General features: G+C 42.3%; 2 protein-coding genes across 3 annotated transcripts; both read right to left on the bottom strand.

Moving 5' to 3' along the window:
* Positions 1-17,250: 17,250 nt before the first annotated feature.
* On the bottom strand, positions 17,251-17,892 carry LOC148034882 (uncharacterized). The gene is made up of 3 exons (XM_087680730.1): positions 17,811-17,892; positions 17,616-17,717; positions 17,251-17,490 (listed from the first exon to the last, which is right to left on the bottom strand). The coding sequence occupies exons 1-3, from the start codon at positions 17,853-17,855 to the stop codon at positions 17,251-17,253; spliced, it is 387 nt and encodes a 128-aa protein (XP_087536856.1). The 5' UTR covers positions 17,856-17,892.
* A 55,421-nt stretch (positions 17,893-73,313) lies between these two features.
* On the bottom strand, positions 73,314-193,657 carry LOC148034881 (uncharacterized). Of its 2 annotated transcripts, XM_087680585.1 has the most exons (12): positions 193,402-193,657; positions 165,385-165,493; positions 144,721-144,810; positions 140,900-141,007; positions 122,844-123,100; positions 120,661-121,015; positions 120,299-120,549; positions 106,537-106,758; positions 106,333-106,456; positions 100,489-100,595; positions 73,672-73,750; positions 73,314-73,587 (listed from the first exon to the last, which is right to left on the bottom strand). In XM_087680585.1, the coding sequence occupies exons 1-12, from the start codon at positions 193,539-193,541 to the stop codon at positions 73,447-73,449; spliced, it is 1,983 nt and encodes a 660-aa protein (XP_087536711.1). In that variant the 5' UTR covers positions 193,542-193,657; the 3' UTR covers positions 73,314-73,446. The 2 variants fall into 2 exon arrangements, with proteins under 2 accessions (XP_087536711.1, XP_087536712.1); XM_087680586.1 differs by lacking the exon at positions 144,721-144,810 and having other exon boundaries at positions 193,402-193,609.
* Between the last annotated feature and the right edge of the window lie 94,701 nt (positions 193,658-288,358).

Raw genomic sequence — 288,358 nt, 5'->3', positions numbered from 1 at the left:
GTGCAATCCTAAATCACTACACATGATGTTATCCTACCATCACATTCCATCCACACTATGTTTATTTATGTCCCCCCATCAATCCCAATCTATCAAATCATCATTTCTTTCTACCCTATCCTATCCTACCTTCCTCTTGCAATCATCTTGCTCTAATTGTATATCCAAATCTCAATCATTATTCTACGTTACATGGCAACAACCTCATCAACAATCACAACTACTATCTCTTCCAATGTTTTCTCAATCTCATTATGAAATGTCTACCTCTTACCTTATCCAAATCATCATCTACAAATTGTATTTTTCTCAAATCAGCCAACTATCTTGGACTTTCAAAGGAGGGGAAAGGAATGGATAAAGTATACAAAAATGCATGAGCACATTGGTACAAACTGCTTTCTATAGATAAAGGAGCACCCTAACACTTAGTACACAGTCACTAAAGATGTTATGCTGAACTCTTGGATTCCTCTCAAAGATAACATGCTTGAATTTCCTTATCAATCACTTATTATCTTACACTTCCATACTCATCAGCAACCTTCTAAAAGATCAAGTCACAAGAACCTTATCAATCTCTCCCTTGCTATGGTACCTAGTCACATTGGGATCATATTTCCATCTACAAATATGCTCTCACCGTTGTTTCACTCCACCACCATCAAGTTTGAATTGCTATACATCATGTATCTACATAATGAGATCATCTCTTATCAAGTCTATCATGAACTAAACTAGTGCAATCAGCTCTTCATGAAGGTATCCATCAATCAAAGCCCAAATATCTTCATCATCAACTTACATCCCTTAAATCATTGCAAGCAAAGATTGACGTACACCTTTTGCAAAAACAAGGACAAGGTCTCATGCTATAATTATCATTGTAATCCTATTTCTCTTGTATCCAAGATGATTGGCAAAAAGTATTTGTGCTGCAAACAAAAATCTTATATTCTTTTGAGAAGGGATAAATAATGTTAGAAGATATTATTAACCTTTTCTAGAGAGGGGGAATGCTAGAATGATGATATGTACTCATATGAACATGTACTTAGAGAATATCTAGGAAGAAAATATCTAGATATTTAGGCAAACTAGATAAGATACATCTAGAATATGTGGAAAATACTTCACCAAGAGAACTTACTATATCCACACCTTTATTGTATATATGTGTGTACTCTCACCTATTCCAATTCAAGTGTTTAATCAAGTGTGCAATACAAGTATGTGACTCATTCTCCATCTCATTGTCGCATTGTCTCTCTCTCCGTCTTTCTCTCACCATCGCTTTCACTACACCTCTTAAATTAGAATTTTGTCAAGTCTAGGATGGGACTTGGTAAGGCCATACCACAAACAATAGAAAGTATGTGAAAGAAAGTAGGGGCTACATAGGCTGGGTCTCCTTGAGATCACCATATGGCTCATCGTTCATCTGAGATAGTCATTAGCTCGCCTCTGAGTTTAGCCATCAAAGCTCGACTATTAAACCACCATTTCTCAAATTGGCTTCATCCCTCAACTTGTTGTTTGAACTCCTCAATCTTGGATGTGTCAAGATGACAAAGCACTTCATTGAATGTAACTACTAAGCGATGTTCTTCAGGTTCCTCATTTGAGATGTGCCGTAGAAGATTTCTAAAAGCACATCATAGTGCTTGCCAAGATGTTCTTGCTCCTCACAAGTTAGCTAATATCCTAGGTATTCCTCATGTAATTTAGGCAATATACCCATGTCAATGTGGACGTAGATACATGCAAGCAACTTCAACCTAGCATCTAATTTTGTGAGATAATCACATTTCTATTTTCTAAACATGCTTGCTTTGTTAACATTTCTTCTAGTGATCTAAATCTAGCTTTGGGCTTTAGCATGGGGGAGGTTTAAAATGAGTTGGACAAGATTGCATGAGTGTAGGATTGCTTGTATTTTCATGATTTTTCTATCTATCATGAGCCTTTATAGCCACCATATTTGTCACCATTTTTTCTAGGGTTCTAACTCTTGCTTTGGGCTGTAGCATGGCAAGAGGTTTAGGATGAGTTGGACAAGATTTCATGAGTGTAGGATTGCTTATACTTTGACAATTTTTCTATTTATCTTGAGCCATTGTGGCCAGCATGTCTTGTTCCTTATGAGATGTGATAGTTGTAGTCACAAGTGATAGTCACGACTATTTTGTTTCCACACTTGATTAGACATTAGACTCTTTGTTATGAGTGGATCAAGCTTTACTTGCAATGGTTGGAAATATCTATTTCTTGGCATCCTTAGAACACTAAAAAGCATTCATTGACTTAGCACTCCGAAAGAAGTGGAAATGGACATGTCTATGGATTGGCTATACGTCAGGGCTATTGACTTCACACTCAGCCTTGTGGACTCCTTTTTTGTGGCTTTTGCATTTGTTGTTATTGCTGCTGATGTTGTTTCCTTATCTTCCTTTTCTTTCTCTTAGATAATGACATTGTGGACTTAGGAGATTCTATGTCATTGGACTACTCATCAAGAATCTCATTTCCTTTTATCTCCTTTTGGGGTTTGCCTAGGTTATGTTAAGTAATATCACTAGACCACAATGATTCAAACACCTCTTTCTTTGATGATTCAAGCCTTTCAACTATCTCCTCTTTATCATGCATATTAATTTTATGTGCTAGCAATTATGTCATTGGATTGCTCATCAGGAATCTCCTTTCCTTTTATCTCTTCATGGGGTTTCCTTAGGTTATGCTAAGTAATATCACTAGACTACAGTGATTAAAACACCTCTTGCTTTGATGAGTCAAGCCTTTTAACTATCTCCTCTTTATCATGCATATTAATTATGGGTGGTAGCAAGTGTCCTTGCTTAGTTTTTGCTGACTTTGGGGCTTTATCCTATTCAATTATGGCAGGCTTGTGCTTAGGCATCATAATCAACGTTGTCTCCTTTGACTATTCCTTTTCAGGCTATGCTTTATGTTTAAATTCAATTTTCTTTTATTGAGGATACATCCATGTGTGTTGTGATAGAGGTAGTCTTGTAGGTAGTCTAGGCAACCACAACCAATGATTTCCTGCATAGTGTCCTTGAGCGAGCAAGACGGATCATGGAACCCATTGGTGCATATTAGCTCCAAGCATATATTTTTGCCAATGAGGCTTGGTATATTTTTGTGGTTTTCTATGGTTTAGGTAGGTTCATCTTATATCCTTGGTATGGCTCTCTAAATTTTTTGTTTGAAGAAAGATCATGCTTACATATTCTCTCTCTTCATTGTGTACTCAAAGTAACTTGTCAAGCATTTCCCTAGTTCTCTCACTAGCTAGTGTCTCTTTTGGGTCAGAGATTTGCTTATTGCCTTTCCCTTGAGGACTAACAAGTTCACCCTTACTAAAAGTTGTTATCATCCTTATATTTAGTAGTGTCAAGTGTATCTATTGCATTATATAGTCAACCTCGCATTTTGTGGCTTGCTTGAAGGCTCTACCAAGAAGTATTTTCTTTTACACGTCCTCAAGGTTTGGAAGTAGATGGAATAATATATGGGTAGAATATTGGTCTTAATAGTTGTGAGAATTTTACATTTTCCTAGGAGAAAATATGATTTTTTCCCATAAGGATTGAGGATCATATTGGTTGGTGTAAGTTCTAGTTGGCCTATTTCAATCTGTGCTTCCTAGGTTAGAATATTGAAGTGTGATCTTTTGTTGCAGTAAGTTTGACTCAAAGATAGTCAAGAGATATTATCTCATCATTTTTTGGGTCTAGGTCTATAACCTCGACCTTTCGAATGTAGATATTTGGACTTCTAACCACATTATCAAATGTGGATTGCATATTGGAATTACGGCTCCCTCATGTAATGCTACTTTTATTGCATGCAAGGTCAAAGTTATTGAGTTGATTCATCTTTATAATGTTCTTATAATGGTGTTGCATTCTACTCAAGACTGAGTGCAATCAGAATGCAATATCTAGGTACTTTTTCATGGCCTAGTTGCCCTAAATAGCTAGTGTGCCCCATTGAAGTTTGATGGTCTTTGTTTTCCTTTCCTTGGGGGGTGGGCTCCCTTACATCTATTTTTGCAATTTGTTAAGTTGTTGAGGTCTATTGCTTGGTTCAATCACTTTTTGTTTTTCAATAAATAAATAGACAAGACCTACAAGGTCCTCACATTCGGCCTCTAGCCCAATCCAAGCCAATTTGCATTGCAATGGCCTTACAACCTTTGTGAAGGGGGATTTGGCCAATGGAAAGGGAGTTGGTCGAGGGAAGAGAAGATGTGGTGGGATGCAAGGAGAATGAACGACCAAAATTTGGAGAAAAAAGAGGGAGGTTGCCGAGGATCCGAATAGGGACCAAATGGAAATTAAGTTGAATCGATGAGGATAAGGTCCAATCGTCGACTAGGTAGGTGGAGCACAAGGCCTAAAGGGCCGCTTAGAAAAACCAATAGCCTTATTGACCTACATCCAATTTGCAATTATGAGTACACAAACCCAATTGGGGTTGAATGATGGAGCAAGGACCAACTTGGTCTACAAAGCATGGAGTAGGCTTCCCTTATAGTTACATCACTCCTATCCCTCCTTCACCCCCCTCCATGTGCGGCTACAATTCTTCTTCGTCTCCTATCCTTCACCTAGCTTTCTTGCTCCTTCAATCTCACAAAAACAACATTCTAATCTCCAAAAGCTCAACAATTAGTCATCTTAAACACAAAGATAAAGGCTTTTTCAAAAGAGAAAGCCACAATTTTAGCTTACAACCTCCTACTTTCACAAGCCCTCTACTTAGAACCCGCAAGCGAGCCCTTCATGAATCCCATGAGATGGAAAACAAAGAGTGAAAATTTAGACTTTTTTAATGGTTTTTCTTGTCTAAGATTTATTCCTAAGGTTATATTAATGTAATGACCCCCCCTTTCACATGTCCCATAGAACCCCCCTTCTTCTCCCTAATTTTTATTAATTTTATCTCAAATTTTTTTACTTCCCTCCCCCCATGTTGACGCCACCAACTGGCGAGAGGGAGGGGAATCAAACAGGAAGTAGAAGATGACGATGAAGACGATGTGGGAAGAGGGGCACATGTGTGCCACCTCCCTCCTCTTCCCCCACTATCCCTCCCCCACTCGTAGCGACAGCCTATATGTGGTAGTGGCCCATTTTGGACTACCCAGGTGGAAGGTGAGGAGAGGGGCACCATCACCCCCCCATACCACTTCTCCTCCTCCCTATAAAGATTCCCCCCCCGGGATGAATGGATACCCTTCTCCCCCCTGGTCAAGCTGCACAGAGAGAGAAAGAGAAGAGAGAGAGACAGAGGAGAAACTTCTAGAAGTTTCCAAGCCCCCCCTTGAGAGGGGTTCCCATGCACTATCTTTCGTAAGGAGCAAGCCATCTACCAAGGACACACGTGCAAGGAGCAAATTCAAGTTACCTTGATCAGAGATTGTTTGAGTCTTCGTCCTTAGCAACAAAGGTATCCTAGGATGGCCCCCAAGTGAAGATTGCCTCGTGTTGATGGAAATCCCACAAACACCAACGGAGTTACCGGTCAAGGCGATATGACAAACAACAACTCGGGTTCGAAACCTGCCACGAGAGGTCTCTCCGTGGATTAGTTTGATCATAGGAGGATGCTTGGATGCCACGGGGGGCTCTGGTTGTAAATCCCCTACCCTCCGGATCCTACTCAAATGGTCTACATGACTTGAGATGGATTGTCGAGGCCCTGTCACTAGTGCAAGGGCCGAAACTTGGAGGATAATAAGACGCATCCTTACATATTGCGAGAATCATCCTATGGATGGGATTTGTATCTCAGATGAACTTTTAATATAAAGTTTACTTTTCAAGAACTTTGTCTGAACTATTTTCGTATCAGTGCATTAAATTATGTAAAGGAACATGTAACTAACAGGTTAATTAAGAGATCTGCTTGAATGTGTTACCACTAATGTGTCCTTAGGTAAGTAGAAAACCAAAGCTAAAAGGGGAAGCGGGTGGGCAAAACCCCCAAGGAGTTCGTCCTACGACAAGCTGACCCTAAAGAATTGGGAGGCTTCTCGACATTCAAATCACGATGATGTATTGACCTTAGATAATGTAGGGTAGAACCTTGGCTCATATCGTTTTAGGGGACTGAAATGGGACTTTACCCTATAAGTAGAGAGGTCGAACGATGCATCCCTCTCATTTCCCATTCTCTTTGAACCAAGTGTGATATGAGTCCACTTCGGTTCAGATGCTCTGCACAAAGAAGATTGTCAAGGCTGTGGAATGACTTGACCATTAGAAACTGACGAAGGAAATTCAGTATGGCAGTCTCTATACTATGCCAAACTCCCTTCTGCCACAAAGTGAATGAGATAATGGCACCACCTAGTCATGGAAGAGCGGACTAGGACGCTATGCAAGAGGGAGAGGAGCTTGTGAGGGAGAAGAGAGGAAAATTGAGAGAGAGAGAGAGAGAGAGAGAGAGAGAGAGAGAGAGAGAGAGAGAACTAAAAAAAATAGATGAATCAATAAAACTTAAGAGGGCACAAGAGATGGAGAACCCTCAAGACATAACCAATATACACAATATGGACACCAATAGCATGGGCTTATTACACTGTAGAGCATGCATAAGCTATAGTAAGGGAATGAACTACATAAGCTCATGAGAGAGAATGGGGAAGGCTCAATAGGGCTGAAGAAGGCCTCTTGGCTCTCTCTTTTTTTTTTTGCAAATTACAAAGGAGAATGCCTCTTTATATAGGGCTTGAGGGTGTTTAGGGAGGAGGTTAAGATAGAATAGGAATTAACACCACCAAAGCTGTATTAAGGCGGTTCCACCAACGTGGAAGCTCCGTCTAGATGTTTTGTTGACCAATTTTGTACTTAATCAAGTTCCATCATATGTGAGTTGTCTCCATTCTCCCCCCCTTAGCTTGAGTCCAAGAGCTCTCCTATAAAAAAATATAGAGAATCGTGATAAAATAAGATCATATCTAGCAATAATGGAGAGAGAGTAGTGAGAATTCATACATTACTACTACAATTAATGATGATTTGAGGGTGATTTAGGAGGGGAATTCTAATGGTTTATTAGCTTGAGAGAGAGGAGAAGAGAGGGGAAAGGGTTGGGAGTTTAATGAATGATGTTTTATGGAAGTGTTAAGTGTGGGGAAGAAAGTGTGGGTGTATATAAAATTGGGAGGTGGTCTCCACCGTAGTTGGAAAAAGTTGGCATCCACCATTTTCGCCATATGTCTTGACTCGTAGCTCCAAAAATTAAAAAAAAAATACTAACCAAAACTTCAGCTCACGCGCTGCAACTTTCATGTTGAAAAGTTGTTTTGGATCGGAGTGGAAGTATTTTTAAAAAACTTACAAAATCATGTGCTTGATTTTTCTTCCACTAATGCTTCCAAGAAGGGTCCCATTTGTCTGAATTATCATAAGGCTCCAAAGCCATGACATTATGAGCCTCACATGCCCTTTGGATGGATCCAAATCCATTTCATATCTTTTTTTTTCACATTACACATTTTCCCTCCACCTTCCTCCGTTGATCTTTACTCTTCATCCCCCCTTGGTAAACCGGTCCATGAAATATTTCCATCTAGTGATTTCTTGGATTTCCCAAGAGGTTGTTCCCACCCTCTTCTTTATTTCAAACCTCCAAATGTACAAAAAATCAACAAAGTGTTAGATAAATATTTTTTTGTGATTTTCTCGGATCATATAGCCCCTCCCAACCTGGCTACAGGTATTTATGTCTCTAGACACTCTTTGGTATCTTGAGCTGACTCCACCCTGATGTGATAGGGTTTTAAGTGCCATCCATTTACCCTGGTCTTGTGCACTTTTCCCTCAATGTCTTGAAGTTTGTAGGAGCCATTGTTGAATTATCATATCGAAGCACTAAAGATCCCTCCTTGATGTTTTTATCTATTAGCTTCTTGTTGAACTTTTCTCTATGCTTCTCAGCTTCCTGGGAGTAGTGGTTCATGGCTTCTTCACGATCCAATTGTAGCCTCTCTAGGTCCAATAATCTTTGATGTAACTTCTCCTTTTGAGACCCTATTGTGCCACTAATACCCGAAGGCTAGCTTATTTCACCTCAATAGGCAAAAGAGCCTCTTGTCCATAAACCAGATGAAAATATGTGAACCCTAACATGGTTTTGAAGGAGGTTCTGTTAGCCCATACAGCTCCACTAAGGTGCTTGTCCCAATCTCGGGGCCTTGAATGTACCTGTTTGCTTATGATTTTACAAATCATTCCATTTACCTTTTCCACCAATCCATTGCATTGAGGGTAGTAAGGGGTAGAGTGTCGTCGTTGAATATTTAGCTTTTGCATGAGTTCACCCACCACATTAGCTCTAAACCCTGGTCCTCTATCTGATAGTATTTCAAGAGGGGTACCAAACCTACAACAAATGTGGTCAAAGATGAGTTTACTCACTTCCTTAGCAATGATTCTTCTGGTTGGCATAGTCTCGGCCCATCTAGTCATGTAATCTACCCCCATGATAATATACTCTTTTCCTGATGGAGTGCATGGTAGAGGCCCTATGGCATCAATTCCCCACTTCTCAAAGGGTCCATAGTCCTTGATTGGGGTTTGGGGTTATGCTATGAGTCATCATGGTCCTGATTTCTGACATTTTTCACATGTTTGACACCAATATTTGACATCTCGGTGTAGACTGGGCCAAGTAAAGCCGGCTTGTAGAACCTTTCTACTTGTGATGTCATGTGAAAAGTGGCCTCCACACACATCATCATGGCAAGCTTTTAAGATTTCTTCAATTTTCCATTTTGAAGGTACTTTCCTAAGCACACCATCCTTACCAAGACAATAGAAACTATCATTTACCATGCGATATCTTCTAAGTCTTCCTTGCCTTGCTGAAGTGGGGGTTTGATAGCCACTGCTCCCACCATTGACTCATTTAGCTTTGATGATGCTAGATGGTCGGCATCCTTGTTCTGGTCTCTTGGCACATGATGTACTTGTGCCTCCCTAAATCTTCTCATAAGAGATTTGGCCTCTCTCATTTTACTAGAGAGGTTTGTATTTTTGCATGCCCATGTACCTTGCATCTACCTTACCAATAGCATGGAGTTTCCAAAAGCATTCAACCTCTCGATTGAATTACTAAGACACCAACAAAGACCATGAATTAAAGCTTGATATTCTGCCTCATTGTTAGAATGGACACCTTCCAAGATGATTCCTTCACCATATATTTTCTCTCCTAAAGAAGAGAAAACAACAATGCCTGCGGCGGCTGCCTTATCCTTAGTTCTTGTATGCACCATCAAAGTAGAGGCTATAAGCATCTACAAGAGTCTTTATGGATGGGGGTGGTGGAAGGTCCTTTCTTTTCACCCTGAGATTTTTCTCATAGCACCTGTTTGTCAAAATATCATCCAGGCATGCTCGAGTTGTTTTTTCAACCTGCACTGTATAATCAGACTCTTGAAGTCGAACCACCCACTTTGCTATTTTGTCAGAGATTTCCATATGTTGTAGTGCATAGGGAAACATATCCTCCACAGTGATGTTCACAAACCTCTTTGGAAGCAAATATGGCCGAAATTTGGTTCCTGCAAACATAAGGGCCAACACTAATTGTTCCATGGAGGTGTAAACCTTCTCTAGGCTTTCATGAGGTGGTTGGTAAAATACACAAGCCTCATGAAGGATGTTTTTGGATCTTTTTGTAGGAGAGCAACACCAATGGCCTCTTCTCCCATGCTAGGGTTTACAAAGAATGTTTCTTCCCAACAAGGCTGGAGGATTATAGGAAGTGACCCCAACATTTTCTTTATCTCCTTAAAATGTCCTTCACTTTGTTCACTCCATATAAGTGTTTCTTGGCGTGTTAGTTGCTGCAGGGGATATATGGCCTGAGAGAGTAGGTGTATAAATCTACCCAAATATCTTAGCTTTTGTAAGAAGGAGACTAATTGTTTGATGGAGGTTGGGGAAGGTAGAGCTAGCAATGTTTCTACCTTTTTTGGATCTACCTCAATTCCTTCAATTGACACTACATGCCCTAGTAGTGTAACCTTGCTTTCCCCAATGTGACATTTATCCTTATTTAGTTGTCCACCCAACCTAGCTAAGCGAGTAAAACCTTCATCAACCTTGCATAGATGTATGTTCCTTGAGCTGTAAATACAAAAGGCATCTATGAAAACCCTTATAGACTTACCAAAGTAAGGTTGGAAGACCATATTCATGAATCGTTGAAAGATTATTGGGGACCAAAGGGCATGACCCGAAAGGCAAAACAGTCCCATGGTGTGATGAAAGTGGTCTTCTTTTGATCCTCCTCTCCAATGTGAATCTGGAAGTAGCCAGAGTAGCCACCACACATTGTATACCGCTCATGTCCCGCTACTTATTCAAGATTTCATCTTGAAATGGGAGAGGGAAGTGGTCCCTCTTTGTTGCAGCATTTAGTGGCTTGTAATCTATGCATACTCGCCACTTACCATTTTTCTTTGGCCTCACTACTACTGGGGAGACCCATTTTGAATCTCCCACTGGGTATATGAATCCTGCATTCAAGAGTCTCTTCACCTCTGTCAACAGTGCATCCTGTTGCACAACTCCTATTCAATCTTTGTACTACAAGTTTGCTTCCTTCTTTGAGTTGGATGTGATGCTTGACTGTAGTGACACCTGTAATGTGAGTATAATCAGAAAAAAACAATGATGTATGCTTCTTGAGAACATTCACATAACCCTCCCTTTCTTCATCCTTTATATCCTTGGATATCATCTTCTCTAGGCTAACATCCCACACATCTTCTCCTTGGATTCTTGGGTTGTCTTCTGATGAGGTAGGCTCCTTTAAGGTGACACCCATAACTTCGAGAGTGTTATCACTCTCTCCACTTAAACTCTCTTCCTCTTCTACGGATGAGGAACATCCACTTGAGCTCCACTCATCGGCATACGTTTCTAGTTCAAGGTTCTCTTGACGCCCACTCTTCAAGTTGTAAACCACCTTTTGATCGTGGTCTCAACTCCAGATCCCCTATTGCCCAATCTTGCCTAGCTCCGATGCCCATAAGCCAAGGTCTCCCACTGGGTATATGAATCCTGCATTCAAGAGTCTCTTCACCTCTGTCAACAGTGCATCCTGTTGCACAACTCCTATTCAATCTTTGTACTACAAGTTTGCTTCCTTCTTTGAGTTGGATGTGATGCTTGACTGTAGTGACACCTGTAATGTGAGTATAATCAGAAAAAAACAATGATGTATGCTTCTTGAGAACATTCACATAACCCTCCCTTTCTTCATCCTTTATATCCTTGGATATCATCTTCTCTAGGCTAACATCCCACACATCTTCTCCTTGGATTCTTGGGTTGTCTTCTGATGAGGTAGGCTCCTTTAAGGTGACACCCATAACTTCGAGAGTGTTATCACTCTCTCCACTTAAACTCTCTTCCTCTTCTACCGATGAGGAACATCCACTTGAGCTCCACTCATCGGCAGACGTTTCTAGTTCAAGGTTCTCTTGACGCCCACTCTTCAAGTTGTAAACCACCTTTTGATCGTGGTCTCAACTCCAGATCCCCTATTGCCCAATCTTGCCTAGCTCCGATGCCCATAAGCCAAGGTCTCCCTAGGATGAGGGGATATCCTTCTCCCTTTAGTGGCATCACATAAACATCCAGTGCTGCAGTGATTCCAAAAACAGAAACTCTCAAAGCTTTCATCACACATGTGATCGCATCATTGTTGGCCATCTTTACCCTAAAGGTTGAGGATTCCATTACTTCTAAGCCTAATTGATGCATAAGCTTTTCTATCATGACACAAACCTCTGCTCCACTATCGATGTATGTTTTTCGAATCCGTTGACCTTTGATTTGAGCCTCCACTAAAGGCACTATATCTTTGAGGCCATATGCCTTGATTGCACTAACCATTTTACCCTGCCTTGCCCTTGTGCTTACCATTTTTTACCATTGTCTTTGTAGCTTTGGATAGGCATGAATTAGTTGTGGCCAAGTAATTTTTGGCCCTTGAGAGCTCACATCTGCTATCAGATCATAAGGTTGTGTCCGAGAACCCAAAGGGAAGTCGGAGATATCAATTTTAGACCTAGTTTGAGTCTTTCTCTTCTTCCCTTCATCTCTTGGTGCCCGTGATGTACTTGCCTCATTGATTGCTTCCTTGCTTGCCTCAGTTTGGACACATACCCACTTGATAGGCATGGTCTCTACTACATCTACCTTCATCTTACCTCTCGCTATTTCTTCTTGGAGCCTTCTATCCCTGACCACCTCCTCTATTTTTATGACATTAACATTTGGTTGAACAACAGGGGTTTCAACTTGAACATAAGGTGGTTGTAAAATTGCAGGTCGTGGCTGCTCTTGCTCTTGAGTCCTAGCACGAGGAGGGCTTACTTGTTGTCAAGGACCTCTGGCAGGATGATCATATCTTCTAGGGTGAGGACAATTGTACGTGCCACGTCCATTTTCTCCACAGTTGTAACACAACATCTCCCTTGCTTGTCGCCGCACTTGTGGTCGATTCCCACCATTTCCCTTGATAGATTTTCTTGCACCTTGCACAAGATTCACTCTCAAACCCTCTATTTGATTAGTAAGATTGTTTATTTGTTGGATCATGTCTTCTTGACCTCTAACAAGGTCTGGTGCATTAGATACATTTGGGGGAACTTGAGAGGCCTCCATAGTTGTGATGTTGTTTCCCAAAACTACTTGGCTAGCTTGGGCTTGGTAGAGAATCTTTCGATTCTTTTCCCTAGTGATTCTCAAAGCATCTTCAAAAGTGTTTGGAAATTTCACATTTACCTTCTCCCTGAGCAAAGGGTACAAACCTGAAATAAATCGATACTTTTGAAGGCAGTTTCGAGCTCTCTCACCAGGATTTAGTGAGTCTGACCACTGCCCCCAAAGCTTCAAAAACCCTTCCTCATAAGTTGCATGACCATAAGGATCACTTTGATGGAGGGCCAAAAGTCGTTTCCATAACTCTTCAGCTGAGTTAGTTTGTTGAAATCTTTGCAAGAAAGTTGCCTTCAATCCCTCCCATTCAGCTTTTTGGGCCGGATTTAGAGTTTGGAACCACATTCTAGCTTCTTCCTTGAGCACCAAAGGAAAAGCCCTCAACTTTAATGCTTCATCATCCCTTCCAGAGACAAGGAAGGCCATCTCAAGGTTGTCCAAAAAATCCACTGCATTTTCCCCATTGCGCCCAAAGAAGCTTGGAAATGCCATGTTGCCTTAGTAGAGTACAAAGATGAACACGTCTAGACTTAAGTTGTATTTTATGAGGGGAAGGATGAATGGGTTCCCAGATGCATTGATTTCAGCAAGACGTCTAGGCCCCAGTATGCTTCTAATAATGCCTTGGAATCTAATCTTTGTGATGGCTACAATATGCATAGTTTGCATGGCAAGAGGTTGGATTGGTCCATACAACTCGCGGAGATTCATGAGAAACTATTATAATAAAATAAAGACATATACATTGAAGGATGCATTGTAGTCTAGCATTGGGAAGATTATAGGTTCTGGTGATACAAGAATCTCCCTTAATCTTTCAGCCCCAAAGTACATGACAAGACGCTGCTAGAAGAAAATCTTCCTACTAATGCATACATTAACTCGGATGTTTTGTACAGAGTGGAAGGTGTAGAAATTCGGGCCATTATTATTATTCATAAGTGGAGACTACTTAAGGGAGTATATGGAATGCACTTTCTTGAATTATAAAGGATTTCCCCCAGAGTGTTTCTTTTTGGAACCCATCGACTTTGCTATATGCTCACCAGTGATTGTTCTTGCCTTAGTGTGTCCATCCTCGGTGACATATATTTCATAAGGTGTGATGGCCATCTTTTCAACCACACCCAATCTTCGAGCTAGCAACAATTGAAGGTCTTCTCCATACTTTGCACCTCTACAAAACTCCACACCGTTCATGCATAGTTTTCCTCCTTTAATGTGGATTAGGCCAGAGAGACAAAGGGACTTGATGATTTGGAGACGAGGACCTCCCGAAAGGGCCTTCACTTTGTTAACACTCATCACAATTATCAGAACCTAGCAATTGATGGCAACATGATTTTTTCTATTATGAGAGAATGGAATTTCTAAGGTGAATACCTTTTACCTCCTTTCTTGGGCTTCCTTGGGAGACCATTGTGGGAGTCATGGACTTCGACCAGCTTCAAAAAGAGTTGGTGAAGGCGTTGGAGAAGAGCCACTTGGAGCTCTTGTTGTAGAGGATGCACCACTATGTGTTGTATCGTCCCGCATAAGGTTGTAGAGAATTGTGGATGAGAATGTCGTCAGCAGGGGCACCAATTTATGACGAAGGAAATTCGATATGCCAAACTCCCTTCTGCCACAAAATGAATAAGATAAGGGCACCACCTAGTCATGGAAGATTGGACTAGGACGCTATGCAAGAGGAAGAGGAGCTTATGAGGGAGAAGAGAGGAAAACTAAGAGAGAGAGAGAGAGAGAGAGAGAGAGAGAGAGAGAGAGAGAGAGAGAGAGAGAGAGAGAGAGAGAAAGAGAGAGAGAACTACAAAAAATAGATGAATCAATAAAACTTAAGAGGACACAAGAGATGGAGAACCCTCAAGACATAACCAATATACACAATATGGACACCAATAGCATGGGCTTATTACACTGTAGAGTATGCATAAGCTATAGTAAGGGAATGAACTACATAATCTCATGAGAGAGAATGGGGAAGGCTCAATAGGGCTGAAGAAGGCCTCTTGGCTCTCTCTTTTTTTTTTTGCAAATTACAAAGGAGAATGCCTCTTTACATAGGCCTTGAGGGTATTTAGGGAGGAGGTTAAGATAGAATAGGAATTAACACCACCAAAATGGCATTAAGGCGGTTCCACCAATGTGGAAGCTCCATCTAGATGTTTTGTTGACCAATTTTGTACTTAATCAAGTTCCATCATAGGTGAGTTGTTTCCATTCTCCCCCCCCCCATAGCTTGAGTCCAAGAGCTCTCCTATAAAAAAATATAGAGAATCTTCATAAAATAAGATCATATCTAGCAATAATGGAGAGAGAGTAGTGAGAATTCATACATTACTACTACAATTAAGGATGATTTGAGGGTGATTTGGGAGGGAAATTCTAATGGTTTATTAGCTTGAGAGAGAGGAGAAGAGAGGGGAAAGGGTTGGGAGTTTAATGAATGATGTTTTATGGAAGTGTTAAGTGTGGGGAAGAAAGTATGGGTGTGTATAAAATTGGGAGGTGGTCTCCACCGTAGTTGGAAAAAATTGGTGTCCACCATCATTAGGGGAGTTTTGAGGTCTCGAAAATGCCTTTTAGGATGTGGAGAGAGAGTGCTCTAGACCAATAAGAGCAAAGCCTCCGTAACGGAACTTCTAATTAAAAAAAATTAAAAAATCATTTTATAAAAATATATAAATATGATAATATTACGAATTTGTATTTTTATTATGTATTTTTAGTCTCTTATATTCGTGATTATGACATATTTTGCATTAATGGCATAGAGTCTCGGCTACTTTTATTTAATGATGTTTCTAGATTAATGATAATGACTGATGTAATCGAAATTCAAATTGGTGAAAAGCATGGCGCTCAGTTTTTTCCCTCCTTTCTTTTATTCCTCTATTGTTTTTCCCTCCGTTATGATAGCCTAGTCCTCTCTCTCTCTGTGTGTGTGTGTGTGTGTGTGTGTGTGTGTGTGTGTGTGTGTGTGAGTGTGTGTGTGTGTGCATGTATCTCTCTCTTCTACCATGGATACAGAAATTCGACCTTCAACAAGGCGTCCAAGCTCCCAAATCACATCCATATCAGTGTTTAACTCATTCCAAACTGATGGAAGATGGATTCCTACTATCATTAGCAAAGGTAGTTGGATCACCATGCAACAAGCAAAACGTGGAAAAAGGCAAAGACATGAGAGCTCGTTTATCTCTGCTTGGAAGGGCAGAATCCGAGATTTTAAGCTTGGAGCAAATAAGAATAGTATCAAAGAGGTACTAGTGCAACATGTGTTCATGCATAGAGAGCTGTGTTTGAAACCTGGATCTTCAAAGCTTCCAATGCATAGACCAAATTGTAAGAATTTGATTCTTAAAGTTTTTCCTTTCTTAAATATGGTTTAGGTTTTTCCATTATAATATTTGTTTGTCTTGTAGATGTCTATCCCTCTAATCTTGAGGAATGGCAACCAGTGGAATCTATTATTGATGTTATTGATGTTATACATGGTTCAATTGGAGAAGAAATGTATAGAGGTAGAAAGAAGACAGAGCTTGCAGAGAATGGAATATTCTTTTATGACCATTCTTATGTTATTCCTATGCGGTGTTGCCAATGGGGATCAATAAAACTCCTTCCTTTGCCAGATTTTTCAAGCTTTGAGTGGCCTTTGCCAAGTCCAGCTACTAGTGAGGGCTATAGATGTAAGATATTTTCTGAGATCCAGAAAGCACTAAAATCTAATATCTCAAGTAGGCTAAGCAAAGTTACTTTATTTATGCCTATTAATATATTTATTGATTTCTTCTCTAATATGGAGATAAGAATAACAAAAACCATGCTTTCAGTGAAGAGACTAACATATGATCATATCATACAATTTGTTGATGAAGGATGGGATACAAGGACAGAAGGAAAAATTATATGTAAGATAGATCAAGACTCTATAGCTTGTAAATATATGATTGCTACTCAAAATTTTATCCTTAGCTTTTACTATAGTCGATGGCATTTTGTTGGTAGTAGTCTAGTTGCTTTAGACCAGAATCTTAATGACTTCAGCAAGGATCCTATTGTGGATCTTGATATTTGGTTCAACGAGGATATTATTGCAATCTTAAAGATCAGAAAATCATGTACGCTACATCAAGTGAGGATGGATTTACAAAATGAAGACATTGAACTACCATGCTCCTTTGTATTCCAACTTGACAAGAAACGAGTAAGTTTTCACATCATATTATACTTAGATGTATATCAAGATCTCACTTTCTAACTAACAAACATTTGTAATTTATTTTTTACAGATATCGAAAAGGAGAGAAAATAAAATACACTGCAATGACATTCAAGAAAAGATATCTTTACTATCAATATAAAATACATGTACAAAATTTGTAGCAGATGTCTATCTGCCATCTCTATGAGATATACAAGGGCTGAAGGGCAAATTTCTATATATGAAGGCCTACAAGGCGATATGGCAAAGCTATTTCTTTTTTGGAGAACTATCCTTTCTAGGAGTCCTTTTGCCTTGCTTTGATGTCTTGGGTATAGAAGGTGTTGAAGCTATGGATTTGCCTTCCGTGGTTATAGGCACCGCATCTCCTTCATGGTGCAAATCCCCACCAATCTCTGTTGTTGGTTGTATACAATTGACCATCATATACTTCAAGAGCTTTGCTCTGATGTACCAAATATGCTCAGATGTATAGCAATCCTTCGAAAACTGTCACACATTTATAGAAAAAAGAGTTTTAGTTCATTATTGTTCTTACAATAGACTATATTTTTATCATCAATGGACTATTTGCAATTAATATCTATCTTAAAGTTTAGCATCTTTCATATTACCTTTACATGTTTATCATCATTAAGATAAACAAAGTTAACCATTCTTCTAGCATTTGCAATCACCCTCCAGCCACAAGAATGGCTATCATCCTGATGGGGACACTGCAACCACCAACACAAAGTAAAACTATAAAGAGGACGAATGGTAGTTCATAGAATAAACTCATGTTTCAATTATTTTAATGAATAACTTACCGCAACTTGTCTATATTGCATTGTTGCAAGCAAATCAGATGGCATAGGAGGTCTTTTCTCTAGCTCTTCAATTAATCTTTTGGCACCTCTGTATATAAAATATGTTGAAATTTAGAGTACTTACAAAAAAAAGAATTGAAATATCAAGGAGCCCTTGGATAATATAACTTACAATTTAGCATTTCCATGGCTTCCTTTCATAGAGTTGATTAAAAAGCATTGCTTATCCACAAGGTCTATTGCAATCAAGCTCCAATGAGAACTAAAAGCAATCATATCTCAACAAATTAGTAGGATAAAATCTCAAAAACTCTAATAGAATATTGAATCACTTACTTTTCATTATATTGAATCACTTACTTTTCATTATATGGAATTATAAGCAGCTCCAAAGTATGGAAGTCAATCAAATTGAGCCAGTGCTCAATAAAACTTGCATCAAGCTCATTCCTCATAAAGAATGAGACAGATGGATCAAAAACCTCAATTTTTTGTTGTATATCCAAAGGAAACTCATGCATTATACACCTAGAAAAGGCATAGAAATAGTGAGTATAAACAAGAAAAATCTTATTGCTAAAAAAATATCAAAAAGTATAAGTAATTATGGATGGACATACCTTAGGCCAGCAAGAATAAGAGTGTCATTTACTTCTCTTCTTTTATCCTTAAGAATCTGAACACATCCAGCATCAAAGGAGAGAACCTCAGTTCTTTTGCCTAAGTCACCAGGTAAGAAACAAAACACACTGAATCCTTTTGGATTAGTTGCTTCAAGAAGGGTGGCTAGCTCATTTTCAAAGGACTCTAGTTGCTCTATTTCCCTTTCTTCAACCCTTTGCTTCCTATACTCTCTCCATTTATCTGCTTGTTCCTCTTTAGCCTTCTCCTCTTTTTCATGTTGCCTTGTATCCTTCTCATGGGTGACCCTTGTATCCTTCTCATGGGTGACATCCTCAACCCTGACACCAGAATCATCTTTCTTTCTTCTAGCTGGGGGCACATTAAGGATATTAAATGTCTTCATATCAGTGAGGGGAATTGGCTCAAGGACCTTTGAAAATCTATACCTTAGCCTCCTAAGAATTACCATGTCCTTGTCCATGAGTGTGAGCCTATGAGCATGAGCAGCACAAATGTAGGCATCTTGGAAAAACTCAATTAGAAAATCCTCTGTGGCTTCTTGTATACAATTAAGAGCTGTTCTTGTCCATCTGAAACTATCCAAACTATATCTGTCACAAATTTCCCTGACAAGCCTCTGAAAAGATAACTTTGGAATTGCATTGTCAAGAGCATTTACTGCCTTCCTAATCTCCCTTAGACACCTGACATTTTGAGAAAACCTTCTCCTTGGCTTTGACTTTCTAGAGAGCCTCTGAGGCTTTGAAGACTGATGAATCTTTGATGCTAAATCTCTCGGATCAATCTTCCATTTTCTTGCTGTTGACTTAGTCCTAGCCATCTGCCAAAAAAACATATGTTACTTCTTCTCCAGCATGTAAAGCAAAACGCGAGTCCCAGACAAGAGTTATCTATGCTGCATGGCGTTTTCCCGTATCAGCTGAATTTTTCTCAAGCTGTCTAGTGAAACGCGAGTGTCAAGCAAGGCGCCTCCTTGCAGCTGCTTCTTTTCGCGTTTCACTGGACTTGTTGTCCATTGTAGCCAGTGAAACGAAAATTTAAGCCAGGGAACCTGCTTGAAGTACCTTATTTTCGCGTTTCACCGGACAGCTCATGAATAGCATAAAAATTGACAATGTGAAACGCGAGTGTCAAGCAAGGCGCCTCCTTGCAGCTGCTTCTTTTCGCGTTTCACCAGACTTGTTGTCCATTGTGTCCAGTGAAACGCGAATTTAAGCCAGGAAACCTGCTTGAAGCACCTTATTTTCGCGTTTCACCGGACAGCTCATGAATAGCATAAAAATTGACAAAACCAAGAAAAAAGAGCTTTGATCCAAGGAAATCTTTTAAGATTACTTAAAATATCCATAGGGAGGAAAGAAACAGGCACCGAGAGCATGGAATGCTCAGATAAGTAATTATTAACAGCAGCATGGATTTCAGATAGCTCATGCAGATCACAGTAAGATTTCCTTAAATATCAACAATATTAAGGAATGCTTTCACTGTGGAAAAAATTCTTTTGTAGTGGTCATGAGCTAATAATAACATAAAGGATTAAGGAAAAATATTAAAACAATGCATTGAATGGAGCTTGTTATTGAAAAGCAAGATGCAGAAACCATACCTTCTTTTCAGCTTGTTCTTCACAATCTCAGCCTAACGATGACAATATGCTTGAAGGTTTGCTTTGTTGGAGAAATAGTGAAATGCTTGGAGATTGGAAGGAAATGCTGCAGACTGGAAGGAACACCAAAAACAAAGATGGAGTAGCGATGAAATGCGATGAAAGCTGAAGGCGGTGAATTTGCATGGACTCAACGTTCTTCGCAAAGTGTTAATAACACACGTGTGACGTACTCTCGCTTATCGAAATTTTTTATTTACTTGGAAAAGGGTTATTTAACACACGTGTAACGTATTTTTGGAAAAAGAGAATGCGCACGTCTTCTGAGGAGTTTATTACGCTGTGTTAAGTCAGACACGTGTACACGTATTTTTCCATTATTACACAAACTTTTTCGTTGGAACTATCACCACATGCTTAACGGTCGATATAAAAGCATTTCAAACCCATTTCTCCGACATTGTCTTCTTCTCTGCCAAAATTTCGTCTCGACTTCCCTTCAAGGTCCTTGCATCCTGTGTGGAGAGCAGTTCAACAATCTTTGATAGGTAAGAATTTTTTTTATTACAAGCATTTTAACAAAATAAATTTGATTAATATAGAAAGAATGTTTTATAACACTTAAACAATTAAAGATGTTATGTGCTTTCTATCTTTCAAAAGCAGCGAAGCTTTTCCAAAAATGATTATATCATCAATTTGTGTGTTTCCATAGAATTTATTTCTTGTTCATGTTTCCTTTCTTCATTTGCAATTTTTAACAAGTAAAACGCGAGAAAATGTATGTGTTGATAATATTTTGCTTAGTATCGCGTTTCACCGGCCACATTTTAGAATAATTTTTGTCTTCAAGCTAGTGTCCGATGAAACGCGATTCCTTCACAGGCATTTTCCTTTCACACTTTAATTTTCGCGTTTCACTGGTCAACTAAAAAAATTCTCCTGTTTTGATTTTTTTGTCTTGGAAAATCAATGTTGGGGCCTCTTTCCATGATATCATCTTGTTTTATTGGATATTGGTTCTTTTCTGCTTTTTTTTCAGGGATAAATTTTTTTCTGGTCAAAATGACAAAGAGGAAGCTATCTCTGGAAGGAATGGATGAGGAGGAGATAATTGAGACATCTGATGATAGGCTCTTTGATCTTTTACACATCACTGGAAATTCTTCCAAGTTTTGCTATATCAGGGAAATTTTCAATGCTCCTTTTGATTTGAAGGAGTTACTGGAGGATCTTGATGATAAACTTAAGGAGTACAGATGTTTTTATGATAGACATGTGCAAGGTTTGGAAGTCAATGGATTTGTTCATTATAGTGATGTCATGGGAGCCACCAATACATCCAGGTCAACTTTGCTCGGCAGGTTCAACCTCATTGATGAGGAATTCAGAAAGAAAGAAACATGTTGCCCTTTCCACAGGTACCAACACCAATGCCTTCTAATCCACAAGGACGTTGGATTTATTGTGTATCTTCAGTACATGGAAAATTCTTCTCCAGATATAGACCAACAGAGAAAGCTAGAGGATATTGCAAGTATGGATAAGGAGGTCGAAGAGAAGGAGGAGATGTTCCAAGAAGATGTTGAGAATCAACTTGTCCAAGGTTTTGATGTAGGTTTATTCAAGAGTGACAATATCACAATGGTGGAAGAAAAGGAGATTGAGCCAAGTGCACAGGTTAATGAAGAAGGTCCTCTTGCCTGTGTTCCAACATTTCCCACTTATCTTATCAACAAGAAGAGATATGTGTTGCTAAATGATATTCAACATCTTTTTGATCTTAGAGAAGATTATTGCTTAGCAATCCTTGCAGGTTGGGGCAAAAATGACATGAATTTTATAGGTTATGAACAAGAACCACTAGCAAGTCTTGATGTTGAGGGAGAGAATTTCCAAGATAGCTCCATAGCCTTACATACATGTATTAATCAGATCATAGAATACGAAAAGGGGGGGCTACCTACAGAAGAAGAGTTCTTGCAGGTCCAGAAGAAACTTCATATTGATGATGTAGGGTATGAAGAGAGATTGAAGTCTCCATCAGATGAGAAGCCCAAGAGTTCAATAAATCTTTATGATGATAGTCTTCTTGAAGAAGATGAACACCCTAAGGTATGAAATATAATTCGAAGTTACCCATTGAGTTTATGTTAGACTTTATTATGCATTATAGATAAATATCTTATATCTTGTACTGTTGTGGTTTGTTCTATAGATTGAGATTGAAGATCTGGACAACTTTCTTGGAAGGGCCAAGGGCTCTAGGCCAATGAAGCTTGGAAAAAATCAAAGCCTTGGCCATTATATTGGAAACTTAAACAATCAAACAATTGTAATATATCATAGTAGATTGTCAAGCTCTCCAAGCCTACCAATGATGGCTTTGAGAGCTATCTCAAAGGTTATTGGATCTCAAGTTTTCAGCAGAGGTTTGGACAAGATCATTTTGGTGGAGAAGGAAGAAGCCATAAGAGTTTTTGGCTTTATGCCTGGATACAGTGGATCTAGAGCTGGATATTTTGGAGTTCTTGGCTCCTATTTGCTCTCTTATGTAGGAGATAGTAAGAATTTGAAGCTTCTTCCAGGCTATCGGAAACAAGAGTTTTTGAAATACAGAGGTCTTATTGAGTGGGATGAAACAAAAGATTCCTCTAGAGGCCCTGTCGAGCTACCTGAAACCAAGGACTCCACTGAAGGCCCTGTCGAGGTGCCTGAAACTAAGGACTCTTCTGCAACACAATCAGACTAGAAGATGCCAAAGATTAAGGGTTTCTTGAAACCCATCTTTTCCCAACTCTTTGTTTGGTTTGTAACCATTCTGTAAATCTTTGCTTTGCGCAAGAATTTAAATATCTATCTTTTCTTCTTTGGGTAACAATTTGTATAGTCCTTGCTAAAGATGATGTATTGCTTGATGTGGTTGTATCTTTAAGCTTGAATTTATGCCAAATTTGTCGATAGAACCATTGAAAGACCTCTAATAAACTGTTGGCTTTGTGTCTTCCACCTCCATGTCTTGTATGTCTGAAATATTTTGTTCTTGCTTGATAATGTGATTTTTCCATACCTTGGGTTGACCAGATAGATAGAGATCCATATTGTTTAATAAAGTATGGAGCATGGTTGTATAGAATATGCTGCATAGTCAACAAATAAGGAAAGTTATTAAAAAACATTATATGAGTTCGACAATGAAGAAACAAACATATACAAACTTCTTACCATATAGTGAGTAAAGTGTTGATCACCCCAAGCTTCTGTCATCGCCTTTTTGAAAAGGTTCAATTGGTTTTTAAAGTCTTTGAGATCATCGTCATTCCATTCAGTCTTATCACAATAAAAAAACACTTTGTCTAGTGTTTCCCAAACTTTAGCTTTTCTATTTCGAGCTTGTCCATTATCAGTGTGATCCTTAACTGCATTATGTAGGGATTTCCACTGATTAAATTTAATAGTTGAGCCACCATTTCTCGAGTTTATCTTGCCAAGTCTCCCATGAAAGCCTAGAAACCTTCTAGCCTTCACTCCACCAATAGATGGTTTTTTTGGGACACAATTACCATCCTTAGACTTCTGAAGATCTGGTTCAATAACAACATTGCCACCATGCAAACCAATTGCAGAGAGAACTTTTTCAACCTTTGTTATAGCATCTGTTCTAGTTGATAATGGCTTCAACTTCCATGCAAATCCTATATAGAGATGAACAAGCTTTTCGATTATCCTGCAAAGTGCATGAAGTGTACAAATATGGGCATTCGCTAAAGGAATGTCCAAGACTGGTTTAAACTGTGGATCCTTATTGTGCCTAGAGGGAGCTCTATTCCAATTGCTTGAGTTTAACTCTACAGCTGGTGACATGCAGTATAAGCAAGGAGATCTCGAGTTAGCTCCTTTTGATACATTATACATACATTTGAGTGTCTTTAGGTCACCAGCTATGTGCCACTCAATCCTGTAGTTCCCTAATCCTTCAACAAATAGCTCTTCTCCTGCTTGTTGCCTTTGAATAACATTAGGTATTGATGTTTGATGAAAAACCCAATATAGTATATCAAAATTCTCAGTATCTACCTCAAATGCTCCTAGCCACCAGATGTTATATTCAGATTGAACACTAAATGATGTTGAGTGATTGCAATGACTTGACGAAAGTGCTCTATTCATCAAGGTGATAGAGATTCTCTCCAATTTTTTACATTTCAGAATCTCACTTTCATCAAGTTTAATCACAAATCTAGCCACTCCCTGTGCCTCAGCTACTGACAAGTCATAAAATTTGATCATTAAGCATTGTAGGGTGGGCAAGTCAAGGAAAATATTGTTAAACTCATTGAATGTAACCTCCTTTTTCTTGCCCTTGAAGCTAGCCTTGATATGAAAAGGCTCACCTAGAATCTCCATCACTTTGTTATTAACTCTCTGTCTGATAGTCCTAACCACAAATGGTTTCGGAAGTATGCAATTGTGTACCTGTCCTTGCTTCATATTTGATTGTAAAAGTTGGAAAAGTTGCATATAAGCATCTCGACTGATACCAATACTATCCAGTGTCTTCTGTACTAACTCAGAATCCAAAGAATGATCCTTCACAAATGACTCCAAGCATTGTTTCTTTGCCTTTTTAAATTTCTTCTTCTCCAAAATATCCTTTGAAACCACTGAAGGAAGAAGATGATAATAAAACTGAGCTGCTTTTAAAGAATCTCTTTCACTTGCATTTGGTTGTAGAAGAGATCTAAGCAAAATTAACATCACAAATCAATGCAAGTAGTTTAAATAAAGCCATATTTAAGATTTTTCAAGTGAAAAAAAATATACCTTGCTGCTTGGATCCTTTTACCACAGCCTCCTCCTCCTCGTTTGAGATTCTCAATATTTTTAAGAGCTCTTTGTCGATTTCGAAGGCCTAATAAAGTTTGCTTTTGTTGATAAGCTTTGATACGCTTTTCCAATGAATGAATTTTTTGTTGACAATCCTCTAGCTTCTGCAACAACTCTATATTGTGTTTCATCAAAAGATGATTCTCTAGTCCAAGGATATCCTTTTCTGCAACAAGATTAAGTGTATAACCTAAAAATCCATTGTAGCCATCACCAATAAACCTCATTAATGACGAGCTATTATAGAAAGGAGGAGTGCTATTTCTGCTAGGATCTTTGGGATATAGCTTTCCATCTAACCAAAGATCAATATTCTTCTTTCCTTCAAACCTCAGTATATGTTTCATAGACTCTGTAACCGTGATAGATTTTGTTCTCTTTCTTATCGGTTCATACTCACTGTCCAACTCAATATGAAGATGATAGAGAGGTCTTTTATGAGAGCTACAGAGATCATTAGATGATTGATCCATAGATGAGTTACAGAGATCATTGGGTGATTGATCTACAGCTAAGGATATGATTAGAAGCAAGAACGAAAACAAAGAAGAGACTAATAAGGAGAAGAAAAAAAGAAGAGAGAAACGATGGAGAAACGATGGAGGGAGGCAATCGAGTATCCACCAAAATTCAAATTGAATATTACTTTTCACTTTAATGAGGAGAGGTAAGATCTTCATTATGACAACCCTACCAACTTTATGGCGACCTAGATTTCTAGGTTTGATGTGACCACGAGAATATCACGACAATGATTTATTAACGAATTTTGATATTTTAACTTACCAAAATATAAACCTTTTAAAAATTCTATAAAATGATTTTATTTCGTAAATTGTTTTCTCTCTCTAGGATCTCTTACAGGGCATTTTCGAGACCTCAAAACTCCCCTAATGTTTGGTCATATCTCCCAACTCCTAGCTCCAAAAAATTAAAAAAAAATACTAGCCAAAACTTCAGCTCACACACTACAACTTTCATGTTGAAAAGTTTTTTGGATCGGAGTGAAAGTATTTTTAAAAAATCTTACAAAATCATGTGCCTGATTTTTCTTCCACTAATGCTTCCAAGAAGGGTCCCATTTGTTTGAATTATCATAAGGCTCCAAAGCCATGACATTATGAGCCTCACATGCCCTTTGGATGGCTCCAAATCCATTTCATATCTTTTCTTTTCACATTACACATTTTCCCTCCACCTTCCTATGTTGATCTTTACTCTTCATCCCCCCTTGGTAAACCGGTCCATGAAATATTTCCATCTAGTGATTTCTTGAATTTTCCAAGAGGTTGTTCCCACCCTCTTCTTTATTTCAAACCTCCAAATGTACAAAAAATCAACAAAGTGTTAGACGAATACTTTTTTGTGATTTTCTCATATCAGAAACCTAGTAAGATTCAGGTTGATCATAACAGGGTTGGCCAATATGTTTCATTGTGGAGTAGACTCAGAAGTCACTAACCGACAAATCCTGCGACATTCCGCGGGAGTGCCAAGCAGCGCCTTTTAGATCAAACTCCCGATGGACTACTAAAACGTGTCAAGGTCCGGACACATTACAATTAAACTCCATAATCTAATTCAAACTAAAGTTTTTCAAATAAAATCATTTAATTTCTCATCATCCATTTATCATACTCTATCTCACACCTATTTTGAGCTCCACTCCTAATCCATTTCAGAGTACATGTTCCTATTTTGTTTTGGAGTAGTCCTTCCAATCCAATGCATGATAAAGAGAATTTTTGCCTTCATAGATGGTTCCATCATGTCATGACAAGAGAATCAATATATTGGAGCTTTCACAAACTCGACTATCAAACTTGATAGAATGCCTATTATTTCAAGCACTTCATCCAATTTGGCAATGACTACCTTTCACATAGCTCCAAGTAGGCTTGTTTGAGCACCCCAAAGTGCTTTCCCACCCCCATTCCCATTAGTAAACACAACAGTATAAGTAGTAGCAATAGCATGAATTCCATTTGTTGCTACTAGCCCAAGTGCATATCCTCTCTCGCTTGTGTCACTTGAACTTGGCCTTGGACATTAACTTGATATTGTACTCAGCACTTTGGACATGAGTTTGGGAATTATTTGAGGCTCTCGGCATTATCCATTGTCTCACTGTTTATGATAGTTTTCTGGAATACCCACAAAGACATCCATTACTTCATTTTTTGAGCTTCACTGATGCTCATACACCTATGCATTGATGGTAGGATTTTTGGTACATGTCTTGAGATGCTTCTTGGATAGATTTGATCTTTCTTTGCTCAGTTTGAACCAGGGTTCTTTGTTGTATATACTGCGGGCAACAAGTATTTAACTTGAAAGCCTTCATGAAGGCTTACATGCTTCTCGGGTATGACATATGCTTATGTGCATACTTGGCACTGTTGATGTATGGGCTTGGACATGTCTATGGTGACATTTAAGGCTTCGTTTTGAGTTACACTGGATGCGTTGGCACTTGGGTCTTATGCTTCAGATACATTCATCATTGACCTTATAGGCTTTAAGAGTATATTGGGTTTTATGCCTCAATTTATGCTTTGTATACTTCAAATGCTCAAATGTCATGTACTTAATGTTTTGAGCTTGCTCATTTGGCATTTTACCTTTTTTTTAGTGGGAGCCACTACTTGACCCTTGGATGCTACATAGAGCATTTGATATTTGCAGTTGAGCTTGAGTGTCTTATAATGAGACAATGGGACTTATTGTGCCATGTACATGCTCTCTTGATATGTATTAGATGCAATTATCCTATCATGGACTAATTTGATCTCTTTACTTGGACCTGGCACTTATGTTTGTCAAGGTGTTATTAGTGGTATTTATATGCTTCTAGGTTTTATATTAAGCTTGGCTTAGTGGATTATCTAGCAATTCTCTTCATTTACCCTTGAGGCCTACCCTGTGCATGATATCTATGCCTATTACATGTATGGTTATTGACACTCTGCAGTTGTGAGAATTTTGAGTGCCATTGTTCCTCGCTTCTTCATCTTGATTGCTCACTATGGGTTGTTGACCTATTGTTGCAATTTATTACAACATCCTATCATTTCTTATCTATGCATCCTTTATGAGGGAAATTACTTGTACTTTATAGTTTCTTGATTGCAGTTTGTGGAGAACTCATTACCTTAGCAGCCTTTCTTGTTTACAACTTGATTTGATAGTGGTTTTGGGGCTAATTTGCAAGAAATTAGATCAACCTATTTTTCCCCTTTATGTTCTTGCTCGGTCTCATTATGGTGGTGGTTCTCATGATAGTTCTATCTTTAATATTGAAAAACTAGATGGGACCAACTACAGCTATTGGAAGACATAGATCTAGCATGTTTTAGTGCAAAAATTGCAAGTTAGACCACTAAAAAATGAGGGTGCTAAACTTGAAAACACTAATGACGAGGATTGGACTGAATTGGATGAGCTATGTAAGTCCACAATTTTATCACTCTCTAAATAGATTCACTACAATGTTGTGACTAAGAATCAGATTGCATATTAGCTTTGGACACAAATTAAGAATCTTAATGACAAGTAGAGTCCTACATCTCAAATGTATTGGTTGAAACATTTGATGGACCTTTGCATGAAGTAAGGGACTTCTACGTTGCACATTTGAATGAGTTTTACTCCATCATCAACCATCTAGCTTTGCAAGAGATTGAGTTCAAGGACTGTTTGCATCCTTTATTTTTGCTTAGGACTCTATACCTGAGTCATGGAACACCTTTTGTATAGCTCTATATACTAACACCTCAAATGATGGGATGAAACTACAAGATGTTGAGAGCATCCTCTTAATAGAATAGGTGAATAGAAAGAATGTGGATGCTTCCCCTACATTACATGCATTGACTATGAGAGGCCAATAAGACGAAAATGGATATGGTAGAGACTCTCAAAGGGTCTTAGTCTAGGACATGTGGAGAATTTTGCAATAAATCTTGTGGTTGTAAGCTTGGTCTTGCTTGTCATTATTGTGGAAAAGTAGGTCATATTCGACCATAGTGCCATAAAATACACGAAGATAAACACAAGAGAAAGGGTAAAGAGAAAGTGGAGGAGAAGAATCATGACTGCAACATTGTGCCTAGAAAGTCTAGCATCAAGATTAAGGAGATTAATGTGGTGCTGCTTAATATATCTAATGATCTCATATCAGTAGCTTTCTTGGATGCCTTACAACTAACTGATGCTTTGTCAGGATATACTCAGTGTTGATTGATAGATTCAAGGACTTATTTTCATGTGACCCCTCATAGAGAGTTGTTTCACTCTTATCAAAGTATGACTAGATCTGTCCATTTTGGGTAATGACCTGGCATTGGAGATAGTTGGTGTTGGTGATGTCCAATAGTTTAGGTAGCAAGTTCACTCTTTATGATGTACGTTATGGATGATGTAGGTTATTTTGTCTCTTTTGGTGATCCCTCGTGGAAGATCATCCATGGGAATCTTGTTATTGCACGTGGTGCTAAGTCTGGTACCTTTATCCCTTACTTGTATTTAGATCAATTGACCATGGTGTGGCTCTGGCTGTAGTTTCACATGTATCTCTTTGGTATCATCACCTTGGGCACATGTCTTTGAAAGAAATAAAAATGCTTACCAGTTTGTAGTATCTTCCACCCCTAGATTATAAGTATTTTGAGTCTTGTGATAATTGTTTATATAGTCGAAAGACCCGTACTATGCAAAAAAAAAAAGTATGAAATGCATGGGTGAGCGTTTAGCTCTTGTCCATTCAAATTTATGTAGTCCCATCACCTATTAGTCACTAGGTGGTGCGAAATACTTTTCACCTTCATTGATGATTATGCACATAAGGTTTGGGCTTATCTTATTAAGCAGAAATCAAATGTTTTGTCTATCTTTTAGCATTGGCTTGCTCTTGTTAAGAACTAATTTGAGTATAGGCTAAAATGTCTACCATCAGATAATGAGGTGAGTATATCTCAAAAGCTTTTGAGCAATTTTGCGATGAGCGAAGCATTAAGCCAATGGACTGCCCCTACACCCCTCCCTAGAATGGTATTGTCGAATGCCTCAGGGGGTCCACTTTATTATAAGAAACCATCTATATAGCATGTGTTTAAAGGATATTAAGAAATACCCTTTCTTTAAATGCTATAATGTCTTAAAATGATCCCTTTTATTTTACTAAACTTATGGATTTTTTTCAAATTTTAATTTAAAATTTTATTTTGTAAATATAGTCCTATAAATTGTACTAAATATAATACCCTTTCTTTTGAACTCATGTGGTATCTTACATATTCTATAAGGTGGACTCTCGAGGCCAAACACATGAACATGATAATTCAACAAAGAGTCTGTTAGTAGTATGCTTAGCTAGGAAGGCTTACTGCAGCACTTTAGACTAAGGTAGTTACTACTATGATATACTTGATTAACCTGTCCCCTTGCACTACTATTGATTGCCAAGTGACATAGGAGGTACGGACTAGGAAACCTTCATCATATGCTCATTTATGCATCTTTGATTGTGAGGAATTCTACCATATTCCCAAGGACAAGTGCAATAAGCACATCTTTCTTGGTTATGAGGATGCAACTGAGATGGGATATTGCCTATGGGATCCACAGGCTCATTGGGTTAATTGCAACTATGATGTATTTTTCCATGATAAAAAGATGCTTAAGTAGCATGAACAAGTAGTTGAGGTATGCAGGGTGATCTTTTAGTGGGCACCTCCTACTCTTGTCCAACTAGCTAGACAGCCTACAGTAGTTGATGCTCTCGTAGCCTAGGATCCACTTGCTATGCAAAATCAACATGATTTGAGATGCTCTATTAGAGCTAGACATCAACCTAAGCACTTTACATCCTCCATGGATTATGTGTAATATTTCCACACAATAAAAGTTAGTTGGTTAGTTCAAAAGTTAGTTAGTTAAATTAATAAGTTAGTAAGATTACTAACTAAAGACTAACTAAGGTAAAAACTAACTAACATTAATTATTAATAATTTTTATTTAATTTAAAATATTTTATTTAGAAAAATCAAGAGTCGTAAATTCGATATTTTTTCGAATTGGCAAGGACCGTGGCCATCCTTCACGTAAATTACAACGTGAACGAAACTTATGAGTTATATTAATCACTAGGATAATGTGTATAGTTTGGATGGTCTAAAAAATATTAGACTTTTGGACAAGACTAGAATATTTTAGATATTTTAGAGATTATCTTAATTTTTTTTAAAAAAAAAAGATATGAAGATTTCTAGGACTAGATGTCATTTAAAAGAAAAAAAAACAAGTGATGTGTTAGTTAGTTTGAAGATTTTATAAAAAGAAAAACAAAGAAAAGTGACTGGCGAAATCGCGCGCGCCGCGATCGCAGTTTACAGGCAGTAGACAGCACTTCGAACAGAGAAAAGAAGAAGGAGTGAACTGAGAGCTTTCTAAACAAGCGTCTTGGGGTTTTACCCCCCTTTCGGAGCCAATGGAACCATCAGATTTATGATCTGAGCATCAGATCACTGATCTTTCCAAGATCCCCCTCCACAAAGAGCTCCACTTCTCAACCACAAGCCCTCTTCCCCAATTCACTATAAATACGAGGCATGGGAGAGGCATAAGGAACATAAGGAGACCCCGAGAGGCTGCGAGAGAGAAGAAGAGAGAAGGAAGAATACTCCTTCAAGAGGCTGCGAGAAGCTAGAAAGAGAGAGAGAGAGAGAGAGAGAGAGAGAGAGAGAGAGAAAGAGAAAGAGGAAGAGAGTTAGCTCAAATCCCTTGTCTCGATCTTTAACTAAGCCATATTCTCTACCCTCTCTCATCTAAAATCTATCCTACTTTCCCTATCTCTCAAACTCCTCGTGGACGATGGCTCCAAAGCGACAAAGTGGAAAAACCATGGAAATCAACGCAACCGGTCAAGCAACGGGTATTGCCAATGATACAGGAGTGCCCGAGGTTGCGGGAATTGCCACCACAATTGGAACATGGGGTGTGGCTAATGCGAGCGCGAGTAAAGATGAAGTCCCTAATGTCGTCATGCCACCAAACCAGGTTATTCATTACTAGATTATCAATTTTATAATATAAGATAAATTACATAGGATATTAGCTTTCATATTCTTCGCTTACACATTAAACTGATAACTCATCTAGAAAGACATATTAATTCAAGCATAAAACGATTAATCACTATGATTTCTAGCTAGAATAGTTGGGATACTAAGGCATAGAATCAAGATAGAATTAATTGCCAAAGGTTATTGTACATATGTCTTTATACGCATTCAATATAGTTATGATCAAATGCGACAAGGTTAAGAATTGATTAGTGAAGGTTATAGAAACTGATTATCTATTTAGGAATCCTAAAGATCATCTCGTTGAGTTTATTGACACAATATATTTCCTTAAGGGATTTTGATTATGTTAGATAAGTGAATCCAAATGGAAAACTCATGCCCTGCTTAACATGTTTTAAGAGGTGTACTCAACACTTCTTTATGGGGAGAAGAATCCTCATTAGAATGAAAGGTTACCTTAGGATAAGGTCTACCTTGGCTATGTGAAACTGTGATTTACATGTTGGGATGATTGTCATTGCCCTATTTGATACATATTTGAAGGGACTGTTTGTGTTTGCTAGAATCTAGATTTTGATTGAAATTATTGCCAACAGAATAAAAGGAAGGATCGCGCTAGGCTACCCCCAAGCTAGCGGCGAGACCCTACTCCAAGGGGGTCATGATTATCGCTACGAGAGGCTTGGACCGGCTCCGTAGGCGAAAGGTCTGTCAGTAGGGATAGTCTCGGGCAGTAGGAATTGTAGGTGCCAGAGGGGGCTCTGGCTGTAAATCCTGCATTGTTCCAAGAATCTGACGAGCCCCTTCGTGACCCAGGATGGGATCCTGGAACCCTAAATACTAGTTATGAGGGTGGAATCTTGGTGAACAGAATGTCCTTATGGAATTCTGTGTATCTTCCGCTGGGACGGAATGATGGAAATTGTAATAGACTTCCAATATAATAAAGAAGTTGCTTTATTGTTCGAATTGTATGCGTGTTAGTGAGATAAATTATGTGAAGGAACGTGTGTCTAAATGGACTAATTAAGGAAGCTGGTTGTATATGTTCCAATAAATGTGTTGTAGGTAATTAAAAAAACTAAAGATGACCCATCATCAGAGGAAAGCGGGTGGGCGTAACCCCCGACGGGTCCGTCCAATGGTAGGGTGGTCCCGGTTAGCTGGGAGCTTTTCTACATCGGATATAGAAATAGGAAGACGATAAATTGACCAAGTAGTCATTAGGTAGAACCGACTTGCATTGTTTTAGGGGACCGGAATGGGATTTTGCCTTATGGGCAGGAGGGTTGACGTACCACACTCCCCTCCGTCTCCCATTCTCTTTGAACCAAGTGCAATGGCAAGTCCGCTTCAGATTGAGTAATCCTCTAAAAAGTGGAACTCGAAATTACTGACGCTAGCTGGCTGCTAGGAGACCCATCCGATTTTAGGAACCTAAGTCTTCAGGTCGATCCTAGTGGGTTCGGCCAGAACTCTCCCGTTGCGAAGTAGACTCGGTAGGGTCTAAGTGACAATCCCGTGATGTTCCAAGGGAGCACCGGGCGGCATCATTTATGGAAAAACCTACTGATGGACTACTAAAAGGTGTGCCGTGGATTGGAACTAGCGGACACCTCACAGTTGGTATCAGAGCGCACGTTAGTATAGATTACGATGTAAGCTTAAGAAAAATATTATTTTTTTTCTAAGCATAGCCTAGGACATGTTTTCTTCCTTTTATTAACGTATGTTTTTTGAATTATGGCAGAGTAATGAATCTTGGAAGCGATTCTTGATCTTTCAAGTAATGTTTATGTCAGCTATGCATTCATCCAGTTTTTCCTGGAGAATTCAGATGATGCGAGTACTAGATCAGTTGTACAACCCGTCGCCTCTATACCGTGAAAGACGGTGGATGATTAGTGGAGGATATTGCTATATTGATGCAAGCCGTCTAGCTTATCTTCAAAATAATCTGAAAGGGGTAAAATGGATGGAAGATCTTAAAGTTGTTAAGATCTATCTATTTCATGAGGCCACTGTAAACTCAACCCTGTATACTAGAGGCAAGAAGATCAAACTAAACCAATATATCTATGGGGAAGTTACGAAGATCCTTCCGGCTGACAGAATAAAAGTCATAGGTCGCTCTAGCCGCCGCAACTACAAAAAAGAGGGATTTCCTGAACTCCCTCAAAAATATAGATTCCTAGATATTTACTCTCCGAATCCAAGTTACTTCATAAAGGATGTATCAGAATGTCATACTTAGATTGTAGTAGGGAATCCTTTCCTGAGAGAAAATAAGATGAGCCTGCGAGCCATCTGAATAATGTATTTCCTTCCATCTGATTACCTTGTATATCCGTTGTAATAAAAGATTGATTGATAATTCATCAATCAAAGAAATAATGCAATCCTATTTTATTATTTTTGTCTTGAAACCTCTGAAATTGCAATTTAATTTTATGGGAAGAAAGTTGATTTGAGAGTTGTTTCAGTAAACTAAGCGAGAGATATTTTGAGTACTGAACTCTATTATTGACGCTACATAGAGTTGTAAAATTTAACTTACGAATTGCTAAAAATTTCCCAGAATCTCGCACCCACAACAATTCCCAACGAAGCTCAAGAGAAAAGGAATTTATTGAAGCAAGTCAAACCTCCAGAGTTTAATGGGAAAGGCGAAAATGTGGAAGCTGATGCAGAAATTTGGATCGAATCGATGGAAGATTATTTTACTGCTGCTGAAACTATCCCAGCCAACCAAGCCATGATAGCTAAGCTAAAATTAATTGGCGAAGCTCGACTTTGGTGGAAGAAGTGGTGCCGAGATCAAGGTGTCCCTGAAAATACCATTACTTGGGATTTGCTGAAAGAAGCTGTAAGAGAAAGGTATTTACCTCCAGCTTATCGCACCCAAAAGATGAACGAGTTCTTCAATTTGAAGCAAATGGGACTGACCTTGGAAGCATACTACTCCAAGTTTGTTTCTCTTCTTAAATATGCACCCCCCATGGATACGGTTCAACAAGTGTCCAAGTTTTGCAATGGGCTAAATTATCCTCTGAACACTCGTTTAGAATCAATGCGCCCCATAGACCTCCAGGATGCTTTGATTCGAGCTGCTCCTATTGTGCGGGAAGTACAGTCAAAGCCTAATCACAATAAGTTCTGGAGCTACAATAACCAGAACAAAGGAGGATTCAAAGGTCAAGCAAAAAAGAACCCAAGGACAATTTTTCCAAGGACAAAAGAAGAAGGCAAAATCCAATGCAGTTGGAAATTTTATTCCTACCCAAGGAAACAGGGATGGTCTTAGGTGCTTCCACTGTAATGAGACAGGACATTTCAGGAGAGATTGTCCAAAGCTTGGTAGAAACCATCACCAAGGCCAATTTCGAGGTCAAGGCAGAGCTGCCCAAGGTCGTGGTCATGTAGCTATGGCAAGAGGAAGAACGTCAAATATTACCCTAAAAGAGACTAATAAGGAGGAAGACCCTACTATGGAAGAAGATATTGAAAGAGCAACTGTTCATGCTGCATTCCATAGGAAAGGACCAAATCGTCAATATTCGGTAATACAGACACTGGCTAGTCACCAAGGTAAATCATTTAAAGTTTTGATTGACTGTGGAAGTACACACTCATTTATTTCACCCAAGTGTGCTAAGAAGATAGGTATAGATACTGTAAATGCATCAAAGCTGCTTGTGGAATTAGCAAATGGAAAGGAAGTACTTTCTACACAGCAAACTGCCAAGGTAGAGTTTAACCTAGGGGAAAACCTTTCAAGTATGAGGTTCAGAGTAATGAACCTAGGAGCCTATGAATGTTTACTAGGAATGGATTGGCTGATTCCCAATGATGCTCATATCCATTGTGGAAAAGGTCAAGTCACATTTCAGGATTTGAACGGTGAAATAGCAACTACACAAGGTGAAACAGGGAAACCTAAAGTTCAATTGGCAAAAGCTTCTCGAATTGTGAAAGGCTTGAAGAAAGGATTACCTGTTTACTTGATCAAGCTTAACAAGGTAAATCAAGATGATCATGCAGAAGAAGAACCATCCTGGTTAGAAGAGTATGCTGACATATTTCCTGAAGAGCTAACTGAGTTACCTCCAGAAAGAGAAGTTGATCATGAGATCAAACTTGTTCCAGGAGCCGCTCCAGTGGCAAAAAGACCTTACAAAATGTCTATTCCTGAAGCCATCGAACTAAAAGAGCAACTCAAGCAACTGCTAGAACAAGGGTATATCCGACCAAGTAATTCACCATGGGGAGCCCCAGTATTATTCCAAAAGAAGAAAGATGGAACTCTCCGTCTTTGTATCGACTACCGAGGGCTAAACCAGGTGACAGTAAAGAATAAATACCCAATCCCAAGGATTGATGAGCTTCTTGATCGTCTACAAGGAGCAAGGATCTTTTCTAAGATTGATCTTCGGTCAGGATATTACCAGATTAGAGTCAAGAATGAAGATATTCCAAAGACCGCCTTCAACACAAGATATGGCCATTTCGAATTCATTGTGATGTCATTTGGATTGACAAATGCTCCAGCTACCTTCAACAGGTTAATGCAGGACATTTTTAGACCCCACCTTGATGACTTTGTCCTTGTATTCTTCGATGACGTCCTAACTTATTCTAAGGAGGAAGAGGATCATGAACCACATCTTCGCATTGTCCTAGAGACAATGAGAACACACAAGTTGTATGCCAAGAAGAAGAAGTGTGCATTCTTCAAAAGAAAGATTGAATACTTGGGATTCATAGTGTCTATTGAGGGTATATCAGTAGATCCTGCCAAGGTCAAGGATGTTCAAGATTGGCCACCCCCAACCACTATCAAGGAAGTGAGAAGTTTCCTTGGCCTAACAGGATGGTATAGGGTATTCATCAGAAACTATGCTCAAATTGCAGCACCTCTTACAAATTTACTTAAGAAGCAAGTTGCCATTAATTGGACGCCAATCGAACAGTCTAGCTTTGAGCAACTAAAGCATAGTCTGGTAACTGCTCCTATCTTAAGGCTACCTGACTTGAGCAAGGAATTTGAAGTTGTCACAGATGCCAGCTCTCTTGCATTGGGATGTGTACTAATGCAGGAAGGACATCCTATAGCTTACTCTTCAAGAAAGTTGAAAATCCATGAGCAGAAATATGCTACTCATGACCTGGAGTTATTAGCTATGATTCATGCTCTCAAAATATGGAGACATTACTTGCTTGGAAATAAGTTTTCCTTAGTCACAGATCATAAAAGTCTTAAGTGGATTTTTACTCAACCTGATCTTAATATGAGGCAACGACGTTGGATCGAGGTTCTACAGGAATATGACTTTGAAATTAAGTTCAGACCCGGTAAAGAAAATGTAGTAGCAGATGCCCTTAGCCGTAAAGCCTTCCTTAATGCTCTTATCACTGAAGAACCATCTAGGTCAGAAACTCTAGCTACAATGGTATCGATGCCGACTAATCCTATCATCGAGTTGACCAAGGATGAAGCAAATAAGGACCCAGACTATCAACAATTGTTTTGGGAAGTTCAGAATAAGGAGCAAGATCCCAAACTCAAGACTAAGTATCAGGAATTCTCTATAGATGAAGATGAAGGACTTGTTTATTTCAAAATGAGACTATGCATTCCTTCAAGTCAGACTCTCAAGAGAAGGATACTTTGGGAAGCACATGACTCTCCTTTTTCAGGACACCCAGGATATGCAAAAACTCTTAATGCTGTCAGGAAAAGTTATTACTGGCAAAAACTCAAGGGTGATGTACTTAAGTATGTCACTGAATGTCTAAATTGCCAAAGGGTAAAATCTGAACGAGTCAAGTTACCAGGAAAACTCCAGCCACTTGACATTCCCCAGATGAAATGGGAATTTATTAGCATGGACTTTGTAGTTGGGTTACCTTCTGTACAAGGAGGATATAACTCAATAATGGTAATAGTAGACATGCTAACAAAGGTCGCTCATCTTCTCCCAACAAAAACCAATTACAAGGCTTCAGATATTGCTAGAATTTTTGTAAAAGAGATTTTTAGGTTACATGGGTTACCTAAAAGGATCATCAGTGATCGTGATTCTCTTTTCACATCACACTTCTGGAAGAGTTTATTTGAAGCCATTGGAACCCAACTTTGTTTCAGTACTGCTTATCATCCACAAACTGATGGGCAGACTGAACGAGTTAATTAAGTAATTGAGGATATTCTACGTGCATATTGCAGCAGGGAACCTAAAAGGTGGATTCAATATCTATCCTTAGTGGAATTTGCCTATAATGCCTCCTATCATCGAAGTATTCAGATGACTCCATTTCAGGCACTGTATGGTCAAGATTGTCGTATGCCACTTAATTTTTCCGATCCTACTCTAAGGGTAGAAGCCTCGAGAAAAATGTTAGAAGAAATGGATGATCAAATCAAGATCATCAGACAGGATATTCAAGCTGCCAAGGATCGACAAAAGGCGTATGCTTATCTAAAAAGGCAAGAACGAATCTTCAAAGAGGGAGACATGGTCTTCATCCGTGTCCATCCAAAGAAGAGTTCTTTGTCTTTAGGAGAGTTTAAGAAGCTAAGTCCAAGATATTGTGGACCCTATAAGATTCTCAAGTGCCTAGGACCAAGCGCTTACAAGATACAACTCCCTGAGAATATAAAAATCCACAATGTATTTCATGTTAGCTTATTGAAAGCATACGTAGCTAACCCTAACCATATCCTTGATGATGAACAAGTTGTAATACCTAGCCAAGGAGTCCTTGAGCTACAACCTGACAGAGTAATTGATGTAAGGGAGAGAAAATTGAGGAGTAGAACCCTTAGAGAATACCTTGTCCAATGGAAGGATTACCCTGAAGAAGATGCTTCATGGATAGATGAGGATGCTCTTCATCAACAATACCCACAGTTTCTCTCGAGATGAGGACATCTCGATTTCTCTAAGGGGAGAAGGATGTAATATTTCCACACAATAAAAGTTAGTTGGTTAGTTCAAAAGTTAGTTAGTTAAATTAATAAGTTAGTAAGATTACTAACTAAAGACTAACTAAGGTAAAAACTAACTAACATTAATTATTAATAATTTTTATTTAATTTAAAATATTTTATTTAGAAAAATCAAGAGTCGTAAATTCGATATTTTTTCGAATTGGCAAGGACCGTGGCCATCCTTCACGTAAATTACAACGTGAACGAAACTTATGAGTTATATTAATCACTAGGATAATGTGTATAGTTTGGATGGTCTAAAAAATATTAGACTTTTGGACAAGACTAGAATATTTTAGATATTTTAGAGATTATCTTAATTTTTTTTTAAAAAAAAAGATATGAAGATTTCTAGGACTAGATGTCATTTAAAAGAAAAAAAAACAAGTGATGTGTTAGTTAGTTTGAAGATTTTATAAAAAGAAAAACAAAGAAAAGTGACTGGCGAAATCGCGCGCGCCGCGATCGCAGTTTACAGGCAGTAGACAGCACTTCGAACAGAGAAAAGAAGAAGGAGTGAACTGAGAGTTTTCTAACCAAGTGTCTTGGTGTTTTACCCCCCTTTCGGAGCCAATGGAACCATCAGATTTATGATCTGAGCATCAGATCACTGATCTTTCCAAGATCCCCCTCCACAAAGAGCTCCACTTCTCAACCACAAGCCCTCTTCCCCAATTCACTATAAATACGAGGCATGGGAGAGGCATAAGGAACATAAGGAGACCCCGAGAGGCTGCGAGAGAGAAGAAGAGAGAAGGAAGAATACTCCTTCAAGAGGCTGCGAGAAGCTAGAAAGAGAGAGAGAGAGAGAGAGAGAGAGAGAGAGAGAGAGAGAGAGAGAGAAGAGAGAGAAAGAGAAAGAGGAAGAGAGTTAGCTCAAATCCCTTGTCTCGATCTTTAACTAAGCCATATTCTCTACCCTCTCTCATCTAAAATCTATCCTACTTTCCCTATCTCTCAAACTCCTCGTGGACGATGGCTCCAAAGCGACAAAGTGGAAAAACCATGGAAATCAACGCAACCGGTCAAGCAACGGGTATTGCCAATGATACAGGAGTGCCCGAGGTTGCGGGAATTGCCACCACAATTGGAACATGGGGTGTGGCTAATGCGAGCGCGAGTAAAGATGAAGTCCCTAATGTCGTCATGCCACCAAACCAGGTTATTCATTACTAGATTATCAATTTTATAATATAAGATAAATTACATAGGATATTAGCTTTCATATTCTTCGCTTACACATTAAACTGATAACTCATCTAGAAAGACATATTAATTCAAGCATAAAACGATTAATCACTATGATTTCTAGCTAGAATAGTTGGGATACTAAGGCATAGAATCAAGATAGAATTAATTGCCAAAGGTTATTGTACATATGTCTTTATACGCATTCAATATAGTTATGATCAAATGCGACAAGGTTAAGAATTGATTAGTGAAGGTTATAGAAACTGATTATCTATTTAGGAATCCTAAAGATCATCTCGTTGAGTTTATTGACACAATATATTTCCTTAAGGGATTTTGATTATGTTAGATAAGTGAATCCAAATGGAAAACTCATGCCCTGCTTAACATGTTTTAAGAGGTGTACTCAACACTTCTTTATGGGGAGAAGAATCCTCATTAGAATGAAAGGTTACCTTAGGATAAGGTCTACCTTGGCTATGTGAAACTGTGATTTACATGTTGGGATGATTGTCATTGCCCTATTTGATACATATTTGAAGGGACTGTTTGTGTTTGCTAGAATCTAGATTTTGATTGAAATTATTGCCAACAGAATAAAAGGAAGGATCGCGCTAGGCTACCCCCAAGCTAGCGGCGAGACCCTACTCCAAGGGGGTCATGATTATCGCTACGAGAGGCTTGGACCGGCTCCGTAGGCGAAAGGTCTGTCAGTAGGGATAGTCTCGGGCAGTAGGAATTGTAGGTGCCAGAGGGGGCTCTGGCTGTAAATCCTGCATTGTTCCAAGAATCTGACGAGCCCCTTCGTGACCCAGGATGGGATCCTGGAACCCTAAATACTAGTTATGAGGGTGGAATCTTGGTGAACAGAATGTCCTTATGGAATTCTGTGTATCTTCTGCTGGGACGGAATGATGGAAATTGTAATAGACTTCCAATATAATAAAGAAGTTGCTTTATTGTTCGAATTGTATGCGTGTTAGTGAGATAAATTATGTGAAGGAACGTGTGTCTAAATGGACTAATTAAGGAAGCTGGTTGTATATGTTCCAATAAATGTGTTGTAGGTAATTAAAAAAACTAAAGATGACCCATCATCAGAGGAAAGCGGGTGGGCGTAACCCCCGACGGGTCCGTCCAATGGTAGGGTGGTCCCGGTTAGCTGGGAGCTTTTCTACATCGGATATAGAAATAGAAAGACGATAAATTGACCAAGTAGTCATTAGGTAGAACCGACTTGCATTGTTTTAGGGGACCGGAATGGGATTTTGCCTTATGGGCAGGAGGGTTGACGTACCACACTCCCCTCCGTCTCCCATTCTCTTTGAACCAAGTGCAATGGCAAGTCCGCTTCAGATTGAGTAATCCTCTAAAAAGTGGAACTCGAAATTACTGACGCTAGCTGGCTGCTAGGAGACCCATCCGATTTTAGGAACCTAAGTCTTCAGGTCGATCCTAGTGGGTTCGGCCAGAACTCTCCCGTTGCGAAGTAGACTCGGTAGGGTCTAAGTGACAATCCCGTGATGTTCCAAGGGAGCACCGGGCGGCATCATTTATGGAAAAACCTACTGATGGACTACTAAAAGGTGTGCCGTGGATTGGAACTAGCGGACACCTCACATTATGTTACGGTGACAGGTGTAGGTGAGTCTCTCTCTTATGATGAGGCTATGCATAGAGATGATAATCACTCATGGGGCATGGCTATGACGTCAAATTTTGACTTCTTATAAACAAATCATGCATGGGATTCGGTTTCTTTGCCTAGTGGCAAGAAGGCATTGCCATGAAAGTGGGTATACAAGTTGAAAAGTAGCCTTGGATGCCCCAAGCCCACTTATAAGGCCAGATTGGTAGCTAAGGGCTCCAAGCAATGTTGGATGTAAAGCCCCTTCGGGTGTAAACTCCCACGTGTATAAACTTACAGGTGTGAACACACCCTTTACTTGTACTCTAACATATAAATACATTTTATTATTTGTGTACCATGCAACACACTGGTACACTCTAACACAATTCTCCAAGCTCTATGCTCTATCTCTTCTCACTCCAAGCTCGCATTCTGGTCAGCAGTCAAGTACAGAAAACTAGTATAAGAGCTGTTGGTTAGAGCATTTGCACTTTCTAAGAGTGTCACAGGTCACAACACAGAATCCAGCCAATGGACAGCACTCGACACATGCAGCAGGTCGAGCTAAAGTGAAGAGCTCAGGAAGAAGCAACCAACATAGGTCGCAAAGGCAACCAACAACACCAGCATCGATTAGCCATACTTACGTTCACAAGATCAATGAGTGACCAGCCGACGAGTAGACGACTAGCACATGGGGTAAGTAAACAATTGACGAGGATCAACGGATGCCCAAGATAGATGCCAACAGGGTTGTAGGCAATGTGATGGACTGAAAATCCTATGATTTGCACGTGACGATTGAAGGTTCATGATTGGCATGGGATGCGGGCTGCACAGACTAACGTGTCAAACGAGCAAGTCAACAACCCTCCATTTTCTTTTAAAATAAAAAATTTCTGTTCATTTTATTTTCCCCTCTTCCTGGTTTTTGCACGAGCAAGCAAAAAACACGAATCTGTGCAAATTTGATCCTTAAAATTTGGGGCTTCTCCCAAATTTGGTGCTAGACACAAGTTTAAGTGATTCCTAATCCACAAATTGCAGACATTGAGTGCACGGGTCTCGAAAATTTTGGAAATTTTCAAATGCAAGTGAAATTTTTGCTTGATTGAGCCAATTTCTTGAAAATTTTTGCACTTCTAGACCCCAAAATTTGGGGCTTTTGCAGAATTCATGAAATTTTTGCAACATCTTCCTACACTTTATGCTCTAGATGATGTAGTGATGTAATTGGTTTAGATTTGCCAATAAAATTTTGGCACTTTTACTAAAATGTTAGAATTTTGGCAAAAAAATGATATCTAAAATGTACATTGGAAACATTGTTGGTGCAATCTTGGTGTTGTAAGCAGTTAGATTCATTCCCCACTTGTGAAACATTGAAGAAATTACTGAGAATCTTGGTTTCTTTTGAGTATCAAAAGTACTTAGTCACACATATAGCAATACATACAAAGGGCGGCTTCAATTGTGTTAATGCATTGCTAAACAATCTTATTGATCATTTGCAGATTTGGGATTACTAAAAATATACTTTTGGTGATACTGCTGAAGTGGGAGTCACATAGCAGTCATGTATGCTTTGAGTGTATGCTAAAATTTCAATTATATTGCTGAATGTCATCATTAGTTCCACTATTGTGCATGTACTTAGACTAAACCTTGCTCTCATTGCCTAAAAATTTGGGCTGATATTAACCAAAAATTTAGCTCATTGTTATGTGTTATAAATGTAGTATTTTTCTTGGGTACATTGTTGGACAATGGCTCCAAATGCTTCAAGTAGCAGTGACACTAAATCCCTTCTTGAAATCAAGAGATTTGATGGCACTAGTTTTGACTTGTGGAAGGACAGGATGCAATGCATTTTGTTTTTAAAAGATTGTGATGATGCTCTTTTGGAAGTCAAGCCTGCAGCTATGACATATGAGGATTGGGCTAGACTCAACAAGAAAGCCATTGCATACATTAAAATGGTTGTATATGATGATGTACTTGTGGACATTAAGTGCCTTGATACAGCTTATGCCCTATGGAAAAAGTTGATGGACACTTGTGAAAATACAACTCCCGTAAATCAAGTTCACCTTATGCACAAGCTAGTAAACATGGAGTTGGATGAGTCTAAGCCCGCATCGGAGCATCTGCGTCCTTTCACAAGGATTTTGAGCTAGTTTATATGACTCTAGTTTGTAGCCCTTCAATGATAAATTGAAGGCCATTTTCTTATTGATGACTCTGCCTGATAGCTAGGAGTCTTTGGTTGTTTCATTGAGCAACAATCCTGCTTTAAACTTTGATGGTGTTAGGAGCTCTATTATCAATGAGGAGATTAGAAGAAAGTCTAGTAGAGAAAGTAGTGGTTTAGCTTATCATCTGAGGGGTAGGTCAGAAAAGAGGGGTAATGCAAGAAATAAAGGCAAAAGCAGGAGTAAAAGCAAGGGCAAACAATAGGATGTCACTTACTATCAATGTGGACATAAAGGTCATAAAAAGCCAAATTGTCGCTACTACAAGAAAGAGCAAGAAATAAAGAAACAGCAAGGAAAGAAAAAGAAGGATGACAAGAAAGATGATGATAGCTCTCCCTCCAAAGAAGTTGTAAAAGCAAATGTTGCATCTAGTGTGGTTATTGAATAACTCTCTAACACTTGAAAGATACTTGTTGCAACCTCACGTAATGATGAAAATATTATGGCAGTAGCAAGTGATATGCACATCACTAAAAAGGAGGTGATTGATGCATTACTTTCAGCTCACGATGAGCTGTCTCAATCATGGATAGTGGACAACGGTGTCTCTTTTCATGTCACTCCCTCTTTGGAGTCATTTTCTAAATACACTTCAAGTTGTCTAGGCAAGGTTTACTTGGGCAAAAATTATGCATGTGAAATAGAGGGTGTAGGTACCATTCACTTGGCCCTTGAAAATGGTCAAGAGCTAATTTTGCATGATGTTAGATATGTACCTAGCATAAAGAAATTCCTACTATTAGCAAGGCAGCTTGATGCAAGAGGGTATTTTACTACCTTTGGTGGTGGATCTTGGAAGGTCCACAGGGGCTCTATGCTAATTGTTAAAGGCAGCAAAAAGGGGACTTTGTATTGTTTGCATTGTAAAGCATTACCTGGTGAGTTTTTGGCTATGTGGCTGAAGTTCATTCATAGATGGAACTTTAGCACAAAAGACTTGGTCATATGAGCCAGAAAGGCCTTCAAGTTCTCTCCTCTTTAGGGAGATTTGATTTAAAAGGATCTCAACTTGACTTTTGTAATGATTGCATATAAGGAAAACATGTGAAGTCTCCTTATTACTCAGGTGTTGTTAAGAAGTCCAATGCTCTTGACTTAGTACATTTAGATGTGTGCACTATGCATGTTAAATCACATGGGGGTGCACGATATTTTGTCACTTTATTGATGATTTTAGTAGAAATTCATGGGTGTATGTACTAAAGAGCAAGAAGTGTTTGATGCTTTTAAAAGGTTTCATGCATTTGTTACCACACAGAAAGGGCTTAAGTTAAAAGCTATAAGAACGGATAATGGGGGGGAGTATATCTCTAATGAGTTTAAAAGAATTTATGAGATGCATGGCATTAAGAGGGAGTTGAAAGCCCCTTACAACCCTACATCAAATGGCATGACTAAAAGATATAATTGCACACTTTGTGAGAGAGTAAGATGCATGTCAATTTTGGGGAGAGGCTCTTAAAAACTGCAGTTCATGTGTGTAATCACTCTCCCAATCGTGCATTGAAAAATGGCATTCCTAAAGAGGTTTGGTCTGGAAAACCTGCTTTATAAGATCATTTGTGTGTCTTTGGTTGTGATGCTTTTGTGTATATTCCTGTAAATCAATGGAGTAAACTAGACATGAAATCCATCAAGGGCATCTTCATGGGATATGGAGATGAGGGAGAGATGGGATATAGACTTTGGCTTCCTCAGGATAGGAAGATAATGTGCAGTCGAGACATAGTATTTAATGAGGCAAAGTTGCTTGAAAAACACTACAAATGGTGTCCTTGACAAGAAGAAGGTCAAGTTTTAGCATGAACAGCCAACCATTCAGCAAAACCATTAGCTGAAGATTCTATCCCTTTTGATGCTAAAAATGAGCAGCAACCTATTTTACTACAACCAGAAGATAATGAACAGCGAATTGGTGCACATGATGGAATAGGACAACAAGAAGAACATGTTGAAAACAAGTTACTGCAGCAAGAAATTTTTGAAATTTAGCCACCAAGTGATGGTGTGCACATACCTGAGGATGTAGGCCCATTGCCTATCAACATAGATCATTGGCTAAGAAGGTCTACACAAGCCAGAAGGCAGCCACAGAGGTTTTAGCCATCTTTGGATTGCATTTTATTGACTGATGAAGGTGAGCCTTTGACATTTAAAGAGACACTGTCATGTGAAAACAAGAAAAAGTGGGAGCTATGCAAGAAGAGATGAAATCTCTATATGTGAACAATGCATGGGAGTTTGTACCTTTGCCCAAGGATAGGAAGGCTATTCCTAGCAAATGGGTTTATAAGGTGAAATGTATTGATGGAAAGCCCAAATACAAGGTAGGATTGGTTGCTAAGGGCTATACATATAGAAGGAAGGTATAAACTTCCAAGAGGTTTTCTCACTAGTGGTGAAGATGACTACACTCAGTGTTTTGTTTGCTCTCACTGAATCCTTGGATTTAGAGTTGGATCATATGGATGTGAAGATTGCTTTTCTTCATGGGGACCTTGATGAAGAGGTGTACATGAAATAGCTTAAAGGTTTTGCTATTCTAGGGAAAGAGCATTTTGTCTGTAAGCTGAAACACAGCTTATATGTGCTGAAATAGGCTCCTGGACAGTGGTATAAAAATTTTGATACCTTTATGCTCATCCATGGATTCAAACGCAATCATGTAGATCACTACTTGTACACTAAAAAGGCTAATGATGAAAGCCTTGTTGTGCTGGTTTTATATGTGGATGGCATGTTGATTGCAGGAAAGCATAAGAGTACTTTAGATACTCGTAAAAGGCAGCTGAGTTCAACCTTCTCAATGAAAGATTTGGGACCAACTGAACACATTTTGGCCATGTGCATTACAAGAGATAAAGGACAACACATGTTCTTTCTCTCACAAGACAAGTACATCAACAAAGTACTCGACAAATTTAATATGGTTGATGCTAAGTCTCTTGGTGTACTTTTACCACCATATACAAAGCTTAGCAAAGCCGATTGCCTAAAAGATGATGTAGTTGCTACTGCGATGAAAGGCATACCTTAAGCATCAGCTTGTGGTTCTTTGATGTATGCCATGATTGCAACTCGTTCAGACATTGCCCATGCAATGGGAGTTGTTAGTAGATTCATGTCTAACCCTGGCCACATTGGGAAGCATTGAAATGTATCTTTAGATACTTAAAAGGTACACAAGACAAATGTATATGCTATGGAAAGGGTACACTAGAGCTACAGGGGTTTTGTGATTCGAACATGGCAGGAGATCTTGATACTAGAAATACTACCAGTGGGTATGTCTTTACTTTGGCTAGTGGAGCTATTTCTTAGTATTCAAGGTTGTAGAAAATTGTAGCACTAAGTAATGTAGAGACTGAATATATTTCAGCCATAGAATCTTCTAAGGAAGCTATTTGGCTTGGCTATTTGGTCAAGGATTTTGGTCTCTCTTCCTGTACTCCAGTGCTTGGTTGTGATAGTCAGAGTGTAGTATGTCTGGCTAAAAATTCCATGTTTCATGCCCATACCAAACACATAGATGTTCGATACCATTTCATTTGACAGGCCTTGGATGATGGCCTTGTCACACTGACTAAGGTCAAAACCCAAGATAGCACTGTAGATGTTCTCACTAAAATTATTGTAAAGGCTCGACATGAGCATTGCATTCGACTAGTAGGAGTTGGATAGTTTACAAGCACCACTTTGGGCCTTTAAGTGGGAGATTGTTGGGTGTAAACTCCCACGTGTATAAACTTACGGGTGTGAACACACCCTTTACTTGTACCCTAACATATAAATACATTTTTATTCGTTGTGTACCATGCAACACACTGGTACACTCTAACACAATTCTCCAAGCTCTCTGCTCACTCCAAGCTCTCATTCTCGTCAACACTCAAGTGCAAAGAGAAAGAACATGATATTGACTTTGATGAAGTCTTTTCTCTTGTCGTTAAAATAACAATCCTATGCTTGATACTAGCATTGCTTACTTGGCTAGATCTTAACCTTTATCAAACAGATGTAAAGATGGCTTTTTAACATGGAGACTTTCATGATGTATGCAACAACATAAAGGATTCGAGGAAAAAGGCCAAGAATACCTAGTGTGAAAGTTGAGAAAGAGCCTATTACCTTAAGAAGGAACCTAGGGAATGGTAGCACAAGTTTGATGCTTTTATGCATTCATAGGATATAGACATAGTGTTATGGTTCCATGTTTATACACAAGGAAGGCTCATAATGGCAGCCATATGATTCTGGTACTTTATGTGAATGATATGCCTATTACCGGAAAAGCTCATGATGAGTTGGAAGCCTTGAAAACTCAACTCAAGAAGAGCTTTGAGATGAAGGATATGGAATAGGCCTCGTATATTCTTGGGATGTGCATCACACACAATCACTCTAAGGGGATCGTTTGTCTATCCACAGAAGGAGTATATCTAAAAATTCCTTGGGTAATTTCATATGCAATGGTGAGCCTATTGGATGTCCTCTCCCTTCTTATGTGAAGGTTAGTCGTGCTGATTTTCTATAGTCACATGAGTGAAGGGCTAACATGGCTAAGATCCCTTATACATTCACTATATGCAATTTGATGTATGCCATGATAGTCACTCATCTTGACATAGCATTTGTAGTGGGAGTCATTGCACGTTATATGGCTACACCTAGTAGGCAGTATTGGAATTCCATGAAGGGTATCATGAGATACCTGAAGGGACAACAGATATGTGCATATATTATGGTGGCCAGAATACTAGAGTTGTGGGGTGTACTGAATTTGATTATGTAGGACATTTAGACATTAGGAAATCCATCTTTGACTATGTCTTTAGCTTTGCTAGAGGTGATGTTTCTTGGATGTCCAAGATGCAAAAATGCACCCCTCTTTATTATTGAGGCCGAATATATCACAACCACTAAGGCTTGCAAAGAAGGCTCTATGGTTATTCATCTGGTGATAGAAAACCTTGTCTTGATTGATGTGATCCCTACACTACATTTGAATTCTATGAGCAATATTCAATTGGCCAAGAATATGGTTTTCCATGTAAAGACAAAGCACATTGAGGTGCACTATTACTTCATCAAGGAGGTGGTAGAGGATAAGTCTGTTGAGAAACTAATGAGAATCTTGCAAGTTTTCTCACTAAAAGTCTCTCAACAGAAAATTTTGCCTTCCTTAGGAAGTTGATGAGTATAGAATGAGATGGTATATTTTCCTCATCCTATTGTACTTTATGTGCATTTGTGCTTTGTCACTTTTTTCTTTTTCTCTCCTCACTAAGGACACTTTCACCTTTAAGTGGAAAATTATTGGGGTTAAAGGTGTTTGTGCCTAACCACCCGTGTATTCATGACATTGACAATATCCACACACCTATATATTGCAAATGGTAGCCACTCATTATTGTGTATCTCTTACTCTTGCTCTCTTACTCTTTCCAACCATAGCTCTTGTTTTTTCCCACAAGCTTCTACTCAAGGCTCACTCCCTTCACTACAAGTCTTTCTACATGGAGACTTTCGAAATAATATTACAATTACTTGTATGAGTACGGCTTTGACCATAAATTATATGTCTTGCGCCCTTCTCTTGATTTGTAATTCTCTTTACTTTTTTTGCCTTTGCACATCTTTGCATATTTGCTTTATTGTCATGATACCTTCTATCCTATAGTTAACAATGCTTATCTGTAGTGTAAAAAAGGAAATTATCTATATGAATTAAGTCCAAGTAAGGCAACTACATGAAAACAAAGAAGTATCAATCATGAAATCAGTAGAAAAAGTTGTCAGGGTGCCCAACTTAAGTGGGAAAATTAAAACAAAATGTTGATATATGTAATGTATAAAATTTGAATAGAGAGATCGTTCTTGTGTGTGTAACTTTGTGAGCATCCACTCTTCTTGTTTCTTGTCTACTCTCTTTTGCACCATTTCTTAAGAGTGAGGAAGAGTGAGTTAGTAAGTGAGAGTGAGAGCTTGAGTAAGGGACTTGAGAGTGAAGCTTATCTTCTCTTCTTGTTTTCATTTTATTATTTCCCTCTAGTTCCATATCTTGGATCGAGAGAGAGAGAGAGAGAGAGAGAGAGAGAGAGAGAGAGAGAGAGAGAGAGAGAGAGAGAGAGAGAGAGAGAGAGAGAGAGAGAGAGAGAGAGAGAGAGAGAGAGAGAGAGAGAGAGAGTGTGTGTGTGTGTGTGTGTGTGTGTGTGTGTGTGTATGGGAATTATTGGAAAAGCTCTTCTCCATACCTTCATTCTTGTTCTTCTCTATATTTTCTTCTCATGAATGGAGCCATTCTTCTCTATATTTTCTTCTCATGAATGGAGCCATTGTGAATTGGATTGGATGTGAAGGAGTGAAGGAAGCAAGTTGATGAGCACCACATGGATCATGAAGCTACCATTGAAACTTCAACGGAATTTGGATTACAATGCAATAAAGATAAGTAGATGAGTCTACTAGACCTTCTTGAGTAATTTCATTTTCCTGCTCACAATGTGAGAGGGTAAATAGATGAGTCTACTACACTCTCTTGAGTTATTTGATTTTGTAACTCACATTGGGAGGGGAGGATGTTAACTTTGAGTTGGAGTGTGAGCCAACTAGATGAGAGATAAATTAGCTACAAGTGTGTGTTAAGCTCTTGAAAGAACAAGAGTCTCTATCCAATGTTCCAACATTGCACTCTCATAGAGGCCAACATTTTGGTTTCATTGCTAGGACAATGATAATTTAGCTACAAGTATGTTGAGCTATTAAAAGAATAAGAGTCTCCATCCAATGTCCTAGCATTGCACTCTCATAGAGGCCAACATTTTCGTTTCATTGCTAGGACAAGGAATGAATCAATGCACATAAAATTATTGTATTCTCATCATGTAGTGGAATAGGAAGCTTGAGTGCATGCATGGGATGGATAAGAAAGATCTCCCATTTGTGTATCTTTCTTACATAAAAAACACACGGTTAGGTAAAAAGCAAATCAGTGAAGGAATTAGTTGGAGAATGGGAAGTAGAATCACATAGTGGAGAAAACTCATAGAAAGTGAAAACAAAAAAACCCTTCACTTATTATTGGTCTTATGCAAGCTAGGTGTGCTTAGAAGCTCATCGATCTATTCACTTTGCTAGAATTGGAAATCCCACTAGTGCACCATCCTTCTTACAATCACATCACATAATCTCTATTGTGATTTTCCTCTCTTCTCATCATGTACATCACACCCCATAGCAATTTCACACACCTCCTCACCATTAACACATAGTCCCCTCATTGCAACCACCCCTTGTACACGTCTTCATATCATGTACCCTCACCATGTCCCACTCCTCATAGCTCAGAATACACACCCATGTCATCGTTGCCCTTATCCTTCTCACCTCTCACTACATTATTCAGCCACCATTACCCTTTTTGACCTTGTCTCTTCTCGTGACTCTCCCCTCACATTACATGCCATGTACATAACCACCTCCTTACATCTCATTGCCACCTCTATCCCATACTATCCCTTCCAACATTTATTCTTACAACCTCATGATCTCACTCCACCTCACCTTACAATTGGAACTCCCCTCCTTCACGATCCTTCCACCACTCGTTCACCCCTACCTACCATTTGATCCACCCCCTCGACACATTTGATAGTCTCCTAACATACCACACAACTTTATCCATACCCCCCATTCCCAACTCTGTCTATAACCCCCATTCCCTACCACTACTGTCACTATTCTTCCCCACCACCACACACTAAATCCACCCTACAACCATACAACTATCAATTGAGACAACAATGTCATGATTGTGTCATGCACATGCCCTTGTCCCATGAACATTATCACGCCCTTTGATCATGATCATATCTTTCAAGCTATGTTCTAATATAAAATCTTGAGGAGGAATCATGATATGATGGCTTGTATGTCACATGTCCACTTGATCAACAAGACCATGAAGACCTACATCAACACGATCACCAAGAAGGCCACCATATGACTTATGGTGTAGAGAATACAAATCATTTGTAAAAAAGAAAAATAATAATGGCCATGAAATTATCTTCCCTATATTCATATGATATTTATGCTATCAATGGTGAAGGGGTGAAAGAGAGGGTTGGAATTGGTGGTCAGGATGACATGGAGAAGGAGAAGGTGGTGGTTGTGGGGAGGCAATCACTATGCAAGGAGGAGGGAAGGTTATGCAATGATGCAGAGGGTTGGAGAGTCTATTGAAGATGAGTAGAGGAGGAGAGGATAGAAGGAATGGAAAGGTGCAACAATTTGATGGGGAGGAGAGGAGAGTCATAAGCTAATGGCATGGGTCATAAGCCTTATGTTGGAGGAGGAGATTCTAATAGCAAGAAAGGGAGGCTAGCTGACAACGGAGAGAGTGCAAAATTATTCAAGATGACAAGGGTAGGAGATGCATGCTAAAGGCTATATAGGTGAGAGGGGATGCTATACAATTGGGGGAGGAGGTGAGGATAAGGAAAAAATGGCTAAAATAATATGTCCCTCTTATATTCTTCATTAACACCATGTTAGAAAAGCATGCTAAAGGCTATATAGGTGAGAGGGGATACTACACAATTGGGGGAGGAGGTGAGGATAAGGAAACAATGGCTAAAATAATATGGCCCTCTTATATTTTGCATTAACACCATATTAGAAAAGCATACCACTACCCTTGCACTCATGATGATCACATTTGTGAGGATGACACTGTGAGGATGATGCTTGTGAGGATAAACATGAGGTCTTAAGTCGGAAGCTCACTACCTTGTAGTGATTGGAAACCCTAATCTTCACTATGGCAATTGATTGGTCTACCCTAATTATATATGGAAATTGGTCCTTGCAATCTATGATTTTCATTTCTCATGATCTACACATTCCTCACCATATAGCTGTACAATGATTGGCAACAATAATCTTCACAAGTGCAAGGATAGGGTTTTTATCATGATTAGATCCACACTTCTTGTAAAGAATACTTGTCATAGTTAAATGTAGCCCTGATTATATGGCGATTGGCCACTTGTGCGCTTGAGAGTTATACGTTGCTTGTGTGGTGCTTCATACCACAATTGCATGAAGGTGGCACTCACAAATTACATGCCATTTTTGCAATTGTGTCCATATAGCCTCCCCTACCTTCTTCCTCACCATCAACTTAGCCCCCTTCCATAGCCTTTCTCTTCACCCTCAACTCCCATCATCTCTAGCATGAACTCTAATCTTCAACATAGTCATTCTCTCCACACCTTGTCTACACTTGTATTGGAAGACACAAGTATTAGGCAACACACCTTCAGGAACAAGAAAGAGCCAACAAAGATAGGATTGTGGAGGTAGAGAATCAAGGAAACATACAGAGATTGCAAATATAAGAGGAGTGCAAATAGCATCATCACTACATGAGTGAGGCAAGGAAGAAGGAGCATGGGAGCTCAAATTGAGTCCCAACCATCATTAAGTATCAGATGTTATCGAGCATTAAAGGTACCCTCCTCCTCATTAAATGTTGAATGTATGCTTGGATAGTTTGTAGTGATTAAATATCCATGCACCTCCACCTGAGGTCATGTGAATGCATCATGATTTAAAATGTGATTATACTAGCCACCACACAAGTGCAACTCTCCACCATACTATTACAAATTTGCACTATGAAACACATTCAGATACTTTGAAAAAGCCACTAACCCACATGCACATTGGGTACATGCACGAAAAGAATTGATTGCTTGCACACATAAAAAATTATTGGATGAATAAAATCTAAAATTCTACTTCAACATTACAAAGTGTACATAAATCCTCATATACACACTTGCATAAAGCATTAAAAAAAGGGAGATATTTGTGCATAATTGAATGTAAATGTACCAAATCCAAAAACTCTAATTGCAATAAATATTCCAAGTCAAATATATGAATTGAAACACAAGAACTATTAGAGCTTGCCTACAAATCATAAGTAAAATATCAATAGGTGCAAGAAGAATGAATCTAAAAGCAAACTCATTAGGGCCAACAATGCTTATGGAATCATAATAGTCAAGGGAAACATGCACATACACACAAGAGTCATGGAACAAAACAAGGAAGGATTATTAAATGTGCTATACAACTACTACAAAAAAAAAACATAATCAAGTTTTTAAGAAGCCTCAACTACTACAAAAAAACATAAGCAAGCTCTTAAGAAGCCTCAACAAACATAAAAAGTAGCACGCATCTTGAAACTTTTGAAATTTAAAATAAGTGATAGCAATTTATTAGATTATTTTAGAGCCAACATGTGAGTGCATGAACTTGTGAAGTGACTTGGAAATCCATGCTCCCAACACTAGTCAAACTTTGATTTCCAAATGTACCTTAGGGAAACTCAAGATCAAGAACACTCTAGTGCCTCTCTTCATTGAGGTAGGAGAGGCTTAAAGGTGAAACCTACAAAAATGGAGAAGGAAAAGAACTTAGGACATGTCCCTCAAAACTTGCATGAGTCCTAAGGTACATTTTGAGTTATGTGGTGCAATTGAAGTTGTCCATGATGCCATGCAAATCTAGATGCAAGTCTTTCCTGAGTTGATGATACGATGTGGGATCCCCATTCATGAAAATTCCTTCTAGTGCATTTATGTAATTCATAAGGCATGACCTAGGTATTTAAATGCGAGTGTACCTGAGTTCATTGTAGATGCAAGTCAATTCACTCCAATGGTCTACAAGATGCAATTTGACCTATACAGAATATTTATGTACACCGGCGATCTATGATGCATTTGCAAAAGTTCGAATCTAATACCTGGCTTAATTACTGCAACAACCCATAGATTCTTAATCTGTTCACGACAATTCATGGTTATTAAGCCTTTTCAACTACCTTTCGAGTTGTGCAAGTTACGCGATGCGAAGTACGACCTCTCCTTAATGATGTCCATGCTTAAATGATGGGTTCAAAGTACTTGACATGGTAGTGGTGCCTAGTTTTGGAGTGTCGAGTTAGCGTTTATGCCTGACAACCTGTTCATGTTGGTGGTGGCATCTTTGCTCGATCCTCCTTCCATAGTCGCGGCTTTTCAAGTTACTTGGGAGAGTTTACACTTTGTGGCCATTTTGAAGCTTGGAATGCAACCTTCACTCCTCTCGGAGGACTCCTTGGTGCCAGAGTTCCCTACACCTTGCCTTGACTTTCATGGTCTCCTTGTCAATTAGAGGCAGTCGATGGAGAGGTTACGAGAATTGCGATGGGGAGAGAGGGTACTCGAGCCTTCGCCCAAGAAAGGAATTTAGATAGGTTTTATTCGATATGCTATGATGATACGTCTATAATGGTAGCATATCTTTGTGTCGAGTCTGAGTATGTTAGGACTTTGCAGTCCCACAAAGTTGGTGTGGTCTAATTGCACCTAGTGACCACAACCTGGACTTGGATCTAATTACACATGGCAACCATGTTGATCTTTCTCACATGCATCTACATGCATACATGCTCTCAAGGGGTCTAACAGAGGACATCTACCTTTGTGCTTACATGGTGGTTTGGATGTGAGTAGTGGTGTTAGGTATTGTCTCCTAAGGGTACTTCATTCCTTAGTGATGATGAACTCCCAATGGTGGAGAAGTCCACTCCGCACTCTAAGGGTTTACTATATATATATCCTCTATATCACATGCATTCATTGTCTATTTATAAATGTCCTTATCTAGGAATTTTTCTTGAATAAAATACAACCCTTTTTTATGAACCTAAGTTATATATACATATATTCATGAGCGGGTCCCTCAAGACTCTGCAGCTCCATAAACACAACTCCGGCTCCATTTTCCAATCTAGGGATGTGCTCCCAAGTCCACCAACAATTGCTCTTGTGATGAGGCCTTTGAAGCTAGCACGGTGGTTGTTTGCATTAGCAAAACCGGTTCTAGTTTTACCCATTCTGCCTTGTGGTATCCCAACCCATACATGGATGGTTGTCTAGGCATGGGTTCCATTTTCTAAGTTTTCTGGCTCATCAACTATGAGGGCCTAGATGCTTTTTAAAAAAAACTGAGATGGCATATACTATCAAATTTTCCACTCAAGTGGATCCCACCCATAATGTTACTTTTTTCCAGTCATTGATGTAGGAAAAGGCAGTGCCTTGGCTTGTAGCAAAAAATAACTGGGCAAATTTTTATAATGCCAAGACAGTATTCCATTCATGGTTTTAGCCAACCAAATTGATGCATGGAAGCTAAAGAGACTCTAGAATCTCAAGCAAGGAGATGCTACAACCTAGAGCTATACAACTCAATTTAAGGTCCTAAAAGGAAGAATGTCTCTAAACACATAGCCTATTGGTGAAATGCTGCACTCATTATGTGTGCAAGGGCTTAATTGGGATATCCCTAAATATTTGGCTTTAAAAGATTTGTCTGGTCATAATTTGGAATATTTTTATCAGTGCGTTGTCCATATTGAAATGTTTCTAGCTAGGAAGAATTTAGAAAAAGGAAAGAAATCAGTTAAATTTGCTGACAGAAGTTGTCACTAGGAATCTAGTGACTTGGATTCAGATTCGAACCTAGAGAAAGAGAGTAGCAGTGATGAAGAGGACTATGAGGATGAGGGACATTGGAAGCCCACAAAGTCCAAGAGGAAGGAAAAGGATAAAAAACCCTAAAAGGGTGCTCATAAATCTACAACCAAAACCCTTTGGTGTAACAAGTGTAACAATCCGGGTCATCTGGTGACTAATTGTGGTCTCAATCAGTGATGGTGCAGTATTTGCCATATGTCTACTTACAATACAGAAGTTTGCTAGTACAATGCCAAGAGTCGAATGGGACACTTGGGCAATGAAAGGTGTAGAAGGAGCACAACCTACCAATAATTGCAATACCCTTGGACCATCTGCAACAGTGGCATTGGTAGTTGCTTATACCTAACAAGATTGTTCATCTCCCAATGTTAGCTGTAAAGGACAAGGAAGGAATTGAGGAGGTCAAGGAGGAAATTACCACTCGTCATACAAACAATATTTCTTTTTCATGGAGGAAGGCCATTGGAGATTAGAGTGTTTGGAAGCCCAAGTTGCTAAGTTCTCATTAACAAGTCTAGAATCAAAATGGGAGCATTAGCTTAGCCCTTTTTTGGGGTACTAATTAGGAGCCACATATCTTTATGTTAGCATACAAGATTTTACAATTTCCTCAAGTTGAGCTTAGTAATTTTAAAGGATCGACTAATGTCATAAATGATCCATTAATGTCATAAATGGTGTTCTCTTTGTATGAAGATCAAGTCCCTAAAGAGAAATACTTCCTCCTCTCAATCCACTTATCAACAAAGAAGGAAATTGAAGTTTAAATATCAGGTGTGCTTTTGGCAAGCACCAACTCAAAATGTTGTATAGTGCTAACACTTAGCCTGAACCATTGCTTTGCCTAGGGGGATTACCATGGTAACCCTAGGGTCCTTATGATAACTACTTGGATAAAATCCTTACATATGTACTAATGGTTGGAACTCACTAGTTTGGAGATCCAAAATAATGGCTTCCATGGTCACTAGTTTGTCTCTCACATCATAGCTCCATGTGAGCATCGAACTTGATAAATGGAAAAGTATCAATTTTGGAAATTGTTGGGGTTGCATTCAAGTCCCTCGAGAAGGTAGTGGACACTCTCATTACTATCTTACAAATAGAGATTTCTCCTTTGTTTTTCCATAGGGAAGTTTCTTGTGATTGTCAAGTTTTTGGGTTGTATTGATATTGTTCCATTAGTGGGGGGAGGTAAGGATTGGGGAGTAAAGGGTTGAGGTCATAACTAGGATTTGAAAGAGGGTTGCTAGGAGGGAAGGAACGGAGGCTACGAGAGGGAAAAATACTATGAAGTATGGAAGCATGTCTAAACAAAAAGATTATAATCACATGATGACATGTTGAGATGATTAGGGAAAATGTGGACTCATTTTTGGACCCTCTGAGAAATGCTAAGTCATTTGTTAATTTTAAAAAGGAGCCCACGGATAATTATATCTATTATACCTCAAAATTATATCAATCTAGCATATCATTGGAAAGGTCCGAGTGAGAGGATTCTAACACACCAAGATTTGATAAATTTGGAGTTTATATACTCACATTATGGCCTCCCAACCAAAAACTCATTTGAGATTGGTACTTAAAGCTTCAAGAGTCTATTTGGAGTTCTAGGCATGTTTTGAACATGATGGAATGTGAAACAAGAAGATTCAACATGCTAAAAACTTTGCATTCGATTATTATTCTCTAAGAGGTCTCATTTATTTTATTTCACTTTTGGTTTTGTCTCCTTTGTATGAGTGTATAATATATGGATGTTTATATCTATGTAATACAATAATCACATAATTGAGGGCGGCAAACCATAGCTTTTGTTATGGGAAGATTGGCCCCAAATTGTGTATTTCTCTCTATTCTTTCACAATTTATTAACTTTTGCAAATTCTTTTATGTTTTATGAGGCTGTATACTTTAAGTTTTGAGAGGTTAGTTATGTGCTCCACTTTGAAACAAATCACCCCATAGAGCAACTAGTTTGGAGTCCCTAATTGGGACCCACCCACGATACTCATTATAGTTGGGGTGGTATTCCCTATCTTCAATAGCTTATAGGATGCATTTGTCACTCTTTATGTTGTCCATTTGTCTAATTTTCTTCTTTCATTGCATTTATGTTGTCTATATATTTCTAGTGTTCATCTTAACAGAAAACTTGAAAATTTTACACAATGGTCAATATGGTAAGCTGTATATAAATTTCACACAAAATCTAACTTGAAAATCCGCTATAAATGATGCAAGCATGTATATCAACATTCATCATTTTACAAATATGTTACTATCATATTCATTGAGAATAACAAACAATTGATTACCATAGAGATGAGACACTAATAAACACAAACTTGGAGTGTCTGACTGAGTCTTATACTTAGACAATTAAAGTATTTATCTTGTTTCCTCCATAAAGATAGATTAAGCAAGGAATTTACGAAATCAAGCATACGAGGTTTATGACTTACATATGGTTATATTCCTTGTAGGCACAAGGGGTTTATGACTTATGGATGGTTTTATGCATTGCTATCAATGCTTGCACATTTTGAGTTCATAATTGTTGTTGAAGTGTATTTAATGCTTGTGATAACTAGTTAGGCACATTATGTGTGGATCACAAGTTGTCTCATTTTATACTTGAGGCTCTTGCGTACTTCTTTTCATTTGATTTATATTGTAATTTCTTTGTTGTTATAACTTATTGAATAGAGAATCACATATAAAGTTTTGTTTCTAAAACTTTAAATTTGATGGTCTACTTGAGAGTAGTAGTAGGTTGGTTTTTTACTCTCATTGGATCTCACTATTGATAAGTCATGGAAGCAACCATGTTTAGAAATGCCCCCTCAATGAGACCTTAAATGCAACTCTTGGATTCTAGCTCCTTATTACTTTCACTTTAGCCCACAACCATGAATATGTTCACTACTCTTTGACATGTGATTTTTATTGTTTGCAAATTTGATTTGTATAATGTACCTTAATTGCATGCTTCACTTGCAATATGCTATTTGAGAAAGATTTGTTACAAAAGTTCCACCTACTTTTCTAATGTGGCATTGATCTAATACAACTATGACTTAAGCATTTTTCATGAGCTTTTTAAGAATAACATTTCATGCACCTTATGGGAATTGTATCCTTACATATTTGATGCAAGTGACCAATAATCAATCTATATTGGTAATAAAGTTGACAAGGTTTATAGCTTCTATTTGGCCATGTCTTGAGTCACCATGTTTTTATATAATTATAAGTAGCTTGCATAACCAAGTTAGCTCACATGCTGCAATTGTAGCACCTCTCCACTCTGCCTTTGTACTAGACAAGGCACTATTGGCTGTTTCTTGCTGCTCCAAGTAAGAGTAGCCAAATGAAAATTTAAAACCATAGGTAGACCTCTTCTCTAAAATACTATCAATCCAATCTATATCTATGTAAACATGCAAATCCAATGGTACACTTGCACCATAAAATAAAACATAGTCCAATGCGGACTTGACATAGTGCAATGTGCGCCACACTCTATCCAAATGTGGCTTCCATGGAAGATGCATAAACTGACTCTCCAAACCAATTATGTAGTTTAGGTTTGGCTTGATGATCATCAAATAGATAAGGCTACCCACAATCTTCTGATACATAGTGACATCCTTAACCAAGTCACTCTCATGTGTACTAAGCTTAGCATTAATATCCAAAGGTATAGAAATAGGCTTATAATCAGCCATACCATACTTTTTCAACATACCCTTTGGAGACTTGATTATCTGTATGCTGAGAAAATAGTGCAGTTCTCCCAAATTTTCATATCAAATGTAGCCTTGAGAAAACTCTTCACATTGTCAATCTTTGTCTTAGTATCACCAACAATGATCAAATCATCCACATATATAGTAATTGTCATAATACTTGTATCATTCTCACATACATAGAGTGAGTGATCAACCTATACTCTGTGAAATCCAATGTTGACAAGGTATTTTGCAATCCTATTAGGTGATGCCCTAGGTACTTGCTTCAGCCCATATAAGGCCTTACAAAGCTTGTAGACATAATTTGAATGATTCTCATTCACATAACTAGGTGGTTACTTCACATAAACTTCCTCTTACAATTCCCCCTACAAGAAGGCATTCTTAATATCCATTTGATGCATGATTCAACCTTTTGATGTAGGCACTGCTATGATAGTCCTTATATGACCATTTTAGCCACTAGAGCAAAGGTCTCCTCATAATCAATACCATAAATTTGCGCATACCCTTTGGTAACTAGTTGCACCTTATAGTGCTCAATAGATCTATCTGACTTATGCTTGATCTTGTAAACCCATTTGTAGCCGATAGCTTTCTTGCCTTCAGGTAAAGGCACTAACTCCCATGTGTGACAATCCATTAGTGTATCCATTTCTTCATCCATAGCATGATCCCAATACTCATTATCCACTACATCCTCAAAACAAGTGGATTCCACATCTTGCACAACCTTAGCCATGTATACATAGTGATGAGCTATATAGCTATCATATATCAATTGTTGTGTTGACTTTCTTACTCTACTTAACCTGCGTGGACCTGGATCACTACCAAGTGATTTAGCATTCTCTTATGCTTTCCACACACCAGGGGTTTTAATAGATGGAATCCCAAACTCCTCATTCAAGCTCTACTCAAAGCTATCTGAACCAGCATCAACATGAGAGAAACTTGATGATACATTTGTCACACTAGGTGAGTCCCCAACCTTCTCTTTAAGTTTTTTTGTTATCTGTGATATACTTGGTAGAGTAATTTGTGATCTCAATCTTCCACTCCAAGGTCTATTAACTGAACCATGACTAGGAGACTCTTGTGGTTCACTCAATGCCTGTGACTGTTGACTTGTTTTCTGCATAGCCACTTTGTCATGCTCATTAACCCCAACTATATTTTGCACATTACTATACCAGCTACTCATTTCATAAGAAATACTATCCTTGCTAACTCTCAACTCACTTATAACAATGTTATAATATCTATATCCATTTTGCTTAAGAGAATATTCGACAAATACATATTTTTCTACTTTGGGATCCAACTTACTATGCAACTCATTAGGAATATGCATGTAAGCAATACATCCAAATACTTTCAAATAGGACAGATTTGGCTTTCTACTTGTAAACTTCTCTTCATGTGTCATACCATGTACAACAACACATGGTATCTTGTTCATAATGTATACAGTAGTAGCAACTACTTTAGCCCAATAGTAATGATGCAAGTTTCTTTTTAACATTAGTACATAAGCTACCTCTGTAATATATATGCTTTTTCACTCAGCAACTCCATTTTATTGCAGAGTATATCTACATGTATACTACCTTTGTATACTATTTTTTTGCAAAAATTTAAAAAACTCATTGGAGAGTTATTCTTCCCCTTCATTCGACCTGAGACATTTATTATGCAACCATGGCTTCTTCTCAACCAAAATCTTAAAGATTCTAAAGTGAGTAAGCACCTCACTTTTCTCATGCATAAAGTAAACCCATACTTTGTAGGTATGATCAACAATGAAGGAAACATAATATCTGCAATCACTCAAAGTTGTAGTCTTTGTAGGACCCCACACATTAGAATGTACCAATTCAAGTGGCTTCTTGCATACATACTTTTCATGTGAAAATGCATGCCTTACTTGCTTTCCAAATGGACATGCTTTACATAATTTATGCATCCCATTAACCCTAAACTTGGGGCAAGCCATCCACAATGTGTTTTGATTGCATATCTTTCAACTGTTGCACGTTCACATGACCAATTATCTTACGCCAAATTTCAATATCAATCACAACACTTGACCTTGTACAAATATGACAGTATCCATTTTAGGTAAACTTACATCAAGGGTAAACAATCTACCAGCATGTTTCCCTTTTGCAATCAACTTGCAATCATTTTTGAGATATTTTACATAACAACATAAGATATGAACCGAACCTGCAATTTCTATTCTACCATCTGACCAATAGAGACCAAGTTTTTTGTAATATTTGGTACATGTAGCACATTAGTCAAGTACTTAGTTTTATCATCCTGCATACTCAAAGGAACATTTCCAACATGAGTAATGGGATGAGCTGTATTATCCCTTGTTTCCGCATAGCCCGAAGACTCTAGACTGTGCATCTCTCTAAACCACTCTTCATGAGAAGTCATGTGGTTAGAGACACCTAAATCTACATACAATTACATTATTTTTTGATGAGTCATCAATAATAATAGTGTTGCATAACAAACAACTGTTCATTTCTATCATCATTATTTCTGCTGCTACTGGATGTATAATTACCTTGCTGTTTTTTTCCTTTTCTAATTTCAACCTTCTTTTTGGAGTAAATTTTAGAAACATGGCCTTTCTGACCACAATGCTAGCATTCTCTACTATCACCAGAATTCTGTTGCTTATTAGAATTTGCAACTTATCCTCTTAGACTCTTTCTTCGGGATTATCCTTCTCTATTTTGCTGCGCATCATAATTTTGACCACGACTTGACTACGACCACTACCTTGGCCTCTGCCATGACCTCTACCTTTGTTAGTAGAGTAAACTTCATGTTCAAACTAACTATTACTTTAAGAAGATGAGGAATCCAAGCCAAGTTTATTCTCAAGTATCAATTTAAGCTTGCAAAATCAAGAATATCATCCCTCGTATTCCTAGATGACCTTAAGCTCTTGTATTCATCTCCAAGCCCATTTAAGCATACACGCATAATATCATCATCATCATCAACTACCATACTAATAGATTTAAGAGCTTCTACAATACTCTTGATCTTCAAGGCATAATCATTAATGGATAGGTTTCCTCTTTTCACTTGGTTTAGGTTTGACTTTGAGCTGCATCTTTCTAGCCTTTGTATGTATTTTGAACAGCCTTGCCAAGTTCTTCCATGCAATAGCAAGGATTTCAAATTCTGGAAAATAGCCCATCAATCTATTTGTGACATTGAAAGACAACCAATATAAACTTTACTTTGTGTTTGCTACCAATCTTTCTTAGCCTTTAATTGTTTTGTAGTAGCATTTCGTGCATGAAATTTTAAGTGCTACTGCCATGTCTCCTTCAATGTAATTCCAAATACCTTTGTCCTTTAAGAAATTTGTCATCCTGAACTTTCATGCAAGGTAATTGTTCTTATCAAGCTTCTCATTGATAATCTAGTTAAAGTTCTTAGACATTTTGACAAAATAGAAAACCTTGCAAAAACTTGCAATCTCTGCAAGCAGGCTAATACGAGATGTACCATAACTAAACACACAATCTTTTTCACTAACTGCATAGTAATAACTATAATGTGCAATCTGTATGTAAATACCTTTTATGTTTGTAACCCAACAAACACTTGAAACCTTATAAATTCAAAATCTGTAACCTACACACTTATAAACGGCGGACATAGCCAAAATTGTAGTATACCCAAAAATTGTTGTCGAGACCACTTGTAGGTTAAAAATAAAGGCCAAAATGACCTCAAAAGCCAGAAATCACAACAAACAAGCCCTAAAGTGTTGATTTGCAGTATACATGCTACTCTTTCTGCTCACCAAGTTTCATTCCAATTGGAGACTGCAACCCTGCTAGCCTTAGGAGCCTCCCGTGGGTGCCTATAACCTAATGTAAATTGAGCAAGGTGGAAGAGCTTTTTACCCATTGCTTGCTTGCTTGCTTCCATGCTCCAATACCTTCACCTGAGCCTTCAATTGAGCTTCATGCACTTGTGGGATGTCTTTGATACCATGAAAATAGACAAGAGGAGAGAGAGGTGAAGCACCCAAGAAAACACATACACAAAAGCAATGGAGACTTGAGAACACAAAGAGATAGGACTGAAATCTTCTTCTTCTTCTTTCTTTTTCTTCCAAAAGAACTAAGTTTATAACATAATAAAAGACTAATATTAAAGTACCACAATGTATGTACATGCGGTCATTAAGTGTGAATGTGCTAGGAAAGAAAAGGTGACACAATGAATGTGTCATAACATAGGATGGGCTATGTGGGTTTTGTCCAGCTGTAGAATCACTGGTGTATCCTCATGGGATCACCTAGCCATATCACCAAGGCCCATAGTGGATGTTAACTCATTTAGAGCTTGACATGTTAACATCACATACATCTATCAGTTGGCTAATCCCTTTTATGTCCAATTTTCTATTCATTTTGGCAATCTCTAAAGCTAGGGTTGGTGGGTTGTAGGCATGTGAGACTAGCCATACATCATAAAGAAGGGATGGATTAGATTTACAACTCCATTCCTTAGGCCAACTTGAGTCCTTGAGCACTTTAGCCCATGCATTTGCCAAAGCTTTGGCAACTTGAGATTGGGTAATCTTGGTGGAACAATGACTCATCGCAACATCTTGCCATTTGATGTTTGGCCAAGTGCATACCACAATCACTGCACTAAAGAGCCAATGTTGCATTAATTGCATCCAGGGCTGGGAGTCTTTAATCCTCTTGAGTAAACCAAAGTAGAGCATGAAGGATGCTTGAAGCACTTCTAAGCCAATACCTCCATCCTCCTTGTCATTGGCCATGGTATCTCAATTGGTTTGGAAAAATCCCATCATATTCTCCTTGCTCCATACAAAGCCTTGGGCATCTTCTCTATCCTAGTTCATGTGGTCTTATTAAATGGTATAATAACACCCACAAAGATAATTGTGGCTATCAAAATGACCTTTAATATGACCATCTTTCCACTAAGAGTAAGGAGGCCATTTTCTCTACTCTCTATTATTTTAAAGTGCAAGATATCTCCAACATAATAAACTAATAAAAAAACTCTAAGTCTTCTATTAGTTTATTTTGAGGTGTGAGAAAGTATTTAATACAACAAAATAAACTCTTAAGAATTATAATCATTTTAAAGTGTGAGACTTTCTCTAACATAAAAAAGAATTAAATTTTAATTTTCTTTCAAGTATTTATTTTTAAATATTAAAATATTTTATTTACTTATATATAATCAATTATTTAAATAACTAATTTAACTATTTAACTACTTATATTTTTTAGTTATTTAAACTAAAGGATAACTAGATTAAAGATAAAAAAGAGAGGGTAGTTAGAGTAGAGAGTGGAGAAAAGAGAGAGTAGCTAGACTAGAGAAAAAGTAGGGTAAAGAGAGAGTTTGAGAGAGAGAGAGAGAGAGAAAAGTGAAAGGGGAGAAAGTAGAGAAGAGAGTACTAGGGGAGACATCAAAGAGAGCAAAGAGTAAGAGAGAGAAATACACACATACACGAAGGGAGAAGCTCAAGTGGAAGCACGAGCAAGCGGAAGTAAGAGAGGTGTGAGCTATGGCAAATGAAGCAAGAGAGCAAGAGAGACTCAAGATATGGGAACTCCAACAATCACAATGTGTGACTGGCCTTCCCTTTATTCAAATGTCACAGAAAGTATAAAGAATGAAGTGACAGTGATGGGCGCCCGTGGCCTACAGTGTACATGTGCGGGTTTAGCGTAGTAATACATGGGCAGCTAGGCACATGTGCATTTACCCCCAACAACCTCCCACTTAGAGGCGAATGCGCCTGGAGTGAAGAGGGAATAAGGGAAAAAAAAACGACAAAGTACAATGTGTACATAGAGTACAATACGATGAGCATACAGGTCATCTCATCCAATGCGCGTTAACTTTCTAAGGAAGGCAAAACACTCTACTGAGAGACTTTTTGTGAGAAGATCTATAGGATTTTAGTCAGTTGAGATATTGAAAAGACCAACAGACTTGTCCTCGATGATCTCTTTGATAAAGTGATATCACACCTCAATGTGCTTTGTTTTTGCATGGAAGGCCGGATTCTTGATAATTGGATAGCATTCATAGAATTCGAATGTAGTGCAGGAACCTCATCAGTCATACCAAGGTATGCCACCAGATGGCCTAACTAGAGAACCTCCTTGCAAGCTTCAGTGGCTGCGACATACTCGGCCTTTGTATTAGAGAGTGTCATGCATTTTTGCACCCTGAACATTCAAGAAACAACACCCCCAACAAAGGTGAACACATAGCTAGAGGTGGATTTTCTACTATCTGCATATTGCATAATTAGAGTCAGTGTACCCCATGACTCCTATATCCTGGCCACCATAACATATGCACATATGTACTGTGCCCTTCAAGTACCTCATGATACCCTTGATAGCATCCAAATGCCACTTGCTAGGCATAGCCATATAGCATGCCACAACTCCCACTGCAAAAGCTATGTTAGGATGAGTGGCTATCATGGCATACACCAAACTGCCTTTTGCTCATCAGACCATGGACAATCCGCTTGGCTCACCTTCACATGAGAAGGCAAATGATAGCCAATAGGCTTAACATCCTACATATGAAACCACTCAAGGATCCTCTGGATATATTCCTTTTGTGACAAGCAAAGAAACCCTTGAGAGCGGTCACACGTAATGTGCATCCCAAGAATATATGAGGCCTGTTCCATGTCTTTCATCTTAAAGCTCTTCTTGAGCTGACTTTTCAGAGCATCCAGCTCATCAGGAGCTCTCTTAGCAATCAATATCTCATCTACATAGAGTGCCAAAATTAAAAGGTTGCCATCACTGCATGTATAGCCTTGTGAATGCATAAAAGCATAAAACTTGTGGTACAATTCCCTAGGTGCCTACTTAAGGCAATAAAGGCTCTTTCTCAATTTGCACACTAGGTGTTCCCTGCCTTTTTTGTCAAAGCCCTTAGGCTGTTGCATATAAATCTCCTCATGCAAGTCCCCATGTAAGAAAGATGTCTTAACATCCATCTGATAAAGGTCCAGATCTAACTGAGCAACCAATGCTAGTACCATACATAGGATAGTCATCTTGACTACAAGAGAAAAGAATTCCTCGAAGTTAACACCATGCTTATGTTTAAAACCCTTAGTAACCAATTTGGCCTTATAGGCAGGCTTGGGGTGTCCAAGGGTGCTCTTCACCTTGTACACCCACTTGCATAGCAATGCACACTTTCCTCCAAGCAAAGAAACCAACTCCCACATATGATTTTTCTGTAAAGAGTCAAACTTTGATTGCATGACCGAATGACTATCATCATGGCGCATGGCCTCATCATAAGTGAGAGGCTCACCTGCATCTGTCACCATCACATACTCAATGGAGGGCTCAAATAGCTCAAGAGGACGTCTGGCTCTTTTAGAGCGTCTCAAGGTAGGCTAAGGAGCTTGCACAGTCTGTCTAACATCATGGTCATGGGCTATTGGAGCATCAATTGCTATTGCAAGCTATCTAGCTGGCTGTACGAGAGCAGGAGGCTCCTCTTGAAAGATAACCCTATGTATCTCAACTATCTACTCAGGTTGCTTATGCATCTTTTCCATATGGAAAACTACATCATGGCTGCAGATGATTTTTCGAGCCTATGGATCCCATAGGCGATAGCCCATCTCACATGCATCTCCATAACCAAGAAAGATGCATTTTATAGACTAAGGATCCAGCTTTGTGCGCTTGTCCTTTGGTACATGGCAAAAAGCCTCACAATCAAATATATGAAAATAATCATACGAGGGAGGTTTTCCAAACCATACCTCCTTTGCAACCTATAAGTTAATAGAACTACAAGGAGATTAATTGATTAAGTGTACGGCAGTAGTCACTGCCTCAGTCCAAAACTGTTGTGGTAAGCCTACCTGGCTAAGCATACTATGGACCCTTTCCTGTATTGTCCTATTCATGCGCTTAGCCATACCATTCAGAGGTGGGGTGTACAAGGCGGTCGCTTAATACCCCTTTCATCACAAAACTGCTCAAAGGCTTTAGAGACACACTCACTCCCATTATCTGACTGTAGGCATTTCAGCCTATACCCAGACTGGTTCTCAATCAATACAAGCCAACGCTGAAAGGTAGCCAAAACACCAAATTTTAGCTTTATGGGATATGCCCAGACCTTATGTGAGTAATCATCAATGAATGTGACAAAGTACTTCGCACCTCCTAATGACTGGCAAGGCATAAATCCACATACATCAAGAATGAACAAGAGCCAAAGGCTCACCTATGCTTGTAGAGTGCTAGACCTTTTATGCGTACTACATGTTTGCCTGCCATACAAACAATGATCACATGACTCAAGACACTTATAGTCAAGGGGCAAAAGATACTACAAACGAGTAAGCATTTTCATTCTCTTTAAGCCAGATACAACCAAGGGATATAAAGTGCCAGACTTGGCACCACATGCTAGAACAAGGTTCCCATGGGTGATCTTCCAAGAAGAATCCCCAAAGGAAACAAAGTAACCCTCATCATCCAGTGTGGCGACAGAGATAAGACTCTTTGTGAGAGCTAGTATATGTCGAACATTATGCAAAGTAAACATACTACCTAAACCAAAATGCAGTCGAATATCACCAATACCAACTATCTGCAATGTCGAGTTCCCCAAATAGACAGATCCAATCATACTGCGATAGGAGTGGAACCACTCTCAATGAGGAGTCACATGAAAGGAAGCCTCTGAATCCATTAATCAACACTGAGTAAAACCAGGTAAGGCATCATACAATTATGACTCATCCAAAGAAGAAGCTGCAATTATGTAATCATCATCAGAGTCAGGTTGTTGCACTACATTGATCTCTTCTATCTTAACATTGAACTTAGCAGGGATAATGCTACGATCATCAGATTTGTCCTGCGCTTTCCCTTTGCCCTTTTCCTTGTGCTTGTCATTGTGCATTTTATGGCATTGCGGCTTGATATGTCATGTTTTCCCACAATAATGGCATGTCAAATCGGACAGACGTCCACGAGACTTACTGCGAGACTACCCACGGGACTTAGAATGAGACTTTTGTGAGTCTCTACCATGGCAGTCATTCCCACTCTTGCCATCATGGTGGCTCCGAATAGTCAAAGCATGAGAAGTATGAGAAGCATCCACATTCTTCCTATTGATCTCCTTTGTTAGGAGTGTACCCTCTACATAAGACAATTTCAACCCATTCTCGGGTATATTTGCACACATAGTAGTATAGAATGTGTCCAAAGACTCAAGTAGTGTGACCAACAAGAACAAAGGTGGAAGATTGTCTTAAAGTCAATATCTTACGATGACAACTAGCCAATGATAGCATGAAACTCACTCAAATGCTGAGAAACACTAGTATGTTCCTTCACATGAAGGTCCATAAGTTGCTTTAGCCAATATATTTGAGAAGAATGGCTTTGCTTATCATAGAGATTACAGATTTTCTATGATTCCATGTAGACTGCCCATCTGTGACAACATTATAATAAACCTGATTGTTGAGGGAATGATAATTGTGGACTTACAAAGCTCATCTAAGTCATCCCATACATCTTGATCGTGACCTTCAGCCTTAATGCTTTTACATTTGATGGACCTAATTTGAGATCTCTACACCAAAACCTGCCAAACTTGGGTATTCCAATAGCCATAATTGCTGCCATCCAACTTTTCAATGTTGAAGATGACACTGTCATTTGAATGACTAGCCATACTGCAAGAAAAACAAGCATAGTACAGACTAAACAGGCTGCTGTAATACATGCAAACAACCCCAAAACCACTATCAAAGCAAGCTAAAAACAAGAGGTACCAACCAAATAATAAGCTGTCCACTAACTATGACCAAAATAGCATCAAATGGAAGAGACTGTTATCATAAATAGTACAATAGTATGCAATTACATCGTGCTACAAATAATGTACATACTCAAGCTCACTACAAATAAAATCCAAAGCTCAATGTAACATCCAAGTGTCAAGTAAGTGGCTTCCACTGAAATAAAAGTCAAATGCTAGATGAGCAAACAAAGCGGCATCCAAGCATCCAAGATACATCAAGTACATAGCCGAGAGCATAAGACCCAATAAAAGCTTCAAGCCAATAAGGTCATAGACCTCTGAAGTATCCAATGAAGTAACTGACAATAGATGTCAAATGTCATAAGCTCAAATCAAAGCTCAAATGCATTCAATAGTATAACCAAGCATAGAGCTTACCTCTGAAGTATCCAATGAGTAACTGACAATAGATGTCAAATGTCATAAGCTCAAATCAAAGCTCAAATGCATTCAATAGTATAACCAAGCATAGAGCTTCAATGTCATGCACCAATACATTCGATAGAATGTTCGAACAGCATGAAAGAGATTTAGGCATAGACTATCCTTGTTAAAAGCTTGTTGTCCACTGTATGTACAACAGTAAAATGACAGTCAAGACTAAGCAAAAGTGAGCTCAATCGAACCCCAAAAGCATTCCGAGAGCATAGCCAAGCATGTGGCATCAACCATAGACATCAATGTATCATCCCAAGTAGCTGAGAAGCATCAACAAGCAATAGGCATATGCTTTTACTATTAAAATAACATTTAGCCCTGCTTATTGCATTAGTAAAAATGACAATAAAACCGAGCCAAATATGGGCTCAAATCAATCCAAAAGTTTTCCAATACATTGACCAAACATTTTCCAAGTGTCCAGCATCAAATGAGCATCTTGAGAGCATCACATAAACCAAGAGTATGCTACCCTATTTGCACATTTAATAGTTGAAGCTCAATGACTCAAGACCAATGCTCAATGTTAATGGTCAATGCCCAGAGGAGTGGTAAACAATGCCAAAGCCTTTGTCCAATGTTGGAGAGTGGTTGAGTAAGCACAAGTGCTTGAAAGTGGCCACAATTGAAAAAACGTGTTTGTATTTTGGCCTTGAATATTGAGCTAAATACTCCTTGAAATAAGCTCAATGTAGGCTCAAGATTTCCTTGAGATAGCCCCAGTAGGTCCTGAGAAGTCCTAGAGCAATGAGAACTCAATATGAATCTCAAGAGGTGGAGCTATGGCTACCAATGGTGAAACCCTACTGTAGGTAACTCAAATGAGAGTTAAGCAATGCTGGATTAAGCTCAAGCTCATGAAGAACATGGCTCTAATACCAGTTGAAGGGAGAAGCCCAAGTGGAAGCATGAGCAAGTGGAAGTAAGAGAAAGGTGAGCTATGGCGGATGGAGCAAGAGAGCAAGAGAGACTCAAGATGTGGAAACTCCAATAGTCACAATGTGTGGTCAATCTTCGCTTTATTCAAATGTCATAGAAAGAATAAAGAATGAAGTGACAGTGATGGGTACCCACTGCTTGCAGTGTGTAGGTGTGGATATTGTCAGTGTAGCAATACAAGAGCGGCTAGGCACAAGCACCTTTACCCCCAACAATACATGCGCATGCACACATTTGGATAGATACACACATCAATAAACAATCTTCTTAATCTTATTACGCTAGGGTATTGGTCTGCAAATGTATTGATCGGATACATAAGATGACATATAAAATGGTAGGTAATTCCTAACTTAAAGTAATCGTCTAGATACACATGACTACTTCGAGTTGGTGAATTATAACCATTCTATGTATTTTCTCACGTATCCATTACATCATTATATTTTGTAGCCAATGCCTTTGAATTAAACATGGTGAAGATATATGGACTTCTAGGTGTGTCCCAAATGTTGAGTCATTAAATCCCAAGTAGAGCATCTTGATCTTGAAAGTACTCATTTGGGAGGCTGATAGATATGTAGAGTCTTCATATATGTTGAGAAAGGAATCCACCATTCCCTTTTCTGCCTTTAGGATGCTTACATTGTCATCTGCAAAAAGCTAAGCTATGAATTGATGCCCACTAGGTAGTGCTAGTCCTCTAATCATACATTTTCAAACTTTAAAGTCAATTTTCCTTAGCAGTGGGCATGTTATGAGGGCAAAGAGGAAGGATGCTAGTATGTATCCTTGTCTTACATATCTCTTAAGCTCAAATGGAGGAGAGAGCAAGCCATTTACATAGGTCAATGCCGTAGCATTAATGAAAAGGGCTTCTATTAATTGAATGAAAACCACACCAAACTCGAAGGGTGGCTATAATGAACCTCCAACTTATTGAGTCATAGGCAACGTCAAGGTCTAAATTGAGAAGAACAAAATTAGACTAGGAGCTGAGGGCATAATCTATGGAGAGTATCAAGTTTAGAATGGGGTCCTAAAAGTTTCATCCATAGATAAACCCAAATTGATAAGGATGAACCATTTTTGCAAGTATATGGTTTATCGTTAAGGCAAGGGCTTTGGCTAAGACTTTTTAGGAAAAGTAGAGCATTGTTAGAGGTCTCCAATGGATAGGTTTTCTCCTATTCACAACCAACCAGTATTCTTGGTTCATTTTTGGATAGAGTTGCACATGTGAATTCACCATTAAAATGTTGCTATTTATGAAAGGTTATACACTAGCTTAAAACATTTAGACAATGTTAATAAGGCATTCTATGCAAGTCCTCACAATATGCTAGTCAAATGATCCATTTTGCAACTATGAGTATAATACCATTATTAACACCAGAACACCACGTTATAGATATTCTCTTTAACCTTGAGTAGTATACTATCTTTTGCTTTACAAGTTCACGCATTCAAATTGGAAACTCAAGAACACAATGCATTTCACTAACATATAGAAAGAGAATGTTCATGTTATTGTTAGTGTCACCATCTTTTTAACTTGGGAAATCTCCTCTCTTTTGCTTTACAAGCTGCTGGAAAATATATCCATTCTTATTGAAGGGAAAGTTTAGATTGTCAAGCAATGTAAGCATAATCAACTAGTTTTACAATGTCACTAGCTGACAATAAAATGCTTCTTTTAAACATCAAGGGTGATATTCACAATGTTAAACTTCATGTTGGGAGGTCCTTGTAGGTTCTCAAAATATCTCACTCTCTTAGACATGGTTGTTCCTTTGCCAAACAAACTTTGAGTAGCTTTTTCTTTGGGAAGCCATACCTGGATCATTGAAAAAAGATCAATTCAGATATTGGGGTTTTACTCCCACTAACTCATCTAGGTAAAATACAACTTGAAGCTTACTTGCGAAGATGAGTTCCTATAGAAGTGACTAAAGATGGTTTGGGTGCTGCTGGTATGTTTGTTTGAAAGTTGCCATGCCCTAAAAATTACACCAAGAAGGAAATTAGCTAAAAACTCTATGTATATCTTGTTAATATGGATAGAAATACATGTCAGTAGTCTGAAAATAGACCTCTTCCATCACCATTGAAAGATTCTACTAGATTTCACATTTTTTAAGGTACTAAGCTATAACCTACCTTGGCACTTCAGGGTTTGAAGTGAATGGCATGCAAATTGTACAGAGTCTTTGAAGTAACCTTGGACGACTTAAGTAACCTTGGCCTTTGGGGAACCAGGGTCCTACCACAGTGATGTCTGAGTTGGGGTTTACATCTAAAATGCAGCATTATCTATGCCATGGGTGTTACAAGTTTAGTCAGGAAGTACAACCCTTGAACGCATTGATGTGTACTTATGTTTGCTATCTGTACAAGCATACAGAGCGAGTAATAGTGCATGGGTTCCAGTTACTAGATGGACAACACCGGCTTACAAAGGATAATTTCAATTTGTCCAGCGGAAACTCTCTTTAGAAGTTTCACTCTCATGCAAACCCTTGCTTCTAGAGGCAGCAAATGTCCTTTGAAACTCTTAGTTCCAAAGATCAAAATTAGTAACTCTTATATGGCAGAAAAATGCCATTGGCTTTCTCATTGGAGACAGTCTTCATAGTAGGATGTCTTCCCCTTAATCATCTATGTCTACCATTGCCTGCCTGCGTACTGCCCTCTAGTGAGGCCAGTATAGGCCACTCCATGGCCCTCAGCACTCACTCTGACAAGCACATGCGAAAACACTTTAGTATATTCATAGCCTTTTCTAGCTCCTCTCTAGTGAAACCCCACATTCCACCCTACTCTTACCGCAGTGGCATAGCATTCCTCAGGACTCTTTGGTGGAATCCATAGTCAAGAAGAGAGCATACTACTTTGTGCAAAATTGGCACACACCTTTCTTTTTTGCAAATAAAATGTGGCTGATTATATTACTCAAAGAAACTGATTACAATGGAGTGCTCATGCTCAACAGACTAGCTGGAGCTGATGCAGGGTCACACATACATTAGATGTACAAGTCTGTCAAGGCGGTCTAGGGGGGATGCCGGCATTACAAAAGCCATGGAGGGGGGGTGTATTGCCATCTGGGGCTGCTTGCCTGCATCACAAAAAACTAGTCTTGGCCGCCCTAAGTGCGCATGAAATGACAACGGAGCTCTTGACGAGCCCTAGACTCGCCCTGCACCTAATCCCATTGGCCATGGAGGGGGTGGATGATGGAGGTCCAAAGCTCTGCTAAGGTTGCCTGTGCTAAAAGTCTCTCTCCGCCGAAAGTCTCCTAACACCGTGCCTTCCAGATATGCCATCCAGTAAGACTCCCTATGATCTCCCATACCTAAGAGCGGTCTGCTGTGGGCGCAAGTACTTGGTGGATGGGTAGAGCCTCCAAACCGACCACTACGCACGACCCTCAACGATGAATATCGTGTCCTGCATCCCGGCCTCATATAGAAGGTGATGGCCCTGGCTGATTGCTTGCCAGTAGAAAGCTCCCCATGAGATACATCCAAGGCTGGGTGCTGTACAGCGGAGGATGCGGCATGCTCCTCTCCACACGAGCTGCGCCTCCTCACATGACCAAAGCAATGCTTTGAGGTTTCCAGAGGTTGCTGTGTGCAACGCTTACAACCTCCCTCCTTCTGCATCTAGGCAAGCCAACTTCCCACCGCCAAGCCTCCATGTGCCACCAGCCATAAGAAATACGATACCCTCTTTGGCCTCCAGCTATCCCATAGGTGGCGCCAGAAGGTCTGTCGGAATGGCTCCGTGATGCTGTGCTCCGCCCACTGCCTGTTACGTGACGGCGCCCAATCCATATCCTCCTGCATCAGGCAATCCTGGCAGTGTACTCTAGGAACCTTGGTGGCTTCATGGCGACTGTAGTGGTCGGCCAAAGCCACTCTCTTGGATCCCACTCCAGCTCATCAAGTGGTCTGCCCTCCCAGATCCAAAGGCCCCACTCCCTGAGCTCCTTCCAGAAAACATAGAGGTCCAATCGCCATGTCTTCCCCTGAAGGCCCACCACCCGAATCCTCCTCCATGAAAGGGCAGCTATCCCCTCATCCTGCTGCCCTCTGTCAAGAGCTAGATGCCCCCCCTCCTAAACGGTGAAGAAAGTCCCCTGCGGGGCACTGCCCACTCTACTTGCTACCTGTAGGGGGATGCCTGTTGGTGAAAACGTGGCGGCCCATACCTCCCCAGGCTCTATCGGCACTCGTATCGGGGGGGGCGGCGGGGGGCAAGCCACTCCGGAGGTATTGCTGCGTCTATCTCCCTTCGTCTCAACTCCACTCCTCTCTGGCAGCCTGAAACTCGCTGCAGCACCTCCTCGTCACCTATCCTGTACACCTCTCGCCATGTCCTAATGGTACGAGCCGGGCCGGCCTTCCAATCAGCCCATTGGATGTGGCGGCGGTCGCCAATCTGTGCCCCTTCTTCCCGATCTTTGACCTGGAGGTTCCAGATCGCCGGCTGACGGTCTATCTCCTCCTGACAGCTTGGGGGGCTTTGGATTAGGGCTGATTTGGGGGGGGGGGGGGGGGAGGGGGTGGATTTGGGCTGACGTGAAGATCCCATCTCAGGGACGGCCTCCACTCACCGCCAAGCCTCGGTCTACAATCCTGAAGACCCTCCTGCAATAGGACCTTCCAGGTTTGCCCTCCCGGTGTGAGGCCGCAGACAACTAGCTTGCCCAAGAGGGCCATACTCTGAAACTCTGGGTCTATGATCCCAAGCCCTCCCTCTGAGCGATGCCGTATGATGGTCACCCACGCCACCTTGGCCCAGGAATCCCTAGAGCCGTTTGACCCGGACCAAAGGAAGTTCCGCACTAGGCGTTGAAGCTGCACTACGTACGATGAGGAGAAGCACGAACATGAGGCGATGTACCAGGCCATTGCTAGGAGGACCTAGTTAACTACCAGGGCTCGGCCGGCTAGTGAGAGGCGAGCCGTGCTCCAGTAAGCCAGCTTCCTCTGAATAGAATCGAGGACTAGAAGAAACTGCTGGGCAGAAGTGATGTCGAGTCCTACCTGGAACCCTAGGTACCGGACGGTCAGGTGGACGCCCCACTCCGTGTTGAGTCTGGGTTTGTGAGGAAACCAACCGACTTTCGCTAGTTGATTTTTACTTCCGCTGCGGAACAAAACACCTCAAGAGTGAGCCTCACTCTCTCCAACATCAACTCATCGTCCTTTATGTAGAGTGTTGTATCATCTGCATACTTTGAGTCTAGCAACTCAGTCTCCTCTCTCATGGAAAGTTGGAGGCCGCGTAATCCGCTCACACGGGACCTGAGGAAGTGAGACATCGCCTTTGCAAAGAGTAGGAACAGGTATGGGGCCAGGGGGGCAGCCCTGCCGGACTGATCTCTACAGCCGAAACTCCTCCCCTCGCCTACCACCTATGAGAACCCTGCTGGTGGCCGATCTGTAAAGTGCGGCAACCCCGCGAATCCAAGCCTCGGGGATACCCAACCTCACCATGGTGCCCTCTAGGAAATCCCAATCCACCTTATCATAAGCTTTCTCGAAATCCAAGAGTAGTACGGCCAGTCTCTGCCCACTGTGCTGAGCCCACTCTATCGCTTCAAAGAAGGTGAATACATTGTCTAGGATACTCCTATCCCAGACAAAGCCTATCTGTGTGTCATGGATGATGTCTGGCAGCACGGGGCGTAATCGCCTACCAATCATCTTTGCCAGTGCCTTATAGGCCACTGACAATAAGGTGATCGGTCTCCACTGGGAAAGCTCCAATCGGTCTCCCCCTTTGGAGAGAAGACTGATAAGGCCTGCCAAAAGGCTCCCTCGCATCTATCCTGAAGTGAAGATCTCTTGGAAGGCCATCAGTAGAGGGTCCTTCACCACTTCCCAGTAGGTAGTAAAGAAGGCCTTAGAGAGACCATCCTCTCCTGGAAATTTCTGCCCGTCCTGTGTATGGAAAGCCTCCTCTAGTTCCTTCTCTGTGAAGGCGGCTAGGAGGGACGTCCCATCTCCTCTGTGACAAGGGACGGGATGTGATCCCAGACCTGCTGCCTACATCGCTGTCCTCTAGCTGAGGCTGTTTCCTACTGAAAAAGGCATCTGTAGTAATCAATGGCAATCTCCATCACCTGGTCTCGGCTTGAACGAGTCCTCCCATATTGATCTCGAAGGCTGCGTATCTGCACTCCTGAGGTGCGAGCCTGGTGCACTTGGAAAAACTCCCTGCACATCGTGTCCCCCTTCCGCGCCCAAAAAGCTACTGAGGTGCGGAAAGAGAACTCAGAGCGCTTGTCCTGTGCGTGGAGGGTGGGGTACCCTGGTGCCTCCTGTAGTAATCTCTGCATGGCTGCAAGGTCCCGCCGGAGCGCTCTCTCCTCCTCCCAACTCTGCTGCCTGGCCTGTATGGCTGCCTCTTAGCAGATTCTGCTCGACTCAACTAGGATCTCTGCAACCTCCTCTGCGATCCGGTCCCTCCTGCCTCACTCCCTAGTCCAAAGCTGCTTTATCTGCCTCGTCACCTCCTCCCTCCTATAGATCAAGTCAGAGATCCTACAGAATCGAGTGTCTAGGGCAGATGCTGGGGGATCTAGTGTCAGGAGAACCGGGCAGTGATGATCAGACAACGTGGTGCCAGCCAATTGCCCAATCTGGCCCCCACGAGAGCCTCCCCACTCTCCCACATAAAACCTGTCCACCCAACCGCTCCAGTAGGACTCCACCTAGCCGCCCGTATCCCCAAGAGAAGTCCAGCGACCTCTCCCTCCTATGGAAGGCAGGGTCTCTCCAGGCATCATGTGCACCTACTGCCAATAGAAATACCTCCCATGCCTCCTGCTCCTCCCCGGTCATGCCCTGATAGTTTCTGCCTCTGCTCTGCTGGTCCTCCAAAGCCTCCAAGTTGTTGAAGTCTCCTCCAACTATCCAGGAGTCCACCTTTGGGAGTCCATCCGTGATCTCCACCTAGAATCTGTTGCGTGCCCTAATCTCCGTAGGGGCATAGACATTGAGGACTCCCAGGCACGAGTCCCCAATATCCAGTCTAATCCATAGAACCCTCCCTGCCACTATTGTCCCGTGGTCTTGTACATAGGCTCTCGTACGCAAGTGGTGAGACTCGGGCCAATAGAGGTGCATACATCTCCACTCCTGCCGTGGGCACCTATGGCGTGCTCCAAATAAGTGTGCGAGCTGCCCGGGAGTACCTTTCCTACCCGTTGGGCCTAGGAGGGAGTAAGCTTGTGCTCCTGTAAAAGTAAAATGCCGATCTGTCAGGCAAGGGCAAGTTGCAGCTCCTGCCGAACAATCAACTTCCTGGATCCACGTGCCCCACTGTAGTGGAGACTATTCACATTCCAGGATACAAGGTGTAAGCTCATGGGAAAACCTGTGACTGACCGAACAGACATCTGTTCGGTGTGGAAGCTGCTGATGAGGATGAGAAACTATGGGGCATGCAGGTACGCTTTGCCACAGGTCTGGACGGCGAACTCCATCCCCCATGGTGGCCCTCAGCCGGACCATAGGGGTGATAGATGCTCCAGGTGGTACAATCAATGCATCTATCAGCGATGTTGAGAGTCGTGACTCAGTACATTGGTAGAAACGGGCCGCCTGTGCCAGGGGCCACTCGATCACATCCCTCGGAGCCCTCCACTGTGGAGGGCCTCGAAAGATAATGCTCAAGTGTGGGACCTCGGCACTAGCCCACCAGTTAGTGTCCATCATGCTACTAGGCCATTGCTGTGCAAACAATGCTTGTCCTTCTTCTCCCATCCACTGGGAGATGTGGTCCGCCACCTGACTCTTCAACTCCTCTATCTGTGTCATCGTCCCTCTCTATCGTGTCTGGGCCCGTGTGAAGCCGTCGGCATCCACCTGTGGGCCCGTCGCCGGAGCCGCCTTGGCCCCGAAACGCGTACAGCCTACTGTGTGATGTTGAAAGTCATGGCAGCACAGACACTGCCCTGGTTGCCCAGTCACAATGACCTGTTGCCCAAAGGAGTGACCTCCAGGCTCAATCTCCAGGAACTTTGGTATGCTTTTTGTGTCTTTCACGGCCACTCGTACCTTTAGAACTCCTGCACCTGTCACTGCATCTGTAAAGGAAGCAAGGAGAACTATGCCAAAAAGCCGTCCAAATTCCTCCACTAATTGGCGCTATTCTACCGCCAGTCCAGGAAAAAGTAGGGTGACTGGGTGTCTGAGAAAACTGTTGTGGAGCGCAAATGACTCCACTATGAAGCCGCTATACCAAGGAACCATGTAGATGACCTCCTTCGTGGAGGCATAGGGCGAGCTCTCAAAAAGTAGGGTGATTGGGTGTCTGAGAAAACTGTTGTGGAGCGCAAATGACTCCACTATGAAGCCGCTATACCAAGGAACCATGTAGATGACCCCCTTCGTGGAGGCATAGGGCGAGCTCTCAAAAAGTAGGGTGACTGGGTGTCTGAGAAAACTGTTGTGGAGCGCAAATGACTCCACTATGAAGCCACTATACCAAGGAACCATGTAGATGACCCCCTTCGTGGAGGCATAGGGCGAGCTCTCCACCAACTCACAGGTTGCGTCCGCAGAGGTGAGTCGAACCATGAAGATCCCTCGGCCCATTAGCACTGCCTCCAAGATCTGCGCTGTGCCAATGCACAGCGTGGAGTGGAGCCATTCCCGCAGCTAGGCTCTCGATGGGGAATGTCCAATGACCTGACCAAAGATTGCTGTTTCTTTCAGCTCCAACTCTGTGGCCCGGACGGCCAAGAGCTGTTCCTTAGAGAGGATGATGCACAAGGTGTTTGATTGGGGGGCACTCGTAGAATGCGTCGGCGTCTGACCAGAGGTTTCCATTGCGCGTCCCAACTGAGGACCTACCACTCACACTGCTGCGTTGTTGAAGGGGGGGGGGGGGGGGGGGGGGGTATGTTGCTGCAGAGGAAGGGAGCAACTGGAGGGGAGGAGAAACAATGGCGAGGAGGGGGGGGGGGGTTTTTGGGAAAAACTTGTTTACATTGTGGAGGTGTTGGACACTGCTGTAATCCAGCTCGTAGCGAGGCGGGGGGGGGGGGGGGGGGGGGGGGGGGGGAGGGGAAGTGCGGAGGGGCGGGGAACCAGATCCTCAGGCAGGAGGACACATCGCGGGTTCAGGCAGGTGGGGGGACAGGTTTCCAGGTGGGGGCGGCAGTATCGTGTTTGCAGCAGGGGAGGCGAGGCATGCAGGGGGGGGGAGGGGCAGACGGCGTGGTGTTGGGTGGGGACTGACGGGGGGTCATGTTGGGGGGAAGGAGTCATGCTGGGGGAAGACAGAGGGGGGTCGCGCTGCGCGCTGGGGGGAAGATGGGGGTCGCGCTGGGAGACGGGGGACAGGCGGCACAGAAGGGGGGGGGGGGGGGGGGGATGGTGGGGAGCAGGCGGCGCACGCCACAGGTCAGCGGGGGGCGCATTGGAGATGTCGGGGGAGATGGAACAGCGGCGCGATGGTAGGAGCCAAATTGGCACACACCTAGCGCTAATACGGATCAATTTTTGCCAATTCTCCCAAGGTGCACCAGCTTAGCCCTACTGCTGTATGCCAATCACTCTAGCAAGCTCACCACCAATCTAACCACCTTCAGCATGCCTACAATCAGACCCTCCCTAAGGTTCTTCGTACAATAGCATCTCTGTTCCTGGCATCTTAATCTCTTCCCTCTCCTTTTTCCCGTTTTCAAGGAATGGCTAGCAATGCCTCAGGTTGATTTGGGGAAGGAAACAGGTCAGGACATAATGCAGAAGGTGGAGCTGTTCCAAACCCAATTGCACAGCCACAACTGAAGCCCCTACCTAAAGCCTGAGCAAGGGTTACCAACTTGCCAACATTCATAGGGATGGCCTGTAAAACCCAGAAGACCATTTTTGCACTGGTTTAGGACCACATGTCTAAGTTGTGGAGTGGATAAAGAGGATGCCTTCATGGCCCTCTTGCCCTCTACTTTGGAAGTATTGGCTGACAAATGATATTATGATACAGCCAATATTCAGATGATCATTTCCACAATTGGCCAAGCCTCTAAAACCATTTCATTGAGTCAAAGTTCTAGTCACGAGGCTTCTGACATATTCAAGAGACTTCATGGTCTGCCAATGGACCATGCAAGCATTGCCTCCTACAACCAAACAGAAGATTTGGGAGACCTTGGACCCACCACTACCCTAGAAGCATTCCAGCAACTAGCACTAAGACTAGAGAATGCCTGCAGACTGTCTTAAGCGATGTTGTGGGGTTCAAGCCTCACCCCCTCAAAACATGGTGTGGTAAGTGAATTCAAGAAGGAACTAGATTCCTTCATGCAGAACTGAAGCAAGAAATAGGAAGAGTCTGCCTTGCTTCAGCTAAGAAAGGAAATTGAAGAACTGAAGAGAGAAAAGGACTCCACGCAGCTATGGTTTACCTCTTGCAACAACCCTTGTCAATGGTCATTCACACCCAGACTTACAAAACGTTTTGTAGCTTCTGATAGAAGGAATGTCACACAGACCTAGAGTGTTATTACCTCAAGAGTTCCACAAGCAAGGAAACCCTTTGAACAATTTCAATTATGGTGCCTCTACCTCTCTCTACACCTAGAGCTTGCCCTGATAGACCAAAGGGAAGACACTGGAATGGAGTCACCCCAAAATTATGGGAATTGTCCTATCTTAGCCATCCCTTTCAGTTATTCTATGATTCTACCATCCAACTATGCCCTTATGTGTATGTTGCAACTCTGCAATATCCTACTCCAGCATATCATCCTACCCTTTAACTCCAAGGTGTTGGATTTGACTCACACCTTTACTCACATAGGAGTGTCGGTGATCTGCAAAAAGGCAACTAGGGCACTTTTTACTCTCCGTAAGAGAGTTCCCCCCCCAGTTATATTATTCTCTATTTGTATGTTTATGTTTCATAGTTCGGTCACTTACCGCACTTTTAGGTGTGAACGTGCCTTAAGGCACTTACACAATCCTACGGTCTAAGGGTTGTACTTTGTACTTGTCTTACACACTTGTGAATGAATCATGTGTCGATCTGTTTCCACACTCTCTCTCTACTACTCACTTTGCGTACTAAGCTTGGAGCTGCTATCTCCATCTTCAACATTTAGTATTAGAGCTCAAGGTTGGTTAGGCCAGCCTCCGTCAGCTGCAACACTCTCCTTAGCCTTGTTAGGCTCGCCCGGTCCAGCTCCTCGTTAGCTCTCTAAGAGCTGCTGCGTGTGGCCAACCAGTGCTTGCCCAGCCCAATCCACCAGCAAGCTCACTAGCCCTGTGCTTGTGCCTGCAGCACTGCCCTGTTTAGTGGCGCCTCCTTGTCCAACAGCGCCACCCCTCTGCTCCAACAATCACCACCTAACTGCTCCACCTGTGCTGCCCCCTGCTCTGCCTGCACCCCCTTGCTCTACCTGCGCCGCCCCTTGCTCCACCTCCACTGCCCTGCTCTACCTCCTTGCACTTCTTGGCGACTAGAGTGGCCGGCCATAGCCACTCTCTCAGATCCTACTCCAACTCATCAAGTTGTCTACCCTCCTAGATCCAGAGGCACCACTCCCTGAGCTCCTCCCAAAAGACATAAGGGTCTAGCCGCCATGTCCTCCCATGAAGGCCAACCACCCGAATCCTCCATGAAAGGACAGCTATCCCCTCATCTTGCTACCCTCTCTCAAGGGCGTGTCAAGGGCCAGACGCCCCCCCTCCTGCATGGTGAAGGTCCCATATGGAGCGGCGCCCACTCTACTTGCTACCTGTAGGGGGATACCTACTGGTGAAAACCTAGCGGCCCATACCTCCCCAGGCTTTACCGGCTCTCATATCGGGAGAGCAAGCCACTCCTGAGGTATTGCTGCGTCTATCTCTCTTCTTCTTAACTTCACTTCTCTCTGGCAGCCTGATACTCACTGCATCACCTCCTTGTCCACCATCCTGTACACCTCCCGCCATGTCCTGATGGTACGAGCTGGGCCGGCCTTCCAACCAGCCCACTGGATGTGGGGGCGCTCACCAATTGGTGCCCCTTCCTGATCTCTGACCTGGGGGTTTCAGATCACCGATTGACGGTCTATCTCCTCCTGGCAACCTGGGGGGCTTTGGATTAGGGCCTTATAGAATCCTTGCCACACATGAAGCAAGTTGCGTAGGAAGGGGGATTTGGGGGGGGGGGGAGGTGATCTGGGCTATCGTGAAGATCCATCTCAGGGACGGCCTCCACTCATCGCCAAGCCTCGGTCTACAATCCTGAAGACCCTCCTACAATAGGACCTTCCAGGTCTACCCTCTTGGTGTGAGGGCACAGACTACTAGCTTGCCCAAGAGGGCCATACTCTGATACTTTGGGTCTATGATTCCAAGTCCTTCCTCTGATCGATGCCGGATGATGGTCACCCACGCCACCTTGGCCCGGGAATCCCTAGAACCATCTGACCCAGACCAAAGGAAGTTCCGCACTAGGCGGAGAAGTTGAACTACACAGGATGAGGAGAAGCACTAGCACGAGGCGATGTACCAGGTTGTCACTAGGAGGACTTGGTTAACCACCAAGGCTCAGCCTACTATGGAGAGGCGAGTAGTACTCCAATAGGTCAGCTTCCTCCGAATAGAGTTAAGGATTGGAAGAAACTGCTGGGCGGGAGTGATGTTGAGTCTCACCTGGAACCCTAGGTAATGGACGGCGGTCTGCCCTCTGCTCACCCATTTAAATCCCAGGTGTGTTAGAATATCAAGCTCCCATTACTCTCCTGTCAGTATGTATGACCGACATTAGCTGTGTCCAGCTATATTAGCAAGTGTGGGACATTAAATAAGTCGGTGGTGTTAGACCCAGTGTGAATGGTCCTACGGGCCTTAGTACTATTGTATACACTTATGTTATGTCAGTAGTCTATGAAATAATGGAATATGATAAATGACCTGAAGGTCAGGTTGTTGCTCCATTACATTGTCTCTCTCCCTCTCTCTTCCAACATGGTATCAGAGCCATCATGGATGGGCTCTTGAAGGCATGAAGCTGTGAGAAAGACCTGCAACCTGAAGACTCAGGGCAGTGGTTGAAGAGAAGCAAGCTAACAGTGTGCAGGCTGTCATTGTATCTGTGAAGGTATGCATTTTGTCATTTTTGGGTTGTCATTATACAAGAGGGTTGTCTTGGCCTGTTTGAAGCATTGTAGAGGTTTCATTGAGCACTCAAGAGCAAGCATCAACTATCCTTGTGGAGTATACCTGCTGCTGAAACCCCCAGGGCTGCTAGCGTGTTTGCGCCTGATCTTAAATGGTCATTTTTTGCTGCCAATGAAGATATCAATCACTACCAAGTTGATCTCCAGCTTGAAAATGCTTCTTGGAAGGTCCTTTGATGCCTTGATAAGTCAATGCTTGGTCTGAAGTTGATAAATGAGCTGGAATACTGAAGTACAGATCTGAAATTGAAGACAGGTTGCTGTAAACTGAAACAGGGCAGCATACACTGATCACTCTTTGAAGCATTGAAGCGATTTGATGAACATTTTGAGCTCTACTGAAGTGAGGGTTCATTCAGGAAGCATATGTACTGAGTTTGATGCATTTGGGTTGCATTTTACTGATAAAATATTCAGATCTGAAATTTTATGACAAGCTAAAAACTGTCATAAAACTGTCATCATCATATACTCATTGGCTTGAAGAAGTACATGCCTTTTGTTACCTACAGGGAGTTGTATGGTACGGGATATGATTGTTGAATGCTATGAGCATTGAGATGGATGAGCATTGAAGGCTCTTAAAAACTGAAATCTGAATCAGAGAACAAATGTTTTGACAGTGTATTGGCTGGTCATAAACAGTCCATGTACTTTTTGACATTACTTCTTGAAGACAGAGAGTCTGCGAATGCCCGTATGGTTATGTATTGATCCCTACACACAGTGGCATATGTATGAAGTGGCTTGAGGATCTCTTGGGCTGAAATACATCTTGGTTTGACAGTTTATTGGCTGTATACAATCTGTGAGCAGATTTATGTCACTTGTACTTGCTGGATATGCACTGTTTTGTGCCCATATGACTATGTCTAGTTGCCTACATATACTAGCAATGTCTGATGATATGCAGCAGAGCACTGCTATGACAGGACCTAGTAGTCAGACAGTATCTCCATGGACAGGGAGATTGAGGAGCTCACCGTCCACTGACACCAGTATGTCAGTGAGGGGGAGATATGATGTCGCGGACAAAGGAAAAGAGAAAGTTACTGAGGATGTATCTCGGATGATGACACCTGGTAGGATGACCTCTGGATATGAGTCTACTGACACTTTAGACAGTGAACTTGGTATTCCGACTGTCTATACGCCTGGCGCAAGGCAGAGCAGGTACATTCCGCCTCATGAGAGAGGGGAATCGAGTAGTGCACCACAGCTTAGACACTCACAGAGGGTTAGATACCCTGTTGACAGGTTGACATATAGTGGCTACACTGCAAAGCATTATGCTTACATGACAAAAGTGATGGAGATCAAAGAACCAGGTACATATGCTGAAGCAGTGGAAAATGAGAACTGGTGTGCAGCTATGGATGAAGAAATGAATGCCTTGGCTGAAAATAAGACATGGGATCTTGTGCCACTGTCTGAAGGAAAAAAGACCATTGACTGCAAATGGGTCTACAAAATCAAATGCAAGTCAGATGGCAGTGTGGAAATGTACAAAGCCAGGCTGGTTGCTAAGGGGTATGCCCAACAGTATGGACTTGATTATGAGGAAACATTCAGCCCTGTTGCCAAGATGGCAACCATACGCACTGTGATTGCTTTGGCTGCTGCTAGAGGATGGAAATTACAGTAGATGGACGTTAAGAATGCATTTCTTAACGGTAACCTAGCAGAGGATGTCTATATGGTTCAGCCAGAAGGGTATGTTCACCCTGATTTTCAGCATTATGTATGCAAGCTGAAAAAGGCACTGTACGGGCTGAAGCAGGCTCCGAGAGCTTGGCATGCTAGGATCAGTTAACTACTTGCAGAGGTTGGGTTTTAGTGTTGGTAGGGCTGATCACAGCCTATTTACAAAGAAGACCGACAGTGGCTTGGTAGTGCTAGTCATATATGTTGATGATTTGATAATCACTAGTGATGATGACTTGGATATACAGCATGTAATGAAGATGCTGAAATCTGAATTTGACATGAAAGATCTAGGTGAATTGAAATACTTTTTGGGTATTGAGGTAATCAAGGCTGAAAATGGTTTATGGCTGATACAGAAACATTATGCCATGGAAATGTTGAAGAAGTATGGCATGGCTGAATGCAAACCATTGGATACACCCCTTGATCAGAATGTCAAGCTAGACATTAGCACTAGAGCTGAAATTCAGGATGTGACTATGTACAGGCAGATGGTTGGAAGTCTGATCTACTTGACCATCACTAGGCCAGATTTGAGTTATGCAGTTGGGCTCATAAGTCAGTTTATGCAGAAGCCCAGGAAGCCACATTTGGATGCTGTTAGGCGGATTATGAGATATGTTAAGTCCACTGTAGATTATGGACTGCTCTATATGAGAGATAAGCCCTTGAAACTAGTTGGATACACAAATGTGGATTGGGCAAGATGCTCATATGATCGCAGATCTACGAGTGGTTATGCTTTTGGCCTTGGAAGTGGCATGATCAGCTAGAGCAGCAAGAAGCAACCAACGGTTGCATTGTCTAGCACAGAGGCAGAGTACAGGGGTGCTGCATTGGCACCATGTGAGATTTCATGGCTGCTCAAGCTTATGGCTGATTTGGATATTCAGGTGGATGCTCCAGTGACCTTATTATGTGACAATCTCAGTAGTGTACTCCTGGCAACGAATCCAGTATACCAAGCCAGGACAAAACACATAGAGGTACACTACCATTTTATCAGAGAGATGGTTCTTGCAGGGAGAGTAGATCTTATGCATGTAAAGACTGATGAACAGGTTGCAGATATCTTTACCAAGTCTTTGGGTAAAGGTAATTTTAGTAGTTTCAGACAGCTACTTGGAGTTCATCAGATGATTTGAGCTTGAGGGGGAGTGTTAGAATATCAAGCTCCCATTACTCTCCTGTCAGTATATATGACCGACATTAACTGTGTCCAGCTATATCAGCAAGTGTGGGACATTAAATAAGTCGGTGGTCTTAGACCTAGTGTGAATGGTCCTACGAACCTTAGTACTATTGTATACACTTGTGTTATATTAGTAGTCTATGAAATAATGGAATATGATGAACGACCTGAAGATCAAGTTGCTGCTCCATTACATTGTCTCTCTCCCTCTCTCTTCCAACAAGGTGGACGCCCCACTCCGTGCTAGAGTCTGGGTTTGTAAGCAATCCAACCGACTTCCGCCAGTTGATTTTCGCTCCGGATACAGTACAGAACACCTCAAGAGCATGTCTCACTCTCTCTAGCATAAACTCATCGTCCTCTATGTAGAGTGTTGTATCATCTACATACTCTGAGTCTAACAACTTCGTCTCCTCTCTCTGCCGTGCGCCTCCAACCACTCCACCATCACCCCCGTCGACCAACCCCCCTGATCCCCACCCATCACAGCTGACCCTCCCCCCACCCATCCCTCCCCCTCCCACAGGAGGTGAGAAGCCCCATACGCTGACATCCTCCATCCATCGATAGTCTAGCTCCCCCACCCCCACATAGCCATCCGTTCATCCGTCCATGCCGCCCATCACACTTTCTCGAGACAAGCGTAGCTGCTACCACAAGAGTTTTTTCGCAGTGGGCCATGGACTTACTTGAGAGTTGCGGAGTGTAGAGAGTTCCCACTATCCCTGGAGGTGGGAATCTTCATGGTACGCAAGTCTAGGAGCCGCAAAGTCCATCTACTAGCACCAACGGATGGACCAAACTACGCCTTCTTCCTTCAAACCTCTCACACAAGAGACTAGACGATGACTCAAATAGAGGAGGTAAAGAGCCAAGTGGCAGACCACATCTCGTAGTGGATAGGAGGTCTCTGACACTATTCTCCCAGCAGTGGCCAAGTTGCATGATAGACATTAATTGGTGGACTGGGGCCGAGGTCCCTCATCTGAGCATTCACTTTCGAGCCTCTCCGTAGTGGAGAGCCCCGATGAATGTGATCGAGTGGCCCCTAGCACAGGCAGACTGTTTCTACCAGTGTACGGAGTCTTGTCTCTTAGTCTGGTTGATAGATGCCCTGGTGATACCACCAGGTGCATCCATCACCCCCATGGTCCACCCAAGGGCTACCATGCGGGAATGGAGTTCACCATCCAAGCCAGTAGCGAAGCATATACGCATGCCTCATAGTTTCTCTTCTTCGTCAGCAACTTCCACACCAAACATATACTTGTTCGGTCAGTCACACAGGTCTCCTTATAAGTTTACACCTTGCATCTTGAAATGTGAATAGCCTTCACTATAGTGGGGCACATGGTTCCAAGAAGTTAATTGTTTGGCAAGAGCTGCAGCCTACCCTTGCTGGACGGATCGACATCCTACTTCTACAGGAGCACAAGATCACTCCCGCCCAGGCCCAGCGGGTAGGGAAGCTACTCCCGGGCAGTTCACACACTTACTTGGGGCACGCCATCGGTGCCCACGGCAGGAGTGGAGGCGTATGCACCCCTATTGGCCCGAGTCTCACTACCTGTCTACAAGACCACGGGACGATAGTGGCAAGGAGGGTTCTATGGATTAGATTGGATATTGTGGACTCTTACCTTGGAGACCTCAAAGTCTATGCCCCTACTGAGGTTAGGGCATGCAGTAGGTTCTGGGTGGTGATCACAGCAAGACTCCCAAAGGTGGACTCTTGGATTGTTGTTGGAGACTTCAACAACCTAAAGGCTTTAGAGGACTAGCACCTTACTGATGGCCTTTCAAGAGATTTTCACTTCAAGAGACAGATGCCACGGAGTCTTTTGGCAGGCCTCATCAGTCTTCTCCTCAAAGGGGGAGACCGATTGGAGCTTTCCCAGTGGAGACCGATCACCTTATTGGCAGTGGCCTATAAAGCACTAGCAAAGATGATTTGTAGGTGACTATGCCCTGTGCTTCCAGACATCATTCATGACGCACATACAAGCTCTGTCCAAGATAGAAGCATTCTCGACAATGTATTCATCTTCTTTGAGGCGACAGAGTGGGCTCAGCACAGTGAGTAGGGACTGGCCATACTACTCTTGGACTTTGAGAAAGCCTATGATAGGGTGGACTAGGATTTCCTAGAGGGCACCATGGTGAGACTGGGCTTCCCCCACATGCATGGATCTGCAGGGTCTCCACACTTTACAGATCGGCTACTAGCAGGGTTCTCATAGGTGGTAAACCAAGGGAGGAGTTTCGGCTGGAGAGATCAATCGGGTAGGGCTGCCCCCAGACCGCGTACGTGCTCTTACTCTTTGTAGAGGCGATGCCTCATTACAAAAATGCATTTAACAGCCTCATTATCCAACTTCTTTCTTAGTACCTTGGGAATGTGAACATACGCAAGACACCCAAAAGTATGAAAATGTCCAATAGAAGGTTTTCCGCTATTCCAAGTCTCAAGAGGCGTAACATTCTTTAATGCCTTGGTAGGACACTTATTCAAAACATGGCAAGCACACATAACTGCTTCCATCCAAAAACTATGTTACAAACTCTTTGCTTCCAGCATACATCTACCCATCTCCATGAGTGACCGATTCTTTCTCTTTGTAAAACCATTCTGCTTTGAAGTATATGCAGTAGTGTACTGATGGACAATGTCTTTCTATTTCAAAAAATTATCCAAAATGGAAGACATGCATTTTCCCCCTCGGTCCGAATGGAGAGTCTTAATCTTGTAGCTAGATTGATTTTCAGCAAGTGCTACAAAAGCCAAATATGCATCATACACCTCTAACTTTTTCACCTATGAGTAGACCCAACAAAAATGAGTACAGTCATCAATGAAAGTTACAAAATAATAACGACGACCCAATGACTTTATCTGCATAGGGCCACGCATATCCAAATGCACAATATGTAATCTGGTAGTTGCCTTAAAAGCAACATCATAAGGAAATAAAAAACGATGTATTTTTTCCAAAATGCACCCCTCACATATATGCTCAGGAGGTCTCTCCAAGAGAGGTAAGCCATCAAGTATCTGTGTATGTTGTATAAGCTTCAAATTGCCATAGTTAACATGCTCCATGCGAGCATGCCATAACTCTGCCTATGACATAGCAGAAGTAAGAGTAGATGCTAGATATACCGACTGATCAATTGAATAAGCATCTAACTCATATAATCCATGACATAATATGCCAGTCAAAACCAAATTCATGAATTCTTTATCTTTGGCCATACATCTGTCATCATCGAATGTAACTTGTGTACCACACTTTGTCAAAGAAGAAATGGACAACAAATTCTTATTTATGCCTGGCACAAATAATGCATTTTGCAAACCGAGAATAGAGCCATCAATGACTGTCAATACAATCTCCCAAATACCTCTAACAAGGTACAATGCATTGTTGGCACACTACACAAACTTGCCCCAATGTAGGCCCACGAAGGGTTAGGCTGGTGGGCACCTGATTGGAGCAAACACACACGCAACGGGCTTGCAAATGGTGATGTTGGCAATTGGGGGCTACTAGCGGACCTGGTGGTGGCTCTAGTGGAGTTGAAGATAGCTGGTGGCGGTGGAGCTGCTGACACTAGGGGTGCAACTTCTCAGCTCTGATACCAAATGTGCGATGAGAGAGGATGCAAAGAGATCAAAGCTCAGTTGAGAGTACAGTTGACAGTGAAGAGAGTGTGAGAGAGTAGACACGACTCCCAATGCAATAATCAAAAGAGTGTAATGTGCAAGTACAAAGTGCAACCCTTTAAACCTTAAGGTTGCTAATGTGTGTTCACACCTGAAAGGTGTAAAACATGAGAAGTGCCCAAATATATAACATAGGCACATAAAATAAAAGAAAATAAGATTGGGAAAAAAAACCTCTCGTAAGGAGAGTAAAAAGTGCCCAAGTATCCTACCGAGGATCACCAACACTCCTCTATGACTGTAGGCGTAAGTCAAACCCAATAGTTAGCCTTATACTGAAATACAAAACCTTGCAAAAGAGATCAAAATCTGCAACAAGCACAAAGGTGAGTAGTGAGATGCTCCAAAAAACAAAACTAAAAGTAAAGGAAAGCAAAGCTAAGTACAATGCAATGAGTATGTAAGTATGCAGCGGAAGTCTATAAAGGGAAAGGCTAAGTGTGTGGCCACCATTGCATATGGTGAGGTGGGAAAGGGGTCCTAGAAGATATAGTGGATGCCCTAGGAATGGATATGTAAAGTGCAATAAGGGAGCCATTAGTAGACTAATTAGCTAATCCTTCAGGAGTAGTGAAGAAGATAGGCTGCTGAGACTATCCGTGCAATCATGTCTAGTAGCGACTAGGATAGATGAAGCAGAGGGTGTAGCAACGGGAGGTGTAGCCCCACTGGGCTGGCCAGCCAGAGTGGAGGGAGTTGCAACAATCTGCTATGGTTTTCTAGGTGGAAGACCTTGGACCTTGGTATAATACTCATGTCCACATAGCTTGGATCTCTGGCAATGTGTAAAATCTATTTTTCTAAGGAATTTTCTACCAAAGGAGTCGTGTTTCTTTGGTTCTGTCAGAGAAAGGGAGGTCAGCCTTGTTTTGATTTGCCTTCACATCTTGCGAGTTCTTACCACTGTTGGTTTTCTCTCCCGAAGAAGAGGCAATCAACCCTTGCCTCTCTAAATGGATGTGTATGAAGGACTTCTTGTAAACTTAATCATACAGCCTCATGTAACGCAATAACTAGTACTCAAACTTGGAGAAGGTTGGCAATCTAGGTAGTCAGATAATGTGTTGGATAAAATGGAAGTATTTATCAGGTAACTTGTTCAAGAAAATCGTAACCTGATCGTCATCTAACTTCAAGGAAGCCAGTAGTGGCAAATTCGGCAAGTAACCTCTGATATTTAGCCAACTTGACTTTTAGATCATCCCCTTAATGGAAAATTCTTGAAGCTCAAAATTGAGATTGATACATTGGGTGTGATCTCATGCCACGTAGCGGTTAATGAGATGCCTCCACCGCTCAAATGCAAGGGAAAAATGCTCTAACAACAACCATTAACGGATGTGAGCAGAGTGAGCCAATCAAGGGTTCGGCATTTAGTACCAACCATGAGGTACAAAAGTCCTTGAGATTCAAGCACTTGTTGCGTGAAGTTCAACCTGTCAAAAGATGACGTACTAGCGAGACAGTAGGGTTTGCGAGGAGGAATACGGAGTGAACTTGGCAAACATGGAGAAGAGAAAAGAAGAGAAAAGAAACTCTGATGAATGGAATGATGAAGTTCTAAATCACAGAGTGAATGTGATATAAGGAAACAAGGGTGCCATAGCACAAGGAAGATGATGAAGACAACCACGAACCACAAACCGCAATGTCCTCTCGAAGGGGTGTGAGGGTAGTGGAGAGGCTGGAGAGAAGAGGTGACAGACTGAATGAATCAGCTGTAAGGAATGAATGAGAGAGTGGCCTATAAATAGAAATAGTCAATCTAGGGTGGTGCCCCTTTTTGGGGCTGCAAACTCTAAACGCAAAACGCAGAAACACAAAAATGCAAACTGCACATGAAGGGTTTCTCAACACCCCCTCTCAGGCCCAAAAAGGGGAACAAGAGGAGTGAGGTGGAGATGCAATGCTACATGCTAAAGAATTCTCATGCAACAGGTGCCACTTGGACAATGTCCCTTGTGGGAAAATTGTTCACTTGCCCAAGCGCCCTAGTACAAAGATGATGAAATCATGCAATGCAAGGGAGAAATATCGGACTTTGTGTGGTGTAGAGAACCATAAGGATATGCCCGTACTTGATCTCGAGAGGTGGCTCCATGCTAACCAAGGGACGAAGATCCACCCTGTAATCTGAGAATACCACCTGAAAGGAGACCTTTGAAGATAGCCAAGAGTCTGGATGAGCTATGGAACCCAAAACTCAACCTCGGGAGAGAAGCCACTAGCTTCGTGATTCCAAGCTGGAAGAAATACGAAGGCCTGGCCACCAAGTCGCTACTGCAAATTTTCCTACTGATCTTGGACAATGCACACCCGATTGGCCCCAAAATTGGTGCCTCTTTTGGTATTTCTTTAGCTTTATTGAAGAAAAAGTTGACTTACAATGGGATTCTCCCAATCCCTTTTGGCATTTCAACTCCCCTTGCAGTCCAAAGTGACCAGCAAGTCTTCAATCTATTTTGCCCCTTGATTCGGGTACTCAATTGGCCTTCACCCACTTCATAGACGATGGAAATGCCCCAAATTCAATGGCTGGCTAGTCCTCCACCTGAATTCAGCTGAAATTCACCTTCAGCCTTGTTGAATCCAAGCCTTGGAGCTTCCAATTTTTGGCATGCTTCCCAAGGCTATTGCTAAACCCTAATTTTTGCTGTAAATTAGGGTTTACAGCAGAGAAATTTGCAATTTCTCAGCCTCCAAGTGTCCAAATGCTGAGATCTTTGGAGCAAGACTGTGAAATGATTGGGAGATAAGAGAGAAAGCTGTAGAGAGAGAAAATTCAGAGTTTTGTCGAGAAGAATGACTGAAAATCAGTCAAGTGCAGCTGCTACTCTGCCACAACAACATGTAGATACAAAGAACTAAAGAAAATCAGTCATTTACTGCTGCTGCCTTGCCTCAATAGCCTGTAGATGCTGTCTCCTGCTGTTGATTGGTCTTCTTTTGCCCCTCGCTGCCTCAGAAGTTCCTCCAATGGCTGCAAATCAGACTAGTAGCCTCTCCTCCCTCTCTCTTGCAGGCTGAATTTACAGAAATGCCTCTCTCCAACCTCTAAAGACGTTTTTCAATCTTGCATGGGCATTTTTCACAAGTTTCAGCCTTCCCAAATTGTTTTTCCAGCATTTTCCATAATTAAATATTAATTTTCAGCCTTAAATTACTGAAAATTAATCTAATAATTATTTCGATGTCCTGAAAAATAATCTGACTAGCCAATAATTAAATTGGCTAGGCAACTTCCATTTCGGAGTGTCTTTGTGCCATCTTTGACCATCAAATTGGCGTTAGGTACCATTAAACGCCACTTCTCTAGTGTCACCAACTAACACTTATGGCCAAATGGATAACCTAGGCCAATAGCTGGCACCAAATACCACCAAGTACCTGTGCGACATAACTTATGGTAACTTTTTCCTTTGACATCTTGTGATTTCTTCGGGTCCTGGGCTTATAAATTTACTTCAACCCCAGTTGCACCTCACATGTGCATCATGTACTTAATCATGTGATTAAAAATTAATCCACATGTTAAGTGAGGTTTCAAAAATACATGTCCTCATGACAGAGATGCCATGGTACTAGTATGGCAAACTGAAGAAGGGAGGGTGGAAGGGAGAAAAAGGATGTGCCCCAATGCGTAACAGAAATGATAGAGAAATCAAATGTTGATGCCAAACCCGCCACCAGTCTTTGTCTTCTCTGATGAAAAGAATCTTTGTGAAAAAACGCAACCAAGGAAGGCTGGATCTGATGTAGACGAGAGTGCAGGAGAGAGAAAGACTAAAAACGCAGGAAAAACCAGCAATAGCAATTAGCATACTGAAATCAGCTCTGAATAGTGTGTGGTAGACTGGAAATAGGTGCCAGATTGTTGTAGACAACAATGGCCAGCTTGGATCGCGATGTCCTCAGCATTCGGGGTGTGGGCAATAAGCTAAAATACCTGAAATTTGCAAAAACGAGATTGTTTTCTGAATGGAGAGTGATCAGCAACAATCACTTTGATGTAAACAACTGCAAATTGTGGGTGGAAGACTAGAAACAAGTGCCAAATTGTAGATGACAGCAAGAAATAGCTGAGATTGCAATGTCCTCCACGAACAGGGTGTGGACAACAAGCTGAAATACCTTAAATCTGTAAAAACGAGATTTTGATGCAGTGGAAGAATAAGAGAAGTGGATACCGAATCCGCCACCGATCTTTGCCTTCACTGGAGGGGAGGATCTTCACTGCTAGGTGAGCAGATCTAGCTCTGATACCATATCAAAAGATGACGTAGCAGCGAGACAGTAGGGTTTGCGGGGAGGAACACGGAGTAAAATCAGCAAACATGGAGAAGAGAAGAGAAGAGAGAAGAAACTCTGATGAATGAAATGATGAAGTTCTGAATCATGGAGTGAATGTGATACAAGGGAACAAGGGTGCCGTAGCATAAGGAAGATGATGAAGACAGCCACGAACCACCAATTGCAATGTCCTCCTAAAGGGATGTAAGGGTAGTGGAGAGGCTAGAGAGAAGAGGTGACGGACTGAATGAATCAGTCATAAGGAATGAATGAGAGAGTGGCCTATAAATAGGCACAATCAATCTAGGGTGGCGCCCCTTTTTGGGGCTCCAAATCCTAAACGCAAAACGCAGAAACACAAAAATGCAAACTACGGGTGAAGGGTGAAGGGTTTCTCAACACAACCAAGTGGTGAAATTTGAACCGTTAAAATGAGTCTTATTCGTGAAGGCATTCTTGGCTATTGCAGCAAGAGTAGTAGTGCTAGAAGATAGAGAAGGTGTGTACATGGGAGTAGGGTGGATAGAGAAAACAAGGCAGAGGAGTAGAGTACATTGGGAAAATAATCCTAGAGTGTCCACCATGCATACAAAAATTATGCACAATGGTTCCAAATGTGGGCATGAGCGGATTGGGTATAGGCATGGTAATTGCATGAGGAGCCCAGGGTGGAGGGATAGGGACACGTGGAGCAGAGGATGGAAACCTCTACGTAGGAGTAATCCAAGGGATGTGTGATGACAATCCATAAGCAAAGGATGGATATCCCTATGTTTGAAAGGTCATGTTGGGGGGGTTGTGAGTGTCGGAGGATAGTGAGAGGGATGCCCATCACAGCCGTCCCAGAGTGTAAGGATGTGGTAAAGTGAGGGTATGTGAAAGGTGCAATGTTTAAGGCTGGCATTTTCCCTAACGATACACCAAGAGGTAAAGTGAATGGAGGGTAGGTAGATAGTGGAATGGAGAATGAGAAAGTTCTAGGAGCGGAAGTGGAGTGTAATCCCAAGTTTTGGAATGAATATGTGAGCAGATTACAATGTGGAGACGATAGTGGTGGAATGGGAGGGAGTTGAGAAACATGGTTTACTTACTCAAATGAAACAAATGGTAGAGATATACCTGATGAAGGGTATCTGCTTTAAGAGTCTCCTCTATTAAAGTTAACATATTGAAAACCATCCGAATCCTACACGTCAAAAGAAGAAACAAAAGAGGGTTTTGGCTCATACGACACAAAAGGATTATACAAATTTGATATAAGGCCTGATTGTGATGAAGGAGATGGATCACTAGATACATCCAATGTTGTGGTCTCTCCAAGATCAGAGAGGTGGCTAGTCTCACCAAGCGGTCCACATCGAGTAGTAGCACTCGTTGGAGGGGTGTAAACCGAACTGTATGTGATACACAAATACTCTTCAAACTCCTTTGTAAGTTGACTGAAATGTGGAGAAGAAGATAATAAAGGTAAAGATATGTCTATCTCCTTCTCAAGATCATAATGCCTTCTCAGAGTCTCCAATGATGGAGAAGCCTAATAGGGTGTCATAGGATCCCTAGAAGAAGATGCTTGAGATATTATGAGTTACAATTGAGTCGCATGTGAGTCTTGCACACAGACTAGCCTCCACAATCACCACAACATACTCTTTAGATGAGCACCAACTCTAATAACATGTGAAGATATGGTAGGGTTTGCACCGAGGAAACATATCATATACAACCACGACTAAAACACAAAGACAATGACAAGAAAAACTCAAATCCTAAACGCAAAACACAAACACAAAACTCAAAACTCAAACACAAAGACAAACACAGAGATAAGAAACTTTGAAGTGAATGAATGCTGCAAATGAATGTGAGAGTGTACAAAATGCCCAAGGGCGCAACAATGGAGTATCGGAGAGTAACATCCACTTGAGAGGAATCCCGAGGTGTGTGACCACTAGCTAGAGTGTTGGAAGGCGAAACACCAAATGTTGATTACTAGAGTGAGAAGAGACTGATGTGACTACAACAGGAGGTGATTGATGAGGGTGGCAAAGCCAAAGAGCTACAAACGCAACAGAAAAGAGGCTGCCTGGAGGAGAAGGATGAACGCTAGCTGTTGCTTGGAGGAGAGAAGGGCCAAACGCAGATTGCAGAAGGTCACCTGATGCAGAGGAAAGGTGCTGCCAACTGTCGCATGGGCTGATCAGGATCAAATGTAAGTAGTAGGAGGCAGTCTGATGGCTAGCGATGGTTGATGGGACAAACCCAATAGGAGGGAGGGCACCAGACATTGGATGGTAGTAGTGGATGAAGATGCCAAGAATTGGAGGAGCTATGTAAGGTGTGGCAGTTGTTGCAAATGAAGAACCGCCACATGGATGAAAGCTGTTGGCTGAAATCTGTACAAGAGGAGTGAGAACTTGTACAAAAGGAATGAGACCGAATGGTGGGAAATCTATCTATTTATAGATGTTGAAGGGTGCCCCAAAAATTGGGGTTTTGGGGGACCATTGAAACTCTCTCAAACCACTCACCAATTTTGCGTTTTTTTATTAATCAAGCGTGTTTTGGGGCTGTTTAAAGATGCTACTTAGTTGTAAAGCGTGTTTTGGCTCAAGATCCTAAGAAGACTGCCACCCCCACCTTTGAAGAACCGAATCAAGAAAAACAGGAAACTACTGTGGTCAATTTGAATGAACCTCATCTTGACAAGCAAAGAGGAAAAAAGAATCGCCTAATCAGAGACCCCTCTTAGCCATGGGCTAGCCAAAGAAAGTCTTAAGGCAAAAGCCAGCCAATCCACATCAAGCCAAAGGTCAAAGAAAATAGTACATGATGAGGAGGAAATAAATAATAATGTGCCCTCAGCTTGAGGAGGAAACAAAAAGGACACTTTTACGATAGATGAAAGATCCATTCCCAATGCAAAACTATGAAGAAAACACTCAAGACAAAGGAAAGAGATTCAACCTAGAAGATCACCCAAAGCATTTTCAAGATCCTGTCCAAGAATACAATCTGGGCACGGAAGAAGGGCCAAGGCCCATTCTCTTGGTAGAATGGCTATGGATCAGCCCAACTCTTCTTGACAAGCTGACTTGTTTCTTTTTGAAATATAAAAATATCTCTTTTTTTTTGGTTGTATAAGGATCTTCAAGGGGTAATCATGCTCATTGATCAACATCAGATCCCTCTATTGGACAGCTTTAAACCTATCTGCAGCAGGCCCCATAAGCTTGGAGGACTGGCAGTGGGGAGTTGGCTAGCCCAAATGCAGTAAGATGGAGGGTGTAAACGCTGCCCACAGCAGCTTTTGGAAACTCCAATACACTACCTTTGGTCGTGCGAAGCAGCACAGCTTGTGTGGAGAGGAGCATGCTGCATTTTTCATCGTTTGGCACCCAACCTTGGATGTATCTCGTGGGGAGCTTTTTGCTGGCAGGCAATCAGTTAGGGTCGTCACCTTCTGTATGAGGTCGGGATGCAGGACACAATCTTCATCATTGAGGCTGGGTCCTGCGCAATGGTCGGCCTAGAAGCTTTACCCAGGCGCCAGGTATTAGAGCCCACAGCACACCACTTTGAGGTATGGGAGATCGTAGGGAGTCTTACTAGATGGCACATCTAAAAGGCATATTGTCATGTGGTTTTTGGCAAGGAGAGCCTCTCAGTACAGACGACTTTGGCTGAGCTTTGGACCTCCATCATCCACTCTTGTGGCCGGTGGGACCAGGTGCAAGGCGAGTCTCGAGCTCGTCAGGAGCTCCATTCTCATTTCTTGTGCACTTGGGACGGCCAAGACCTGTTCTTCATGATGCAGGCACGCAACCCCAGATGGCAGTACACCCCCCCTCCATGGGTTCTTGCTCCCATCCCCCCTAGACCACCTTGAGAGGCTTGTATACTTGATATATCTGTGACTCTGCATCAGCTCCAGCTAGTCTGTTGAGCATGAGCGCTTCGTTGTATTCAAGTTTTTTCTGAAGTAATATAATTAGCCACACTTTATATGCAAAAAAAAAAGTATCAATTGGAGAATGGTATAAATGATGAAATCCTTGACATCAATATATTTTTTTATGACTTTTCCTCCAAAGACAGGCATTTGAGTAAAATATATTGGGTATGTATAACGTGATGTCTCTTTCTTGAGGTTTACATGGAGAAATTTTGATAATTTAGTGACGGTTAGTATATTTACATTCGATCTATTGGGTACATGGAATGTACGCAATACATTTAGTTTTGAAATCAAACCATGCCTTTGATAAAGTGTATTGATAACTATTTCTGTGGTTGTATTCTTACTTTATTTTGTTAGTTAATTGAAATGGATCAATTATGCATGTGTGCAAAGAGAGTTTTCGACTAATTATGATAAGCCTACAGGGACACAGAGGGCTGAAAACTTTCAGCCAACAGAGTTTACTGCTGAAATATTTCAGCATCCAAAGTTTAAGGTTGTTCCTTGCAGTCCATAGAGTAGGGCTGAGGATATTCAGCCCGCCCCACAAGAGAAGTGGAGATTACTGATCAGAAGTTTTCCATTTCGCTTGTCCAGTCACATTGCAATACCTTGACGAAAAACAGATCATTCACAAATTGCATTAATCATAGCTCGGAGTCCACGATAGGAAAATACTACCTCTGGAGTAACATCTCCTCATCAAGTTGATGCTCAGGCTGAATATGTACTGCAGTTTGTGTTGAAAAATCATATTGTAAAGGTTGGCCATTCACAAGCTCCAAAATCTACAAACACCACAGAAAAATATTTCAAATTATATGGGATTGCAATTATTTGTCCAAGCTCAAATTTGACATTCTGCTAGTTGTCTTACATGGCAATCTGAATGCTTTGGGTGCAATCAACTAAAATGCCAAAAAGTACAGCCCACAATTGAAATTCACTATGCAGCAATTTTGAATTTGGAGCTGTAGAGCACAATGACTTATAGTCAAGGGACAAGAATGCAAAAGGCTGGTTTAAGATATGTTTTTTGAAGGAGACTACATTTTTCACGGTGATCAAGAGGCATGATATAGGTCAGTGTTCACAAAAGAACGACATTTTAGTGTCAAGAAAATTTAAAATTTAGAAAAAGCACTCCTAAATTTTCAAAAAGGAGGTTCAGAATTGATAAAGACGAGTTCATTTCAGCTATACTTGTGAAATGCCATTCACAGCCTTAGAAAACACCTACAAAATTCTAAGCTGAAGGTTTCGTAATAGTTCTACAACATGTTTTCAATGAACATCATAAGTATCCTAACAAAAGCTCTGGCACAAGTATCTCAGACAATGCTGCTCTCAAAAGTGGGTGAACAATGGAAGTGTGCGAATTTGCTATAGTAGACTGCACAAACAAGAGAGAGAAGAGAGAGGCTGCAAAGAAAGATGAACACTACAAAAGAACTCAAAAGAAGAACACTCAAGAAATGGAATCCATACATCAAGACAAGAGATAATTAGTGAGTCACCAACAAATGTGGGCATTGGCATTGGATCCCTCTCTCCAACATGACTTGCAAGTAATGGAGTATGCTGAAGATGTGTTTGAGGAGGAGGGAGCCTTGGCCACAAATAGGCCATCATCATGAAAAAGTCGGCCATATCTAGGGCACACAATAGATTAGGTTAGCTAGTCAAAATAATGACAATTGGCCACAATTTGGCCTAAATTAACTAGTGCCCACAAATCACGACTGAAATAGAATAGCTAGCTACCAGTAAAATATAGATTCACACATGAATTGACTAATCTACTAAGACCCTCTCTCAAATCATGGATGATCTAGTACAATACAATATACATGATAATGACTCATTATAGTATATACACCAATGACCATCAAAATGAACCATAGATACCCAAGAAGTGGGTGATCAAGCCACCACGAAGGTGCCTCAGAGAGAACCTGAGGTTAATGTCAATTATACTAGCTCTTGATAACAAAACTGTTTTTCTAGCTCTCTATATCTGTCAACAATGCCTCCGTAGTAGCATAGATGACCATGGATTTCCAACCTTTAGCCAAACCACCAAAGTGTCCCCTCATATGAGCTTAGTGTAGGAGCGAATTGTACTCTTTGTCAAGAAATAGCCCATCATGAACCTCGATGTCAACCTTGGCTCTGGGATTTCAAAACTTGCTAGACTCTAGTTGATGCATGAGGTTTGTGCACCTGTATGCGTTTATGGATGAGGTCCAACTGCCCCACCTCACCACCCTCTCATACTCCCTCTCTGGCATTAGAGAGTTGTGAGGAAACACTTGCATCACCAATACTAGAAGATAGCAAAGGAAGGGGCTACAATGTCTTTCCCCTTCACTAAAGAAAATGAGCCCCTCCACGCCTTGGAATTCACCTTTGTCGGGAGATCTGAATTGGAGCCAGAGTCAAAGAAGAATGACAACTCATTGGAGAGTCTGTATCCTGATTCTCTCTTTTTTTCCTATAATGGGTAGTTTATATCATATAAAATCATAGAAGGCATAGAAAAGTTGGATGACATGAAAGATACAAAAAGTTACGGCAAAGAAGCAGAAGATATTGCCATATGCCAACTTACAAGGAGCTAAATCCTCCCTAGGGATAAAATTAGCATGTTGCAAAAGATCTAGTTGGCACTATAGAAGACCCTTGAGTTTGGCAATGTATCCTTGGATGCCCACGGCTTCTTTTCCTTCTTCTTCTTCTTCTTCTTCTTCTTCTTCTTATTCTTCTTCTTCTTCTTCTTCTTCCATGATGCTGCTAGTTCCTTGCAATCCTTGCATAGATGTCCCTTCTTACCATAGCGATAGCATGAGGCCTTTGTTTTCTTCTTCTTGTTGTTACCCCTCTTTGAAGCTGCAAAAGCCTCCTTGTGGCCACCATAGTGAGATGCAAACCTCCCCTATAACTCAAAGATGCCTCGTGCTCAAGTAGCATGGAGGATATATGAGTAAAGCTAACTAGTGTTGATGATGTTTGGGCTCGTAGAGCATTGGTTACTCCATCAAACTCTGAAGGAGCTTATGGAGCACAATCCCGCAAGGTTAGTCTTTGGAAGGGTAGTTTACATGCACAAAAACTGATCCTACACCTATGTAACATGAAGTAGAAAATATCGAATAGTATCCTTCGGTTGGAACATCATTTGCTGGAGCTCACCATCGGGGGTCACATCTCATATGGTCAATGGAGCCTCATACAACATCTATAATTTCTCCCATACATCTAAAGCTAACTTCCAAGAGGTAATAGCTAGAAGGACCTCTCTAGAAATACACTTGAGAAGAGCAAAATAAGCAAGCACATCATTTGATTTGCACATGTAAGAATTCCTTCCTCATAGTTGTCATGGTCCCAATCTAGAAATAGGATTTGACATCCTGGGACGTATGATAGCTATTGAAACCACGTACCATAAGCACTTATACACGATCCAAGCTTTCATGATGGCACTCCAAGTGAGATAATCAGGACCATGAAGATAATCATTAATTGAACAGCAAGGGGGTGCCATTGGAGAGGAGAGGAAGTGAAGATAAAGCAAAGAAGAGATGCACGGTGAGAGTGCGGGAAATGGAATCTATATACCAAGGCAAGAGACAATACAACTAGACAGTGGGCTACTGACATATGTAGGCATTGGCACTAGCTCCCTCTCTCCACTGAAGATGTGTCTTAGGAGGAGGGAGCCATGGCCATCATAAATAGGCTATCATCATGAAAAAGTTGGCCAGATCTGCAGCACACAATAAATCAAATCAGCTAGTCAAAATAATGGCAGTTCACCACAATCTGTCCCAAATAGACTGGTGCCCCACATCACAGACTCACATGTGAACTGACTAATCTGCTAACAGACCCTTCAGATCTGCGAGTTTCTTGATGAAGACGAAATTTTTGAGAATATCAACAGCTATTTGGCAGATGTGATACTTAAGGACCAACAAACCAGCTAGTCTAGGCTGCAACTGGTAAGTCACTTACTCAGGAGATGACAGGTCGACTTGAGTCTCTTAGAGAGAGGAGAGAAGTTTGAGATGTGACTTGGTACACCTTCAAAGGCTATAGGAGGTGGACATTTTAGACCTAGGATTGTGTAAACCGTCTTGTATGTTTTCAGATTATGTTGTTGCTATCCTTCAGGGCAGGGTGGATCAATCCCTTTGCTAGACTTTCTAGCATAGTACTTGTGTAAATGATCTCCTCCAATGCTATAAGATCTCTCTAGAAGGGCCTCCTAAATTTCTGAAAAAGGCAGCCAAGAGAAGGTCATCCATCTCTTGAGAACACCTTCTACATGGGAGGGTCAACCTCCTAGTGTGTTCCTAGACCGAAGCACTAGCCTCCACAATCTTTGAGATGTCAGCAAGAATCCATAAGATCATAACATCTTGTGTGACTCCAAGAGGAAGCTTTGCAGTGAAAATGGATCTTCTATTCTGAATGGCCAAGCCAGCCTACTTGGATATTGTAGTGCTCCAGAAATTTTGAGGACTAGAGCCATGTTGGTTGGGCTTATCCAGAGGGCACCATGGAAACACTAAGTTTTCCTAGATAGTAGATTGGAGGAGTCTTTGCCCTTACCATCCCACCCCTGAATTGTGAGCCATGGATATTACAAGAGAGACATTCAACATTCTAGATCAATGAGATAGAGCTGCACTTGCTCCATTCCTTTTCCGTTGAGGCGAGGTTGAGGCCTCCTTCTGCATGAGGAACATTGGAAGAACCTTCTGTTTGGATGATTGGAGGATTCAGACCAGAGTTGAGTGGCCCCTTGCAACTAAGCATCAAATGGACTCTAGGACGATCTTTGAGGTCAAGTTTGGACATGAAAATCCGTTTCTTCATGCTTCTTGCACAGTGCCCCTTTGTTGAAGACAGGATGATGCAACCTCTTCAACAAGCAGGCCAGAGCACAGATATGGTTACATATTAGGACAAAGACTTCACCTATCTTGGTGGGGAAGATTTTCATCAAATATTTCTGGCACTATGAAAAGTGGTTCACCTTCATAGATCCACCTATTAACATCCAGTGACAAAGATGTCAAGGATGGACAGGAGTGCAGGTGATGATGTGGCATTGATAAAAGTTTTCCAGATGTACAGAGGACAGATCTGCCTATTTAGGAGGTTGACTCGGCAGACTATACATGTTGTATCAGACAGGATTAGAATGGTGGCTCATTGTGTCCATAACTGGTACATTTTGACCTGGACCCAACTTCTTGTGCCCAAGAAGGGAAAATTTTGGATATATTAGAGGATTTTCCTGTCAAGACTTAGACGAGATCCAAGAGAGTCTGTGGATAGGTCCGTTCCAAGACAATGGCTCTAGAAATATGCTTTTCTTTCAGTACATGACTAGGTTAATAAGGAGGATTCAGATAATCAGGATCATGGTGATCCCTGCAACAGCTCAGCATTGGTTTAGACATAGCAAATCTCAACCAATTCTAACAGACTTCTAGAGAAAGTTTGGAGGAAAATTTTAGACTGAGGAAGGTCTTGCTTTTCTTTATCATTGCATAGGAGTAATAGCAGTAGGCATTTGTGAACTGGGTTCTCCAACTAGCCTGTTTCAGATGCGAAGTGACAAAGGAGACTCTGAGGCACTATATATGGGCCCAGGAGTTTTAGAGGAGAGCGCTCAGATTGGTCTTTCAATGTACTCACAGAGAGACGATAGCGACCTCAGGACCAGCAGCATGGGAAACAGACAAAGGACTACCTTGCGGATGAGTACTTCCAAGGGAAATTTGTTTCCATGTTGCAGGACCCAAAATCCCAACTTTTCTAAAGTGGAGTGGATTACAAGACATAATCATAGATGCAAAATTGTTGGCAGCATTATTTCTTACATATGGACAGTTAGATGTATGGAGGCTATGGAATAGCAGCACGTCTCTACTTCTGAGACTCTCACCAAGATATGGGTAGAGAGATTTCACCCTCTTAGATTAAAATGAGAGTGATTGCATGGTGCCTAAATATGGATGAGAAAGGGACGTGAGGCCTTCAATCATAATGGGGAGTTTGGCTCTTTGTTCCACTTAAAGGCAACTCATATACACTGGCACTATAAGTCACACGATGGTTATTTCATTAGCCTTGTACCACGCATCTCCCTTGAGTGGATATGCAGGGAGCTGTTGACCCATGTCTTTTTTCCTTGCGTATTTTTGGCCCTTTTTACAGTGTATCTACATTTGTGGCCATTATTGCTAGGGTACCTTTGATAGAACTTTCTTTCACAAGGAAAACAAAGAACAGGTTGTCTGTAGGTCAGCTTTGACAGAAAACAATTCAGGATTCTTTTAACCCCTCATTTAAGTGCCAAGGACAATAATGACAAAAATGGAAACTTTCAATTGAATATTAATATGCTTATTTCAGAAAACAGCATTGGTCAGTAGAGAGCCAAACAAGGGTGTCCTCTTAAGGAACAATAGATGATATGAATGATCACCAGATAGAGTTGGTGTTTACCTTTGGTATTGCAAGACTAGAAAAGCATGACTCCCTTTGAAGTCCTAACAAATTAACCAAATGTGGCATCATCATAGCAAGCATGTCTACTGTTCTCAAGAAACTACTGGGCGCCTTAACAAACCTGCACATATTAAAGGTACAATTTGGATAGGTTGTCTATCTTCTAAACCAGCTGACAAACACAAAAATACATTAGCGTACTCATTCAAGTCTCCAGGAGTAGCAAAGGAGTAAAACTTTTCCCCAACTCGCACTAGTCCAGCCTTAGGATCTCCAACTAATAGAAGCCCTCCATTCTTTATGAGATTAATTGCGCAGTAGCCGTTCAATTGAAGCTTCAAGCCTCTCCACAGTGAGTCCTGCACATCCTGGATAACACTTATGTCCTCCTTGTGTGTAACTCCATTTTGTAAGTTGGCATACCTGAATCCCACCTTCACAGGAGGAAACAATGAAATTATCAACCTGTTGGAAAAGTTGATTTGCAACTTTATGCTGAATTTTTCAAAACCACTATTTCCTTGTAAAGTTTATATTAAATGGTCAGAAGAAGAAAATTAACAAATTTGAAATCCTGCATATCAATTTGCATGCAGATACAGCACATCACATAGTGTTGCATAATAGTCCATTTTATTAGTAAAATACCTGAAGAGTAGAAAGCTATAACCTCCTGTTGAAGGTATCACAACAAGCTGTCTGATCAAAATTTTGCTAGAAGACACACACACTTGCAATTCAACTCTGTTTGTGAATAAATTGCCTTTTTCTGAATAAATTGAAGTTATTTGATGACAGAAAACCGCATGCCAATACAGCACACAAATTCTATATTTGCATGTTAAAATGTTACTCAAGGGTTTTACATTATGAATATCTTCCTCTGATGGTGATATGGCTAAAGCGGTACACCACAGTAGGTTGAAGAAAAGGATGACCCTAGATTTTACAAGGAGAATATACCTAACACCTTGGAACATGAGCAACCTTCACTGAGTGAAGCGCAGGGACACAGGAAGTAGGAGCTGCAGCGAGTCCTTGCTGGATGCCTTGACATTTTGTTGTTATAGAAGCATAAGCTCTCCTCTCATGCAAGCCATGGTGGGAAGGTACTTCCAAAAGGCTCATTCACCGATTGGGAGTATTTGATGGGTGCCCATTAGGGCAGTGGAATGTGCACTTCGATCGGGCTGAGCCTATTGTCGTATGTGAGAGACTATGGGACCATTGTCACGAGGTGGGCCTTTTAGTCAAGGTAGATGTTGGGTGCTGGTGCATATGCACCGACCAACGTCAACTAGTCTGCCTTCTAGTTCGAGGTAGTGACAAGCCTGATCATGATTGACTCTTGGATTGTTGGAGGTGACTTAAACAATCTAGAGACACTAGAGGATCAGTAGGACTAAGGGGTACAGTTCCAGGGCATTGCAAATGGAGACCAGGATGCCTAGGAAGCCTTTTTTTTCATGGTTGGTGTCAAAGATGCTTGGAGACCCTGGCCGTCTGCAAGTGGGATGGCTCACTTGCTTTCTGTTGAGGCTAAAAGCAATTGGGAGGCAGCCGCTTAGACCATCTTGATAGGTTCTACATAGGTGATTAGGGTAGCTCTCAAGATGGACAAATTGGGCACATGGCAGGCACCACCTCTATCAGATCAAGCTCCAGCTCTTGACATTGGGCGCTCCTGTAACAGCCTTGGAACCCTGCTCGCATCAGATCTATAACTTGACCTATCAGCATGAGGCAGGTAGATAGATCAGGGAGGTTTGGTCTAGAGACTAGGACCAAGTGACAGATTGTAGATGGGGTGGCATGGACTTTTGGAGACTCAAGCAGGACCTGTTAGGATGAGGGAGGGCCTATTTGCAATTTGCAAGAGTGTTGGGAGGATGAGAGGGCACTACCAAGAGATTTGGTAAAGCCAGCTAGAGGCTACTACAGGACTCCCAGAGAGACCAGATCCTTCAGATTCAGATGATACATGTGCAACTGCCCTATCCAGCTTAAAGGGCAGGAGGATGGAGTTCTCCTTCCAAGATGATACTACTTTCTGGGCATTGAAAGGAGACACCATGTGCAAAGTGTTCTTTCAGGTATATTGGCCTGGCCTAGCATGACTGGGGATCAGAATCATGGCCTGAGTCCAATATGGCCGAGGGTGGACTTGCCTAGAGGAAGTCCACTGGCCAATGACTTCTACAGACAATGGTTTCAGTAGGATCAGATTTTGGCACATTGTAGTGAGCAGGTTTAGGAGTGCATCCTGTCACTAATCACTACAGATGGGAAGGTCCTTCGTTAACACTCTTTACAAAGTGGGAGTTGCTTCAAGCCTTCTGGGGGGGGGCAGGGGGGCAACAATGCCCATGAGAGGAGGGTCTGGATTTTCGGCAGATCTTTGGCTCCCAGCGAATGCTAGCTAGCTGCTCTACTGGGTTAGTCTGTTTCCTCTCTGAAGGGGGGATTTCACTGGTGGCGCTCCATCACTCTTTTCTTAGTGGCCTATAGGGCCCTGGCAAAGATGATTGGCAACAAACTCTACTCCCTCTTACGAAATATCATTATGACACTCAGAAAAGCTTTGTTCAAGATCAAAGTATCCTAGACAGAATATTTACCCTCTTTGGGGCCACAGAGTGGGCCCAACACAATTTGCAAGAAGTAGCAGTGCTCTTGGATTTTGAGAGAGCCTACCACAAGGTTGATTGGGACTGTGTGTGGTTCTCTTTTAAGGAAAAACTCCAAACAGTCTATGCCACACAGGAGCTGGAGGAGACTGCAGTCTTTGGACAAGTCGTGGGTCACTCCTCGCCACGGGCACAACTCTGCAATTGGCTTCACTCTACCTTGCACATTGGCACCTCATGCATAGGGGAGGCAGTGCTGACAAGGCTTGGTAGCTTCATGGTTCATGTTACTCAGCAAAGGCCACATGAGAGCTTGCCAACGCCTCCCTAGTTGTGTCCACAAACGTGGTTATTTACATGATTCCTTGGTGTAGTGGTTTTACTGTCACCTCCACTAGGTCTTATTGACACCTCCTCATACCCGAAGTACTTGAGATTGAAGCCAGTAAAACCCTCACCATTTAATAGATCATTGTTACAAGGCAGCTTGGGCAGTGTCTCAGATGCCAACCTTTTGGGCATCAAGCTGCAAAGTGCACATAGTTCGGGTGTAAGCCCACTCACTAAATGGAGTCACACCCTTTACTGGATGAGGACAGCTTCACCAAAGTCAAGTGCTACCATGGTAGGATCCAGCCTGCTTCCCAGTGGGCCCAACTAAGAAAGGACACATTTGAAAGGCCCACCCATCAATATGGCCCCCCACGGCTGCAGCCTCCTCCCAAGCGCAAGCCTTGTCACCCCATCCTGCACCTTGTCCCACCCCCCTCCCCTCAAGTGCTCCCCCTTCCCCCCTGCCACATGAAGAAATTGCTAGGGTTTGCACTAAGGAAACAAAAGAATGTACGACCACAACAAAAACACAAAGACATAGACAATGGCATGCAAAACTCAAATCTAAAACACAAAACACAAAACTCAAAATTCAAAACACAAAAAGAAAGACATGAACATAGAGAGAGGAACTCTAAAGTGAATAATCAATGTAGTAAATGAATGTACGAGTGTACAAAATGCTCAAGAGCAGAGAAATAGAGTGTTGAAGAGTGACATCCACCAAAGATTGATCCCCAATGCTGTAACCACCGGTTGAAGATGTAAGAGTGATCAATCATGAAGGGGCTGCCAGCAGGTTGGTCACCAAAACATACCAATCAGAGACTAAAATCTGATGAACGCAATAGTGTACTACCAAAGAAAGCTTAAAACCAATCATTTGAGGCAGAGAACTATTAGACAACAATAGGAGAGGTGTTTACTAATGTAGAGTTGGACAACAAAAACGCAAGTACTGCAGTAGTCGCTTGGTGTGAGAGATGGCAGCAGCCTATCACTTGGCACCAAATGCTAAAAACACATGATGATCATGTGCTATGATGATGCAGAAAAGGGAGACCTCCAAACAATAGGGCGATGGTCGGAAATAGGCCATCTAGGGCTGGATGGTGATGGGCTCCAGTCAATGATGGCTGGACAGTAGATGGTAGGTGGCTGATAGCTGAAATCCACACAAATGGATCCTCCCAAATTTAGGGTTCACACAAAAATTATCTCAAACCACTCCTGTTTCAGAGTTTTTCATTAATTAAGCATGTTTTGGGGCTATTTAAGAGGCTAATCAGCATGTAATGCATTTTTACCTCAACAACCCCTCTCAAGTCCAAAATAGGGCTAGAAAGGAAGGCCAACCCAGCCCAAGACGCCCTACCCCAAAGCAACAAGGGCATCAGACAAAGGGTGCACGGTGACTGCCTAGTTGCCTACCAAGGCTATAGAGGTGACAATTGTCTTACCAAGGGAGTCCCAAGTAGTCACCCCAAAGAGGACAAGGCATCAGACAAAGGGTGCTTGTCGGTTACCCAATGGCCTACCAAGTTCTACAAAGGCGGATGGAACCACATTGAACCTTTTATAATAAAAAGAAGGAGTGAAAGATGTGATTAGAGATAGTTTGCAGTCGATTAAGTGAATGTGCCTAGATGGGAGAGTGAAAAGTTATGGGCAAATACAACACACCTTAAAACAAACCAGCTAACTCAACCACTTGAGAGTGTCAATGACAAGGAAAAAGGAGATGAAGAGTGGCTGCGTGGCATAAGAACTACTAGTGGAGATAGCTCAAGATCTACTCAGGGGTACTTTGCACAATGAGATGCATAGTATGCTACATGCTGAGAATACTCATGCAGAAGGTGTCACTTAAGCAATGTCCCTCATGGAAAAATTGTTCACTTGTCCAAGTGCCCTTTACAAAGAGGATGAAATCATGCAATGCAAAGGAGAAGGTACAACATGAAAGGGAGGCTGATGCCGAAGACAAATGCCGAAACTTTTAGAATACCATGAAAGGTTAATAAATTCCTCTCTATTATGGGCACGGCAAGTGCTCTTCAAGAGCAAGGAGATTGCTCTCACAGCTTAGAATAGAATATCTTGAAAGAGAGATTCAACTAGAATTTAATTGTGATATAACTTGATTACAAGAGAGTGCTCATAAGAGTGTGGCTTGACTACAAGATAAGACTTGCAAAATAAGACTAGAACAAGATAAGAACTGGAAGATGACTTACCTCGCAGAAGCCTCACAACTAGTGTTAGCAAGATTGAAGGGCTTGTAGCCTACGGCCCCTATTTATACTATAGAGGATGCCACATCACATGACATGCACATCAACACATGGCATGACATGTATACTAACAAATGGCATGACATCAATGATGGTATAAACGATGTACAAATATCTTCTAGAATGTTCTAGAATCTTCTAAAAACTTCATGGAACCCTTGCTTGATCGTCTGTTACATTAAACCCCCTTCTAGCAACAAGTTCCATGAAGGGTGATGGTGTGCTTTTGAATAGGGCTTGACTTGGTTACAACACAACTCGCAAGACAAGGCTAGAACAAGACAAGAACTAGAAGAGAACTTACCTCACACGCACCTCACAACTAGTGTTGGCAAGACTGAAGGGCTTGTAGCCTATGACCTCAATTTATACTATAGTCCAGGGAGGTTTTGTTTTTTAAATGCAAGTAAAATGTGGCTCATTATATTACTTAAAAAAACTGATTACAACGGAGTACTCATGCTCAATAGACTAGCTGGAGCTGATGCAAAGCCAAAAATACATCATGCATACGAGCCTCTCAAGGGGGTCTTGGGGGAGATGGGGGCAAGAAGCCATGGAGGGGGGGGGGGTGGTGTATTGCCATCTGGGGCTGCCTGCGTGCATCACGAAAAACAAGTCCTGGCTGCCCCAAGTGCGCATGAATGACAACAGAGCTCCTAACGAGCCCTGGACTCTTCTCCCTGCACATGATCCCATCGGCCGTGGAGGAAGTGGATGATGGAGATCCATAGCTCTGCTAAGGTCGCCTGTACTGAAAGTCTCTCTCCGCCGAAAGCATCCTGACACCGCGTCTTCTAGATCTGCTATCCAGTAAGACTCCCTATGATCTCCCATACCTTAAAGCGGTCTGCTATGGACTCCAGTACCTGGCGGATGGGTAGAGCCTCCAAACCAACCACTGCACACAACCCTGCCTCGATAATGAATATCGTGTCTTGTATCCTAGCCTCATACAGAGGGTGACGGCCCTGGCTGACTACTTGCCAGCAGAAAGCTCCCAATGAGATACATCCAAGGCTAGGTGCTATACGGCGAAGAGTGCGACATGCTTCTCTCCACACAAGCTGCGCCTCCTCACATAACCAAAGGCAGTGCTTCGCGGTTTCCAGAGGCTGCTGTGTGCAGCGCTTACAACCTCCCTCCTCCTGCATCTAGGCAAGCCAACTTCCCACCGCCAAGCCTCCATGTGCCACCAGCCACCATAAGAAATACGATACCCTCCTCGGCCTCCAGCTATCCCATAGGCAGCACCAGAAGGTCCGTCGGAAAGGCTCCGTGATGTTGTGCTCAGCCCAATGTCTGCTATGTGACAGCACCCAATCCATATCCTCCTACATCAGTACGTGTCTGCCAATCCTGGCAGTGTACTCCAGGAACCTCGGTGGCTTCTTGGCAATCCCAGTGGCCAAAGCCACTCTCCCGGATCCCACTCCAACTCATCAAGTGGCCTTCCTTCCCAGATCCAAAGGCGCCACTCCCTGAGCTCCTGCCAAAAGACCAAAGGGTCCAGCCGCCATGTCTTCCCCTAAAGGCCAACCACCCGAATCCTCTTCCATGAAAGGACAGCTATCCCCTCGTCCTATTGCCCTCTGTCAAGAGCCAGACGCCCCCCCTCCTACATTGTGAAAAAGATCCCACGTGGAGCGCCACCCGCTCTTCCTGCCACCTGTAGGGGGATACCTGCTGGTGAAAACCTAGCGGCCCATACCTCCCCAGGCTCTATCGGCCCTCGGATCGGGGGAGCAAGCCACTCGTGAGGTTTCGTTGCATCTATCTCCCTTCTCCTCAGCTCCACTCCTCACTGGCAGCCTGATACTTGCTTCAGTACCTCCTCGTCCGCCATCCTGTACACCTCCCGCCATGTCCTGATGGTACGAGCCTAGCCTCCCAACCTACCCACTGGATGTGGGGCCGCTCGCCAATCTGTGCCCCTTCCCGGTCCCTAGCCTAGGGGTTCCAAATAACCGGCTAACGGTCTATCTCCTCTTGGCAGCCTGGGGAGCTCTAGATTAGCGCCTTACGGAGGCCCTGCCACACGTGGAGCAAGTTGCGTAGGAGGGTGATCTGGGCTCACATGAAGATCCATCTCAGGGATGGCCTCCACTCACTGCCAAGCCTTGGTCTACAGTCCTGAAGACCCTCCTACAATAGGACCTTCCAGGTCTACCCTCCCGGTGTGAGGCCGCGGACAACTAGCTTGCCCAAGAGGGCCATACTCTGATACTCTGGGTCTATGATCCCAAGCCCTCCCTCTGACCGATGTCGTATAATGGTCGCCCACGCCACCTTGGCCATAGAATCCTTGGAGATGTTTGACCCGAACTAAAGGAAATTCCGCACTACGCGGCGAAGTTGCATTACGCAGGAGGAGGAGAAGCACCAACACGAGGCGATGTACCAGGCCGTTGCTAGGAGGACCTAGTTAACTACCAGGGCTCCGCCGGCTAGTGGGAGGCAAGCCGTGCTCCAGTAGGTCAGCCTCCTCCGAATAGAATCGAGGACTGGAAGAAACTGCCGGGCGGGAATGATGTCAAGTCCCACTTGGAACCCTAGGTACCGGACGATCTGTCCTCTGCTCACCCATCTAAATCCCAGGTGGACGCCCCACTCTGTACTAGAGTCCGGGTCTGTGAGGAAACCAACCGACTTTCGCTAGTTGATTTTTGCTCCCGTTGCAGAACAGAATACCTCAAGAGCCAACCTCACTCTCTCCAGCATCAACACGTTGTCCTCTATGTAGAGCGTTGTATCATCTGCATACTCTGAGTCTAACAACTCAGTCTCCTCTCTTACTGGAAGTCGAAGGCCACGTAAACCACTCACATGTGACGTGAGGAAGTGAGACATCGCCTCTGCAAAGAGAAGAAACAGGTACGGGGCTAGGGGGCAACCCTATCGGACCGATCTCTCCAGCCGAAACTCCTCCCCTCGCCTCCCTCCTATGAGAACCCTGTTGGTGGCCGATCTGTAGTACGGAGACCCCGGGAATCCAAGCCTGGGGGAAACCCAACCTCACCATGGTGCCCTCTAGGAAATCCCAGTCCACCCTGTCATAGGCTTTCTCAAAATCCAAGAGTAGTACGGCCAATCTCTACCCACTGTACTGGGCCCACTATGTCGCCTCAAAGAAGGTGAATACATTGTTCAGGATGCTCCTATCAGTCTTCTCCCCAAAGGGGAAGACCGGTTGGAGCTTTCCCAGTGGAGACCAATCACCTTATTGTCAGTGGCCTATAAGGCACTGGCAAAGATGATTGGTAGGTGACTACGCCCCTTGCTTCCAGACATCATCCATGACACTGTATAGGAGCATCCTGTATAAGGCTCCAACAGGACATCATCCCCACTCTCCCACATAAAACTTGTCCAACTGCTCCAACAGGACTCCACCTAGCCATCTATTTCCCCAAGAGAAGTCCAGCGACCTCTCCCTCCTGCGGAAGGCAGGGTCTCTCCAGGCATCGCGTGCTCCTACTGCTAGTAGAAACACCTCCCATGCCTCGTGCTCCTCCCCAGCCATGCCCTGGTAGTTTCTCCCTCTGCCCTACTGGTCCTCCAAAGCCTCTAGGTTGTTGAAGTCTCCTCCAACAATCCAGGAGTCCACCTCTGGGAGTCCTTCCACAATCTCCACCCAGAACCTGTTGCATGCCCTAACCTCCGTAGGGGTATAGATATTAAGGACTCCAAGGCACCAGTCCCCAATATCCAATCTGATCCATAGCACTCGGACCAATAGATATTAAGGACTCGGACCAATAGAGGTGCATACGCCTCCACTCCTACCGTGGGCACCGATGGTATGCTCCCAGTAAGTGTGCGAGCTGCCTTGGAGTACCTTCTCTACCCGCTGGACCTGGGTGGGGGTGAGCTTGTGCTCCTGTAGAAGTAAGATGTCGATCCGTCTGGCAAGGGCAGGCTGCAACTCCTGCGGAACAATCAATTTCCTGCAACCACGTGCCCCACTGTAGTGGAGGCTATTCACATTCCAGGATGCAAGGTGTAAGCTCATGGGGAAACGTGACTACCCGAATAGGCATCTGTTCGGTGTGGAGGCTGCTAATGACGAGGAGGAGCTATGAGGCATGTAGGTACGCTTTGCAACTGGTCTGGACGGCGAGCTCCATTCCCCCATGGTGGCCCTCGGCCGGACCATAGGGGTGATAGAAGTTCTAGGTGGTACTATCAATGCATCTATTAACCATGCTGAGAGTCAAGACTCTGTGCACTAGTAGAAACAGGCCGCCTATGCCAGGGGCCGCTCGATCACATCCCTCGGAGCTCTCCACTGTGGAGGGGCTCGAAAGATAATGCTCAGGTGAGGGACCTCGGCACCAGCCCACCAGCTAATGTCCATCATGCAACTAGGCCACTGCTGTGCAAACAATGCTAGTCCTTCTCCCATCCATTGGGAGGTGTGGTCCACCACCTGACTCTTCAACTCTTCCTCTATCTGTGTTGTCGTCCACTCCCCTGAGTGAGAGGACTGAAGAAAAAAAGCATAGTTTGATCCATCCGATGGTGCTAGTAGATGGACCTTGCCCCTCCTTGACTTACGAACCACGAACATCCCCACCTCTAGAGGTAGTGGGAACTCTCCGCACTCCGCAACTCTCAAGTAGGACCATGGGCCACTGCGGAAGAACTGTGGCAATAGGTGTGCCTGTCTCGGGAAAGTGTGACAGGGGGCAAGGGTGGATGAGCTGGTGGCTGTATGGGAGGGGGAGGACTATTGGTGCGAAGAGGATGTAGGCTGTATGGGAGGGGAAGGACTGTTGGTGCGAAGAGGATGTAGGCGTGTGTGGCTTATCACCTCCTGTGGGAGAAGGGGGGTGGGTTTGGGGGGGATCACCTGAACCAGGTGCGGATCATGGGGGTGCTCGATACGGGAGGTGGTGGGGGCATAGTTACCTGGAACGGGGAACGGGAACGGGAACGGGAACTGGACCCCCTAGAACGAGGGGAATGTCCAAGGTCGGGGAACGGGAACGGGGGGAACGGCACATGTCTTAAGTGCCCCAAATATGCCCTACATGACCCAAACTGCCCCAAAGAATGTCCCTCTAATTGTCCCAATACCCGTCAATGCATGAAATTGACCCAATTGTCCCAACATTGACTCGATTACCCCCATAGCTCCAAATTGCCTTGAATTGCCCCAATTATCCCGATTTCCCTTGAAATTAGACAATATAAATGGATGAATACCTTGGAATTGAGGATCGGCTGAAATTTGATTCTGATTTGCAAGAGTTGATAATGCATCAAATTTGAACTTTGCATGGACTCCTAATTAGATTGTGGGTTGTCTTGACACTTTGAATCTTCAACCCGAGAGAGAGAGAGAGAGAGAGAGAGAGTGCGCATTAAACAATGGAGATGGGTGAATATGTGGTAGAAGGACTATGATCCAAGTTTTTTAAAAAAAACAAGAAAAAACGTCAATTTTCAGTAAACAGGCCTGGAACGGCCGTTCCAAACAGGGAACGGCAGGGAACGGTAGGGAACGGCAGGGAACGGTAGGGAACGGCAGGGAATGTTCCCTAGCCGTTTCACCTCCTTGGAGGGTTTGGAACGCGTTAGGCCGTTCCTACAGGCCGAAACGGCCGTTCCCTGTTTCTATGGGTGGGGGGAAGGATGATCGAGGGATGGTGGGATGGACGAAAGTACATGGCGGGTGTTGGGGGGAGGCAGGGGCTAGTGGTCCTTGAAGTGGGGGGCCGTGGGCCAAGGTCAGTTGGGGGGGGGGGGGGGGGAGCAGGCCATGGGATGTGGAGGGCGGTGGGTGTGGGAGCTGTGGGGACTCAGGAGAGATAGTCTGTGGCGCGGGGTGTGGATGTGGGGGGCAACGGTCCTGTTGGGTGGGGCGGACAGGGGGGCTGTGGAGTGCTCTGTCGAGGGGGCGTCGCACGCCCACCTACTCCCTGCTGCCGAGGCTGGGTCTGAGACGCTGGCTGCGCCCCCCCCTGCCGTCTCCCTCTCTATCCTCTCTGGACCCGTGTGAAGCCATCAGCGTCCACCTACGGGCCTGTCGGTGGAGCCACCTTGACTTTGAAACGCATGCAACCTACTGCCTGATGCCCAAAGTCGTGGCAGCGCAGGCACTGCCTTGGCTGCCCCATCACAATGACCTGCTACCTAAAGGAGTGCCCGCCCGCCTCAATCTCTAGGAATTGTGGGATATTCTTGATCTTTTTCACTACCACCCGTACCTTTGAGACTCCTGAAGCTGTCATTGCATCCGCGAAGGATGCGGGAAGGATAGTGCCGAAAAGCTGTCCAAAGTCTTCCACCAACTGGTGATACTCAATCGCCACCAGGCCGGGAAAAAGAAGTGTGACCGGGTGTCAAAGAAACCTATTGGGGAGTGCAAATGCCTCCACGGTAAAGCCCTGTACCAAGGGACCATGTGTATGACCCCCTTCGTGGATGCATATGGTGAACTTGCGAGTAACTTGCGAGCTGCGTCCACGGAGCTGAGCCGGACCATGAAGATCCCTCGGCCCAATAGGACCGCCTTCTAGATTTGCACTGTCCTGATGCGCAGCGTGGAGTGTAGCCAGTTCCGAAGCTGGGCCCTTGGCTAGGGAATGTCCTACTACCTGACCATAAATCATTGTTTCCATTAGCTCCAGCTCCTTAGCTCGAATGGCTAAGAGCTGTTCCTCAGAGAGGACTACGCGCAAGATGTTTGACTGGGGGGCACTCGCTGAGTGCGTCGGCATTTGACCAAAGGTTTCCATTGCGTGTCCCTTCTGAGAGGACTACCAATCACGTCGCAGTGCTACCTGAGGAATGTCCTACTGCTTGACCATAAATCGTTGTTTCCATTAGCTCCATCTCCTTAGCTCAAATGGCTAAGAGCTGTTCCTCGGAGAGGACTACGCGCAAGGTGTTTGACTGGGGGGCACTTGCTGAGTGCGCCAGCGTCTGACCAGAAGTTTCCATTGCGCGTCCCTTCTGAGAGGACTACCAATCACGTCGCGGTACTACCTAAGGGGAGGGGAGTTGGTGCAAATGGAGGGAGCAACTGGAGGGTGGGGGGATCAATGGCGGGGGGGGAGGAACACTGCTGTGTTTGCTATGGATGGGTCCGAGGTTGCGGACACGGGGGGGGGGGTGTGTTTTGGGGGGGTGGTCATCGGGTGGGGGTAGGCAGACCAACCAGTCGGGTGGGGGTCGTCGGGTGTGGGTAGTCGTGTGTGGCCAGTCATATGGGTGACGAACAGGGCGGGAACGGGCGACAAGGCGGAGCGAGGCGACGAATAGGGTGGGGACGGGGTGACGGGCTACAAGCGGGGGCCGCAGGCGGAGAACGGGGGGGCACTAGCCAAGGCGACGGGTAGGGCGAGCGCGGGCGTGAGGGCGTAGTTGGGGGGCGGGGGTACCAAGCGACACGACGGCGAGCTTCGACCCAATGTGTACAAAAACAAAGAGTCTAGTGAGCAGACACTAGCCAATTTGCTAGAAAAAACTATGTTAAGACCTCCAAGTTGTATTGCAATAGACACTGACTAACTTGATAGAAAAGGCTATGTTAAGACCCCAATACTAAGATCCCGACATACACTGACCAGCTTTCAAGCATAAGCTGTGTTAAGACCCCAGAATGAGTCAATAAACATCACCCTTAGATTGCTAAGGGCAGCAATCCGTTGTGCAGGGATGAGTTTAAGGGCTTTGAAGCTTTATCATGGCGTTGCTGCTTTTTCTTCTTTTTCTTGAGGAAGAATCACAAAACGTCTAATAGATTAATTTTTGTATATATTTTTAAAACTACTTTTTCTTCTTTTTTCTTGAGGAAAAGTTGCAAAACACCTAACAAACAACAAAGAGCCTACTAGGATACACAATCAAATCTCCAGGATATGAGAGAGACAAAGAGACAATATGGCAAAGCACCAAGAGGTGTTCATTGAGAGCATGGACAATAATTCATGGCCCCCTTTGTAGAGGAGGATCCTGTGAAAGCTTTAGCACCTTGTGCTCAAGCAAATGCCCACAAGACAACGGACTGGATAGGACATTTTTGAGTTACTGGGATCTTCTTAGTGCAGGCCTTACTCACAGCTTTCCAAAAGATCATGGCATGATGCGGCATGACAGAGAGGCTGTCTAAGGGATCAATTTAGCTCTTGTCGCTCACTCCATGGAGACCAATCACCTTGCTAGGAACTACTTATAAAATCCTTGCCAAGGCAATTAGTCTCTGACTTCCAGGGATCTACAAGTTCTTGAATGCCTGGATTTTTCTAGCTTCTTGTCGTACATTATTTACAGACTAAATCTCCTTCTCTTTTCTTGAGTAAAACTCACAAACTACTAACAAACACAAAGGCCCTGGGCAGGTCCAAAACAGAGAAATCCTGTTGGTCATTTTTAACATAAACATATTCATAGTTTTTCATATCTCAAAGTCTGTCTAAGAGAGGTATATAATGCTCGAAGCATCTCCAAAATAGGCCACTCTAACTGTATATTATGTAGGGACAGTAAAGTTTTAGAACAAAAATCATGCTGGTTCTCACATTTAAATGGCATTTCAATACCCATGTCAATGCCTCAAAACATAATTTATAAGATTGTGCCATACAAAACAGCATAATACATCACTATGCTGCATTTAAGATCATACAGTACAATCTGATAATCAGCCCACAGTAGGACATATGTTGATTTCTTAAGATGGATAGCTGGCAGAGGTCGTACAGTTCTCTTTGACCATGTGAAACAGTGTACAGTTGAGCTGGTAAATATCCAAAATTTTCAGCAAGAATGTTAAGTTTCATGCTTCCAGCATCAGTTGTTATGCTAGCCATGCCAAGAGGTGTCCGATTGAAGTTGGCTTCACTAGAAAGTTCAAATAACATTGCAGCCACAGTGCAATGTGCCCGTAATTTCCTAAATTCATCTGAAACTCTTTGTAGTACAAGGCCTGTGACTTGAAACTCTGGGAAAACCTGTTGAATGAAACAGAACCACCTGTAAATCAATTTCCAAAGATATTCACATTATAGTAATTCCAAATCAAAATACAAACTGACAATGGCATGTATATACTGAATACATACCAATTCATTAGGAACACACTTCTGCAATCCAATAGTAGCCTCCAGTATTTTCAGGTGCTTAGTGAAAGTATAAGAAAGTTTTGTCATTTGATTTTGCACATCACTGAGTTCTAAATCCAGACTTTGCAAATATGACATAAGTTGCATCTCAAAACTTAATTCATCACGTAAGCGCTGTATTAGAACATGCTCAATGCTCAGAACCCTAATCTGCACAGAAATTGCCCTTCTATAAGCCACCACTCTATCAGTTGCATCCTTCAGCTTATCCTTAACATTCTTTGCCATAGTTTGATATTCTTTCTCAAAAATATCAAATGGCAGGTGGCAATTGATGCTGCTTTTCCCTTTTGCACTGGAAAAAGTGTAAAGAAACAAAACCATACATCAAATTGACATAAAGGCAAAAACTTCAAAAAGATAGTTTAAGATAGCAGATCCTTGTACCTTGTATTTCTACCTCATGGGGATTTTTCTGAGATAGAATTTTCTTTTCTCCAAAAAAAAAAAAAAAAGATAGGAGTTTGCTTTAAATGCCCTACTGTGAAGAGATAAGTTGACAGAAGATACCCAGGTTTGAAGTCATGACTTCTCAGGGAAGGCAATTCGTGATGAACTGAGCCAGTGTCAAAAAACCCCATTTGCTTCTTGGGAAGTGTAAGACATGACTTAAAACTGTGCAAGAATTTGATTGATATATAGTCACTAACCACTTATTGATTGTGATGCTTCTAATCCCCACAATAGACTACTTCTGAATAGTTTTTTTTCAGAGAAAAGTAAAAATTCTATTAACACAGCTCAGAACAAAGTGTTCCAAGGCAAAAAACCAAGTACAAAGCAGCCCTGTAAGGGAGTTCCGTATCAAGAATTATATAAGAAGGGGAAGTCTATTACAAAGCTTGGGTAAATAGCGAATCGGGAGGGGTCTATAATGCCAAAGCATGTTGGTGTGGAAGAGGAAAAACATGCCAAAATCCCATGTCGTGAGGAAAGCATCTCTCCTCTTCCTCATAGTCTCCACACTGCCCTGTATTCTCTCCCACCTCCCATGAAGAGTATGCACAATCTCTATCCAGATCCTAGAGAGAGTCTTTGCAGTAGATATGTCCAAAAAATCAATAGCCAGATTACATCTAACTGTCCATATGTACCAAGCAATAATGCTAGCTATGAGCTCCCATCTGTGACAATGCCCCTGAGACCATAGTCTATGAGAAATCTGGCATGAAAGTCCTAATCACAAGCTGTCCTGAGATGAGATAAGCCTAACACCCCTGTACATCCTCATAGCCACAAGCCAGGCCTCTATCAGTGACCCATGAAACTATCCTCCACATAGCAAACATAGAATCTAGAGTGCCATGAAACACCATCCTCTCATCTAGACCTCTTGAGCCCATGGGCAATCCCATATGCAATGCATCTGAGTCTCCTCATGCTCCCCATATTTAGCGCAAGGAATAGGGTCTCTACAATAGCCAAGCCATGTACCAACTGCTAAACTCCTGTGTGCTGCTAACCAAAGAAAGAGTGAAGCGTGGGTCTAAAGCTGTCCTCCAATCTCCTCCAGAAGTCTGCAAGCCTGTGATATACCTTGGATAGTCTAATGCTCAGCTGCAGCTGGCACCACTCTGATCCTGCTCATTTGTATCCTCCTCACCAAACTAGTGTATAGCCAAAGAAGGTACGTCCTAAGGCATCTCTGCAAATGGATCTCTCCATACTCACTCCCCAGGATCCCAGTGAAGTCTCTGTAGCAGCCTCCTCCTAAATGCCCAACGTCTCCATCCATCTTCCATACAAGTCTCAGGGTCTAGGTCTAAGTACCAAGTCCTATCACAATGAGCCACAACTCTAATCCTTTGTCAAGCCATGAACTCTAACTGATCCAGATCCTCTCACCTAAGCATGCCATCCATCTCTACTAAAAAGTAAACACACTCTCTCCACTGGTGCTTACCACTGCATGAAGGATCTCTCCCCTGGTAAAGAGCCCTATCTATGTCACAGTCATTACTCCATTCAAGGGGTACCATCTCCCTGATGCTCTCCATTATGACTTTAATGTCTTATGGAATTGGAAAATATTTAATGTACAGTGGGAGACTTTAATATGCTGCAAAAGATTTACAGAAGCATGCATTTACATGAGGTTTTTAAGAACTCATGAAATAGATAACCTATTGTAAACACAGATTCCCAGCACAATTCTGGAGAGTTCCTGCAGTTGGGACATTTTTTCAATCTCTGATAACTCCATCCAGCATAGAAACCCTGTTCTCGGAAAAACACTTTGTAAGGCACAACACAACTCATCTTCATTGGGCCAGTCAAGATGAAGGCTTTCATTAACTCGTCCACTGGTTTCTATAATTGACTGAAGCACAAGATGTTCCAATGTATCAGCTACCCTGGCCAGTTCTCTTTTGTCAGATACCTGTAATTCACAAGTCTTCAGAATTCATAAACTGGAAAAAAATATATGGTATATATGAGATGAAATAAGAGAAAGACATCTTAGCTAAGACATATGATTAAGCATGAAGGCATGAGATTCATGTGACAAAACCATCATTTTCTATTTATTTTAATAGACAATTTAGTATGTTGTTCTTCACCATAATCATTTGGCTGCAAACAAGACATGCATGCTTTCTCTTCAACCTAACACTGCTTATTTAGCAACCTACCATGTGAGATCTACAGGTGACAAGCTTAATCTTAATGTAAATTTAGTTGTATTGAAAAAAGGTAGATTGCCCAGAATTCCTTGAAAAAAAGGGCGGTGAATCCCTAATTTCCAAGTATTACAGCAAGAAAATAGTAAAGAAATAATGAAAATTCAGCATATTACCAAACAAATGGCACAATCTGACACAGATTGTCCCCAAACCCTGGCACCCCTTGGCAGTATTTCGTTAATCTTTATTCCAGAAATTGTGGATTACAACTGAGAGAAACCAAAGCTCCAAGAAATTTGAGGACTACGCCAACAACTAGGAATCCCTCCAAGTTCAATTGAAATTCCCCAACTCCCAGCAAATCAACGCACGATCCCTGACAATTTTGGAACCCTTTGCTGTCTACAGTAATCAGCAGCACAAATTCTCCATTTGTTCCCCGATCTCTGAATGCTTGGGAAGTCAAATTGAGTCTTCAACTGTTGCATGCAATCAATTGGAAGAGAGAGAGAAGAACAGTAGAAGAGAGAGGAACCAGAGGACATGGTTCCGTGTACGGAGGAGATGCCCCCTGGTCCGGACTTCCAGCCTGCGGGCAAACGCTCCAACCATATGCCAGAAGAGATAATGGATCATCAGGAACGTTCGTATGCTCAGGTTGCCTCTGACTCTGTGGATTCGCAAGATATTAACTGGGAGCAAATACTGGAGTTTGCCAACACGTTGCTTGGCGAGTATGTCCAACACAATCATGTAGCATTTTCTGACTCTGGAACTGATGGAAGCCACGGTGGACCCGAAAAGTGTCTTGCGCTCTTTTTCGGTGTTTTACGACCGTGCTGTTATACTCTTCTTCACTGGCAGGCTTCCAGTGCTTTCCCACATTCGCCAGTGGCTGCATCATTTACTACAGGGGGAGTGTGTTGAGGAGATTTTTGTTGGGCCCCGAGGCTTCTATGAGATACTGTTGAAATCTGAGGCGCATCGGGCTGAGCTTCTGTCTAAACTGCCATTGTTCTTTGATCGCCGTTTGGTCCATGTTGTGCCATGGCGCCCTATGGCGGACTTTCAGCGCCTCCTTCAACGTGAATGCCTGGTGTGGGTTGAAGTGGAAAATTGCCCGGCTGTCTATTAGCCGTTGTTAAAGGATGCCATGGCCGCTGTGGGAACTGTTCTGGTCCCCCCAAGCCTAAGGGCCATGAATCGCAACCGTTTGTGTATGCTATGGGACACTGCTAGGAAAAGGCCTGCACGGCTTTATATTAATTGCTCTGGCATGCATCCTTTGCACTTTCGTTTAAAATGGGGCAACTTTGCAGGACACTACTTTTCGTGTGGAAAATTGGGGCATTTTATGGCCGAATGCCCAGAGAAGAAACCATCTTCAGATGATGAGCATGTTGCGCTGCCAATGGAAGACATGGTGCTTGATGCTCCATCCCAGGATACACCCCAGCCACAGAAAGTTCTGGATAAAGGTAAACAACCTGCTTCGGGTTTGGATTCCCGTGGCAATGACCGGGTAGAGGCACGTCCCAAAAAAGGTAAAAAGGTTGATGCTGGCCTGGCAGCTATTGGGCCTAATGTTTCACAAGATTCCATGCGCACGTATATGCACAGGAAAGAAATGCTGTCTTCAGAGCACGCTGCGCGTACTATGGTTCCTTCTGCTCCCCGTAATCAGTCTGCTAGGAAATTTTATACCGAGAGTCCAAAGGGCCCACCTGCTAAGTTGGCTTTGACACTCGAGGGAATGTGATTACGCCATGGGATCGTCGTTATCCTCGCTCCATCCCCAAGATAGTAGATATTCTGTCGACCTCTAAAGCTGGCCGTCAGAACTCTTTTGCCGTGTTAGCTGACTTTTTGGATGATGGTGTCCTTGATATTCTAGCAGAAAAGGTTAAATCGAGGCAAGTGGTGCCTCGTGCCTGATTTTCTTTTTGGATACACATGAAGATAGCCACGTGGAATGTGCGAGGCATTTGTTCTCGCCATAAGCAACATGCCATGTGGACTGTATTGCATGAGAATCAGTGGGATGTCTTGTGTGCCGTAGAGCACAAGAGTCACGGTGAAGCAGGAAAAGTTGTGGATTGCCATGGGTTTCGCTTATTTTATGCAGGGACACCCGCCGGCCATTATTCTCGTATGCTTATGATTGTACATGAGAAATATCAGTCGGTTCTTATTAAAAATGATGTACATGGCCGCTTTGTGGTGGTTGAAGTTTTATTTGAAGGAGAAATCTTATGTTGCTGGGCCTATATGCTCCGAATGATCCTTTATCCCGCCGGGATCTTTGGAATACCATGAAGACCTCCTTGCCACTTGGCAGACGGGGTTTTTTGATGGGGGATTTTAATATGTGTGTTGATTCTTCACAATCCACTTCGGGCACTCGGTGATGGACGCTCCGGAAAGTCGGGTGTGGAATGTGTTTGCTCTTGATGTGCTTAAGCAAGATCTATGGACCTGGCTACACCCTTTTTCTACAAGGTTTACTTTCCATTCGGCACAGTATGCCACTACCTGGTCGAGGTTGGACCGAATGTACATCATGCAGGATGATGATTTTCTTCCTGAGATGCTGGAAATGACAGTCTTGCAGCAATATGCCTTGTCGCACCATTTCCCTCTCGAGCTTGAGCTACTTGCACAACCCATTGCACCTTTTATGCAACTGCTGGATAGACTCCCTTTACGTTTCAACTCCTCTTATTTGAAGCATTCGCTCTTTCAGGGCTATATGCAGCAATTGATTGATAGATTTTTATTGGACTTCGCCTCTGAGGGCACTGCTTCCTTTGAACGATTGCTCTCTAATGTGCAGCGGATAGCTCGGCAGCATGGGATCCACCATGCCTCTCTTTGTCGGCGGCGTCGACACGCAGCGGAGGACTTACTCGCTTTGGTTTGTTCTCTGCTGGTAGACACTCCAGATGATGAATTTCTGGTGTCACTGGCAATGCGTTTGGCTGATCTTATTAAAGAGTTTCAACTTAAATCTTATCGGCAGGCCAAATTACAAAAATTGACTGAGAATTTGCAAGATAATGTTTGTCAAACTCATAAGTTGTTTCGCGTGCTGCATGCCTCTCCGGCTCGAGAAAATATGACTAGACTCCAGAATTCAAAGGGTCAAATGGTGACCCTCAGACTATTGTTAATATGTGCAGGAATTATTTTCTGGAGCTTCTTGGTTCTTCTCAGTCAACTTCTGACCAGGTTACGCATGCACGTTCAGTCTTCTATGATCTGGTCCGACATCAGGTTCCACTTGATATGCAAACTACTTTGGAGTCTGATATTTGTGAGGAGGAGGTTATGGATATTCTGTTGCACCTGCCTAAGGATAAAAGTCCCGGTTGGGATGGTCCCACCAATGAATTCTTTGAGAGCTCTGCTACCCAACTGCTGAAGACATTGACGGCTATGTTTCAGCAGGTTTGGGAAACAGGGTTCATGCCTTCCTCATGGAAAGAAGGGCTTATCAAATTGCTTTCAAAGGTTCCTTCCCCGTCAATGTTGCAACATTGGAGACCAATCTCTTTGATGGGTTCGATGTATAAAATCTTCTCTAAAGTGCTGGCGAATCGGCTCCACAAACATCTTCCGGCCATTGTGTATCCTCTTCAATATGGTTTCATTAAGGGCCGCAACATTCTGCATAATATCTTAAATGTGCAAATGGCTATTGACTATGCAAGGCACTCTAGCCAGGAAGTGGTATTGATCCAATTGGATCTGGAAAAGGCATTTGACTATTTAGACTGGTCTTTCATTGCAGAACTTATGTCGACGATGGGCTTTGGCACTCGGATGTCCCGCTTGATCTACACCATTAGTACGGCGGCCTCTTCGCGAGTTATGCTAAATGGTGGTGTTACAGAGCCCTTTATCCTGGCACATTCTGTGAGACAGGGTTGTCCTTTGAGTCCTCTCTTCTTTGCCTTGGCGACTCATCCGGTTCTGTCGATGTTATCCTCCATGGCAGCTTCTGCTCAGTTGGCTGGATTGTCTCTTCCTTTTGGTCAGCACTTCGTTAGTCAATCTTTGGCAGATGACAGTTTTATGATTTTACGTGTGGACAAGGACAATATTCGCAAGGCATTAGATGTCTGGACGCTCTTTGGTCAGGCTTCAGGTCTTCGTATCAATACTTTCAAATCGGCCCTTCTCAGTTGTATAGAGTCCGATTTACAGTCATTGGGCTGGCAGGGACAGGTTGTGCCCCGTGGGTCCATTGTCAGGCATCTTGGGTACCCTTTTGGTGTTGATGTTCAGTCAAAACAGCTACTACAATGGATTTCACAGAAACTGGCAGCGAAGTTTCTCTATTGGAAGTCGCAAGCGTGGCCCTTCCACGTTCGCCTCAAAGTGGCTCAAACAATTATGCTGCCAATGCTCACATATTTCTTACCATTGCTGCCTTGGACTCCTACTACTTTGAATGCTCTCACCTGGCCCATTCGTTTCATGTTATGGAAGAAGGATTCATTGCATGCCGGTATTTCGTGGATTTCGTGGTCGCATACATGTACCCCCAAACGCCTGGGTGGTGGGGCTATTTTGGATGCCGAAACTCATATGCTGGCACTTCCTTGGTCTCTTTTTCGTGGCATGTGTGTGGAGCATCACCCGTGGGCCGCTATAGCCCCCGCGGGCTTCTGCATGGGAATACACAAATTCGAGGCTCCTGGTGGCATGTGCTTAATGCGGACGCTCGGTTTTGGAGTCCTTCCTCACCTCTGCTCGTTCATTTGGTCGGCTCCTGGCAATTGGTTCTTCAGAAGGCGCGTTGGTCTCTAGCGGAAGACCGCATAAATACTAACTCTTTTCAACTGGAATTGTTGGCAGCCTCGAGATTACTTAGGCAAACAGGAGCTTAGACCAAAATTTAACCACATGGCCCGTTTGGGCTTGACCTCAGTTGTAGATGCCACCCTTACCAGTCGTAATGTCTTCATTTCATTTCGTACTGCCAGGAGGCTTTTCCGAATCCCTCGTGGATACCATGATTTATGGGAACAGCTTTTGTCAGTGCTCCAGAACAGACAACCCTTTCCTGCCCTTGCTATGGATCGCCCTTGGCAGGACTGGGTCCTTGCAGGTCGGTTAAATTTGGAAAAGGCCTCAGCTAACCAGGTGTACCATCTTTTAATTAAAGATCATCAGTGGCTGGTCACGAAAGCTAATACTGTATGGGGGTTGCGGAAATCTCAGTCATGGTGGAAGGCAACTGTCATGGAGGGCTGGGTGAACAAGACACCTTTCAAATGCAAGGTCTTTCTTTGGAGGGTTATGATTGGTGGTCTTCCTCTTGCCTCGGCCCTTTCCAAGCGTCGCATCTCTAACGGCAACTGTTTCTTCTGCACCACTACTGTGGAATCGGCCCGTCACCGATTTATCTCTTGCCCTCTCACTAAGAAAATCTGGTTGCTTTTGTCTGTGGTTTGACGAGCTGTAGTTGGTTTCTCAATGAGTCCTTTCGATTGGGTTTTTGCACACCCAAAATACCCCGCACCGGCACAGTTGCATATGAAGACCGTGTTCCATTTTCTCAAATACTGGGGATGCTGGCATAATTGGACTACTCGGAATGCCTTTCTTTTTGAGTCGGCCTCTAATGTTCTGGGACACATTGCCAGGCTTAAAGGCCTCTTGCTTTGGCAGATAGATCTCATTCAGCACTCTGACTTGCTCCCTCGGGAAGACTTGCTTCCCTGGCATAGGGCAATTTCCTCTGTGTCTTTGCCGTGACTTGTGTATCGCAGTCTGGGTTTTGTACTGACAAGTTCACACATGGTGGCTTAGACCCATCGTGTATATTGTAATCATGTAACCTTGTACCTTTTTTTTCGTAATTAATACAATTACCTTTTACGGAAAAAAAAAAAAAGAATTCGCCAGCCTGATTAGTGTGCTGCAGCTGTCATTTGCCCAGTAGGAAGCCCAAAATCAGGTCACCTATTGCTCAAAGTGCTCTTGATCAAGTCACCTGCTGCCCAGGGTGGTTCAGCTACTGTCCAAACACCTAGATCTTCTATCACCTGCAGCAAACTCCCCTGGAATAGCCCAGAATGGCTTCCCCTAGCCTTGCATGGCATCTCTTCCAGCCGAATCCCATGGCAAACCTGCCCATGCAAAACTGAGCCTCTAGATTGAATTCCCAGCCATTAATAATTCAAGAAAATGAAAAATAATTGGCCCTACCCAAGTTTTGCAAACTGCCCAGCCTCATTTTAAAATTCCTTACTATTATGACCTGAAATGTTGCAACTTTAACAAACGTTAGTCCAAGACATCAAACGTTTCAATTCTCTACCCCTTTGATATTGAAAGTCATTACCAAGGAAAATCCAATGTCTCTAGACCGAATTTGACCCAGGCACCCCCTGGCACCTATCCATAACAACTTCTGCCAATAGCCCCCACTGCCCAAGCTAGAGTTTGCCTGTCATCACCTTGACTCATGTTCAACTTGATTTCACATGTACACAAGTTAGATATCCCAAGAGTATTAAGTTCCAAAAAGAAATTTAGGAAAAGAAATTATATTAATAAGACCTCAAAGGAAAACCTGCCTGAGGTAAATACAAAGTACAAGGAATTCTATGAAGAGTAACCAAGTACATTAAAAACACAATGGTTGTGTGAACAACCAATCTGGTGGGCTAAAATGCTAGGCCATTTAAGGGATAGTATGAAAGAAGATGTTTGAGTCTCAAATCTGCAAGAAAGCCTCACATTTCTTACTCATCCTCTCAATGCTGCCTTGCATCCTCTCCCATCTCCCACAGAGAATGTGGACTATCTTTGTCCAGTTCCTTCACTCCCCAATGGATACATCATTAAAATCAATGACCTGGCTACATCTCACAGTCCATATCTACCAAGCTATGATGCTGGAAATCAGCTCCCATATATGACAGTCCTTGAGTCCATTGCATCTGCAAGTAGTCTCAGGTAGTGATCCTGCTCAGATGTTGTCCAATGAATGAGAAAAGAAGTGCTTCCTTGAGCATCCTAAAAATGCATAGTCCATGCGAGAGCTTCTTTTTGGACTCAATCTAGCAGCACGGTTAATAGAGATTTTTTATGCATCATAGAGCCCAAACACTCTAGATAGGGTGTTCAGAGAGGCAGGAGAGCTGATTGAGCCATTGCAAAGGATCCTCTAGAGGCAAGACAGGTAACCACACAATACTACACAGCTCTACTAGGATCCACTATTAGGCCTCCCGGATACGAGAGAGACAGAGAGACACACCAAGAACGTGGTTACTGATAGGATAAGCAGAGATTTGATGGCCCATTTTACAGAGGACCTCGAGGAGGCACATCCGGCACTGCCCTCAAGCAAGTGTCTAGAGGAAGATGGACTAGATAAGTCCTTCTTTGTGAGCTATTGGGATCTTTTTAGTGCAGGATTCCACTCAGCCTTTCAAGAGATTATAGCATGAGGAGCTATGCCAAAGAAACTTTTGAAGGGGCTGATTCATCTCATCCCCAAAGAAAGTGGAGATAGATTAGAGATCACACAATGGGGACCAACCACCTTGCTTGGAACTGCCTACTACAAGATCCTTGCAAAGGCGATTAGTCCCAAGCTAGCACCATTGATATCAGGCATTGTACACCCCACTCAAACAGGATTTGTGCGGGACACCATCTTGGACAATATTTTAACCTTTTGGAAGACCAAAGCTTTGGCTAGATCTAGGAGTCAAGACCTTATTATCCTTCTCTCAACTTCGAGAAGGCATATCATTGCATGGATTGGGATTTCCTAGAGGGCACGATGCTGAGGATGGGCTTTCTAGAGAAGTGGATCAAGGGTGTAACAACCCTCTATTCTTCAATACACAGCCAGGTCAAGATTTCTGGGACAAGAGGAGATACATTCAACATTCATTGAGTCCAAAATTCGTGACCTCAATGAGAGATTTTCCCCTTGAATCCTTGCAATCTTCATCAATTGCATTGCAACAAGACAAACATATCAGCTACCACTGGAAATACATGTGGCACCATAGTCAAACATCCACACCTATTGCTTAACCATGCATATGCCGTCTACATGCTGAAATTCCAACCACCAAAATCAAGTTACAACTCACACAGATGAATCATAACTACCAACAAAACCAAAGGCAATAAAAGATGTTCTAGCCATTCTAAGACAACATAATGTAAGAACTAAGCATAAACAATGCCTCAAACCAAAGATGCATTGCAAATGTACATCTCATGTATCCCATACAAATGCATAGTTTTAGAGCCCGAGTGCAAACCATATTTAACTACTACACAACAATCCGAAGTGAAAGTACACTAAATAGTGATTCTTTTGGCAAAAATAGTGTCAATATACAGTACCCTGAATGAAACTAAAGTATAAGCAAGATCGCCATATACCCGAGTTAGTCCATCCCAAGAGAGTAGAGGTGTTGCCTTCCCCCTTGAGCATCAGGTAATACTCTAGACTCTTTGGTCTATTAAGTGAGCATGAATGCAACCAATCAAATATTGAGTCCAACCGAAATGCAACGAGGTAAAGCTGCAACACTTGAGGATGGTTCACCAGGTCACCCTCATCCATCCATTTCGCATCCATAAATGAGTAAGTCTAAAACTTCACCAAAGCTCCTGAAAACTTTACCTCTAACTCTCCATTCCTTATGTGCCAATATTTATTTTGGAGCCAAGATCTCATCATGTTCCTCAACCCTAAACTAAACCTCATCAAATACATCCCTTGGCACATCCCCATGGAAAGGTCTCAACAAACGGACATGAAAGGCATTTTGTAGCTTCCAATGACTTCAGCCTAGAAGCCATACCATTGATCTTATCCACTACTTGAAATGACCCATAATATCACATATTCAGCTTAGGATAATGCTCCTTGCCTCTCATCTTTTTCCGCCTTTTTTTTCAAAGTGCAAAAGCACCCAATCACCCTTTGCAAATTCCATGCCTATGGCAGTCAGCTACCCTCTTTTGCTTATCTTGAGATCTTTAAAATGCATGTTTTACCTTCAGATAAGAAACATCCATGTATTCCACATATTTATTATTCTCAAAGATCTTATCCTTGGTCCACAAGATGGATGCAACATTCTTATCATCTTCCGCAATCCCAAACAAAGCTTTGCTAGTAGGCCTATGCACTATATTGTTATGTGCAAACTCAACCAACACCAAATATGGTTCCCACTACATCTTATGCTTTGATACATAATATCTTCAAAGTCTAAGACAATGAAAATAGCCTTTTCTAATTGTCTAGGCTCCATCTGTTTGTATATGGAAAGAATCTCAAAAATCTCAATGAGGTGCCCATATCTTCAAACAAGCCTTTCTCAAAAAATACTTGTTATACGTGGATCCCTATCACTAACTATAAACTCTGATATACTATGATAGGTAAATAAACTACCTAAATACATGTGCCATATGATCAATCTTGTTCTTCTTCAAAATAGGGATAAAATGTGCTTGTTTGCTAAGCCTATAAATAACAGTCCAAATGCCATCATAACCCGTAGATGTCCTTAAAAGATCAAAGATGAAGTTCATAGCAATACTCTGCCAAGGCCTATCAAGAATAGGCAAAAGATGTCATAGCCCTAGACTCTTGCCTATCATATTTTGTTAGACAGTCATTTCCTGGACAGCTGGACAGCTGGACAGCTGGACAGTACGGATGTCAGTGCCATGTCAGCAGGTGTCACATCAGCACCTGCAGTCGGCCAGATTTGCTGTGCAGTCGGCCAGATATCCTGCAGTCAACTGCATTAAATGCAGCTGACCTAGTGCTGGGATTTTCTATTTTTTCGGCTATTTATAGCCTGTTTGGTGGCTCACTCCAGCTCTCATTATTCAGATTCTGATCTTGAAGATCTGTTGGCTAAGACAGACTGTGCTCGGGCTGATGGAGATCGAGGTCATCAAGTCGGAGACAACATAGATATTTCCTCTGCCCCCTTGTGTATTTCTGCACTTTTATACAGCATACTACACCGCAGATTTTCCGCATTTACACTGTCTCCTTCTCTCTCTCTCTCTCTTCTCTCTGTGTTCACTCTCTCTCAGTCTTTGTCCTACGCTTCCGCATCGCTACACTCTAACATGGTATCAGAGCGGTGAAGATGGACTGACTGAGGGCTGAACCTATCTGAAGAAGAGATTTCATCGCGACACAATGCTGCGTTTCCAAGTTCCGAGGGCGAGGGGGAGGGCTGCGCATCAGATCAGGGCTGAAGCAAGCGTGGGCATGCGAGAAAGGAGTCTAATCGGTGAATTTGTTGTAGGTTATTGCTGTTCAAAGGGGAGGAAGGCTGTGTTTCAGGCCTTCCATTGCAGATTTTACTTTTTCATCGCCTCCGGCAGGTGAAGAAGGTTTGGGCAGCGGAAGAATCAGTCCTAGAAGGCTGCGTTTTCACAGTCAGAGGGGGCTGTTTTTGCGTTTGTGCAGGTATTGCAGGTTAACATGTCTTCAGAGACTGATTTGGAGTTCCAGGAGATCATGGACAGGAAGGTTCCTGTCCTACCGGCTCTTCCAACGGATCAAAAGCTTGATGGTGACAATTACCGCATCTGGCGGGTCATGATGTTGGCCATTTTAGAGTCTTATGATTTGGCGAAACTGGTGATGGAGGAGATTAATAGGCCCTCGATGAGGGATGAGTCCAAACTCTCTTCCAATGCTCATGCGGAGTTGACCATGGCCCAGTCTCATTGGGACAAACTGAATGCTAGGATTCGATCTTTTCTGTTTCTGTCTTGCACCACAACCGTGATAGCTCACATCGAGCACTTGACGGTGGCTCGTGAGATATGGCTGGAGCTCGATCAAATGTACAACCCGATGACCCTGATGAAGCGGGTTTCTTTGGAGGTGCAGATGCGGACATTGTCCGTGAATAAGTCTTCTTCGCTTCGGGAACACATCAACAAGTTTCGGCAACTTCAGATGCAGGTTCAAAATGCGGGGAAGCCTATTTCTTCCGAAGACATGGTGATCGCTTTACTATCCCAGTTGCCACCACGATTCGGTACCTTTTTATTCTGCTCTTATTGCTTCAAGGCGGGAGTCCACTCTTCGGTGGGAAGAGTTGGTTCCTATGGTCTTGGACCAAGAGGAACAATTGAAGGAACAGAATGCTTCCAAATCGGAGGTATTGGTTGGTCAAATGGAAAGGACCAAAAGAAGAAGAAGGAGGACAACAAATCCAAGAAGGACAAGAAGAAGGAATCAACTTGCCATATTTGTGGCAAGACCGATCACTGGAAGAAGGATTGCCCCGACAAAGACAAGAAGGATACCAAGAAGAAGGACACGAAGGACTCTGGAGCGGTGGCTGCACCCTCATCAGCTGCTTTTCTATACTTAGCAGTCATTGAGGACTCTACACCGACAACTTATGATGCTGCGATAACAGCTCCCCACGCTCGAGAGTGGATTGTGGACAGTGATGCCTCACGGCACATGACTCCTTCTTCCGTTGGTGTTGCCCATTTGCGACCTTCGTGTGGGAAGATTCTCATTGGAGACAACTCTTCTGTGTCTATTGCTGCACAGGGTGAGATGCATCTTATTCCAAATGGACGTGGTGGTACCTATACCTTTGAGATATTGCATGTGCTAGGATTGGGGTATCATTTACTTTCGGTTCATAAGATTTGTGCTCTTGGCCTCTTGGTGGAGTTTGACAGTGATACTGTTCGAGTCCTTGATCGTGGATCGAGGAAAGTTCTCTCTAAAGGGTATGAGGAGAATCGAGTCTACAAATTGAAGTTTTCTTCAGCTCTTATTTCTCTTCTTCTTACTTCTCAGACACAGTCCGAGCTATGGCATGCTCGGTTTGGCCACCTGAACTACGAGTACCTTTGGAAGGTGTCGCGAGGGTCATTTGTCCGAGGCTTGCCGGACATAGTGGTGAGCCATCAGCCATGTGTCCCTTGCATTCATGGGAAACTACATCAAGATGCGATTCCCAACAAAGCTTCTAGGCGGTCTACTTCACCCATGGAGCTTGTATCTACGGATCTTTGTGGCCCAATGAGGACCGAGTCCTTGAAGGGGAGCTTGTACTTCATGTTGATCGTAGATGACTATAGCACGATGACTTGGGCCTATTTCTTAACTTTGAAGTCGAAGGCTTTCTCTCATTTCAAGGATTGGCTTCTTTTTTAGGAGAACAGTTTTGGCCGGCGCGACTGAAGACCTTGCGTTCCAACAAGGGAGGTGAATTTATGTCTGATGAGCTTGCTCGTTTTTGTGCAAATAGGGGTATTCACCAGGAGTTTGCTAACACCAACACTCCCCAAGAGAATGGCATTTTGGAGCAGAAGAACCGAAGTGTGATCGAGATGGCACGCACCATGATGGAGCACCGACAGACACCTCAATTTCTGTGGGCCGAGGCAGTGGCTACCACAGTTCACATCCTTAATCGATCTCCCACTTCGGTTGTTGACAAGATGACACCTTTTGAGGCTTACTTCGAGACTAAGCTTGATGTCTCTTATTTGAGGATCTTTGGGTGTGACGCTTATGTGCACATTCCAAAGACGCAGCGTGATAAGTTCGAGCCGGCTTTCCGATGACAGGTTTTTGTTGGATGTAGGTCCCAATCCCAAGGTTATCGTTTGTTTGATCCCGTTAAGCGGGATGTCTACATGAGCCGAGATGTGAGGTTCGTGGAAGTACCGGCCACAGAGGGGGGTGAGGAGCACCCCGTCCTTGGAGATCCAAGGGAGAGTTGGGCTCCTGAGATAGTTCCTTTGGAACCAGAGCCTCTTGATGGAGATTCTTCTTCGGATTCAGAATCTTCTCTTCCACCGGCAACCCACGAGGAGCTTCCGCCGGTGGATGTTCGTGAGTCTTCAGCAGATGGAGAGCGATGGGGAGAGGTTTGTCCTCCTCCTTGTTAGGCCCGTGACACCCTCCAAGATTCAGGGATCGAGGGGGTCCCTAAGGAGTGGGAACTGCAGGATGGAATGCGGAGGTCACGGAGGAACCAGGCACATTCTTCGTAGCTTGTCTGCTCCAACTATTGTTTACTGGCCCGTGTTATACAAGATCGAGAGCCCACTTTAGTGAAGGAGGCTTTGCAGTCTGATCATTGGCGGAAGGCCATGGAAGCTGAGTCGGAGGCTATTGAGAGGAATGGCACTTGGTCTCTTGTGCCTCGTCCCTCTCACAAGAAGGTGATTGGTGTCAAGTGGGTCTTCAAGACCAAGTACCTTAGCAATGGTTCTTTGGACAAGCACAAGGCTCGCCTTGTTGCTAAAGGTTTTGCTCAATGCCCAGGCATTGATTTCCATGATACTTTTACCCCCACTGCTCGTATGGCGACTATTCGCAATGTTCTTGCCTTGGCTGGCCATAGAAGATGGCCTGTTTATCAGTTAGATGTGAAGTCGGCCTTTCTGAATGGTGACTTGCAGGAGGAGATCTATGTTGAGCAGCCTACTGGCTTTGGATCCTCGGATGGGAAAGTTTACAGGTTGAAGAAGGCCTTGTATGGCCTCAAGCAGGCTCCGCGTGCATGGAACGAGAAGATTGACTCGTTTCTTCAATCGAAGTTGGCATATCGACGCTCCAAGGCCGATCCGCAGCTTTATGTGCACACTTCCGAGGTTGGTCATGTGTTGTTCGTGTTATATGTTGATGATTTGATTTTGACAGGGGATCATGTACAGAAGGTCCGAGAGACCAAGACAGCTTTCCATCAGGCATTCGAGATGACGGATTTGGGGCTTCTTTATTTCTTCTTGGGTCACAAGATTTATCAGTCTTAGAGGGGGATTTTCATCTCTCAGCAGCGGTACATTCAGGAGCTCTTGGTGACTTTTGAGATGGAGACTTGTCGGCCCATTACTACTCCTATGGATCCGAATTGGAAGGCCACTTCACACTCAGATTCTCCCGTGATGGATGCTTCACGCTACCGTCAGTTGATTGGATCCTTGATTTGGCTTCTCAACACTCGTGTTGATCTTTGTTTTGCTATGGATCTTTTGGCAGGGTTCATAACGGAACCCAAACATGTGCATTGGCAGGCTGCCTTGAGGATTCTTCGGTATTTGAGGGGGACCTCTGACTTAGGGATTTCTTATCCCGCAGGTACAGATGCTACAGATCTGGTTCTTGCAGGTTGGAGTGACTCGGATTGGGCTAGAGATATGGACCACCGACGGTCTACTACAGGCTACTGTTTTATCTTGGGTACAAGTGTTATATCTTGGAGTAGCAAGAAGCAGCCCCTACAAAATGCACAAGGTCACATAGTTACAAAACCCCAATCCATTGTATGTATGTGTTGGGACTACATGTAGTACAAGTCTTGAGTGAATAAACAGTCATGAGGCCTATCTTGCTAAAGCATGTGTGGCTAACAATGAAAGGAAGTGCCAGAATCTCAGGTTGTGCTGTGAAAAGCATCTCTTGCCTTTCAATTTGGTTAGACAGATTCAGCATTTAGAGATCTGTTAGACGGGACTGTCCACTTGCCCCCTTCTTGTTCTTATTTGTAGCATAGGCTATGAGTTCCTTTTTGAGAGAGAGATCTATAGGTACTAGAGCCATTAGGTTACTCATCCATGAGTTTGAGGAGCTTCTTGATGTGGAGTTTGCTGATGACGCAGTAGTCTATCTAGATGGGGATGAGAATAATTTTAGGGCCTTTGTAATGGCCATAGAGACATTTTACAGAGCAGCAGGTGCCCTAATTCATTGGCACAAGTCCTATGGATATTGGGTATGTGACACTAGTTAGCTAAACTGGCGATTGCATGAGGATTTTACGTGGGTTCCTTGTGGGACCGCAATGAGATATCTTGGATGCCATGTGGGGATTGATATTACTTTAGAGTAGGAGTTGGCACCTCTACACTTGAGCATCAAACAAAAGCTTCTTTATTGGAGCTTAGTGAGACTTTCACTAGCAGGGAGAGTAGTGGTTGGCAACCACGTTCTTCTTGTGACTATGTGGTAGGTACATCACTTCCTATTGGGCATTCTCTAGGTCATGCATTGGCCAGGTGAAGTGCCTTATCCGGAGCTTTATTCGGTTGGGAGGAGTAGGAGTCTAGCTAGAGGGAAGGTGGCTTGGGATGTTATCATATAGCCTAGATCTAGAGGGGGATTAGGGATCATAGACCCAAATAGTTTGAGCAAAGCTTTCTTGCCTAAGCTCATTGTTAGGGGTTTGCTATCAGAATATCTGATGATGCAGAGAGAGAGTAGGTTTTGCGGGGAGAAACACAGAGTGTGTACTACAAACATAAAGAGACAAGAGAAACTTAGAAACACAAGAACAAGATGATGAAGCATTGAATCATGCTATATGAAGAAAAGTTCTCGTCTAGGTGTCATTGTGCCTTAGAAAGCACCAGTTTCCATGAATGTACCAAGTGAGTGAGGAGTACTGAAGCTGATGTAGAAAACTCAATGTCCGTACTATGGACATGCCACCAAGAACCTTGAATCTTCATATTACCATGGCAAGGGTCGTGATGTTCATGAAAATAATGGGCAATAATTGTCCAGGGTTTTTGACTCGCACATATGGACTGCAAAAGCAACCAGCAAAGGGCTATCATATGAGTATGCACATCCAAAATCGCCCCACCCTCCATGGATTTCAGTGTATAAACATGATTCCAAGATATCCATGATATACCATCATCATGTAGTAAGTCTTTCTTCCATAGCATAAAGCAGATGTGGCGGATGATATCCCTTAGAGCCATGTTAGTCCAAGGCAACAATGGTAGAAAGTAAGTGAGCATGGGAAGCATAATGGTCTGAGCCACTTTAAGGCGTACATGAAAGGGTAAAGCTTGCAATTTCCAATAAACAAATTTGGCGTCTAGTCTGTGCGAGATCCATTTGAGCAAGTGTTTAGGTTGCACATTGACACCTAGGGGATAACCAAGATGCCTCACAATATCTCCTTGTGGAACAATCATACCTTGTCATCTCAAATTTGACAAGCTTGAGCTGGTGGAAGCATTAAGGGATGATTTGGCAGCATTAATACAGATATTTGATGCATGCCCAAAGGGATCTGAAACATCCAAAGCTTTGCGAAGATTAGTGGCATCCGCTTTTAGAACCATAAAGATATCATCTGCCAATGCCTGACCAATAAAATGCTGACTTGAAGGAAGAGGTAAACTAGCTAGTTGACCCATATCAACAAGATGTGACAATGTAGAGAGAATGGGACACGTAGCAAGCACAAAAAAAAGAGGGCTCAGTGGGCAGCCTTGACGAACTGAGCATGCAAGAGAGAATGGATTAGTTATGCCACCATTCATCATAACACGGGATGTAGCCCCCACACTGATGATGTAGATCAACTTGGCGATGCGAGGCCCTAAACCCATAGCTTGCATAAGATCCACATGGAAAGACCACTCTAGAAAATCGAAGGCCTTTTCATAGTTCAATTGCACTAGGACCACCTCTTGTTGTGTATGTTGCGCATAATCAATGGCCATTTGGGCAGTGAGGATATTATTGAAAATATTCCTACCCTTAAAGCCATACTAATGAGGATGTTCCAGGACAGGTGACTACTCATGAAGGCGATTTGTGAATACCTTTGCAAAGATCTTGTACATAGTGCTTATAAGGGATATCGGTCTCTAGTGCTTTAGTTTCAAAGGAAGGGAATTTTAGGAATCAGCTTAATGATCCCTTCTTTCCATGATGAAGGCATGTCGCTTGAATCCCAACCTTGCTGACACGTTGCTGTGAGCGGTTTGACCAAAACAGATGCATGAATTTTGAAGATTTCATTAGTTATACTGTCCCAACTCGGGCTTTTATCACCCGGCAACTTCAATAAGACATCCATAACTTCGTTCTCATGAATATTAGCATCCAAAATAGCTTACATATCATGTGGAACTTGATCTTTGACCAAGGTGCAAAAGATTGCAAGGGCATGAGTAACCTGAGGGGAGCATGTTTGCTGAGAACTGAAAAGACTCTTTTTTTTATATTTTCTATTTTAGAAGTTCCTTGTAGCATTGTATTAGTACTTTGACTTGGAATACTTTGTTCAGAGGGGATTTATTAATAGAAGCATCCTTTTCTCTTTTTAAAAGTGTTGAAAACAAGACAAATACAGCAATGAGAAACTCATGGTCATAAATACTAAAGACTCTTGTGTGGTTATCCAGCCTTAAGGCATATACTTTGTTCATCTCAATGAAATGTGATGTAGAGAAATGAGTAGAGTTAAAATCATCCACAACAGAAGCCATTAAGCATGGTCAACAAATGACTAATATCTTCATTTTTTGATAACTTATTGATCCACAATAAGAATTCTTGCAACTTCTCAATCCATCATATACAATGTTGCAACTTTCTTCACAATAACTAGTTTTTTAACCTCCATGGCCACAAACCATGGCAAGAAGCTTCAAAAAGCAATTATTCAATTAGTTCAATAGAAAGTGAGTACACAATATAAAACAAGCTTATAACAAACATAAAAGCAAGATGTCTTAACAATGACAAATACCTTTATATCTATGATATCGTTAAACATTTTTTCAAGCCTTTGTTCATGTTTCTTTCGCTCTTTTGTCATACACATTGATTGCGCATAAATGCTAGCATGTGTACTCACCTACATCCAAAAGTTTTCATATGAAATTGAAGAACATAATTTCTTGTTCACAAGCACTTCTATATGAGATACTACGAATTTACATTTGATATGATCAATGTCGAAAATTTTCACCATTCCATGCATAAAGATGTGCAATTTTTCTTTACATGCATGGTTAATCCAACTTTCAGTTTACATCAGTTTGGCTACTTTTTATTAGACGTTGTAGAGAGTATTCAACTAGATAGACCTAGTCCCCAATAAAATTAGGGTCACCATGTGTCTTTCAATTTGGTTTTGCTCCAAGGGTTCTCTCTGTAGCCTCCCATAAAAAGTAGTTATAACTCGCAGACCATAGCCAAGGTAACAGCTGGCCATCAACTATGCATGCAATTGTTGCATGAATTATCATATTTACAAACTACGCATTTGATGAGAGCATCAAACCTACAATTTCCCAATGAGCAAACTAATATTACTAACAATTGCATGGTTTTTATGGATGAAAAGGTGTTTCCTAATTGCATTATATTCAAAGCATAGTCTTATAACTTCTTATTTTTGTAAGTACTAGTAACTAGAGGTCACATTTTGAACTTTGTAACTCCACTCATTTCTAACTGCACTGTTCACTCTCATGATCTACCTTGGCTGCACAACTTCTGGGAGCTTTGGCTGTAATTTTGATATTGTGCCTCATTTCATGTCTACTTCATTTTCAGCAAAGTATCCCTTGGAATTAGAGCTTTGCAATTACATATTCATATTAGCTTACAAGATTTAGGCCCACAAAGACAATGTTGACCCTATCTATTTTTTGCAAGTAAAATGTGGCTAATTATATTACTCAAAAGACTGATTACAACGAAGTGCACATGCTCAACAGACTAGCTGGAGCTGATGCAAATCACAAATACATCATGTATACAAGCCTCTCAAGGCGGTCTGGGGGGGATGGGGGCAAGAAGCCATGGAGGGGGGTGTATCACCATCTAGGGCTGCCTGCTTGCATCATGAAGAATAGGTCCTAGCCCCCCCAAGTGCGTAGAAAGTGAAAACGGAGCTCCTGACGAGCTCGAGACTTGCCCTGCACCTAGTCCCACTGGCCACGGAGGGAGTGGATGATGGAAGTCCAAAGCTCTGCTAAAGTCACCTGTACTGAAAGGCACTCTCCACCACCAAAAACCTCCTCACAACATGCCTTCCAGATGTGCCATCTTGTAAGACTCCATACGATCATACCTCTGAGCGGTCTACTGTGGGCTCCAGTACTTGGCGGCTAGGTAAAGCCTCCAAGCCGACCGTTGCAAAAGACCCAGCCTCAATGATGAAAATCGTGTCGTGCATCCCGGCCTCGTACAAAAGGTGGCGGCCCCTGGCTGACTACTCGCCTGCCAGTAGAAAGCCCCCCATGAGATACATCCAAGGCTGGGTGCCACACGGCAGAGAATGCGGTAGGCTCCTCTCCATACGAGTTGTGCTGCCTCGCACGACCAAAGGCAGTGCTTTGGAGTTTCCAAAACTTGCTGTGGGCAGCGTTTACACCCTCCATCCTACCGTATCTGGGCCAGCCAACTCCCAACCGCCAAACCTCCACGTGCCAAAAGCCATAGGAAATACAACACCCTCCTCGGCCTCCAGCTGTCCCATAGGCAGCGCCAGAAAGTCCGACGGAAGGCATCCGTGATGCTATGTTCCACCCAATATCTGCTATGCAAAGGCGCCCAATCCATGTCCTCCTACATCAGTACTTGTCTTGGCAACCGCAGTGGCCGGCCATAGCCACTCTCTAGGGTCCCACTCCAGCTCATCAAGTGGTCTGCTCTCCCATATCCAAAGGCGCCACTCCCAAAACTCCTCCCAGAACACATAAGGGTCCAAACGCCAAGTCTTCCCCTGGAGACCAACCACACGAATCCTCCTCCAAGGACAACAATCTCCTCATCCTGCTACCCTCTGTCAAGGACCAAATGCCCCCCATCCTACACGGTGAAGAAAATTCTGTAGGGGGTGCCGCCCACTCTACCTATCACCTGTAGGGTCCACCTACCGGTGAGAACCTAGTGGCCCACACCTCACCGGGCTCCACCGGCTCTCGGATCGGGGGGTCAAGCCACTCCTGAGGGATCACTGAGTCAATCTCCCTTCTCCTCACCTTAGCTCCTCGCTGACAACCTAATGCCCGCTGCAACACCTCCTAATCCACCATCCTGTAATGTTGACCCTATCTAGCTCTATTATGTCCACTTCTTCCGTCAACTCCTCTCAAATAATAATACTATTCTGGATCCTCTAGTACCATCTATAGTACATGACTAAGGGAAGAGGCAGCCACCTATTACTATGAACTACCAAGAGATGGCTACATGCATGCTTGTGCCAATTTCTAGGCCCTTGAAGGTATCCTTAAAATAGCCTGCATCTATGCCTAGAATCCCATTGCAGTTCCACATAGTAATCATCTAGGTCTCATAGACAGCATGTTGTTAGGTGGACCAACATTCTATGATGATCACTCTCCCATCCCTATAAACTACAAAGTTGTTGAGCACTAAAATTGGGGTTTTATTAAAACCATAATCAAGTCTCTTTAAACCAGCTTCAAAAGTGCAAAATGCTGAAATAATTAAATTAAATGGTTTATTTTTGGCAATAGGTCAAATGCAACCCCAATCCTCTATAAATAGGAGCCTCATGAGTGCAGTCATTCATCCCTCAGTCATTGATCAGCTCACACCCACCTGCCCTCACCCCCACTGCTGTCCAGACTCCACACCCCTTCCGGCAGACATCTTAGTTCGTGAAGAGCTCGGAGTGCTGCCATTGCTGATTCCAGCCTTTTCCCAGCCAGGCAACCTGTTCAGCTCCATCCCCAGGCTGCACTTTCAGCACACGACCTGCTGCCACTTGTCAAGGACCTTTCAGCAGCCGTCACCATTTCTTAAAGCTGCGTTTCCAGCTGTTTCAGACTGCCCAGCAGTCAGCATTTCTCCTCCAACCATTAGCATATAGCTGTGTGTTGCACACAAAGGTCACTTCTAGACTGTTGGACCCTGTATTTTTGCAGACAGCAGGCTGCCCTCTGCCTTAGCCTAATTCAAATAGGTGGTTCCATATTGATCTACATTTTCAGCTGCTGATCATGAAAGAGACTGCCTGTTTCAGGATCCACTCAAGGTATGACACCCTCTCGGAGTTATCATCAGTGTCTCCAACTCCTCTTCCAACTCACCTCATCCCTAGTTCTCCCAAGACATGGAGGTTTTGTTAGCCTGCCATTTTATTCTGTCAATCTGTCCTCTCTTCATTGTGAGCTCCATCAGACTCTAACGGAGACATTGGATCTCTAACTATATTTTCCATTCAGTTTTGTGTGCATTTCTTCTCTTCCGTTCCTGCCGTCTTTCTCTTCTCTTTTTCTCTCAACGTTTGTGTTCCTCTTCTCTTGCTCACTCTCACAGGTTGCCCATTGTGTCATACCAACATAGTTCAATTCGTTTATTCATTCACTCTTCATTCCGAGTTCTCTTCTCCTTAAGTTTGACTGCTTTCACTGCGTCCTTGTTGCTCTATTCAAGCATTTCTTTACATGGCATCAGAGCGCTAGGTACACTCAAAGATACATACATAAGCCTTGATCTAAAAGCTTGACATTAAAGAGAAGTAAGAATGCAAAAAGGAAAGATGTCTCATCCACCGTCGAATGCAAAAAGGAAAGATGTCTCATCCACCGTCATCAAAGCAATCTCCTTAAGAGTTAACTTCTTCAGCACCAATACCAACAATTTCCGTGGAAGATCAGAGGGATAGTTGACAAACTCCTGAAACCAAAGTCATCCATGCCTTCATTACTTCAACACTCAAAAGATATGCTGAATCACCCCTTATAAGTACACTAAAATCTTACTGTGGAGACAAGTAAAACGCAAACAACAAAGGAACATGCCTCAAATCTAATATATTCCTACTCCTAATTTGGCATACCATCCACATGATCTGATTTACAACCCAAAGGGAGGTGCACAACAGCCAAAGACCTCATATTCATTTGCAGATTCAAGAGATGTTTCGTTTGGTGCATCATTTTACACTCACATTCCACCCATTCCACCATTATCTTACATTTAAATTCCACACACCTATCACATTAAAATCCCACCCATCCCCCATCTCGTTCCACTCCACAATTCACCAAATTGGCAAGCAAGCCCTAGACACTCATCCTTTAGGAACCTATGCTTATGTGCAACAAGGTGGTGGAGGTACACTAGTGGTGGAGGTATATTCCCCAAACCAAGCACCTTCGGCGATCTATTTGTAATGGTTACTTGTAACCTACCATATGTACCAACCCCCTATTGTTGCCCAAATGGTTTCACATTTTGTTCAAATGTCATTACTTGGTGGACCATTGTACTTCAACCTAAAATTGAGCAAGGACCATGAGTTACATTGTCTCCTCCTATGGCACAACATGTTACACCAGCTCTATTCTTGCCTTCCCATCTTACCCCTCATATGTGACACCTCAAAGTTCATACCACACTACTATCTCTGCCAAGAATGCCTTTGCCAATAAGACTCATTTTAAGAGGTCTAAATATACTACTTGGCCCAATTTGATGAGTCCTTTATTAGACTCTCAAAACTTGTGGGACCTTGTTCAAGGGCTGGAACCCTAGCCAAAACGTCATTGGGTTCCCCCTAAGGTTGTCCACACATGGAAAGACTGTAATGCTTCAGCCATCAACGTGTTGATGCAATGTCTTTTGCCTGAAAATCACTCTCAAATACAACACTTTGACCTAGCATTTGACCAGCTGTAGGAACGCTGGATTGACCACTATGCATCTCAAGATAGGACCCCTCATATCAACCTTTGTCCATGAGCTCCAAGAGTTTAAGATATCTGACCAAGATGCACACTTAAGGTCAACTTAACCAAGTACCGGTAGTTACACACTAAGTTTGCCACTACCAAACTTCCTAGGTCCCCTAGTGACTAGGTCACTTTGCTCCTTAACATGTTGCCACCAAAATACTTGAACTTCACAACAAGTGATCTCACAGCCTACTATGCCTTAAGTGCTAAGATGACAAACTAAAGCATATTGGTTATTGGCCAAAAATGAAAACATAGGTGGGTAAAGTTCAGGGCCCCTTTCCTAAACAACAAAAACCTAAGTCTTAAATAATAAAATACTTTTTTAATCTTTATTTTTCAACAATGATCCCACTATGGGTTTTGTTTCTATTTCAACCAAGGAGGTCACTTGTGACTATATAGTCACATGGAAGGGGATGTGGGACAAAAAGAAGCTATTGTCCTTGCAATACTCAAGTCCAAAAATGATCGTCAATTATAACTATGGTTTCAGCTTTTCAATTTCAGCCTATTGAAACACCATTCAGCTAAATACTGTTGTAATAGAATTGACACTACTAGTGTATCATATACACTTGAAATGGCAAGTTCAAGTTTAAATGTCTCCATTGTAAAATCTAAAGGCCAAGCATTTGACACCCAATCTACTCAGATCACCTTTCTTTTATATGCACAAGAAATTGTGGAATGTGGTTTGTGAAGATACACAAGTTCCAACAACTTCCAATTGGAAAGAGAAAGATCAACTAGCTTCATCCCTGATGGGCCATTATCATGCCACTGGACTTATACACAACATGAATGTCCAAAGGACTAGAAGACAAGCTTGGATTAACATGAATGAAATCTTTGGCCACCAGGGAAAGAGTAAAGCGCTACATCTCAAGGTAGAATTTTATGGTTTGAAGCTGTTAGCTTGCCATTTTATCAGTCTTTCATCTCCCAGTTATGAGCTCCCTCAAAGTCTGACGGAGATATTGGAGTTCTCACTATTTCTGTCCATTCAGTTTGTGTGCATTTCATCTTCACTGAGTATCAGGTGTAGCTAGCTGACTGCACCATTTTTAGTCCCAGAAAGTAGTTGGTCAGTTTAGGCATTTCTTGGCTCTATATAGCCAGCCTCTAGTTGGAGCAAATCATTCATCTTTTTCTGCAAGTTATGCACACTCTGACTTCAGCTGCCTTCATCTTAGGTGCTGCCATCATCATCAACCTGATCCAGTGTTATCACTGACACTTTGGGTTGTGTGTAGATCATTCTCACTGATCAAAACACTGCGAAGAGCAACGCGAAGAATAGAGATTAGAGCCTCATTCCAAAAGGAAGCATCATTCTAACAAGTCTTGAAGATCAAGGCGGCTTTCTCCTCCTGCTTCTTTACATGTCTCACATGGGGGCCCGTGTTTCTAGCCCTCGTCTTTGCCATGATGGCATCTTCTATACAAGTGCTAGTCCTTGCTTCCTTACCCAAAGCAAATCAACTTGACGGGTCAAACTACTGACTTTGGTCATGGAAAGTGGAGTGCATCCTCGATACCTTTGATCTATGGGATTTTAGGACTACTATTCCTCCCCCCATTGAGGATCCTGGCATCCTGCCATTGGTTCTACTATAGACAACGCAACTCTATGGGATCTTTCGCTCAATTCTTGAGGTAGATCCTTTCCTTTTATGAGTCTACAAGATGATGTCCTTGTTTGTATACAGAGGTTGCAAACGGCAACGGAGGTGTGGACGAAGCTCTCTTCTCCCTATCATCAAAAGATTTGCCTACTGTATCATTCATGAGAAGTTTCAAAACTGATTTCCATTGATGACTCTTCTTCTATGAAAGATCACATTAACGAAATGGAGGATAAGCGGAATAAGCTTGCATCCCTAGGACAAATGATATCTTTAGAGGATATGGCAAGGGTTCTTCTTAACCAGTTGCCATCTCCTAAGTAGGATGTCTCCTAAACTAGTCTGCTTACCTCCAAGCAATGTGAGACTCTTCTTTGGGAGAAGTTAGCTCCACTTGTCTTGGAGCATGACGAGTGACTCAAAGAGATAGGAGCCAGTGGATCCAGCTCTACCAAAGCCTTTACCAAAAGTGTAGGAGCAGAAAACAAGAAGGAAAACAATAACAAGAAGCAAGATGATAAGAAGGATGAGGAGAAGTCTCAAGTAACTACATTGTGGGACGGGCACTCGTCCAAAGGAGAAGTGTCAGCAGAAGTACCCCCATATGAACCCAAAGCAAAGTTCGAAGGCTTCGAAGGCTACCCCTACTACTACAGAGTCCATCTTTGTTCATTTGTTTGAGGTTGAAAATACATCACTTGCTTCTTCCACTCAGGAGAAGCTATGGTTCGTTGGCAATGAGGCCTCTTTGCATATGGCCTACCGACAAGATTGGCTCTAGAATCCTCATTCCACGGAAGGGCTCCATCACCATCAGTGGCAATTCTTTCGCCTCCATTTGTGGAGTGGGGGCTATTTCCCTTTTGCCCAATAGATAGGCCTCATCCACCAAAGTTCTTTATGACCCAATTTAGGTCTTAACCTTCTTTTTGTCCATGGTTTGAAACAACTAGGTACTCACATGATCTTCACCTAGGATGTTGTAACCATTAAGGATTGTTCTACAAGTTCTATTCTTTGGATAAATACACAAGAGGGTGGGGTTTACAAGCTCACTGCCCTTGTTGCATGAACTTCCCGCAAGCTTGGGCTGGTTCAGCATGCCCATTATGGGCATCCGAATTTTGACTCCATCAAACAAGCTTCTCAAAACTAGTCAATTGAGAGACTTCTAGATTTCCCCCATCCACACTTTATACCCTACTTGCCAAGAGAGCAAGCAACATTAGTAGCCTCATCCACAAGTTACTTCTTGCAAGACTACTACTCCTCTTGAGTTGGTGCACACTGACTTGTGTGAACCTATGGACATGACCTCCATTGGGAATACCAAATCATGAGGCCCTTGCACAGGATGTATGGCACTATGCTATACAACAGGATCTTGATTCCGTTAAGCATAATAAGACTTGGGTGTTGGTTCCGCATCCGACAAAGTGGAAGATGATAGGTGTGAAGTGGGTCTATAAGACCAAATACCTAGCTAATGGCACTTTGGACAAGCACAAAGCTAGGCTTGTTGCCAAGGGTTTTGCACACAGGGCAAGCTTAGACTATTCCAAACGTTTGCACCTATAGCCTATATGTCTACTATTCAAGTTGTTTTGACTCTTGCAGCTCATCACCAATGGCTGGTTTACCATATGAATAAGTCTGCCTTCTTGAATGGTATCCTAGAGGAGACTTATATTGATTAGTCTCCTAGTTTTTGTGTACACAAGGAGGATTACATCTATAGGTGCAAACTCTCTATGGATTGAAGCAAGCTCCTTAGGCTTGGTACCAACGGATTTGATCGGTTCTTTCTATAGAGTGGCTCCCATCATTCCAATCTCATGACCCTAACCTTTATTACAAGGTTGAGAGTGACATATGTACTTTGGTCATCTTATATGTGAATAAGTTGATTATTATAGGGAGTGACTCACAGTAGGTGGATTGGACTCCAGAGATGTTGCAACTAGAGTTTTAAATGACGAACCTTGAGATCCTACACTTCTTCCTAGGTCTTGAGATTTATCATCTCTGACACATAGCATCTTTATTTCCCAACACATGTATTTATTCAAGCTTCTTTCAGAGTTTGGTATGGCTGAGTATAAGCCCATTTTATGCCCCATGGACATCGAGCCAAGATGATGACTACCAGAGACCCCCTTCCAAATGCTACTTGGTACAAATATTGTTGGATCTTTGATTTGGCTTATCTATACTAGGCTAGACATTTCTTTTGTAGTGGCACTACTATCTTCTTTCATGAAGACTTCTACTCAAGCTCACTAGAGAGCTACCTTGCACATGTTGCTCTATTTATAGGGAACTCGATCCTACGGGATCATGTATGGAGATAGGACTACTTAGAACTCTCGCTGGATGGAGTGACTCAGATTGGGTAGGTGATGTGGAGCCTAGACACTCCACTACAGGTTTTGCTTTCTCCCTTGCTCGGGAGCTATCTCATGGAGTAATAAGAAGCAGCCTACCATACCCTTATCTTCTATGGAGACCAGGTATCAAGCACTTTGTTCTACCGCTCAAGAGGTGTTTTGGCTCCATCAAATATTGGTGAAGAGTGGATTTCCATAGACACAACCCACACAGTTGTGCATGGATAACCAGAGTGCCTTAGCTCTGGTGAAGAACCTTGTGTTTCACACTCGCACAAAGCACTTCCAGGTTCACTATCATTTTGTACGAGAGTGGATCATGGATTCCGAGTTAGCAATGGCCTACTGTCCCATGGAGGACAATGCAGCATATTTCTTCATAAAGCCTTTGCCATAGGCTTCTATGTTGTATCACATGAGGTTGTTAGATCTTCAAACAATATAGGATCTGAAAGGAGTTAGCCTGCCATTTTATCAACCTGTCATCTCCTAGCTATGAGCTCTATCAAAGTCTATGGAGGCCTTGGAGCTCTGATTGTTTCTGCCCATTTAGTTTGTGCATTTCTTCTTCAGTGAGTGTCAAGTGTGTTTCACACTATCTGTGGCCAATTTCCAGCCTTGCAGTGGCCAAGTGGTCCGTATGTGTGCAATCAAATCAGACCGGCCCTCCATAGGCATCAGTGACAGCATGTTGCCATTTTAGCAAGTTGGTTGACCAGTTTTTGAATGGCCAACTATACCATTTTCAGCCCCAGACAACAGTCAACCACTCTAGCTATTTATTCGCTATGTATAGGCAGCCCCCAATTGGGGAAAATCATTCATCTTTTTCTGCAGGTTACACACTCCAATTCCAGCCTCTTTCTCTGTCTCTGGTGCTACCATCATCATCAGCCTAATCCAACGCCCTCACTGATACTTGTTGAATGCTATAAATGAATGAAAGAGTGTACAAATAATCAAAGCCAAAGCAATGCAAGTAGTCAAAGAGTGACATCCACCAAAGACGGATCTCGAGGTCACTTGAAACTGAGATGGTGCTGGAGGTTGAAGGGCAGTAGGCTGGAAACCAAAATGTAGCAGTCTGGAGGCTGAATCTGGTAAGCAGCAATGTACCTGCCTGAAGAAGAGTGCAACCGGTCACATGCAATAGCAAATAGTTGAGCGACAACTGGAAACGGTGAATCTCATCCAGGGTAGCCTGCTCGAACAGCAAACACAAGCTAAAAACAAGCACAGGAGGGACAGGACAGCAGGGCAGCCTGCCCCAACAGTAAATGCAGCAATCCAGGGCTCTAGGCCTATTTGAAGAGATATGTCACGTAACCAAGGAGATCACATGTTGTGCATTTTCATTATCCCACTTTGTCTCACTCACTCTTGTCTATATGAAGTATTCCAATCTTGATCTTGATTAATGTCCATCTCTCTTTCAATTCAAAGGGGGGCCTCATTTCTAGTAGCTAGTGATGGGGACATGGCAACAATCATGGTAGCCGATGCTGCCGCAACCATCAGCTAGGAGATTCCCACTATCCCAATGAAGAGGACGTTCATTCCTCCCATAAGGAGGTGTTTGCAACCATGTCATTTACTATCTCTTCTATGTTCAGACAGCAAAAGAGAAGAGAGAGGGCCCCCGCCATCATACCTGCTCTCTCCCCCTCGCCAACTGCCTGTGATCCGCCGCCCCCAGCTCTCTCCCCCCGTGGCACTATGTTCTCCACCCTCCCCCCGCCTTCTGCTCTGCCATTGCCCTGCCTACGCCGCCCCCCCCCCCCCCACATACTGCCCGCATACGCCCACCCAGCGCTGCCTCCACCTCACTCACACCCGCCTGCTGTACCCCCCCGCCCCACCCCCCCCTCCTATTCAACCCCCTTCTTTCCTACGCCAGCCTTCCCCCTGCCCTGATCCCCCGCCTCCTCCGCCCTGATTCCCAGCCTCTTCCACCCTGCAGCCCTGGCCCCATCCGTCAAGCCCAACACCCGTGCTGTGCCCGCTAAGAGCCAGCCTTCAATGGTGTCCAGCACCTCCCCCACCAGCAGAAAAAAGAATCCCTCCCCCCTCCAGTTGCTCCCTCCCTCTGTAGCAACCCCCCCCCCCCCCCCTTCCGATAGCACAGCAGTGAGATTGGTAGGTTCTCAGCAAGAACGCGCAATGAAAACCTCTGATCAGATGCCGGTGCATTCTACGAGTGCCCCCCGGTCAAACACCTTGCGCATCGTCCTCTCTGAGGAACAGCTCTTAGTTGTCCGTGCCATAGAGCTAGAGCTGAAGGAAACAGCAAACTTTGGTCAAGTCGTAGGACACTCCCCATCTAGGGCCCAGCTTCGAGATTGGCTTCACTCCACACTGCACATTGGCACAGCGCAGATCGCAAAGGCGGTTCTCATGGGTCAAGGGATCTTCATGGTACGACTCACCTCGGCAAACGCAACCCATGAGCTAGTGGATAGCTCACCCTATGCTTCCACGAAGGGGGTCATCCACATGGTTCCCTGGTACAGTGGCTTCACACTGGAGGCATTCGTGCTCCACAATAGGTTCCTTAAACATCCGGTCACCCTACTCTTCCCCGGCCTGGCGGTAGAGTATCGCCAGTTAGTGGAGGACTTTGGACAGCAGTTCGGCACTATCCTTCCCGCCTCCTTCGCAGACACAATGACAGCTCCATGAGTCCCAAAGGTACAGGTGGCAATGAAAGAGACAAAGAATATACCACAGTTTCTAGAGATTGACGCAAGTGGACACTCTTTTAGGCAGCAGGTTATTGTGACTGAGTAGCCATGGCAGTGCCTACATTGCCATGACTTTGGGCATCAGGAAGCAGATTGCACGCACTTCAAAGCCAAGACGGCTTTGTCGACAGGCCCACAGGTGGACACTGACGGCTTTACACGGGTCCAAAGACAACAGAGAGGAAAATGGCAAGGGGGGCCGCAGTCAGCCCCTCAAACACAGCGACAGCACAGGAAGAAGGAGGGCGAGCATCACCCTCCTCGTCCCACCCAGCCAGCAAGACCATAAGCCTCCACATCCACCTCCCACAGAGGCATCACAGGACACCACACCCGAGGGCCCACATCCCCCACACCTACCCCCCCCCCCCGACCCTAGTCCACAATCCCCCCCTCCAGAGCGACCGCACCCCCCCACACACCCGCCTTGTGCCTCCGACCACCCCACCATCCCTCAATCCTCCCCCTCCCCACCATCTCCCCCGTCGATCAGTCTCCCTGACTCCCACCCAATACAGGTGACCCCCCTCCCCACAGGAGGTAAGGAGCCCCATAAGCCAACATCCTCCACTCACCAACAACCTAGGCCCCCCTTCCCCACACAGCCACCAGCTCATCTGTCCATGCCGCTCGTCACACTTTCCCAAGACAAGTGCAGCTACTATCGCTGGAGTTCTTTCACAGTGGTCTGTGGTCCTACCTGAGAGTTGCGGAGCGCGGAGAGTTCCCACTACCTCTAGAGGTAGGAATCTTCATGGTACGCAAGTCAAGGAGCGGCAAGATCCATCTACTAGCACTACCAGATGGACCAAACTATGCTTTCTTCCTTCAAACCTCTCATACAGGAGACTAGATAATGACACACATAGAGGAGGAGGTGAAGAGTCAGGTGGCAGACCACATCTCCCAGTGGATGGGAGAAGGAGGACTAGCACTCTTTTCCCAGCAGTGGCCAGGTTGCATGATGGACATTGATTGGTGGGCTGGGATCAAGGTCCCACATCTGAGCATTATCTTTCGAGCCCCTCTGTAGTGGAGAGCTCGAATGGATGTGATCGAGTGGCCCCTAGCGCCGATGGCCCGTTTCTACCAATGTACTGAGTCACGTCTCTCAGCCTGGCAAATAGATACCCTGGTGGTACCACCAGGTGCATCTATCACCCCCATGGTCCGCCCGAGGGCCGCCATGGGGAAATGGAATTCACCGTTCAGGCCTGCAACAAAGCGTATCCGCAAGCCCCATAGCTCTTCTTCTTCATCAAGAGCTTCCACACCGAACAAATGTCTCTTCGGTCAATCACAGGTTTCCCTATGAGTTTACATCTTGCATCCTGGAATGTGAACAACCTCCACTACAGTGGGGCACGTGGTTCCAAGAAGTTGATTGTTCGGCAAGAGCTGCAGCTTGCCCTTATTGGACGGATCAACATCCTACTTTTGCAAGAGCACAAGCTCACTTCCGCCCAGGCCCATCAAGTAGGAAAGTTACTCCCATGTAGTTCACACACTTACTGGGAGCACGCCATTGGTGCCCACGACAGGAGTGGAGGTGTATGCACCTCTATTGGCCTGAGCCTCACCGCCTGTGTACGGGACCATGGGACAATTGTGGCAGGAAGGGTTCTATGGATCAAATTGGATATTGGAGACTCATGCCTTAGAGTCCTCAATGTCTATGCCCCTACTGAGGTCAGGGCACGCAGCAAGTTCTGGGTGGAGATTGCAAGACTCCCAGAGGTGAACTCCTGGATTGTTGGAGGAGACTTCAACAACCTGGAGGCCTTAGAGGACCAACAGGGCAGAGGCAGAAACTACAGGGCATGGCTGAGGAGGAACAGAAGGCATGGGAGGTCTTTCTCCTAGCAGTAGGAGCATGCGATGCTTGGAGAAACCTAGCTTTCCACAGGAGGAAGAGGCCGCTCGACTTCTCTTGGGGATACAGGCGGCTAGGTGGAGTTTTGCTGGAGCAGCTAGACAGGTTTTATGTGGGAGACTGGGGATGCTCTCGCAGAGGCCAGGTAGGGCACTTGGCTAGCACCACTTTGTCTAATCACTACCCGGTTCTCCTGACACTTGATGCCCCAGCCTGTACCCTAGATACACGATCCTGTCGGATCCCTGACTCGATCTACAAAAGGGAGGAGGTGAAGAGACACATTAAGCAGCTCTAGACTAGGGAGTGGGGCAGGAGGGACCAGATCGCAGAGGAGGTTGCAAAGGTCCTAGCCGAGTCAAGTAGTATGTGCCAGGAGGCAACCCTACAGGCCAGGAAGCAAAGGTGGGAAAAGGAGAGAGTACTCCGGGGGGACCTAGCAACGACGCAAAGACTACTATAGGAGGCACCAAGGGACCCCATCCTCCACGCACAGGAGATGCGCGCATGAGCAACCCTCGCCGGGTTAGAGAGGACAGGCACTCAGAGTTTTCCTTTCACACCTCAGCAGTCTTTTGGGCGTGGAAGGGGGACACGATGTGTAGGGAGTTTTTCCAGGTGCATCAGCTCCGCACCTCAGGAGAGTAGATACGCAGCCTTCAGGATCAATATGGGAGTATTCGCTCCAGCCCAAATGAGGTGATAGAGATTGCCACTAACTACTACAAACACCTTTTCAAGCAAGAGACAGCCTCAGCCAGAGATCAGCGATGTAGGCAGCAAGTCTAGGATCACATCCCGTCCCTTGTCATAGAGGAGATGGGACGCTCCCTCCTAGACCCCTTCATAGAGAAGGAACTAGAGGAGGCTTTCCATACACGACAGGCAGAAATGCCCAAGAGAGGATAGTCTTTCTAAGGCCTTCCTCACTACCTACTGGGGGGGTGGTGAAGGACCCCCTACTGTTGGCCTTCCATGAGATTTTCAGCTCAAGAAGGATTCCAGGGAATCTATCGGTAGGTCTTACCAATCTCCTCCCCAAAGGGGGAGATTGGTTGAAGCTATCCCAATGGAGACCGATCACCCTGTTGTCAGTGGCCTATAAGGCACTAGCTAAGATGATTGGTAGTTGACTCCACCCTATGCTTCTAGGCATCGTTCATGACACACAGACAGGCTTTGTCCAGGATAGGAGCATCCTAGATAATTTCTTCACCTTCTTTGAGGCAACAGAGTGGGCCTAGCATAGTCGTCAGGGATTGGCGGTACTACTCCTGGACTTCGACAAAGCCTATGACAGGGTGGACTGGGACTTCTTAGAGGGCACCATGGTGAGGCTAGGCTTCCCCTAGGCATGGATCCATGGGGTCTCCACACTTTACAGATCGGCTACCAGCAAGGTTCTCATAGCTAGCAAGTGGGGGGAGGAGTTTAGGCTGGGGAGATCAGTCTGGTAGGGCTGCCTTTTGGCCTCGTATCAATTCCTACTCTTTGCAGAGGCAATGTCTCACTTCCTCAGGTCACCTGTGAGCGGGTTACGTGGCCTCCGACTTCCGATGAGAGAGGAGACGGAGTTGTTGGACCCAAAGTATGCAAATGATACAACACTCTACATACAGGACAATGAGCTAATGTTGGAGAGAGTGAGACTAGCTCTCAAGGTGTTTTGCACTACAGTGGGAGCGAAAATCAACTGGTGAAAGTCAGTTGGTTTCCTTACGGACCCGGACTCTAGCACGGAGTGGGGCGTCCACTTGGGATTCAGATGGTGTGCAGAGGGCAGACCGTCCGTTACCTAGGGTTCCAGGTGGGACTCAACATCACTCCTGCCCAGCAGTTTCTTCCACTCCTCGACTCTATTCGGCAAAAGCTGACCTACTAGAGTAACTGCTCGCCTTTCCCTAGAGGACGAGCCCTAGTGATTAACCAAATCCTCCTAGCAACGGCTTGGTACATAGCCTCGTATTGGTGCTTTTCCTCGTCCTGTGTAGTTCAACTTTGCTGCCTAGTGCGGAATTTTCTCTCGACCAAGTCAGGCAGTTCCAAGGACTCTCGGGCCAAGCTAGCGTGGGTAACCATCATCCGGCATCACTAAGAGGGAGGGCTTTGGATCATAGATCCAGAGTATCAAAGTCTAGCCCTTTTGGGCAAGCTAGTAGTCCGCGGTCTCAAACTAGGAGGGCAGACTTGGAAGGTCCTATTGCAGGAGGGTCTCTAGGAGTGCTGACCGAGGCTTGGTGGTGACTGGAGGCCGTCCTTGAGATGGATCTTCACGATGGCCCACATCACGCACCCCAGATCCTCCTTCCTCCGCAGCCTACTTCATGTGTGGCAGGGCCTCCATAAGGCCCTAATTCAGAGCCCCCCAAATTGCCAAGAGAAGATACGACCACCAGCCGGTGATCTGGAATCCCCAAGTCAGAGATCGGGATGGGATACAGATTGGCGAGCACCCCCACATCCAGTGGGCTGGCTAGGAGGCCGGTCCTACTCATACCATCAGGACATGGCGAGAGGTGTATAGGATGGTGGACCAGGAGGTGTTGCAACAGGCATTAGGTTATCAGAGAAGAGTTGAGTTGAGGAGAAGGGAGATTGATGCAATGATACCTCAGGAATGGCTTGACCCTCCGATATGAGAGCCGGTAGAGCCTGGTGAGGTATGGGCCACTAGATTTTCACCAACAGGTATCCCCCTACGGGTAGCAAGTAGAGTGGGTAGCACCCCACATGGGACTTTCTTCATTGTACAAGAGGGGGGGCGTCTGGTCCTTGACATGGCATCTAGACTCTTATATATTCTGGGAGGAGTTCCAAGAGTGGTGCCTCTAGATATGGGAGATTAGGACACTTGATGAGCTGGAGTGGGACCCTGGAGAGTGGCTATGGCCGGCCACTGTAGTCGCCAAGAAGCCACCGAGGTTCCTAGAGTACACAGCCAAGATTGGCAAACACGTACCGATGCAAGAAGACATGAACTAGGCACCTTCGCGTAGTAGATACTAGGCGGAGCACAGCATCACGAATGCTTTCCGACGGACTTTCTGGCGCCGCCTATGGGACAGTTGGAGACCGAGGAGGGTATCGTACTTCTTATGGCTGTTGGCACATGGAGGCCTAGTGGTGGGGAGTTGGTTAGCCTAGTTGCAGAAGGATGGAGATTGTAAACGCTGCACACAGCAAGTTTTGGAAACTCCAAAGCATTGCCTTTGGTCATGTGAGGCAGTGCAGCTCATGTGGAGAGGAGCATGCCGCATTCTCCGCCATCTAGCACACTCGCTTGGATGTATCTCATGGGGAGCTTTCTACTGGCACGCAATCAACTAGGGCCATCAACTTTTGTAGGAGGGCTGGGATGTAGGACACGATTTTCATCATTGAGGTTAGGTCCTGCGCAGTGGTCGGCTTGGAAGCTCTACTCATCCGCTAGGTACTGGAGCCCACAGTAGACCGCTCTGAGGTATGGGATATCGTAGGGAGTCTTACTAGATGGCACATCTGGAAGGCGCAGTGTCAGGAGGTTTTTGGCGGTGAGAGACTTTCAGTACAGGCAGCCTTGGCAGAGCTCTAGACCTCCATTATCCACTCCCTTCACGGTGGATGGAACCAGGAGTACGGCGAGTCTTAAGCTCGCCAGGAGCTCCATTTTCACTTCATGTGCACCTGGAGCGGCCAAAACTTGTTCTTCATGATGCAAGCAGGCAACCCCAGATGGCGATACCCCCCCCCCTTGGCTTCTTGCCCCCATCCCCCCCCAAGCTGCCTTGAGAGGCTTGTGCACATGACGTATTTGTAACCTTGCAGTAGCTCCAGCTAATCTGTCGAGCATGAGCATTCCATTGTAATCAGTCTTTTGAGTAATATAATCAACCACATTTTACTTGAAAAAAAAAAATCTCTTCTATGTTCTTCTCCTTGTTGTGGCCCTTGGAGGAAGTAAGATAAGGACAACCAAAGCTTTGTATGAACATGTTCGTCATCTTTCTCATGATCATCTCAAGCAACCTCTTGGGCGCCTTCTACAGGTCTACCCACCCAGCATGTATGCTGCCCACTTTTGCTGTTTGTGGCAGCTCTCCCCTTTTGTGTCCCTTCGCTTTTGCTCTCAAACAGCGGCTCTCCTTTTTATCGTTAGGGTTCTTGCTGCGGGTTGGCACATTTTCTTGTTTGGCAGCCAATTTTCTGGATAGGGGAGACATCTGACAGTCTAGGCGGCCCATTCTAAGCAGGCAACACACTCTCCAGGCCTGTGTTTTGTCTCCAGCAGGTCATGCATTTGCCACCCATTCTCTAGAACCTCAGCTACGGTTTTCAGCTATTGCCACGCTCTAGGGTTGCATTTTCTCACCTGACAGTCAGTTCACAACCTGCTGCCTATATAGACCTGCTGTCTATGTAGTCACCATCACCTCTTACCATCCATGTGCTAAGAATGTGCAAGTGTAGTTAGGGTTTATCAGAATTAATTAATGGTTCACATGAAAGAGCATGATTGTATTTGTAGACGTGCAGAGTAGTAGTTGCAAATGTGCAGCCTGTCACATGCAGGTCATAACAAACACAAGGACATTGCAATTCCTGTGCACGTCCCACCACAACCTCCTTGAAAGTCATAAATGCGCTTCTATTCCAATCAACATGTTGCCACTTCAGTCACGCATTGCAGGTTAGAGAGAGAGAGAGAGAGAGAGAGAGAGAGAGAGAGAGAGAGTGTGTGTGTGTGTGTGTGTGTGTGTCTGTGTGTGTGTGTGTGTGTGTGTGTGTGAGAGACCAGTCTTTCTTTTTGGAAAAGGGTGGTGGAACCTTGAACTACACTAATGACAGCAAGGAATGAATGCATAAAACAAATAATAGCTTGAAAGTTCAGCACTTTACTACTTTGGATTAAGTTGCCTTCAAGGAATAGAGGCGCATCAACACCGATTGGCCCCAAAAATGTTGGCACCTCTTGTCGTGTTTCTTTTGAATTAGTTCGAGAAAATTAATTGCAATTGGGATAAGGCCGAAGCTCACAAAGATTTGACAACCACACCGTCAACTCAAGGAATACATCTGAGTGTCTGAGTTCCTTCAGCTGAGAACTGAGAACACATTTCAAGTTCCTACCACTGAAGTTTCCCATTCCACAAAATTTTCCCAGTTTAAAACAAACCAAGCTCAATCCCATAAAATTCTAAAATCACTTGCTGTTCTCTGTAACCCGCAATCCTAAAAGTTAATTTTCCCCTCGATTTACAACCCAAGGAGCCCAAATTAAGTCTTCTTGAAGTGCATGCAAATCATGTTGAGCTAGGAAATGCATTATATGCTGATTAGCCTCTTAAACAGCCCCAAAGCATGCTTATTTAATGAAAAACACAAAAACAATGCACAGTTTGAGAGAGTTTCAATGAAACCCTAATTTGGGAGGATCCCTCCAGATCTATAAATAGACAGGCTGCCCCCATTCACTCTTCATCCTTTTGTGCAGGTTTCTTGCTGTACCATGCAGATTTCAGCCATCAGCCACCTACCATCTGCTCTTCAGCCATCATCGATTGCAGCCTATTACTATCCCAACCTAGGTGGCCTATCTCTAGCCATGGACCTGTTGTTTGGAGGTCTCCATTTGCTTCATCATCATAGCACCTGATCAGCCTGCGTTTTCAGCATTTGGTGCCAAGTGACAAGGCTGCTACCATCTCTCCCACCAGGCGACTACTACAATACATGTGCTTTTGCTGTCTAGCAGGCCGCCTACATCGGCAAACCCTTCTCTTGTTGTCGCCTCACACTCCTCTGCCTTAGGTGATCAGTTTTCAGCCTTCTTTGGTGGTACACATTGCTACGTTTACTAGATTTCAGTCTCTAGCTGCTGTGTTTTCGTGACCAGCCTACTACCCTTCATTATTCAGCACTCTCTCATCTCAAACTGGTGATTGCAGTACTTGGGATCCATCTCCGACGGGTAACTTTTAGCAAGCATGGTAAACCTGGCATCCAAGCGTCTGAGGGAAGCAACCAAGTCGTCGCATGTATTCTCAGCTAACTCTATGGCTATGCTTAGAATGGATCTCCGCTGGTAAGAGGGTCTAAGGCCGGCAGGTGGCTGAGGTTTGGTTGGGCTTGACAGTTCAGTAGCTGACAGGTGCACCTCTAGTTGCGGTTCTAGCTGCTTGACATTTCTTGTTCTCCTTCCTCATCATCACTCACCGTCCTTTCATAGAGTGTGGCTGTTTTTCATGGTGAGGAGGTCACCTCTCTGGTGTTTCTCCGACTCCTCCTCCTTCACCCTATCCTTACCCCAATGCTTCCCTTATTATAGCTGTTAAAACCCCACCGAATCCGATGGTAGAGGCCTTTGAGGATGATGCTTTTCTTTTTGCCTTGGTAGCAAGGGACTCTCCTCCTGCGGGTCTTCCTCATGTTGCTAGTGCTTTTGCTGAAGACTCAATGGTCTTCCGCACAGAGCCATTTAGGTTCGCTTCGTCAAGAGATCTTCTTGCAATGCTCTCCAGCATAGGCACGTTGATTCGGCTCATTATTGAGTTGTACCTTTTGCTAGAGAACAGTGCGTGCATCATTTTGGCTTGAAGCTAGATTACAGAGTCGAGGATGTCTACCAAGTAGATGCCATCATTTGTGTGGACTATCTCCTTATCCATTCCTAACATGGCATACACATCTCTCTTTGGCCGCCTTTCCACCTTATTAGCTACACCCAATGCTTTCTCCACCAACTCTAGAGTCAACTCAATCTGGGCTTGACACGTTTCTTCTCTTTCCCGCACTCTCACGATGCTGCAATTCCTACTAAAGGTCCGGAGGAACTCCACACACTCGCTGTACTCCATTCCTTGACCAACTGCCTCTTATGTATTTTGCAAATGGCATTGTTCAACAATTCACTTCATTGCTTGTTCCTCCATGGCAACATCCTTCAAGTTCAACACATGCCAAAACTTGAACTGGTTAAAGGCCCTTATTTCCACCGAAAGGCCATATTTTGCCTGCTCTTCTTCTAAAAATTGTAACTTGTTGGCTTTCTCTTGGCCTGAAGCCATGTTCACCATTAGTGCTTTTCAAAACAATTATTTGCAGAGAAAAAAAGATCACATGCTTGTGGAATTGAAATGCTTAATTATAGAATTAAACTTCTCTCTCAAGCAGTCCATACATTCCAAAATTTACAACCCTTTTTCTTAACCATGAATTGGTTTTGATTTGTTTTTCTTTGCTTTTGAGTTTTAGTCTTATTTCCACCTTACCCCCTTCCCCTATGGAAAAGCGTGACTGACGGGTGGAGCGTGCAGCAGCTGACGGGACATCGGGCAAGCGGACGAGCAAGGACGAAATAGTGCAGAGCAAAGGCACAAACGACGGGCGAACAGGAGGCGTCAAGCGGGCACGCCTATGGCAAAGTCCAAGCGGGTGGGCACTGGTCCAGGCAGGCGTTGGTCTAGGTGAGGTGACTGTGTGAGGGAGGACAGCTGTCAATTGTTAACAAGCACAGTGACTGACGTACGTCTGACGAGTGGGGGGGGGGGCAGATTGAACTGGCATGGCAAATGGCGAATGGGTGGCTTAGGGGCTATGTTTGCCTCAAACGCAAGCAATTGAAGTCTGTTGGGGCACTGGTCAAGCTGCTACAAGTCGTGCTGAAAGAGCCACAAGCTCCCAGAGGCTCAACAAAACTAAGCCTCAGCTAAACAAAGCCAATGCTTTGATACCAAATGTGAGGGAGGACAGGATCAAAGCTCAGCACAAAAAACTAGTAGACAGTAGAGAGTGAAGCACGACACCCAATGGAATAGACTGAAAGAGTGTAAACTAAAAGTACAAGGTACAACCCTTAAACCTTAGGGTTGTAGGGGGGTGTTCACAGCCGAACACGATAAGTGCCCGTAAGTGTGTGTCATAATCACATACGAAATAATACCATAAGTCTGGGGGGAAAAACCTCTCCTACCGAGAGTAAAAAGTGCCCCACTGTCCTACTGATCACCGACACTCTGATGTGAGCGTAGGCGTAAGTGAGGCGTGAGTGAAATACCCAACAGTTCTAGCCCCAAACTCTATTGCATTCTGGTTTTCAGCCTGTTGCCTTTCCATTTCCAGCATCTGCCTAACTTGTGTTTGCATCTAATCAAATCGTTTTTGTGTTCTCAACACTTTTCTTCGTTAGTCTCTGCTCCAACTCATGGTTACTACACTCAGGATCCGTCTCCATTGGTTTGCACTCATCGACACCTCCGTCAGCCCACTCCCATGAGAGCCACCACTTTCCTTGAGCATCTTGTACATTCTTTCCTTCATTTACAGCATTCATTCATTCACTTCAGAGTTCTCTTTCTTCTCTATTTGTGTTTGTGTTTTTGCATTTTGTGTTTTGCATTTTTGTTATTGTCTGAGTTATTGTGTTCCAGCCATATTCACACATTTTGTGTTTTCTATATGCAAATCCTAGCATATATTCACAAGCAATGGACACACCAGTCCAATGTTTGGAATTGCCAAAACCTGTATGCATGATGAAAGACATCAAATCCACCAAGAACATGAAGAGCATCAAGATGTCCTCTCTCCTCCAAAGGCTCAAGCAATCTAAGACCTCTTTGAAAAGCACTAGTGAGCATCATAGCACTCAACCACAGCTCCATGATGATGTATCAAAATAATGGATCTCTCAAACATGAGCACCAAAGCATCATAATCAAGTGAAATGAGAAGAGGAAATAACTTGCACATTACATCAGTTAGAAATAGTAGCAAAGAGAGTGCAAATAACTGCAAAATTTCTTAGAACAATGAGCACATGTAGTGTACACAAGGATAAAACCAACCAATCAAGCGCGATGTGTAAACTACCTTCAAATGGACTCAACATGAATAAGCCTTTAAACAAAGTCCAAAACACACAACAGCATCAATGGAAGACAGCAATGGTATGTGTCAACAAAAGCCTTCATAACAAAAAGACAAGGATCCACACATCAACCATAGTCAAAGATGCACAACATTGAAGCTAGATCAATAATTGGGATAGAAGGCAATGTCAAGAGAAGCGACACAACCAGACAGATGCATGAGCAAGTTAACCAAGGTCAAGACAGGGACACCAACTCAATGCAATCAACACAAGCAAGGGTTGGCAGCACAATTGACACGAGCATGGGCACCAGCTTGCTCGGTTACAGGTGACCACACCATCACTCAAAGCCTGAAACATAGCCTCCCAAGCATGCAGCCAGCTTATGTCCAAAGGAGCCTAGAAGTGCAAGACTCATGGCAGAGATCCATGGCTTGTTCATGTGACAAAGGAGACTCACCATCATAGATGGGAGCTCAATGGTAGCATCGTCAACAGCACATCTCTACTTCTCATATTCTCAACTGTATCAAGACAAAGACCATTGACACTCAGAGACACAAATTGTGGTGTGATTTAGAGTGCATGAGTAGGAGACATGAGGACTTCTTACGCTTTTCACATTTCAGCACTTTCTTCCCTTTGGGGAACCCCATATGGCCAGCTATTATCCACTGCTACACTGGTTATGCTACTAGCCTTTGTACTATATATGAGTTCTAGGACTCATCCTCCTACCTTTAAGGAGGTGAATTCTTTGCTTATGGAGATTGGTGTACAATTTGGTCCTAGATACCATAAAACTGACTTTCAAAGGCAGTTATGGCTGCTGAAGGTTCCAAGAAAAGGAACCCAAAAAAGAACAAGGTCAAGTGCTGGTTTGGTGGCAAGAATTAGCTACCTGTGACCCTCAGCAGAAGTAGAAAAATGAACAAGGCAAGGACAAGAAGACGAAGAAGAGAAACTCCCAAGGCGAGCTCAAGTTCTTGTTTAGATGTAAAGGCAGATCCTAAGGCTATTGATCAAGCTACTTTACTTGAGGTATGACACGATGGTTGGGCATCCTGATTTATGAGATGCCCACAGCATGTCATCATTGCCAGGGAATTATTTGACAGGAGAGCAATCCCTCCACTGCTGGTTGGAGGCTTTTAGAGCATATCTGTGTCGGATGTTCAGCTCTCAACTCTAGATGCAGCTTTGTCGATCTCATCTTCAGCTCTGGTTCTTCAATAGGTTCATAGTGCAACACAAATCTTCTTTCCATAGCACAATACTGATTTTCTTTCAGTGAGACATGAGATTCCAAGCATAAATCTTCTTTTTTTCAGGTCCTCCTAATGTTTGGCTCCCTCTTGAGATGCAAGAGGGTGTCCAAATCTTTGAGGATGATCCTTGTCATCTGCACTTGTGGACCTAGCAGAGTCTACAGGACATCAGAGTTCCTATAAACACCTTGTTTTGTACACTTTGCATAACTGGGCAGTCAACTACAGCTACAGTTGTTGGCCTACTTATGCATTTCAAGGTGGTGCTCCACCTCTCTACTGACGCCCTTGTATTTCACATTTGTCACCTCACTGCATTGCTGCTCACATTTGGTGTCAAACATTTTCCCACACTTCTACTTCTTTGATTGCCACAAACAATTTGTGCATTATTATAAAGATATGGCCTCTTTATTTCCCGATCAAAATCAATATTATCCATGTAATATTTTATTAACTTGAAGCTTGACCAGTATCTAATCATTTCCTAGAACAAGGAGAATCATCAAAATAGCATAAAAAGTGATATTTTAACATTTTTCCATGATATATGTATGTACAAACTTAATAGCACATCAAAACTAATGTTACATATGCCAGGCTTTCATTTGAACTAACAAACAGCTATAAATGAATTGTTATTGCAGTCAAAAGCAAACTGTACTTCAATGCAAGTGTACTAATTCACCCTTCTAATCGGATGATTTAAAAGAAAATATTTTGGCACATCCTGTTTTGTCAAAAGCTAAAAATTAAAGCCTCAATTACCTGTAAATAAATAGTTTCAATGGCAGGACAATCCCTAAGTGACAAAAGCTTGACACATCTATTAACCAACTCCATATGTGCAGCTCCATTTTCAGGACTGTGTCGACACCTGTGTTTTTTGTTCTCGTTATTCAGTTCTTTCATCTAAGGTTGTGCTTCAATTGTTTCAAAAGATATGTATACCAATTAATTACCATGTAAATTTTTATAGGTATAAAATAAAATACATGTTGGTGTTGTATGCAACAAGATTCTTGCAATTCTTTTCACAGCACAATTGAGACTGATATTGACCTAGGGGGCAGTAAATAGGTCACACACAGAGGTCCAGCATGTGGCTATAAGGATGTTTAGGGGAATCATTATTTACTTATCTTTGGCAGCTAAGCACCAGACTTCTTGCACACAGAGTGGTATCTCAGGACACAATCCAATTGGGAATTCATTACTAGTATAACTGCTTGGTACATCTACACAGCGAGATGCAAGTCATGCCATTGAGGAATAGAGCATCTCTGTAGTTGAGTCCCTTTCTTCTAAACAGAGATCAGCATGGGAGATGGGAGAGACTATAGGGCGACTCTAAGCGTACGAGGAGGAGATATGTATTTCTTGCTATATGGGACTCTGGCATGTTCTTTCACCTAGAGTCACATACAGTCTTGCATTATAAATCACCAGATTGGCTTTTCAACAACCCTCGTAATATTCTCTCCCATGGGTACAGCTAGTTCAAAGAATATTTTGTTCCTTGTTCTATCATTGCTTCTCAAACTTTTGTCAGATGGGAGAGGATCGAGGTGCAGCTGAAGTGCAGTAGACAGTGTGAGAGTGAGAGACAGAGTTGAGCACGATACCCAATGCAATAGTACTGAATAGAGTGTTAGCTGAAAGTACAAATGATAACCCTTATACCTTAGGGTTATAAGGGGCTGTTCACACCCGAACACAGTAAGTGCCCGTAAGTGTGCACCACAAGCACATACAAAATAGTACACATAATCTGGGGGAAAAAACCTCTCCTACCGAGAGTAAAAAGTGCCCCAGTGTCCTAGTGATCACCCGCACACTCCCATATGAGCGTAGGCGTAAGTAAGGCGTGTGAGATACCCAACAAACCCCCCTGGAGTGAAGAGTGATCAAGTGTACAAGGATCATCCGCCACCAAAGGGCGTCAAATTCAAAGCATCGCGAAATGCTTCAAATTTGTCTCGTGGAAGAGCTTTGGTGAAGATGTCTGCCACATTGCTGGTGGTAGGACAGTAGACAAGGCTGATATCACCTGCATGTAGCCTCTCTCTGACAAAGTGGTAGTGAATCTCTATGTGTTTCGTGCGAGCATGAAACACAGGGTTCCGTGCCACTGCAATGGCACTCTGACTGTCAGTATATAAAGGAGTAGGCTCCGTAACAGATACATCCAAATCAGCAAGTAAGCGTCTAAGCCATACGCACTCAACTGCAGTAGTGAAGGCTGCCTTGTACTCAGCTTCACATGACGACGTGGCAACAGTGGATTGTTTCTTGCTAAGCCAAGAAATGCATGACGAGCCAAGAAAGAAACAATTGCCACTAGTGGAGTGACGAGTATCAAAATCACCAGCCCAATCAGAGTCACTGTAAGCATGTAACTGCAGTGGTCCCCCCTTGGCATAAAGCAATCCAAGAGCTCTAGTACCCTGCAAGTAACGAAACACACGCTTCACAGCTTGCCAATGCGACATACGAGGCTGGTGCATGTACCTGCTCAAAACTGAAACGGCAAACTGTATGTCTGGCCGAGTGTGGCATAGATAGATGAGACATCCCACTGCTGGAGCATAAGTATGGATATCAAACAAATCACTGTCATCATGTAATGACAGTTTGAGCCCAGGTTCCATGGGTGTACAAACTGGCTTGCAATCCTGTAAGCCAAACTTCTCAAGAAGTTGCCCAATGTACCTTGACTGACATAATCCAATGCCTCTAGCATCATGTACAAACTGGATGCCCAAGTAATAGTGCAAAATACCCAAGTCAGACATGTCAAAAGTTTTCTGTAAATTATTTTTGAATGCTGAAATCTGATCAGCATGTGTTCCAGTGAGCAAAAGGTCATCTACATATAGACACAAAATCAGCATGGATCCCCCTTCTTTATGTACATAAAGGGTAGACTCAGATGGGCTGTTTACAAACCCCTGACTAAGCAAGAAAGCATCTATCTTTGCGTACCAAGCTCGTGGAGCTTGTTTCAAACCATATAGAGCTTTTTTCAGCTTGCATACTAAATTTTCTGAGCCTTCAACTGCAAAACCAATGGGCTGCTGTACATACACTTCTTCCTGAAGTTCCCCATGTAAGAATGCAGTCTTTATATCCAGCTGATGCACTTTCCAACCAAAATGTGCAGCCAAGGCAATCATAGACCGAATGGTCGTCATACGGGAGGTAGGAGCAAAGGTCTCCTCATAGTCAATGCCCTTTTTCTGTGCGTAGCCTTTAGCTACCAGCCGTGCCTTGTACTTATCTATGGATCCATCTGCATTCCTTTTCAATTTGTAGACCCATTTCGTACCAATGGCACGCTTGCCAACTGGCAAAGACACCAAATCCCAAGTATGATTCTTATGAATAGAATCCAATTCAGCTTGCATGGCTGCCATCCAATGCACACTATGTCGTGCATCCTCAAAACATTCAGGCTCCTCATTATCATGAGTACATGCTGCCATAACAAACTCCATGGAATGTGCTGAATCATGCAGTCGAGTTTGCCTTCGAGTACGACCAGCCAAGGGTGTTTCCAAATGACTATCTCTCATAGTCTGCGTGTACCATCTAGGCACCTGTCTTGCTTCCTGACTGTGTACAAGTTCCTGCTGAATTTCAGTTTCAGCAATGTGCTGATTTACTGCATGTTCCATAGGAGCAGCTGGCTGAACATTAGGTTCATTTGCTGAAGTACCAGCTGAATCACCAAATGTGATGGGCAGCAGCCCTTCAAAGACATCACGGGCAGCCTGATATGTATCAAAACCAGCCAAGGATAATTCTGATTTTTCATCAAATACAACATCCCTGCTGACAAAAACCTTCTTGGTCACGGGATCATAGAGTCTGTAGCCTTTGCTTTCGCTGCTATATCCCATAAAGATGCATTTTACAGCCTTGTTGTCCAACTTCTTTCGAAGTACCTGTGGAATATGGGCATATGCAAGACACCCAAAAGTACGGAAGTGGCCAACAGAAGGTTTGCGGCTGTGCCAAGCCTCAAAAGGTGTGACGGTTTTCAAGGCCTTGGTAGGGCATCTGTTCAAAATGTGGCAAGCGCACATGACGGCTTCCATCCAAAAACTATGAGGCAAACTCTTTGCCTTCAGCATACATCTGGCCATCTCCATGAGTGACCGATTTTTCCTCTCTGCTACCCCATTCTGCTGTGGAGTATATGCAGTAGTGTACTGATGGATAATGCCCTTCTGCTGCAAATAAGAATTCAGCATAGAGGACATGTATTCCCCCCCTCGGTCCGAACGGAGAGTCTTAATCTTGCAACCAGACTGAGTTTCCACAAGTGCACTGAAAGCCAAAAATGCATCATACACTTCTGACTTCTTTTTCAAGCAGTAGACCCAGCAAAAACGTGTAAAGTCATCAATAAATGCTACAAAATAGTAACAACCACCCAATGACTGTGTCTGCATGGGCCCACAAACATCCGAATGCACAAGCTGCAATCTGGCTGTTGCTCTAAAAGCAACATCACGGGGAAAAGAGAAACGATGCATTTTCCCCAAAATGCAACCCTCGCATAAATGCTCAGGAGGTCTCTCCAAGAGAGGTAATCCATCCAACATCTGAGTACGCTGTAATAGCATCAAGCTGCCATAGTTTACATGCCCTAAACGAGCATGCCATAACTCTGCCTCTAACATAGCAGGAGTAAGAGTGGATGTCAAATATGCAGACTGATCTACCGAAAGAGCATCCAACTCATATAACCCATGACACAGAGAACCTGTCAAGACCAATGTCATGTGTTCCTTGTCACGGACCATGCAACGGTCATCATCAAAGGTTACCTGCAAACCACAACGTGCCATAGAAGAAATGGAAAGCAGATTCTTCTTAATGCCAGGCACATACAAAGCATCCTGTAGGCGGAGAATAGAGCCATCAATGGCTGTAAGCTGAATCTCCCCAATACCACGAACAGGGTATGATGCATTATTAGCACACTGAACAGACTTCCCAACGGGAGGTGCACCAAGAGAAGCAAACAAATCTCTACGAGATGTGATATGCCGTGAAGCACCACTGTCAAAGAACCAAGTGTCAGCATCTTCTGTAGAGCTAAATGCTCTATCAGCCCAAGAGACATCATAACTGCAAGTGTAAAAACAATAGTCCCTGGCTGCAACAAAGGACGCGGACTCGCTAGCAGTGGAAGGAGCTGCAGAAACAGACATCCCTGACTCCTTCTTCTTCTCTTTGGCGATGCGCTTCCTGCACTCAGTGATATAGTGGCCAGGCTTCTTGCAGTAATGGCATTTTCCTTTCTTGGCTTGCGTGCCCCCCTGTTTCTGACTTGTCTGTGAAGTGTTACTACTACCAGAACTCTGCGAAGCATTTTTCCCTTGGCTGTTTTTACCCTTCTGCCTTGACATAAAAGCCTGCTCAGAGGCTATACCATCCACACCACTGTTCCGTCTAGTTTGCTCCTCCTCTAGAAGCAAACTGACAAGCTGAATGAAAGTGATGGGCTCTTTCGAAATCCTCATAGTGAGGTTCAAGGCAGTATGAAAAGCCAAGTAAGAGGGAGGCAGTGAATTCAATGTCGTAGAAATCAGCTGCGCATCTGAGTAGTACTCATCCACATTCATGAGTTGCTCCCGCAAGTCCTGAATTTTGTTGAGATGATCCTGCATAGAATCACCCTCATTCATCTTTAGAGTCTCTAGCTCTTTCTTCAAGAAAGAGATGCGAGTCTCATTCTTTCCTGCAAACATCTGCTCCAATGTCAACCAAGCTTCTTGTGAAGAAGCTGCTGAACGAATATGAGGAATGATAGAACGCTGAACTGCCAATGCAATCAGCGACATAGCCTGTGCATCCCGTGTATCCCAAGCTTTCTGAGCTGCAGTTCTTGGGGGAAGTGGCTGAGCGGGCTGAGGTGGAGGGGGCTGAGGTTGCCCTCTTGCACGTCCTCCTGGAGGAGGAGTAGCGGGAGCCACAACTCCCGGTCGTGCTTCCTCTCCACTGACATAATCCCACAAATTTTTGGCCACTAATACATTCTTCATCATGAAAGACCAAAGGGAATAATTGTTCCCATCCAATCGGTCTTCCTTGGACACATAGGTGAATACATCTCCTCCCTGATTTGCCATTATTTCCCAAAAGGCAATAGAGCAATGTCAATGCAGTACGGGCTGGAAATCTGCAAATTTCCAGAAATTGCAGCAAACACAAGTCTGCAATTAATGTGCAAAGGGTACTCTGTCAAAAAAAACTGTCACTGATGCACGCTTCCCAAGGTGCAATTAGTGCTCAGCAGCACTAAAACATCAAAAGCCCCAAAATTTTCTGCCCAAAATTTCTGTCACAAATGTCTGTTACAAAAGCCCCAAAATGTGCATTCAATGTGTCACAGACAGACACAGCACGTTTCCCAATGCTGAAAACTGAACCTGCTGCTGCTGCACGAATCCCTGTGTGGAAATAAAAAATGCAGAAATGTTACCTCTACAGGTCGAAGACGGGCATGGATCCCGAGACTAGCACGAATCTCGAGGTTGCGCGTCAGAGGCGGCGGCGCCTTAGGGTACTGCACAAATGGCGGACTCCACGGGAGGTGGCGCTGGCTGAGCTGGCGCCTGCCGGAAGCAGAGTGCAGAGGCGACGGCCCTGCACAGGTGGCGTGTAGGTACAGGCGTGCAGGTCCAGGGGCGCAGCAGGGGACAGAGGCGGCGTCAGGCTGAGCAGGTGGCGGGCGCTCAGACGGAGCTGCGCACAGGTGGCAGCGACCTCTGTAGGTGGCGTGCAGCTGGCGGAGTTGGCGGGGCTGCAGGCGACACACAGGAGGTGACAGGGTCACAGGATGTGACGGGCACAGGCGGCAGAGGCAGGAGCTCTGATAGACAGGTGGCGGGTGGCCTTTAGCAGTGACGTGGCGCTGAGTGACTGATGACCTGATGACGGGCAGGACTGAGCTGCAAGTGACGTGGCTGCTGACGAAGGTACAGGCTGCACGTGCTGTACCAGACAGGTACTGACGAGCTGTCAGTGCTGACGCAAGTCCTCGGGAACCGAACAGAGCTGCTGACCAGCTCTGATACCAAATGTCAGATGGGAGAGGATCGAGGTGCAGCTGAAGTGCAGTAGACAGTGTGAGAGTGAGAGACAGAGTTGAGCACGATACCCAATGCAATAGTACTGAATAGAGTGTTAGCTGAAAGTACAAATGATAACCCTTATACCTTAGGGTTATAAGGGGCTGTTCACACCCGAACACAGTAAGTGCCCGTAAGTGTGCACCACAAGCACATACAAAATAGTACACATAATCTGGGGGAAAAAACCTCTCCTACCGAGAGTAAAAAGTGCCCCAGTGTCCTAGTGATCACCCGCACACTCCCATATGAGCGTAGGCGTAAGTAAGGCGTGTGAGATACCCAACAACTTTGGTATGGACAATCTAATTGAAACATGCCCCTAGGATCCAACTAGGAGAGTGAGCTACGGGCAGCAGAAAGGAAAGTGAACATGGAGTGAATAGAGAAGGATTTTGAACAACTAGGGAGTCTTTATCAAGGATTTGGACAGAGATAGTCCACACTCTCCATGGGAGATGGGAAAGGATGTAGGGCAGCTCTAAGAGGATGAGGAAGAAAAGAGAAGCTTTCCTACAGATTTGGGATTCGGACACCATCTTTCATACTACCCCTCAGCTGGTGCCTACCAGATTGATTGTTCACATAACTGTTGTCTTTTTTATGCACTTAGTTACTCTTCACAGAGTTCCTCGTACTTTGTATCTACCTCTACCTCAAGGGGGATTTTTCTCCGAGGTGTTATTAATAGATTTCTCTTTTCTTTTGAGTGTGTGTGTTTTTTTTTTTGGGGGGGGGAGACACATTGAAAGAAATGCAAGAGAGAGAAGGAACAAACTAGCAAAAGACTGAATACAAGGCTGCAACAATCAGCCACAACATGCAGCATGTAGTGTCAATGTGGGCACTGGATGGGAACGAGAGGATGAGACAAGAATGAGGAGGGCTCGCTGAATGACCACTGGATGATAAGTCAATGGAGTGAGGGGACAAGCTGCCTATAAAATTGAAGCCATAACTAGTATACTAGCTAGCCAGGCCCAAAATATGGATGCCTAGGTCAATTTGCTCAAATGACAAAATGTCCACTGTGCTAGAAATGAAATGCACTAGTGTCACCTCCAAAGTGTCTAGGACTAATAAAATGACAAACAAACACAATGTCATAGCTCCCAATGTCCCCATCTAACTCAAATTGAGGCTCATAGGCAAAAGTTGATCAAACATGGTAAATATGACTGCTAACTACTTTTTCACATCCTAGATATGGTGGAAGGCCAAAGCAGATGGAATGGATTCGAGGGTGTTAGGAGGAGTGCCATTGCCAATGAAGTTCATCAATGATGAATGCCAAGCAAGGAGTAAGACCATGTCTCCAAATGAAAGTGCAATCCAATGGTAGGCGACCATAGGTCAATCAAAGTGGAGAGGCCTCAAATAGATCACTCTAGAAAAGCCCAATCAAGAATAGGTGAGCCAAGATTTGACCCAACTAACAAATGATAGCAAGGAGTTATCAAAGGTGTCGTAATTTGCCAGAGAAGAACAACATGGATCGACGGCCATGGGATGGCTATCAAGCAGCAGGGGATGGTGGCTTGATGACAACACAAAGAGGCTACTAAAGGAAAGGCTCATAGAATATTGCAATGCGTGAAGAATCTCCTCTCACAATCCTTGAAATGCCTCTCTAGAACACAAAGGGCAAGGGAATCCACAACTACATCTCCTTTATCGTCCCCCCTCTCAAAGGGATGGAGGGTATGAGAAAACCACCGAAGGAGATGGTGAGGGATAGGGTAGAACCTATGGGATGGGTGGGTAGTGCACAAATGGGAACCAATGTGGCAATGGAAAACTCCCTTGAAGGGCCCTTAACTCTGGAAGGGGAATGGAGCCTATATAGCTGCCTCTCCCGCCAAAATATCACAAGAATGGCTCCTAAGGAAGAATCCTCAATAACTATGGCCTACTTGGTGAAGACAACTTGAGTACGAAGTCATGTAAGGCCATGCGATAAGAGAAGATGGAAGCCCAAGTCCGATAGATGTAGGACTTCCAATACAGAGCTCAAAGATGGTTGGTTGGGCTCATGGATATGAATAAACACTGACTCAGCAATATGTCTGGCCCGAAAAAAATGCACAAATCTCTACAATATTTGTGTCCCAGACACATGCTAGAACTGAGATTGCCTGCCCGGGCAACAAGCTCCTTCCAGAGAAATAAATTTAAATAAAAAATCCTTTTTACCCTAATTCTCAAAGTCGACCTGGACTGTCAGGTAGCTACTGCCTGACTTGGCGAGCTGGCTGGTGGCGCAGAGCGAATTGGAGTGGGTGGGTGGGCAGACTGGAGCAGAGGGGCAGCCTAGAGTAGACGGGGAGCATGGAGCAGACGGGCGGCGCTGTCAGCAGCGCACTGAGCAAGCATGAGGCAGGAGACAGCAAGTTGAATCAGTCGTGCAGGAGCTGGCAACGCCTGAGGCGCAGCTGGCATAGTTAACAGGTGGCAGCGGCTGTCTCTGGTGGCAACACCGAAGGCTTCAGTGCTAGCAGACAACCTGGTGGTGGCTAGTGGCAGTGTAGACAGCTGCTTGCAGACAGAGACAACAGCTTACCAAGCTAAAGCTGGAGTTGGAGCTCTGAGTAGAGACTGAGCTGACCTGAGCTCTCATACCAAATGTGAGAGGAAGAACAGATTGAAGCTCAGCTGAGAGTACAGTTGGCAATGTAGAGTGTGAGAGCATGACACCCAATGCAATAATCTGAAGTGTAAGGTGCAAGTACGAAGTAGAACCCTTAAACCTTAGGGTTGTAAGAGGGTGTTCACACCCGAAGAGTGTGAAACATGATAAGTGCCTGAAACTGTGTAAAATAGGCACATAAAATAAAAGAAATAAATTTGGGGGGAAAAAACCTCTCGTACAAAGAGTAAAAAGTGCCCCAATGTCCTATTGAAGATCACCGACACTCCTCTGTGAGCATAGGTGTGAGTCGAACTCAACAAATCTTACCAAGGGATGCAAGCTCATCCCGAATCTCCTCTCTCTTATCGATGTGGTCCTTCATCCTAAGCAAATTTGCAACTAAGAGTTATTGAAGCTTCAACTTAAGAGTCATGCAAAGCCCAAACTTTTGGACCTAGTAAAGAGATGCCAATCCGGTCTAGACTTCTACTACAATGTGAATACATCGTACATGCATGAGCATAGAATCTATAAAACTCAAAAAGAGAAAATAGTGGCCTTTGAAGTTGAGCCAATCCCATAAAGCTATTGAGTCCATAATTGCTCCTATATGGGAATCAACAGTGAGTCGAAAATAGGGATTGTCACAAAATCCTAGAGGTCAAAGGTGTCAACGATGCACTCAACTTTGCACTACCATTGGAAGTAGTTCGTCCCTTCCAACTTTTCAAAGACAAGAAGAGAGGGCAAGATAGGAACCTACACAAGGGATGCCATAATGGCCAATCGTGGACTAGTGGCCACAAGAGTTGGAACATGGATATAATGATATGATGGTGGTCCGGAAGTAATCACAGTCTCTCCTTCAGTGTGAGTCGCCCATTACTATGTCGATCTCAATGGTCTTCACATGGTCCTCACAATCACAATTGTGTGAATGCCAGTTTTCTCGGTCTCACTCCTCACTTCAACAATCCTCACCATCCTGCCACTCAACCCCCAATCATACTAGTTTGCCATCTATATCCTTCAAGAATCTTGAAAAACCACACACACACAAGAATGTTGCTCTGCTGATGGGGAAAACAACATGGAAAGTGAGACTTCAAGCGTGGTCAGGGCACGTCAAGCTGCTGTATAGAAGGTTTGATGATGTCAATACCGAAGAATGGGGGATACCTACAAAAATATGCTAGGGTTTGGATAGAGAAAACACAGCGTGTATGACCATGACTAAAATACAATAACTCAGATAGTAGCACAAACTTCCACTGGAGATGGATCTCAAGTGCTATAACCACCAATCGGAGCTGAGAGTGTGCTGAAAAAGTGCTGAATGCTGGTCACCTGAGGCTGTAGACAGCAAGGCAACAACAGAGGAGAGGTGCACTGGTGAAAGCAGGCAGCAAAACAGCCAAACGCAGTTGTCCCAACTATCCCAGGTGGTGAGATGGCTGCAAAAGATGCAAACTTAGGCAGAGGAAGTCTTAGAGAAAAGGAAACAGCTGACAATGGCAATAGGACTGTAAACGTGGGTGTATGGGGACCTCCTGGCAACAAGTGGCAGTAGTCAACAACAAATGGTAGGTGGTTGATGGCTGAAACCTACACTTAGGAGTGAGAAACCTGCACACAGCGATAAGGCTGAATGGTGGGCAATCAGCCTATTTATAGATGCAAAAGGATCCTCCCAAATTAGGGTTTTGCTTATGGGATATAGAGACTCTCTAGGACCGCACATCATTTAATGAAACTTTTGTTAATTTACATGTTTTGGAGCTGTTTCAAAGACCTAATTAGTTTATAATCCATTTTTAGCTCAACAGCCCTCCTCAGGCTAACAACTGGGACCTGAAAGGGACTGTAAGAAAAAGCTCAAGCCCATTTGTACTCCAAGGCGTCCCACCCCAATAGTAGCCAAGGCATTGGACAAAGGGTGCATGTCGGCTGCCCAATGGCCTACCAAGGCTACAGAGGCAATTGTTATCAAACCACAGGAACCCATGTGATCCCCCCCGAGAGGCCAAGGCATTAGACATGCAAAGGTAGATGGACTCCCATTGTAACTTCTTTTTTGGGGTTTTGGAGAAGATCGCTTTTGCACCTTATCAAGTAACTATACCCTATGGAGAGAATGGAAAAATAGATATATATATATTGTGGGTGTCGATAGCAAGGAAAAGGGATGAAGAAAAATTGTGAGGTGGTAGTAAAGAACCGTGGATGGAGATAGCTCAAGATCCGCCCAAGTATACCCTGCACGATGAGATGCATAGAGTGATGTTGCATGATGAGAATACACATACAGCAAGTGCCATCTGTACAATGTCCCTCATGGGGAATTTGTTTGCTTGCTCAAGCACCCTTTTACAAAGGTGATGATGATCATGCAATGAAAAGGAGAAGGCATAACAGGGAAGGGAAGCATGTGTCAAAGACAAGTGCCGAAACTTGTAGGATATTAAGAAAGAGTAGGAACCCCTCTCAACCTAGATGTCGAAGCCAAAGAAGGAAGAGAAGCTTGATGTTGATCTTCATGTGGTGCCAAGAACCATGATGAAGGATGAAGATGGGAATGAAGCACTATAACTGGAAGAGCAAGATAGAAGTCACCACCATGATAGCATAGAGAGAGGTTGCAATAGAAAAGCAAATCTCCTAGGAAGGTGAAACTACAAAAGGAATGGTGCGCACCCATGTCTCTAGCCCAGGAAGGACCGATGCACACTTGCACGTTAGCCCTACACTAAAATATACAACCCTACAAGAGATCAAAATCTACAAAGCAAAGGTTAGTAGTAAGATGCATCAAAGAAAAACAAGACAAAACAAAATAAAGCCAACAAAAGAAGATGTGCAATGAGAGTGCATATTAGAATGAAGCCGAAGACAAAAGAAAAAAACCTAAGAACAAAGTATCCTATGGGCCCAATGTATAAGCCTAAGGAGCTAGACGTCTAGAGGGTGCTAACCTAGAGTAACCTAAGGTGCCTAGAGAGATACTAGCCTAAGAATGTGACAATTAGCACGCTCTTCCATTAACAAATCTGTGCCAATGAAACGCATGATGAGGTGGGGAAGTAGTCCTAGATAAAGGTATAAGGGGAGATTTCGGAATAGATGCAAAGAGTTCTATGGGAGAGCAGCCAACAAACCAATCAGCTACTTCTTCAAGGGTAGTAAAAGATATGGACTGCTAAGGCTATCTATGTGCCACATGTCCAACAGCAAGTGTGCGAAAAAAAGCAAATGGGATAGTAGTAGGAGGCATAGCCCCACTAGACTGTCCAACAGGAGTGGATGTAGTTGTAGCATTCTATTGTGGTTTCTTGGGTGGGAGACCCTCGCCTTAGTACGACACTCCTCATCTACATGAGCCACAGTGTATGCAAAACCTATTCTTTTTAGAGAGTTTCTCCCAAATGGGTTTAATTTCTTTGTTTCCATATGAGGAAGGAGTGCCACCCTTGTTTTGAGTTGCCTTCGCATCTTGTGAGATCTTGCCACCTCCAATTTTCCCTTGTGAAGAAAAGGCAACCAAACCCCTCTTGAAATAGGAATGTAAGGAGGACTTATTGTGGACTTGATCGTGCAATCTTACATAACACAAAGCTTATTGAAAAAGAATGTAACCCGATCACCATCTAACTTTGGTGAGCCAATAGTGCAAACTCAGCCAACAAGTAACCACCAATATTCAACCAACTTGACTTTCAAATCATCCCCTTTCTTAATGGAAAACTCTTGAAGCTCAAAATCGAGAATGATACGTCAAGTGAGATCTGTTATGGGAGCACTAGAGTGTGCTCAAGAGACTAGACTAGATGCAAGATTTGTTACAAGAATTTTGATTACAGGATAATCCCACGTAGAGCCACAAGGTACAATGATAACTTAACAAGATACAGAAAATTCCACAACCTAGGACTGTAGGTATAGACAACAAGACTCGATTGGATATGAACGATCCCACAAACTGGGACCATAGGTATGGATACAAGATATCAGAATTACAAGATCTCCCTCGACAGGGATAAACAAGATACAAGACAATACTAGACGAGATCAAGTACTACGGGATTACAAGGTGACAAGACAACAGCAAGAGTACAATGGAAGACGGCAAGACTAGATACCACGACTAGACAAGAATTAGAACTGGAACTTAAAGTTACTTGGAGGTCTCGACTCCTTGAGCTCCCAAGACTAGCACTGGCAAGACTGAGAAGCTCTATAGTGAGCCCCTCCTTTTATAGGTATTGGAGGATAGCTAAAGATGTTCTAGAATGTTCAATGATGACATCATCAATGATGCAGGTGATGAACGACATATCTTCTAGAAGGTTTTATGGTGACATGGCAAGGGTGGGTTCGCATGGTTGGCTCGAGGATGTCCCATTAAGGGTGTGTTCTCATGGGGTGTAGATTTATACAGGATGAGCAAGAATTAATCCGTACACTTGATCATGGCATGTCCGTGACATCACCCCCTCCTCTACCAATGCGTTCCACAAGGAGTGGCTTGGTGGTTTGGTTCAAGTTTCATTGGATTCCTCTTATGAAATTCTTTAACTTTGAGAGATGCTCTTTGGAGATATTCTACAAGTTCCCAAGTGCGATCATTGATGTCATATCCTTTCTAGTGAACAAGGTATTTCAATCAACCTCGAGAGATCCTCGAGTCTAAGACATGCTCGACCTCAAATTCTTCATAATCTTCAATCTCGACAAGTGGTGGGGGATTAGATCTCTTCCCCCTCAATGGTAAGCTGTGGTATGGCTTGAGCAAGAAAACGTAGAAGACTAGGTGGATCTTCATGGTGCTAAGGAGTTAGAGTTGATAAGCAACTAGGCTGAACTTGGCTATGATAGTGAAGGGTCCAAATCTCTAGTGGTCTAGCTTGTTAGAGGGCCTTGTTATCTGAAGATTATACCTGAGTAACCATGATGCTAGATGTTGAAGATGATACTGGTCCGCATAGTACTTGTACTAATTCTAAGCCTTTTTGGATTTGTTACTTGAGTTCTTGGTTATATTTGCTAGATGTTGAGCTTTATCTCGGGCGGTGGGGTTCTTTACTTGATTGGAGAGATGTACATCCATCCTTGGATACTTGCCATAGTTTGCAAAGGAGTTTGCTTAGTAGATACATGGATATTATTATTATAAGCAAACTCTGCAAAGAAAAAGAGCTCAAACCAATCATTCTAATGGTAGTTGATGGTGCAGTGGAGATATTGTTTCAAGACTTGATTTACCTATTCTGTTTGACCATCAGTCTATGGATGATTGGTTGTGGATAACTTAACTTGGACTCCAAGGAGATTGCAAAGGCTCTTCCAAAAACTAGATATGAATTGGGAAACCCCATTGTTGGCAATGTTGTCTAGGGGTCTATGTAATTCGAAAATGTATTTGAGGAAAAGTCTGGCAATAGCTACACCTGTGACGGTCTTTGTGGTAGGGATGAAATGTGCCATTTTTGTGAACCTATCCACCATAACAAAAATAGAGTCATATTTGTCTAATTTGGGCGGATCTGTTATGAAATCCATGGACAGAGAAGACCAGGGCGGCACTGGACTGGGCAAGGGTTGCAAGAGGCCATGTGGTTTGTGACGAGGTACCTTGGCCCTGTTGCAGGTATCACATGATTTTATATATTCCTTAACTTCTTTCCACATTTGGGGCCACCAAAAATCTCTTAAAATAAGCTCTAAGGTCTTATTAACTCAAAAGTATCCTACTGCTGGGGTGTTATAGCATTATTGGATTACCTTGAGTCTCAGCTTTCCTAGAGGGATATAAAGTAGATCCTTATAGTGTAACGATCCATTAATTTCCTGAAACTCACAAACATCATTTCCTTTTCCCTCTTGATTTTTTCTCTTGACATTGTTGGCCAAATAATCATGCGGGAGGGGGCTTCATGGATTAACCGGATCAAGGTAGGGTCATCTTGGTGACAACTCGAGATGGTTGCTAGCCGGAGGTGCTCTAGCTTGAGTAGTATTGCTCATTGCTGATCAAAAGCTTCTTCTCACTTCTTAGGTGCCAGGTAGAATCTTTTTGATACAGTATCTGATTGGCATTGTTGACGTCCTGGGCAATAGGTGATGACAAAGTCAAACCTAAATAAGAAGTTACTCAAGAGGAATTGTCTTCAATTGAGAATGCGGGTTGTCATAAAGTATTCTAGATTTTTGTGATCTGTATAGACGATAACTTTATGGGCTGCACCCTCTAGATGATGACACCAAGTATCAAAGGCATCTACAATGGCAAGTGTTGTGCTAAGAAATGCACTTAGCCACTTAAACAGCCCCAAAACATACTTATTTTAGGCTTATTTTAGCCAAAACCCTAAAACGGGGAGCGGATCGAGAAAGTTAAGCGGGAGAGGATCTAGAACCCTAATTTTCTATAAATTGGCAGCCAGCCCTCCACTCTTTTAGACTCTCGTTTTTGCAAGTTTCAAGTGTTATCAGCTTGCTGCCCACACCCCATTCACGGGGACATCTCAACCCTTGCTGTCCATCAATGTTCCCTACAGTCTGGCGCCTGTTTCCAGCCCTCCACACGCTGGTTGCTGTTGTTTCTGCCTGGCGACTGACTGCTGTTCATCTGCACTGCTGTTGTACAGCCTGCCACGCTAGCAAACTGTTGCATTTGTAGACTCCAGCTGCCGCCCTGACAGTTTTCTCTCTCCTGTCTGCAGTCGTTGCAGTCTTTCTCTCTCCTGCAAGCTGTCATGCCTGCATTTTCAGTTTTTCTCTCTCCTACAGGCTCCGTTTTTAGTATTTCTCTCCTGCAGGCTGTCCTGCCTGCGTTTTCAGTCTTTCTCTCTCTTGCAAGCTGTCCTGCCTGCGTTTTCAGTCTTTCTCTCTCCTGCAGGCTCCGTTTTTAGTCTTTCTCTCTCCTCACTACTGTTTGCATCAGATCCAGCTTCTAACTGTTGTGTTTGCTGGTGTTCGACATCTGGAGGCTGCCTTGCTGCGATTGGATCCGTTCGGAGTACGACACACTCTCTAGCTCATTACCCCTGCCCTGATCCTAGAGATACAAGAGTTTGAGGTTCAGTATTCGTTCACTACATAGTGTAAATGAACAAAAAGAATCTGCACCTCATACACCTCACTTTCAAAACCCACCCATCCCACCACATTCTTCTGTTGCTTCACCACTTCCATTTACACCATTTACATTTCCATTTCAGACACCTCATGTCGCACCGCACATCACACCGGGGGGTTATGGAAACATAGGCATATCCTTTAGGACCTCATCCTTCCCTCAACCAGGTGGTGTTCCACCTACCTCATACACACTTTCGGGATCATTGCAGCCTGGGTATCCCACTCAATCTCTCCCGAGTGTGGATCAGTTGCCTCCACAGTTTGCCTCCATGGCATTGCCTAGTGGACCTTCTGGTCATAATGCTGTGTCCTAGCCTGACTTTGGGCAAGGCTTCTATGTCCCAGTGCCTCCACCTACACCGGCACCAACATTCATGTTCCCGTGCCTCCGCATCAATCGGCACTCATTGGACACTCACAGCCTACTTCTGCCTACCCAATTCTTCCCCCTCCTTCTTACTCTTATCAGACACTCTCACCTCCACCATCTTTCCCACCATCATCTTACTCCACCCACCCGACACCTCATGGTTCTAGCTCATCTTCTGCCAAGAATGCATTTAATGACAAGACTCGTTTTAACGGGTCAAACTTTACTACTTGGTCGAATTTGATGAGACATGTCCTTGATTCACAAAACCTATGGAATCTAGTGCAACGGTTGGAACCCCAACCCGATCCCGCATTTGTTCCATACGAGGTCATCCGCTCATGGAAGGCTAGGAATGCCTCCGCTATTGTCGAGCTGATGTAGGGCTTATTGCCAGAATTTCATTCTCAGCTTCAGCATTTTGACTTAGTGTCAGAGCAATGGGCACACTTGACTGACCGCTATGAGACTCGAGATAGAACGCGTCGTATTAATCTTAACCATGAGCTTCAACTTTTCAAAATCACTGACCGGGATGACTTGAAAGTCAAGTTGGCTGAGAATCGGCGTCTCCTCACTGAATTCTCCACTATGGGGACTCCCAAGTCCTCTGACGAGATCAGGTCACATTGTTCCTAAATAAACTCCCCAAGAAATACTTCAATTTTGTGGAAGGAATAGTTTCAAAGCTTACCATGCCTACATTCTATGAATTTGAGTGTAAGCTATTGCGTTACGCACGGTTGTTCGATCAGTTTCATATGAATTTCTCTTCAAAGGGGACTCTTCTTGCTCATTCTCAGAAAGGGCAACAAGGGAAGGGCAAACCAAACCAAACCTCCACTCAAAATCAAAATCAAACTCAAAAGCTAAATCAATCTGGGGATTCTCAAGGAAACTCCCAGTCACAACTCAAATCTGGGTGGAATGTACCTAAAAAGAATAGGTATTGTCAACATTGTCAAAAGGTTGGCCATTTTGACGACGAGTGTCGATCAAAGGCACGAGGCACAGCACCAAAACCTAAGTCTCAGACCCCCGCCCCTCAGTCGGGCAACCCCCAACAAGGGAGGCACGTGACTCTCCCACAGTTGTCTACTGCGACAACCCGAGTGCCATTGCCCTTGCTGGCAATCTACTCATCACACCACGGACACGGCATGTGGAAGTCCACTTCCACTTTTCCAAAGAGCAGGTTGAGCTAGGCACTATTCGCCTAGAGTTTATACCTTCATCAAATTATTTTGCAGATATCTTGACCAAAGCGGTCAACCGGCCGGTTCTTCAGTACCTGCTATCTAGGATCGGCTTGGGTACACTCTCCCCTACTTCTTCAGCTTGAAAGAGAGAGGATGCTTCCCTCTTGCATTACCTTCCAGTTTGAGAGGGGGCGGCTCTTACTCTTGATCGTGACAGTGATGATGCTTACATTCTTTTAGACATTACATTCACTTATTCTTTTGTATTGTATTATGGACATTTGCAACTTTATCTGCACTATCAGGATGACCTGATTGTAAAAGGGCACTTGGACAAGTGAACACTTCCCCTGCGAGGGCACTGTCCCAGTGGCACCATTGCATAGCATATTGCATGAGCATGACATCTCGCATCTCCCTTTGCATTACCCTATGCATTGGCATTCTGTTCATGTCAACATGCATCTGTACGCATTATCCCTTTTCCGTCTTTTGGAGTGGTCGACTCTAGGATCCACCATATTCGTAGCATAACACATGGCAGTTCTCCTAAAGGCAGTTTCCCTACCCTTGCTTGCTTGCTTGCTTTGCTTGTCTTGCTAAGCCCACCTTTTTTTTTTTTTTTTGCCCCTCACATATTCAACACATGATTGGCACATACACTCACTTTTATCATCCTTAGGCACTTATCCTCGTTAGTGCGAGGGATTGGCTTGCTAGTTTTGTGAATAATTTGGATTTAAAACTCTTTTTATCTTTTCCTATCTGTCACTTAATCGGCCGCTGCCCCTATATTACTTACTTTTCAAAAAAAAAAACCAAAAAAAAAAAACAAACAAGTCCATTGTTGATTCCATCCGCCTTTGTAGGCCTTGGTAGGCCCTTGGGCAGCCGACAAGCACCCTTGGTCTGATGTCCTTACCTCTTTGGGGTGATCACTTGGGCTCCCTTGGTAAGATATCCATCGCCTTTGTAGTCTTGGAAGGCCACTGGGCAGCCAACCTGCACCTTTTGTCCGATGCCCTAGCTACTTTGGGTGGGACGCCTTGGGGTAAATCAAAATTTAGGCTAGCCTACTTTTCTCGCCCTATTTTGGGCCTGAGAGGGGGTATTGTGCTAAAAATGCACTTAGCCACTTAAACAGCCCCAAAACATACTTATTTTAGGCTTATTTTAGCCAAAACCCTAAAACAGGAAGCAGATCGAGAAAGTTAAGTGGGAGAGGATCTAGAATCCTAATTTTCTATAAATTGGCAGCCAGCCCTCCACTCTTTTACAATCTCGTTTTTGCAGGTTTCAGGTGTTATCAGCTTGCTGTCCACACTCCGTTCGCGGAGGACATCTCAGCCCTTGCTATCCATCACTGTTCCCTACAGTCTGGCGCCTATTTCCAGCCCTCCACATGCCGATTGCTGTTGTTTCTGCCTGGCGGCTGACTGTTGTTCATCTGCACTGCTGTCGTACAGCCTACCACGCCAGCAAACTGCTGCGTTTGCAGGCTCCAGCTACCGCCCTGACAGTTTTCTCTCTCCTGTTTGCAATCGCTGCAGTCTTTCTCTCTCCTGCAGGCTATCCTGCCTGCGTTTTCAGTTTTTCTCTCCTGCAAGCTCCGTTTTTAGTATTTCTCTCTCATGCAGACTGTCCTGCCTGCGTTTTCAGTCTTTCTCTCTCCTGCAAGCTGTCCTACCTGCGTTTTTGTCTCTCTCTCCTGCAGGCTCCGTTTTTAGTCTTTCTCTCTCCTACAGGCTGTCATGCCTGCGTTTTTAGTCTTTCTCTCTCCTACAGGCTGTCCTACCTGCGTATTCAATCTTTCTCTCTCCTGCAGGCTCCGTTTTTAGTCTTTCTCTCTCATGCAGGCTGTCCTGCTTTTTAGTCTTTCTCTCTCCTGCAAGCTCCGTTTTTAGTCTTTCTCTCTCCTCACTACTGTCTGCATCAGATCCAGCTTCTCACTGCTATGTTTGTTGGTGTTCGACATCCGGAGGCTACCTTGCTATGATTCGGGATCCGTTTGGAGTACGACACACTCTCCAACTCATTATCCCTACCCTGATCCTAGAGATACAGAAGTTCGAGGTTCAGTATTCATTTACTACAGTGTTTTTGCTACATGAGCATCGTATTATTAGTAATCATATCATTTTATTTATTCACTGTGTTCATTGTCTCTGAGTTACTCTAACCCTAACCCTAACTGTGTTCTTTTTATCAGTCTGTGCTTTGTCATACGGTTTCTGTTTATGTTTCTGTGTTAGGGTATTTTTCTTTACAGCAAGGAGTTCTTTGTCATGGATCTCATAGTTTCTCTCTGAAGGAGAGAACTTCCTTGAGTGGAATAAATTGGATTCATATGGCAATCTTCTCCATGCTAACACAAGATGGCTCCTAAGGCATAGTTTGATGCATCGGTCTTCAAGAAAAATGGCTTGGTAGGATCTAGGTGGACTAGGATTGGGGCGGTGGTGAAAGCGATCTTTAGGGTCTAGAAGGCCTTCTCAACTTCCAGCGTCGTCCATTAGAACTTTGAGTTTCCTATGAGTGTGGTGAGTGGTATGACTATCTTTGAGTAATCCTTGATAAATATCTTGTAGAAGTTGGCAAAGCTAAGGAAACATTGGACATCGTGAACACGTGGGTGTCTACCAGTCAAGAATAGTCTCGATCTTCTTGGGATCCATGAAGATTTCTCTCAGGGAGACATTATACCCCAAGAATTCCATTTCTATCTAATAGAAAAAACACTCCTCAAGTTTTACAGATAGTCCTTTTTCTCTGAGATTTTCCAAAACTAATTTTACGTGATGCTCATGCTCCTTTGGATCTTTTGAGAATATCAAGATATCATCCAAGTATATAACTACAAAATCATCTAGATACTCTCAGAAGATATCATTCATCATATGTTGAAACACTGTAGAAGCATTGGTGAGACCGAATGGCATAACAACATACTCAAAGTGACCATACCTTGTGCAGAAGGCTGTCTTCCGTTCATCTCCTTCTCTAATCCATACAAGTGTAAGCCCCTCATAGATCGATCTTTGTGAAGATCTTAGCCTTTCCAAGAGCTCTGGTATATATCAATTCTTGACTGTTATCTTATTGAGTCCTCAATAATCCACACATTCGAAGTGACTCGTCTTTCTTCTTCACGAACAGAATTGGGGCTTCAGCAGGAGACTTCGAGTGCCTAATGAACCCCTTGGCTAAGATCTCATCGATGTTCTTGCGTAGTTCAACTAGTTTATCAAGAGATAGCCTATAGAGGGACCCAAAAGGTGGTTGAGCCCTCTTATGCAATTCTATAGCACAACCATATGATCTGTATTCAAGCAAGAGATCTGCATTCTTTTTTTCAAAGACATCTCGTCATTCTTGATACCGGCTTGGTAGCTTGACTGACTCATCCTTACTAGATTCTTGAGCTGGTATATGATATATCATATAGGTCAATTCTTGCCTTGTTGTGTACATAAAGGCTTTGGCTCCTAGATATACCGACTGAAACCATCCTTCCTCCTCAGATAGGGTAGTAAATAACCTGATTAAGTACTATTTACAACAATTAACAAATTCACAAAATTGAAATGCACACTTTACCATATAATCTTGGACATTGGACAACCTATTGGCCCCAACACTGGCACCCTTTCGGTATTTATTTAACTTAATTGAAGAAGAAGTTGATGTACAATGGGATTCTCCCAAACCTTTTAGTATCCCAACTTCCCTTGCTGTCCAAAATGACCAGCAAGTCTTTGGCCAGTCGATTGGCCTTCAGGCGCTTTGATAGAGATAGAAAATGCTCCAAATTCGTTGATTTTTTTGCACAGCCTTGCATGGGCATTTTTGACAAGTGGCAACCTTCCCAAATGGTTTTTCTAGCATTATCCATAAATAAATATTAATTTTCACTTTATAATTATTTCAGTGTCCTGAAAAATAATCTGACTGATCAATAATTAAATTGGCTAGACAACTTCCATTCCCGAGTGTCTCTGCACCATCTTTGACCATCAGATTGGCGTTAGGTACCATTAAATGCCACTTCCCTGGTGTCACCAACTAACACTTATGGCCAAATGAATGACCTAGGCCAACAACTAGCACCAGATACCACCAAGTACCTGTGCGGCATAACTTATAGCAACTTTTGCCTTTGACATCCTGTGATTTCCTCCGGTCTCGAGCTCGTAAATTTACTCTAATCCCAGTTACACCTCACATATGCGACATTTACTTAAACATGTGATTAAAAATTAATCCACATATTAAGTGAGGTTTCAAAAATGCATGTCCTCATGACACCAGCTTTCCTTGATTTTTGTGACGTGTAATCTTTTGCTTAATCCAATCAATTTCTAAATTGTGTTTCTTTAGCCAAGGCATCCCAAGGATGATTGGATTTGTGGGACTGGATATAACATTAAAGCATACACGAGATTTGTGATCGCCATGATTTACTATGGGTGGTCGGGTTTCCTTGGTAATATCTCCAGATGCTAGAGATCTTCCATCTATGACTTCAACTGTTGCAAGATTGGTCTTTTGGAGTACTGGAATCTGGTATCTATTCACAAAGCTATCATCAATGAAACATGCAGAGGCCTGGGAGTCGACCAGGGCTTTGAGGGAAAGGGTCTTTCTCAACAAAATCATCTGGGCTGTGACACAAAAAGTTTCCATGGGTGTGGCTGGGATGGCTGGGATCAAGAGACCCTTTCTTATGTCAAGGTCCACTTGTACAATCTCATTTACAACCGGACATCCTCGTTTTCTTACTCGAGAATGGTTGCAGCAACTCTTAGGGTTCTTGCCCTCTTATTTGGGCAATTTAGGACAATGTGTCCACGATTTCCACAATATAGGCATAGATGATTCTCTCTTCATCTTTGCTTTTCTTGTGGGATCAAGGGCTAGAATTTGATATTATCTATTTGTGTCGGTTCGGGCTTGGTTTCTTCTCTGATTGGGGCTGGGTTCCATTGGCAAGGCCTTAATTCTTCTCACTTTTCTTGCTTCTTCTCGAACAATCTATTATCACACTAGATGGCTTGCATGATATAATTGTTGAGTATTTTTGGCTCAGGCATAGTGAGCATGAGGTCCTTGATGTCATCTCGAAGACACCATCTAAATTGGCTAATAAAATAATCCTCATACTAAGTGAGATCACAAATTAATTGCCTAAATTCAGATGCATAAGCAAAGGTAGAGGGGTTACCTTGTCATAGCTTCCAAATTTTTGTTTCTGCTACTCGACCACTGTCTACATCTCCAAATGTGGAAGTGAGCTCGCAAAGAAGTGCCTCATAGTTATGAAGTATTTGCATATTCTTTTCCAAGATTGGGGCGAACCATGATAAAGCTTGACCACAAACTCTTGTTAGGGATTGATAAACACAGAATCATCTGATCACTTCCTCTATTGTTCTACAAGTCTTGGATCCAATCTTGCATCTCTTGAAGCGCAAGGCCTAGATGCATAGGAGGATGTTCTATTTGAAGTTGCGCTTGTCGTTCATTTAAGTCTTGATTTTGTTGTTGGAGATTTTGAAGGGAGACTACGATTATTTCAAGGGTTGCCTCCATGGTGCTCAGTAGGGCTAGAAAGTAATCTTGCCAAACTGTTATGGAAGCACTAGACTATGCTTGAGAGACTAGACTAGATACAAGATTTATTACAAGAATTTTGATTACAAGGTAATCCCACGTAGGGACACAAGATACAATGACAACTTAACAAGATACGGAAAATCCCACAACCTAGGATCGTAGGTATAGACAACAAGACTCGATAGGATATGAAGGATTCCACAACTTGGAACTATAGGTCTGAATACAAGATATCAAAATTACAAGATCTCTCTCAATAGAGATGAACAAGACACAAGACTATACTAGACAAGATCTCGTACTACAAGATTACAAGGTGACAAGACAACAGGAGTACAGTGAAAGACAAGACAAGACTAGATACCAAGATACAAGATATCAGAATTACAAGATCTCTCTCAACGGAGATGAACAAGACACAAGACTGTACTAGACAAGATCTCGTATTACAAGATTACAAGGTGACAAGACAATAGGAGTACAATGAAAGACAAGACAAGACTAGATACCATGACTAGACAAAAACTAGAACTGGAACTCGAAGTTACTTACTTGGAGGTCTTGACTCCTTGAGCTCCCAAGACTAGCCCCCTCCTTTTATAGGTTGGAGGGCAACTAAGGATTTTCTAGAATATTCCATAATGGCATCATCGATGATGCAAGAGATGACATGGCATATCTTCCAAGAGGTTCTATGATGACATGGCAAGGCTGGGTTCGCGTGGTTGGCTCGAGGATGTCCTGTTAAGGGTGCGTTCGCATGGGGTGTGGATTCATATGGTATAAGCAAGAATTAATCCATGCACTTGATCATGGCATATCTGTGACAAGATCTCACACCCCAAAGCAATCAATAAGATTACTCCATCACTCAAATGTGAGGAAAAGTTGATGTAATCGAGATTGGAACTCAAAAAGCAACACCTGCATTACCTGAACATTGGTTGTGGCATTGCCGGCTCTCCATCGACGAATGTGATCAGGGTGAGCCAATTGAGAATGCAGCATAGGCTCTAGACCAATGATGAGCTCCCAAAGACCTTGAGATTTAAGCACTTGTTGCATGACGTTCAACCAAGTGATGAAATCCAACCCATTAAAATGAATCTTATCCATGAAGGCATTCTTGGTCATAACAACAGGAGTGGTAGTACCATAGGATAGGAAAGGTGGAAAAGGTAGATAGGCTGGGGATGGAGCACCCTTGGAAATTAATCCCGCAGTGTCCACCATGCATACGTGAAGTATGCACAATGGATCCAAAATGGGAATGGACTAACTAGGCATGGACATGGTGACCGCACAAATAGCCCATGGAGAAGAAATAGGGACGCATGGAGCAAAGGATGAAAATCCCTACATTGGAGTGACCCATGGAGTATATGACGATGCACCATAAGCAAAGGATGAAAATCCTTGTGTCCAAGAGGTCGATAGATAAGGAGGCAGGGTATCTCAGGGAAATGAGGGGGATATCCACCATCACTGCCGTCCTATAGTAAAAGGACATGTTCATGTGCAGGAATATGAAAGGCACAATGTTAAAGGGTGGTATTCCCCCTAATGATATATCACAGTGCAAAGTGGCATTCATCTAAGGATAGGTACCATGGGGGTATAGAGAAAGAGAAGGAACTAGGAGCAGAGATGGGAGATCCAACTCCCGATGTGCTAGATGCAGAAGTGAAGTGTAATCCTAAAGTACCAAATGCAAAAGAAAGAGATTTAGGAGATATCAATGGTAGAGGAGGGAAGTGTGAAGTGCCAACTCCTTGCTCAAAGGAAACAAAAGATACAATTCCAAATATACCTATAGATGTATATTTGTGTCTAGAGCCTCCTCGATTCAAATTGACATACTAAAAATTATATAGAGCCCGCATACCAAAAGGAGAAACAATGGAGGGTTATGATTCATATGACTCAAAGGGGTTATATGAACCTGACACTAGGCCTGGTTGAGATGAAGAAGATGGTTTGCCAATCGTCTCAAATGCCATATGTCCTACTCCTCTCTCCAAAGAGGAATCCCACAGTCCATGACCAACAGCACAGCAGCCATAGACTGAAAACCCACGTGTAGAATGGCTGGAGATCAGGTCACCCAACTATGTAGGGGGCTGTGGACAGCAAGGGCACCATCCCAAGAAGCTCCACAAACTAAGGTATCATCCTGGTATGGCTGTACAGTATGGGTGATGAGAGGATTGAATGAGAGCTAGTTGGAATGAAGGATTCGGGATGCACAAATACAAGGTTATAGAGGATTCAAGGGGGTACATTTGTCCTACTATCAAAAAAAAGCCATTTATTTTTTATTTTTGCACAATTTCTTTTTGGGGCTTCTTTTAGGAGACTAAATTAAGGTTAATGCACCATAATTATGACCGAGTGCAAACCCTAGTATTGGTGGCTCAACATCTTGGCACCTTAGTTGACTTCAGCTCCTCCTCCACCTCCAACATGGTTTGAAAGGGGGTTGCTTTTCTCATATGATACGTTTAGGTTTTGGCTTGTCTTCGACATCGACATCGCTTTCAGTTTGTACCCATGCATTCATTCTCACATTGTAAATGGTCACTTGGGCAACTGAGCAATTCCCCTACGAGGTCATTGTCCAAGAAACCCTACCTCATGAGCATGCCCCTTATTATATTCCTTTTGCATCATAGCATTGTGTTTCGTAATTTAGGTGCTTGGGCTTATGAAACCTTGCATTTGTGGCCATCTTTCCATCCAAAAACTCATACATTGTGTAGCATGTTCCCTTTTACCTCATCAAGTGGAGAATTGTGGCCTTCCTTGCTCACCCCAAATCTCAAACAACTACCCTACTCTTTGTAGCATATTTTCATTAGCAACAACGTTCATAGTGATCTTGTATTGTAGTTTCGTTTTTGTATGAGCTAATGGGCCAAGTCAAACATTCAAAAAAGAGAAAATAAAATAAAAGCTAAGATGCATAACAGAGTTGGCATTGCCTTTGCAATCATGGAAAGGCCCTTGGGCACTCCATTGTGGCACTCTTGGTTCGATGTCTTGGTTTCACTATGTTGGACATTTTGGGCACTCAAAAGAAGATATTCACCACACATGCAATCCTAGTAAAACCCCGGGCAGTACTTTGTGGCAACTGTGGTCGAATGCCTTGGGACTGTTTGGGGTCCCACGTCTTAGGTTGGGGTACAAAGTCTGCTTTTCCTCCCCCTTAAAACCTGTTTTGGCCTATTGAGCTATCTCAGAATTAACCCAAAAGATAATCTCATATTATTGGTAAGTTCCTTCACCTCTCTTATGGCTCCAAAAGGAAATCCTCATGAAATTGAATCGATCACAAAACTTCAGAATATTCTATAAAAGAGATTGTGGGGATTGCCACATTCATGATGAATCCCAGTTTACTTTTGTCTTCATATCACTCACTCAGAATGATTCATCACTTTGGTCTCATGTTCCACACCAGCCCTCCATCTCTCCTTGCCATCATCTTATTGCTGCCACGCCTCTCCTCTCCTACATTTGGATTCCAGTGTTGGCACCCTATGGGTTTGGGTCAAACGCCAGCCCCTCCTATTGTCTTCATTGTCCTCACATCTGCCTCGCATCCTCCACAGCCATCTGTACGCACCATCAATTGTCAACAGAGAGCTGCATTTTGGCTCCTGCTGCCATATCCATCATCCATAGCTGCATGGCTCTGCCGGTCCATGTCAAAGGCATTACTGCATTCTGCTACTGCCTGGCATCTTTTCAGCCTCAGCAACCCTTTTTCTAGTAGGAATTGCTGCATTTTGGCTCTCTTACTGCCTTCATAGATGCCTTGCATCTCTTACTCATCATCCAGCATTGAGCATAGTTGGTTTGCTGCACCATTATGCATCAAAGTATGTCACACTCTCCTTCATCCCCAATCCGCCCCCACAAGAAACTGTAGCTGTCAGACAGCCCTTGTATCACACCTAGCGCACTCAGTCTGCTCATCTCAGTGTTCATCATCTTTCTTTCTTAGTTTGCATTCTTTCCTGAGTTCATTTGTTAGTCATGTCCGTACACTCTTTGTGTTTTCTCTGCAAACCCTAGCATATCCTCACACTTCACTACCTTGCAGTTCAGTAATCTCTTCTGAGTAGGCATTGCAGAGAGAAAAGAGGCTGCTACGTGGAATGGAGATGGAACATTGGACTGCTGCAACTCATCTGTTTTGATCTGGATAATTGTACACATCCTCCCAAGAAATTCACGGTCTCACTCTTGAAGCTTTCAAGGCCACCCTAAAGTAGTTGATGCTGAACTCTCGACCGCATCTCTGTTGATAGTGGAAACTCTTTTGAATGGTGTAGTATATGTTGAAAATTGCACGGAGTACATAACTCGAGGAGACATATCACCGACATTCAATTCCCATGACTCTGGCGCTAGGTCTTGCCTGTACAAGAATCTCTGTACCTGTTTGAAATGCTGGACTGTTTATGCAGAGCAATGAATGGAGCTAACACATATGTACATATACAGAAGAGATGACATGTAGACGCACCGCACAAGAGAATGCATAAAACTTAAATGCATTAGATGGATCATTTAATTTGGCAAAACTATCCAATGCGTATTGATCGCGCATACAATTATGTTGCTGTGCATACAATTATATGTGGCAGGAAACCAATTCAAAGTAAGAAGAGAGATTCTACAGACAAGTCAGGGTGCTGAAGGCAAGTAGCTTGCGCCAAAAACCAGGCCAATTCGTTGAGAAAAGGGCGTTGTGAATCAGAATGTTGTTCTCTGTGGAGACGCACGACCTCCTTCACAATCTCACGAAGGATCCCAGGTTCCATAACTAACCTGAGTAACCTCTCTCTCTCTCTCTCAGCCCTTCTCTCGGAGATCGTGATCTTCTGTTCGTATCAGAAAACCAGGAAGGTGGTGAATGCATGCAAACACATGAAAGCCCTGATTTGACACCTCAAAGTCGTGCATCTTTAACATCTAATTCAGCCATAAGGACCTCCAGCAAATGTACATACAATTATATCTTCTACTATATATGACAATGATAAAAGCATGTTAGAAGGGCAAATTGCAATTTATGATTGCGTACCATAGAGTAAACGTATTTGACTTTTTGACAAACAATTATGATATTTTAATACATTGTGCACCAACAATTAATACACAAGCTAATACCCTTGAGGTTGTGATATACTAGCAATTAACACACAAGCTCATACAATTGAGGTTGTGAATTCAAGTAAGTGCATCATTTGGTTGGAACTTCGACACTAATGTTCACATGGTATGTTTGTATAAGTTTGTGCTCTTGCCCACTAAAGTGCTTGATTGGTCCTCCTTGGTGATTTGGTAGAGTCATAGAAGGAAGAACTTAAAATTTTCCATATACAAGCATGAGCTCTCTATTCATTTTCACATTTCTTATAGGTAGGGTTTTTGGGGTGGGTAGCCTCAACCCTTGGCCTCTCTCTAAGTCCACTTACAATGCCCATACTAGGCATTCATAGCTTACCCATGAGATATTGACATGTATGCATATGATTTTTCTATTTAGCCTACAAAATATTATACATGTTGCGAATATTTTAGATTAACTCTTAAATGCAATGGACTAGTCTCAATGAAAAACAAATAGAGATAGAAATAAGAGGCATCCAGACCTTAAATGTCCCCGAAAATTATCTTGCTTATGGTAGCTACTTTTGTGGAGACTTATGAAAGTGTTGCTTAACTCTTGGCACCCCTAGCAGACTTACTTCACACTTTTGACTCCAACAATCATTATTCAACTATTACTTTTAGCAATTCTTGATTTACCAATTCCTAAATGTGATTAGCATTCTCTCCCTCCTAGATAAGCACTAATTTGTTATTGACACTCATTATCGAAGGTAGTGCGTTGCACCACAAACTACAGATGTGGAATGTTAAGACTTCAATGGTGTAGTTGGATGGAGGAGGAATGGTTCTTGTTATTAATGGTGTAACTCATGATAATGAAGGTGAGGAATGTGTTTGGCCTTCTTAGTTAAATGATGGTTTGGGCGGTGGTGGATGACAAGATGTTGGCAAAAGATTGTGTTGTCGAACATCATCCACACACTTTACTAGTGAATATATCCCCTAATGGTAAGGACTTGATGTGTTAGGAAGAAGAATTTGCTCAATGTAGAAGGATGAAGAACTAGGTTCTTGATGTAGAGATGAAGATCCAATGTTCTTGACAAGCTTTGGTACTTGCAATGAAAACCTTGCATGCAATCAAATCCTAAGGGGGGTGCTAGTCTTTTGTGCATAGGATACTAGGAGATGAAACTAATACTAAACAAGTCTTAACGCTCTAACTTCCTTGGTATATCCATACTTGAGGACTATGTATTGTAGTGTAATTAATTTGTAAGTGCATGTGTTTACATTAGTCTAACACATAAGTAGAAGACAACTGTTGTGGCTAATTTTGATTGAATGACATTATAGTAGCAAGGATGGTTTACATGATAGAGAGATAGAAAATGTTGTAATTATTGAGAAAACTAGATCCCTAAGAAGATTGTAAGTAGGTCAAAGGTTGGATGGATAGACTTGTGAGTTTGATCAGGGATAGAATGGATGCACATGTCCTCGATGTAATCGCAACCCCCATGTGGATGAAGAGATCTTATTTGTTGGAATTGCCTCTTTTGCCTTGCTATTGGTAAGCTCCTTATGGCATTCACACACCAAAGGCAAGAACAGAAAAACACCCTTATTGTTTTAAGGGTTTGACTCATTAAGTCATGGCTATCTCTCACCTAGCCTACTCACACATGCATAGCACATAATGAACCAACCTATCAATGACAATATATCAAATTGAGGTGGTTTATTGAGCATGCTTACTAACACTTACCACATTGTAGTTGCAACATGTTGACAAGCATTTCTCCACAATCCACACATATACCTAATTGCTTATCTTCTAGCTTGCATTATTGCCTTGTTGCATGAACCATCAAGGATAGCTCAAGGAGAAGAAAGATTGAGGAAACTTCCCTTGCCATGTCCCTCACTTATCCACTCTCCCTCCCTCACAATTCTCACTACCACTTAAGTTGCTCCAATGGAATAGATTAAGAAGAAGAGAAGGTGCAAGAGCTTCTCACTCCATGTCCCTCACTCTCACACTCACTCTCTCCCTCAACCTCAAACTCTCTCCCTTGCAAGAGGCAATAACACAAGCATGAATACTAGAAGTTTCCATAGTTTGCATACACATGAGTTGTTTCCATTATCTCTTAAACCTTTTATACAAAGCTTTATGGTTTCCTATCCTTTTGGGCATCCAACCTAGACTTGTGATCTCTTGGCCTCCCCACTCTTGCACACACATTAGTGGACTAGTCATCTTGTTACATGGCACATAATCAAAAACTTTGTTGCATATCACATTCATAACATCTTTACTTCTTGGAATGGTTCATTGTGAGGCCAAGGTTAACATTAAACCCCTCTTAGATGAGTGATAGTCCCATGACATGCCATGGAATAGGACCCATTGCCAGGGATGGTCGTGGTGCTATGATTCTACTAAAAGGTTCTAGTAGTCCATGAGAGGTGTTGGTGTGTTGCAGTTCTATCAATGGTGCTTGAGGAGGTAGAAAAAGGCTTGTGGATGTAGTATTGATGCACAAGATGACAAGTCCACTAATGTCACAGGATCCTCAATGGATTCTTCAATGACCATGGATCTTCAACAACCTAATGTCACAGGATGACAAGTCCACTAATGTCACAGGATCCTCAATGGATTCTTCAATGACCATGGATCTTCAACAACCTAAAATTAAGGTGCTCTCCATGTGGGTGTAACCTTATTGTGCAGTGCTTGTGCTCATGCATGTGTAATTGGGAGATAGATCGAGCTTTAAGAAGGCATGGCACTTTGTTCCACGCTTGAGGACCTAGTCAATGTATAGTTTTATTGTGCAGTGAAGTCTTGGGGTGATAGGTTGTCTGAGCAAGCCCAAGCTATCCTACCCTTGATGTGCCCAAAGATTATGCTGTGGGAAAAGGGTTAGGGGGCTAGAAGCATAACCGACTGACCAACACCACAAGACAATAACTTGAGGACTCTTGGGTTCAATGTTCATGTACTGCACCTATCTAGGTCGGAACTTGTGTTCTCCTTTTATTTGATTCTCTTCTCTCTCTCTCTCTCTCTCTCTCTCTCTCTCTCTCTCTCTCTCTCTCTCTCTCTCTCTCTCTCTCTCTCTCTCTCTCTCTCTCTCTCTCTCTCTCTCTCTCTTTTATTTAAAGATTGGCTTTGTTCCTTAGGGAGTGACTATACAGTGAGCCTGAGACATTGCTTACTAAGCATATAATATTCAACTACATTCCATATCTCAATGGAAGACTCTAGATAAAAAAAATGGGTACATAAAGCAAAGTGGCTATCCACCATATTCTCTAGTAGTGTCGCATAGCACGATGGGAAAAGGACGGTGCGTAGGTGTTGTCATATCACGACTATCCTATCTATGCTTGCATTGATGTCAAAGAGTAAAGGGGGCTCTTTTTTTTTGCAAGGGGTAATGTCTTGCTCCAATGTCTTAACCAAAAGATGAATGTGATTGTAGGTGGTGATGAAGCCAAGGTCATTCCAACTATGCAATATTTGAAGAATATGGAAAATGAAGGGTCACAAGCCTCTAGGTTGGAATAAGTACAAATTTTCTCGCACCATGTCATTGACATTAGTGATCTTTGAAAGAAATAGAATGTTGACCTTGCAATGCCATCTATCTCTAGAATGGCATACTGCCACTCTGGTTGAAGCTTCCATATTTCTTGTAGTTGGCTAATAATTTAAGTGCTCACCTTAGCTTTTGCCTTCTTAAAATTGACAAGCTAGCCGAATGGCATCTTCATCATGTTGCTCCCTCCTTTTTTTTTTGGGCAATGCTCTTTCTGCCCTAATCAGTGTCTACACAATTCTTAGGGGTAGAGCCTTTCATAGCCTTCTTTCATCAAATACCTTAAAATCAAACACCATGACCTAATCTCCTTCTACTCTTGGTACATTTTTACTAGTTTATCTAGATCTTTTGTTACTCTTTATATCCCCTATAGTCAAGAGGATGATCAATCACTTTCTAAAGAAGGAGCTTTTAGCACACTCAATAGTCTTAGGGGCACTCTTGCACTTCCAGTGGCAACTCCACCAGTAGCAGTGGTCTTAAAGGCATTTCACCTACACTCTTGTCTCACTCATCAAATTCCTACGGCTCCACAAAATCTATGGAGGAAGATATGATTTTTGGAGGCTCTACAAGAAAGGACAACTCTAATCCTGAAGGTTATGGCCCTCCTAGCTCTATAGCTCTCAACTTTTACTCTTCGTATCCAATGTTCTTTAAATGACTTCTCAATGCTTCTTTAGTTTGGGTTGGGGTTGAAAGACCATGCACTTGGCTAAAATCCAAATTTCTCAACGCTATGTTGGCCAAAATTAAGTGCTTTTAGCTCAGTTACATCATCAGTGCTATTGGTGGTGATTTTATGGATGGTCTCTTTATAGAGCTCCTATTGCTACAATATTACAAACTTTTGCACATCTACTTGCACCTTGTGCTAACTCTCGCTTAGCTAGTGAATTGGCTAATTCACCACTTAACTTATTCAATGCTTCTCCAAAGTTCTTTCTCACTTCGTTCAATATTCTAGAGACTACTTTGATCACATTTGTGTCAATAGTCTATTTTACACCATCACAAGTTATCTTTAATTACTCTTGGGTTTGTCAATTCTCTCAGATTTCCCTTTTATGCAAAGCCATCTTAGCCTTTTCCTGCTCTAATTGTATTCTCAAGTTTGCCATTTGAGCTTGCACTTCTTCCTCTTCTTTTTTTAGCTCTTCTAGCTCCTTATGCTTTGCTTTTACTACCATGTACTTTTCTATCAATTGAGTTTGGAGATCATGCAAAGCTATGGTTGGCTTGTACCTTAAATCGTTGGTAGGCCTCTTGAGTGTCTCCCAATTTATGTTGTAGCTCCTACTTACCTTGAACTATTTCCATTTTATCCCTTCAAAGTTTCTCACATAGCAATTCTAACACTTCTAGGTTCCCTATTGGGCTTAGTATGAGACTGCATTCTTGTGAGCTGAGGTGGACTCTACATAGCACTGCTTGTGAGCTTGTGAAGTAGGTGTGGCTTCTTTAATGGTTCTGATCTTCTCCAAATTGTTGATTTTTTAATGCAAACTTTGTAGCTGATATACTATCTGCTAAAGCACTTCTAAGTCAAGTCTTTGCAAGCTCTCAATGGCTTTCATTTCTTGACTCGAGCTACCTCCCCCCTTCTCTACCATAATTGCTTGAATTCGTTGAAGAAGCATGTACTCGATTTCTTATGTTTGCTCAACAAATGATTGTAAAATATCCCTTTGAATATTCTGAGTGTGCTCTTTCATCTTTGTCTCTATTTTTTTCTTCTTCTTACTCCTTTTTTGGCAGGATGAGCTATTGCTTGTTGCTTGGGAGTATCTTTGTCATTTAATCCCAAGGTAGATGAACTTTTCTCGCTCTCCTCTCTATTCCTCTTTTTTTCATGTTGGTTGCTTTGTTCACTCCTAGAAGTTTGACTTCTTCTTTCTTGCTCTCCTTGCCTTTGTTTAGCTTGTTCATTTTGCTCCTCCAACCCCCCTCCCCTCTCTCTCTCTCTCTATGTGTGTCATTGCCTAGATCCTCCTACATGTGATTGCTTTGGGGTAGTGGTTGCTCTTCCCTAAAATGTGACACTTTCTAGGGTTGATGGTGCATCAATAAAGAGTCCTAGTCCCACATTGATCACCCTAGTAGTGAGTGCACTTGTGAAGCCTATGATCATCCCTTTGGGTCCTAAGGAACTCACATTGGGGTTTTGGACTAGTGATTTTTGCACATTTAGGATAGTTTTGTAAACTCCTTTTATCCAAAGATCATTTAGATCTCTAGTCATCTCAAGTTGTTCACTGAATATGTTTTCCATGTGGTGTTTAAAAGTCCTTGTTTTGGAAGAATCCAAATTATTATCAATGAACATATGGTGGAAAATATGAGCTATTATGCACAACTCTTCTTCTACAATGGCACTAAATTGTACACCATGTTGTGTGAGGTTAGATGATTTTTTCCATCTTTCTAGATTGATGATAAATCTCATGGGTCCTTTGTATTTTTCTTACTTATTTTGTATTCCTAAGATGAGCTCTACGAGTTGCAGTGTAAAAGTCATTGACTACCCATTTACTACTTGCCCAATAGGCCAACATTCTTGTTTCAGAATTAGGGTCATAATTCTGAATGAAACACAAGTATGTGATTAAGTGAGCTAGCTCAATGCACCATTTAGTATAAGTTTGCAAGTCAAAATGTTCACAAGTTTCCTAGTAATGTCTTTATCATTAGCAAAGTCCTCAAAAGTTTCTAATGAGCTGGAATTTAAGATCTCCTAGACCCCATATGGTGGGTTGTAAGTTGTACTTGTCACATTAATCTATGCTAATGAAATTTTTTTCTTTAATCCTAGCGTAATTGATTAACATGGGGGATGTAGGGTCAATCAATTCTTATAGTTGTTATGCGCACATTTGACAATAACAAGTTGTGAGAATTATGAGAACAAAAGACAACTTTGTATGGTTAATATCAGAAGACACCAAAGACAATTCAATATTGTTGACAACAATGATTTGTCATTATAGTATCATTTTTGTTGATTCAATATAGTTGGCAACAATGATTTGTCATTATAACGCAATTTGCATGAGATCCAATACAATCCGTCCTTGCCCACTTTCTTAATGAAGATAGATATCTTCCTAACTATATGTCGGCTAGGTTTAATATTTGTATGTATTTTGTATTTGTTTTATTTTTAAGTTTTTATAAATACAAATAAAAATAAATTGTTAATTATATATGTACAAAAGGTGTGGTAATTTAAGAAGTGTTGTTTGATGTGGTGGTTTGAGGAAACCACTAGTTGAAGAATTTGGGGTTGAATTGGAATTCGGCAAGCATAGATTGAATTAGAGTTTGGCAAGAGTAGAGGTAGGTCACTAAGTCAATGTGAAAATTTGGGCCTTCCAAATTAGCTTGGTACATGAAGTTCTTCTTCCAGTGACATTTTTTCCAAGTGGGGATGTTACTCTAGTTTAGAATGGTATGGCAGATCTCACATGATGAGGATGGTGTGAAGAAAAATTCCATTGTAGCATATGGGTTCATGTTGCATGGTTTTTATTGAGCGTTGTTGTTCCGTGTTGGTCATTAAACGACTACCATTAGGGGCGATGTCAATGTGATGATTGTACTAGACCCATAGAAAAGGATGCCATGATTCACATTTTTGTTGGATTTTAGCCAATTTAGTGAGGTTGTTTACCTTTGTAATTGAAGCTTGAGGTGTATGGTTTTAGTGCTTGTCACCCAAAGTGTTGTGACAATAGTTTTCTAAATTGCTTCACTCTTGCAAAAGATGTGTTCACTATCCTCCCAAGTAGTCTTCCAACAAGAGACAAGGTCTATCATTTGCTTGTTAGTGATTCTTAGATTGATCGTGTCTTATGAAAAAGTGTTTCAAATGTATTATCAAATTGAGTGAAACAAGAGACAAGGTCTATCATTTGCTTGTTAGTGATTCTTAGATTGATCATGTCTTATGAAAAAGTGTTTCAAATGTATTATCAAATTGAGTGAAACAATTTGCTACTAGGAGAAAAAGATGTGTTCACTATCCTCCCAATTAGTCTATGCATGTCATTTGCTTGTTAGTGATTCTTAGATCGATCATGTCTTATGAAAAAGTGTTTCAAATGTATTATCAAGTTGAGTGAAACAATCTACTAGTAGGAGATTAATCTTACTAACCAATTCTGTGACCATTTGATAGATTGATCACACGAGAGTGAAAGATGGCTTCAATCTAGCTAGCATTAGTGTCTTTGTAACACTTGTCGAGGCAGCTATAGTAGTAGCCACTAATTCGTTTTTGGTCGTGGAATTGTTTTTTGTCTTCGGATTGTATTTATTTCTTGGTCATGGGCCTTACTTCCTCATGCATGGGGTTTGAATATGACTTTTCTATGGGTGGTTTTGATGCAGCCATAGTCTTTTTGTGTGCGGGGGGTGGAGTCATAGGTACACTTTGGGTAGCTATGGTTTTGTATACCTAGATGGGTTGTTTAGGTGCAGTTTTGGCAACATGGAACTTAGGCTTGTGTTTTGGTTGCACACTGTGGGGCTTTTGTTGATTGATATCCACAAGTGTGAGATGCTCATTTGGGGATCCAGATGAAGCAATTATCCTCATAATAGCCTTGCAGATTTAGTAGTAGATTGGGAACCCATGTGGAATTAATGTGGGATTTAGGTCTAGGTCTAGTATGTTGGTAGCTCTTCCATGGCTAACGGTAAGTGTTTGTGACTAATTTGCATGGATTTTCATAATTTGTGTAGTTTTTAAATTACTATTAGCAAGAGATGCTCTTTCAATAGACCTTGTGTTCGTTCTATAGGCATCACTAGCTAGTTGGGTTTGGTAGGACATAGTAGTTTATTAGTCAAGTATCCCTTACTAGAGGTAGAGATAATTCTAGCCCCATGGAGATTTAGGTGAATACATTGCTCCACAAAATCAACTTGACATTGTGTTTTATACTTGAATGGACGTCCTAGCAAGATTTCTCACCCCACATCATCTCAATTTGGGAGAATAGAGAAAAGCATTGGGATGCTTTCCATCTCAATGGTCACCACTAACTTGCAGTTGCCTAATATTAAGTATGATGAGCATCCATATGGATTTAAATTTGCGCCAGATTGTATCAATGAGGGTTGTCCAACTAGCTACCATAACTTGTAAGGCAAGATGCTAAATTTGGTTCCTTTGTCGAGAGTATCAACTAAGATCTCTCTTGAAGCAATCAAATTGAGGCACAAATATTCTGATGGTATAATTATTTCTTCCTCTTCATCAAAATTGACAATTGAGACTACCTGAATTGTGAAGAGTTTGCGACGGAGTTGTGTTGTGTTTGGGTTCTATTATTTTGTTTTGAGTTTTTTCCCCTTTCATGGGTGTTGCATGTTTCTCATATTGAGGATGTCCATAGGGTGGTATTTTTTAATGTGGCTTCCATTAAAGTGTTTGATTCCCTCCCTTTCAGAGTTAGGAGCTTTATCATTCTAGTTTGACTGATGGTGCAAATGCGATAGGGCCCTAGCCCCTTGAATTTGAACTTTGTTTGTGTCCTTGAGCAAATAAAGGAGAAGCAAGTCTCCTTGTTCAAATGATTTTTGTTGCACCTATTTATCAAACCAAGTCTTCCCATGGGTTTTTTCTACAATTAGCGCATAAGTGGCAAAAAGTCATGTTTCTATCAACCACTCTAGCTCAGAGAGATGCTCAATCTAAACTTTACTACCTTCCCATTGTCCTTGAACCACAATACACAAGCTAGGGATTAAGAACTCCATAGCTATGGCAGCATCTATACCATAGGTTAACTTGAAAGGGGTTTATCCTGTGGCCATTTTGTAGGTGGTATGATATGCCCAGAGTACCGCTATCAATTTATTATCCAATCTATTGTTGATAGCAAGGAGTTAACTTTTTGTAGATAATCAAGAATGTAGAGAGCAAGTGCTCTACTATTTCGTTTATGAAATGGATTTCTTGATTACTCACAATTCCTATTGGGCATCCAAACCTTGATATCACTTATTCCCACATTAATTTGACCATCGTTCTTGCATCATTCTTTCTAATGGTGTGTGCATCAACCCATTTTGTTATATACTTAGTGACAACTATGATGTATTTTGCTTGGGAATATTGTGCCGCAAGGATGATGGGTCCCATAAAATCAATTCCTTATTTTTTGAAGGGTTGGCAAGTAAGCATTGGTACAAGATCCATTCTATCCTTCACAATAGTCATTTTTGTGCATTGATATTCATCTCACAGTGCTCTACAAATCTTCGTGTCTCCTTGAATAAAGTTGGTTTCCATAGTTGGGATTGTAAAACCTCATGGCTATAATTGTGGCATCAAAGTGGCCTCCAACTGTTTTGGCATGTACTTCTTGCAACACTTATTTGATTTCATGCTCACATACACATCTCTAGTATCCATCTTATCCCAACCTATGTAGCTATCATGGATGAACTAATAAGGCCTTGTCTTTATGAGTAAGCATGTAAGACATGCCATAGTTGTGGCATAGAAGTGCCCTCCAACCATTCTAGCATGCACTTCTTGCACTACTTCTTTGATTTCATGCTTGCATATACATCTCCTCAACAATCCATTTACCCTTTATAGCTATCCTACAATATGAGTTGATAAGGCATTGCCTTTATGAGTGAGCATGAAAGATGAGCCTTTTCAATCGGGTATCTAAGGAGTCCATTTGTCAATATGTTGATAATATTGTTAGGCCAATAAAGCATTAGGTTAGCTTTGAAAAGTTGTGCCTATTACTGAAGAATAAAAAACTATGAATCTAGGAAATTGTCATCGATTCCACTTGTTCTCTCTCCACTTGGTCACTTTTGACATGCGGTTTGAAATATAGTGTTGCTTGTCCTTCCTCACAACAACATTGAAGTCAAACTCTAGCAACAATAGTACCCATCTAGTGATGCATCCTGTGGTACATGTCTTATTTACCAAATGTAGCAAGGCTTGATAATCTATAAACAAGGTGAAAAGGGTGTTGAGGAGATAATGGCAAAAAAAATAATCAAAGTGCACACATGCTCAGTCCCTCTCGTTCTATGTTTTAAATAATTTATTTTGGCTTCCATAAGTTGTCAATTAGCAAAGCTCACAAGGATATCCATGAATGCATGCGAGAAGCGAGCTTTTGGAGCGAGCTTTTTTTGGCAACCTCAAGTTTTATTTCACATAGTCCACTTGGTCCTCTTTTTCTTTTGGGCATATTCAAACACCAATGCTGCTCCTTCATTGCCACCACCATCTCCACCTCCACCACCACCACCACCACTTCCACCACCACCACCACCACTAGCACTACCACCGCCACCATTACATCTTACTCTCCCTCTCCTCATTAGAACCACAACCAATTCTCCTTTCTCTCTCTCCTCGTATGTTGGGGACCAACCACCGACATCTCACTCCCCTCAATAACATTACTACCACTAGCACTGCCACTACACCACCACATCTTACTCTCCTCCTCGTCAGAACTACAATCGGTTCTCCTCTCTCTCTCTCTCTCTCTCTCTCTCTCTCTCTCTCTCTTAATTGCTTTACATCACTACATTAAGCTTACGTGATTATTTTTATAATATTATCACAATGTTAATGGTTGAATTACACATACACAAGCAATATCACACTCCGTATAAATTCACATCCCCCTCTCTCAATTATTTGCATACATGTTATAATTACATCATGATGTATTAGTACTTCAATTGTGCATACATGAGTAAAACCAGATGCACTTACACATTCCTCTCTCTCTCTCTCTCTCTCTCTCTCTCTCTCTCTCTCTCTCATATGTTGGGGATCCACAACATGCATCTCCCTCTCCTCCTTTTGAATAACAATCTTCTCATTCTCTCTCTCTCTCTCTCTCTCTCTCTCTCTCTCTCTCTCTCTCTCTCTCTCTCTCTCTCTCTCTCTCTCTCTCTAACAAAGCATTAGTAGTTCTCTCTCCTTAACTTATTTACATCACTAGATTAAGTTGATGTGCTTATCTTTGATAATATTATCACAATGTTAATGGTTCAATTATGCATATATATGAGATATCACACTACATATACATTCACATCTTCCATCTCTCCCTTCTTTACACGCATTTTATAATTACATGCACACACAAGCAAACTACAAACACATCCACTTATACTTGCACATTGCTCTCTCTCTTCCTCATTTGATTAGGCTTACATATGGATTGAAGTTATGCATTCGTTTACAATAGACCCTTGCAAGTAATTGCTTCACAATCTCCGTAAAATATAGCTCCATATTGCTTCATTACTTATAGCTGTTATTCCTTTCAAGAATTATTTTTTTAAAACTCCAAACTTTAACAATAAAATATTTTAATATACTAATATATTTCAAATTATATTGCATGAACTTATTATAAAAACTACAAAAAATATACTAAATCCACAAATGCATTTGCAAGTTAGTAAACTATTATGCGCAAAGCAAATCAACATATTTATTGCAAAGATTAAATATTAATCCAGAAGTCCATTGGGTGTTCTCTAACAAACTCCTAGACTCTCCCATGAAAACATGCTAGCTCAATCAAACATCGAAGCATGTATTCCAAGACAATAGTATTGGAGGGATTTTCCTCAGTCAAGTAAGGAAGCATGTATTTGAAGAGGATGGCATCCATGGGATTTTCTTAAAATGTAAAGGTGTTAGGTAGGTTACGATGTATCTTCTTTATGCTATCATCCACAAATAGTATCATTGTAGGGCTAAAGTGTGGCCAATCAATATCATCAAACCATTTTAGAAATTGTAGCTTCACCCTGACTCCTTACCGAAGAATGAGTTACGAAAAGAAATGCACTGGAGCTATCACTTTTCTAAGATCAACCATATTCTCTTTAGAAGAAGACATAAAAGTGTGACATATTATAAAGAATACATGTGAAATTACTTACGTAAATCTGGATCCTTATGTCCGTTGCATATTTTTTCCTTTGAGTATGTTTGGTATAATGCCTTCTCGTTGGAGGGAAATTCACCTTTAGGTAATTGAGAAAGATAGGATATCTCCAATACACCTCCTCATTTTGTTGTTGCTCAATCAAGCGATCCTTATATATGAGCTACTCCTTCTTCAAATGCACTTAATATGTGCATTTTCTTGGCAAAGTTTACAATATCTCCTTTTCCAATTATGCACACATGAACCTACCATTCATAGTTCTATTATATATAGAGAACACATCGACAAGATACCATTGCAAATATACTTCTATAGAAGGATACCAAGTTATGTTTGTAGAGAAGTCTCCATGCTGCTAACTTGCATGACTTTTGAGACTCAATATCATCATTTGGTTTGAAATTCTATTTATCTCCTGTGTGAACGAGAAGAACAAATCTTAGTCCAATTGAATGTTGTAGTAGTTTCCTCATTAAAAATGAGAGAGAGAAAGAGAGAGAGAGAGAGATTATGTGACTTTATCATCATCTCTCTAAGGGGACGTGACATTTTTTTTGCCGAATAGGGGTTGTTGGCAACCCCTTCTTGGGGGGGGGGGGGGTGGGTGTGTGTGTGTGTGTGTGTGTGTGTGTGTGTGTGTGTGAGAGAGAGAGAGAGAGAGAGAGAGAGAGAGAGAGAGAGAGAGAGAGAGAGAGAGAGAGAGAGAGAGCTTTGAATCACAACTCCCCTTCATCATCTCTGTAAGGAGACGTGAAATTTTTTGTCACTAGACAGGGGTTGCTAGCAAACCCTTCTCATCGAAAAAATTCACAAGTTGCCTCTATCTCTCTGAGGGGACTTATGGAAAATTTTTTGGTTGGGAAGGGGTTGTTGATAGCTCTCTGTTTAGTGAAAGTTTTTAAAAGAGAGAACTTGTGAAAAAAAAATTCGTCGAGAATCGATTGCTGGCAACCTCTTATTCGGCAAAAAAAAAATCACAAGTCCCCTTAAAGAAATGATGGAGGAGACTTGTGAAAAAAAAATCATCTCGAGAAGGGGTTACAAGCAGCCCTCTTCTCAACGAGTTGCTAGCAACTCTATTCTCGACAAAAAAAAAGTCAAAGTAAGTCATAATCTCTCTCTCTCTCTCTCTCTCTCTCTCTCTCTCTCTCTCTCTCGTTTATCTCGCTTTCTCCTTCTCTTATTTGTCTCTATCTCTCTCTTCTAACTCTTTATATTTGTATTTAGTAATTAACTAAAAAATAATTAATAATTAAGTTATTAACTAAGTAAAAAATTAAGCATGTGTGTATGTCTCTCTCTCTCTCTCTATGTGTACGTGTGTGTATGTATATGTGTTTGTGCATGGCCCTTATCTTCCTCTTGCAACTCTCTCTCTCTCTCTCTCTCTCTCTCTCTCTCTCTCTCTCTCTCTCTCTCTCTCTCTCTCTCTCTCTCTCTCTCTCGTCATTAGGACTCGATAGAGTCAATAGAGAAAGAGAGAATATGTGTGTGTGTGTGTGTGTGTGTGTGTGTACACACACACACACACACACACACACATACATACATACATACATACATACATACATACATACATACATATATATATATAAAACTTTTTTTTGAGAGAGAAAAGGAGAGTGAAGTTTTAAAATAATGTTTGGTGAGAGAGAGAAGAGATAAAAAATAATTACTAGCTAGAAGATCAAATTATGTATATATTTATGATATGTTTTAATATGAGACATAATAGATTGAGACTTTTTGAATGAACTATATTGAAATGTTTGAACCTTATGAATAAAAAACAATAATCTCTTTTGGGACATTTTTTAATTCTAACATAAAAACTAATAATTAACATAACATATAATGGCTATTATCTTTTGCATTGTGTATTTGAAAACATAAAGACCTTATCAAATATTTACAAAAGTTTTATACTATTGAAATTATAATCAAAATGTGACTTTTTCATCTACTTGTACTTAGACCAGAACTTTTAAATAGAGGAAGTTGATCTCAAATTGGGGAGAGAGAGAGAGAGAGAGAGAGAGAGAATGTGTGTGTGTGTGTGTTTTGATAAAGATCCAAAGTTTTTCGGGGAAGAGAAGCCCAAACGTAGCATTGTAGTATTATAGAAGAGAGTTGCTGCAATTGTTTTAAGCTAGAGAGAGAGAGAGAGAGAGAGAGAGAGAGTGTGTGTGTGTGTGTGTGTGTGTGTGAGAGTGTGTGTGTATGTATGTGTGTATGTGTGTTGATAAAGATCCAAAGCTATTAATGTGTAGGAAAGGCCCAAATGTAGTATTGTAAGAGAAAGTTAAAAGAAGTTTTAAAGCCACACACATACACACAGACACACACAGAGAATGTGTGTGTGTGTGGTGATAAAGGTCCAAAGCTATTAATATAAAAGTCCAAAGGTAGTATTGTGGAATTATAGGAGAGAGTTGCGAGAATTTTTTAAAGCTACAAGGAGAGAGAGAGAGAGAGAGTGTGTGTGTGTGTGTATGTGTGTGTGTATTTTGATAAAAATTCAAAGCTATTAATATGTAAGAAAGGCCCAAAAATAATATTGTAGTATTAAGAGAGAGAGTGAGAGTGAGTGAATGAGTGAGTGCGTAGAACGATCCAAGGCTATTAATATAGGAGAGAGTCTAAGGTAATATTATAGGAGAGAGTGAGTGTGTATAAAGATCCAAGGCTATTAATGTGTATTTTTGAAGCCAAAGAAGGGGGCATTGGCGCCCCCTTCCTTGGCTTCAAAAATTTCTAGACTCTCTCCTATAATACTACAATACTACTTTTGGGCCTCTCTTACATTAATTTGAAAAATGTACCTCTCTATCCAAACTATTTTTTACATTTTTTTTTTCTCTTTTAAATGATTTTTAAAAAGACACATATTTCTTGTCTCTCATCAATAATTATTTTTATATATCTCTCTCTCCCTCTCTCTCTCACATCCAAAAGTCATTTTTATACATTTCTCCTCTCTCTCTTCTCCATTGAGTCCTAATACCCTTCCAATCGAAATTCCTTACATTCAGTGTATCTAGAACGTATTTTTGATTTTAAAGACTATGCAAACCATTGATGAATTACTTAGTCAAGGTGATTTAGAGTTTGTATGGGCAATAATATTTAAAGCTATGTCTTTAGTTATGTAATATACAATAGACAAACCTACCTTGATTTGTCTCTCTATGTGTATGTGAGTGTACATGCGTGCATGTACGTGTGTGTCTCATTAAGAACTTATTTCTATATCTCTCTCTTATTCAAATACCTTGATTTGTCTCTCTATGTGTTTGTGTGTGTGCATGCATGCACATGTGTGTGTTTGTGTCTCATTAAGAACTTGTTTCTATATATCTCTTATTCAAAAACTATTTTCACAAAAAATCTCTCTTTCTCTGAATATTAATATTACAATAGTATGATGTCAAGTTAGTAAAGACATGCACAATGAGAGATCAAAATGATGGTCTCTCTCTCTCTCTCTCTCTCTCTCTCTCTCTCTCTCTCTCTCTCTCTCTCTCTCTCTCTCTCTCTCTCGTTAAACATATTGATCGAGCATTAAATTTATACTTATTTTCACCAATCAATATCCCTTCTTGCCACCATAATAAATAATCCACAAATGTGCAAGCTTTAATAATGAGTTTTTATTTTTTAACCAAAGTTTAATGAGGTTGCTAGAGCCATGTATAAAGAAAAATGTTTAGTGAGTATTTGGAATGGATGCAAATATAGATATGTTTATACACTGATCCATGCTTACTAAAGAGAACTTACATCTCATATTTGAAAAGAGGAAAAAAAAATTCAACGTAGTGCATAGTGTGACTAGCAAAACAAAGACTCTACTAATTCATAGGAAAAGTGTATTTCATTTTATCGAGAAAATACAGACATGCCTCGCTTGGTTAGCTATGATCAAATTTATGATAATCTTTTACTATCATTGTCTATCACTTTATGAAACAATAGTACACTTGCCAGAGATCAGTGTAATATAAATCTAGATCTGAATTGCTTATAGAAATTATTTTGTGTTGTAAATATGAGAGAGAGAGAGAGAGAGAGAGAGAGAGAGAGAGAGAGAGAGAGAGAGAGAGAGAGAGAGAGAGAGATAAGGGAGAACTGTTCGTTGTTGCAACACATATCACAATCTAATGTAATACAAGTTCTATCGATTTAGAGTGCTTGTACAAATGTTTTCATATTGCAAACATGAGAGAGAGAGAGAGAGAGAGAGAGAGAGAGAGAGAGAGAGAGAGAGAGAGAGAGAGAGAGAGAGAGAGAGAGAGAGAGAGAATGTGTGTTATGTGAGAGGAGAGAAAGAGAGAGAGAGAGAGAGAGAGACAAAGAGAACGAGCTACTTACATGTAGAGAGAGAGAGAGAGAGAGAGAGAGAGAGAGAGAGAGAGAGTGTGTGTGTGTATGCGTGCGTGAGAGAAAGAGAGAGAGAGAAAGAGAGTGAGAGAGTGAAGGTGAACTCACTTCTTTCCTGATGTAGCCCTGTGACTGCATAAAGGTATCAAACTTATGATGCCACTCCCTAGGTACGTGTTTCAAGCCATAAAGACTTTTCTTCAATTTGCACACTAGGTGCTCCCTGCTAGGTTCTGCGAAGCCCTTAGGCTGCTCCATATAAATCTCATCATGCAAGTCCCCATGTAAGAAAGCCGTCTTGACATCCATCTGGTATAAATCCAAGTCAAGCTAAGCAACCAAAGCCAAGACTAAGCGCAGGGTGGTCATCTTAACCACAGGACAAAAGACCTCATCAAAGTCCACACCATGCTCCTGCTTAAAACCCTTTGCTACCAATCTAGCCTTATATGTCGGCTTGGGGTGTCCAGGGGTACTTTTTAGCTTGTACACCCATTTGCATGGCAAAGCCTTCTTGCCCTTAGGCAAGGAAACCAAATCCCAAGTCTCATTTTTATGCAAGGAGTCTATCTCAGACTGCATAGCCTTCTCCTAGGAATGACTGTCACCCCTACGCATAGCCTTATCATAAGTGAAAGGCTCTCCTGCATCTGTAACTAAGACATAATGCATCGAGGGCTAAAATCTATCAGGTGGACGTCTGTCTCTAGTAGACTGTCTCATGGTAGGCTCTGTTGCTTGCCCAGCTGTCTGTCTAACACCCTGACCATGAGCATCTGCTGCAATTGTAGGCTGTAAAACTGGCTGTGTGGGAGCTCTCGGCTCCTCGTGAAATATGACCCTATGGATCTCAACAACTCTCTCAGGCGCCTATGCATCTTGTCTTCATGGAAGACTAAATTATGACTGCGGATGACTTTTCGCGCCTGCAGATCCCAGAGGCGGTAACCCATCTCGCCTGCATTCCCATAACCAAGGAAAATACATTTGACACTCTTAGGATCCAGCTTACTTCTCTTGTCCTTGGGCACATGGCAAAATGCCTCATATCCAAAGACACGGAGATATGCATAAGAGGGAGGTTTTCTAGTCCATACATCCTCTGCAACCTGGAAATCCAAACCACTAGAAGGTGATCTGTTTATGATATGCACAACTGTACTAACTGCCTCAGCCCAAAAGCTCTGTGGTAGGCCTGCATGACTAAACATACTGCGTACACACTCCTAGATGGTTCTATTCATCCGCTCAGTCAAACCATTCTGGGGGGGGGTGTAGGGGACAGTCAACTGACGCTTAATACCCCTCTCATTACATAACTGCTCAAAAGCACGTGAGACATACTCACCCCCATTATCTGTCCTTAGGCATTTTAGCCTATACCCAGACTGGTTCTCAACCAATGCAAGCCATCTCTGAAACACAGCCAAGACATCACATTTTAGCTTAATGGGATAAGCCCAAACTTTCAGTGAAAAATCATCTATAAAAGTAATAAAATACTTTGCACCACCCATAGACTCACAAGGCATGGGCCCACAAACATTCGAATGTACCAATGCCAAGGGCTCACTCATGCATGGACTACCAGACTTCTTATGCGTAGACTTAGTCTACCTGCCATAAAGACAATGCTCACATGAATCAAAACATGCATAATTAAGGGGTGATAAGTATTGCAAACCAAAAAGCATTTTCATTCCCTTCAAAGACATATGGCCCAAACGGGCATGCCAAAGAGATACATGTGGGATAGAACCCACAGACAAAACATGATCAAGGGAAGAAACGTATACAATCAAGGGATAGAGGCTGCCAACCTTGGCACCTCTCGCAATCACAAGTCTGCCACGAGTGATCTTTCATGTAGAGTCTCCAAAAGATACATGATAACCTGCGTCATCAAGTTGTCCAGCTGACATGAGATTGTGTGTCAAAGTAGGTACATGACATACATCCTGCATAACAAAACTGCTGCCAGAAGGAAACTATAGTCTAACATCACCAATGCCCACAATATCAAGAGAGCTGTCATCGCCCAAGCGCACAGAACTCGAAACAGTATAGTAGGAATGAAACCACTCTCGGCAAGGTGTCACATGAAAGGGCGCACCTGAGTCCAAGAGCCAACACTGTGCATACATAGAGTGGATCTCTGTCATCTGCGAAGCACTAGAAGAAGCTGCAAGGATATAATCATCATCAACATCCTCAGGTTGCATAACATTGATCTCTTCAATTTTAACACTGGGCTTTGCAGGCACTATGCTACGATCAGAAGACTTATCCTGCACTTTGTCTTTCCCCTTATCTTTACGCCTTTCATTGCGCAGTTCATGGCATTGTGGCCTAATATGGCCCTTTTTCCCACAATGGTGACAAGTAACATTTGCATTCCTGCCACAGGATTTGCTCCATGACTTCCCACGAGACTTGGACCGAGATTTCTGAGAATCCCATCCACGGCCACCGCCACTGCCATGCTTTCCATATCCATCATTCTTGCCTCTAACTGTCATAGCATGCGACACACGAGAGGCATCCAAATTCTTACAGTTAACCTCTTCTTGCAGAAGAGCACTCTCAACATCAGATAATTTCAAGGTAGCAATAGAGGCACATAATGCAGTGCGGAATACATCCCATGACTCATTAAGAGTACCAAGCAAGAAAAGATGAGTGACATCCTCTGCAAAAGTGATGTCCTGCGAAGTCAAGTTCTTGAGTATAGCATGAAACTGGCTCAAGTGAGAAGACATAGTCACATTCTCCTTCATGCGCAAATCCATAAGCTGCTTTAGCCAATACATCTGACTCGCTGGACTTTTCTTGTCATATAGATTCTTGATTTTATCCCACAACGGCCATGCACTCTATTCTTCCTCAAATACATTGTAATGAACCTATTTTGTGAGAGATAATATAATAGTGGACTTGCATAACTCATCAAGCTCAAACCATTCCTCATCTGGCATAGTTGCAAGCGGCTGCTGGCTGAACCTCAATGGTTTGATTTGCGATTTTTGCACCAGCACCTGCCAAATCTAGCTTTTCCAATAAGAGTAATTCGTACCTTCAAGCTTAGTGATGCTAAAAACAGTATGATCAGTGGACGAACTCGCCATGATGCAAGCTGGAAGACTGCAGACAGTTCAAAAGTGCTTGCTGTTTACTGCAGAAAAAGACCAAAAAATCACCAAAATCGAGAGAAAATGACAAGAAAAGTGTAACCAAAGCTACTGCCCACCAAGTACTAGTGAAAGTACATCATTTCAGAATATTTCAGCATGAAAAATCCATGTCAGTCTGGAGTTATATGCTTGTTGTAATAAATGACAACATGGTACTGTGAGAGTCAATTGCTGACAAAATCACTGCACCAAGACAATAAATGACAGCCAAGACATGACCAGCCATAAACGGGCATAAATCAGCACCAAACATTCATCAAGACCCTAAGAAAATACCCAAACATGTCACTAAAGCATCCATCAGTGAGTAGGCATATCCCCTGGACAGTAGGGCAAAGTATACATAACACTGGCAGGACTTGACACCAGTAGGTGTATGCTCACAAGAGTGCAAAGCCCAAGCTCAGGTTAAAAGCAACTCCAAGATATCAGTGCATGAACCATGCAACATTTAAGTGTAAGAGATCCCAAAGTCTCAAGTATCTACAAAATGCTCAAATAGCATAAACCTCTTGCTCAATGTCGGTCAAGCATAAAGATGCTCCCACTGGCACAAAAGGTGAATAAACGAGCTCAACAGCTCAATCAAACCAAGTCAAAGTACCAAAGACAGGTAACCAAGACAATGCCTCAATAGCATCCCAAGAGCATGACGGCTACAAGGCAACTGTAGGTATTATCCATGAGCATGACATACATCCCAATAAAGATCTCTGACAACCAAAGTGACATCCAATACAAAATTTTGGAATAGCAAATGAGAATCCAAGCCAAGTCTTCAGAGAGCACTAAAGCTCAACAAGTATATGGTACACTGTGCCAAGACAAATATATCAAGCCGTAGGCGTTGGGTAAGTATGTACCCAAAGAGCATATAACTGTCAAAGCACTAACCACTGTAAAGCATAGACCGATGTCAATAAGTGTGGGCTGAAATAAGCTCAAGCTTCCAAAAGCATCCGGATCCAATGACAAGCTCGAAGTCGTCCCTTGATGATCAATACATCATAGCATAACCCAAGACATACACTCAGAACCAATAGGAATATGTCAAAGCATGAAAGATAGCTTCAGCCCAAGAGTATTCAGCATGATTTACTGTTATAAACTGTGTATTTCCAACCCCACAATCAGGCCAAAATCATAGCATTACATGTAGCTTCAATCCCCCAATCAATCGGGATGCAATAGGCATCAAATCGGTTATGTAGTCATGCCCAAACAAGCATAGGCATAAACTGTGAATGTAGCACTAGCATCAAATGTCTATGGACTATTTATAACAGTCCTGAAACACTGTTTTCAGCCACTAACCAATGCCTAATCTCAAAGGATCAATGCCAAGTATCAATACATATGCAAGAAGGCCGAAATAGAGCCCGAACAAGTGCTTAATGCCAAGCTGGAGCTGGAGCTGAAGTGGTTGAATGGTGGCTGTCGAGAATTAGGCACAGATTTGCGTGTTGCTATTGCTGCTCCTGCTGATCCATGTGGCGGGTCTGGAGAGGTTGGAGGACTCAAACATGAGCCAAAGAGGCCTTAGAACAAGCCTCTAATAGCCCACAACCAGTGGCAAGGAGATATGAAGGTTGGAAGCTTCAATGGTGGTTGCACTGTTTACCTAGACTTGTGGACTGAAATAAATCTCTAAAATAATGAAGTAATACCTCAATGTCAATGCCCTGATGGTGCCTCAATAGGCCGGCAAGAAGCTCGGGAAGTCGGGGAGTAACGGGAGCTCAAGAGAATGAGCTATGGCTGCCGAGAAGGAGACCCAATGCGAGTGGGGAGTCGATGGGAAGCTGAGAATGCCATGAGCCAAGCTCAAGAGTCGGGAAGCTGAGCTCTAATACCAGTTGACAGGTGAGAAAGATCGAAGATTGCACTCGAGAGCTATGGCAGGAGAGTAAGAGCAAGAAAGAGAGAGACAAGAAATGGGAACTCCAATAGTCACAATGTGTGTCCGGGCCTTCCTTTATTCAAACTGTCACTAAAAGAATAAAGAATAAAGTGATGGTGATGGGCGCCCACCACCTGCAGTGTGTAGTGGCGGTGACTGTCAGTGTAGTAATACACGGGCGGCTAGGCGGAGGTGCCTTTACCCCCAACAACTACTCTTACAAATATCCCTAATCCAACCTTGGAAAGCACCATCCAATCTTGTTTGGATGAGGAGAAAAGAAATCTGAAACAAGGAAGCACTAGTTGGACATATACTTCAATAGCTTGTGAGCAACTCTTGGTTCATACTATTTCCATTAAATGCTCTTTTTATAATAAAAGGGACATATTGTAGGCAGCTGTTGGAAAAAATATCCTTACAAAATGAAGTGTAACAAATGTAAGAAGATAGGGCATATCACCACTAAATGCTCGACTACCCTTGAAGTACCAAAATAATTAGAGGCCAACTATGTCTCCACAATACCTACTAATCGACTCTTCTAAATCTCTAAATGCTCTACCTATAAGTACTCTTGTAGCTTGATTTATAAAGGCATCCCATGTGAACCCATTATATCCAAGGGTGGATAAGAGTAGATAAGTGTGAATAGACTAGAGGGCAAGAGAAACCCTAGCCCTAGCCATCCAAAGGCTATTTAAACAACCCTAAGGGTCACTCTCGTTGTGTGTGAGAGTATCCGAGTTGTACTTGTGAGCAACTTACTAAGCAAGATATTGTTCTTGTACTTTGAGCTCTCTTCTCCCTCTTGTACACTTTCTCATGCTGCCATTCTGATATTTCAACAATAACAAGCTCTTGGCATATATTGGTATACACCGAAAGAGGTTTCCACAAAAGGAATAGTCTACTTCACACTCAAAGAATTCTTGTACTCTTATCTTCTCCCTGGATTGCTTATGCTTGTCTCCTTTACATGCCACAAACCCTCCTCATCCTCCACCCCTCACAACAGTGACTTCTCTATCTGCATACTCTCCATGTCCACACTAGGGACATTGCTTTCATCATACACTTGAGTTGTAGAAGATATTGTAGGCACAACATACCACCACCAACGAGGTTGTCATAGGTTAGGATAGAAGATCACATGTTTGAAATCAACTAAGGATGTGCTACAAAGTTAAAAGACATTTGTAACTTTTATTTTGCTGTAGTTAAAATTTAAAAAATGACTATGGAGGCACACACTTCATCAACGAAGTGATAGCACATCTCCTATCCACCTTTCTCATTGTCCATCGCAAATCCTCACCATACTATCCTCAGGCAAATGGCCAGGCAGAATCAACTAACAAGATTCTTATCAATGTCCTGACTAAAGTAGTCTCAGCCTCAAGCAGCGAGCGACTGGGACAACAAGCTGATGGCAGCCTTGTGGGCCTACCGCACAGCTTATAAAATGGCTGTTGGCCAAATCCCCTTTAGGCTGACCTATGGAACTGAGGCAATTCTACCATTAGAATTCTTCGTTCCTAGCCTGAGAATAGCACTACAAGAACGATGGGAAGGGAAGGAGGCATGGACGCAACGCTTGGTCAAGCTGGAATGCCAATCAGAAACTTGTCTTCTAGCCACCCACGCGCTAATTTGTGAAAAAGCCTGATGCAAAAGCTAGTTCGACAAGCATGTCAAGCAGCGCGAATTCGAACAGGGTGACTTAGTGCTCCTTTACTCAGTTAAGGGGCATAAGCAGAAAATGAAATTCAGAGGTCTCGGACCCTTCAAGGTTCATGCGATCAGCCGAACCGGCAATGTCGAGCTTGAGACACTAGACGGTGAGGGAATAGGCTTCTTCAATGGTAGTCGTGTCAAGAAGTACTACCCTCCCATGCATCCTTGGCATGAGCCACCATTTTTAGAACCGCTGATCAAAGTACGAGTAGCTACAATCACCGAAATCAATGAAGAGGATGAGGAAGCCATAGAACCCGCTTACCTCTGTCTCACGGTCACTACCAAGCAAACATGTGCTTTCAACGCCTTGATCGATGAGGGAGCAAACTTCAATGTCTTAACCCACAGTCATTGGATCCAACTTGGCAAACCACTAGTTCAACCCACAACTGCCAAATTGAACCCATATGGGGTCCTCATACGCACTTCTTGGCAAGTGCAGGGTTCGCCGTTTCTATCGAATCTGAGAATGTTCCAATGCTTTTTTTACATATTGCCAAGTGCTACAGACGTAGGCACGGAGTCACTGCTGGGGCGAACCTTCAAAAAGCAGACTCACTGCAATGTTCATTTTGAGTCGCAGCACATCCACCTAGCAATAGGCAACGTGCGTATTGTCACAGCTTTCAGCAAGGGCTGCAGGACACCATCACCGTCCGCAAAGCCACCCGTAGCAACATCCGTAGACAAGACTAAGGAGGGGGGTAGTGCGCAACTGCCACTCCCCGATTTCCATAAACCGCAACCCACAGCAGCCAAAGCCAAGGCCCAACAGCCTCGCTTTCAATGGGTGCCTAAGCAGCTGCAACAACCACCTAGGAGTTGATGCTCCTATCCTCATAAGACTCGAAACTCTAAACCTAGGAGGCCAAGATGCAATCACAGGAAGCATTGTGTGATCAAGCAAAGATGGGTCCCTAAAGCCCTCTTGTATTCGCAAGGCTACTACGAGGGAAATACTTGGCTGTGGATCCCTAAGGCCCCCACGGCCAGAGGCACTATTCATACGCCACCCTCAAGCTTGATATCACTGATCTGAATTCTATGGTGTTGACTTAGACATTTATCACATGCGCTTGATTAGCTTTTTCTTTTGCTAAAGGCATAAAATATATTACACGCAGATATGAAAAGTTCATACACGTCGGGAATATGTCAACACTTAACAAGTCGGGAACACTTAACCATTTAAAGACAAAAAGTTATGGCCAGTGATCATTTGATAAGCCCTTTATGCATCATGGGCTAGTCGATTTGTACGAGGCGGGGCGAGTCTGGGTGGCCAGGTGATTGGGGCTCTGCTGGTGTGGGGCTCCCGTGGGGGCGAGCAGGGAACATGTTGGCTGGGACATGAATGGTGTAATCCCGGCCCGCTACCGTCTCCAGAATGTCTTTAAATAATTCATTAAATTCTTCTCTTTCTCGAGCTGCCCTTTCTGCCTTTGAGCATCTGGGGCCCGAGCGGGAGCTGGGAGTTCGTGCCACTAGTGTTGCCACCTGTTGCGCGTTTCGAGTCTCGACTTTCTTGACTCGAGGATTCTTCGGCCTTCGCCCTGGGCAGTGTTGCTTAGGGCCTCACTTCTTGGCATACCTCTTGATGGTGGGCACATAGCGCTCTGGTGGAGGGGCATGTGCCACATGCTCCCGCCTTCTGCGAAGAGCGTCCTTGCATGCCATGTGTCCATGGTTCTCCATGTGTTTCGTCTAGGAGCCTGCACAATGCAACCCAAGGGTTTAGACCTTGATACAGGATACAACTGTTTGCATGGAAGGGATTTTAGTGTGGTTTATGAAGCGCGTATGACAAGAAGGGGAGGGGTGAGGCATGCGGTGTTTGTTGTAGAGGAATGGCCCCCATGCTGATGTTCGCGTGGCCTCCAGTCATTAGCGGATATTAGTTTATGCTAAGTCGCGTGGACTGGTTGTTGTGGAGTGGGACAGGGCACATCCTCAAAAGAATAGACCAGCAAGGGAAGCAGGTGTATTGGAAAGGACTACACCCCGCCTACACCATCAGAGTTGTTGGTCAAGGCTTCCTATGGTGACAATGTGGGTTGCATGCTCTCACCTGGAGGTGGGGCTGATCACACACTTTTAAATGCGTGATGAGAGGAGGACCTAAGGAGCTTAGTTTATCTGACCCCACTCTTCTCCTTGCGCCTGACTATCCTTGCTTGTGTGTGTTGATGTAGTTTATACACGATGACACAAAAAGCAGTGTTTATTTATATACATATTTATGAATCCATGTCACTTTACGAGGATAAGAATTAAGTGTAGAACTCGGGGTTGTACCGGAGCGTGGCACACGCATCTAGTATTCGTGGTAGCTGACTTAATACTGATAGATATTTTGCCATGTTGAGTAGCATGGAACCTTGACCGAGTCTACTGGCAATATGTAACTCCTCCTTAGTGAGAACCTTATCAATCAAAGGGCCCTGTAGCCTAGTCCCAGCTAAGTCCGTACCCTGAATGTCAGTGAGCACTCGAAGGGAAGTTGGTGCCACGTAGGTTGGGTCTCTTTGAGACCGCCATTTGGCCAATCGCTCTTCTGAGACCGTCATGATCTGAGCCCCTAGTTCGGCCATTACAATGCGGCCTTCGCACCAACGCTGCTCAAATTGACTCTGGCCTACTGACAGTCGCTTTAGTAGCTCTAGGTCTGCGAGATTCAGTCGGCAGAGCACTTCATTGAACGTGACGGTTAAGTGCAGTTCGTCCGCCTCCTCGTCAGGGATGAGTCGCATATGTTCATGCAGGAGCCTGTCGTAGTACCCATTAAGATGTTCTTGTTCTTCCTACGATAGAGGAAAGGTCAAGTAATCTCCAAGCTGCTCCTTGGGGATCGTGCCCATGTCCGCAAGGACGTAGACAAGCGCGACCACTTTGAGCTTAGCCTCCAACTCAGTTAAGTATTCTGCGACACTTCTATGTTCAACGAGGGCTTGCTCGGTTGCTATCTCATGCAAAGTTCTAAGAGTTTCCTTAGGCTTTAGCATGGCTGGGGGCTCAGGCCTAGATGAGCAAGATTGGTCAACGCTAGGATTTCTTATGCTCTTGGGGTTCTCACGTTTCTCCTGAGGTTTTGCTGCTATTTCGTCATGGTTCTTCTCGGATGTGACTGGTATAGATTTGTCACCCTGTTGTGACAGCGTTGTATCCACTCTTGATTGATCAATGTGAGTTCTATTGTCAGTGGATAGAGTGTTGCAAGCAACTGTTGATGGCAACTGTTGCTTTGGTTTGTCAGAGCACACAGATGCATCTGAGGTTTCACCGCTATTAGGAGAGGTATCAGTGGGTTCATTGGTGGATGGACTCGATGCTTTATTCATCAGCTCTCCAGCGCCCTTGGTCTCAATGTTCTTGGGGTCCACAACCACCTGCAACTGTTGCTGTTTTCTCTGCTTTCTCCTCTTTTTCTTGGTCAATGAAGGTGCCTCTCTCAATGACTCAGGGCCCTGGGCTATATCGACCGTTGATGTGCTTGGTCGGGCCTCAGCATTTCCCTTCTCTAGTGTGTCCTTATGGGACATAGCCATGGTTTGCTGAATAGCCTTGCCCGGTTGTGAGGGCACAACTGCCGCTCTTTTCGGAGAGTCTAGCTTTTCAACCAACTCCCCTGCGTTTAACTCCCCCGTCCTAGGCTTTAGGCACTTTGAAAGTGCTGGAGTTGTCGAGGGATTTGGTTGCGACACCTCCTCCACAGGTAAACTACTAAGGACATGTTCCACAACATTGTCACAGCCAAGGGCTGTGACTGCTGTGATCCCTGATTGGAAGTAGTAGCAACTAGTTCAGTGGGCTGGCTACCCTTGGTGGATTGCGGTGTCAAGTCCCTAGGGCGATCAGAAGTGGTTGTGTCTTTTGTTGGCCTTTGAGCACTCATTTGTGTAGATCGAACATGAGCTGATCTAGTCGCATTAGCTGGCTTAGGCATATCCTTGGGTCGAGAGCTACAGATGGCATCATGTCCCACCTCTTTGACGGTTGGAAGCTTAGATGGAGATAGAGATTGGAATTGAGCAGTCGCCCTTGACAACTGCTATAGTGCTTCCTGTGTCTGTTTGGGAGAAGAGGGCGTAGGAGATCTAGGACTCCTAGGTGGATGTGGCACTAGCTGAATGATTTTCTCAAGGCTATTAGATGATTGTGCCATTCGCTTTGTTGAGCGAGTAGCCTTGTCATGAGCAATGTTGTGCTTATGATGTTTGTTCTCCCCTTGGGAAATCAAAGGCTCATTGGGCACTAATGGCTTTCGTGCACGCTCAATGGTTACATATGACATCTGCTTATTAAGCATGCTAGGCTGAGGCTCTTTCTTTCGAACAATAATGTCTGGTTTGTTGCCTCGAGACCTCGAGTTTCTCTTAGATTTCCTCCTATGCTTCACTACTTTTGATGCACTCTGGCCTTCAGCTGATGGAGGTGGTTTAGCAGGGGATTTTGGTACCCAAATCCATTGGTTACCTGCGTAGTACCCTTGAGCACGTAGCAACACTTTGGATATCCATCGCGGCGTTGTGCTGACCCTCCATCGATGCCTGCGTCTATAAGGCTTGGGCTTCTTTTGGGGTCTTCTACGATATTTGTAAGTCCAAAGCCAGTCCTTGGCATTATCTCTTGACCTTCTTGTTTTGGACATGGCCTCACTCACTGGTTCTCGTTGTTCGACCTGTGCGTGTATTAACTCTTCCAACAAGTCCTTGCTCTCGTCAGCAGGCTTGGCTGTTATGTCAACACCTTCCTTGCCTTTCCCTCGAAGTTCGATGAGGTTACCCTTGCTAAAGGTTGTGACTATCCTCACACCCGGTAGTGTCAGGTGTATCCTCTGTGCTACATAGTCAACCTCACATTTGGTCGCCCTTTTGAAGGGTCTTCCTAGGAGGGTTTCTTTCCTGCAGCTAGCACTTTTTGGAGGAACATGAAATAGGATAGGCAAGCTTTCCATTTCAATTGTCGCAAGGATTTTGCACTTCCCTATGAGTGCTTATGGGTGTCCCCCATAAGGGCTAAGAGTTGCACTAGTCGGTGTGAGCTTTGGTTGGCCTAGTAGGGTCCATGATTCATAGGTCAAGATGTTAAAATCTGCTCCTTCATCAATCAGAGCATCGATAGTATGCTCTCTTTTCACGGTGAGTTTGACCCTAAGATAAGCAGGTGGTACTATGTCTTCATCTTCTGGGTCTTGGCTTGTAAATTTAAGCCTTCTGACCGATGCCCTTGAGTTCTCAACTGCACGACCAGATGTGGATTCCCCACTGACATCTTGGATCATCAGTGCAGTGCTATTCAAGGTACATCTCTCGTCAAGAGTGTCATGTCTAGTCATCTTCGCATTTGTAGCTTGCTGAAGTTGCATTTTGCTCTGACTAGACACGGTTTGAATACAATGTCTTTGTGTTCTCGTGGTGTGACCTTTTTGCCCTTGATGGCTAGATTAGCCCATTGATGTTCTAGGGTCTCCGTTTCTCTCTGTTCGGGTATGGGCTTTTGGTTGCTCTATTGCAAGTGAGACTCCATGCTGGTGTAGAGCCATTACTTCACTAGGGTCCAATTTGGAAGACCTGTCACGGCGCGCGTTTTCTCTCCAACCCACTCGGGGGAGGTGCGGAGGGGGCAGAGCCCCCTCTGCGGGGGTCCGGGGGGGCAGTCCCCCTCGGCCCGCAGGGCCGTTATGGTAAAAGCCATACACAATTTGCAGGACCGTTTATAGCCAAAATTTGAACTACTTGCTCTAAGTTTCAGCCTAGTGATGGATCTGTGATGTGCCTTTAGCTGGTCCTGGGTCAACTTTGGGGTTTAGATGCGTCAGACTTTGTGTTCAAGATACCTGTCCGATTTTGACAGTTTTTTATTCGATTCTCAGATGTCCAATTTTCAGGAGTCCGATTATTAGGATCGGACATCCGATTTTGGGTTGGTCCGATCGTCCTAGTGGTCCGATTTTGGTCACATCCAATTCTGGGAGTCGGATCAAAAAGTGGTCTGATTTTTAAAGTGGTCCGATTTTGGGAATCAGATCGGACAGGGTGTTCCGATTCTGGCAGGTCCGATTCTGAGCTGGTCCGATTCTGGAACTTGGATGGCCTGGTCCGATTCTGAGTGGTCTGATTATGGATTGGTCCGAGTGGTCCGAGTGTCTGAGTCGGACAGATTAGTCCGAGCGTCCGATTCTCAAAATCGGACGGGTTGGTCCGAGTGGCCCGAGTGTCCGAGTCGGACGGGTTGGTCCAAATCCGAGTGGTCTGAGTGCCATGTGGCACGTCCGATCGGGCTAGTCCAATTCTGGGAATCGGACCAGACTGGTCCGACTCACTCTCAGTCGGACGGTTTGATTCTGGGAGTCGGACGGTCCGACTCCAGAACTTGGGTGGTCCAATTCTGGGAATCGGACTACTGCGAGTTGGTCCGACTGCGTCGGCGACGGGCGCGATTCCCGCGCGTTTGACCCCTCCTCACTGTCTGCTGCACCCAATCACCATAGACTTTCTAGATCTGATTAGGGCACTTGTTGGAAGACACCAGACTCACCTGGAGAAGCACGAATCACCAGCGCCTAGAAATCGGGGTAGCGCTTCCTCGTCCTGTGAACCAGAAGTTCTCTCTCTCTCTCACACAAGGCAAACCAAGGAACTGAGGTCTGTCCTGGCCTCCCAGGCCTCTTAAGGTCCTTTTCCAGCACTGCAGAACCTTACAGCTAGTTCCCTATCCCTGTCTCACCCAGAAACTTGAATCTGGTCCCCTGTTTCCCTGTTTTAGCCTGTTATACAGCAACAGAGAACCCTACTGTTTGCTTGTTTTTTTTCTTTGTTTTTTCCTATCCTAAATGTATCCAAATCACAAACTAAACACCTACACTACTCCATTCCACAACATAAGTCTCAAGAAAGCAAAACACCTACTTGCCAAGGAGATCGAATACTACCTTCAACCCCCTCGCTTCCTACCTATCTACCTCAAGCACCGGTTCAGGGAAAACCCTACTCCAATGCTCGATTCGAAGCGCGCAAGCGCTCAAGGCTTGAATCCGTTGGTCTCGGCAATGGAACCAAAATGTGGGAGCTTTCACTCAATCGCCAAGACCCACGGACCGCTTATTGATTCAAGCGTTCCAAGCCGAGCACTAATGGCTACCTCTCACATAGCCGACGCGCAGTGCATACCTTATGGGTGTAGTGAGCTTACCTTGATGCCGTTCGAGTTACCTCCTCTTCCGCGCACTCCGGTAGCTCCACAATCCAAGTGCAAGCTTCAAGCAAGCTCCATCCTCAAGCTCCACACTCCAAGCTCCATGTCCGCGAGCAAGAGAAGAGAAGAGAAGAGAAGAGAAGAAGAGAGGAGAAGATGGAGAGCTTCTCCTCCTCGGTCCCTCACCCTCACACACTCACTCCCTCACACTCTCACACTCCCTCTCTCAAGCACAAGCTCAAGCAAGCAAGAACAAGAAGAAGAAGAAGAAGAAGAGGAGAGCTATTTTTGGCCACACACAAGAATGAGCTTCTCATTCACTTTTCAACTTTATATACAAAACCCTAAATCCCTTTTGGGCGGTCATCCCCTTTTTCTCTTTTTTACATGGCCGGCCATAGCCTAGGCCCTTTTTCCCATTGTCCTTCTATCTCCCTAGCTTCTTTTCCACCGCCCATCTACATTTACAAATTGCACGGGTGAGAGCCGGGCGCTCCTTGAATTAAACCATGATGCGCTTGCGCTCTTTTATAAAAGTTTTGACTTGCGCTTTTCCTTGTGCGCCTTTCTCCCTTATTTAGGACTCTTCTCCTTGTGCGTCTTTGTCTTCCATTTCTCTTTGCCTTGGCCTTTTTCTTTGTCTTCTGCTTTAGCTTTTCCAGATTTTCCACCTTCGTTCGTTTGAGGGTCTTTGCCTTGGCCTTTTTCTTTGTGTTCTGCTTTAGCTTTTCCGGATTTTCCACCTTCGTTCATTTGAGAGTTAACAGAGGAGGAGAGAAAAAAGAAGACTGAAGAGGAGTTGAAAAGAAAGGAAGAGAAAGAAATAGCACTGGCCACTCGTCGCTCCATTGAGGAGCAGCACAAAAGAGACGAGGAAGGCACAAAGAGCCCGCACGGAACAGAAGCACCTGGTTCTAGTACTAGTGTACCGTAAATCGCACCCCCGCTCCCAGCAGAAGGAAAAGGCAAAGAACTGATGACGTCAACTCCCCCTCTCTTCGTACCTTCTACGCGAGCCACTCTCATCATGACGACACCCACTGCCACCGCCACCCAAGGCTCCACTCCAAAAGTCGATGAGAGCAACATGGTCACTTGGCTACAGTTCTTGGTGGAAAGGGAGTTGGCAAGAGAAGCGGGCGTGGCCACCCCTGTGTCAGGAGTGAAGAGGGCAGCCACGGATGATATGGAGCCAAGGCCAGAGCTTAAAAGACAGAAAATAGAAGCCGTTGTCACCACCGCCACCATGTCCTATCCCCCACCTCCAGCAGGCCAATATGATGAATACGTTAAGGAGCTGCTCTCACAGCTAGAAAAGGCCAAGGAAGAAAAGAGAACAGCCATGGAGGAGCTGGCAACAGAACGAGAATCACGAGCTGCTCTCCAGCTGGAGAAAACAAAGCAGATGGTAGAATACCAAAGGGAGATTGTTGCACTAAAGGAAGAAGCCAGCAATAAGGATGCAGAAGAATCAAAAGCCCTGAAGGAACGTGACGCTGCTTGGGAAGGAAGAAGAAAAATCTTGATGGATCGCCTCAACGGAGAGAGGGAGACCAATGCTCACCTGCGGTGCAAGAACGACCAACTCTCTGCAGTCAACCTGGAAGCACAAAACCAGCTTGAGAAGATCAGGCAGGAGGCTGCAGAGCTGGATTAGCTAAGAGGAGAGCAAGTGCGAAGGATACAGGTGAAGCTGGACTAGCTCAACGCACAGATTGCCAATGGACAGTAGTCCCGCCTACACCGCGAGCTCGAGGACAAGCAGCAACAACTCATGGCTATGACCCTTCATCAGGGGGAGAGCCTGGAAGATATGGAAAAGAGAGCGAAAGAATGGGCTGACCACAACGAGAGGAGAATACGAGACCTGGCACGCCGGCTGGCCAAAGTAGAAGGAGAAAGAGTGTTGGCTGAGAATCAGGCAGAGGCGGCCCAGCCCTCCATGATAGCCCAGCAGCACACCTTCCTCAACACGCTGCTCCACTCCACCAAACCGGAAGAAAACGAAGCCAATGATAAGCTACAGAAGAAGCTAGCTTGGAGGAGCAAAGAAGATATCTTGCACAGGTAGGCCTGACGGTGCAAGAAATCGATGAACTCGGCTTCACAGAGGTGAAGGTACAAGAAGACGTACAAGCAGAAGGGGGTGAACCAGAGTTTGATCTGGGACCTCAGGAGGAGGACTATGTCCCACCACCCCCTCCTCCACAACAAGATGAAGTGCAACTCCCTGACACATCTGCTAAGAGGAAAGCAGCCCTGGCTAAGCGCAGGAGAGAAATGGTAGAGAAGGTAAGGAAAAAGCTGAATGTTAGACTTGTTCCAAGACAACCTGCCCCTCTCCCACCACGCCCCGAGAATCTCCCCGCTGAATTCCATGTAGAGTTGATTATCTGGGAACAGCAGGAATGTGCCCACTATCCCTTCGACTTGAGCTTTGAGCTTCCCACTATACTAAACAGAGTAATGCCCATTAAACTTGTAAACGACGTAATCGCTATGGGTGCAAGGCTCAAGGACAAGTGGCTAGCGGAGCGAGAGGCCAACCCAACTGCTTGGGGAGCCGAGGATTGCAAATTTTGGGAGGATAAAATCCTCCAGGTGCCTAGATCGGTGGAAAGCTATAATTGCCAACCCACTTGGAGAAGACGCATTTTTTATGTCAACCTTGACGCTTGGATGGCGTTTTGTAACACCCTCCCTTCTGAGAGGAACGACCCCATTTTCGTGCCGTATCCTGAAGGGTAGGAGTGGATTTTAATCCGTCCATCCATGGCAGGTTCGACTTCCCCATCATCTATAACGCCAATAGCACCTCCTATAAGGATGCCCTTGTATTTACCCTCCCTGATTTGTACAGTTCTATAGATAGATTCCTTAGTGAGTTCACCTCCTGTCCTGACCCCGCCTTCATAACAACTTGTAATTACCTCAGACTAGGGTCCTAGTCCACCAAGAGCCTGCCCTTCAAGAATGCCACCTCCCACCCCTTTTCTTCGACCCCAATGCCATAGACAGCAGCACCATGACTCGTCTCATGATGCGTGCTACTCTTTTGCCATCTTCTGTATTGCACTGCTTGAGGATATGAGCGATAGCAAATTCACACAGTGCAACCACCCCTTCCTTTCCACCACCACTCTCAAAACCTGCCTCAATATCAAGGGCTACTTGCTGAGTCGTAGATTTCTTAACAAGGCCCCCCGCCCTCCACAATCCCCTACCCACCATTCAGATGACGAGGATTAAACTCCTATCATTCCCTTGTATCACATGCATCTATGTATAAGTCTCTTTATATTATTTACCAAAAAAAAAAAGCCACACGGCAACAATAGAAAAGGGTGAACTGGAAAGAAGAGACAATAGCAAAGCATAGCAAGGCCAAGGGATGAATCTACTATTAAGCAAAGATAAGAGAGAGAGACATTCGCAAGGTCCGCTTGCAACTCCCCTTCGCCTCGCACCTAGGGTTCTCCCTAGCCCCTTCTTCATTTCACGCTTAGGGCACATCAAGGGTAGGACTTTCAGACTTGTCACCCTAAGACTTGCACCGCACCTCCAACGACACACGAACTGGGTCCTCAAGTGTGGACATTACCAAGGGCTTGCCCAAGGTTAGACCCATCTCCCAGTTCCACTCCCACGGGCACCATGCACTACACGGAGAGGCAAACACACCCCTTAGGGAGTGCACAACTTTTCTTGCAGGTTATGTTCGAGGTTCAAGAACTGGCTACTCAGCTGAAGAAGATCACCATCGGCATCCTTGAATGACCAAAATCTGTTCCATATGCCGAACATGACACCATTGCTGCTGTTTCAGGAGCTTTTCTGCATTGGAATGGATGGACCAACATGTCTCATGCCACCAACCATCTGCCTACTGATGGTTACCGTGATTGAACCAAATCAAGCAAAAGGAGTACTCAGTAATAGACCTGCAATTGGCATAGATCTTGGAACCTCATCTTCCAAAGGTGCATGCCCAACGCCTCAAGATCTACGGATCGCTTATTGATTCCACAAGCCTGAAGAATTTCAATGCAAGGTTGAAGATCTTCAACGCAGCACTGAAGACCTCCAACTCAAAGACAAAGATCTTCAACTCAAAGACACAGATTTTCAATGTGAAGACAAACCATATCATTGTCAAGGCAGAATTCGGGAGGGGCTTCTCCAAGATAAATCCCTCCAATACCATCCTCCTAAGGGATTGCTTATTGCTTCAAGTATTTCTGATGCTTAAGGGACGACCGGCTACATAATGGACGCCACAACTGTGTGAAAGATGCCAAGCATCTTCATGAAGCCTAAAGCATGTCGGAATCTCTCTTGGTCATCGTCATTAAACCCCATCACCTCTCATTCACACAACCACCTTGTAAGCAGTGTCATCCACCTACCAGTTCCACCTAGCAGCAGACATAATAGCCACTACTTCCCACCGCAGTGCCATGGGACTGGCACTTGGCTAGGAGGGGGGTAATGTTACCGTGTTTCCCGTAGCACAGAGGAGTGAAAAATGGAAAAAAATGAAATAGCAAAAAAAGGCACAGGATAAAAGCACAAAAAGGCACCTTGACCGGTAACCAGACCCTGAAAAATTTAAATGTTCGGGCACGACCCTCAGAAAGTCTCAGTGTCGCCCCGAGACAACAAAAGAGTAAAAGGTGCACCATTAAAATATGGAAGCGCTTCCGAAACCTTGTAAAAGAGCACCAGGCTCGCTCCTGTGCAAAGTGTACGCATTAGTTGGGAATATGATAAATTAGAATGGTGGGAAATGGGAAAAAGGTCCTAGCTACGGCCGGCCATGTAAAAAAGGGAAAAAGGGGATGACCGCCCAAAAAGGATTTAGGGCTTTGTATATAAAGTTGAAAAGTGAATGAGAAGCTCATTCTTTTGGTGTGTGGCAAAAAGAGTCTTCTTCTTCCTCTCTTCTTCTCCCCTTCTTGCTTGTGTGTGCTCTTGAGAGAGGGAGTGTGAGAGTGTGAGGGAGTGAGTGTGTGGGAGTGAGGGATCAAGAGGGTGAAGCTCTTCACCATCTCCTCTTCTCTTCTCTTCTCTCGTGCGCACGAGCTTGGACATGGAGGAGGCTTGAGGATGCTTGAGCTAGCATCAAGGATCGTGGAGCTATCGGAGTGCAAGAGAGAGGAGGGTACTCGATCAAGCATCAAGGTAAGCTCACTACACTCGTAGGATCGATGGCGCATCGGCTAGGTGAGAGATAGCCATTAGAGCTCGCTTGGAATGCTTGAAACAATAAGCGGTCCGTGGGTCTTGGTGGTTGAGCGAAAGCTCCCATAATATTTTATCAAGAAATATGGATCTCTATCTATCTAGTCAACCCAAGGTATGAAAAAATCACATTATCAAGCAAGAACAAAATACTTTAGACACACAAGACATGGAGGTGGAAGATACAAAGCAAACAGTTTATTAGAGATCTTTCAATGATTCTACAAACAAATTTAGCACAAATTCAAGCTCAAAGACACAACCACATCATGTAATACATCATCTTTGGCAAGGACTATACAAACTGTCACCCAACGAAGAAAAGAGAAATATCTAAACTCTTGCGCAAAGCAAAGATTTTTAGAATGGTTACAAACTAGACAAAGAGATGAAAAAAGATGGTTTCCAAGAAACCCTTGGCATCTTTTAGCCTGACTCTGTTGTGGTAGCTATAGTTTCAAGCAACTCACTAGGGCCTCTAGAGAAATCTTTTTTTTCATCCCACTCAATACGATCTCTACATTTCAAGAACTCTTGTTTCCTATAGATCTTCAAATTCTTAGCATCTCCTACATGAAAGAGCAAATAAGAGCCAATAACTCCAAAGAAGCTTGCCCTAGATCCACCATATCCAAGCATGAAGCCAAAAACTCTTACAGCTTCTTCCTTCTCTACCAAAATTATCTTATATGATCCTCTATTGAAAACTTGACATCCAATCACCTTGGAGATAGCTTTTAAAGCCATCATTGGTAGGCTTGGAGAGCTTGACAACTTGCTATCATAAATTGCAACTGTTTGATTATTTAAGCTTCCAATATAATGACCAAGGCCTTGACTTTTACCAAGCTTCAATGGCCTTGAGCCCTTAGCTCTTCCAAGAAAGTTGTATGGATCTTCAATTTCTATCTGCACAATAAACCACAATAGTGTAATATGTCAATAGATAATATCATGTAATATTATCAGCCACAATAGTGTAAGATGTCAATAGATAAATATCCTATAATATTTATCTATAATGCATAACAAACTCTAATATGAACATCAATGGATATCTTAAAATTTATATTTCATATCTTAGGGTTTTGCATCTTCTTCAAGAAGACTATCATCATAAAGATTTATTGAACTTTTTGGTTTCTCCTCTAATGGTGACTTTAGTTTCTCTTCATACCCCATGTCATTAATACCAAGTCTCTATTGAACTTGTGAGAACTCTTCTTTTGTAGGTAGCCTCTCCTTTTCATATTCCATGATATGATTAATACATGAATGCAAGGCTATAGAGCTATCTTGAAAATTATCTCCCTCAACATCAAGACTTGCTAGCAATTCTTGTTCATAACCTATAAAATTCTTATCATTTTGGTCCCATCTTACAGGGATTGCTAAATAGTAATCTCTTGTGAGATTAAAAAGGTGTTGAATATCATTTACCAATACATATCTCTTTTTATTGATGAGATAAGTGGGAAATGTCGAGACAAAATCAAGAGGAACTTCTTAAATATCTACACTTAACTCTATCTCCTTTTCTTTCACTTTTTAATATCCTCACTTTTAAACAAAGTAACATCAAATCCCTACACTAGTTGGTCCTCAACATCATCTGGAAACATTTTCCTTTTCTCTTCAACCTCTTTATCTTTACTTGCAATATCCTTTCTCTTCTACTCTTATATTGTATCGAAAGAAAAACTCTCCATATATTGAAGATATACAAGAAATCCAACATCCTTGTGGATAAGAAGACGTTGATCCTGATTTTGATGAAAAGAGTAATCTGCTTCCCACTTCTTGAATTCATCATCAATGAGGCTAAACCTTGTTTGCAAAGTTGTTCTAGCTGCATTGATAGCTTCCATACATCACTGTAATGAACAAATTCATTCTCTAGGCCCTATATATATATCATAACACTCTCTATAATCCTTTAGTTTGTCCTCAAGATCCTTCAAGAGCTCTTACAAATCAAAGGAAACATTGAGCATATCTCTGATGTAGTTAAATCTATATGAATTTCTAGTTGCGTGCTGTTAACCGCCAGACAAACAAGGTGGAAAATTTGGAAAAGCTAAAGCAGAAGACAAAGGCCAAGGCAAAGTGAAACGGAAGACGAAGGCGCGCTAAGAAAAATCTAGAAACACAAGCGCGGAAAAGTCCTAAATAAGGGAAAAAGGTGCACAAGGAAAAGCACAAGTCAATACTCTTGTAAAAGAGTGCAAGCACATCATGATTTAATTTAAGGAGCGCCCAGGCTCTCACCCGTGCAACTTGTAAATGTAGACGGGCGGTGGAAAGAAAGCTAGGAAGATAGAAGGACAATGGGACAAAGGGCCTAGGCCATGGCCGACCATGTAAAAAAAGGGGATAAGGGGATGACCGCCGAAAAGGGATTTAGGGTTTTGTATATAAAGTTGAAAAGTGAATGAGAAGCATTCTTGTGTGTGTCAAAATCTTGTGCTTGAGAGAGGGAGTGTAAGAGTGTGAGGGAGTGAGTGTGTGAGGGCGAGGGACCGGGGAGGAGAAGCTCTCCATCTTCTCCTCTCTTCTTCTCTTCTCTTCTCTTCCCTTTTCTTCTCTTGCTCGCGGCTATGGAGCTTGGAGCATGGAGCTTGAGGATGGAGCTTGCTTGAAGCTTGCACTTGGATCCTGGAGCTATTGGAGTGTGGGGGAGAGGAGGTAACTCGATTGGCATGGAGGTAAACTCACTACACCCGTAGATATGGATGGCGCATCGGCTATGTGAGAGGTAGCCATTAGTGCTCGGCTTGGAATGCTTGAAACAATAAGCGGTCCGTGGGTCTTGGCGGTTGAGTGAAAGCTCCCAGATTTTGGTTCCATTGCCGGGACCAATGGATTCAAGCCTTGAGTGCTTGGGCGCTTTGAATCGAGCATTGAAGTAGGGTTTTTCGCGAACCGGTACTTAAGGTAGATAGATAGGAAGTGAGGGAGTTTGAAGAGATATTCGATCTCCTTAGCAAGTAGGTTTTTATTGTTTTGGACTTGGGAAAGCATGATGGAGTAGTGTAGGTATTTTCCTTATAATTTTTTCTTTCATTTAGAAAGGATAGGAGAAAAACGTTGGAGCAAACAGTATGGTTTTCTGTTGCTATATAACAGGCTGAAATAGGGAAAAGATGGGCAAGAAATGAAATTTTGGGTTAAATGTTAGTAAGGGAAGCAAGATTGAGGTGAGTACAGGCCTGGACAGGGTGATAAGGGGCCAAGATTGGCAAGAAAGGCCACATTGTGCATTGCAGGGTTTCAGGAGAGCAGGAGAGAGAAAGAAAGCTTCATTGAGTGGATCCGCTTCGATCTGGCCATCCGCGAGTTATTTGCCCAGCCCAAGTAATTCTACACCTTCCCCTACATGAATAGGTTGGATCTGGAGATGCTCAACAGGTAGGAAGCCCTCGATCGCTCGGCGCGATGAATTCTTTGAAGTTCGGCAAAAATCGCATCGCGTTTGGCCCATCTGAGTGATGGTGATTCTGGGCGGAGTCCCAGAATCGGTCCTCGGACCACTCGGCCATTCGGCCCTCGGACCACTCGGCCTCGGCCCACTACTGCTCGGACCACCTAACTTGGACCACTCGACTCAGATGCGTCAAAATTCGGCCCTCGGCCCACTCAACTTGGATACCTGCTCGGCCCATCCGAATCAACCATTCAAACCAACTTTGAAATTCCGCCATCGGCCCACTTGACTCGGCCCTCGGCCCACTCGGCCACTCGTCCCTCGGAGGGACGGGTCGAATCAGGCATTCAGCCCCTGCAATTCGAACCTGTTGGGCCGAGTGTGGATTTTTTCAAATTTTAACCTGTAGACCCTGAAACTGACCGAGAGACCATATAGAGCCGAAACCATAGCATAGATCGATCACTAGGCTGAAACTTAGAGCAAGTAGTTCAAAATTTGGCTATAAACAGTCCTCCAAATTGCGCATGGTGTTTACGGTAATGGCCGTGCGAACTGGGGGGAACTGACCCCCCCCCGGACCCCCTATGCCCCCTCCGCACCTCCCCCAAGTAGGTTGGAGAGAAAATACGTGTCGTGATAGGTCCTCCAAATTGGACCCTAGTGTAGTAATGGCTCTTCACGAGCATAGATTCTCACTTGTAAAAGAGCAACCAAAAGCCCATGCCCAAACAGAGACAAACAGAGACCCTAGAACCTCAAATGGCCAATCTAGCCTACAAGGGAAAAAAGGCCATACACCAAAAATATGTATGAATTGCATTCGGATTGCATCTAGTTAAAGCGGAAAGCAAAAACATCAAGCTATAACTGCGAGGGTGACTAGATATGATAGCCTTGATGATAGATGCACCTTGAATAGCACTGCACAGATGATCCAAGACATCAGTGGAGAATCCACATCTGGTCGTGCAGTTGGGGACCCAAGGGCATTTGTCAGAAGGCTTAAATTTACAAGCCAAGACCCGAAAGACGAGGACATGGTACCACCTGCTTATCTTAGGGTCAAACTCACCGCGAAAAGAGAGCACACTATCGATGCTCTAATTGATGAAGGGGCAGATTTTAATATCTTGACCTATGATGCATGGACCTTGCTAGGCCAACCAAAGCTCACATCGACTAATGCAACTCTTATTCCTTATGGGGGACACCCATAAGCACTTATAGGGAAGTGCAAAATCCTCGCGACAATTGAAACTGAGAGCTCGCCTATCCTATTTCATGTTCCTCCAAATAATACTAATTGCAGAAAGGAAACCCCCTCCTAGGAAGACCCTTCAAAAGGGCGACCAAGTGTGAGGCCGACTATGTAGCACAAAGGATACACCTAACACTACCAGGTGTGAAGATAGTCACAACCTTTAGCAAGGGTGGCCTCATCGAACCTCGAGGGAAACGCAAGGAAGGTGTTGACATAACAGTCAAGCCTGCTAACGAAAGCAAGGACTTGTTGGAAGAGTTGATACAAGCATAGGTCGAACAACGAGAACCAGTGAGTGAGGCCATGCCTGAAACAAGAAGGTCAGGAGACAATGCCAAGGACGGCCTTTGGACTTACAAATATCGTAAAAGACCCCAAAAGAAGCCCAAGCCTTATAGACGAAGGCATCGATGGAGGATCAGCACAATGCCATGATGGATATCCAAAGTGTTGTTACGTGCTCAAGGGTATTACGTAGGTAACTGATGGATTTGGGTGCCAAAACCCCCTGCTAAACCCCCTCTATCGACTGAAGGCCAGATTGTATCAAGAGCAAAGAAGCGTAGGAGGAGATCTAAATGAAAAACCAAGTCTCGAGTCAACAACAGTGGAGTGATCGAGCCCCTCACGATCGAAATCAAGAAACCAAATAGGACTAATCGGAGGGTAGATCCTCAACCTAGCATGCTTGACAAGCAGCTATTAGATGTAATCGTTGAGGATACGCAAAAGTCACTAGTGTCCAAGGAGCCTTTGATTCCCCAAGAGGATAGCAAGCATCATAGGCACAGCATTGCCCATGGCAAGGTTAAATGCGCAATAAAGCAAATGGTAAAATCATCTAACAACCATGAGCAAATCTTCCATCCAGTGTCAGAGCCACTTAAGAGACCCAAGTCTCCTACACCCTCTTCCCCTAAACAGACATAGGAAACACAACAGTCGTCAAGTGCGGCTACTCAATCCCAATCTCTACCTACATCTGAACTTCCAAATGTCCAAGAGGCAGGACATGACACCACCCTTAGCTCTCAACCTAAGGATATGTCTATGCAATCTACCGTGGCTAGCTCAACTGATGCTTGATATACACAAGTGAATGCTCTAAGGGCAACAAAAGACACGACCACTTCCAATCGACCTAAGGACTTGACACCGCAATCCACCAATAGTAGCAAGTCCAATGAACTAGCTGCTACTACTTCCAATCAGGGATCACAGCAGTCACAGCCCTTGGCCGTGACAATGCCCCTTGCGGAACATGTCCTTAGTAGTTTACCTGTGGAGGAGGTGTCGCAACCAACTTCCTTGACAACTCCAGCACTTCCAAAGCGCCTAAAGCCTAGGCTGGAGGAGCTAAACAGAAGGGAATTGGCTGAAGAGCTAGACTCTCCAAAAAGGGGGCAGTTGTACCCTCACAATCTAGCGAGGCTATTCAGCAGGCCATGGCTATGTCCCATGAGGACACACTAGAGAAAGAGAATGCTAAGGCCCAACCAAGCACATCAACGGCTGACCTAGTTCAGGGTCCTGAGTCATTAAGTTATGCACCTTCACTGACCAAGAAAAAGAGGAGAAAACAGCAAAAACAATAGCAGTTACAGGTGGTTGTGGACCCCAAGAACATTGAGAGCAAGAGCACTGGAGAGCTGAGGAATAAAGCATCGAGTCCATCCACCAACGAACCCATTGATGTATCTCCTAATAGTGGTGAAACCTCAGATACATCCGTGTGCTCTAAAAAATCAAAGCAATCGTTACCATCAAAGGTTGCTTTCAACACTCAATCCACCGACAACAGAACTCGCATTGACCAATCAAGAGTGGATACAACACTATCACAACAGGGTGACAAATTTATACCAGTTACATCCAAGGAGAACCATGACGCAATAACAAAGTCTCAGGAGAAACATGGAAACCCCGAGAGCATAAGCAATCCTAGCATTGACCAATCTTGCTCATCTAGGCCTAAGCCCCCAGCTATGCTAAAGCCTAGGCAAAATCCTAGAACCTTGCATGAGATAGCAACCGAGCAAGCCCTTGTTGAACATAAAAGTGTCGCAGAATGCTTAACTGAGTTGGATGCTAAACTCAAAGTATTTGCACGTGTCTACATCCTTGCGGACATGGGTGCATTCCCCAAGAAGCAGCTCGGGGAACACTTGCCATTTCCCCTATCCTGGGAAGAGCAAGAACATCTTGACAAGCACTATGATAGGCACTTGCATGAACGCATGAGACTCATCTCTGACGAGGAAGCCGACAAACTACGCTTAATTGTGACATTCAATAGTGTGCTCTGCCAACCAAATCTCTTAGAGAAAGAGCAACTAAAGCGACAATCAGAGAGTCGAAGTCACTTTGAAAAACATTGGTTTGAAAACTGTGTTGCAATGGCCGAACTAGGAGCCCAAATTATGACAGCAATCTCAGAGGAGTGATTGGCCAAATGGTAGTCTCAAAGAGACCCAACCTATGTGTCACCAACTTCCTTTAGAGTGCTAACTGCCATTTGGGGTACGGACTTAGCTGAAACTAACCAAGAGAACTCTCTATCTGATAAGGTTCTCACTGAGGAGGAGTTACATGTTGCTAGTAGACTCAGATAGGGCTCCATGCTACTCGATGTTGCAAAATATCTATCATTATTGAGTAAGCTGCCACGAATTCTAGATGTGTGTGCCATACTCCAGTACAATTTGAAGCTCTACAATTGGCTTTTATCCTCGTGAAGTGACATGGATTCGCAAATATGTACATAAATAAACAATGAGTTTTGTGACCTTGTATAGATAATATCAACACACACAAGCAATGATAGTCAAGCGCAAGGAGAAGAGTTGGGTTTGACAAGCTGAGCTCCTCAGGTCCTCCTCTCACCACACATTTAGAAGTCGTGTGACCATTCTCGCCTCCATGTGGAGGGCATGCAACCCTCATTACCGCCATAGGAAGCCCTAACCAACATCTCTGATGGTGTAGACAAGGCACCGTTTCTTTCTATGCACCTTTTCCCTTTCCGATCTATCCTTCCGAGGATGAGCCCTGTCCCACTCCATGACAACCAGTCCATGTAACTTAGCATAAGACAAGATCTGCTAATGGCTAGAAGCAAAATGAACATCAATAGGGGGCTGTCCCTCTAACGCTACATGCCTCACCTCTCCCCTCCTCATCATATGCGCTTGCTAACCCACTGTATAATCCTTCCATGCGAATAGTTTTATCCTGCCTCAAGGCCTAATCCTTGGTTCACATTTTGCAGGTCCCCCTACAACATGGAGCACCCAGTGCAGCTGGCTTGCAAGGACGCTCTCCGCTGTCGAAGGGAGCATGCGGCACTAGCGCCCCCACCAGAATGCTATGTGCCTACTCTGAAGAGGTACGCGCCGAAAAGAGGCCCTAAACGACACCGCCCAGGACGCAGGTCGAAAACCCCCGAACCCAAGAGGACGAGGGCTCAAGGGAGCACACGGGGTGTGGCAACACCAGCCATGCAGGCTCCCACCAGACGCTCGGGCACCAGGTGCTCGAAAGAGGAGAGGGCAGCTCGAGACAAGCAGGAATTTGACACATTGTTTAAAAGCATTCTGGAAACAGTTGCGGCCAGGGACTACACCGTCCGGGTCCCAACCGACATCTTCCCCGCCCAGCCTCACAAGAGCCCCTCACCGACACAACCTCAATCGCCCGACCACTCGGACTCTCCCCGCCTTGTGCAAATAGAGTAGCCCCTATGATATATAAGCAGCTTAACAAAGGTCATCCTGCCATAACTTTTTGTCTTTAAATGGTTAAAGGGCAGGCTCCCCACCTGCATACACTTTCCTTACCTATTGCTAACATATGCCACGTCTTTAACAAGCACCGGAATATGCATCGCAATCAGTATCATAGGATTTTGATAAAGTAATATCTTGACATGATTGCATCTATTCATTGTACTTGAGGCATGCGACTTGCATATACTCTCATGAAGTGACAAGTGGATGCAGGACAATGCAAGTCTTCGTGCGAACATGTTCAATACCCAAGTCACCGCAAGACCACCAACCTCACAAAGAGCCGCAACAAAGCCACGCTGCCGAAAGCGAAAATCACCCTTGCAAGTGCCCACGTCGCATGGCCCAAAGCATGATCTTAACCACTTCCTCTTTCTGGGTTACACTCTATGCCGGGCACTCACGGCAGCTGTTAACCCAATTGTACCAACATCGCACGTTCCAAAGAGGGTTGCAATATCTCAAGTATATCTCCCCATCTCAACAACTGCTTCTCTAACAACGAGGCTAGGACACAATCATCATTGTAATATCCATTTCCTGAGCCTTCGAAGCTTGATATTTCCCAACCCATTGAAAGGTTGATAGCCTCAATATATTGCAATGGTTGTACTCATGCAAGTCCAAGAAAAAAAGGGAGAAAAGAGAAGAGAAAGAAAGAAAGAAAAAAAAAGCACAAGAAAAAGAAACGAAAAAGAAAACGGAAAAGGAAAAAAAAAAGAAAAGATACGAAGCACCCACGATCATAGCACAGCACCTAGGGGTCCTCAAATTAGGTACGTCCAATGACCTTGGTCGGCTAGCTCCGTCCTTAGTCCCCTAGCCCTTTAGCATCACCCACAATTGTTCAGGGCACATCAAGGGCAGGGCATACCTCTAGGGAGCTTGTCTCGCCTATGGTTAGACCTGTCACCATGACCCATTCGCACGATTCCCTCTTACAATTTGCCTTAATACCATTGCAATCAATTGTGGTAAGCACCGCACGAATGGCCATGAAAAGTACACCGTCCTCATCAAACAAGTCCAATAGCTCCCAGCTACCGAAAGTGCGGTGCCCCTGTGTTCAATTATGCTATGTCATGCAGTCACAACACAAAGGATGTCTCATACACCTTCATGCGTACTTCTTCTCAACATGGATAACTTTGCTTCATCCACACATTGTTACGAGAAACCAACCCGCGGTCTTCTAACTACATAATATCTACGTATGCATGAGCACTCATATAATATTTGTACCGAAATATATACACAGTTTGGGTCCTCAAGTGCAGGACAATACTCTTAGCTTGACTTATCTCCCAAACTAATTGAACTACGTCTTGTGCACGATAGAGAAGACTAGCATTACCCCTAAGGAGAGACCACCTATGCGAGATTTTGAATTGCAGGTATTGAAGACTCCAATGAAAGTGTCGTTCGCTCTTCATCGACACCCAACTCTGAATTCTTATCTTTTATCATCTTGCAAGCCCGCCAAGAATCGTCATGTGCAGAATCCCCAACAAACCAACACTTGTGCTGGTCATCAGTGCAATCCCCAACAAAGAACAACCCTACCACCAACTCCAACAATCCTACCGCCAGCCATCTAGGACACCAACATGCCCCCAATGACCTTCCTCCATACCACCACCAACACTCCTCCACGGCAACCAGATGTCCCTTCCACCCACGTCTTCAGTGCAGGCCAAAGCCTGCTACCTACGACGGTGAGTGCCATGGGATTGGCACTCGTCTAGGAGGGGGTAATGTTAACCGTCAGACAAACAAGGTGGAAAATCTGGAAAAGCTAAAGTAGAAGACAAAGGCCAAGGCAAAGTGAAACAGAAGACGAAGGCGCGCTAAGAAAAATCTAGAAACACAAGAAGCGCAGAAGAGTCCTAAATAAGGGAAAAAGGCACACAAGGAAAAGCGCAAGTCAATACTCTTGTAAAAGAGTGCAAGTGCATCATGATTTAATTTAAGGAGCGCTGGGCTCTCACCCGTGCAACTTGTAAATGTAGACGGGCGGTGGAAAGGAAGCTAGAAAGATAGAAGGACAATGGGAAAAAGGGTTTAGGCCACGGCCGGCTATGTAAAAAAGGGGATAAGGGGATGACCGTCCAAAAGGGATTTAGGGTTTTGTATATAGAGTTGAAAAGTGAATGAGAAGCTCATTCTTGTGTGTGGCCAAAAGTGGCTCTCCTCTTCTTCTTCTTCTTCTTCTTCTTGCTTGCTTGAGCTTGTGCTTGAGAGAGGGAGTGTGAGAGTGTGAGGGAGTGAGTGTGTGAGGGCGAGGGACCGAGGAGGAGAAGCTCTCCATCTTCTCCTCTCTTCTTCTCTTCTCTTCTCTTCTCTTCTCTTCTCTTCTCTTCTCTTCTCTTCTCTTCTCTTGCTCGCGGCTATGGAGCTTGGAGCATGGAGCTTGAGGATGGAGCTTGCTTGAAGCTTGCACTTGGATCGTGGAGCTACTGGAGTGCGCAGGAGAGGAGGTAACTTGATCGGCATGGAGGTAAGCTCACTACACCTGTAGATATGGATGGCGCGTCGGCTATGTGAGAGGTAGCCATTAGTGCTTGGCTCGAAACGTTTGAAACAATAAGTGGTCGGTGGGTCTTGGCGGTTGAGCAAAAGCTCCCACATGTGGAGTAAATCAAAGATCTTCTTATCACACATATTCTCTAGATCCTCTTCCTCCATTTCCTCTAGAGAAATCTTTCTTTTAGTCATCTTGATTACTCATAGAATCAATTTTTGAAACCATAAGATAAGCTTAGAAATACAAAGAATCAATCCACATTTGCTTATATCCAAATAAGCAATTTAGATTTGTATAAGTCATGATTTCCTTCAAAATGACTCAACAAAAAGTGGCAATATATTTTTCAATCTACATTACTTGGAATATACTCTTTATATGGAGATTTATGAGTTTAGGACTCATGAGATGCAAGTTTAGTATTCAAGCAGCAAACCGTGGCATCATCTTTCACATTTCATCCAACATCCGTGATTTATGAGTCGATAACTTATGAAACACAATTATGGAGGTTAGAGAAGCTTTTTAAGAGTCTTATCGCATTTCATTGGACAAAATTTACTATTCAACAATGGGAAAAATTAACAAAGTAAAGACAGACTCCTCAAAATAAATTATTAAATCATTTCTATTGCTCTCAATGGAATTAAGAATACATCACAATGCATGTGTATAAGAGAAATGACCAATAGAAGTTTGTTACCTTACAAATGTATTACTTTGCGAGCATGAACTAGTTTCATCAAGAGCACACATATTCTTGGCTTATGATGCGCAAGATGTGTGATTGTGGGAGAGAGAAAAAAATCCATTGAAAGAAAGTTTGTGTCAAAACTAGCCTGACTTGGCTTCACAATGTGTTATAAACAATCATCTTGGAACTCACTCAAAAGGTACCATTGACTAATTAAAAAATCTATATTTAAACTACAAAAATAAGGCTTAAAAATCTTCCCTTTCACTCAAAAAAAATGCCAATAAAAGTATCATAATGTTCGAAAAGATCAGTGACATGCGGCACAAGTTTTGAGGTGATAATGATATTCCTGCCACATATGTGAAGTAAATTGCTTATTATACTTGGAGAAAATGTCCTTTTAAAAAGGGCTTTTGAACCATGAAGCAAATTTTCGAGCCACTAAGTTTCTTTCTTGCTCTGATTCACTAGCACCAAGCAACTTTATCACAACTTAAAACTTTCCAGTATCCAATACACGAGGTAAGATTTCATCACACATAAGGTCCCATAATGCACATTATTTTTTATAGCCTTGGGCTAAAAAGAAGACATTTTCTCTACAGTAATGTAATTTCCTCTATAGTGATGTAACTTTCTTTGATAGATCTTGGCCAACTCTACATAATTTTTTATTTACGAGTTTTATCCAAAATAAAACCAAAAATTATTTTTGGACGTAACATAGCAGCTCTCTCTCATGCATAGGTCTTCATTTCACATTCCATACGTCAGATTATACAAGTGTGTTATCATGCACTTTGAAGCAAACACTAGTGTCATTTAAGTATCTCATGATACTCTATATTGCCTTCTAATGCTTTTTGCTAGGGTTTGTCATATACATGCTAACCACTTCCATTGCATAGGCAATGTAAAGATGTATATCAATTATGGCATACATCAAGCTAATAACTGCTATGGATGCGTAAGATCCTTAGATATGTCAACCTTTTGTTTGTTTGACTTGAGGCTATCCTAATTTGAGCATTTTTTGTTTTTTTCTAAAGATTTCAAATGGCTAGTACTAAGGCTAGTGTGAGAAAGCAAAAAGTTGATCCTAGAGGCCTTGCTTCAAAGATCCTTCAGTCTTCCAAGCCTTCTAAATTTCTAAGGAAATCACACTACAATGGAATGGGGCAATAGCAATGGCGATTTGGGATGCAAAATAGCAGTGTCGCTATTTGTGTCACAAATAGCATTGCTATTAGAGTCGCTAAATTAAATTAGCAATGTTATTTGGATGCTTAGCAATGCTAATTATGATGCAAATAGTGATGCCAGTCTGAGAAAAAAAGGGCCAAAAATCCGAGCATGGCATTTGCCGCAAACATTAATGAGAGCTCATCACTACCGCCAACGTACGCGAAGAAGAGGGAGAAGTGCATAAGGGAGAAAGAAGGGATGTCGTCGAAGAGGAGGTAGAAAAATAATTCATCCTCAAGCCTTTGTGGTATGTACATTGCCTCTTATTGCTTTCTTTTTGTGTTTTCTTCTTTTCTTTGTTTCTTTGTAATGAGATGCATTCAAAGAGAGAGAGAGAAATAAAGGAAAGGAGAGAGAGAGAGAGAGAGAGAGAGAGAGAGAGAGAGAGAGAGAGAGAGAGAGGAAAGGTAACAAAGAAAGAGAGGAAGAGAGAAATGAGGTATGAAGGAAGGGAGAGAAAGAGAGAAAGAGAGAAAGAAAGGGGAGAAGGGTAACAAAGAGAGAGAGAGAGAGAGAGAGAGAGAGAGAGAGAGAGAGAGAGAGAGAGAGAGAGAGAGAGAGAGAGAGAGAGAGAGAGAGAGACGAAGAGTGAATGAAGAGGTAGAAAAAAAGAGTGAGGTAAAGAGAGGAAGGAGAGTGAAAAGAAAAGAGAGAAGGGGGGGAGAAAAAAGGACGAAAAGAGGGAGAAAAAGAGAGATAGAGAGAACAACGAATAGAGAGTGAGAGAGAGGGAGAGAGAAATACAAAAACAATGAGAGAATTAGAGAGAATGGAATGATAGAAAAATAAAGGGGGAGAGGGAAGAGACACACAAAGAAAGGTGGGGAGAGGGGGTCTTTCAATGTCCTTGTTTTATAAGTTTTTTATTTTCTATCTTTGATTTTGATTGTAACGAGATGCATTGAGTGAGAGTGGAGAGGAAAAGAGAAAGAAATAGAGAGAAGAAGGAAGGGAAAGGAAAAGAGAGAAGAAGTGGGAGTGGAGAGGGAAGACGAGGGAGAGAAAGAAGTAGAGAGAGAGGGAGGGAGGGAGAGAGAAACAAATAATGATGAAGGGAGGCAAATAAAAAAGGAAAAGAGAGAGAGAAAGAGGAATGGGAAGAGAAATAGAGAGGGGGATAGATAAAGACAGAAAGACAGGGAGAGAAAAGGAACGGACAAAGAGAGATAGAGGGAGGCAAACAAATAAAGGAAAAGGGAGAGAAAGAGAAGTAGAGATTAAAATGGAGAAAGATCATCAACGAGGGGAAACAAAACATATTGTTTGCGGTAATGGACCAAATGGTGAACAATGATGGTCATGATATCTAAGATCGTGAGGCATATCTTAATCAACGTGTCTCATGTCCTTGCACTCAATGCAAGCTAGCAATCAAACGAGGCATATCTTAAACAGCATGTCCCATGTCCTTGCACTCAATGCAAGCTAGCAATCAAACAAAAGTATCGCTTGTCTATAGAATACATACGACGCTTTGGCGAGTTTCAATCGGAGATCATTGACCAGGAAATATCAGACTTTGAGTGAATGGTAAGAAAAGTGTATATCAATCATGCTTTACATTTGCAAAGTAATTGGATATCATATACACAAAAATTAGATGTGCTTGTGAAATTTGTACAGAGAGGTGATGTTTCATCCCAAGGAATGCACATATTGCATCCTGTTAGAAGAGTTCGTGGGCATGTGATGGATGGAGTACCTGAGCCGATACACCAATTAGAGGGCACACTATAGAAGACTACATCCTTGATACCAGAGGAGATAGTGGGCATTTCAAACCTTTCTCCAAACTTGGAGCTTAAGATGGAGGTAATGATCGATGCATTAATGCCCATGGATGCCGAGTCATCTAATTCACTAAGAGAGAAATTGTCCATACTATTATATGATGGGTACTGAGTAACTTACCTAAAGATGTCACTTACGCTCCTAAGTGTGCAAGAAAAGTACGGGTGGAGCAATGCAAGTGTGATCGAGTTATTCTCTGGTACATTCTACGCTCTGTTGATTTTTTTAACTCTATTATAAAATACACTTCTTGTGCTCTTGAAGGCTACTTCTAATTTTTTTTCAAGTCGTTAAAATATCATATATTACCACCTACAAACACGATGCCTGAGTCCCGTGATAATGCATGATTGGTGTTATGAAAGCTTGGCATGGACAACAACATCCATGCATGTGTCAATGATTTTGTGTTGATTTGAGGAGACTATGGGACTATAGAGCATGTCCAAATTGTGGTGCTCACAAGTATTGAAAAGACTTACAATGGCAAACCATCCCTCAAAAGGTTATTAGACACTTTTCACTTATATCATGTATATGTCACATGTTTTGTATGTTGGGCACGGCGAGCTTGACAATGTGGCATGTGCAAAATAGATCCACAGATGGAGTCCAACAAATATTAGTAGATTCACGCACATGGAGCCACATTGAATCCACCTTTCTAGGCTTTGCATGAGAGCCAAGTAATCTTTGGCTTGGTCTTGCTATGAATGGCGTGAATCCATTTGGTCTCCACTCAACTTTTTTCATTGTGTGGCATGTAATCCTTATTAACTACAATATCCCACCATGGCTTTCTACGAAGAAAAAACACATGATCCTTAGCTTGCTCGTTCCTGGGCACTACAAAGTCAAGAACATAGACATCTACCTTTGTCCATTAGTTAATGAGCTCAAGATTTTGTGGGAGAAGGGGGTCGCTATGGAAGACATGAGTGAGTAGGATGGTCAACGGTCCTCTAATATACAAGCCATGCTCATGTGGAACTGCATGACTTTTTGGGATTCAGGGAGTGTTCAAGTAAGTGGGCTTCCATTCTCATTGGTGATATCTAACATAGCTCGTTCAAGTTTGTGTAGACTAGATAGGGGTGTTGTGAGAGTTCTGGTTACCTTAGGTTATCATGTATATCCATTATGTGGGCCACAATTAGACTCCCGAAGGTTAGGACCATGAAAAGGATGGTATATCAAGGACACATCGCTTTCTTGTCGGAGAGTCACGAATTGAGGGAAGGTCTTCTTGGATGACCTCCGACACGAATAAATGCTTAAAGCTAGTATACGAGCTGAAAATGGCCCATAAGGAGTCACATCCAAGTGGAATGTGATGGTTCTTAGTTTTCTATGAGTTGTCGTATTCACTCTAATATATTATATTGAACAGAAGAACTTCTATGCAAATCCCTGACAAACTCGATGGTGGTATGTTGTGTTGTGATTTTCCTCGAAATATGTGAGTATATGATGAAAGTAATGTTCCTAGTGTAGTCAAGGAGAGTATGTAGGTGGAGGGGTTGATGTTATGGAGGGTGGAGGGCAAAGAGGGCTTGGACCGTGCAAAGGAGATAGGAGAACAGGTAATGTAGACGAAGAGACAGGAGGCCATGAATTTTTTGAGAATGAAGTGGACTCCTCTTTCTGTGGTGACCTATCTATAAACCTTCTAGTGTACGCTGAGTTGTGTCGATTGACATGGGGCCATAGGCCAAGTCGTATTTGCATCCACTTGCTCAATTCATTGATGATTTGCTTTTAAGGATACTTTAGTATATGTGTTTTAATTAGCATCCCTTTTTTCATAGTTATATTGCCATGCTTTACCTAAATCCTTATATTGATTATGCCAACATCATTTTCTATCTGTGTAGGTTACCTTTGATGATATCTAGAGAGCAGGATAAGTCGAGGATGACCGATGAGGAGTTTCAGGCGATATTCACACTTATGTCTCCAAATTAGATGGCCCGATTTAGAGATATGGAAAACCAAGAGAGATGTCATAGACATCATCAGCTGTTCTATGAGGTCTACTTTGGCAAGCTCCAATGCTTTGATTTCCAGCAGACAAGATTGATGCTCTCGACTGACCCCAGATGGTGGGAGTGATTTTGGAGGTGCTGCAAAGATGTGGATGATGTGAGTCCATAGTTGATTCCAAAGAGAGTTACTACTTCTCACTCTCGTATCGGTTTTAGAGAGGGTGGCTTAGGTGGGTGTTGTGGAGACATCGATGCAATATCTACATCTCATCGATCTAGTGGATACTTGTCACCTCCAGGATTTATCATACCTATAGGGACATCTACTCCTTCGACTCTGGGTTTTGCTCAACTATAAGCAGTAAGCTGGCACCCCTATGGGTGCTACTCCATGAGATACTACCCTTTGTAGGTATGCCAGACATACATGGGTCTCCTGGTTATGCCCAGGAGCGTGGTAATAGGTGGAAGAGAACACACCTTAGACATATCCTAGTAGCGTATGGATACCTTGTAGATGACAAGACATACATGGGTCTCCTGGTTATGCCCAGGAGCGTGGTAATAGGTGGAAGAGAACACACCTTAGACATATCCTAGTAGCGTATGGATACCTTGTAGATGACAAGACATACATGGGTCTCCTGGTTATGCCCAGGAGCGTGGTAATAGGTGGAAGAGAACACACCTTAGACATATCCCAGTTGGGTATGGAGATGACAAGACAAGTACTATGATCATGAATGATGAGGGGAGGAGGATAATGTCTCACATGACATAATTGTGCCAACAAGTAGTTAGATACAACGTTTTAGACCATTGGAAGAATATACCCAAGGGGAGCAAGGACTATGTAGTGGCAACTTTGCATGAGAAGTTTTCGATACCTACGGTGGCAGAGAGGTTTTCCACTGATGGAGTGCATGCATGCATACATGTCACATAGACAATCAGATGCACGCAAGGCAATCAAGAGTGGCACCTCAAAGCCTATTCATTTTGTAGAGTCCGTTTGATGCTCCTTTGCATCGAGACAAGATTCCAAATAGCGAGGATCTGTAGCACACACTTGGATTCGTGGAGCATATATTATCTTCTTTTTTGACATATAGATTTTCATGTTTGTTTTGGCTCTTGTCTCCATGGTTCCATGTAATTTCATGAGTTGTCATCACCAGTCTTGTACTTATTTTTCTCCGTATAACCATTGATATTTGCATCGCTAATTTACTGCACGTGTTGCTATCTACGTTGCTATTTGCATCACAGAGTATCGCTATTTGTGTCACTATTTGCATCACTACTAGTGTCGCAAAATGCAAATAGTGATGCTATCTACGATGAATTTGTAGAGACACATATATTGATACTTTTAGCAATAACGAGGGCAATTTTTTTTATAAACATTTATGTCACTTTGAGCGTCGGTATGTGGCGTGTATCTTGTAGTATCAAAGCCGAGGAGAAAGTTTTCATAGCATATTAGATGCTTGAAGGAGATTAGAAGTGCAATGAAGGCTTTGGTTAATGTAATTCCAAAACTACACTTTCAAAGGCTTGTCAAAGAAATTTGTGACAAGCATAGTCTTGATAGTTTTAGATGGACAAAATCAGTTCTCAATTGCATCAAGGAGGCCGAAAAAGATTTTTTGATTGAGTTTTTTAAAGATTCCTATATTTATGTTGCTCATGCACATAGGCTTATACTTATAGACAAAGACATGATAATTCTTAGGAGGTTGAGATACAAATTTTCAAAGGACCTTGAGCTAGTCCCCCTTACTGATGAGAAGACTTTCAATATTTTAAATGTGCCTCCATATAGAAAAAAGAAAGGTGATCCAAGTCCTAAGGTTGAAGATGTCACCCATGAAAAAGGCATAAGACTACATGAGAAAGAGGAAAAGGCCACAGAAAAGCAGGCAAATAAATGGAGGAAGTACAAAAGGAAGAAGGTAAAAAAAAAGAAAATTGAGCATCTAGCATCTTTTGAAAAAGAGCTATCTACCCTTCTTGAAAGGATTGATCTTGAGGGTTTCAACGACTGTCACTTTTTACCTGGTGATTTTAACAGAAGATATGATATGACATTTTTTGACTCTGATTGTGTTTAAATCCTTAAGAATTAAATGAGAGAAGTAAGTGACTCTATTCTTCTTACTAGAATGAGGTATAATATACCAAATTTATTTTTACTTCCTATAATTTTCTAGAAATAGGTTTTTCATGTTTATGCTCACTATCTCCATTCATTTGTTAGGTGTGTAATGCATGAGCCCCCCTTTGATATATAACAAAAAATTGAGGTTCTTGATCCATCTATCTCATACTATATGAGGAATGAGCTTGATGCAAGTGCATTTGATGCATGGTTCAATCCAATTGACTTTGACACTTTGGAGCTCATTCTAATTCCATACAATGAAAAGTGAGTAATTTGATATTCTATTAGATTTTATAAGATTTTGTTTTGCTAAAGTATTGAATTATGATTGTTTTCAATTCTCATTGGAGCCTACTTTGAATAGACTATGTCGACAAGCAATGTTTCCTCATCAATTCTTTGAAAGGAAGCCATGAAAATGCTAAGTTGTAAGTTATATAATCTAGCGTATCCTTGATATTTTGATCTTTTTTTTTGCAAGTGCTCTCAATATTTTGATCTTTTTTTACAAGTACTCTAAATTTTATTATCTTTTTGGTATATAACTATAAAGAGATTGATTGAAGTGCTAGAGAAAAAGCCTCCCATGCCTTCTGATTTACTTGCAACAATGCAATATGGACAAGTTATGGTAAAGTCTTGATTAATATGATTGGAACATAATAAAAAATATATTCTATAAACTACCATAAATAAGTTTCATAGTTTTACTTTATATTATTGGTTGCAGTGTCCTCATTAAGATTATAGTCACTCTTGTGGTGGCTGGAGAGTAATTGCAAATGCCAGAAGATTGGTTAAGTTTATTTATCTCAATGATGATATAACTTGTAAAGGTAATGTGAAATATACTAAACTTTAAGATAGAGATTCATTGCACAATACTCCATCGATGATGATAATATAGTCCATTGTAAAAAATAACAATGAACTAAATATCTTTTCTTACAAATGTATGATAGTTTTAAAGGGATTTCTATATAAGTGAGCATGTTTAGTATATAAGACCAAAGGTCATGAAGTACATAATAGTCAATTGTATGAAACCAAGAATAGATAGTAGTGGGGGATTGGACAATTAATGAGAGGAGATGCATGTAACTACAGTAGTAGGTAAAGCTATGCTTTCAGCACCTAAGGCAACCAAAGCATCAAAGAAAGGCAAAAGGACTCCTAGAAAGGATGTCCCTTCTTCTAAAAAAAGTCCTCAAAAAAGAAGTAGCTTTGCCTCATTGCTTGTAAGCCCTTGTGTGTATAAGTCATGAAGATAGCTGACAAAAAGTTACCGCAAAATTTGTACATGTATTTTATATTGATAGTAAAGATATCTTTTCTTCAATATCTTTGCATTCTTGCACTATATATTCTTCTCTCTCCTCATTGATATCTGCAAAAAATATATTACAAATGTTTGTTAATCAGGAAGTGGATATAATATGGTATAAAAATTTACTCGTATGTTATTAAGTTGGAATACAAATGAACATGGTAGTTCCATATCTTCATTCTATAAATCCATCCTCACTTAATGTAGTATACATGATGATCTCACCTTTAGGATTGTAATATTTTTCTCATTGAACCAAACATCAAGATCCACTATAGGATCTTGCTAAAATTATCAAGATTTTCATCTAAAGCAACTAGACTACTACCAACATAATGCCATCTACTATAATAAAATCTAGATATCAAATTTTAAGTAGCAATCATATATATACAAGCTATAGAGTCTTGATTTATCTTACATATAAATTTTCCTTCTGTCCTAGTGTCCCATCCTTCATCAACAAATTGTACGACATGATCATATATTAGTCTCAGCATTGAAAGCATGGCCTTTGATCTTCTTATCTCAACATTAAAAAAGAAATCAAAAAATATATTAATAGGTATAAACAAAGTAACTTTGCCTAGTCTACTTGAGATATTAGGTTTTAATGCTCTCTGTATATTAGAAAATATTTTACATCTATAGCCCTCACTAGTAGCTAAACTTGATAAAGGCCACTCAAAGCTTGTAAAATCTGGCAAAGGAAACGGGGATATTGATACCCATTAGTTGTCCTACATGGGGACAATGTAAGAATGGTCATAAAAGATATTCCATTCTCTACAAGCTATGTCTTCTTTCTACTTTTGTACATTTCTTCTCCAATTGTCTATGCATCGGAAGATTTGAAGTCATAGGTTTCAAATATAACTCTCTTTACATAAATACACATTGCACCATTACCTCTTTTATGCTATTATTTTTTACTCCAAGCTTGAAATCTTGGATTATACCCTTTCAAGCAGAGATAAACGAACTCTCATATCTTCATATTTTCCCATGTTCTGCCTGATGCATGGTGATCCAACTGCCTTTGCTAATGATAGTAGGATTCCATCTTCCATCTATTTGAAATGAGTTAAATACTGATATTGATGTGATTTGGGAGCTTGGATGCCTTGTTGAAGGCCAAACTTTTGTATCCATGGCACACATGGAGAGAGGGGGGACTAGGCTACCACAGAGGAGGGAAAAATATGAGAGGGATAAAAGAAAGGGAGGGGATGAGTGTCAAGCTTTTTACTAATTTAAATTTAGATTAACTCTATCATTATCATTAATCTAGATATATTATTAAATAAAAGTAGTTGAGAATGTATGCCATTAATGCAAAGAATGTCATAATCATGAATATAAGAGGCTAAAAATAGATATTGATAATACAAATTCATAATATTATTATGTATATATCTTTTTGTAAAATGATTTTTTACATTTTTTTAAATAGAAGTTCCATTACAGAGGCTTTTCTTCTATTGGTATAGAGCACTCTCTCTCTATCTCCTAAAAGGCATTTTCAAGATCTCAAAATTCTCTTAATGCCCGAAATTGAGCCAAAAGGATGGACAAAAGGGTGGAAACAAATTTGTATGTAGGTGTCCACAAAAAGTATATAGTAGGATACTCAAACAAGGCATTTGTGCTTAAAGAAATTTCTCATAAATAATATTCACCATTATTGTCCTTAAAATTATAATAAATGAACAAAATTAGTAGACAAATGACCAATGGAGTAAGCTCCCACTACTAGGAATATTGAAGAGCAATCTTGGGTATATAGAATGCAACTAGTAGTGTAGCAATCAAGTATCAAGAACTGTCAAACATTATGTTTTATACATGGATGCATATAGCCAGTGCATGTCAAGTACCAACCATTGACAACCCGCTAACTATGATAGGTACCAAGTATCAAAATGCTCAAAAGCAAATCAATACACAAGGGTCAATATCTACAAGAATAGTGTATGTATATATCAACAAAGCATATACATGAACAAGAGACTCACACTATCCCTAAAAAATCAAACTCTACAAAGTAAATACAAGTTTCTCCCATTGGAAATGAATTCAGAATGTTCGAGAGTATAGCAAGGATCAATGAGTCAAGCATATAATGTTTCTGAAGCCCAAGCACATTAGTGATACATTTGGGAGTATATATATTAATATGTCTTCAGCTCGCAAGTGAAGAATCAATGAAGCAAATGGCTAATACACAAATACATCCAATAGAGCTCAAATCCAAGCTTCAAAGGTCACATAAATGTATCTAGGCATAAACATCAATATATGTATATGAAAGACTTGAATAGCATGTAATACACAAATACATCCAATAGAGCTCAAATCCAAGCTTCAAAGGTCACATAAATATATCTAGGCATAAACATCAATATATGTATATGAAAGACTTGAATACCATGACATAGATATGTAATACATGAAGCTCTGTAATATGTAGTACATAAAGTTTTGTAATATATAAGCTTATTGTCCAAACCAAAACTATTCTATTTTGTGTAAAAAAGAGAACTAAAAATTGCACAAAATCAACTCTATGAGTGCTCAAATCTATAGTTCTCATTACTATTTTTGTTTATATCTATAGAATGCCTCAATTCTATACCGTATGTAAAAGTCATGGCCAAAAATACGAAAGTACTATCAAGCTACCATAATTGTCCATGACTTTTGCAACATGCTCTATATCCACTCAAAAAGGATAGTATGGTTGCTTCTCAACTTAGTAATAAGTACTCAATGAGGCTCAACTAGGTTCTGGGAAGCTCCTCAACTAACTTGGAACAAGTGATGAAGGTAGGAAAGCCAATGCATACCTCAAATGGACCAAAATGGGGCTGCCATGGATGTTGTCAATCAAGCTCTCTTCCAGGGCTGAATGCAATGCCGATGAAGCTCCTCAAATGTCCACTCTAATACCAAATTAAATATGAGTGGAAGGTGGAAGAATGAGTAGAAGTAAGAAAAGAGCAAGAGCGATAGAGATTTAAGCAAGTGGAAACTCTAATACTGTGCAACCTACCTTCCCTTATTTTGTTTGTCACTAAAAGAATAAAGAATAAAGTAAAGCGATGAGTGCCCACCACCTGCAATGTACAGCTATGCAAATAATATATACAAGTAAATGTAGGCAGCTAGGCACAAGTAGCCTTTAATCTCCCAGCATGAAGCTTCTTCTTCTCCAAGCTATGTGCAACCTTAAATCCAATGGTGTGTCGGTGTCCTAAACTTAGGCTTTAGCTAAATAAGGGAGTATTTGATAATAGCTTGGTTATGAATTGGAACTAATTTTGATATATGAATCTCAACATATATACAAGTCAAAATTAGGTAGCGTATATAGTTGTATAAACAAATTATTTCCCCTAAAATAAGGGTTGGGCTTATGCTCTCACACAAGAAAGGTGCCTACATATATCTTGTCATTAGTTGAAGAATTTAGAATGAATTCACTTGCCAATGGTATGGGTTAAACCATTGTTTCATGTATTTCATAGAGGAAAGATACTTGGGATACTTTGCATTTGTATGTATAATTTCTAAAGTGTGATGCATGTTGCCTTCTCTCCCCACCTAGCCACTTAAATGGAAAAAAGGAGGCATTATCTTCCATTTTTTAGGAGCTAAAATACATCTGTATACATTTTTGTCCTTTTATCTCTTACAAATGACAGTTTCTACACTCCTATAAGATGCATTATAAGTATGGACAATTTGGACAAGATGGCTACCTTGGTATTCTTTTTTATATCGGGATGTCTCTATTGTGTTAAAGGTAGGTTTCCTCCATTTCCCTTTTTGCCCAATAAGTAGCCCCAACCTCGAGGTTATCTAGTTATCCATAATTTACACTCTTAGAGGCGACACAATTTTTTTCCTCAATTGGAATACAATATCATACTATGTTTTGTTGTTAATACAAATATATCAAACTTAGCTCCTATGTTGTAGCGACGTTGTAGCATTCCTCTTTTTTGTTTCTTGTTGATAGATTTATGTCAAGCCTAATTGAGTGGGATGTTGGGAGTTTGCATACATAGTAAAGGAAATCACATTGCTTAATGTTTGGTGACTTGCCAACGTAGAGGGTACAAGTATGTGAAACATAGCTCTTATGGTGTAGCATTTCCTTTTTGTTTCTTATTGATATAATTATATCAAACCAAACTGAGTGTGATGTTGGGATTTTGTATATTGAGACAAAGAAATTCCATTGATTTAACATGTTGGGATTTTGTATACTGAGATAAAGGAATTCCATTGATTTAAGTATATAAGTTTTGTGACAAACCAACATGGAGCTCACATACACTTGACAATATTTAAGCATGAAAAATAATCTCATGAACATTATTATCATACTCTTGTGAGACCACAAGACCTATTAACTATTGAGCCTTTTCTTTTAATCATCAAGCTAGTAGAAATCAATAAGAAACTTGAACTTCTGTCTTCACATTGACAATGTTCTAATTGTATCATTTAATTTAACCTAACAAGAGTATATAGATAAAGTATTCAACATGTTCCTTGGGTAATTATGGCATTGACATTATATATTTCCTCAATCAATCCACTAATAATGCTAAACCCTCAAAAACTACTACTACATGAAGCTACTACACCTGAATTTATGGCCAATTAGTCCCATAGATTGGGCACATTCCATTCTTTTGTTTGAATTTTCTCATAATACATGCAATGATTTGAACCGCATGAGAGAGAGAGAGAGAGAGAGAGAGAGAGAGAGAGAGAGAGAGAGAGAGAGAGAGAGAGAGAGAGTGTGTGTGTGTGTGTGTGTGTGTGTGTGTGTGTGTGAATTATTTATTTATTAGCTTTGGCTTTTATCTCATAGTTCTATTGGGTCTATGGTAGATGTTAAAGGGGAAACTAGGAAGATACATGTAGTCAAGTCTAGTTAAATTGTATTCTTTAATGAAAGAAAGTTGTGTTGTATTGGGGATAGTTTAGGTACATTATATGTTCATGGTTTTTCTCATATATGGTGTGCTTAGAATTCAAAAACTAATACTTTTGACATTGTACTAGGTGTCTATGTAGATTGTTATATCTAGTTGTTGTTGCATTTTTACTAAGGATTGTTGTTTGCTCTAGGTTTTTTGCCTTACGTATGCTATCAGTCATTGCTTCTATCTTAACTTCAAAATTGTCCTCAAAGGTCTAGATTGTTTGAATTATTCATCTTTCAGATGGGCCTTCTTTTATGTTATTCTCCTCTTCTTTCAATGTTTGTAGTGTGCCCTATATACTTTGCTATTCCTCTTGCATATTATGCTATAGATGAAGCATTTGTGTTGAGTCTCTACATTATTGCTTTGCAAATAAGCCTTGCATATCATTCAGGGTAGCACCACTTGATGAAGTTGTGCTTGATATATAGCACAAAAGACATCATGATAATATGAAAATAAGGAATATGGCACTAATAACAATCTTAGAGGATAAGTACATTCAACTTTTTCCCTTTAAAGCAACATAAGGTTTTCTTTTTTTTTCCCCTATTGTATCTTATATGTGTTGGTTATGTGGTAAGCTCTCATCTGTGAATCATGTTCTCACACATAGCATTTGAATGAAGGCTATTGGCTCTATCAACTAGTCATAGGTTTGTTCTTTCAATCACTTTGGAAAGCATTACATATGCAAGTCTCAGATCAAATGCATTTCTTATGTATAGAAGAGATTTTTGGGCAATTGTAGCTCTTTGTGCTTTGTAACCACTTATTGCATATGCAAGTGTCAATTAATTTTTTACTTGTGAAACATTTGCAATCCAATGCATTGTGTGAGTGTTTGCTTTGTAGCAATGTTAGTTGCTAGTTGGTCAAGTGAATTGTGACTTGGATTCTAGTCACATTTTCATCTATTGCTCTTTTGATCCCATCAATTTTACATGTTGTACCCTTCAGAGTACATGTAGTGAAGTCAATGTCTTGTGTTATCATTGTAATCTTGACTCCAAATTACATTTGTTTAAATTTTGACAATGTGGATTTCTTCTTGAATGTAGCATTTATGGAGAATATGCTTGTTGTAATTGTAGACATCTTCTTTATGGGTGCATAATATTATCATTTTTTTGTCTATATATTCTAGGATGCCTCTCTCATTGATGGTGCATTCCTATAGACATTATTGTATCTCTTCCTTCATTAAATGTCAATGCCTAATTTTTGCACTAATTGTATTTTTGCATTCCTATAGACATTCTTGTACATTTTCCTTTATTAGATGCTAGTGCCTAATTTTTTGCAATAATTGTAAAAATGATTTGTTTGAATGTGTCAGCAATGAGCCTTAACAAACTCTCACTATTTATTAATTTATTAACCAAATATTGCTTATGTTAACATAGGCATCTCATCACTAACGATTATGTTTGCCTCTCTCATTGCGATGAATCATTTGTCAATTTCTTGTAATGATACTAGATATCCTTGTGCATTGACTTGTATCTTGAATTGGTAATGAACCATGGTGGAAAGCCTAGATGCCCTAGTTGCATGACCACTCTTGTGCTTGCTATTGATAAGACAATCTTATACTTAGAAATGGTATTGTAAGTATAATGGTGTATGAGAAAACCTTTTCCACTACCTCGAGTCCCATTGACAATGTTCAAGCCAATGATTGCATTCATTAGTTGGTTATGGATTGCTTGTTGCTCTCTTATCAAAGCACACTGACCTATTATTTTAACTTCTTTTTTGAGCTACAACAATTTCCTTCATGCTAAGGCAATGTTATTGTAGTGCTTTGTAGTTGTTGGAGATGTTGTGCATGTTGCTGCATTGTATCTGATGGACAAGCTTTTTGGATGATCATATTCATCAATTGGTGGGTCAAATCCAATGCCAACAAATTTCTCACTGTGTACTCAATGACATATATTTCAAGACCTTCTCATTCCACTAGAAAGTCACAAAGTTGGAACTTATCATCATATGATTATGTTGTGTTATCATCACTTATTAGTTCCCTCAGTTGTATACATGATCTCGATATCTTCAAAAGAGTTTTGAGCTTTTAAGTCTTTAAGAAATAAACTCAAAATTGAGAGGATAGCTTACTGTAAAAAACAAGCCCTACTGAACAAAATTTGCCATAACTTCTAGTAAAAGTTTCTTAATGAAGCATGCCACATATCAAAACTGGCTTTTGAAGAGTACTTTGACTCTATTAGGTTGCATTTTTTTGAAACTAAAATAAGCTGCCATTAGGATCCTGTCTACACCATAATTGGCTCTGCTATATTTATGCTTCGGCCTGCTAATGTATCCCATAGATAAGGAAACTCATTTAATATAGATTCGAACCTCCAAGAATCTTCTTCAGGTGGTAAACCTCTCCATCTTATCAAATATTCAATGACAGAATGAGAGCAAGGCTTCTTCTCATGGTGGCCTATGATCATCTCAGTGATGTAATGAATAAGACCTTCTTCATCTAGAGGTGACAACTCATCAATTGTATCCACAGTAGTACCATAGAAGAGCTTGAGCTAACTAACATGGAATACATTATGAATCTTAGTGAAAGAGGGTAGTTCCAATCTATATACCAAGTCTCCAATGTGCTTTAAGTTCTTGTAGACTCCATAAAACCTATGAGCAAGCTTGTTACTAGATCCATCCTTCAAGGTAGAGTAACGAGACTAAGGCACTTTCAACAAAACTAATTCTCCTTCTTGAAACTCTAAATGTTTCATCTTCTCATCTGCATATATCTTCATCTAAACTTAGGCCTTTCTAACATTCATCTTACAATGTTGAACAAGGGTTTATATTCTTTCCAAATCTTCTTTCCCATGAGGGTTGATTTTCTCATTGAAAATGACTATCGGTAAGGACACCTTATAACCATACATAGTCTCAAAAGGTAAAACTCCAATACTAGCACGAGTGTAGTTATTGAAGGCAAACTTAGCCAAATGCAACCAAGAATCCCATGCATGATGCACATCATGATAGAAATGGCAAAGGTAAGTCTCTAACCAAGAATATCAATCTATGGATGATAGACTATAGAAGGGCCAATTTACCACCCATGGAGTTGAATATTGCCTGCCAAAAGTTACTCATGAACTTTGAATATCTATCATGTACAATCACTTGTACTAATCTATATAATCTAAAGACCTACTCTGTAAACTAATTAGCCACCTGTGAAGCAGTGAATTGTGTCTTGGTAGGAATAAAGTGGGTTGCCTTGGTGAGTCTATCTACCACCACATAGATACATCCCTTTTGGTAGTAGGTAAACTAGTAATGAAGTCCATGATAATGTGTATCCACTTGCCCTCATGAATAGGTAATGGTTGCAACAAACCACCTAGCTTATTGGTGTTATCTCATAAGTCATACACTTCAAATAAAATCCTTAATATCTTTCCCTAGTCCTTTCCAATAAAAGCTTTTGCTAATCTTATCATAAGTTTTAAAAACTCCAAAAAATCCAACTAAATGCAAAGAATGTAACTCCTCCATAAATTTTCATATAAAAGAAGAAGTAGAGGGAATAACAATCTAACCATTTAATTAGATTAGGCCATTGTTAAGTTGATAATGTGAGTTTTTCTCCATGAGACCTCGCTGTAATTTCTAAAAAACATGGCTCATCATCCAAAGATAGGCTTCCTATAATTCTTCAATCCAACCACTATGTAGCTCAGTCATAACTAAAACTTTACATACTCACATGCGAGAAAGAGAATCAACTACCACATTCTCTTTGCCCCTCATATGAGTGATGTTAAAATCATAGTTTTGCGGAGTATCTACCCATCTACATTGTTTTGGAGTGAGATTGGTCAGAGTGAGAAAATACTTTAGGACCCTATGATCACAACCAGCTGCCATACAAGTAATGGTACCACTTATTTATCGCATGTAAGATAGCTAATATCTCTTGGTCATAGACATTCATAGCCATTTTTTTATATGTAAGCTTGTGACTGTCAAACACAATAACTCTAGCATCATCTTGTAACAAAACAGCCCCTATACCATGGCCATTGGCATCACATTATATGGTAAACTCTTTCAAAAAATTTAGGCATATTAGAATATGAGCAAAAGTAAGGATTTCCTTTAACTAGTTGAAGCTACTATCCTCCGGGGGTCCACTAGGGTTTACCGTATGCTACCACGTGAGTGTAAGGGAGGGGGGTTATTTAAGGGAATGAATGTACATTTTATAAGGTAAGGTCCCATAAATAGGGGGTAGATAAGGGGTATTTTCACATATTTCTTGCACGCATGTGACATCTCCTTATTACTATAGTGAATCCCCCGTGCTATTATCTACAAAAGTTTATCCCAGAAGAAAGATTTATTCTTTAACCTATTAGTCAAAGGAGCTGCAATTGCTACATAATCCTTAATGAATCGGTAATAAAATGATCATAGACTAAGAAATTCTCTAAGTGAAGTAGTGGTAGTAGGTGCTGGCCAATCTTTAACACACTGCACCTTCTTAGGGTTAGCTCATATCCCTTGTTCACTGAAAATATGGCCCAAGTACTCCACCTTAGTCTACATGAAATAGCACTTCTTCTCCTTAACAAAGAGTTTATGATGCCTCAATACGTCCCTTCATCATTTGTGATAAATGGTCATGCAGAGTCTTATGTAAATCAATATGTCATCAAATAAGACTAGGACAAATCGGAAGAGAAAAGGCTGCAAAATCTTGTTCATCAGACTTTGGAAGGTAGCTGGAGCATTAGTAAGCCTGAATGGCATCAGTAGAAAATGATATAGCCCACAATCAGTTTAAACTTAACTACATCACCCTCTTGCATACGGATCTAATGATACCTTGACCTCGAATCAATCTTGGTAAAGAATCTAGCTTTCTCAAACTCATCAAGAAAATTATATATTAGATATGCTCAATGCCCCACCCTCATAAGGTGCCACCAATGATCCATGGTGCTCAAAGTTGTAAGGCCCCCATTATGAGGAGAAGCCATATGTGAGCTTGGATATTGGTTGAGTCCTGACTTGTATGTCAGATGAGGTCTGAGTGACCGAATGGCAAAAAGGTAACTATTGTGGGTCTAATCTTTGGGTTAGATGGAGTAGTTAAGTTGGTAGCAACTTAAGGCACATTGCATTGAGTTGTAGGGTAAGGAAGTTATTAGGGGCCCCTATTTTGGGGTCTAGAGGCTACAAAAGCGGCCCCTGGCTGGAGGGTCCTAGGGGGGCCAATGGCCTCCCTCACGGGGATCCGAGGGCAATGCCCCCAGCCTGATGGTAAAGAGAATATTCCTTTGTCGACTAGTGGAGGCTCATATGGTAGGTCGATTAGGCTGACCTAACTGCCTTCGCAAGCTACAAAGGCTAAACACCTTCACATCCATCTATCATCTATCTTTCATCCAGTCAAAATTGTTCTAGCTAGCCTTAAGCTCTTCACCTGTCTTCTGTCTAGATCACCATCTAAGCTTCACAGTGGAAGCACACGAGTGGAGAGAGCCATCTTTATATCAGTTGTTTGGAGCTAAATAATTTTTTTAATTCTCCTCTTATCTGTTGTATACTCCCTATCTCTTTCTCAGATTCTCTTCATTGCACTGTGTAATTTTTACATTATTAACTCTAGATATTGGATACATGTTCTTCATTGTGATCTTGTTTAGATCCGTGTAGTTAATACATGTTAACCCCAATGCAAGATAGAGAAAAAGATAGCAAAAGAAAATTCTAAAATACAAAAAAGGTGGCCCAACGAAAGGAATAAGAGGAGAAAATGCCAAAAGTATAAGGGCAACCTTAAAAGTTCAAGGTAAATGTAAAAGGGGAAAGGCACATTTTAAAATGCAAAAGTGCCAAGTGTCATGCTCCCTCCTATGCAATTTCTAATGTGTAGATGGGCATAGATGAAGGGACAGTGTAAATAGAAGGGAATAGCAAAAGAGGACCTAGGCAAGGTGGCTGGACATGTAAAAAATCGGATGGGTGTCCAAAAGGGATTATGGCATGTATAAAAGCCAAAAAGTGAATAGAGAAGCTCACTCTTGGTGTGTGGCAAAAAGTGGCTCTCCTCTTCTTCTTCTCTTCTTCTTGTTCTTGATTGTGCTTGAGAGAGTGAGTAAGGGAGTGTGAGAAAGTGAGGGAGTGAGTGTGTGAAGGTGAGGGACCATGGTGGACAAGCTCTCCATCTTCTCCTCTCTTCTTCTTCTTCTTCCCTTCTTCTTCTCATCTCTTGTCTCATGCGGCTATGGAGCATGGAGCTTGAAGGTGGAGGATTGAGGTTGCTTGAGCTCGCATCTCGGATCGTGGAGCTATCGGAAGGTTTGAGAGAGAAGGGTACTTGATTAGACATGGAGGTAAGCTCACTGCACTCGTAGGGTAGAGGGTGCACATAGCTATGTGAGAGGTAGCCATTAGCATTCGACTCGAAACAATTGAGCAATAAGCAACCCGTGGGTCTTGGTGGTTGAACAAAAGCCCCCACATTTTGGTTCCATTGCCAGAACCAACAGATTCGATCCTTGAGTGCTTGCATGTCCGAATTGAGCATTGGAGTAGGGTTTTCCCCGAACCAGTGCTTAAGGTAGATAGGCAGGAAGAAAGGGCATTTGACCTTCATTATAAGTAAGTGTTTTGAATTCTTGAAGTTTAGATAAGTCAATTTGATTAGCATCCATATTTGCTTGTGATTTGTAGGCTTTTGTAGGCATTTAGGTAGGAAAAATAAGGAAAGAAAAAAGAAAAGCACTATAGGGTTTTGTTGTAATAGAGGCCTAAATCAGGGTGCAAAAGAGGAAAACAAGGTTGAAATCTGAGAAGAAAGAGAAAGGGGCATCCAAGGAGTGTTGGAAAGGGGGTTTAAGTCCCTGAGGAAGGGAGAGAGAGCTCATTTTCACTTGCAAGGTTTGAGAGAGAGAGAGAGCTTACAAGTTCCTGCAGGAGATCAAGGAATTGGAAATCACATTGATTTGCACAATTCGAGTGTATATGACGCCTACAGGTGAGTTACCTCAATTGTTTATATGTCATAGATAATGTTTGGAGTTTGCATGACCTTGGGGTTGAGAATCAAAACCAAACGCATTGATTTAGTGTTGGAATGTGTGTTTGCACAAACGGGATGATCGGCCGATCAGGAACATCCAATTTTCAAAATCAAAATTGGACTAGGCCATCTATCCAATTGGACATTCATACCAAAATCAAAAATAGAAATCAATAATTAGAATCGGATTGGACACTCCAAAATTGGAAATTGGAATCAAAGTCAAAATTTGAAATTGGACACCTGATTCTAGGAATCAGAGACTGTCAAAATCGAACAGATGAATAGAACACAAATTTTGATCTGCTCTAACCTGATCAAACCCAAATAGGGGCCAAACCCTAGCCATAGGACAACCAAGTGTGCTCCCATGCAAGTAGACAGGAAAAAGAAAATATTCTCCCAAAGACTTGGCACCCGACAGTCTAAGAGTGACTACAACCGCTAACCATGCCCAATAGAGACCCTAAGCAGACTAAGAGGGTGGCCACAATCCGTGCCTTAAAGCCACACTGGGCCGAAACCAAACGAAGGGGGAGAGCGAGACTTGCATTGAATTTGCTACATTCACACATCACAATATTTAATCACTTGAAATATACATGAAAAGTTGAAAGCTTGATTTCGCACAATGCACAATCAAGAGCACTATTCACAAGGCAATTGCTTTAATTAGAGGACTATTTGGAATAATATGAAACTCATACAAGATAACGTAAACTGAACAAACCCACCATTAGGAGAAGACCCCTGAATTTCAAGCAAGAGACTCAAGGAGCCAAGCTGCTTGGAGAAAAAGAAGAACAACACCATTAGGGACTCGGCATTGCTTGACCTGATTAACCTAATCGACACCCTAGTGGCTTAGGAAACAGCCGACATGTCTGTCCCTAGCACCAATCGCAAAAATAATGAGCTTGACATGGGAGATTTCCCAGTCGATATCCAATAGATATAATCAATTGATATGACTTACAAACCAAGATGAAGCATCATGATAGGCTAGCTAAGGACATCATAGCTAACCTTGAGGAAGAGTAAAAATTAGCAAGGAAAGCACTGCAATACATAGCCACTTACAATCAGGAACAATGACCTCAAAGGCTAAGGTAAGAAATAGAAATGCGAGAGGTCTAGCATGTCTTAGCACTTGCTAACCGAAATAGGACAAGACCCAACGTGGAGAGGGAGAGAGCACTAGAAGCTGACCTTATGTTAAGTGAGCTTTTCACGAATTATTCTCAGACGATGAAGAGGATTATAAGCATGCTGCAAGGACAAGCGTTGAGTCCCATAGAGCCACCGCATTTCAGTTGCCAAAGGGAAAGACCCTACCATCAGTGCCACTTTGTATGGTGGCCAAAATCCTTAGCAAACAACCAACACCTACTCCTTTTCACATCCTATCTAACATACTTGAGCTCCAAGGGATCCTTGAGTATTTGACAAGGGAGCTAGCTAGTCACCCAGGTGCCAATCTTAGGCCACTCTAAGACCTCATGCGCAAACTGAAATGGTGATGGACTAAAGTGCATGACCTAAACCTAATGTACAACTGGGCATTAGTCATGGATGAGAGTAGAGGCCTAGAAAATGACGGGCATGAGAATGTCACAATTCAAATGACGAGTCCAAAGACTGCTACTCCACGAGGAAACTGAAGAAGAGATCGAGACGATAGAGTATGACACAGACGATCAAGTGATCGAACAAATAAGAGTGGACTCCAAGCCACGAAAAGTCAACGCCTTTATAATCGAGAAGAGAGTCTTCAGAACAAAATGTGATCACACTTGGTTGGATCACTTAAGCATGATAGACTATGAGCAAGCAGGATTGGTCCAACCAAGTGCTACACCTCTCCTTAGAACAAAATCAACCTCAAAGTTGTGACCACCAAGAGAAATTCTTTCCTCTAGCAAGGGTTGCAAGTTTAACTCAGATTTAAAAGTGAGCTTTGAGAGTGACCTAGAGATACCTTGAGCACCTAAGACCAAACGCACCAAAGGGGACTTGCCAATCCATCTACGATGCAGACACTTGAAGGAGGAAAAGAGAGGACAACCAAAGGGGTCGAAAGCCAAATAGCAAAAGAAACCCCAAGACCTACCGAAGCGCTTCACTAAATTCGAAAAAGGAGACAAGGTAGTGATCTTGTTGGGAGCGAGAGACAGGGATAGGCAAGTGAACCAATTGAAGAGCCTGCCAAGGTCAAGGAGGTCAACTTAGCAGAGGAAAGTGAAAAGCCTCAACTCGTGTTTATAGCTGATGTCTTGACTGAGCAAAAGGAGGTTGATCTCATTGCTCTCTTGCAAGAGTACATTGACGTATTTGCTTGGTCCCTAGACGACAAACTCAAGGGAGTCGAACTGAGAGTCGCAATGCATATCTCAATGACTCCTGATGCAATCCAAATGAAATAATGACCTTGCTTAATGAATCCAAAGCATGATCATGCCATGAAGGAAGAGATCGATAAACTATTAAAGGTTGGATTCATATATGAGATTGAGCACACGAGCTGGGTGTCACTCATTGTGATTGTCATGAAAAAGAATGGTAAAATTTAAGTGCGTGTGAACTATAAGAAAGTCAATGCAGCAACTAAGAGAGAAAATTACCTATTGCCCTACACAGAGCACATGTTGGAGAGAGTAGCAGGAAAATAAGTCTACAATTTCTTGAATAGCTTCTTGGGTTATAACCAATTTTAGGTACACCCTAACGATAGACATAAGACTGCATTCGCCACAGAATGGGGCAAATTTGCTTACCATAGTCATACCATTTGGGCTGACGAATGCACCTACTACCTTTCAATATCTAATGTGTGTCATTTTCAAGGATATGCTCAGGCAAGAGCTAGAGGTATTCATTGATGATCTATGCATACACTCCAGTTGGAAGGAACACCTAGACAAGCTTCGTGCAGTCTTTGAATGGTGTAAATTGTATACTCTCTCTTTGAACCCCTTCAAGTTCTAGTTCTAGGTGAAACAACAATGTATCGTAGGGCATGTGGTATCCAAGAATAGCATTTCTACTTACTTCTCTAAGATTAGGGTCATTGTTGACTTGCCACCCCCAACAAACTATAAGGGAGTTCAATGCTTCTTGGGACACACAGGGTACTATTGGTGGTTCGTCTTGAACTATGCATTGATTGCTAGACCACTTTACAAGTTGTTGATTGTATTCAAGTGGATCGAGGAGTGCCAATGCACTTATGAGGAATTGAAAAATACTCTTACCTCAACACCAATCTTACAAGCCATAGACTGGAGCATAACATTCCATGTGTACATTGATGTGTCGAAGTTTGCCATGGGAGCTATTCTATACCAGCCTAGTGAACATAACCCTGACTATGGGAGCTATTCTATACCAGCCTGGTGAACATGGGAGCTATTCTATACCAGCCTGGTGAACATGGGAGCTATTCTATACCAGCCTGGTGAACATAACCCTGACTATGTAGTGAGCTTTGCTAGCAGAAAACTCACAAATACTGATATAAATTACTTTACAACAAAGAGAAGGCCTAGCCGTGGTATTCGCTGTGAAGAAATTTTGGCATTATATTTTGGCTACGTCCTTCACCTTCTTTGTTGACCATCAAGCCTTGCTTTATCTTGTGAACAAACCTTGCACTACAGGACGCATAGCTCGACGATTGCTTCTACTTTTAGAGTTTGACTTCTCTGTGGTTGTACGCAAGGGCAAGCAACATCACATAGTAGACCACATGTCCTACATACCTATAGGAGAAGCCGTTGGACAGGGCATTGTAGATGACCTACCTGATGTACACCTTTTTAGCATGTCCAGTGAAAAGGACTTATTCAGAGTTGATTTAATGCCTTATTGGATAGATGGCATAGTCCAGATCCTAGAGCACAGATTGCCTTAAAGACCTATTGAGAAGGCTAGGCTAAGGTGACTCATCCTTAAGATTCAACCCTATCAATTGATCGCCAACCAACTCTAGAGGTTAGGACAGGATGACCTATTGCAGAGATGCATATATGAGCACGAAATGCATAATGTGCTAGCTGAAGCACATGGTGGAATTACTAGAGGACACTTCAGTGGAGATACTACAGCTCACAAGGTGCTACAATCTTAATGGTACTGGCCCACCCTATTCCACAATGCTGCTAAGTTTGTCAAACATTTTGACGAATGCCAAAGAACCAAGGTCCATATTCCTAAAGATAAGATGGAGTTGACCCCAGTCATAGCATGACAACCCTTCGAAAAATGGAGTATTAATTGCATTGGGCCAATCTACACAGTACTCCTAGGCCAACTACATCATTGTAGCAACAGATTACCTCATGAAATGGGCCCAAGATTGAACCACCACAAAGAACAATGCTAGGACTATGGCTAAGTTCCTTTTGGAGCAGGTGATCTTACAATTTGGTAGCCCCATTGAATTAGTTAGTGACCAAGGCACTCACTTCATTAATAAAGTAATTTCCCACATGTTGCTTTCCACCTTCTTGATCATCCATAGGAAATAATCACCATACTACCCTCAAGCTAATGGTCAGGCTAAATTCACAAACAATATCCTAGTAAATGTGCTAACTATAGTCTCTGCCTCACGCAGCGCGACTGGGACAATAAGCTCGCGGTAACACTATGGGTCTATAGGACACCCTTCAAGCTGACTCACAGGACTAAAGCAATCCTGCCAGTAGAGTATTTTGTTCCTAGCCTGAGAGTAGCAGTGCAAGAGAGATAGGATGGAAAGGAGGCATGAACGAAACGCCTAGTAGGGCTAAAATGTCTCTCTAGGATATGACGTTTAGCTATTTATGTGCTAATCTATGACAAGGCAAGATACAAGAGTTGGTTTGACAAGCATGTCAAACAACGTGACTTCGAGCAAGGCAACCTAGTGTTGCTATACTCACTGAAGGGTCATAAGCAAAAGATGAATTCAGAGGATTAGGGCCTTTCAAAGTCTGCAACATTAGTCGAACTAGCAACATAGAGCTTGAGACCTTAGAGGGAGAGGGCATGGGCTTCTTTAATGGTAGTCACCTCAAGAAGTACTACCCTCCAACCCATCCATTGCATGAGCCGCCAATGCTGCAACCACCTATCAATGTGAGAGTAGCCACCATCACAGAAATCGAGGATACGGATGAGGAAGAAATGGAACTTGCTTACTTGCAAATCAGTGTCATTGCTCAAAAAATGCACACCTTTGATGTGCTTATCGATGAGGGAGCTAACTTCAACATCCTTACCCATGAGCATTGGGCTCTCATTGGTCAGCCCCAATTGCAGCCTACTAATGCAAAGCTCAACCCATTTGGGGGGCACTCCTACCCACTACTAGGAAAGTGTAAAGTAGTTGTCTCTATCAAGACCGAAAGCCTACCTATGACTTTCTATGTATTGCCTAACTCTAAGGCCGTCGATAAGGAATCGCTACTACGACACGCACTCAAAAAGCAAACATATTGCAATGTTGACTACAACTCATAGCTCATTCATCTTGTTGTTGGCAATATGCAAATAGTGAAGACTTTCAACAAGGGTAGCATGGCCCCATCTAAGCCCACAATGCCACCAATAGAAGTACCTAGTGCACAATCTAAGGAGGGGGATCATGATTTGTCCCACCCTACCAAGACCAACCAATCGCAACCCAAAGAAAACACAAGCAATCCCACAGAGCCACAACTCCAATGGGTACCTAAACAACACCCACGGCCACCCAAAAGCCAACCCTCATGGATCCATCATCCCAAAACATCACACCCTAAAATTAGGAGACATAGTTGGCACTGTAGAACCAAACAAACAGCCAAGCCATGATGGGTGCCTAAAGCCCTATTGTGTGTCCAAGGCTATTATGAAGGCAACAACTGGATTTGTTTACCTAAGCCCACGAGTGGCATACGTGCCCCTCAGTCCTCTACTACTAGCCCATCTCCAAGACCTTGTGAGCCACCTAGAACTAACAAGTTGCTTGAGCCAAAAGCCACCAAACCCATAGAATAGCAATGGGTCTCTCGACCAATACCACAACCTGTTGCCCCTAAACTGACTCAACTTAATGCAACTAGTGTCCCAATAGCTTCATAAGTAGCAAGCAACACAACATCTATGCCACAAACCACGTCTATCAGACAAGTGGCTAACACATGCCCTAAGGATAAGCTGAAGCAACAGATGCTAATTGCTGAGTTATCTAGCCCCAGTCAAACCCCAACCTCCTGCAAGCTGCCTTAGACCCTCTTCTGAATGGAGATCCATTCTTACCTTGGCCTCTAATCTAGTTGAGAACACAGGGAATGACTTGGTCACATGCATTAGATGCTTGGATGCCACTTTCACCATGCTTGCTAAAAACTATGGCTAGTGAACTTAGGTCTCCTAGACAAGCCTTTAGCAATGGGCATATGTACACTACCATGCACCTAGGAAGAATCGAAAATTCATGTTTGTTAAAGTCCCTATGGTAGCTAAGGATTTGATTGCCAATGAAATTTCTCGAGAGCAAGCTTACAAACAATGACTGATCACATCCTATAGCAAGAGCAAAGTCTCTGCAACCAGTCAAGAATTAGAAGAGCTAAAAAAACACTGGCTAACTTTGACTCTTCCTTTCTACAAAAAATGATATGCTCTCCATCTCCAATGGGAACAAAAGGTTTGCCAAATAATGACCAATGCCAAGTGGAGATGCGCCATCAAAACCATAGAGTATTATTTACTTATGTGGCTCCCACCTCATACAGAGTATTGGTCATCGCCTATAATCAACCCTTAGAAGATCATGTTATGGCCCATCCTTACTTGGATTGCATCCTAAGTGAGGAAGAACTACACATTGCTAGTCATGCCAACTCTAGTGACTTCCTAATTGATGTCTTGACTTACATTATGCATGTTGGCATTAGACCTTAGGACATGGACTATCATGTTACCTTAGAGTACAACCCATAGTTTTACGCTTGACTCATTAAAAAGCAAAAGCATCACACCCATGCACTTAATACCCTTAACCCTTTATCCTCCAATCCTAGGAAGGATTTGCATCATTCCCAGGGGAAGGGGGTAAGGTGAAAAAGAAAGGGGCAATGTGGAAAAGAAAACCTCATAGAACGAACAATAGAAGCATAAAAATGGAAAGAAAACATGAAGAAAACTTTAAAATAAAAACTCAAAAGTAAAAAGATGGATAAAGAGGCTTTGCACTTAAGAAGAATATTCAAGAAATGCTTGCTTGGAATTTATAGACTGTTTGAAGCAAAAATTTCCATTCTATCTTTGAAGTTCCTTTGTTTCATTGCATAAAGTTGCAGTATTTTCACCTTCATGTTGGAAAATGGCCTCGCAAGTGAACTAGTAGAAGTCGTTGCATCTTGGCAAGAATCCAAAATGGCAACATAACTTTCATTCTCGGAAGAAGAGTATAATAGGTACCAGTTGGCTGTCAAGATAAGAGTCTTCAACCAACTCAAGTATCGTAGCATCGGCAACCTAAGGGAGCTAACAGTTTGAGAGAAGGCTAGAGGACATTGAGGCAGTTGTTTTTAGATTGTAGGCTACAGGTCCAAGTAGTCTTAGACAAGGAATTTGTTTATCTTCTTAGGTTTTATCAATACATAGTGCTTTGAATCATTGATCTTTGTATGTATCTTGTATACCTCTTGTCTATTCTTTTTCTTCTCTTCTATCTCCTATACTCTACTTCCTTCTATCTCTGCACAATTCACACCATCATTGTGAGCACTAGCATGACATGAGGCCCACTATAGCTATACACAATAAATCTTAGATGCATGTGCACTTGAGAGAGTACTTTTCATTGTACACACATTGTTTCTTGCACGCACGAGTGTTGGGACATTCACCACCAAGTTAGGAACCTTTACTTGAGTGGGAAAGGATGTTAGGTGAGTTTGAGGGTCGTGAAGGACATTGCCAATTGTGAGATTGGTTGTTTTCTTAATCAACATCATGAGAGACATTATTTTCTTGAGTAACTATGAGATTTTGGGTGGGTGGAGCAGAGTAAAATGTTTTTTTCTCCCCGAGTGTTGAGAGGTGAGGTTAAGGATTTAATTTAATCAAGGAACTATGTTTGCAACTTGCATGATACACGGGCACATATAGATAGGCTAGGCACTCTATTTTCCAGTTTAAGTGAGAGAAAAGGCTATGTATGTAGAAAAGCATGGCTAAAGCTTCTAAAATGAGCCACAAAAAGATATGTTAAATTGAGTGTTGTATGCACACCTTTTTAAACATGCAACCAAAACTAACTATTGAATCTATATTTAGTAGATCCATGGATTACACATGATATTTAGCATAATGGCCCTTTGAGTTGGGGGGATTGCCCCCCTTGGACCAGTATAGAGAAGGGCTCTTCCCCCTTTCCCCCTCACACCTCTCCCCATGAAGTTTGGTGAAGAGAGCTATACCATGATAGTGCATATAGTTACTCTATACATATATGTAGTCAAGCTACCAATGTGCCAACCCCCTTTAAGTTTTTCTTTGGCTATCTAGCCACACTCAACTACTACTAGTTGGTGTTCAAACCAAAACCTATAAGGTAAATGTGTTGCTCATAAATGCATGCTCCTCAAATGGGGGGCTCACAAAGGGAAAGTTAGCAAGTACCTATGTAATTACATGAGAGGTGGAGCATTGATCTCCAACACATAGCTCTTAATGTCTCCTTGCAAGCATGTTATTATCATGTTGTTTGCAATCATGATAGGCTGCTTTAGCTAGTATTGATTCAAAATGTAACACTTGTGCATAGTGCACACAAAGAACAAGGTTAATGTGTATGTCTTGATGTATTCACTAATACATGTGTACTATTGTTTACACCATGATAAAATGGGAAGAGAAACTAGAACACTATATTCTCTAAGGTGATATTTGGGTAAGATGAGTCAATGTGGGCAAACCATCTATTTTAAACACTATTGTTATTTCCAAAACCTAATTAATGTTCTACAAAAGGGTAGATTCAAACTCATGTTGATCAACTCTTTGAAATGCATGTCATTGATTAGGCTTGAAAATATTATCTATCTAACTATAACTTGTTGTATTTTCTACTTCAATATTATATCAAATGGGATCCATGATGCAATTCTAGAGTCCTTTCTACCATTTTCTTTTTGAGAACATAGATCCTTACTTTTAGATGTGAATGTTCTACCATTTTCATGTATTTTTACATTGCTAGATTGTGCAAGACATTGAAAGCAAGTATGTAAAAAATGCTAGATTCCATCAAGTTAACTTTGGTTGGTGTTTGAGCTATTCATACACCATTCCAAGACACCAAAAGATTATCAAGATTTGAGCTTTGGTTTAAGGTTCCATTTGCAACTAGCCTTGTTTTTCTTGAGACCAAAATCGACACATGAATGATACTTAAGAGCTATAGTTGCAATGGCTTTGTTGCCAGGTGGCACCTACTCGAGGGGATGAGTGCCTTCAATGGTTATCCTTTGTGTGAATGTTTATGGGATGAGTTCCTTGAATGGTTCTCCGTTGACGCATGGCATGTTCCTAAGAGTGAATTATTTTTCATCTTGGGCGGAAGGTTGATGGTGAGGATGTCTATCCTTTCTGGGCATGAGACTTGCAAGTGTGAACGCAGATGAAGTTGTATGTGGGTGATGCCACAATATGCATATCTAAAGTACTAATGTTTATGTGATTTGTTTAGTTAATGGAATTCCAATGATTAGTTGATTTATTATGGCTAGCTGCATTATTCAGTTAATTATTTTTCTAACATGATTTTGTGAATGTTGACAGTTGATGTGTAGAGCAAGATGAACAGGATATGGGTGGTAAGCTCAATTTATTCCATAGACTTCTTCGTCAAATTATTTAAATAGACACATCGTCATTTATTCTAAGACATGCGTACATTCTCTTTGTAAATATTTATTGATACTTGATATTTTAGGAGATATATTGAGGATATTTTATAAATATTTTATAGATCTCAGCAATTGTGAGTTGTGCAACTGATTGCAACCATTTATTCAGTTAACTCGAACTCTTTTATCAAAAGAGTGATTGTAAAGAACCTATCTTTGGGCAAAACAAGATTCTTTTTAATATTATAAATACGCCATGGAGGAGATGCTGACTCTATCTATGGGGGAAAATTGCACCCAGCCAATAGTGTGTCGCTCAATTTTGCTTTACTCTTCTTTAAGTCTATTTTGAGTTTTATGAGTCGTGCTTTCAATTTTATAAGAAAAATAGAGAGATAGAGAGCTTCTTCTACTTGCTACTACGCACAAGTCTTACATCTGATCTGCGCAACAATGGTATTAGAGTTGAGTTTACATTGGGGGCTTCCAATAACCTATATTGCACGAAGGCAAGCTCTCTAGACTAATCAGGCTCTACAGTCTGAGAAATGACTTCACAGCTAGATTCCCACGGCTTCAAAACCCCAAACCCCTTTATCTCTGCAGAGAAATTTTGATGTTCAACCGAACGTTGAAAAATCCAAACCCCCTATCATAGCGCCATCATTCTATGAGTTTGAGACCAAAAGAAGGTTAGTGGAATCTTAATTAAGCTTTTAAGTTAATCCTTACTTAAGCTTTAAGAAGCTTAAAGCTTAGTTTTGCAATTCGTGGGGGGGAAGGTTTTTTTTTTGCCATGGCCATCAGTTCGAGCCATCTTCTTGTCCTCAAAATCAAACTTTTAAAAAGACTTTAAGCCTTGATCAATCTTGGCTTACTTACTCAACTTTAGCCTCTCTTACATCGAGTCACCTACAACTATTGACTTCTTGGATCAGCCCAAATCACTATTGACTTCTAGTTTTTAAGAGGAGATTCCTGTACTGTCACTCCAAGGTTGTGAAACTTCATCAACATACCATCAAAAAGTCCGGTCTTTCTTGCCTAGTTTGTCTTATCATTTTGCCAAGAAACCACTCTTTTTTTTGTGCTTACACACCAAAATTTTATTGCTATGAGTGAAGCGTCTTTTAACTACAATGCATCTTTATTATTTGGATATCTTTAGCAAGCCATTCGCAATCATCATGTCTCATGAAGAACTGTCCATGCTACAAATTTCGATTCCACATTGCCACTTCCCTGAAGCAACTATGGAGCAACACGTGGATTTATTGGCCATGTAACGAGAAGAAAAGCATCAACATCGAGTCCAACTAGAGCAAGAGCTACGATCTCTCAAGCAACCATTATCCCAAGTTTCCTTTTCCGACGACGCTATGGTTCATACCATCAATGCCACCCTTGAAGCATAATCCATCCACAAAGAGATAAAGATAAGAAAACATACCTTTAAATTAAATACTTGCAATGGTATTAAAGATGGTCATAAGGTTCTCTCTTGGCTAAGTCAATTCGTCTCATATTTTAATAATGAAGGCTATGTCAAAAATGATAAAATAAAGTTGCTTCACATTATTTGATCGACAAAGCTTCTTTATGGTGGGATATCACATGCAAGAGCATTAATCATCCTCTTACATGGGAAGCATTCTGTAAAAAGGTTCTCACTAATTTTCTTCCTTCCCAAATTGAGGTTCACATGCAACAACAATGGAATATCTTTATGCAGTAAGAGTGAGAGACCATTCCTCACTACACCAAAAGATTCTAGAATACTTTGCTGCAACTACAAATGGTTGAGATTGTAGCTGAATCTACTTTTAAAAGAAAGTATATATCTGGCCTTCTTCTGTTTTTCCAAGATGAAGTCAACATGCTTAAATCCAACACATTGGATGAGGCTATCTCTTTGGCGCATAACACCGAAAAGAACCAAACTAAAGATCAATGACAACTTCTAACTTCCGCAGAAAATAATATGGGTAACAACAACTCTTGTTTTTATTCTTTTTGTGCTTCCAAATTTCAATTAGGTAATAATCTTCCTATTTGTCAACCTAATTGGATGGAAATTTTTTATAATAATATAAGCCAACCTATTTTAAATTATAATTTCAAGATTTCTCATCTACCTTCTACTCTGCCTAAGTCATTTGAACCTAAAAATGTTAATCCAAGTGTCTCAAATATAAATTCCAAGAATGTAATTTGCTATAAATGCAATCGCTTTGGCCATATTGCGAGTTGTTGTCCTATGGGGGGCAACACTTGTGATTAGAAAAAGCCTACTACACATTTAAATTATCTTGGAGCTAACAAAGCAACTGAAGACCTTGAAGTGATGTTTGATTTTGATAAAGCCACACTTATGGGAGAAAACTCTAATGACATTGACAAACATGTTGCTAAAATTTCTATCCATGCTTCATTGAAAATGAGATATAAAATCCATAATAATGAAATGACTATTTTGCATGATGATGGAAGTATGTATGACTTTTTTCAAAAAAAGATAGTCAGAAAATTACAACTTAATACTATTCTGTCCACTTATAAGATTAAGGCTACATTTTTAGAGCAACGATATAACAGAACCAAAGAAGGACATGGATTAGAATTTTGCATTAGAACTTATAGAGAAAAATAAAATTTTCTAGTAGCACCATTGCAATCTACTGATGTAATTTTAGGTATGCCTTGGTAGCATCAATTCAATCTTAATATTGATTATGACACACATTTGATGCATATTAAACATGAAGATAATTTTTTTTTTCTTAAAGGGCTAATAGACATTGAGTTATATCCATTAATAAGTCATACTCAAGCGAAGCATGCCATTCAAAAACAATCTAAATCTTTTCTTGTACTAATTAATGAAGTCGAACCTACCAAGTCTAAGTTAACCATAAAATAGTACATTTTTATTAATATATTTTTTGATTTTTTTCCTCATAATTGCCTATTCAACTTCCTCCATCATGACCTAAGGATCATCAAATTGACCTTCTACCTAGTAGTCAACCTCATATAAAGCTCCTTATCATCATAATCAAGTAGAACAAAAATAAATCCAAAAACAAGTTGAAGAACTATTAAATAGAAAGTTAATCTGACCTAGAAAATCACCTTTAGGAGCTCTCATTCTTATAATAAAGAAAAAGAATCAAACCTATCGTATGTGCATAGACTATAGAGCCCTAAATAAACTTATTGTTTAAAACCAATATCCAATTTCTCATGTGGATGATCTATTAGACAAATTGCAAGGTAGTACTATTTTTAGCAAGATTGAACTTAAGTTTGGTTATCGTCAAGTATGCATGGCTACCCCTAACATTTATAAAATTTAGTTTAAGACCTAATTTGACGATTACGAATTTCTAGTAATGCCCTTCCGTCTTACTAATACACATGCTACTTTCAATAGATGATGAATCGAATATTTCTAAATTTTCAACATTGTGTTATTACCTGTTTTGACAATATCCTTGTTTTTAGTAAAATTGAAAGAGAACATGAAAACCATTTATCTTTGATCTTTAGTTTACTAAAACAAAATCATCTTTTCGCTAACCGAAAAAAGAGTGTTTTCTTTCAAACAAAAATTGAATATTTAGGTCATATTGTATCTATTAAAGGAATACAAGTCGATCCATATAAAATTGAGGCTACTGATACATGGCCTACATACAAAAATGTGCATGAAGTTTGCTCATTTTAGGTCTAGCCAAATTTTATCATAAATTTGTTAGAAACTTTTCATTACTTGCTTTGCCATTAACTATATTATTAAAGAAAGATCTTGTATTTCATTAGGGTAGCGATCCTTGATTTACTAAAGCATGCAATAACGCGTGTACTTATATTTTCCCTACCATTCTAGGTACAATGATCTAGAAAAATCATGTCTAAATATCAATATAAATAATATTTTTGTGATGTCTACATCTTCCTTAGATGTTATGAAAAATACTTATTTGCATGACTCTGATTTTCATGATGCTTGGTTGAATTTATCTCAAAACCAATGGATTCTTGTATGTATGTATATGTGTGTGTGTGTGTGTGTATATATATATATATATATATTTATATTTATTTATTTATTTATTTATTTATTTATTTTATTATAAATTCCTCTTTTATGAGAAACATTAGTGTGTTACTCAACCCTTTCGTCATTTTGGTCTCTAAGAACTTCACTATCCACCTTATATGGTTCATCATAGCATCATTTCTACTCTTCGTAATTTGCAAGAAGATTTTTACTAGCCTCACATGAATCAAGATGTTTTGCCTTTGTTTCTAAATGTCTTGTTTACCAACAAATTAAAAGAAATCATGGTAAGCAGTATGGTTTGCTATTGCATATACATATTCCTTTGGGAACAAATCTCAATGGATTTTATTGCTGGTTTGCCACTGACTTCTTCACAAAATAATATGATGTGGATTATTTTCGATAGATCTAGTAAGCAAGCATATTTTATTCCATGCAAGAAAACTTTACCTACTTCACAAGTTACTAATCTTTTTCTTAAGCATATCTTTGTACATCATAGTTTACCACACATTATTGTATCTAATTGTGATCCCCATTTTTACAATACTTTTTGGATCACTTTATTCTCTAACCTTGATACTAAAATTGTTTTTAGTTTAGCCTTTCATCTTGAAACCAATGGCAAAACTGAAGCTACTAATAGCACCATTCTTGATTTAATTTGTGTCTATACAATCTCTTCACCCAGCATATGGGATCAACATTTACATCTTTTTACAATTTTACTATAATAATACACCTCAATTTGCCACCAACAAAGTAGCTTTTGAAATTATATATGGTCGCAAAATGCCAACACCAACATTTCATTTAAGTTAGAAAGTGCACTAATGATTGGGTTTATACTCATTCCACTATTTTTGAACAAGTTGAACAATTGATTGATAAGAGACCCAGCAATCCTATGTTAAACAAGCTAATAAGAAACACCAAGCTATGCATTTTAAAGGAGGTGATTATGTCTGGCTATGCATTGAGAAACGTAGATTGCATAGTGTTGAGTAGAATCCTAATGTTAAACTTGCACCTGGATTTTATGGTCCCTTCGAAATTCTTCATTGTATCAGTGCTAATGCTTTTAAATTAGAATTGTGTTTCCATTGTAAAATTCATAATACATTTCATATTATTCTTCTTAGTCCCTTTAAAGGTTCATTACCTCCATTTATGATTCTCCACCATTGCTTGAAGATGGCCATGAGCTTTTAATTCCTAAATCTATTATTGCTAGTGATTACATGACCACCCGCATTGGCAATACTGATCCTCACTATCCTGTAAAATTTCAAAACCATCATGTCGAGGCAACTAAATGGATGATTGTATGTGCTTTGCATGGCTCTCCACATTTATCGACTCCACATCCAACCAATAGCAATTGAGGACAATTGCTAATCCACTCCAAGGGTATGTTGCTAGGTGGCACCTAGATGAGGGAATGAGTGCCTTTAATGGTTCTCCTTTGTATGCACGTTGATGAGATGAGTGCCTTGAATGGTTCTCTATTAGCACAAGGCACATTTCTAAGAGCGAATTATTTTTCATCTTGGGTGAAAGGTTGATGGGGACGCCTATCCTTTCGGGGCGTCAAACTTGCACGTGTGAATGCGGATGAAATCATATGTGGGTGATGCCACAATATTCATGTCTCAAGTGCTAACATCTATGTGATTTGATTATTTAATTGAATTCCAACTATTAGTTGATTTATTATGGCTAGTTGCATTTATTTAGTTAATTATTTTTCCAACATGACTTTATGAATTTTTTATAGAGCTTATGTGTAGAGCAATATGAATTGAATACACATGGCAAACGCAAATTATTCCATTGCCTTCTTCATTAAATAAAATGGATGCACTGCTTTTTATTCTAAGGCATGCGTGCATCCTTTTTGTAAATTCTTATGGATACTTGAGATTTTAGCAGATATATTGAAGATATTTTAGAAATATTTTATGGCTCTCAACAATTGTGAGTTGTGCAATTGATTCCAACCATTTATTCAGTTAACTCGAATGCTTTTATCAAAAGAGTGATTGTAAAGGGCCTATCTTTGGGCAAAGCAATATTCATTTTAATATTATAAATACACCATGGAGGAGATGCCCACTCTATGTGTGGGGAAAAATTACACCCAATAGTGTGTCGCTCAATTTTGATTTACTCTTCTTTAAGTCTATTTTGATTTTTATGAGTCATGCTTTCAATTGAGAGAGAGAGAGAGAGAGAGAGAGAGAGAGAGAGAGAGAGAGAGAGAGAGAGAGAGAGAGAGAGAGAGAGAGAGAGAGAGAGAGAGAGAGAGAGTGTGTGTGTGTGTGTGTGTGTGTGTGTGTGTGTGTGTGTGTGTGTGAGCTTCTTCTGCTTGCTATGCATAAGTCTCGCATCTGATATGTGCAACAAACTTAGTAAAGAGAGTCCTTCTAATGTAGTCCACCAACAATGGACTAACATGTATATTATGGTCTTTATTAGTATAGCATGATGCAGATTTACTTGTGATTATATTTATAAGAAAGAATAAAAATATTTCTTGAGAGAGCTATCAAAACTTCCATTTATTCCATAAACCCGCATTCTTCTGTGAGAGCATGGTCTAATGTTGAAGTGAAACTATTTCAAAGTAGGACAAATTATTAGTGTGGCAATGATCCTTGAATATTTTATTGCCAAAGAGGATTCTAATTTATATATATCACACCAGCTTTCTCTACATGATTTTGGTAAAATTTTTCTCAAATACATTACTTTCCTTTTCGCAAGAGACCTTAATGAGGCCCTATGATTTGACTTGTATACTAGTCCATAATTTGTTTCCATAAGTAGCAATGACCTCATCCCCCGCATGAAAATAAGATATTTATAAAGAAGGGCAAGTTTTCTACATTCTGATTCCTATCAAGATCTTTTATTAAGATTTGAGTGCATTTTTTGAATTATGCATTAGGTGAAAGGCAATTGCAATTTTATGAAGCTAATAGGATCTTACCAAAAACTTTTCCTATAGCTTGAGATGTTCTGTTGATGAATGGTACCTTATAGACAAACAAGCAAGTTACTTGGCCAAAGTCTATAATGAAAGGGCTTTGACATTTTACTATTTTTTGTCATGGACACCAAGAAACCTAGTATCTTTTAGAAACTTTTAAAAGATTCGAGAAAGTTGTAGAAGATTCTCAAAAGATTCTAGGACATCCTTTCAAAGGTTCTAAAAGAGTGCTTGCATTAGCATTTACATCAGCATTACTTATGTCATTGCTTATGCCAATCATGCTTATTTCATCAATGATGCCATCATTTAGAAGCTTCTCCGCCTTAACCTCCTTTGCTCTAGTATCAATAAGGGTCCTTGGCTACAAGCTCTTTAGTCTTGCCAACACCAATTGTGAGGCTCATGCAAGGTAAGTCCTCTCTAGTTCTAGTTCAAGCCATGTATCTCTAGTTCTTGTCTTGTGATCTAATCTTATATCAAGATCTTATCTTGTATCAAGGATCTAGCCTTCTTGTAAACACTATTGTATCAATATATATATCTAGTTCAAGCCATGTACCTCTAGTTCTTGTCTTGTGATCTAATCTTATATCGAGATCTTATCTTATATCAAGGATCTAGCCTTCTTGTAAACACTATTGTATCAATATTATATCAAGAAGTCTATTGTAATTCCTAAAATAAAGACTTAAGTTTTTCTTCTTTTTCTTCTTCTTCAACTTAATTCCCACAAGTTGTGGGGTGACAAACGTTGTTCTTGCCAAGTTCTTGTCACCCATACTTTGATGATGCCTAGTTGTGATGGATACACTAATGGAAAATGTCATCACCACCTTGCACAATAATCCAAAATAAATTCAAGAACTTTGTAAGAGTAATGCATATGATTACACGCTGAGAAACCCCAAGCTTTGGGGTTAGCCATTCAAGACCTTCAAAATCAACTCCAAGGACTCCAAAATGTATGCCTACATAAAAAAGGGCCTTCGACACCTTGTAGCCGCCCTCCTAGCTATAGGTTGGAGTTGAATGTTAGCCTACTTGAAAAGTTGGATGGCATCAAATCAAAATTTAGAGGCTTTTTGCAACAGATGTAGTTGTTCATCCCCATGTAGACAAAATGTTATCCTAATGATGCTTCTCAAGTAGAACTTATAAACAAATACCTCTAAAGTATAACCTTTCTTGGTTTGCACCCTTACTTGAGAAGGAATATTCTATAATTCATGATTTCAAGACTTTTGTTCAAGATTTCCCAACCACCTTCGAAGACACCAATATAGCGAGACTTGTTGGTACCAAAATAAGAAGTCTATGGCAATGATCTAGGTTAGCATTAGTTTATGCAATTAAATTCTAGCAACTCACCTACAATTTGACTTGGCATGATTATTATTTCATTAGTAAATTTCATTGGCGATTAGATGATGATGTGAAGGATGCCCTAGTTACAATGCCAAAGGTTCATACGTTAAGTGACTTTATTTTCAAGCAATAGAATGTGACAATCACCTATTTGAGAGATGTCAAGAAAAGCACTGTGGGGCTTCATTAAGTCTAAATAATAACAATGACCATCCAAGGGAAACAAGAAACCTATATTGAGCCTATGCAAATTGATTCAGCTCAATTCAAGAAATTTTTAGCTCAAGAGAAGAAACAATGACATGCTCTTGGATTATGTTTGTATTGTGGAGTATCTAGGCATATTGCTCATTGTTGTCCTAATAAGAAGCGAGCTTACAAAGCTCTACAATGCCTGGCACAACCAACAAGGGAAACCAAATGCATTCTCTTGATACTCCTATCTTGCACCTAAAAAAGGAGATGTAGTTCGTGAACAATAGGATTCTATTCTCTTGAAATCAAAGCAATTCTGACTTTACATATTATAACCAAAGCTCCAAAAGATTTGGCCTTCCTTTCACAAGTCAAGAAGAAACTTTCCAAGGATTGCTTTGCCTAGAATATCAAGCAAAAATTTCAAGAATATTACATAAGTGTTGAAGGCTTTTAGGAAGCCTACTCTAGTATCAAGGGCTATTGTATATAGAATCCAAATTGCTTTAGTTACATATACTCCAAACAAGGCATGACTTTCCAATTGTAGGACATTTTGGGATAAGTAAAATAATAGAGATCATCTCTTGAGACTATTGATGGCCTCAAATGTGGACATTTGTCGAAGAATTTGTGCACACATATGATACCTAAAACATTGCCAAAGACCCTTGCCATTGACCTCATCAGTTGCTCCATCCCTTGCCTATTCCTAATCACTATTGGTCATATGTATCAATGCACTTCATCATCAATCTACCTTCCTCAAAGTGGTTTGATTTCATTATTGTGGTGGTTGATAGATTTTCCAAGTTGGCACAAAGTATTCCTACACACAAGACAGTGGCAAAGGGATGGCCCAACTTTTGCTTGAATATATCTACTATTACCATGGGTTACCATATGATATTGTTTTAGATTGAGGACCACAAATTATGCTAAGTTTTAATAAGTCTCCTCAATTTCCTAGACAACCAAACCAACCTCTCTTTGACCAACCACCCTCAAAGTAGTTAAAAGGTGAGAAGGATCGAAGCTTGCACTCAAGAGCTATGGCGGGAGAGCAAGAGCACGAAAGAGAGAGACAAGAAATGGGAACTCCAATAGTCACAATGTGTGACTGGGCCTTCCTTTATTCAAATTGTCACTAAAAGAATAAAGAATAAAGTGACAGTGATGGGCGCCTGCCACCTGTAGTGTGCAGTGGCGGTGACTATCAATGTAGTAATACACGGGCGGCCAGGTGGAGGCGCCTTTACCCCCAACAACCTCCCACTTAAAGGCGAATATGCCCTAGTGAGGAGTGAAAAGAAAAAAGAAAAAAGACAGTACAACATGTACACATGTACAACATGATGAGGAAAGATGTCATCTCATCCCACGCCCATCAACCTCCTGAGGAAGGCAAAGCACTCTATAGAGAGGCTTTTCGTGAGCAGATCTACAGGATTCTAGTCATTCGAGATCTTGACAAAGTCAACAAACTTGGCCTCAACGACCCTACGTATGAAGTGATACCTCACCTCAATGTGTTTTGTCTTCGCATGGAAGATCGGATTCTTGCCTAACTGAATAGCACTCATAGAATCCGAATGCAGTGTAGGGATAGCATCAATACCAAGGTCAGCAACCAAACGACCCAACCAAATGGCCTCCTTGCAAGCCTTAGTGGCTGCAACATACTCGGCCTCTGTAGTAGAAAGGGCCGTGCATTTTTGCACCCTGGACATCCAAGAAACAGCAACTCCAGCATAGGTGAATACATAGCCAAAAGTGGACTTCCTACTATCTGCATGTCCTGCATAATCAGAGTCAGTGTACCCCACTACTCCTGTATCCTGGCTGCCATAGCATATGCACATATCGGCAGTGCCCTTCAAGTACCTCATGATACCCTTCATGGCATCCCAATGCTTCTTGCCAGGTGTAGCCATATAGCGTGCCACAACACCAACTGCAAAGGCAATATCTGGACGAGTGGCTATCATGGCATACATAAGACTACCCACTACGAATGCATAGGGAAACTTGGCAACCTTGGCCCTCTGCTCATCTGTATGCGGACAATCATCCTGTGATACCTTCACATAAGAAGGCAATGGACAGCAAATAGGCTTTACATCTTGCATGCGGAAGCGCTCAAGGACTTTATGAATGTACTCCCTCTGTGACAAGTAGAGGAGTCCTTATGCCTGTCGCGTCTAATGCGCATGCCAAGTATCTGAGAGGCCTGTCCCAGATCTTTCATCTCAAAGCTCTTCTTGAGCTGAGCCTTAAGAGCGTCTAGCTCATCATGAGCTTTCCCTGCTATCAGCATATCATCCACACAGAGTACCAAAATCAATAAAGAACCATCACGAGCTTTCTTCGTGTAAAGACACAGATCCATAGCACTCCTGATGTAGCCCTGTGACTGCATAAAGGCATCAAACTTATGATACCACTCCCTAGGTGCCTGCTTCAAGCCATAAAGACTTTTCTTCAATTTACACACTAGATGCTCCCTGCCTGGTTCTGCAAAGCCCTTAGACTGCTCCATATAAATCTCATCATGCAACTCCCCATGTAAGAAAGCTGTCTTGACATCCATCTGGTATAAATCCGTCAAGCTGAGCAACCAAAGCCAAGACTAAGCGCAGGGTGGTCATCTTAACCACAAGAGAAAAGACCTTATCAAAGTCCACACCATGCTCATGCTTAAAACCCTTTGCTACCAATCTAGCCTTGTATGCCGGCTTCGGGTGTCCAGCGGTACTTTTCAGCTTGTATACCCACTTGCATGGCAAAGCCTTCTTGCTCTTAGGCAAGGAAACCAAATCCCAAGTCTCATTCTTATGCAAGGAGTCTATCTTAGACTGCATAGCCCTCTCCCAGGAGTGACTTTTCACCCCTGCGCATAGCCTCATCATAAGTGAAAGGCTCTCCTACATCTGTAACCAAGACATAATGCATCGACGGCTGAAATCTATCAGGTGGACGTCTGTCTCTAGCACACCATCTCACGGCAGACTCTGCTGCCTGCCCAGTTGCCTGTCCAACACCCTGACCATGAGCATTTGATGCAGCTGTAGGCTATCCAACTAGCTGTGCGGGAGCTCTCGGCTCCTCCTAGCTGTACTAACTGCCTCAGCCTAAAAGCTTTGTGGTAGGCCTGCATGGCTAAGCATACTGCGTATACGCTCCTGGATGGTTCTATTCATCCGCTCAGCCAAACCATTCTTTGGGGGAGGGGGGGGGGGAAGGGGGGTATAGGGGGCGGTCAACTGACGCTTAATACCCCTCTCAGCACATAACTGCTCAAAAGCACGTGAGACATACTCACCCCCATTACCTGGTCCTTAGGCATTTTAGCCTATACCCAGACTGGTTTTCAACCAATGCAAGCCATCTTTGAAACACAGCCAAGACATCGGATTTCAGCTTAATGGGATAAGCCCAAACTTTTCGTGAAAAATCATCTATGAAAGTAACAAAATACTTTGCACCACCCATAGACTAACAAGGCATGGGCCCATAGACATTCGAATGTACCAATGCCAAGGGCTCACTCATGCGTGGCCTATCAGACTCCTTATGCGTAGACCTAGTCTTCCTGCCATAAAGACAATGCTCACATGAATCAAAACATGCATAATCAAGGGGCGGTAAGTACTGCAAACCAAAAAGCATTTTCATTCCCTTCAAAGACATATGGCCCAAATGGGCATGCCAAAGAGATACATGTAGGATAGAACCCACAGACAAAACATGATCAAGGGAAGAAGCGGATACAATCAAGAGATAGAGGCTACCAACCTTGGCACCTCTCGCAATCACAAGTCTGCCACGAGTGATCTTCCATGCAGAGTCTCCAAAAGATACATGATAACCTACGTCATCAATCAAGAGATAGAGGCTGCCAACCTTGGCACCTCTCGCAATCACAAGTCTGCCACGAGTGATCTTCCATGCAGAGTCTCCAAAAGATACATGATAACCTACGTCATCAAGCTGTCCAGCTAACATGAGACTGCGTGTCAAAGTACGTACATGACGTACATCCAGCATAACAAAATTGCTGCCAGAAGGAAACTGCAGCCTAACATCACCAATGCCCACAATATCAAGAGATGTCATCACCCAAGCGCATAGAACCCGAAACAATACGGTATGAATAAAACCACTCTCGGCAAGGTGTCACATGAAAGGATGCACATGAGTCCAAGAGCCAACACTGTGCATACATAGAGTGTATCTCTGTCATCTGCAAAGCACTAGAAGAAGCTGCAAGGATATAATCATCATCAACATCCTCAGGCTGCATAACATTGATCTCTTCAATTTTAACATTGGACTTTGTAGGCACTATGCTGCAATCAAAAGACTTATCCTGCACTTTGTCTTTCCCCTTATCTTTGTGCCTTTCATTGCGCAGTTCATGGCATTGTGGCCTAATATGGACCTTTTTCTCACAATGGTGACAAGTAACATCTGCATTGCCACAGGATTTGCTACGTGACTTTCCACTAGACTTGGACTGAGATTTCTGAGAATCCCGTCCACGACCACTGCCACTGCCATGCTTTCCATATCCATCATTCCTGCCTCCAACTATCATAGCATGCGACACACCAGCGGCATCCAAATTCTTACGGTTAACCTCTTCCTACAGAAGAGCACTCTCAATATCAGATAATTTTAAGGTAGCAGTAGAGGCACATAATGCAGTGCGGAATACATCCCATGACTCATTAAGAGTACCAAGCAAGAAAAGAGGAGTGGCATCCTCTGCAAAAGTGATATCCTGCAAAGTCAAGTTCTTGAGTATAGCATGGAACTGGCTCAAGTGAGCAGACATAGTCACATTCTCCTTCATGCGCAAATCCATAAGCTGCTTCAACCAATACATCTGACTCGCTGGACTTTTCTTGTCATAGAGATTCTTGATTTTATCCCACAACTGCCATGAACTCTGTTCTTCCTCAAATACATTGTAATGAACCTGTTCTGTGAGAGATAATACAATAGTGGACTTGCATAACTCGTCAAGCTCAAGCCATTCCTCATCTGGCATAGTTGCAAGCGGATGCCCGCTCAACCTCAATGGTTTGATTTGTGATTTCTGCACCAACTCTTGCCAAATATGGCTCTTCCAATAAGAGTAATTCGTACCATCAAGCTTAGTGATGTTGAAAATAGCATGATCAGTGGATGAACTCGCCATGATGTAGGCTGAAAGTCTGCAGACAATTCAAAACTGCTTGCTGTTTACTACGGAAAATGACCAAAAAATCACCAAAATCAAGGGAAAATGGCGAGAAAAGTGTAATCAAAGCTGCTGCCCACCAAGTACTAGTGAAAGTACATCATTTCAGAATATTTCAGCATGAAAATCCATGTCAGTCCGAAGTTATATGCTTGCTGTAATAAATGACAGCAAGGTACTGTGAGAGTCAATTGCTGAGCAAATCATTGCACCAAGTCAATAAATGATAGCCAAGCCATGACCAGCCATAAATGGGCATAAATCAACACCAAACAGTCATCAAGACCCTGAGCAAACACCCAAACATGTCACCAAAGCATCCGTCAGTGAGAGTAGGCATGCCCCCTAGACAGTAGGGCAAAGTATACATAACACTGGCAAGACCTGACACCAGTAGGTGTATGCTCACAAGAGTGCAAAGCCCAAGCTCAGGTCAAAAGCAACTCCAAGATATCAGTACATGAACCATGCAAGATTTAAGTGTAAAAGATCCCAAAGTCTCAAGTATCTGCAAAATGCTCAAATAGCATGAACCTCCTGCTCAATGTCGGTCAAGCATACAAGATGCTCCCACTGGCACAAAAGGCAGATAAACGAGCTCAATAGCTCAATCAAACCAAGTGAAAGTACCAAAGATAGGTAACCAAGACAATGCCTCAATAGCAATCCAAGCCAAGTCTTCAGAGAGCACTAAAGCTCAACAAGTACATGATACACTGTGCCGAGACAAATGCATCAAGCCGTAGGCATCGAGTAAGCATGTACCCAAAGAGCATATAACTGTCAAAGCACTGACCACTGTCAAGCATAGACCGATGTCAATAAGTGCGGGCTGAAATAATCTCAAGCTTTCAAAAGCATCCGGATCCAATGACAAGCTCAAAGTTGTCCCTCGATGATCAATACATCATAGCATAACCCAAGACATACACCCAGAACCAATAGGCATATTTCAAAGCATGGAAGATAGCTTTAGCCCAAGAGTATTCAACATGCATTTACTTTTATAAACTGTGTATTTCTAGCCCCACAATCAGGCCAAAATCATAGCATGACATGTAGCTTCAATCTCCCAATCAATCAGGATGCAATAGGCATCAAACCGGTTATGTAGTCATGCCCAAACAAGCATAGGCATAAACTGTGAATGTAGCACTAGCATCAAATGTCTGTGGACTGTTTACAATAGTCCTAAAACATTGTTTTCAGCCACCAACCAATGCCTAATCTCAAAGGATCAATGCCAAGTATCAATACATGTGCAAAAAAGCCCGAAATAAAGCCCGAACAAGTGCTTGATGCCAAGCTGGAGCTGGAGCTAAAGTGGTTGAATGGTGGCTGTCCAGAATCAGGCGCAGATTTGCGTGATGATGCTGCTACTCCTACTGGTCTACGTGGCAGGTTTGGAGAGATTGGAGGGCTCAAACATGAGCCAAAGAGGCCTTGGAACAAGCCTCTAGCAGCCCACAACCAGTGGCAAGGAGATATGAAGATTGGAAGCTTCAATGGTGGCTGCCCTGTTTACCTAGACCTGTGGACTGAAATAAATCTCTAAAATAATGAAGCAATACCTCAACGTCAATGCCCTGATAGTGCCTCAATAGGCCAAGAAGAAGCTCAGGAAGCCGGGGAGTGACGAGAGCTCAAGAGAATGAGCTATGGCTGCCGGGAAGGAGACCCAATGCGAGTGGGGAGTTGATGGGAAGCTGAGAATACCACGATCCAAGCTCAAGAGTTCTGATACTAGTTGAAAGGTGAGAAGGATCGAAGCTTGCACTCGAGAGCTATGGCAGGAGAGCAAGAGCAAGAAAGAGAGAGACAAGAAATGGGAACTCCAACAGTCACAATGTTTGACCGGGCCTTCCTTTATTCAAACTATCACTAAAGGAATAAAGAATAAAGTGACAGTGACGGGCGCCCGCCACCTGTAGTGTGCAATGGCGGTGACTGTCAGTGTAGTAATACACAAATGGCTGGGCGAAGGCGCCTTTACCCCCAATACGAGGTCTAAGACAATATAGTAGGCAATCATCCATTTAGCCACTTCCTAAATCTAGTGTCTTGAAGAAAAACTCTTTGCTTATTACTGAGATTATCCATCCATTGGGGCGGGACTAATACATATAAGGAAGATAGTGTGTTTTAGTTATCTAACTATCCTAAAACACACTATTTCCTCTTCTTTTCCTTCTCCATATTCTCTACTCTCCCCCTCCCTTGTCTCTCTCTCCCCCCCTTTGTATTCTCTCTCTCTCTCTCTCTCTCTCTCTCTCT

This window comes from Lygodium microphyllum, chromosome 6, assembly GCF_053477565.2.
Source record: "Lygodium microphyllum isolate KBCC chromosome 6, Lygodium_microphyllum_v1.1.10, whole genome shotgun sequence".
NCBI lineage: Eukaryota > Viridiplantae > Streptophyta > Polypodiopsida > Schizaeales > Lygodiaceae > Lygodium > Lygodium microphyllum.
Note: the sequence above shows the minus strand (reverse complement) of the source record. Positions and strands in the feature narration are given on the sequence as shown.

Excerpts from the sequence above, each read along its gene's own strand:
- LOC148034882 (XM_087680730.1), bottom strand. The coding sequence starts at position 17,855 with ATGCCATCTGATTTGCTTGCAACAATGCAATATAGACAAGTTGCG. Across the intron at positions 17,718-17,810 it reads TGCAATATAGACAAGTTGCG|TGTCCCCATCAGGATGATAG; the intron begins GTAAGTTATTCA and ends TGGTGGTTGCAG. Across the intron at positions 17,491-17,615 it reads ATGATGATAAACATGTAAAG|TTTTCGAAGGATTGCTATAC; the intron begins GTAATATGAAAG and ends AATGTGTGACAG.
- LOC148034881 (XM_087680585.1), bottom strand. The coding sequence starts at position 193,541 with ATGGAACCTGGGATCCTTCGTGAGATTGTGAAGGAGGTCGTGCGTCTC. Across the intron at positions 165,494-193,401 it reads TGCCTTCAGCACCCTGACTT|GTGTCGACACAGTCCTGAAA; the intron begins GTCTGTAGAATC and ends CAAAAAACACAG. Across the intron at positions 106,457-106,536 it reads ACTCCTGGAGACTTGAATGA|GTTTGTTAAGGCGCCCAGTA; the intron begins GTACGCTAATGT and ends TAATATGTGCAG.